Below are 288358 nucleotides of genomic sequence, written 5' to 3'. Positions count from 1 at the left end.
GTCCACGACCCTTAGAAATTAGAGTACCATGCAAGGCCTATACATTGCCAAAAATTAAAAAGAAAGAACCTTGTAAAACCTGCAATGAGCTTTTTTCTCTGCTTAATGCCTCAGCCAAACCAAATCCCCCTGGTAACTGTGCTGAGACAGAAGCAATAAGCAACCTCCTCACAGCAGAAGATATATTAAGTCAGGAGATAATAGAAAAAGCTCTTAAACAAAAAGAGATTAAAGACAAAATGAGAGCCCACTTTAATGAAATGAAAAATAAGCATAAATTACTGGAAAATTACAATATCGATCAATTCTATACTTCACCGTCGAAAAGGAGCAAAAAATAGAAGTAAACAAGAATGCTTTAATGTTAAACATCCCAAATCACTTTAAATTAAATTGTAGTAAAGTCTAAATAGATATATTTTATACTGAGATATGTTCATAGCTTTTGCATTTCCACATTTCTTCCTTTTCTTAACTGAGCAATTTGTAATGTATGTTGTACTGCATAAAAAACTTTATTCTTAGCTTTGGTTTCCAGTATTTTACAGAATTTTTAAAGCTTTCTAATCTTTCTTTATATTACTAAATGGTTTATATGTATCAATGTATCTGTCTAATATGCTAAATAATATATTCATAAGGTTATTAGGATCTATCAATTAATCATGTCTAAATAAATAAACATTTAAAAAAGCAACATTTAGTATCTACTTAATTCATCAAACTTCAGTTAAGGATAGAATTGCACCTTTGTTTAGCTTTGTTTTATATTTACAAATCCTAATAAAAAAAGTTGGGACATAAAAAAGATTGTGATTTGTTAATTTTAATTGACACACACTGATTTTATGTCAGTGCTGACCAGATAATTTGATACATCTAAAAGAATGTGGAACACTCAATCAAAAATACACAGCAAAAAGTCCAGTGTTGAATTAACTTCCACAGAGCTGATTTTAACACTTTTTCAGAGTTTATATAGCTCCACACTCTGCAGAGTTAAATCAACACTTTCAAAATAGTTCAATGTTTAACACTGTCAGAGTTCCTGTTTTAACTCATAAAACAGAGTAAAAGCAACTAAGGGAGTACAAACTTTGGCTGAACTTGGACCGTGGTAGCCTAGTGGGTAGAGCTTTGGGCTATCAACCGGAAGATTAGCGGTTCAAATCCTGACTCTATTATGCAACCACTGTTGGGTTCTATCTAAAAATAACACTGCTCTAAGTTAAATTTTACTATTTCAGTAGTGTCCATTTAACTTCCGAAATTATTCTTCTAATAATACAAAGAATTAATTCCAATACACCAAATAATTTTCAAAAATAACATTTATTTTTCCTGGTGGTGGCGGTTGAAGATGCAAAAGCAACAACAGGTCATTTGTTGGTCATAGGCTGAAGACAAAGTCACAATCAAATAATGGAAAATTCATCAAATTTAATACTTTTACAGAGAGGTGTTGAGTTTTGAAATGTCTATCTATTGGTCATATTTTCCCTTAAATTAGATAAACAAGATAAACAAAACAGAGAATAAACAAACTAAATCTTAAACTCTAAAATAATGAATGCATGATTTAATGCAAAAGACTGTAATTATTAGATTAGATTCAACTTTGTCATTGTGCAGAGTACAAGTACAGAGCCGACGAAATGCAGTAGCATCTAACCAGAAGATAGAGATTATTTACATATAATACAGTTAGTAAGTGCAGTAGTGTCCAGATAAGTAACATATATATTGAGAACAGTAAACAGACAATGATTGTCCAGTGTATAAACTAGTCTATAATTAAAAAGTTATGAAAGTTGAAAATTATAGCAAATGCATTAAAACACGCAAAACACACATGTCGCCTCAAGATCACTTCCTGGTGAACTTTCTGCTGACTGCAACACGTAATGCAGCTCTGGTGTTGAAGTGAGCCTCTTGGCCTCTTTTATGATATTTGGCTTGAAGAACACATTCCGTCTCGTCATTAAAACAAGAGAGTCTTGATAAGCCTTTAATAAAGAATTCATTTTAATCTACTAGTTGTACTACTACATTATATGCTTAATTTCAACCCAGTATAATTATCATTCCAAACTTACCAATCCTTTTGTATCCAGAAATCTTGGGAAGGTGGAAAGGATATCAGCACTTCTGCCTGGATCATTAACAAGTTTCTGGCGGTGCTGAAAAATCTCCCTCATCATCTTCTCAGATTCTCATTTAATCTAAAAAGAGATTAAATATCTAATTTAAATGTATGCAATTGTCATGCAGTTATTTGGCACAAGTAAAAAGAACATGGAACACACATACCCATGATTATCAATCATATGAGCCACCAATATGTTAACCATTTGCCCAGAATAATCATTGAAAAAAGAACACAAAACAACCACAGTACACAGTTACAGTACACAGTTACAGTACACAGTTACAGTACACAGTTACAGTACACAGTTACAGTTCCCCATCAGGCAGGGAGAAATCAAGTCATTTAGCTTGCTAACCTAGCTGACTAGACGGCAAACAAACAAAAAATAAATAAATCACACAGGACCAAAAGCAGCTGATGTAACTTAAGTGGCAGCAATCAGCTGCAGTCAATTAGTGCAGCGTTCTTACACCAGAAACTTTCTCTCAACTCAAAACTCAAAAGAAGCTTTATTGGCATGACAAATAATTAACAAAATATTAATAAAAACAGGTGGTGGTACTTGGTACACCGGGTGAGGAAGTGCAGCTCCGTCTCTACTGTACTGAGAGTGCAGTGCTGGCACAACCTCTCCTCCCGGGGCAGCCAGGACCGGGTGTGTCGCCCCGTCTCCACGGCCAGGTCGTGTGCGCTCAGTCTGTACCTCGTCAGGGTGTTTCTTAATTTAGGGTCGGATAATGTGCTCAGATAATCTGCTGCATTGTAGTGTCTGTTTAGAGCCAAATAACAAATAACTGCATTTTACTTTTAGATTTAGTTTCAGTTTCCCAATAATTCAGATATTTAGTTCTGAGTCTTTGTGTAATTAGTGTAATTTGTGTAATCTCTCTCTCTCTCACTCTCACACACATCCTTCAGTACACCTGTGTTTTACACTGACTATATCATCATCAATGTATCCTTTCATTAAGACTGAATTAAATACAGTTACCATGTAAACTTCAGAGGAGGAAAATGGTGCAGTCGTCTCCCTGTCTCCAACCGAAGAAGTAAAATGCATGGGTGGAGTTTAATTAAATCTAAATGCATGGGCGGAGTTTAAGTTAATCTAAGTCAGAGCGGTAGAGAGAACAGAGTGGCGACACTCCCATAGGGAACTGTTGTAAAGGGGGCGGGACATTTTTTCTGCGCAGCTTCCGCATCATGGGCTGCTCAAAAGTTCCAAACAACCCATAGAGCCCCATTCATTTCTACTACTTATCAAGCATTTTCAGCTTTTTGTTGTGTTGTTTTTAAAAAATAATGAATTTGATGTCATTAATATACTTAATCATGTTATTGTTTAGCATTTGCTCAGCACTAAATGTTACATGTTTATTTTAATTAATAGGTATAACCCAATTTAGCTCAGTCAGTTAAGCTTAATTAATGACAGAGTCTTTTCACCTAAAATGAGTTGATTAATCAAGAGTCTTGTTACAGAAATGATCATAAAACATTAAAGCCATAATAAATCATTCTACTTTTACTTTCATACTTAAGTACATTTGAAGGTAAATACTTTAGTACTTTACTCAAGTGGAGGTAAAGAGTATTTTTACTTTTACTACTACTTTTACTGGAGTAATAATTTACCTTGGATATCTCTACTTTAACTCAACTACATGGTTTGTGTACCTTGTCGACCACTTACATTAGACAAAATGAACTTGTGCATATTCATAATGAATTCATTAATGTATTACATGTAGGAATCAATGATTAATCACTCATGAAATATGAGATGAATTAAGCTATTTCCTGTACCTGCACTATAATGTTAAAGGTTACGGTAGTGTGTTTATGAATCTGTTCATTCAGTGCAGGTAAACCTTATGAATCCAACCACATGGCTTATTGTTTAGCCAAAATGATTATTATTATTATGAATCCTCAGGAAAGTGAAGGGAGATTATAGTTTATGCAAAAAAACAACAACAAAAAAAAGCTCTTTAATCTCTGTACTGTATATTGTCTCTACTACTTAATGATATCGCATTATGTAATGTATGCTAATATAATGTACTGTGTTAACAAGAACGACCTATTAACAAGTCATTATGAACATCAATCTTCCACTTCATGTACCAAACTGACATTAAAGCAGATGCAGTAAATGTAAAGGCAGTTGAAAATACCCAGACATTGTACAAATGTTTACTAGTTATTGTTTAATATGTCATTTACTGCTGCCGGTCCTGTAGTATGGTCCTTTTGGCGTTCCATACAGGGCATTGGGGGAGTTCCTGTATGTACATAAAAGAGTGTTGGAGTCTAAGTAAATATGCCTGTCGGCTAAATAGCTACCATGGTCTGGATACTTATTGCAGTAATACAAAACACTACATGGTGTCAGAAGTGGTTCTTCTAAAAGAAAATAAAGCAGTGAGCCGTCATGTCTGACACAGAGGAGATAAGCAATGGAGGCTCCGCAGCTGCGAGTCACGTTGGAGATACGTTTCGCATATGCCCGCCAGCAAAGTTTGACTGCAGAGATATTCAGAACTGGACCAAATGGATCAGACGATTTGAAAGGTACAGAGTTGCATCTAGTCTGGACAAAAGGGATGAGGCGTTCCAAGTGAACACATTGATATATTCTATGGGAGATGAAGCGGAGGATATATTAAATGCGTCAGAGTTACAGGAGGGCGAACGATTAATCTACAGTAAAGTTAAAGAGTGTTTTGACAAACATTTCATAGGCGAACATAATGTTATATTCGAAAGGGCCAGATTTAACATGCGGAAACAAGAGCCAGGGAAACAGCTGAAAGCTTTATCACAGCAGTCCACAAATTGGCAGAATACTGCAAGTTCGGGACTCTCAGAGATGAACTGATCCGCGATCGCATCGTAGTAGGCATAAGAGACGTCTCCCTTTCCGAAAAGCTACAGTTGGACGCAAAACTGACTTTGACTAAAGCTATAAACTTAGTAAGACAAAGTGAGACTGTGAAACAGCAGCAAATGCTGCTGCGCGGCGCTAGCGTCCACGCACACAAAGAGCCTAGTGAGGATGTGCACGCGCTTTCACCTGCACGTAAGAACGAAGGACGCGCACCACAAAGATCTAAACAGATCACGCCTGGAAATTCGTCTGTGTGCTATAAATGTGGGAGATCGCCACCACACACTTGGAAGAACTGTCCTGCCAAAGAGTCTGAATGCAGGAAATGTCACAGAAGAGGACACTTTGCGGCAGTATGCAGATCTAGGCAGCCTGTGCATGAGATGGTAGAGGAAGAGGAACTCTTTCAGGACAGCCTTTTCCTGGGTGAGGTGAAGTCAGACAATACAGGCTGGTACTCGGATATTAGAATGAATGGGGATGTGGTGTATTTTAAACTTGATACAGGGGCAGCAGTGACAGCCATTCCCACCACACTGTATAGTTACAACAGAGACGGCCCTCTACTGCACACCCCTAAAAGACTGTTTGGCCCCAATAACAACAGGCTACCCGTGGTAGGACAGATTCAGAGCAGACTTGAATGTAAGGATAAAAATTCCACTCAACCGGTATTTGTCATTGATAACTTGGCCAGGCCACTACTGGGCTTACCAGCACTCACAGCATTACACCTTGTCGAACGAATTGAGGAAATTAACACACTGGGTGAGAAAGAGGACTCAGGAATGATCTTCAAAAATACATTCCCAAAGGTGTTTACTGGATTAGGGAGACTTAAGGGTAATTATCACATCCGCCTGAAAGAGAATTCTGTCCCCTATGCTCTGACCACTCCTCGTCATGTGCCAATCCCCTTAACAAAAAAAGTAAAAGTGGAACTGAAAAGAATGGAAGAAATGGGGGTAATCTCAAAGATAGAAAAACCCACTGAGTGGTGTGCCGGTATAGTTGTTGTCCCAAAACCCAATGGTAAAATTAGAATTTGTGTTGACCTCACCAAGCTCAATGAGGGCGTATGCAGAGAAAGGCATATACTACCATCAGTGGACCAGTCATTAGCACAGCTAAATGGCTCACAAGTTTTTACAAAACTTGATGCACGTAGTGGGTTTTGGCAGATACCCTTAGCACAAGAGAGTAGAGAGCTCACAACATTTATCACCCCTTTTGGCCGTTTCTGTTTCAATGTCTTACCTTTTGGGATCAACTCAGGGCCAGAGCATTTTCAGAGACGCATGTCCCAGCTCTTAGCCGGACTACAAGGGGTTATATGTCATGCAGATGATGTCCTTGTGTGCGGAGAGAATAGGGCAGAACATGATAAGCGACTCACAGCTGTTTTGTCACGACTTCAGGAGGCAGGACTAACGCTAAACGAAAAGTGCACCTTTGCACAGCCTGAGGTTTTGTTTGTGGGACATAAAGTTAGTGCAGCAGGCATTGAGCCTGACCCCGAGAAAATCAGAGCCATCACAGACATGCCCATTCCACAGAACACGGCAGATGTTAGACGTTTCTTGGGGATGGTCACTTATGTGGCAAAATTTATTCCTCAGTTTGCCGACTCTACCAAACCACTCCGGGATCTGCTGGTAAAGGACAATGACTGGACATGGGGTCATACGCAGCACACAGCCTTCGACAGACTCAGAAAGGAGCTAGCATCACCAACAGTGTTGGCTCAATACAGACCACAAGCCAAGACAAAGGTGTCCGCTGATGCATCATCCTTTGGCCTCGGGGCTGTCCTTGTACAGAGGCAGGATAACATGGAGTGGCGTCCAGTCGCCTACATTTCCCAGAGCCTATCTGAAACGGAGCAGCGTTATGCCCAGGTTGAAAAGGAGGCACTGGCTGTCACCTGGGCCTGTGAAAGGTTGAGCTCATACCTAATTGGATTACAATTCACAATAGAGACAGACCATAAACCCCTCATTGTCCTGTTAGGGACAAAAGCATTGGACGACTTGCCTCCCAGGATTCAGCGATTCCGCCTTAGACTGCTCAGGTTTACACACAGCATAGTACACGTACCAGGAAAGGCCCTCATTACAGCAGACACACTGTCCAGGGCTCCAATAAGGCGCCTACTGACATCGGAAGAAGCACAGATGGAGGGGGAGGTGCAGGTCTTCATTAACACAGTACGTGAAAGTTTACCTGCATCCCCGTCTAAGCTTCAACAGATAGCAGAACACCAGCAGCAGGATGTCATCTGCAGCCAACTGATACTACAGTGCAAGAGAGGGTGGCCATGACAAGAGGAGCTGCCCCAGCTACTAAAACCCTATTGGGTCCACCAAAGTGAGTTACACATGAATGGTAATATCTTGATGAAAGGGCAACGCATTGTCATACCAGAGACATTGCAAAGTGAAATGCTTGCCCGACTACATGAAGGTCATATGGGCATAACAAAATGCAGATTGAGGGCTCAACAGTCTGTGTGGTGGTTGGGACTGAGTGCTCAAATCACTAAAATTGTGGCCCAGTGTGAGATTTGTGCTAAGTATCAACACCTACAACCAGAACCAATGATACCTTCAGAGCTGCCTAAGCGGCCTTGGCAGAAAGTTGGAGCAGATATGTTTTACTGGGACAATGACTCTTATGTACTGGTAGTAGACTACTATTCTCGATACATTGAAATAATAAAGACCCCAATAACCACTTCAGCGGGGGTCATCAATGGCCTGAAATCAATTTTTGCTAGGCATGGTGTGCCTGAAATACTTATAACTGATAATGGACCTCAGTTTTCTGCAAGTTCCTTCTCCTCTTTTGCCACAGATTACGATTTCAGACATGTGACCAGCAGCCCATACTTTGCACAGAGCAATGGGGAGGCAGAGAGGGCTGTGAAAACAGTCAAAGGCATCTTGAAAAAGAACGCAGACCCATACAGGGCCTTGCTGGCGTACCGGGTTACACCGCTGCATCAAGGACCTTCACCGGCAGAACTCCTAATGGGCAGGAGGCTGCGCTCACCTTTGCCCGTCTCACCTGGTCAACTCAAAACACGGTGGCCAAACAGGAAAGCTTTTGCAGAGAAGGACAAACGTTTGAAACATGCTCAGACAGTTACCTATAACTACAGACATAGAGCTTCTGCCAGACCAGAACTAAAAGCAGGTCAGAGAGTCTGGATTACAAACACACAGGAGCCTGCTACAGTACTGAGAGAAGCTGACACTCCTCGGTCCTATGTAGTGGAGACAGATTCAGAGGAAGTGAGCAGAAACAAAGCACACCTCAGACTTTTACCAGATTTACAAACCCCTCCACAGGGTGTGGAGGACACGGAACAGCAGACAGCAGAACCAGAAGAGAGGACGGGGGAGAGGAGTCAAAGGGCTCACCTAAAGAGGGAAGTTAAAGCCCCAGGGTGGCTTAAAGACTATATAACCTAGAAGAATAGGAAATGTTTATAAATGTTATCTTGTTCAGTTGATAACTGTGTTCCATGCAGATTGTCTCATTACACTATATGACTTAAGAGTTTAATAGTCCATGCCACTTTGTTATAGTTCTACTTTGGGGAAGGGGAGATGTAGTATGGTCCTTTTGGCATTCCATACAGGGGATTGGGGGAGTTCCTGTATGTACATAAAAGAGTGTTGGAGTCTAAGTAAATATGCCTGTCGGCTAAATAGCTACCGTGGTCTGGATACTTATTGCAGTAATACAAAACACTACAGGTCCCATATGAGAACATGACAGCGCCGGGTTTGTTTGGAACTATTGGAGGGTTACATGAACCACGTGACCGCGTGGCAGCGAGATCAAGGAGTGTTGCAACTCTCTCTATCTACGGCTTTGATCTAAGTTAGGTTAACACCGATCCAATCAACTCTGCCAAATAACTCCAACACTGAACACAATTTAAACCCGAATGTGTTAAAAAAACACTTTGAGACTGAAAATCAACTCTGAAATGTTTAACTCTGAAATTTCAACACTCCAGTTTTTGCTGTGTACTTGCAGTATACTCACCTTGTACCAAACTCTCTGTGTATCCTGAATTAAACATGATTTTTCACATGAATGTATTGCTTGAGCACATTAAAACATTTCCAGTTAGAGGTCATGTACTACAGAAATGTTTAAACAGGTTCTGTGAGTGTAACTAATGACATTTACATAGATGTGAGGGTTAAAGTAATAACTCATGTGGTTGGAGATTGGAAAAGTTGAATGTGAAGAATACAATGTGATCTGCCACAAACAGTTTCAGTTTGGGTTCCACTTTAAAATAAGGCTACCTTTATTAGGGGTTTATAAATGGTTGAAAAAAAAACTGTTTATTAAGGGTTATTAATTAGGTTGTAAATGCCTTACAAGTCATTAATAAGCAGTTATAAAGCATAAATAGAAAGGGCAACCGGGAACGTCAACAATGATTTAGTGATCCTACATCATTGTCAAATAGTGAACCCACCTCAATCTGTAATGTTAAACCTCAGATCCTGTCAGGTACTTATCTTGCTTTGTCTTCTACATCTGTCAGCTTCATCACGTGTTAATAAGTTTAACCATTTAACCACCATGTTTAACCATTTAACTACCAACAGGATGAATTTTTAGTCAATAACAATAATGTGGCAAATATTAACAATTGAAATGACTAAATTCCCATTCTAAGGTCGTAGCAATATTTACTTTTACCTTGACATTTTCAGCATACTGATATCTTCCTCATGGTTGTCACAGGTTCTGGTTTACAGCAGGTCACTCTCAGATATCTGTTACCTGTCTAAACCATATCAGACTTATTTTAAAGTGTAACACACTTCACCATTTGTTAATGAGTTATTAACACTTATAACTGCAAAACAGGAGCCTTATTTTAAAGTGTAACACACTTCACCATTTGTTAATGAGTTACTAACATTTATAACTGCAAAACAGGAGCCTTATTTTAAAGTGTAACACACTTCACCATTTGTTAATGAGTTATTAACACTTATAACTGCAAAACAGGAGCCTTATTTTAAAGTGTAACACACTTCACCATTTGTTAATGAGTTACTAACATTTATAACTGCAAAACAGGAGCCTTATTTTAAAGTGTAACACACTTCACCACTTGTCAATGAGTTATTAACACATATAACTGCAGAACAGGAGCCTTATTTTAAAGTGTAACACACTTCACCATTTGTTAAAGAGTTATTAACACTTATAACTGTAAAAGAGGAGCCTTATTTTAAAGTGTAACACACTTCACCACTTGTTAATGAGTTATTAACACATATAACTGCAGAACAGGAGCCTTATTTTAAAGTGTAACACACTTCACCATTTGTTAAAGAGTTATTAACACTTATAACTGTAAAAGAGGAGCCTTATTTTAAAGTGTAACACACTTCACCATTTGGTAATGAGTTATTAACACTTACAACTGCAAACAGAAGCCTTATTTTAAAGTGTAACACACGTCACCATTTGTTAATGAGTTATTAACACATAACTGCAAAACATGAGCCTTATTTTAAAGTGTAACACACTTCACCATTTGGTAATGAGTTATTAACACTTACAACTGCAAACAGAAGCCTTATTTTAAAGTGTAACACACTTCACCATTTGTTAATGAGTTATTAACACATAACTGCAAAACAGGAGCTTTTTAAAGTGTAACACACTTCACCATTTGTTAATTAGTTACTAACATTTATAACTGCAAAACAGGAGCTTTATTTTAAAGTGTAACACACTTCACCATTTGTTAATGAGTTACTAACACTTATAACTGCAGAACAGGAGCCTTTTTTAAAGTGTAACACACGTCACCATTTGTTAATGAGTTATTAACACTTATAACAGCAAAACAGGAGCCTTATTTTAAAGTGTAACACACTTCCCCATTTACTCATTAGTTACTAACACTTATAACTGTAAAACAGGAGCCTTATTTTAAAGTGTAACACACGTCACCATTTGTTAATGAGTTACTAACAGTTATAAATGTTAGTAACTCATTAACAAATGGTGAAGTGTGTTACACTTTAAAATAAGGCTCCTGTTTTGCAGTTATAAGTGTTAATAACTCATTAACAAATGGTGAAGTGTGTTACACTTTAAAATAAGGCTCCTGTTTTGCAGTTATAAATGTTAATAACTCATTAACAAATGGTGAAGTGTGTTACACTTTAAAATAAGGCTCCTGTTTTGCAGTTATAAGTGTTAATAACTCATTAACAAATGGTGAAGTGTGTTACACTTTAAAATAAGGCTCCTGTTTTGCAGTTATAAGTGTTAATAACTCATTAACAAATGGTGAAGTGTGTTACACTTTAAAATAAGGCTCCTGTTTTGCATTTATAAGTGTTAGTAACTCATTAACAAATGGTGAAGTGTGTTACACTTTAAAATAAGGCTCCTGTTTTGCAGTTATAAATGTTAGTAACTCATTAACAAATGGTGAAGTGTGTTACAATTTAAAATAAGGCTCCTGTTTTGCAGTTATAAGTGTCAGTAACTCATTAACAAATGGTGAAGTGTGTTACACTTTAAAATAAGGCTCCTGTTTTGCAGTTATAAGTGTTAATAACTCATGAATAAATGGTAAAGTGTGTTACACTTTAAAATAAGGCTCCTGTTTTGCAGTTATAAATGTTAGTAACTCATTAACAAATGGTGAAGTGTGTTACAATTTAAAATAAGGCTCCTGTTTTGCAGTTATAAGTGTTAATAACTCATTAACAAATGGTGAAGTGTGTTACACTTTAAAATAAGGCTCCTGTTCTGCAGTTATAAGTGTTAATAACTCATTAACAAATGGTGAAGTGTGTTAGACTTTAAAATAAGTCTGAGATGGTTTTGACAGGTAACAGATATCTGAGAGTGACCTTCAGTAAACCAGAACCTGTGACAACCATGAGGAAGATATCAGTATGCTGAAAATGTCAAGGTAAAAGTAAATATTGCTAAGACCTTAGAATGGGAATTTAGTCATTTCATATGTTGATGTTCGCCGCATTATTTTTAATGACTAAAAAAGGCATCCTGTTGGTAGTTAAATTGTTAAACATGGTGGTTAAATGGTTAAACTTATTAACACGTGATGAAGCTGACAGGTTAAGTGCTGACTGATAGAGAAGACAAAGCAAGATAAGTACCTGACAGGATCTGAGGTTTAACATTACAGATTGAGGTGGGTTCACTATTTGACAATGATGTAGGATCACTATTTGGCAAGTGACGTTCCGGTTGCCCTTTCTATTTATGCTTTATAAGTGCTTAATAATGACTTGTAAGGCATTTACAACTTAATTAATAACCCTTAATAAACAGATTATTAACCCTTTGTAAACCCCTTAGAAAGGCAGCCTTATTTTAAAGTGGAACCTCAGTTTGTTTGTTAGTTTGTTTGTTAGTTTGTTTATTAGGATTTTAACATCATATTTTTCCACATTGGTTACATTCATGATAGGAACGGTAGTTATTCATCACACAAGTTTATTCGATTCACAAGGTTATATCAAACATAGTCGTGGACAATTTAGTATCTTCAATTCACCTCACTTGCATGTCTTTGGACTGTGGGAGGAAACCGGAGCTCCCGGAGGAAACCCATGCAGACACAGGGAGAACATGCAAACTCCACACAGAATGGACCCAGACCGCCCCACCTGGGGTTCACACCCAGGACCTTCTTGCTGTGAGGCGACAGTGCTACTCACTAAGCCACCGTGCCGCCCAACAGTTTCAGTTTAATTATATTCATTATATTCATTTGGGTGTGTTAAATGTCAAGTGTGGCCAGAAACTACTAAGACAGACAAACTAGTATTAAACAAGATTAAGTGTTCTATTTTTTATTTGTAAAAATAATAGGGATTCATGTTTTTATCAAGTGTTAAAAGTTAAAATAAAATACTTATAGAAATACAACAACATCATTTTAGTCTGCTTCTGTAACACTCACTCACTCACTGTCTTATCCAATCAGGGTTTGAGCCTATCCCAGCTTTTCAATGGGTGCAAGGCACACATACCCCTTATCCACCAACGCTGGTCTGGTTCTGTTCTGGTTCCAACTTGATTTTGGACTGGTTCTGCGCATTTCCACCGGACAAAAGAGGTTCCAGACAGCGAACTAGCATTCTAATTGGGCACCACAGAATACTTGGTTTTTGAGCATATACCACGACGTCATCTATGGGCGTGTCACAGTGTAAAGGTTTGGATGCTTTTACATGAGTTACATGATCAGCTTTTACAGCTGATCGATGCTTTTTACATACAAACAAACATCTGGATGTTTCTCTTTTCTTGTTCTATTAGATCTTAGTGCAGCGTTTGATACGGTCGATCATAACATTTTACTGGAGAGGCTAGAAAATACAGTAGGTGTTAAAGGACTCGCACTCTCTTGGTTTCAATCATATCTGACTGACCGCTCGCAATTTGTTTATGTAAATAATAAATGCTCGGAAACTACAAAAGTAAAGTGTGGTGTTCCACAGGGGTCGGTACTTGGACCTCTATTATTTACACTCTATATGCTTCCACTAGGTGAAATTATTCATAAACATGGCATAAAATTTCACTGCTATGCAGATGACACACAGCTGTATGTATCAGCCAAACCAAATGATACTGACACAATCAGTAAGATAGAAGATTGTGTAAACGACATAAAAAACTGGATGTCGTGTAATTTTCTTTTACTTAATTCAGATAAAACTGAGGTTTTACTTGTTGGCTCTAAAGCTGCAAGAGACAAGTTGTCTAACCTGGTGCTAAACCTAAACACTTTCTCTGTTACTCCCAGCCCAGATGTAAAAAACTTGGGTGTCACAATAGATTCAGATCTTTCCTTTGATACACACATTAATAATATTACTAGAGTTGCTTTCTATCATTTGCGTAATATCTCTAAAATAAGAAATATACTATCTGTTAATGACGCTGAAAAACTGATCCATGCGTTTATAACTTCTCGGTTAGATTATTGTAATGCTCTTCTAACTGGATGCTCTGGTAGATCCATAAACAAACTCCAGTTAGTTCAAAATGCAGCAGCTCGAGTGCTAACTAGAACTAAAAAATTTGATCATATTAGTCCTGTTCTATCATCTCTACACTGGCTGCCAGTTAAATTCCGCATTGATTACAAAATACTTTTACTAACCTATAAAGCGCTACATGGTCTGGCTCCACAGTATCTGAGTGAACTTATTAATCCCTACAACCCAGCGCGTCCACTTCGTTCACAAGATGCAGGGTTACTTATAGTTCCTAAAATTAAAAAGACCACAGCTGGTGGAAGAGCATTTTCTTACAAAGCTCCACAACTTTGGAATAATCTTCCTGCCTCTGTTCGGGATTCGGACACAGTCTCAATGTTTAAGTCTAGACTGAAAACATATTTATTTTCTCAGGCTTTTGATTAAAATAGACACACAGCAAATAGCAAATTTTTGTGGAAAATAGCCTTTGTCAGAAAATGTACTTAAAGATGTATTTCAGAAACATGGTCTCGCAAATGAGAAGTCTAAATTTGACACTACTCCTAGCACATCTAAGCCTGTGCTTAAAGCCATACACTGTAAAACATTTCAGCCTCAATAAGTTATGTGAACTCATTTCTTCTTTTCAACTCAAATTGTCATGACAAGTTTTGGATTTTGAACTCAGGTTATTAAGTTTTCAGAAAATATAACGTAAAATAATCAGTTGTCTTGACTACTTGTTAGTTTTTCTGTGTTGTCAATGTTCATTTAACTCATGTCTGTAAGTTATCAGTTAAAAAGAAAAAAAGGGGAAAGAGTGGGCGATTCCTATAGGTGGGACCATTTTTGAGTTAGACAGAACAATAATATTTTTTAAAACGTTTAAACCATGGGAGCATGGTTCTAACCAATTTTTTTCACAGACGGAAAGCCATTAATATTAATACTGATAAAAACAAGAATAACACACGTTATACGATAGTGGACTACATTTAGCGGCGGAGGGACACACCTGACTCTGGACTACAGTTTGAGGCGGATTGATACACCGAGTGGAGTTTGGCAAGTTGGAGCGTTTACTACTGAAAGCATCAATGGCGGGAAGCAGGTGAGTTTATCAAAGTTTAAAACCTGTGTGATAAAAAGTGAAATTGTGTACGCGCGACCATTTAATGTGACAGAACTGACGGATTTACTCGTTTCGATATGTTTGCCGAGGCCATGAACGCTTAACATTAGGTTAACAGTTAGCTACTACACCACTTGGGTCCATGGCAGATATTTTAAATAATGCTTGTGTTGGTTTGTGCTGTAATGAGTATAACGGAACATTAACAATAAACTTTGGTTTGCTTTTAAAAGAAACGTCTGCATGCATGCTCGGGTAAGCTAATAGTGGTAAAGGTTATGTTAACTAGCTAGCTAATTCGTTAGCCATCCAGTTTCAAAGGTAAATAACGACTTATTTTTGTGCGTTTTTACACTGTGTTGATCTGCTGAGTGTTAAATAATTTGTATTTCTTTTTAAAGTTGTAATTGGGTTTAATTGACCTATGTAGGGATGAATGAAGAGTACTAAATATCTCCCTATCCAGATAATAATTTTATTCACATACATTTTTGAGAACACAATTTAGCAGTCTTGTTTTTTCTCTCTGCAGAGTTCTGAAGATCCCTTTCATGAAGTGGAAATGGACAAGGAAGAATACTACAATACTACAAAGAGCAGATTTATTCCTAAACAACATTCATGGAACCTGTTTGCAATAAATGTGTTCAGAAGTGGTATTGTTTTTATTTTGGGTACACATTGCCTTTTTAAAAGATGTACCAAGAGCCAAGGTGAAAACCTTTGAAATATTTGTTGTTTAAATAAATGTTATTTATAAACAGAAGTTGTAAGTTGATTCATTGTAAAGTTTAAAGAAACTGGGAAACATTTATTAGTCAAGTCTAGAAATGATGAACATAAGCACTGTTAACTTTAGACAATAAGTTATGTGAATATAGCTGAAGTTTTATAAACTTAAAAGTGTGTGTTAAAATAGTGAGGAATTGTATGTTTATTTGACTAGATAGCTCATTTTCTAAAATGAATAAAATAAACATAGTAAGTTATTTTGACTCAGTGCATCAAGTTGAAACAATGAATAATCATTAGTTAAACAACTTTTTAACTTAACTTCTTGAGTTGTTACAACAGTTTTCTTCAAGTTGAGTTTACTCAGCTTTTTAAGGCAGCAGGTGAACTTAAGTTTCTGAGTTTAACCAACGTGAAATGTTTTACAGTGTAGGGAAAGGAGGTCCCCTGAGTACAGCTTACCTTCGCAAGTGCTACTACAAAGAAAATTTTAACATTGTTGATTCTGTTGAATATATCCTTGATGCCAAAGAAAAGAGAAGTTACCAGTATGTGCCAGTTTTAAAGCTGTTGCAGAATCTTTTTGATAGAAGAGATATTGTGGACACGGTGGTTAATTTCCACAGATCACACAATATCAATAGAGAGACAGATGAGCAGCAAACTTACAGATCTTTTTATGATAGTGCAAACTTCATGGAAAACAGCTTTTTGGTAGGCACAGAGTTAAGAATGTTGTTAACTCTGTATGTAGATGAATTTGAGGTATGCAATCCTCTAGGAACCTCACGCACAAAACATAAACTTTCTGCAATCTACTGGGTTTTGGGTAACTTGCCTCCGGGTTCACATTCAGCACTGACCTCAATTTATTTAGCAGTCCTGTGTAAAAGTCAGGATGTGAAGACATATGGTTATGACACTGTCTTGGATCCTCTTCTTCAGGATTTGAAAACTCTTGAGCAAGATGGAGTTTTTGTTTCATTGCTTGGTCGAACTCTCAAAGGCACAATTCAGGCAGTGGTGGCAGATAACCTTGGCGCTCATGGTATGGCAGGTTTTATTGAGAGCTTTTCTGGCGAGTACTTTTGTAGATTTTGCACAGCAACAAGATCTGAAGTTCAAACGAAGGAGGTTAAGTCAGGTGCCTTCAGCATCAGGACATTGGATTTACATGATTCACATGTGAAAACAGCACTAGAAAATGGTCAGAGTTGTTTTGTGGTAAAAAAAACCTTGTGTTTTCACAAAACATCTTTCCCACTTCAGTGTTACCACAGGCTATCCCCCAGATATTGTACATGATTTGTTTGAGGGCATAGTACCTGTAGAGCTAGCTCAGTGCTTAATGTTGCTGATTTCCAAGAAATTCTTCACTCTTGACCAGCTCAACAAAGCCATCCTCTCTTTCCCATATTTTCAAGTTTGGGGACAAGACAAATAAACCACATGTGATCCCACGCACATTTTTTGTTAAGAAAACAATTGGTGGGAATGCCCATGAAAACTGGGCCATCATAAGGCTACTCCCATTCATAATTTGGCTTATGGTTCCAGAGGGAGAAATGGCATGGCAGGTGATTCTTGACTTAAAAGACATTGTTGAGCTTGTGGTTGCTCCAACACACACTGATGAGTCCATTGCCTATCTTGAAGGTAAAATTTCAGAGCACAGACAAAAGTATCAAGAACTCTTTTCTGAGGTGAAACTGCTGCCAAAACATCACTATTTGGAGCACTATCCCCAAATAAGATTGTTTGGCCCTCTTGTAGGGGTATGGACTATGCGATTTGAGGCTAAGCACAGTTTTTTTAAGCAGGTTGTGCGACACACCAATTGCTTTAAAAATGTGCCACTGTCACTGGCAAGGAAACATCAGATCATGATTTCATATCACTTAAAATCTTCTAGTCTCACAAAACCTGCCCTTGATGTGACTGATGTCTCAACTGTGCCTGTTGAAGTTTTGAAAGAAGAGATAATTCAGACTGTTGTTGAAAAATTCCCTGGTACATCTGAAGTTCACTTTGCCAAAGCTGTGTCAAGCAATGGTGTAGTTTTCAAAGAGGGTATGACAGTTGTCCACGGATCAACAAGTGGACTTCCTGACTTTGGGCAAATCTTTCAGATTTGTGTAGTACAGGAACGACCTTTGAACTAAGTGCTTGTCCAGCTAGAGAAACCATTTTAATTGAGCATGGTGATTTGGCAGATGACTACCCCTTAGCAGACTATTTAGTTGGGTCTCTGCGAATGGTAACATTGAAAAGACACATACAGTTTTAAGGTTGCTGTGATTGAATTTAGTAGTGAGTGTTATGCTCAATAATGTCATTTTGGAAGGTTTCGGTATCACTTTACATTAGCCATAACATTAAAACTGCCACTGCCCTGAAGGGGTGTACTTGGTATAAACTAATGTTTGGGTACGTGGTATGTGTACGAGTAACACCAGGAGTCCAAGCAAAACATCGACCAGAGAATCACACGTCTCTTCTGTAGTTACCCATGCAACTGACCTTCCACATGATTTAAAAGACAATATGAATCATATTATCATATGGGCATGCCACCTTCTTTCATTCCTCTGTTGTAGGCACCTTCAATGGTGGCAGTAAAGCCCCATATGCACAAAGCTGTGAAAAAACTTTTTACACTTTTCTATCATTTATTTTTTCAGCAATTGGTGCTACAGTAGCTCTTCTGGGGGATCAGACCAGATGAGCTAGCCTTCATTTCACATACACATCAGTGTGTGCCCATGACACTGTCATCAATTCACTGGTTGTCCTTTCCTCTGGCCACTTTTGGTAGGTACTAACCAGTGCATACTGGTAAAACTCCATAACACCTGCTTTTTTGGGGGAAATGCTCAGACCCAGTGACCTTGCTGGGTCACTAAGATCATTACGTTTGTCAGTTTTTACTGCTTCTAACACATCAAATTCAAGAACTGACTGTTCACATTCTGCTTGATATATTATGACCCTTTACAGGTGCCATTGAAACAAGATAATCAGTATTTTTTACTTCACCCTTGTCTGCAGTTTTAAGTGTTATGGCTGATCAGTCTATTTATTTTTTGGATGCTTAAGTAAACCTATTTTTGTAGGTTGAATGGCTTATTTTCCATGATCATACCATCTCGTTTAACCATTTGTAACAATTAAAGTAAACCTGAAGTGCTATCATGCAAAATAGAAAAAAAAAACAGACTGCTATTTAGAAAGACCATTGTCATAATTGCTTTCTTACACTAGTTCCATTTGAAAAATAAATAGAAACATTTTCACCAGTGGTCTCAGAATTCTGGTTGCTAATGTAAGCCTGGGAAAGTGAATTGGAACAGGTGCAATGGAGAGGACAGATGAAGATGATGATTAAGGATCACTGCTTTATTTGTTTCTTCAAATATTGTTTGAACATAATACATCCTTAGCTCATCCACTCAACTAATGAGGCCAGCCTAATTAGAGTTTGCACTGTTTGTGTCTTGTTATCTGTGTATATTTGTTAGTGGCATGACAACTCATGCCAAAGGGGAAGAATTTGGATGAGAGGAATACAACCCACCACTATTCAAAGCTAAATATGCCTAGTAATTTTAGTTCTAAAAATTTTTTAAATGCATTTTCTCCCCTTTTTCTCCCTCTTCAGCATGCCCAATTGCATCATGCTTCCTCTCCACCAATGCTGATCCCTGCTCTGATCGAGGAGATCGAAGCTAACCCACGCCCCCTCCGACATGTGGGCAGCAAGCCGTATGCATCTTATCACTCACACATTGACAAGTGTTGTGCCACCTAGCGTTGTGTATGGAGAGACACACCCTGACAGCACTCTTACCTCATCTCTCACCTCTAATCAGCCAGCAGAGGTCGTAATTGCACCAGTCTGACAGAGAGAGACCCCATCTGGCTTAGTCCCGCCCATCTGAACAACAGGCCAATCGTTGTTCATGTGGCTGCTCATCCTCAGCCGGCAAGGCAGAGCTGAGATTCGATACGATGTATTCGAGATCCAGCTCTGGTTGCAGCGTGTGTTTTTACTGCTGCGCCACTTGAGCGGCCATCACTCCTAAGATTTTTGAAATATCTCAAAATCTCAGCACAGCTCTTTTGGCTAATTTAGCTGGATACATTTCTATACAATTTGTAGAAAGTTTCAGACTTAACACTACTAAAGCATGTAATTTCTTCTTACTCATTTGCAGATGCACATGTACAATGGCTGCTTCAGCAAAGCTCAGGGTAGTTCTTGGAGAGAACAACTCACGTTAGTCCTCCCATGTGGTATTCCGGACTCTGTAAGTGAACTGACACAGGAAGTAAAACAGCAGTGTGGAATAGATGGAGACTTTAGACTTCAGTACTTAGATACTGATTTTGGGAATGAATTCTTGAACTTAGTTTCCATATCAGATGTACAGGACAAGGGTACCCTCAAGGTAATTTTCCCAACAACACCCACTTGCTCTGATAGTAATGTTCAGCCTGGTCAGTCAGTTCCTTATCCAGATGTCACCCATCCTTTAGACATCTCTCCAAACCTTTCTGAATGTGATACAGAAATATTGTCTTCTCCTGAATCTACCACCTCATCAAGATCCACATCCTCATCAAGGACCTCTGGCTGGCCTAGTGTTTTCCTTGTACCTTGCTTTTCGTATGATGCAGAACTGCAGCTAGAAAAGGCTAACACTGCATTTAAAGAAAATGGCACTTGGCTCAACCCTGATCCTAAACTTAAATCTGCCATTCTTGATGGCTTGGCAGAACAGATTATCCAGTACAAAATGTACCCAAATGATTCAGAGTTTAGTGATGTTGCACAAACCCTTGTTTCAGCATACCCATGCTTAAGAGAACCAGCTTCAGTCACTGGATTCAGTGGATGGAAGACAAGCCTAAAATACAAACTTGGTAACTACCGAACAAAACTTAGGCAGCTTGGATGCCCAGAGGTCACAGTGAATGCTCTAAAACACAAACCCATTGACAAATGCAGTCCTGCCTATGGTATAAAGAAGCCCAGGAAAGCAGAGGTCAATTACTGCCCAACATATCCATCAGGTGAAACACAGGCTACACTGGAGAAGACCAGAGTGTCCTTACTTTCTGAAGTAAAGAAAAAAAATAATGAGGACACAGTGAGAACACTGATGGACAAGACCTTTGCTCAACGACGGCAAGAGGTAGTACAAGACTCACCAATGATTGCAGATTTCAAAATGAGGTGGCCAGCACTATTTCAAGTGAGTGAGGTGAGTTAATTTCTTTGTGAAAAACATCATTTCCAGTTTATTTTATTTTTTTATTTTTTTTACTGACATGGAGGGGGTGCATGCCAGAGTATTTCTAACTCATTGAGATGCAGATTTATAATTCAAATTTCTAGAAATTCTAATTCAGTTGTGTTTTTACTAGGGGTGTAATGTTACACAGAATTCACATTTGGATCACATAACGGTTTGGATATCACAGTTCGGTACAATTTCAGTACAAGGGGAAAAGCAACCCCCCAATACACTTGGCTTGGTTCCTGTATAGGCACATCTGGGTGATGCTGTGGCACATCTAGGTGCTGGCTGTCTAACATGCATTAGTATGTTTTAATATGTTTCACATACTATACCTCACATGCCCCTAGTACTATACCCCCCCAGTACATACTATACCTCACATGCCCCTAGTAAATGCCCCTAGTATTTACCACTGCTTTTTTCCATGTGATGTGCATTATTCAAACATACTACAAATTTAAATGCAAAATGTCTGTTTGTATTTGCATTTCTGTGCATAATGGCTTTTAAAGTTAATATAGAAAAGCAAGATTTTTTTTACATTTTATTTCATTTGTCTTATAGGTCTGACTTTGTCATGTTAAAAAAGGAAAAACAATAGCAATTGCATTTCTTCATTGTTGCACTACAGCTCTGGTAAAGAGAAAATGCAGTTTGCAGCATTTTCACTGTCAGCAAGGCACTTCTGATAATCCAGTGCTGTGGATAGGAAGTTGGTGAGGATTTTTGAGTGTGGGGCATATGTTAAGAGAAAGTGATGAAAAAGTTAAAACCTTGGCAATACTGAAGCATTAGGAACAGCTTCTAATAACATTTTAACATTGGACAATCAGGCAAATGATACTTTTTTTAAAAAGCAATTTACTTTTTTGTACAAAAGTGAATTTTGACTGATTACGATAGCTTGTGAATGCTCAACACTAGAGAAACAGACAGATGCTCACATAACTATAGGCTGTTTCCAAACCGGGTGGCTCAGTTTTCAAATATAATTTTATTTCCACCAGGACAAGGGTTAGGAAACACTGGGCTAACTCACAGTGGTCCTGTGTGTGCACTGCATATTTTAAGCAGGAATATCTATCATTGGCTGTCCAGGTCTTATGAGCCTCTGACAAAAGCTAATCATGTCACTAACAATAGTGCTTTTGCAGCCACAAGCTGTCCTAGTCGGTCAAGAATCACTTGCAGACCAAAACAACAATTCAAACAATTGAACAGGGTTTTCTGAGTTAATGAGTATTAAATGCATCATGAGTGGTTTTAAGTTTATACTTTTTCATTACTTCCTCTTAAAACATGTCCCGCACTCAAAAGTTTCTTTTGTAATTCAATTGTATGGGGGCAGAGCCTTTTTTCACATAAAAAATAAATGCATTTTAGTCTTGATATTGTTTCCTGTGATTTTTATTGTGACATGTTGATAGACAGCACATTGAAAAAGATTATTCACGAACTTACATTTGTCCTTCATGTGTGCTTGACCTTTGTCATGATCTTTGGTTTTTTTTCTCTTTTTGTTTCTTTTCTTTAGTTTAGATAGTATAATATTTTCATTTAACAAGTAATTGGCAAAGTGTTAAAAATAAAAAAAAGAATAGAGTTTGTGTATCACTGTCTTTCTTTGATTGATGTGCTTTTATAGGTGAATGCAGAGTTTAAGCGTATCACCACGATCCATTTGCAGTCAAAGTTCTTCTCAAGGCTAGACTCTCTCTCTGAAAACCTGAAGAGGGTGTACGCTAAGAAAGGTGGAGTTCTAGGACAAAAGATCAGAAGCATCATGGCACGTATGACCCAGGTATAGCCAGATTAAGTTTAGTTGCTTTTTAGTTTTGTCATCCAAAATGATTTTATATATATTATTTTATATTATCATTTGGCTCCAAGTGTATTTGAGATAATTGTGTAAATTAAACTTTTCTGTTGTGTTTATTTACTTGAGACAGTTTTACTAATGTTTTTCATTTTCTTTATGAACTGCCCTGTGTAGAATGACAGCATTGATGTCAAGCGCGAATGCATCCTTCGAAGTCTTTGTGTTTATATGAACGAAGACCCAGCCAATCTGATTAAGGAGTACGTGGTATGTTTAACTTATTTTGTATGATGTTATTTGGTGACCTTAACCCCCAAGAGCCCACAGTAACATATGTAATAAACCCTTTAAAATACTTAAAACACATTTTTTTCACTGTCACACATGGAGTCACTATTGCATCACATGACAGTTTGTAAATTTGTGTACATGTAACTTCTAAAAAGGTGGTTTAGTTCATTCAACATTTCATAGGTTCAATAACATGTCATAAATAAAATATAATCAGTTCTGATCCTGTTACGCAAACAAAGCATCACAAAAACAAAGTGTCAAAAATGATTATTGTAATATCCTGTATACTGGATGTTATATTGGGATTTTAACCTTACAACAGTCGTGATCTAAATGTGATTTGTTAAAATAAGAGAAATGCTAATGAACTAACTTATCCTCTCATACTTTTCTTTTAAGGTTAATTGGGCTCTAATGAGTTAATATTTGCTTATTAACTTAGCCATATCTCATGGTTTTGTTGATTCCCTGTATCCTAATGACCAGACAAAAATTGTGTTTCATGGAATTCCTGTAAAGTTACTATTTAACTACCTGTAAATTTTGAAAAACTCCTTTCCCAATTTAGTGTGGGAAAGGGGTGGAACTACAGGATGGGGTAACTGATTTAAAGACATATTTAGTTCATATTTAGTACTTGGAAATGAGAATTTTAGAAAATTTAAATACGAAGCATGTAACATAATTGGCAGAGAAGCCACTGTAAAAGTAAATGTAAAAGCAACTGTAAAATTAAATGAATATTTAAAATTCTCTGCAACTATTGATGTGATAATTATGTAACATTCTGCCACAGGACATCGTTGGAAATGATTGACAGAAAGATATGTCAGAGATGGTACTTGGGATCTACGTTGTGAAACATGAAGGTGCAGAGCCTACAGATAACCCAGAGGACATTGGAATTATCCTAGAGCAGGGGTGGGCAATTAAATTTTCCAAGGGGCCACATAAGAAACTGAGACTGTTGTGGAGGGCCGGACTAATAAGGTGAACTTAATTCTGCTCAATATTAATTTTATCTTTTTATTTACATTTACATTACATTGTCAGCATTTAGCAGACACATTTATCCAAAGCGATTTACAATACAGTTACAGTATACAGTCTGAGCAATTAAGGGTTATGGGACTTGCTCAAGGGCCCAACAGCAGCAACCTGGCAGTGGTGGGGCTTGAAACAGCAGCCTTCTGATTACTAGTCCAGTACCTTAACCACTAGGCTACAACTGTCCACTCTTTATGAAAAGCAGTGAATTGTACAGTTCTAATAAGCTGTTAATGTTTTGATGTTACATTTAGAAAATTAGAAGTAGGCAGAGTAAAAACATCAACATTATTTTACTATTTAAACAAACAAATGCAAAAACAAATGTGAACAAAATGTGCAGGTTTTTAAACTTTACACTATTTTGTTTTGAGTCGAATGACCTCATTTGCTTTTCAGTTCTTTGTTATTGTTTAATATTATGTTTAAAATCACAGAGCTGGTCCTGACTGCTTCAGTTCTGGATGTGTTAAACTTAAAAACTTTATAAAACAGTCTTTGTTGCGTTTGCAGTTTAGTTAGAGAAGCTTCAGGTGTGACGCTCCACATCGTTAATGTTCTTGTATTTCTGTTTAGTACCGTAACAGCGATTTAGAGCCTAAATTATGATCCTTAACCAGCGTTACATCTGACTTTAGTAAATAAACAATTCAGAAGTTCGTCTCTGGTTAAAAACTCCACCGTCAATCACACTCAGTTCTGTTCGCATTACAGTGAAGCTGATACACTCGCGCATACGCAAATCGAAACTTGCGGATATTTAAAGACACAGCGCCCCGTGAAAATCAATCCTGTTATATTGCATGTTTGATGTACATTTATTTACGTCTAATTTTTAATTGCCACGAACCTCATGCGGGCCGGTTGGGGATGTCTCGCGGGCCGTACAATGCCCAGGTCTGTCCTAGAGGGAGTGGAAGTGTTAAATGAGCTGAACGGTGTGGCATTTGCAGTGGCAATGTTGTTGGGTCTTATATATTCCCTCAACTTCAGCTACCCAAAAGAACTCAGATACACATTCGAAGCTCTTCAAAAGATTTTCATGGAACTTGACACAAACAGACTATCGGTCAAAGTGCAAGCACTTAAAACAAAACTTTTTGGTGAGTTGCAACACTGAAAAGGACACATGCTGTGACAAGGATTTTTTTTATTTTTATTTAATTCTATTTAATTTTTGACAGCAAGCCCATAGAAGTCTTGTGGTTTTTTTTTGACAGAGATGTGAAATGCTTGTTGGCATATACGCAGCTAACAATTTTTGGTTCCCAGAACGTTCCGGGAACGTTAGTTTTTGGTTCCCAGAACGTTCTGGGAACGGATAATTTTGGTTGCCCTTTCGTTCCCCAGGAAAGTTTTCTTTACGGAAATAGAACGTTCCCGTTTGGTTGTGCATTATAGTTGTGGGAACGTTCCCCTAATGTTCCCGTAACCTTAAAATTATTGAAACCTTAAGGGAACCTTGTACTAACCTTTAAATTATTGAAAACTTTAGACAACCTTGCAATGATACACTGGCCCAAATCCGGATGCCAGATCTCCGCCGACTCTCCCATAACTGGGCCGGAATAGCCCCCGAAACACTACGATACCATTTAATTACCGTTTTCTTCTCCTTTACATCTGCATAGATAAAATAGTAGATTTATACTACAGATTAACTACAGATGCTACAGATTAACTACAGATTGTGCAGTAGAAAGTATTTTATTAAGATAATTGCAGCAAGTAGTATAATAATAATAATCAGAATATTATAAATAAGACCAATTACAAAAGTGAATCAAAATGACAGCTATATGAATACTATATATAGAAAATAACATATAATTGCATATAAGAATAATAATTATAAAAGTAAACTACTGTTTGTTTGTTTATTATGATTTTAACGACATGTTTTACACTTTGGTTACATTCATGACAGGAACAGTAGTTACTCATAACACAAGATTCATCAGTTCTCAAGGTTATATCAAACACAGTCATGAACAATTTAGTGTCTCCAATTCACCTCACTTGCATGTCTTTGGACTGTGGGAAACCGGAGCACCCGGATGAAACCTATGCGGACATGGGGAGAACATGCAAACAACACAGAAATGACCCAGACCGCCCCACCTGGTGATCGAACCCAGAACCTTCTTGCTGGATCTTGTGACCTTGGCTGATGATCTACACCGGCTGTTAGATGCTGCAGAGTAGTGTTCATAGTTTTTACTCATGTATGAGAGGTGAATAAGCAAATGTGGCTCAGTGATGGTAGTGGACACTTGAATATCTACAAAAAATACAAGGGACAATCTTTGGGTTATAAAATTATATACGATCAGCCATAACATTAAAACCACCTCTTTGTATGTATACTCTTTTTCTATCAGCTCCACTAACCATATAGTTTACTAACCATTTACTGACTTTCCCTATGGGATTAATAAAGTTATCTATCTATAGAAGCACTTTGTAGCTCTACAGTTCCACTGTCGTCCATCAGTTACTCTGCATACTTTGTTAGCCCTCTTTTACCTTATTCTTCAATGGTCAGGACTCCCAGGACCACCTCAGAGCAAGTATTATTTAGGTGGTGGATCATTCTCAGCACTGCAGTGACACTGACGTGGTGGTGGTGTGTTACTGTGTGTTGTGCTTATATGACTGGATCAGACACAGCATCGCTGCTGGAGTTTTCAAATACCGTGTCCACTCACTGTCCACTCTTAAATTATACACACCTGTTTGTTGGTCCACCTTGTGGATGTAGTCGGAGATGGTAGGGCATCTGTTGCTTATTATTGTATTACTATTATTGTTGTTGTTCTTGTTGCTTATTGTAGCTTTTAAGTTAACGTTATCCACAGTATTCAGTGAGCTTCAGTTATTTAGCAGCTGTTGTCTAATGCTAGAAACTGTTAGCCTTTTAGCTAACGTTACCTGAAGTGTTTCAGTCCAGACTACCAGTTAACCTGAAACTCACTAGATAACATTACCTAATAGTTTCCATTTCCAAATTGCTCCCTATCTTAATCCAAGGACTTTCTCCTTACATTTTACTAAGTAAAAAGTTGTTAAGATTAAACGTTTATTTACCTCACACGAACGAACGAGTCCTCTTTTTCAACGGCTCGCGTCGCACTGTTGCCATGGTGACGCTGTTCCGCCGGCGCTGAATCAGAGACTGGACGCTGGGCCACAGCCGGACAACCAGCGTAGGCGCGCACGCGTTTCTACGAGCACCAGCCAAACCCAGCTGTGGTAACAACTGGGCCGGATCTGGCTACATTGATTCTGGTCGATTCTGACACTCGGCCGACTGTGCCGATAGAAAAGTGGGAACTGGGCCAGATGATTGTGCTAGCTGGGTTAACTTAAAAACCTTCCGGGAACGTTACTGGAACGTTACTTTAAACACATAAGAAAGAAAACCTTAAGGCAACTTTTAGATAACGTTCTCTTTTAGTTTTCATAAAACCATGAGAGAACGTTAGGTTTCATAGTTCCCGGAACGTTCCGGGAACAGCGCTGATTTTTGTAACAAAAATAGAACGTTACCATAACGATATGGGATGGTTCCCTAAAAATAACCATAGGGGAACCAAAATCTAACGTTACGGGAACGTTCTGTGTTAGCTGGGTATTCACTTGGTTGTTTTGAAGTTTTTTTTTTTCTTTCTTTATTTGAAAACAGTAGACCTATGGTCATGATTTGCTTTTGTTAAGAAACAAAGAATCTAGAAAGCAGTGTTGCTTTTTTGCTTTTTATTTTAATGCATTTTCTCCCCTTTCTCAATTTCTTTAGCGCGTCCAATTGCCCAATTGCATCATGCTTCCTCTCCGCCTATGCCGATCCCTGCTCTGACCGAGGAGATCGAAGCTAACCCACGCCCCCTCCCGACACGTGGGCAGCAAGCCGTATGCATCTTATCACCCACACATTGACGAGTGTTGTGCCACCTAGCGTTGTGTATGGAGAGACACACCCTGACAGCACTCTTTCCTCATCTCTGTGTAGGCGCCTCTAATCAGCCAGCAGAGGTTGTAATTGCACCAGTCTGACCGAGAGAGACCCCATCCGGCTTAGTTCCGCCCATCTGAACAACAGGCCAATCATTGTTCAAGTGGCCGCTCATCCTCAGCCGGCAAGGCAGAGCCGAGATTCATATGATGTATTCGAGATTCAGCTCTGGTTCCAGCATGTGTTTTTACTGCTGCGCCACCTGAGCGGCGTTTGTCGTTTTAGAACATGTTCCACAGCCGCTCAGGTGGCGCAGTGGTAAAAACGCGCGCTGCAACCAGAGCTGGATTCTGAGTACCTCGTATCGAATCCAGCTCTGCCTCACCGGTTCGAGGCTGAGTGAGCAACGATTGGCCGGTTGCTCAGTTGGGGGGCGGGACAAAGAACCGGATGTGGGTCTCTCTCTGTCAGAATGTGATTACGACCTCTGCCGGCTGATTAGAGGCGCCTGCACAAGAGATGAGGAAGAGTGCCCTTAGGGTGTGTCTCTCTGCATGCAACGCTAGGTGGCGCCACACTCATCAATGTGTGGGTGGCAAAAATGCATCCGGCTGCTGCCCATGTTTCGGAGGGGATATGGGTTAGCTTCAGTCAGGGCAGGGTTCGGCATAGACAGAGAGGAATGTTCACGATGCAAATTGAACAGTTGAATGCGCTAAAGAGGGAGAAAAAGGGGGAAAATAAAAAAAAGAATATGTTCCACAAATCCTAGCAGCTTGAAGCTTAAAGTTTGTTAACAGTCTGTTGACAAAGTTTAAAGAAAAACAAGTCACATTCTTTATGTATGATGTAAAGTCTTTACCTTGGGGCATGTACTTGCCATTTCAAGTTTTTTTTCTCACTTGTTGTGTTTAAGAGCATTGTTAGCAGCAGCAATGCAACATAACATATCCCTGCACAGTCTGTTATTGGGTCATCTTTTGTGCATGCTTTCAGGTTTATGTGCCTTCATTTTATCTCATAATTTGCGAATGACTGTCAAGCTGTTTTTACAAGTTTTTAATACAAGTATTTTGCACCAACGCCTGTCTGTCATGTTTCTTCTCAGAACAACTTTACAGTAAGTTTGAAAATCATAAGTTAAATCAACAAAATTAACTAATGAATTAATTAGTAGAACCAACATAAATGAAATAAGTTAAATCAACATGGTAAATCAGGTTTGGAACAACTTAAATGAAATAAGTTAAATCAAAATTAGTAAAATAAGTTAAATCAACATGGTACATTAGGTTTAGAACAACTTAAATTTAATAAGTTGTATCAACATAAGCAAAATAAGTTACATCAACGTTAGAAAATCAAGTTCAGATTACCTTAATTAATTGAGTTGGGCTTAAGAGATCAAATTAAGTTTAGCCAACTGAAATAAATTGTGTTGGATAAACAAAATTGCTTTATGTCCAAACAAATAAATTAAATTGTGTGGAAATACTTTCCATAATTCAATTAAGTTCAGCCAAATAATTTTTTTTTTTGAGTGAAGGAGGGCAAGACACAAAAGGTCATTGCTAAAGAGGCTGGCTGTTCACAGAGCTCTGTGTCCAAGCACATTAATAGAGAGGCAAAGGGAAGGAAAAGATGTGGTAGAAAAAAGTGTACAAGCAATAGGGATAACCACACCCTGGACAGGATTGTGAAACAAAACCCATTTAAAAATGTGGGGGAGATTTACAAAGAGTGGACTGCAGCTGGAGTCAGTGCTTCAAGAACCACCACGGCCAGACGTATGCAAGACATGGGTTTCAGCTGTCGCATTCCTTGTGTCAAGCCACTCTTGAACAAGAGACAGTGTCAGAAGCATCTCGCCTGGGCTAAAGACAAAAAGGACTGCTGAGTGGTCCAATGTTATGTTCTCTGATGAAAGTAAATTTTGCATTACCTTTGGAAATCAAGGTCCCAGAGTCTGGAGGAAGAGGGGAGAGGCACAGAATCCACATTGCTTGAGGTCCAGTGTAAAGTTTCCACAGTCAGTGATGGTTTGGAGTGCCATATCATCTGCTGGTGTTGGTCCACTGTGTTTTCTGAGGTCCAAGGTCAACGCAGCTGTCTACCAGGAAGTTTTAGAGCACTTCATGCTTCCTGCTGCTGACCAACTTTATGGAGATGCAGATTTCATTTTCCAACAGGACTTGGCACCTGCACACAGTGCCAAAGCTACCAGTACCTGGTTTAAGGACCATGGTATCCCTGTTCTTAATTGGCCAGCAAACTCGCCTGACCTTAACCCCATAGAAAATCTATGGGGTATTGTGAAGAGGAAGATGCGATACGCCAGACCCAACAATTCAGAAGAGTTGAAGGCCACTATCAGAGCAACCTGGGCTCTCATAACACCTGAGCAGTGCCACAGAGTGATCGACTCCATGCCACACCACATTGTTGCAGTAATTCAGGCAAAAGGAGCCCCAACTAAGTATTGAGTGCTGTACATGCTCATACTTTTCATGTTCATACTTTTCAGTTGGCCAACATTTCTAAAAATCCTTTTTTTCTATTGGTCTTAAGTAATATTCTAATTTTCTGAGATACTGAATTTGGGGTTTTCATTAGTTATAATCATCAACATTAAAAGAAATAACCATTTGAAATATATCAGTCTGTGTGTAATGAATGAATATAATATACAAGTTTCACTTTTTGAATAGAATTACTGAATTAAATAAACTTTTTCATGATATTCTAATTTATTGACCAGCACCAGTAGATTGCAACAATCAGGGCATCTCTCAGGTCAGATGGTATGTGCTTGCACCTCCATATCTTAACAATAAGTTCATGAAGGTGGTGGACCAAATTGCCTCCTTCTTTGAACACTTCAGCTGGAATGCCATCAATGCCGGGAGCTTTTTAAGCCTCCTGATTGCTTCCTGAACCTCAGACAAGGTTGGGATCTCTCCCATTGATTTGTCTGCAGGTAGTCGAGGTAGGTGATCCAGCACGGAATCTTTGTCTACATCAGGTTGGCAGTTAAGAAGTTCTTCGATATGTTGTTTCCATCGCTGATTGACTTCTGCTTTGGTCTTCAGCAGAGCCTGTTCATCACTGCTTTGCATTGGTACTTGTCCGCTTGCTGATGGCCCTCGTTCTTCCATTTGCTCTGGATATTCAGATGGCAGTTGTTCCTTAAAATGCCGCTGGAACTCACTTCTTTTTGCATCGCTTTTAAGGTCATTTACATTGTATTTTCTAGTCAGCCACTTATTCTGAGTTCTTCTTTCTGTTCTTATTTCGATCCTGATGATGGACCAGATAAGGCGATGGTCTGTCCAACACTCGTCAGCACCAGTGGCACACTTAATGAACAGGAATTCTTTTTGATCTCTGACAATGATGTAGTCAATTAGGTGCTAATGCTTTGATTGCGGGTGCTGCTATGACCCTTGTATTTGTTCTTTTGTTGGAACAATGTGTAGTGATTACAAGGTCATGTTCAGCACACCTGCTCAGGAGCAGAGTACCATTGGGGTTCTTGTTACCAACTCCGTTCTTCCATAGCTCATGCTGCCTTCCAACTCTTGCGTTAAAATCACTGAGAAGAATGATTTTATCTTCTTTCGGAATGCAGGCAAGGATTGACTCCAGCTGTTCATAAAACAATTCCTTCTCCCTGTCATCAGTATCGAGTGTGGGAGCCTATGCACTGATAACTGTTGCCTTTTGTCTCCTTGCTAGATGGAGTTGCAATGTCATCAGGTGCTCAGTCATACCAGTGGGAAATTCGACCAGCTTCCGGAGAAGAGAGTTTTTAATGGCAAACCCAATTCCATGAATCCTGCTCTCTTCTGTACAATGCCCTTTCCAGAAGAAGGAGGAGGGTGTAGCCTCATTTTTCCTCCCTCAGCTGTCCTTCCTCAGCTCTCCTTGTTTCGCTGAGGGCAACAATGTCTAAGTTGTATTTGCCAATCTCACTTGTGCAGTGTACTGTGTCCATGCTAGGAGCTTCCAGATCCACAATCCTGCCCGTCGCATGTAGCCGGTCGCTGCATGTCTTTTGTTGTTGGATTATGGAATCCAGTGATGTTCAAGGGAAGTTTGTTTAATGTGGGAATGCTGTTGCACACCAGCAAACACACAACACTTGGCAGTGCTTCAAGCGTTCCCAGTGGCAAGGTGATCCCAGAAGACTGGGACTTGAAAAACTGTTGCAGCCTTCTTCCGCCTTCACAACCGTTGTGTCACTGCTCGATCCGCCGTTGAAGGAAGCCAGTCAGAGTCTTCTTTATCGGTGAACCCCAATCACCGTGTTACCGTTGGACACCACCGCTCTTGGTCCGCGACCGCTTTTTTGTTATATTTGTGGTTGACCTTCATACTGAAGGCTGTTCCTCCATCCGTCACCCAGGGGACGTGCACGAGCGATAGATAGATAGATAGATAGATAGATAGATAGATAGATAGATAGATAGATAGATAGATAGATAGATAGATAGATAGATAGATAGATAGATAGATAGATAGATAGATAGATAGATAGATAGATAGATAGATAGATAGATGGCTACAAAAAAGGCATATAGTTTAACACTACAAAGTAACGCTAGTTTGGAATAAAAACAGTAAGCGAATATGAATAAGCGAAGATGAAAGGAAAAGGAGAAAAAGCTAAAAATAAAAATAGTTAAGAATTAACAGATAGAATTTAGGTCGAATGTTATCTGAAAGTGATCCATTTGATCAATTTCTGAATGTGTATGAGCACAAATAGGCCTACAAAACAACCGGCGGCTTGTGTGCATGAAGCTTGTCATTACTGGCAATGCGTCAGCGGAGTAATACAGTTGTGGTGTGAAAAGGCTGTGCTGTTATCACAAATATCAGCACGGTTAGAACTCTTCTTAACCAATCAGATTGTAAGGTCGGAACTAACTGTTGTATAAAGATAGATAGATAGATAGATAGATAGATAGATAGATAGATAGATAGATAGATAGATAGATAGATAGATAGATAGATAGATAGATAGATAGATAGATAGATAGATAGATAGATAGACAGACAGACAGAAAGATAGACAGATAGATGATAGATGGACGGACGGACGGACAGACAGGCAGACAAATGATGGATGGACAGACAGACATGATGAATGGATGGATAGATAGATAGATTACAGCAGCTCACATCAGACAACAATGACTTCTTGTATACATAGAACGTTCATTAACAGTATAAAAAAAACAAGCAATAAAAAGTAAAAATGTAAAAATAAAAATGTACAGTATGGTTCTATATACATGTAAACACTTTTTATGGTGTATGCATAGCATACAAAATATAGGTATTTATTATAAATTATTATGCATTATTTGAATTAAGATTTATTATTAAGAAATAAGAAAAGATTTCCTGTAGCAAAATGTATGACTCAGGAGAATCAGACGACCACCACCACAGAGAGCTGAAGTTTCCTATTAAGCAAGAACGGAAAAAAACAATTCCACTTACAAAACGGCAACAAATAGTGTCATCAGTTCCTAAACTTTTACAAATTCTCATTAATAAGAATGATGGAACACGGGGGAACTCGTCTCTGTCCTAACTTACATTGTACAGACTACAATGAAGGTGATCATTGAGTTTTACTAAATGTCCTAACTTTTCTGGAAATGGTGATGTATAATAAACAGTTAACAAAATAATCTTTAAAATAATGCTTTGTAGAATAAACGCAGTAAAACACAGAAGATGAAAATGTTTCAAATGTTAAAAAAACAGGAAATGTTGAAAAATGAGTTGTGGTTTACAGCCAAGTTAATCCCCTGTCAGCATACAGGAAATGAGCTGTAGCATGTTTTTCCAGTCTCATTTTGAAGGGGGTTTTGTGGTATGTAGATTGAGCACCAGTCAGATCTGTTGCAAATGGGGGATCTTTTTGATATTCTGCATCTGAATCACCAAGCTCATCTGAATTTAGAGCCTGGGTATTTTTTGACCTTATATTCTACAATTTTCTAGTGTTCATCTAGTAAAAGACAAAAAAGAGAAAATGGAATAACCAAATATAAAAATAATTATTGTATACAGCTGATACTATTTTTGTCTTTTAAAAACTTAAACATGGTTAAAAGTAAAATGTTATTATTTTAGCAAATATAGAATTAGATTGATAGAGGGAGATAGATATATCCTTTACTTGTCATATATACATATACAGTACAATAAAATTCTTTCTTCGCATATCCCAGTTTGTTTGGAAGCTGGGGTCAGAGAGCAGGGTCATCATACGGCGCCCCTGGAGGGTTAAGGGTCTTGCTCAAGGACCCAACAGTGGCTGCATAGCAGAGCCTGGATTTGAACCACCAATCTTCTGGTTGATAGCCCAAAGCTCTACCCACTAGGCTACCACTGTCCCCAGCACATTGTTCAGAAATTCATACATGTAAAAAAAATATTTTAAAAAATAGCATATAGTTTTAGGAAGCTATTTATAATAATAATAATTTTTAAAAAAACTGGGTTGAGGCTGTTGGGTTACTTTGCTGGGTTATTTTACTTCTCACTCCAATAACGCCATTGTTGGGTTACCATGTCCTGTTGCCAATGGCTAAATTCTCTTAGGAATATAAATGTACATTTCTAACGGCCTGTGTTGCCAGCAGAGATGTTCACAAGTCACAAAATACGAGTCGAGTCACGAGTCTTTAGGCTAAAGTCCGAGTCAAGTCACGAGTCAATATAACAAACATATATTGGAAATGTAGCGTAGAAATAAACAAATAATCTGTAAATTCAGAAAAAACAACAGATTAGCGACTGTATTTAGCCATTTTACTTTCCTAGGTACCAGTTAAAAGCTTAAATTGACGTTTTGTTTTTTATTGCAAATTACGGCACAGTACTAGCCTAGTGGGTAGAGCTTTGAGCTATCAACCAGAAGATTGGCGGTTCAAATCCAGGCTCTGCTATGCAGCCACTGTTGGGTCCTTGAGCAAGACCCCTAACCCTGTCTGCTCCAGGGGGCCCCGTACAATGGCTGACCCTGCGCTCTGATCCCAGCTTCCAAACAAGCTGGGATATGCGAAGAAAGAATTTCATTGTACTGTACATCTGTATATGTATATATGACAAATAAAGGATATCATTTTTAAAATCCCAATCACAGCAAAAAAAAAAATCCATAACCACTGCTTACCTTACTTTATGTTGTTCCAGGTGCTATTAAATTGATAACCGTGTGTTCCATTAGGAATAGAATCCGTTATTTTGTAAATGTGGTTATAATTAAAAAAGCTCCAAATTAAGGTTGTGAAGTAAAACACGAACTCGTTAGAAAGTCAATCAAGCATTTCATCAACACATCATCTGTGTGACGCTGCAAACTAAATAAATGCAAATAACAGCATTTCTGTAGGAGCGTTCCATTCACACCAGCTGTTCCAGTGTTCAGGAAGGGTATTCCACCATTTTAAGTAGGGAGCGACACTTCATCACTTCGCTGGAAGCTGGCTGGAACATTTACCCATTGCGTGCTTGCGGTTTAAAATGGCCGGAGCGTTATTATTATTATTATTAGAGAGCAGAAAATGACACAATCAGAATGATGTCGGATCATATATAATTGTCACACGTAACTAATGTTGCTGAGTTTTGTTGTCCACAAGTCATTTTATGCGAGTCACGTGTTAAGTCTGAAGTCACTGTATGTGCAGACTTGAGTCCCCATCTCTGGTTGTCAGGTTTCACGGTTTCACGACATTGCAAATTTTTCAAATGTCACTAAATGTATAATTACTGATCTGTAAGATATCAGCAGTTTATTAGTGTAATGTTTTTCATGAGTGTATTTGGGCAGTTTTTCATGCATTTTGGCATATTTTGAAATATGTTTTGACACTGTAGTTGGCCAGTTGTAGCCTAGCGGTTAAGGTATTGGACTAGGAATTAGAAGGTCACTGGTTCACGCCCCACCATGGCTAGGTTACTGCTGTTGGGCCCTTGAGCAAGACCCTTAACCCTCAATTGCTCAAACTGTATACTGTCACAGTACTGTAAGTCGCTTTGGATAAAAGCGTCCGCTAAATGCTGAAAATGTAAATGTAGCAATCTGGTAACTGGTACCAGCCATAAACAGCAGTTTGGAGATTAGCTTTAGCAGCATATTTGAGGTAAGTGTTTCTAGTTTATTTGAATACTTACATTTGTCTCTTCAAGTAATGAGTACAAGTCCCCGGGAGATGCTAAATTTGCTAACATTAGCAATAGATAAAATATCAGTGCTAAAAAGAATGGAAATTGTAGCCTTCTGCCTGCCTACTGGTTTACTAACCTAAGATAAAAAAAAATAAAAAATAAATCTCATTAAGTTATTAATAGGATATCATCTAGGGGTGGCATGGTGGCTAAGTGGATAGCACTGTCGCCTCACAGCAAGAAGGTCCTGGGTTCGAACCTCAGGTGGGGCGGTCCGGGTCCTTTCTGTGTGGAGTTTGCATGTTCTCCCCTTGTCTGCGTGGGTTTACTCCGGGTTCTCCGGTTTCCTCCCACAGTCCAAAGACATGCAAGTGAGGTGAATTGAAGATACTAAATTGTCCAAGACTGTGTTTGATATAACCTTGTGAACCGAAGAAGCTTGTGTAATGAATAACTAACATTCCTGTTATGAATGTAACCAAAGTGTAAAACATGACGTTAAAATCCAAACAAACAAACGATTTTAGAAGCTAGTTAACATGAGTCTACTTAATTACCTACAGTGGAGATAGGAATTTACCTCAGGGGAACATTTGTGAGTGTGGGCTAGTGGTGGTAAATTCGGTTCATTTTATGGACTCGGGTTAATGAGTCACTCACTCATGTGATCTGGTTCACTTGAGTCACTTGTACTGACATCCTGTTTGCAACTGATTTACTGCATTAAAATGCATCCAAATATTACTTGTCTCCTGTGCACTCATCTTCTGTACATAAATCCTCTCTTAATTCTCTTGGCACCTCACACAGTGTTGCCAACTCCTCAGTAAGGAAAGTAGCTATTGGCTGTCCTAGAAGTCGCTAATTGACGCCATCGCCTAATTTGCATATAAGCGGTAGCACACGCCACATGTCCATAGGTTTAAATCTTTTTTAAATAGTGGTAGCACATCTAGATAGGTCTATATCTTATTATAAACTATAGGTAGCACATCTCAAAAGGTCTGTATATTTTTATAAACTATTGGTTGCACATCCATTGATCTGTATCTCAGACATAAATCTCAAATTTATTTTTTAGGATTTTAATTAAATTAAAATGTTATTTTATATTAGCCATTATACAAAACATTTAGTAGTAAATAATATACTGACCCTCTATAAGGAAAATCTTCTTACGTTTTGCCTCTGTGATTAATCAAACCCTGTTGGATAAGATCCCAGTGAGAAAACTATAGATCACACAGATCTTTTCTATAGCTACAAAAAACATGAACTGAACTGACAGGGGAAAAGCAAAAAAAATGTTTCATGTATACGAACAGCAAAGTACAAGATAACGTAATAAATGCTCAACATATTCACTCAGTAATGACCTTTATTAGACCTTTACTGAACAAGTTAAACCGCTAATTCAGCACAAAACTGAAAATTTACTCTGGGTGCTCTGGTTTCCTCCCACAGTCCAAAGACATGCAAGTGAGGTGAATTGTCCATGACTGTGTTTGATATAATCTTGTGTGAATTGATAAACCTTGTGTAATGAGTAACTACTGTTCCTGTCATGAATGTAACCAAAGTTTAAAACATGATGTTAAAATCTTAATAAACAAACAAACCTGCAGAATGATGTGTGCTTTCACGTCTGAGTCTCCAAAAGTCTCCAGTAACACCAGAAAAAGTCACTAGCTTTTTTCTAAGTGAAATCTTGATCATGGGAGATAGGGACATAGATAGGTAGAGGGGATGGATTCACCTACCAATCAGATGGGTATATTAATGGGTCAAGGGTTTAAGGGGGATGGTCAACAACAAATTGCTATAGTAACTTTACCCATTCAGGCAGACACAGTGGCACCAAAACAAAGAGTCAATAAATTACCATTGTGGAAAGACTATGATACTCCTTAAATGGTACAGTACTAGAGTAGCCTGTAAGCAGTTGCATTTTAGTAATAACATAACTATCAGCAACATATATCTATGATTAATATGAATATATAGTTATAACTATAGCTATTTACATATGTGGAATTATATCTACATACATAGTACTATATACATAATAGCAATAATAATAAAAATAATAAGCATATAAATAATATATAATCTGTGGACTGCAATCAAAGAAACGCATGTGACACTTAAATAAGTGTAAATAATATATTAATCTCCCTGATTTTATGTTAACCATGTGTATCCATATATATTTTTGTATTTAATAATTTGTAATTGGGCATTGTACGTCATCCCCAACCAGCCCGCGTGAGCTCAGTGGCAATTTAAAATCAAATGACATGCCATATACCAGGATTGTTTTTAATTTTTACAGCAGCTCTATTGCTTTAAATTTCTGCAAGTTTGGATTTATGTGTGTGAGAGACGAGTGTATCCAGCGTTACCGTAATGTGTCACGAACAGAACTGAGATGATAGAGTTTTTAACAAGATATGAAGGATCACAATTTAAATCTAGGGTTTATATTGCCATTATGGTACTAAACAAAGATGAATACAAGAACTTGAATGATGCAGAATCACATCTGACTAAACTAACCTGAAAACCAACACAGAGTTTTTTAAAGGTTTACACATCCAGGACTGGAGCAGGTAAGATCAGCTTTGTGATATACAAATAGCAACAGCACTTTTTGTTTTAGTTACTGCACATTTTGTTCACATTTGTTTTCAAGAAAGTTGATTGAATAGTGAAATAATGTTGATGTTTTTACTCTGCCTGCTTTTCATTTTCTGATTGTAACATCGACTCTTAACAGTGACAGCGTATCAGAACTGTAAAATTTAGGCAATAAAAAGAAATCTTATTAATATTGAACAGAATGAAGTTCAACCTGTTGGTCCGGCCCTCCACAACAGTTACAGTTTCTTATGTGGCCCCTTGGAAAATGTAATTGCCCACCCCTGCTCTAAATAATAAAAAAACATCTTTGTGCTGACTTTTTATTGTTATTATATTATATGTATTATAATTATAAAAAGTAGTAGTAGTAGTAGCAGTATTAGTATAAAGGTCATTCCTGGGATTTGGACCTTAAAACCTTTTGAAAATGAAACACTGTTTTAATTTGTTTTTCATGTCTTATTATAACAAGGACGTGTTATACATTTTTTTAAACTAATATTGGTCAAGCTCAAGCACACAGACTGTAGGTTTTATTAAAACATGTTTATGCAGTCTCTGACCCAGGATGTTCACCCTGTTACGGACACATGCAGAACTGTTGTGTTTCTGTCTTTCAGCTGCACTTAAGGTCGTTTGTTAAAGGATGCAAAATAATATCAATATTTCTGTTATTATTATAACCAAACTGAATAATAAAGCTATATAAATCACACATGCACCTCATATACACTGTGATGTCCAGCCTGTTACGTATTAGGTGTTAACGGGGTGGACCATAACAGGGTGGACATTCGGACATAAAATTAGCCATTAGCTAGCGAGTGAGCAAAACCATGCTAGCATAAAAGTGAATTCAGACAAAGAACTCTCTGAATTTAAGTGTGATTATTTTTAAAATGATCAAATCGTTTTGCTTTTTCTTATATATCTCATAACAGGGTGGACATGTTATGGTTGACCATATAAGACTTTAAGGATAAAATGTGGACAAAACAACATTAAAATGAGGAGTTTAATAAGTCACTCATCTTCCACAGTTGTTTTCCCTCCAAAAAGATCATGTGAGCTCCAGGAAATTATGTCAGTATGTAAAACAGCTCTTCATTTTAAGAGACAGTAGTAAGAGATAACAGGGTGGGCGGCAACCTGAGGGACGTATTAAGTAAACAAAATTATTAATGAATTTTTTTTTGCAAAATTGCAGTACAATGTTGGTAGGTAATAAATATACAGTGTATCACAAAAGTAAGTACACCCCTCACATTTCTGCAGATATTTAAGTATATCTTTTCATGGGACAACACTGACAAAATGACACTTTGACACAATGAAAAGTAGTCTGTGTGCAGCTTATATAACAGTGTAAATTTATTCTTCCCTCAAAATAACTCAATATACAGCCATTAATGTCTAAACCACCGGCAACAAAAGTGAGTACACCCCTAAGAGACTACACCCCTAAATGTCCAAATTGAGCACTGCTTGTCATTTTCCCTCCAAAATGTCATGTGACTCGTTAGTGTTACTAGGTCTCAGGTGTGCACAGGGAGCAGGCGTGTTCAATTTAGTAGTACAGCTCTCACACTCTCTCATACTGGTCACTGAAAGTTCCAACATGGCACCTCATGGCAAAGAACTCTCTGAGGATCTTAAAAGACGAATTGTTGCACTACATGAAGATGGCCAAGGCTACAAGAAGATTGCCAACACCCTGAAACTGAGCTGCAGCACAGTGGCCAAGATCATCCAGCGTTTTAAAAGAGCAGGGTCCACTCAGAACAGACCTCGCGTTGGTCGTCCAAAGAAGCTGAGTGCACGTGCTCAGCGTCACATCCAACTGCTGTCATTGAATGATAGGCGCAGGAGTGCTGTCAGCATTGCTGCAGAGATTGAAAAGTTGGGGGGTCAGCCTGTCAGTGCTCAGACCATACGCCGCACACTACATCAAATTGGTCTGCATGGCTGTCACCCTAGAAGGAAGCCTCTTCTGAAGTCTCTACACAAGAAAGCCCACAAACAGTTTGCTGAAGACATGTCAACAAAGGACATGGATTACTGGAACCATGTCCTATGGTCTGATGAGACCAAGATTAATTTGTTTGGTTCAGATGGTCTCAAGCATGTGTGGCGGCAATCAGGTGAGGAGTACAAAGATAAGTGTGTCATGCCTACAGTCAAGCATGGTGGTGGGAATGCCATGGTCTGGGGCTGCATGAGTGCAGCAGGTGTTGGGGAGTTACATTTCATTGAGGGACACATGAACTCCAATATGTACTGTGAAATACTGAAGCAGAGCATGATCCCCTCCCTGCGGAAACTGGGTCGCAGGGCAGTGTTCCAGCATGATAATGACCCCAAACACACCTCTAAGACGACCACTGCTTTATTGAAGAGGCTGAGGGTAAAGGTGATGGATTGGCCAAGCATGTCTCCAGACCTAAACCCAATAGAACATCTTTGGGGCATCCTCAAGCGGAAGGTGGAGGAGCGCAAAGTCTCGAATAGACGCCAGCTCCGTGATGTCGTCATGGAGGAGTGGAAAAGCATTCCAGTGGCAACCTGTGAAACTCTGGTAAACTCCATGCCCAGGAGAGTTAAGGCAGTTCTGGGAAATAATGGTGGCCACACAAAATATTGACACTTCAGGAACTTTCACTAAGGGGTGTACTCACTTTTGTTGCCAGTGGTTTAGACATTAATGGCTGTATATTGAGTTATTTTGAGGGAAGAATAAATTTACACTGTTATATAAGCTGCACACAGACTACTTTTCATTGTGTCAAAGTGTCATTTTGTCAGTGTTGTTTCATGAAAAGATATACTTAAATATCTGCAGAAATGTGAGGGGTGTACTCACTTTGTGATACACTGTATATGCAATATGTAATATAATAGAAAAATTACAAAGTGTCCTGGCATTAAATGTCCAGAGATGTGCAATGACATAAACAGAGTGACAGATCATGCTTCATGTGTCTGGGTATTAACTCAGTGAGTAATGATGTCCCGGCACAGTGGAGATGAGTTATATAGTGAGATCGCTGTTGGTACAAATTATTTCCTGTATTGTTCCTTCTTACAGCGGAGCTGGATGAGTCTGTTACTGAAGGTGCTCAGCTGTCTGACTAGGAGGTCATGGAGGGGGTGTGATGGATTGTCCAGTATGGAAATGAGTTTGACCTCCTTTTGACCACCACCTAGAAGCCTTCCAGTGAGCAGCCCAAGACTGAGCCAGCCTTCTTGATCAGTTTATTAAGTTTTTTTGCATCTCCCGCTCTGATGCTGCCTCCCCAACACACTGCTGCCCGCAACCACACAGCCCCCGCAACAACAGACATAGAGATAGAAAACAGTCAGCATCTTGCTGCACACATGAAAAAACCTGAGCTTTCTCGGAAAGTAAAGTCTGCTCATCCCCTTTCCTGTAAACAGCCTCCGTGTTAGCCCTCCATTTCAGTCTGTTGTCAAGCCAGACACACAAGTACTTAATCAACAATCAACAAGAAGGACTTAATCAAACCTTTTAAACAGTATTGAAAGACTGAGATATTTTCATGATTAAACCTCATCACATATTCATATTTTCATGATTAAACCTCATCACATTGTAAAACATAATAATTTAAGTAAGATGTTTAGAAATTGTATAGTTTAAAATTTACTTAATAAATACAATGATCAGTACTGGGGAGACAAAAGGCACCAAATTATTATTTACATATCAGCATATCAGAGTATTGGGTAAAAATAAAACCTTACAGTTGGGTTGTTGTAACAACTCAGCACAATGGTTAACTTACATAATCCAACAATTTGGGTTAAAATAACCTAGTGTGTGTTCTGTCCAATGTTTACCCAGCGCTGGGTTGCCAAAAAACCCAGGTTGGGTTGTTTTCAGCCCAACATTTTTTAGAGTGCAGGGTTTGTTTTCTGAAAACCTCAGCGCCACCTAGCGATATTTTTGTGTTAAACCCATGTCAACCATAGAGTAGATAAATATTACTTCTATATAAATTCTTTATTTCTACAAATTATTCATTATTTTATTCGTATAAATAAAATATTTGAATTCTCTTATATTTAAGTTGTGGGTTAAATAAACACAAATACATTTTATCATTTCATTTTTATCTATCTTTACAAATGGTTTCAATAAACTCTGGGCATAACTGTGATATAATAAATAGGTTTAACACAGTATGGACAAATTACTACGAAGATGGTATTAAAACAATAAGGTACTTGCTTTTAAAAAATAGGAATAATTTTACAAAGTTCACCATCTGAGTCGATGTGAAAAAGTTATATAAAATGTTTAGTACTGTTTTCCATTCCATCATGACTGTACCCCTGTGCACAAAGCCTGCACTATAAAGACATATAGACGAGTTTAGTGTGGTACAGCGACCCTCACCGAGCCCTGACCTCAACCCTATTAAATACATTTGTGATTAACTGGAACATCAATATGAGCCATTCCTTCTAATCCAACATCAGTGCTCAAAATCACAAACTCTCTTAGACTGAATGGGTACAAACTCCCACATACACACTACAGAATCTTGCAAAAAGCTTTTCCAGAAAATCCAACAAGCTCATACTAACTGACCTGAGTTATTACATGTAAGAATACAGAATAAAAAGGTTCAGTAAAAGAGAGCGGCCATAAACAGGTGGAAAAACAAGAAGTCTGTGCTTTCCTAACTAAAAACATGTTAACTGTTATTCTGGTTTATTCATCACTGCCCCACAGTCCATGTGTCACTTTCCGAGTAGTCACTCAGAGAGGGAAGTTACACTGACATATACACTGATAAGCCATAACATTAAAACCACCTCCATGTTTCTACACTCACTGTCCATTTTATCAGCTCCACTTACCATATAGAAGCACTTTGTAGTACTACAATTACTGACTGTAATCCATCTGTTTCTCTACATGCTTTGTTAGCTCCCTTTCATGCTGTTCTTCAATGGTCAGGACCCCCACAGGACCACTACAGAGCAGGTATTATTTAGGTGGTGGATCATTCTCAACACTGCAGTGACACTGACATGGTGGTGGTGTGTTAGTGTGTGTTGTGCTGGTATGAGTGAATCAGACAGCAGTGCTGCTGGAGTTTTTAAACACCTCACTGTCACTGCTGGACTGAGAATAGTCCACCAACCAAAAAAATATCCAGCCATTAGCGCCCCGTGGGCAGCGTCCTGTGACCACCGATGAAGGTCTAGAAGATGACCGACTCAAACAGCAGCAATAGATGAACGACAGAGGTAGCCTAGTAGGTAGAGCTTTGGGCTATCAACCAGAAGATTGGCGGTTCAAATCCAGGCTCTGCTATGCAGCCACTGTTGGGTCCTTGAGCAAGGCCCTTAACCCTGTCTGCTCCAGGGGCGCCGTTTGATGGCTGACCCTGCACTCCAACCCCAGCTTCCAAACAAGCTGGGATATGTGAAGAAAAAATTTCATTGTACTGTATAACTATATGTTTATATGACAAATAAAGTATATCTCTATCTCTGACTTTACATCTACAAGGTGGACCTACTAGGTAGGAGTGTCTAATAGAGTGGACAGTGAGTGGACATGGTATTTAAAAATCCACTCGTACCAGCACAACACACACTAACACACCACCACCATGTCAGTGTCACTGCAGTGCTCATCCATCACCTAAATAATACCTGCTCTGTGGGGGTCCTGACCATTGAAGAACAGCATGGGGGAAGGGGGGGTTTACAATGGGCTAACAAAGCATGTAGAGAAACAGATGGACTACAGTCAGTAATTGTAGAACTACAAAGTGCTTTTATATAGTAAGTGGAGCTGGTAAAGTGGACAGGGAGTGTAGAAACAAGGAGGTGGTTTTAATGTTATGACTGATCAGTGTATATAAATGTTATTTACATGTTTGATTGGAACACAGTTCATAAGGTCAACATCACCAATAAACAACTAGATACGGTCTGACTGTCACAGTGTGTTGATCATACTGGTGTAGGGATTTTTCTGATGTTACTGCAATATCACTGGTGCTGAGGACACAGTTTTGCAAGTAGAATTTTTCTCTATTCTTGCTTGATACGGGACATCAGCTGCTCAACAGTTCGTGGTGGCTGTCGTTCAGCAACATTCAACAGTGGTTTCCGACTGAATTAAATCTCTTCAGATTTCCTGAATCTTTCCACAGTGGTCTGAACAGTAGATGGTTATTTGCAAACACTGAGAAATGTTCTTTTAGAGCTGACTGAAAATTCAATAGTTTTTTTTATTTATTTTAATTTAATATTTATGTGACAATAATTAAAGAAATGTTGTGGAAACCAAATAAAATGGTTTGTTGCCTGATGGCAGCAAGGTGCCATAGAGGGTTAAACCGTGTTTGCTGATTTTTTTATATTTCATTATTTTGCTGGATATACTTTCTCTTCCTCAGATGTTTTGGATTGTTGCCTCGTTGGAGGTCAAAACTACATTTTATTTTTCCTTCTTTAATTTTTTTCCCTTTTTGTTTAACAAACATTTATTTTAAATGTCAGTTTAAAGTCCATGTGAATGCACTCGTCTGTGTGTGGAGTTTGATTTAATCAGATGCATGATACTGTACTAATCTTCTCTAATCTTTACTACCATATTTTTTTTAAAGTGTGTGTGTTGGGTGGGTGAAAAAGAAGAAAACAGATTGAAATAATTTGATCCTGTCTGGTGTGGATTATTTAAGGCTTATGTAGAAATGAGTGTGTGTGTGTAGGTGGGTGATTGTTATGAGAGGCCGTGTAGGCCATAATTCTAAGTTGAATTCTCTCACACACACCATCATACTCTCTCACACACACTATCATACTCTCTCACACACACCATCATACTCTCTCACACACACCATCATACTCTCTCACACACTATCATACTCTCTCACACACACCATCATACTCTCTCACACACACCATCATACTCTCTCACACACACCATCATACTCTCTCACACACACTATCATACTCTCTCACACACACCATCATACTCTCACACACACTATCATACTCTCTCACACACACCATCATACTCTCTCACACACACTATCATACTCTCTCACACACACCATCATACTCTCTCACACACACTATCATACTTTCTCACACACACTATCATACTCTCTCTCACACACACCATCATACTCTCTCACACACACCATCATACTCTCTCACACACCATCAAGGTGTTAAAAGGAGGCCAGGAAGGAGGACAGGAAGTCAGATTGGCTTACAGCTGTAAGAACAGAGCCTGCACATAAATTGGTCTACAAAAAACATTTAAATCTGGCAGCAGACCTTTTAACAATGACTACACTTTTGTTGAGCTTTGTTGAACTAGCCATGATATTTCTACTTTCTACCTTTTTTACAAGGTCACTTTGGTTTGTGGAAATAAATGGTAATGAGGAGGACATACATGTTTTACTATTTTTGTCCATCACAATGAGATGCATTTAGAACATTGAAAGGAAAACTGACAGCATGGGACATACCAGCATGATTCTGGAAATATTATTTTGTGAGCTTAATGGATAAACACTGACAACTTTTTACTTTCTTTTAATTAGCCCGCAGTTAGAAGGAGGTGACAGTCAATGAAGTTTGGGTACACTGGAGGCACATTATGCATGTTTTTGTTCCCTAAAAAATTTATAGGAAAACTCAATATCAGTAGAAATTAGACATAGGGATATATTTTCTCCAAGATTACCTCCAACAATCAGAACTGGTCATCCTACATAAACAAATTACCTTCGGTTTGTCTCTTGAAATTCGTTGCTAAAGAATAGCTGTATGCTTTGGAATCATCAGGAGGAAATTATACAGGCACAAATAGCAACTTCAAATTGGTTAACTGACGTGTGTGTGTGTGTGTGAGAGAGAGCATACAGCAATGTCTGCGACTTTGGCTGACATTGTTAATAAGATTCTTCAAATCACCCCAAATGCAGATGAAAGGTACGTGCTAGGAGGACAACAGTCTTGCAACATCAGAAAACAGCGCTGGCATGCGCTGCAGGTGCTGGACCCAAATGGACATGCCTTCCATCACGGGTGTGCAACTGGCCAAAGAATTTACAATGTTCAAATTCCAAATTAGAGTTATTTGTGATAGTAATTAAAACATCATAATGTATTTCTGATAAATGAAACAATGCAGTAATGTTAAAAAAAACAAAAAAAAACAAAAAAAAACGAGGACACCCCATATAATATTTAGATATTTATTATCAAGTTATGGACAGGTCAGGAAATCACTATTATACTGGTTAACAAAGATCTTGTCCCAAGCAAACAAATGTTTCTTATTTATTGTTGCATGCAGAAACCAAATATTTCAGAACAGTCTCAACAGCAAATAATCTGTCACTCAGGTGGATTAAGGTATCCTTAGTCCTTGTAGTCATACAATGACTGGTGTGGTACTTCTGTGGTCACTAGATGCTGTTGTCGTGTCAACCTCCACACCACTGTCCTCTAAATCTGTGATGACAAACTAAAAACAAACAAAACAAACACACACAATGCATTTAGAAAATGTTGGGGGTTAGCCTATTGCCAAACCATGAAATCTAAATGCTACAAATTACTTATTATTATTAATAATATGCAATATAAACATACTGCTTACATTATTTTTAAATAACTTACCGTAAATGTGTCATTGTCTAATGTACACTGCCTTTGATGTAAATGTATTGTCAATCATGAAGCCATTTAGTTTCTGGCCCTCGTGCAACTTTGGTGAAACCAGTTTGTTTCCTCATGCCATCAAAAGTTCAATACTGAAATCACAAAAATTGAATTTAGTTTCAAAACCAGTCTATAGCAATTCACCCAATACAATCAAATATTTAGAGAACAGTTACTCAAGAGAGCTTGGTCTCAATCTATAATGAATTACATTTTCTGTAATAAAAGAAATATAACAAACTTTAATAGTACAAGTGACTAAGTTAGAATGAGCACTGAGACAGATTTTGAAATGTTAGACTGTAAGTCTGTAGCTTTCCATGTGCAGCAGCTTGTTTATGATTGTGTATACAAAATGAATATATATTTTATTTTACTTATTAAGACCTACATAGGGAAGAGTCCAAAAGTTCCATGTAATTCGACTCGAATGTAGTGACACATTAATGTGGAGCAACTATAGCCATTAAAATGATAAAGTAAATTTATTTATTGTTCTTTAAGAAAGCTTCCAAAACAAAGTTTCTTATAAATGTGCTTTATGAGAACTCACTTACTTAGTTTGGCATTACTAGAACGTTTAAAACGTGTAATTTGCAGACGGTCCCTTACAAAGACGAATATTTATAAAATATCCCAATCTAAACCCGACTCTATCAGAAGCTAAATGAGTTTAATCATGTTTAGTGAACTCACCTGTCCCCTGACTCTGGAGCCTCTGCTCTCTGTGGTTGGGTCTGATATGGAGCTCGCAGCACTCGGCTGATGGTTCGGATATAAAGCTTCACCGCATCTCTTCCTCCGCGGCCGCGTTTAGACTCCTGTCGGGCTGTCGGGTTTAAATCCACATTTCTGACATGGATGTGGCAGCGGTGGAAAAGTTTAAAATGTTAACAGGCCGATGCTCCATTGATTCTCTCTCGGTCCACTATCCTCTCCTATCAGTAATAATGAGGAAGGCGGGACATGTCTGTGAAATCCCGCGTCTTCCACCAATCAGGTACTGAGAATTTAATATTACTTCCGTTTCAATCAAACTCGTTTCCGTATCAATCAAACTCTCTCACACACACTATCATACTCTCACACACACACCATCAAACTCTCTCACACATACAACTATTCTTATTCACATGCACTATCATTCTGTTCCATAAACATGATTATTTGCATTCACATACACTATTTATTACGCTTACATATAATAATATTCTCTTACACATACAGTAGATCTTTGTTTTACATAGCTATAGTTATATGTGCAAGAGAGAATAGTGCTGTGTGTATGAGAGTATAATAGTAAATAAAAGAAAGTGTGATTATAGTTGTAAGAGGGTATAGTAGTATATGTGAAAGAGTATAGTAAACCATGTATGAGAGTATGATGGTGTGTGTGTGAGAGTATGATGGTGTGTGTGTGAGAGTATGATGGTGTGTGTGTGAGAGTATGATGGTGTGTGTGTGAGAGTATGATGGTGTGTGTGTGTGAGAGTATGATGGTGTGTGTGTGAGAGTATGATGGTGTGTGTGTGAGAGTATGATGGTGTGTGTGAGAGAGTATGATGGTGTGTGTGTGAGAGTATGATGGTGTGTGTGTGAGAGTATGATGGTGTGTGTGTGAGAGTATGATGGTGTGTGTGAGAGAATTCAACTTAGAATTATGGCCTACACGGCCTCTCATAGATTGTGTTATTGTCTTAATAAAGTGATGCAGGAGCAGCTGGAAATGCAGGAATAAACATATATTGCATCAAAATGTAAGTAGATGATGAACACCACAAATACTATTGATGATTTAATATTATTAAATGCACCATGTATATATGTGTGTGTGTGTGTGTGTAGTATGTATGTATGTATATAATATGAAGCCGATCACTGTAGCTGAGATTCAGAGTGCCAAATTACACATTTCACTTCTTTTCCTGACACACAAAAAAATAGCATGTACTTTTGACAAAATAGTAATTGAATAAATGAAGTAAGTGTGGTGTGTTGGAACAAGTTGCCCACCCCATACATCATAATAATGTCACTAGGAACTTAATGAAGACTTTACACATGGAAAAGTATCAAAACACGTGCATATATGCCAAGTAATGTTTCTTTTTTTTTTTAGCTTTATTAAACATAAAGTATTTGGAGTTTGCTGTAAATGCTGGTGTCTACATCTATTTGATAATGAACAAATATCTTTTTTTTTTATCAACTTACAGTACTGTGACATTATACAGTCTAAGCAATTGAGGGTTAAGATGTAATCCAAGAACCACCAGAAGCTGAGTCTGCCAAGAATTTAAAGCTCTTGGAACTTGAAGGGTGATACTGTTTACAGTCAGACAAGTTTGACCTTGTTATTTATTTGGCCACAAAGAGAAGAGGTGTATTTCTAAGAGAAAAACTAAGGCGGTTAAATCCCAAACACTTTACTTATAGTCAAGCATGATGGGTTTTATTCCATTTTGTTGGAAGTGGATGATCACCTTGAGGAAACCAGAAGGCTGGGATGGAGGCAGGAGAAACTGGCGGGAACTCTGGAGAGGAACCAGGGATGCAGGAGAGAGGAAGGCTAGGGTCAGGAACAAAGGAAGCAGGGAAACTAAACTATAGTTCAAACACCAAGGAGAGCTGAGCAGTGATCACAGATGCATCAACAGATGATCTGGTAAAAAGTGTGTGTGGGGGGGGGGGGGGACTAGAGGCTTATGAAGGCTTGGTAACGAGGAGCTCATTGACACTAGGTGTGTCTAATTAGCAAAGGGAGAGATCTATTGGCTGGGCTGCATAGGCTGGTTAAACTGGTGCAGTTCCGCCTAGCGCCACCAGATGCCGACAAAACTCCATTATTGCAGCATGATGAATAACGTGCACAAACGTGACTCCTGACAAATTGGGCGTTCCAGTTAAACACTGACCTCAAAAACACATCAGAACTGGCTTTGAAGCAGCTAAATCAGGCTAAACCTAATGCATAAGCTTGAAAATAAAGCTAAACAGACTTTTTAGGGTTCTCAGGACCCATGTTTCAGTGTGCCACCCACTTTACCACCTGTATAAATTTGAAGATGAATAGAAGAACGATTACATGAAAGCTTTAGTATTGTGTGTGTCTGTGTGTGTTTTGTAGATGGCCTGCTTATCTCGTCTGCGTTCTCCTCAGCTATCATTCCTGCAGACGTTCTTCTCTCTCATTTTGTCCTTCATCTCTTTGCTCTCATCTCATTGGTGCTCAGGGGTTCAGAAGGTTCCAAAACCGCTGTGCTCTTTATTGCGCCGCCGCACCTGCACACCGTCCGACCTGTTTACCAACGGCTCCGACCAGTTCATCTGGGAAACTGGGGATGACCGATTCATCTTCCCAACATTCCATGCTGGGATCTGGAGCTGCTGTGAGGAAAACATCCACACTGATGTATGGGGTGAGGGAACAGCTTTTTAGCTTGTGGATGCTGGTAAAACCAATCATATTTTTAAAATGAAGAGGACCTTTATTTTTTATATATACATATCCACATATCCTGGCTTGTTTGGAAACTGGGGTCAGAGCTCAGAGTCAGCCATTGTACAGCACCTCTGCAGCTGAGAGGATTAAGCACCTCGCACAGGGCCCAATGTGTCTGCATGGCAGAGACTGGATTCAAGCCCACAACCTTTTGATTAATAGCTCAAAGCTCTAACTACAGTGCCCCGAACTTGGTCATTAGGATTATAATTCAACAATTAAAAGTAAAAAAATGTTTATTTATTATAATTCCAGTATATATATATATATATATATATATATATATATATATATATATATATATATATATATATATATATACTTCACTTTAACACATAAAGTATTTTACCTTTGTGCTTAGAAACAAAAACCAAAATTTAAAAGGGCAAAAGTATTCAGACCACACAGTGTTTTTGTGATTTTTGTGTGTTTACGTCTATAATGTGTGATGCATGGGTTAGTGCATATATATGTGTGTCTGTGTGTTCATGTTTGTAGGTGTATGTGTGTGTATGGATGTATGTGTTTGTGTTTATGTGAGTGTGTATAATTATTCGGTCGAATTGTGTATTACTATTTTTCTCTTGTAGAAGTAAAGTGTCGTGATTTTATGGCTCTGACACCCCCATCAGAAAAAGGTAAACACACACTCACCCAGAATACTCATAAAACCACTGAGTGAACTCTTGTCATTAAAGCATTCAGTAAGACCACTCCTATCAGGATAAATGATCAGTCATAGTCATCAGAATTGAATTGCAGTAACCACTTCCTATGCTAGAAAAATGCTCTTCACACCTGCCCAACCCTTTGCTCAGTTCCTTTGGCTAAGATATAAAGTTAGAAGATCTGCAGGGTATGTACAGTATGTATCACCATTTAAAACTACTGTAGTGCATGTCTAATACATACTGAAATGTTTGATGTTGTGCTTGTTTTACAATGAAATACCATGTTAGATCAGGTGAATCTATATATTGGTATTTAGGTTTGTTTAGATTTATCTAATCCACCACAAATGGTTAATCTACATGCGGGGTAAGAAATAAAAGTCAGATTTTTTCATGTGATTTTGAGAAAAGTCCGTTTGTCATTGGCTACATCCACTTAATGGTGGTAAATCCGGTTCATTTTATGGACTCAGGTTAATCTGAGTCACTCAGTAATGTGATCCGGTTAATCTGAGTCACTTGAGTCCCCCCCCACCACCACCACCCGTCCAATAAATACATTTTTAATTTTAATTTAAATTACACACACCAAAAACAAACAAACACAACTTAAACAAAAATAACAACAAATAGAAGCAAAATTGAAAAAAATTGCAATTCAGTTATAAGGTACCCAGAATTAAAATAGGTTAAATGTAGAACAACCACCAAATAGAAACAATGAAAAATGTGCAAAAGGTATAAGTTGAATATATAAGAATAAAATACAAAAATATAAATAGCAAAAAAATGCATTGTGCCAATTAGAATATAGACTAAGAATTAAATATTTTAATTAGCTATATAAACAAAAACAACCAAGCTGAAAAAAGGCAAAATGTGCAAAAAAGTATATAACAGGGCGGCACGGTGGCTAAGTAGGTACCACTGTCGCCTCACAGCAAGAAGGTCCTGGGTTCGATCACCAGGTGGGGCGGTCCGGGTCCTTTCTGTGTTCTCCCCGTGTCCGTGTGGGTTTCCTCTGGGTGCTCCGGTTTCCTCCCACAGTCCAAAGACATGCAAGTGAGATACTAAATTGTCCATGACTGTGTTAGATATAACCTCGTGAATGATGAACCTTGTGTAATGAGTAACTACCGTTCCTGTCATGAATGTAACCAAAGTGTAAAACATGACGTTACAATCCTAATAAACAAACAAACATTGCGTTCATTCACAAATGCAGGCTTTTTGAACCGTGGGTCCAAAAAGGTGGCTTCTGCCAGTACGTGGACCTTTTCAATCAGTCCACACTGTTTTTTCAATTTCCGGTGAGTCTGATCACTCGCCTTGAGTACTCAGCAGCAGCCAATCAGAGGACTTATAGGATCCGGGTTAATTGAGACCTCGGACTCGTGATTCAGTACGGAGATATGAATCATTAACCCGGGTGATTCAGGAACCGCCCAGCTCTACATCCACTGCGCCACACCTCTTAAAGTAAGTTAAAAAAGGGTGGGACAGCTGCCCCCCAATCAGTAGTTTTTTAGTCACAACAGTTGTTTTTTACAGAAGATTTTACAGAGTTGCTACATTGTTTGGAGTTGTTCAATTGAAGCAGCTGATGCTAATTCATGGGTCAGCTCAATTTTTCAGTTCACTGTCTGTGTTTCATGTTTTACACACAGTTCCTGGTCATGGCGCTGACCAATCTAACTAAACCCTACATTGGGATGCGGATTCAATCATCCACATTTGTGACTCTACCATTGGCCAATTTGCGATCTAACTTGGTTGTGCATACAGAATTCACCCCCTTCACCGGATCACATTTTGGGAGTCTTGACATCCATGCTCAGTGTTCCAACAAAGGAGACAAAGAACTAAACTTTCACCTAAAATCTCTGTGTTTGAACATATTATTGCTACATATGATTTCATCTTCCTTCTCACACTTAAACATGTTAAACTACTGACATGTTAAACTACTGACCTCTAACAGGGAGGTAGAGGTCAGTATTTAGTCTGATTTTGTATTCTTTTATTGTGAAACCACTGTACAAAAATATAATTACAATTTTATTCTGTTTTATTCTCTCACTATCCACCTCTTTGTAGGGATTTTCTGGCTGTGTGTGGTGATGGAGTTGACCTACATTAGTTTACTGAGTATCAGTTGTGTGCTGCTGATGGTTCAGTTGTGTCTGGCTGCTTGGAAGCCATCAGTTCACAGATGGGGTGAACTACTAAATGCTCATGTGTTCACCGTACTGGGAGGTAAACACACTAACACACATTACAGAATGTGTATGCTTCTGTCCCTCAGTGATTGTGGTTTATTCAATCACTCAGCCACACACTTACATTTACATTTACATTTTCAGCATTTAGCAGACGCTTTTATCCAAAGCGACTTACACAATGAGCAATTGAGGGTTAAGGGCCTTGCTCAGGGACCCAACAGTGGCAACTTGGTGGTGGCGGGGCTTGAACCGGCAACCTTCTGTTTACTAGTCCAGTACCTTAACCACTGAGCTATCACTGGCCCACACACTTATAATGTAATTACTAGCTGAGGATTGTGTGTGTTTCTCAGGTTTAGTTGGAATGGTAGGTCACATGATGTTCATGCATGTGTTCCAAGTGACTGTGTCTAGTGGTCCAAAGGACTTCAAACCCCATCGATATGGATACTCCTGGGCTTTTTAGTAAGTTTTTTTCAAGTTTTCTTTTTCCACATGTGTTTTTTTTATGGTACTTTGGTGTCCTTCCACCTTTCAAAAACATGCCAGCTAGTAGATTGGCTGTTTTAAATTGCCCCTTAGTGTGAGAAAATACAGTACATACATGTGTGTTGTAGGGCTGGGCGGTATATCACAAATATCAACATATATGGACACAACTCTTTACAAGTGAATAATTCATTGGAATTGAATCAGAGAGCTGTGCTCTTATCTGTGGTAAAGATTCATTCGTTTTGGTCACTCTACTTAATTATGGTGTCGTGCGTAAACAACTCCATGAATTAGTTTATTTGTTAAAGCGATTCAGTCATGGTCCAATCAGAGCTTCCGAATTCAGATTTTGGGCAGAATTTCAATCTCTCTCTTCATTGGTTGTAGTATAAGTGACAGTTTAGTGAACTGATTAGCAGTTTCAGTTTTTAACTGAGAGAATAAATGATCTAAAACAGGTTTCATTAGTTTGCTGGACAAACACAGTTGAATATTGATTTATATATTCTGGAAATATTCTGGAAACATACAAGATGGCCTCCAAGAAGAAAAACAAGTAGATTACATCTCTAATGCAACAACACACGGATATAGATTTGGTCTCAGTTTGAAAAAGAGAAGCTCAGGTAAGCAGCGGTTATGATTTTATGCTGCTGTGTGGTTAATCTGGTGCTGTTGTTTACCATGCACTGTCAATTTGCAATGATAACAAAGCACCTAATATTGAACTTTTTTGGGATTTTTTTATGCTCATTTATTTGAAGTAAAGTAATATTTTGTGTTTTTAAGACTTATAAACACTATAAGGTAAAATACGAGCAGTGGTCTACATTTGTTTAGTGGTCTACATAAGTTTACATTATATCATATCATATTGTATATCGCCACTTCTCAAAAGCATATCAAGTTATGAGTTTTTTAGTCATATCGCCCAGCCCTAGTGTGTTGCTTTTTGATGGGCTGTCAGTTATTCCTGCCTTGAGCAGGATTTATGAATGAAGACATTTTAAAAAGGCTTTAGAATAATTTAATTAAATATAATTATTAATACATGGGTAAATTTATGGCATTAAATGTAGTGTTGGTGTTTCTCAGCCCTTACTGTCTGTGTAAATCTCCATGTGGGTTTCCTTCTACTTTAAATTTTCTCTGTCCTAATTAGTGGAGAGTGCAAGTGTGTTTCCTCCTTCCAAGTGTGTTGTTTGTTAACTAATAAATGAAAGAAGAAGTGATTGGTAAAGATGGATGAATAATAAATATAACTGTATTGTATCTTCTTCTCTCTCTTGTGTGTTAGCATAGCATGGGTGGCCTTTACCTGCTGTATGAGTGCAGGTGTCTCTACTCTAAACAACTACACAAAGAAGGTGCTGATGTTTGGGACGAAGCCAAAGTCTGACTTCTACCCCTGCAGGAACTTCCTTTCCCATAGCCAGATTTCATTCTGTTATCCCCCTGCACCACCCCCTCCTCCATTGATGCCACCTCCATCCCCACCTCCAGCTCCTCTATCCCCTCTCTCTCCATACTTTAGCCCTCCATCTCCTCCGTTGTTTCCTCCACCGTTTCCTTCATTGTCCCCTCCGTTGGTCCCCCCTGCTCCCCCATCGCCACAATATTCTACTTATCCATCTCACATTCAGTCTCCTCTCTCTTCATCTCTTGCCTGCTCTCCCTCTCCCTCCATCAATCTTTCTATCTCTACCTCCATTCCTTCACTAACCTTCTCTCCTCCACAGCTTTTAGATGAAGAATGCAGCACCCTATAACACTGTACACACATCGACATTCTGATTTACCAAGATTCATCCAGTACAATATAGCCACTTTGTTCTCTCTCACACCTCTAACATGACAGGCAGATATTATGCGTCAATTAGTCCTTTTCCACCGATGCAGAATGGGCTCCATTCTAGTTTGCAAACTTGATTTGAACTGTGAACTTGCATTCGCCAAATTATGCTAGGGTTTTCAGCGTGAACCGTGACGTCATCTGTGGGCATGTCAAATTGTAGAGGTCAGGGTGCTTTCACATGAGAAGCTGCAAAACCGCTTTTGCTGCTGATGTATCATTGTTTTCTTATGGAGTGTGGCAGTCCCTCTTTTTTAAAAATAAAACCACCACACAATGATGACAATTCAACTAAACATAGATATGTGGATGCTTTGGGAGTGTATTTGATATTGATGATTATTTTACACTAATGGAGAAGCGCATCATGCTTCTAATGTGAATGCACTAGAGCACACGTGTCAAACTCAAGGCCCGCGGGCCAAATCCGGCCCTCCACTTAATTTTATGTGCCCCGCGAGAGCTTAAAAGACGTATGTTTGTAAAATCGTGAATAAACTGTGTCTCCCACAATGTATGCCAATTTGGTGACCCGCAAAGTGACCGCATTAGATGGCAGTGTTTCCACATCAGCGTTTAACTGAGGCGGTTTTCCTACAAGTGATGTTGAGAAATATCCAACAAGAGAATATTGAAGCAGAAGGAGGAAATTTAATAAAAGATGGGAAAGTGAAAACAAGTTTGTGTTTTATGAAGAAAAACGTCTCTTGTGTTATGAGGCCTACTAATTACCCACAGCTGCACCTCGTTTAAGGTGTAATGCATAGGACATATAAGAAGGCAGTTGTGGACCAGTCATTGGAGACTATTTTGATTTGGTTTGGTTTTTGACCTTGCTGTCTGTTAGCTAATGTTCATGTTCATGAGTCTTGTTTAAAATTAGTCTTGTTCATGTTTTGTTTTATTCAGTCTATGTTTTTTGTTAGCTTAGCTTAGTGTTTAGGTTCCTGTTTCAAGTGTTTAGCTTTAGCATCTAGCTTAGCATAGGCCACATGTGTTTGTATCTGGACTTGTCTTGTTTAAACGTGTCTTATGTAACTTTGTCTTGTCTTTTGTTATTATTAAACACTTTGTCTAACAGCATCTCTGCAGGTGTGTCCTCTACTCTTGTCTCGTCTAGCCCTTACTTGTTACACATAGCTATAAAATATCGCATTAAGCAGTTTTATGTATCTAGTAGGAAGAAAAACACAAACGCTACTGTGGATGAAACTTTATTTTACAATTACAAAATAGAAAAAAATAACAATAAAGTCATTTATAGTGTTCTGGACGATTATTTAAAATGTACACATTTTACTGCTGTTAACATACAATCTAACTTTGTTTTGAACAAAATATGACATTATAGAAATGATTTTATTGCTGGTAGAAGCTTTTACTTTTTTGTTTTTTATTTATTTTCATTTATTTATTTATTTTGGTTATAACATGTAACTGGTTGTACCAAGTGTATAGTGTACAACCAAATATTTTAAATGATATTAGAATATTATAATGTTATTGTACGTTGGTGGTAAAAGCATTTGTATGGCACATGTAATGTTATTTCTACCCTGTATTGACTGTGTAGTGTTTATACAGATTCATACAGATTAGTCACATTAGATTAGCTTTCTATTCTGGCAGATTTTAACAAGAGATCTTGCTGTCATATCAGTTGTGTTTAGCAAAATAAGCAATTCTACAGCACAGACATCTAACACAAAGCTTGAAAAATAAATGGATATGTAAATTTGCCTTTTGACCAATAGCTAAGCTGCATTACTGCATTGCCCTGAAGGAGAGACTGTTTGTACTGCAGTGCAATAGATTCAAAAGAACAAGCTGATTTAGAATAGTAAAGGCTGCTCAGGATTGTCTGGTTTGATGCTTTTAGATGCATTTTAAATGCTGGTCAGGTTGGGCTAGGGTCAGGGTTCTACCAGCTGGAAAACTTGGGCAAGCAAATCTAAAAATGAAAAACCATGACACACATTAATTTAAGAGGGTAGCTGCAGTAACTCTCTGTTGTTTTTATTTTATCATTTATAAACACAAAGTTATCTTGATGGATCAAAGTATGTTTAAAAATCTGGTGACTGATTGAATAGCTAAGAAAGTAAACACTGAATTACTAACTAAACAGATTAATTTCAATCAGAATTTAGTATTTCAATGAAGTAATTATTTATTTTCCTGAAAGAGAGACTCTGGCTTTAGGGTTAGGGTTCCACCAGCTGGAAACCATCTTAGGCAAGCAAATCTAAAAATGAAAAACCATGGCACACATTAATTTAAGAGGGTAGTATTTTAAAAATCTGGTGACTGAATGCATAGCTAAGAAAGTAAATACTGAATTGCTAACTGGACCAAATAAATTGAAGGAATTCTTTAATTAAACAGATTAATTGCAATCAAATGTGTTATTTTAATGAATTGTGTATTACATGTAATCAATTAAGCACCATAAAAAAATGTATACAGTCTTCAGGAATATTTTTTCTTTAAGAGGATATTTTTGGTTCCAGTTATTTTACATTTAAAACATTTACCACCCACAATATAAAAATATTCATAGCATTATAAAAGTGGAACATTATATCCTGGAATACGTTTTAGACTCACACATTTACAAGGAGTTGTAACAGTTAAACTCCTAATACACAATTTTCATAAATTCTTTAAAACAAATGAAGAAATAAAAACTCATAAATGTTCCGATTATGTGCACAATTCTACACACACATTCACTTTCATTTTGTACGTTTTTTGGGTTACAAATACATCCCCCATGCACTGTAATTTCCTCTGTACACATTAATAATAATGAGCATGAATCTGGTAGGCTAGTTAGTAGTGTGAGTGTATGTAGAGGTTAATAGATTGTGCATGTAAGAGTGTTCAGGTGGTTTTCTTGCGCAGGATGAAGTAGATGACGCAGGAGATGAAGGTCAGGGCGAAGGCGACCCAGGCGATGATGAAACTCGGACCGTAGTCTCCAAAATCATTTCTGTGGAATTTATCTGTGTAGATGGTGGCAGCGATCATGATACACAGACCTGTCAGAAAAGAATTTTTTTGTACATAAAACAGAACTTACAATTATACACAAACATTTAATGATCTGTGTCACATTTAATCAGATTTGAGCTTCTTTACCTGCAGGATCACATCACAGACTTACACATTGAAATTCTCCTGCTCACCACTAGAGGCCGATGTTACTGTTTCAATAGCTCAGTTTCTTTTCATTTACGACCTCAAATCAGAAGAAGTTGGGACAGTATGGAAAATGCAAATAAAATAAAAACACAGAGTTTGTTACATTTACTTTGACTTTTATTTGATGTCAGACAGGATGAACCTGAGATATTTCATGTTTTATCTGCTCAACTTCATTTCATTTATTAATAAACATCCATTCCTGTATTTCAGGCCTGCAACATATTACAAAAAAAGTTGGGACGAAGGCAATTTAGGGCTAGTAATGAGATAAAAAAAAAAAACTAAATAATGATGTGATTCTAAACAGGTGATTGTAATCATGGTTTTGTACAAAAACAGCATTCAAGAAAGGCTGAGAGTCTCTGATGAGTAAAGATGATCAGAGGATCCAGTTGTGTGAAAAAATGATTGAAATGTTTAAAAACAATGAACCTCAAAAGAAGATTGGAAGGGATTTGCATATTTCTCCCTCTACAGTGCAGAAAATCATTAAACCATTCAAGGAATCGGGACGAATTTCCATAACTACATGGGTGAGGGATTCGTTTGGCAAACATTTATCAAGCACTACAATACAAGGTTACTGCACAAATGATACTTAAACCATTATGCCTTATGTTAACCACATCCAAAAGCGTCATTGAATTCTCTGGGCTCAGAGTCATCTAGGATGGACCATCACACAGTGGAAACGTGTATTGTGGTCAGATTCCAGGTCTTTTTTTGGAAAAATGGACGCCAGGTGCTCTGGACCAAAGACGACAAGGACCGTCCAGACTGTTATCAGTAACATGTCCAAAAGCCAGGGTCTGTCATGGTATGGGGGTGTATCAGTACCAGGGTCTGTCATGGTATGGGGGTGTGTTAGTACCAGGGTCTGTCATGGTATGAGGGTGTGTCAGTACCAGGGTCTGTCATGGTATGGGGGTGTGTCAGTGCCCTTGGTAAAGGTCATTTACACTCTGTGATGCATCATTAATGCAGAAAAGTACATTGAGATCTTAGAGCAACATGTGCTGCCTTCAAGACATCGTCTTTTCCAGGGACGTCCAGCATTTTTCAACAAAATAATGCAAAACCACCTGCTGCACACATTATAAAGGTGTGACTGCGGAAAACATCTTTTAAGTGTGGTGAAATGGAACGGCAACATTACAAAGTGGTAAATGCTTTACTGTCCCAACCCTTTTTGGAATGTGTTGCAAGCCTGAAATGCAGGAATGGATGTTTAATTAATAAATGAAATGAAGTTGAGCAGATAAAACATGAAATATCTCAGGTTCATCCTGTCTGACATCAAATAAAAGTCAAAGTAAATGTAAAGAACTCTGTGTTTTTATTTTATTTGCATTTTCCATACTGTCCCAACTTTTTCTGATTTGGGGTTGTACATTTAGCAAACACATTTATCCAATTGAGGGTTAAGGATATTGCTCCGGGGCCAAGCAGTGGCAACTTGGCGATAGTGGGACTTTGACCAGCAACATTAAGATTGTTAGTCCAGTACCTTAACCGCTGAGCTATCACTGCCTTCCAAAGTTTAAATACATTCTTGCATACACAATCACATATCTAATCATAAGTATTCACACCCCCACCAATCACCATAAAAAATTTGATAAAGGCTAGATCGTTATGGGCAGGTGGCTGGAATAAAGTATCGCTAAATTAGCAATTGGTGGCACGGCAGCCATGGTAAGCACCCACCAACAGTGGTCTGAGGAGGTACAAGCAACAAACCACAGTCAGGTTGAGGACATGAAGGCTGTGGATCAAACTGCAGATCATTTACATCCTACTGATGAGGTGAATGTTTCACAGCACAAAGTGAATCAAATGCTTCTGTGTCTGCATAATACCAGGTCAGTCAAAATGACCATGCAGACTCCAGTTCATTTTAAAGCTCCTACAGTGGACATGCAGGTGGCAGAACTGGACATTGGGGCAATGAAAGCAGGTCAGGTCTAATAAAATCCCATTATCTCTGGGCTCATGTGGATGGCCAGGCACATGTGTATCGTTTACTCTGGGAACAGATGGCACCAGGATGCACCTTGAAAAGAATGACCTGCTGGTAATATCCTGGTACCAGATACCACAAGACATCTTTTAGCTCTTGTCCATGCCTCTGTTTTGACAGCAAATAATTGTGTGGTCCTAATGTTTTGACTCATCAATGTATATATAACAGAACAATGTATAAAATGATAGAGGCATAACATTAAGAACTTGTGTGTGTGTGTGTGTGTGTGTGTGTGTGTGTGTGAGTGTGTGTGAGTGTGTACGTACATGCCAGCAACTGAAAGATTCCAGAAAAAGTGAAGCGTCTTCCTTTAGGCAGAGTGAAGAGCTGAGCCAGGAACACAAACACTCCGATCCCTGAGAACACACACGCTAACACAGTGCTAGCCTGCACTGCCTGCAGGTAATCTACACATACACACACACACACACACACACATTTATTACAATTACTATATTAATACAGATTAATGACATTGCTGCAAAGTGTCAAATATTTTCAGCATTAATGATGCCCTCACACACCCGTGCCATGGGCACCAAAGCACCCTTAACCTAGCTTTTCAACCTTATACTGCTAATTATCTTGGAGGGGGGAGGGGGTCACAGGCTGATTATTACTGGGTGTTGTTGACATGTGACTTCTGCTCTGCATAATGCGGCCCTGACTTGGATGCCTCAATAAACAGTGACAAAACTATACTTTCTTGCTAAGGGTGGTCTAACCTAGGCAGTGTGACTTTAGTTTCATGATTGCTTCAGTTTATTATAAGGAATTAAGCTAATCTGTTAAGATGCTCTCATGTCCCTTTTCATATCTGTTATTCAGAAACCTTTTTATGCATACATGAAGTGTGTGTGTGTGTGTGTGTGTGTGTGTGTGTGTGTGTGTGTGTGTGGACGTGTACCTGCAGGATAGGATTCAGGAACATCTGTGAAGTTCCAATGATTGTTGCTCCACAGCCAGCGTCCCCAAATATCAGTGGACATGGTTTCAGTCTTCCACCAGGCCTATTAACAAAGAGCATCAGAGTCATTAACATTAGCGGTTAGCATTTATATTATATATGATGACCCAGCTGACATGCAGTTTTGATATGCTGGTTAACAACATGAGTTAAATAGAAACTTAGGGTGCTCAGGTGTCAGTTCGCTGTCCTCAATCGGGGCGGGGTAAGCACCAGTAGAGAGGAAGCATAACGTATTTTCTTTTTCTTCTTCAAACACCAGTAAAAAACTGTGATTTGTTAATTCAACTAATAAACTGACTTTTAATGTTTTGGCTGATCAAATGAAATATAAATGAATGAATAAGGAACACATTTATTTGTCATATATACATACATCAATCAGCCATAACATTAAAACCACCCCCTTGTTTCTACACTCACTGTCTATTTTATCAGCTCCACTTACCATATAGAAGCACTTTGTAGTTCACCAATTACTGACTGTAGTCCATCTGTTTCTCTACATGCCTTGTTATCCCCCTTTCACCCTGTTCTTCAATGATCAGGACCCCCACAGGACCACTACAGAGCAGGTATTATTTAGGTGGTGGATCATTCTCAGCACTGCAGTGACACTGACATGGTGGTGGTGTGTTAGTGTGTGTTGTGCTGGTATGAGTGGATCAGACACAGCAGCGCTGCTGGAGTTTTTAATTACCCTGTCCACTCACTGTCCACTCTATTAGACACTCCTACCTAGTTAATCCACCTTGTAGATGTAAAGTCAGAGACGATCGCTCATCTATTGCTGCTGTTTGAGTTGATCATCAGTGGCCACAGGACGCTGCCCATGGGACGCTGTTGGCTGGATATTTTTGGTTGGTGGACTATTCTCAGTCCAGCAGTGCTGCTGTGTCTGATCCACTCATACCAGCACAACACACACTAACACACCAGCACCATGTCAGTGTCACTGCAGTGCTGAGAATGATCCAACACCCAAATAATACCTGCTCTGTGGTGGTCCCGTGGGGGTCCTGACCATTGAAGAACAGCGTGAAAGGGGGGTAACAAAGTATGTAGAGAAACAGATGGACTACAGTCAGTACTTGTAGAACTACAAAGTGCTTCTATATGGTAAGTGGAGCTGATAAAATGGACTGTGAGTGTAGAAACAAGGAGGTGGTTTTAATGTTTAATGTTAGAGATGTCCCGATCCGATCTCAAAGATCGGGATCGGGCCGATCAAGGCATTTTTTAACTGATCGGAATCGGCTTTACTAAACCCGATCGTAATCCCGATCTTTTGTTTTACATCAGCATGTCTGCTGTGTGAAAATATTTTGAATTGGAAAGTGAAACAAGTCCAACAGCGGTGTAATGTCTGCACTGTGAGCGTTTCACGAGGCGGTGGGAGCAGAGCTCCGTTCATTACTGTAGAATTTTACTGTTTATATGGTGTGTGAGTCAAGGATCACTCCGGTTTACAAAACAACGTAGTCATGCACTGGTTTAATAAAGAAATAAATACACGGTATATTCACATATTGTCGGGAGCAGAACACTTTATTAACTTCTTCTGTTACGGTACCGAATACCGGACAGCTAGAGCCAAGCACGCTAGTTCATGCACTATGGAAGCCCCAAAGGGTCAAAACACACTCACTTCGCATAGAAACGTCCATCAAACCATTGTCACAATACAAGCACTTTAAAAACTGGCTTTCCTTCATAACAAAAGAGCCTGTCCATTTTATTTTGGTATTCAGGTTTTACTGTAATGCTTTTAAGTAACTTTTTTTCTTATATTCAAGTTAAGCCGCTACACAGATTTCTGTTCATTTTTAGCATTAAACAGATTTTTTTTTTTCGAATGTAAAGAAAAAACTTGAAAAGAAAAGAAAAGAAAGAAAAGAAACTGTAATTATCTCACTCATTTTGATTGATTTTGTAAAAATACAAAACATTAAGCCAATAGCTTGGATGCAGCATTTTTCCCTTCAGCACTGCAGAGCTATTCAGTTGTTAAACATAAACTCTGGATTAATTTGAATAACTGTAATGTACTTGAAGTGTGCACTGTGTAAACAGTATTATCTAGTTCTTATCTAGACAATATCTAGAAAATACAAGTATCGGTTTGAGACTCGGTATCGGATCGGGATCAAAATTAATAATCGGGATCGGTATCGAGAACAAAAAAACGTGATCGGGACATCCCTATTTAATGCGACTATGTATGTGACAAATAAACCTTGATTTGATTTGATTTGATTTGATTTGTTTTGGCTGATCAGTGTATACAGGTGTACAGTACAACAACATTCTTCCTTCGCATATTCCAGCTTGTTTGAAAGCTAGGGGTCAGAGTGCAGGGTCAGCCATTGTACGGCGCCCCTGGAGCAGAGAGGGTTAAGGGCCTTGCTCAAGGGCCCAACAGTGGCTGCACTGGGCTGAGAGCTGGGAATCGAACTCAGTTTATTTAAAATGAATGTATTATGTACAAAGCTTCATGAGTCATCAAAACTCATGCTTATATTTAATACTGTAATATTCTAACACTCATTTTGTGTAGAATTGGGACAAAGTATTTTAACTGTAGTTATACAGGGTATAAGATTTACTCCAATAACAGGGACACTATGGACTAGATGCACGGCGGTAAGAAGGCGCAACAGAATTTGTGCTTGATTGATTGATGTGGGTGAGGAAGATAAGCCTCCAGCTGTAATCAACCAGGTTACAAGAGTTATAAGCCAGCTTCATGTGGTCATTTGCTTCCAGGAAGGCAACTTCTGAATATCAAATACTGTAGAGCCACTGACCAATGCATTAAAAACATTAATACATTAAAAAGTGAGTTCAAGACTGATTTATTTTTCTCTTACCATGCAAGTTCAAGTATATTGAACCTTGACTTTTGATTCCAAACACTGGAGCACAGCTAACAAGCTTAACTCATGCTAATGATATAATAGAACTAACTTGAAACTAACTAGAACTAATAGTGCTAACTTGCACCAGGTGGAAGTGTTTCTATCTATCTATCTATCTATCTATCTATCTATCTATCTATCTATCTATCTATCTATCTATCTATCTATCTATCTGTCTGTCTGTCTGTCTGTCTGTCTGTCTGTCTGTTTATCTGTCTGTCTATCTATCTGTCTGTCTATCTATTTGTCTGTCTGTTTGTCTATCTATCTATCTATCTATCTATCTATCTATCTATCTATCTATCTATCTATCTATCTATCTGTCTGTCTGTCTGTTTATCTGTCTGTCTATCTATCTGTCTGTCTATCTATCTGTCTGTTTATCTATCTATCTATCTATCTATCTATCTATCTATCTATCTATCTATCTATCTATCTATCTATCTATCTATCTATCTGTCTGTCTATCTATTTGTCTGTCTGTCTATCTATATGTCTGTCTGTTTATCTATCTGTCTGTCTGTTTATCTAGCTGTCTGTCTGTTTATCTATCTGTCTGTCTGTTTGTCTATCTATCTATCGATCTGTCTGTCTGTCTGTCCTCAATTTCCTTCGGGTTTAATAAAGTATCTATCTATCTGTCTGTCTGTCTGTCTGTCCTCAATTTCCTTTGGGATTAATAAAGTATCTGTCTATCTGTCTGTCTGTCTGTCTGTCTGTCTGTCTATCTATCTATCTATCTATCTATCTATCTATCTATCTATCTATCTATCTATCTATCTATCTATCTATCTATCTATCTGTGCTGGTGTCTTCCATTTGTGTACACTTCTACTCTCACTTAAGGTAGGCTTCTTGATTAAATATACTGTAACTTTTAACTGATTAGTTGGCTTCAGGTGTTTATTGTTATAACTAGTTTCTGTCAGTTGGGGGCGGGGCTAAGCTCAGTTTAAATTGATTGTGTTGACATCTTAGCAATCAATGCTGTGGTCTTTCATCTGTGTACACTTCCGCTCTTGGTTAAGTTATGTATGTAATTTCTAATGCTCTTATTCATTTCTTGCAAAAATGTTGTCTACTTAAACTAGAGTGAGGTAATGTTTACTGTGGAAGCACTTCTGTAAGTCACTCTTTCTTTGCTGGGGCTGTGGATGTTTTTGTCATTCTTTTGTTACTGTTTTTGGTATTTGAATACCACTTATTTTCCCTTTACTTTTTTTTTGTTTGTGGCTTTTCACATTCTTCTACCATTGTTATGCATCCTGCAAATCGGGTCCATCTCATTTCAGTTAGTACTTTTTTGCATTATTTATTTAAAACCATTGTGATGGTTTCTATTTATTTCACTTGTGTGTGTACATGTCTGTGTGTATGAAGGGGGGTCACTTACATTTTCGATGGTGCAAGCAAGCAGGAGAATGAATGAAGTAATATGAAGGAGAAAAATACCAGCTAGTAGTACCAACATGATGACTGAAAAAGAAAAAGAGAAAGAGGTATTTCATAAATGATGTAAACCCATGACAACAGAATGCTAGTAGCATTAACAAACATCATTCATTTATCTTCATTAATAGTATCATACTGCTTGTTAAATAAGTTTAAATAATCTATTGAAAGTTTGGATCATTACACAAAACATAATACTGCACAAAGGGAAACTCTAAAAAGTTTACCTAATTTAATAGGTAAGACAATTTAAACACAGGGCTTCTTCAGGAACATTATGCCCTAATGTAAAGAACATCCAGAAAATCAAGGTGAAGTTGGTGAAATATATTTGTCTAAAAAAAGATGCAATCCTTTAGGACTCCACCAAACCACATAGCAAGCCTTTATCTCCAGTGACTGCCCTCTTTACCATCCTCTAAGGTCAGTTCATGACTCCAAATTATTAAACACTCACTCACTTTCTTAACCGCTTATCCAATCAGGGTCATGGGGAGGTGCTGGAGCCTATCCCAGTTTTTCAAAGGGTGCAAGGAATACAGTGGAAAGTGGACTGGACACACACACACACACACACATTCACCTATAGGGCAATTCAGTGTCTCCAATTAACCTGACTGCATGTCTTTGGACTGTGGGGTGAAACCGGAGCTCCCAGAGGAAACCCTCGCAGACACGGGGAGAACATGCAAACTCCACACAGAAAGGACCTGGGCCGCCCCACCTGGGGATTGAACCCAGGACCTTCTTGCTGTGAGGTGACAGCGCTACCCACCGAGCTTCTGTGCCGCCCCAATTATTAAACAGATGAGGCACAAATGGTATTTATAGAGGGTTAGCAAAGAGGGAACTACTGCAAAACCAAGGTAAACATCAGTTCTTGTCTGGCACTGATAGGTGAACCTAATTGATCCACATTTCTTTTGGAACCCTTTTTATTGGACAAACCAATCAAAACAAGAGATTCTGGACTTCTGGTTTTATTATATTTAAGTTTTATTATATAGTTTTATAATATTTTGTTATATTTAGATTAAGTGTTATTATATCAAATAAAGAGCAAATCCATTGACTGAATGATTAGAACACAAACTACTTTGTCTATGTGTATCAGTAGTAAACTTTGATGAATTTGAGTTGTTTCATAATTATTATTAATTAATATATCCCCTGGCTCTTCTCACTTCTATCATATGCTTTTAATAGCCATCAAATAGCTTTTTGTACAGTAGTATGGCTCTGGTTGGATTTTCGACCTCTGTACTTAGCAAAATTGGTTCGACTATGACCTCACCTTCCAGTGTAAGGTCAATACTTTGGGAATGTCATGCCAAACACTTATTTTTCCCTGAGTCAGTAATTCTGAAACCACTTTAACATGCTTTTTAGGTCGTGTCCTGCAGGAACACCCAACGTAGGTGTCAGATTTAAAGTAAGCAGGGGCTTTTTTTCTCTTGTAAAGCAGCCTTTGAGTCCAAGATGACATAAAGCTTATTTGATTGTTTACAGCACATAAGGTGAGAGTTAGGGGTTTTCTTTCTAACCTTGGCAAAAGACTCATGTTTCATGTACTTTCCATGTACTTGAGACCTGAAGTTGGTTAGCAATGGCTTTAAGGGACATCACTCATTTCCTGTGAATATATAATATGCTTTCTGTGAGATTCCTGAATTTACTGTTTGCAATGCTCAGTCAAACTATTAGCCTTGTTAATGATGACACAGCTCTAATCAGCCATAATCAATAATGATCAATAAGGAGGCCATGGTATAAAGTGACATCATAGAACTTTCTACACCAACAAATTAAACATCTAAGTTGCTGTCTGTGTATTTTTGACCCACAAAAGAGAACTATCTTTTTGACAAAGAAGTCTGTGTCTACTTATTCAGTCACAAAAAAGAACTGTTGCAGCACTTATTGAAAACCCAAACATCATTAACATTTGCTTTATGGTGTAGAAGCAGGTGGACACTTAACCAGGAGCTTGTTAGACATCCCATTTCAAAACCATGTGCTTTGTCCCTCCCCCACTTTGTGGCTATAACAGCCTATACTTCTCTGGAAAAGCTTTCCACAGCAACATGTTTGTCTTTGGAAATATATGACCATTCAGCCATGTTTAAATTTATCCCAGAGGTGTTGAATGAGGTCAGTTCAGGTTGAGGTCAGACCTTATTGACCTTGTTTTACTGTACATTGCCATGGCCATGTAGAGATTGTAAAGGACCTTCCACAAAAGCATATAATGTATTTTACAAACTATATCTTAAAATACTTCCCAAAAACTACCAAAACCGAGTGTAGTCGGATAAGAGTAGTTTGAATTCTAAGCAGCAAAATTTCTACTGATTTTCAGTGACCCTTTGCACCAAGAGAAGGAGTGACTCTAAACCAGCGGTCCCCACCACGGAGCGGTTTCATATAAGATATAATTTCAGAAACCTGCGGGGGAGGAAGGATTTTAAATAGATTTACTATAGAATGGAAAATCATTGTGAAGCCTGAGCTTTTTTTTGATGCAACGAGACACTGCTCCCACCTAGTGGTGATTGAAGACAATAACACCCAAAGACATTTAGAAATGTAATTGCCCCTGTAGGGATCTCTAATTATTTATTCTTTCTGTGCGGCCCTGTAATAAATAAGTGGTTGGGGACCACTGGTCTAAACCATTCAAATAAAATACACCCCACACCTCAGCAAAACAGAGCCACCAAACTCCTCACCTTGATGTTCATGCATTCAGACCTATACTGTTCTCTTAATGTACTCATTTACATTGACCATTTGAAAAGTATAAGATTGTTTGTTTAATAGGATTTTAACGTCATGTTTTACACTTTGGTTACATTCATGGCAGGAACGGTAGTTATTTATTACACAAGATTCATCAGCTTACAAGTTTATATCAAACACAGTCCTGGACAATTCAGTGTCTCCAAATTCACCTCACTTGCACATCTTTGGACTGTGGGAGGAAACCGGAGCACCCGGAGGAAACCCATGCGGACACGGGGAGAACATGCAAACTCCACACAGAAAGGACCTGAACCGCCCCACCTGGGGATCGAACCCAAGACCTTCTTGCTGTGAGTCGACAGTGCCGCCCAAGAAGTAAAAGATAACCATGTTTTTCCATGTTTATTATGAATAATATTATGAAGCATAATGTTATGGGAACTCTTTTTTTCAGTGGGCTGACTGTCTTAAACCCTTACTGAAGAGGGAAAAGGTTGGAATTTGGGGTCAAATTCCTGCAAACAAAACAGAAAATATAATAAAAGGCCAATCAAAATGTAGTTTTGACAGGTGTAATCAAAAGTGTGATTTAACATGGAGACTCATGTCTCAAAAAATCTGAAATCATTCATTATTTTAGGAGGTCCAATTTAAGTAGAGCTTAAATATGGGGAAATGGTCTGTAGGCTTAGTGGTTGAGGTACTGGACTAGTCATCAGAGGGGCCATGTTGCCACTGTTGGGTCCCTGAGTCAGGCCCTTAAAATGTCTGATATATGCCATAAGTGTTCAAATATCTCACAGTTAGACTACTGCAACTTCGTCCTGGCAGGTGCTCCTATGTCCACTTTTAAACCCTTACAACTCATTCAAAACCAACCTATACACTGCCACATCACCCCACTGCTGTGTTCTCTTCACTGGCTTACTGTAGCTGCACGCATTCAGTTTAAAACACTGAAAGCTCACCTACAAAGCCAAAAATGGACCAGCCCCAAGCTACCTGCATGGTCTAATCAAACCCCACTCTGTACCACACAACCTCCAATCCACTAGTCTCACTCGTCTTGATCCTCCACCCAGGACTCGAGGAAGACGAGCATCAAGGCTCTTCTCTGTACTTCCACCTAAGTGGTGGAACGAGCTTCCTCTGTCTGTCCGAACATCTAAATCTCTTGCTGTCTTTAAAAAACGATTAAAAAACCTTCATCACCGCCTTACTAAGCACTTAAGCTGACATGTACTTAGTTACTAATGCTCTTAATAATTTATTGCATTAAAAAATTGGTTCTAACAGGGTTTCAGCAGATTTATATGTATATATTCTGACTTTTTCAACAGAGCTCTGGAGGCGCAGTGGCTCAAACATTAATAGTTTTCAGGGTTTGGGGGTGAATACTTTTTAGAGGCACTGTTGAACAGAAATGCCTGATACGGAACGGGTGTTGTGTTTCAACCTCAAAGTTAGGAGTGTGTGTGAGTGTGTGTGTGTGTGTGTCTGTGCATGTTTGTAAGTAATCCTCTCCGGTTGGACGTGCCAGAACATCTTCAGGTGTGTGTTTCATTAAACCCATTCAGGTGAGGCAGCTGCATTTTTCAAAATTGTGTAATGGGTGGGGCGAGCAGATGTGTGTGTGTGTGTGTGAGTGTGTGTAACCCTTAAACAATGTACAGTGTCACTTCAACTGCCCTATTTTTCCTATATAATCTTTCAGTACAGAGTATAAAGGTATTTGAATTGAAGAAGAAAACATGCATTTATACTAACTGATTCATCCTGGTGAAAACAATGGGGGCATCTACTACAGGACAACACACACACACGCTCTCTGACTCATTCACGTTTATTAAAATTTGCATGTTTTGGGAGGGAAACTGGTGTAACTGAAGGAAATGTGAGAAACAGTGTAGTTAGAAAACAGAATTAAACCCAGGTCTCCAAATGCCTGTGCTGCACCAAACATAAAGAATACATAATATTTACAATATGAGTTAAATATATTGAAGTGAGCCACATGAATTATTTACCTAAATAATAACTGCTTTGTCCTAATCAGGATTGCGGTGGGTTCAGAGCCTACCTAAAACAGCTGGACAGTCAGATCACCAATCTCTCAATGGGCATCACACACTTATATTTATGCATTTACATCTAGGAGCAGTTTGTAGCAGCCAATCCACCTATTGTAGGTTTTGGGGATTGGAGGAAACCTGTTGGAAAGCCATACTTACAGCTGCAAGGTTACATTGTTTGTTTTTAATAAAAGGAAAGTGTGTTTGCGTTTTATTAATCCTTCAGCGCTGTGTATACACAAAGCATTTATAGTTTTTTAGAAGGTGTGTCTCAAATGAACAGATTACTGGGTCACCAAACATGACAGATTCCTCAGAGCCAGGACCAGCACCCTGAATCACTTTGCCTTCAGACCTAATTGATGAAGACAGTTTATTACATCTGAGAGTAGAAGAATTTAGAGTATGGGCTGGCGACCTGTCCAGGAGGGGGCCTGAATCAGATAAAGCGGTGGTAAAACAGACAATGAATAAATAAATTAATTGAGGCGGCTCAATAAACAGTAGAGCTCCAGAACAAGTACTGTATATCAGGAAGAACGCAAGAGGGTGGGGTCATTTTATACATTATTAATATCCTTAATTATTGGTGCATGTTTATTATTTGTGATAATGGTAACAAATCAGTAAATCCTACCTCATTAAATACAATTTTTATATATCATTTTATGTTTTCCATTTGATTCATGGAGTGTACAGACTTTTGCACTCAACTGTATTGTCAGTGTGTGAAAGAGAGGAGGGTTGGTGGATGAGTTGTAACCTGTCTGAAGCTTTGCACATAAATGCCACTCCCTGAAACTGACTGCACAAAATACCTACACACACACACACACTACAACGTTAATGAAGGAAGTCACAGACTGAATATCTGAAACTTTATTTAGTTATCCAAATAAAGACTTGAGTGAAAGCATCTATTAAATCATCTTACCTGATGCTCAGATTTAAATTTTAGACCAAAGAGTGATTAGATTCAAACCATTCAGACATTTAACAAGCATTGTTTTGCAAATTGGGTGTGGTTTAGTGGAGAATTTCGATAGAAAATGCCATTGTGTATTAGTTAGCAGTTGGGAATTCATTATCATTTTTCAGCATCAAATACACTGATCAGCCATAACATTAAAACCACCCCCTTGTTTCTACACTCACTGTCCATTTTATCAGCTCCACTTACCATATAGAAGCACTTTGTAGTTCTACAATTACTGACTGTAGTCCATCTGTTTCCCTGCATGCTTTGTTAGCCCACTTTCATGCTGTTCTTCCATAGTCAGGACTCTCCCAGGTACCACTACAGAGCAGGTATTATTTAGGTGGTGGATCATTCTCAGCACTGCAGTAACACTGACATGGTGGTGGTGTGTTAGTGTGTGTTGTGCTGGTATGAGTGGATAAGACACAGCAGCACTGATACAGAGTTTTTAAACACCTCACTGTCACTGCTGGACTGAGAATAGTCCACCAACCAAAAACATCCAGCCAACAGCGCCCCGTGGGCAGCGTCCTGTGACCACTGATGAAGGTCTAGAAGATGACCAAATCAAACAGCAGCAATAGATGATTTTACATCTACAAGGTGGACCAACTGGGTAGGAGTGTCTAATAGAGTGGACAGTGAGTGGACACGGTATTTCAAAACTCCAGCAGCACCGCTGTGTCTGATCCACTCATACCAGCACAACACACACTAACACACCACCACCATGTCAGTGTCACTGCAGTGCTGAGAATGATCCACCACCTAAATAATACCTGCTCTATAGTGGTCCTGACCATTAAAGAACGGGGTGAGAGCAGGTTAAAAAGGTATGCAGAGAAACAGATGGACTACAGTCAGTAATTGTAGAACTACAAAGTGCTCCTATATGATAAGTGGAGCTGATAAAACGGACAGTGTGTGGTTTTAAAAAAGAAGTGAATTAGTTCATGGGATTTTACATCCAAAACCTGGTGTAACAGAAACTGTCTTTGAATATAAACATGTTTTAGCATATAGCAGCTTATCTGGGTTATAAGATGTTCTATATGACAACAAATTATCACACAAAGAATTACAATATAACAAATGTGATGCTGTTCTTACAACACCCGCCAGATAATATAACACAGACACTTTTATAATCATTAAGTATTTAAGTACATCCCAGTTATTTCCTTTTCAGATGTAAAAAAACAAGCCAATGAAGACACAGTATGAATTGTAATAATATAATCTATTACTTCTGTACACAAAGACAGTACTGAGTACTGCTTTAAATCAGACACACTGCTCGTTTCATGTCCCACCACAACATCTCTATTGGGTTCAAGTCATGAGTTTCACTACAAAAGATTCATTCTGTTTTTGCAGTTTGATTACTGTTCTGTTGATTAGCACAAATACGCCTCAGCTTCAGCTCACAGACAGACGACTTTACATTCCTCTCAAGATTTTCCTGAAAGGGTGTGAAATGTATGGCTCTCTTAATAATGCCAAGTCATCTAGATCCTAAAGCAGCAAAGCACCACCACGCCATCACACTACATTCACCATGTATGACTGGTGTTATTATGTTCATACTGTGCTCATCAAACATAATGAGACCCTTTATGTCCAATCTAAAAAGCTGTCATTTGTATTGGCCTGTCAATGAAACCTCAAACTATTTTATTAAATACTGTTTTACCTGTATTTATGTATTTTTCTTTGGTTTCCTCTGTGTAATATCATGTGTGTAAATGATCTGAAACAGTTTAGTGTGGTAAATAGGTAATAACAGAGGCATTCAGAAATGTAGCAACTACCTTTTGGCACTCATATGTATTATACAAAACATATTTACATTTCACAATAGTAAAACTAAGCTGCACCTCATCTAATATGACTGTTACACAACAAAACTATTACAAATACTGATGTTGAGAAAATATTTTCAATATCCCGAAACCCTGTTGTAATTATATTGATAAGTCACTAATAACAAACCGCTAATGTTTGCCAATATATTTTACAGGACTGACTTAATATATATTAATTTTACAATTTAACGACAACACACAAATTAATACTTAATTTCAATCACCTGTAGTTGTCTACACAGTTTGGATCCCAGACATATTGGGTGTGTTCGAAAAACTAGTGAGCTCTCTACATAGACGTCATTTTACATCATCCTACGTGCACTGTTGATAGGGACAGTGGTAGCCTAGTGGGTAGAGCTTTGGGCTATCAACCAGAAGATTGGTGGTTAAATCCAGGCTCTGCTATGCAGCCACTATTGGGTCCTTGAGCAAGGCCCTTAACCCTGTCTGCTCCAGGGGCGCCATACGATGGCTGACCCTGCACTCCAACCCCAGTTTCCAAACAAGCTGGAATATGCGAAGAAAGAATTTCATTGTACTGTATAACTGTATATGTATATATTACAAATAAAGTATATCTATGTCTATATCTATCTTATCTCCCGAGAAGGAGGCTGTTTAAAATCCTAGATGCCTTAACATGCTCACTACTGAGGTATCTAAAAATTTAAACAATATTTTGACTCAAGAACGAGGAAGCATTCGATGCTGCCTCAGCAGTGAAGGCAATTCCAGCATTCAGTGAAGCACAACTTTTCTCACAGAAAAATAAAAAACATTGTGGACGGTGCAGAGAAACGAACATGTTATCTTCAAACGTAAATAAATTATTATTGATTTTTAATATAAGTTTATAAGTAAGAATTCTCTCTATTGAGGCAGCTGCCTATGTAGGCAGTAAGACAGCAAGGCAGGTTTTCTAACACACCCAATATTTCAAAGGCAGATTGTATATAAGTAATGTAATTAAACTTAATTATTCCAAACTATATGTTATGTTCTAGTACTACAGAATATTTCTCTTGTGGTATCAGCCAGTACTGAAAACCCATCGCAGTACTAACTCTGTCTGTCCTTACCTTTTTAATACAATAGCCTATCTAATTCTTTTGGATGCAACCTCTGGATATTTACCATGAATTACAGTCACCCGAGGTGTTACAAGGCTTTAAAGGGTAAGCTTTTGTAAGTTTTGATAGAACTGATGGCATATACGCAAATGAGTTGGTTTTTTGTGCTCATTTGGATTATTTAGCTACTCATAAGACTAATATAAGATTTTAAAAAGCATGGCCTCTGGGATCAATTCAAAGAATGTCTGGAAACTTTGATTTGTGAGAGCAATAATGACTGAACTATTTGACTATTTGCTGAAGGACCTGCAGCATGACACCATGCTAGATTTATAGGCTGGAGTTTAAACTCATTTAAGTGGTAAGAGTGATGAGTCTACTGTGCTTTTGGCATTGCATTGATCAAACGCGCCCTTGGAAACCTGAAAAATGGACATTACAGACAAGAGATTACAGAGTAAACACTTCAATATGATTATTTTGGCCACTGTTTGCTCCTGCGAGATTCATTTAAAGCCACAGAGAGAGGTTTATAAGAATCAGTAAGAGTGACTAAACAGCAGACAGACTTGTTTATATAATGATACATTACAAGAGCAGAAGTTTTTAGACACCCCTCTTTTTTGAGTTTAGCTATTTCAGTTACACCTACTGCTATTACATTAATTAACGTATATGATTCCAATGCCAGAAGCTCCCGTTTCCTGCAAAGAGCCCTGACATTAACCCAGTGAAACACATTTGGAATAAATTGCAATGTTTATTGTGAGCCAGGCCTTGTGTCTAACATCAGTGCCTTATTTAACAAATGCTGTATTGACTGAGTTGCCCCAAATTGCCACAGACGTATTACAAAAAAGACAGTGTGAAAAGCCTTCCTAAATTGGTAGCCACAAAGAGCATGGTTTTGTGACGTCCACATACTTTAGCCATTTATTGTATATACCAAAAACTATAAAAAGAATTGGTGTTGGACTAAACTAACCAGTTACATACAGGTATAAAGCCTAAAGGTTATTGCAGCAGGGATTAAAAATGAATGAAGGTTTCTACAGGCATGAACACCATTCATTAGAAATTATCTACAACCAGTAGCACAACTGGTCTGCTGTGTTCATGCTGTGAACTGCTTTATACTGAAGAATAGTTGATCCAAAAATGGCAGAAAAGCTAATAATAGTGTCAATAGTTTTATACAACATTACCCAGCTTGAATATACACTTACATTTACGGCGTTTAGAACAATGGTGACTGATACAATGCAATTAAGGGCCTTGCTCAGAGGACCAACAGTGGCAAATTGGCAGAGGTTACATTTGAACCAGTAACCTTCTGTCCACTAAACCATTACCTTAACCACTAAACTACCACTGCCCTACATATAAGTCAATAAAAATGTAGTTTATTGAGGTACTCAAGTGACAAAGCATAAAACCTGATAGAACGCCACTGTGGAAAGTCTGAGCTCTCACATTTGAATCTCAGCTGTGCTACCATGTCACGTCTAAGGGTTGGATGGTCAGTTGGGGTTTCTCCTCATTGCCACTGCACAGACCTCTGGAGGCACCTGCATGGTTTATATAGGGAAGGAATACTCAATAGATGGACTCCAGTCCAGGTTACTAGAACATTTTGTCTATTCAGTTTGTCTATTCAAGACAAACTGCAAATATTTCTGTTGCACAAAAAGACTGCAGAAGCTTAACAATATGAGGATTACATGCAGAGAAACATTTCTTGACTTAAATGTCAAACTCCACGGCAGAAACAATACTGTGTGACCCCATGTCAGCAGTGTGTACTTTTCAGACAAGAGTACATGGTAACCAGCAGAATTATGCTGCATTTCTGATTAGGTTAACTGAAGATTTCAAAACTGACTTTGTGTCCTGAAGACTTCATTCTGGGTAAACAAGTTTTACTGTGCATTGAAAACCCATGTCTCATCAAAGATGTCACTGAATTCTCAGTAAAAACACAAAGAGTCTGCCCAGGGGCAAATAAGGCTTCTTTCTAAACACAGTTGATTGAGCTCCAAGAAAATATTGCTCTACAGGAAGCTCACTGTGACCCAGTGACATTCTGGACAAAGATGGTTTACAGCAGCAAACATTCCTCTTCTGCAGAAAGTGGTCAATCACATTCTCACCATGTCTGCTCTAACGTACATGTGTGAATCAGCATTTTCAATAATAAATATGGTAAAGAATTCACACCGCAGTGCATTTATAAATGAACACTTACAATAGTGCACTTATAAATGAACACTTACAATAGTGCCTTTGTTTAAAGACTTGGTAATAGATACCAGATGTTATTTATCCCATTAAATTGCAGTGTTTGTGTAAATAGTTCTGAGTTCTGAATTTTTTGAGGACTAGCCTCATCCTCGTCTTGTGCTTTGTATATGCATGGGAGGGCATGGCATATTTTTCCTAGATGGAGCTTCAGCTTTGTGGTAATTTGGTAAGTGACACATAGTGTACCTTCTAAATTTCTATGCCCTTACTCACCAGAGACAGTTCTGGATTTGATTGTGTACCATATTGTACTGTAGGATACCATGCAATGGAAAAGGGTCATATGTCTCCCAGACCCACAGAAGTCCAAATAAAAGCCAGTTACTGCCTTTCATATTAGTCACATCAGTATGTGGTTTTTGAATGAGTCAGTGGATCTACACAGTGAATTGTTTATCAGATCGGATTTGACATATTTTCCAATCTGATTCACTGATGTATTTCAGCTGTGGGTGCATGTGCTGTTGACTTGCACAACAAAGATCATATAATTCAGTAAACCTTCCCCCACCACTATCACCCTGCCTAGATTTACTCATTCATTTAGTTATGCATCATTAGTAACTGCTTTATCCTGATCATGTTCACAGTGGCTCCAGCTTCAGGGAATACACCCTGGATAATCCATCACAGGGCACCACACACTTACACATTTACTCACACATTTAATCAGGTGCAGTTTAGAGCAACTAATCCACATTCTGTGTGTTTTTGGAAAATTAGATTAAACCAGAGTAACATGGCAAATTTGTGAATGCACTCTCTGAAGACAGGGACCAAAAAATAAGTTTTAACTCCCAAGAGTCCCAAAGCTTTGGTGAACCCACATTACCTGTGCACCACAGAAGAGTATAAAAAATATGTTCAAGATAAAGATCTCTATGTCACTTTTGTCTCCCAAACCCGGAGCATAAACAAACAATCAGCATTTCAGCAGGGTTTGTACACATGGATACATGTGGGTTTTATGGTGAGTTTGAACGAAACTACAATTACAACTACAAGAACTAAAATAATTTAAATGGTTGTCGACTGTTATCTTTCTTAATTTTAAAGACGCAGCATGTTGGAGTCTGTAGAAAATATTAGGTTAATTAACATTCAAGGTGACATTGATGATGGGTGCAAAAAAGAACCCTATCTGCACTGTTACCATATGTATAGTGGAGGACCTGGGATGTCCTAGTGCTGGTTTATCTTTAAAGGCTCTGAAATTCTGTTTGGAAGTTGCCATCAAGTGCCAGGAGATTTTGGGTGTGTTTGAAACCTAGTGAGCTGCCTTGCTGTCTTACTGCCTACATAGGCAGCTATCTAAGTAGAGAGGATTCTAATAATCGAATGCACTACTTAGATAGCAAGCTGACACAGTTAGCCTTAAGCCATTCAAACCGATGAGATGAGGTGGCACAACGCGCTAGCGTGTGAACTAACATCTACCGAAAATGGTTACATTTGCTGACAAGCCCGAATTTGCAAATAAATGACACTTGTGCACATTTATACAATTAAATTAGATTAGATTAGATTAGATTCAACTTTATTGTCATTGTGCAGAGTACAAGTACAGAGCCAACAAAATGCAGTGGTTGAAATATACATGATAATTTATTTACGTTTGAAAATAACTCAATGCTCCGCACCATACTCCATATTTTTTTATTTTTTGTGAGAAAAGTCATGCCGCACTGAATGCTGGGATTGCCTTCAGCGCTAAGGCAGCATCGGATGCTCCCTCATTATTCAGTCAAAATAGCGTTGAGATTTAAGGTGCCTTACTCGGGAGCATTTTAAGGTATCTAAGAATTCGAACAGCCTCCTTCTCGGGAGCGTGCATAGGATGACGTAAAACGCTGTCTATGTAGAGAGCTCACTAGGTTTTCGAACACACCCTTTAACTCAAATGAAATACAAATCATACAACATTCACACAACAAACATTAGAAAATAATAAAGAAAATATTGTGTTATTGTGGTATTTTTTATTTTATATATATGTTCATATGGTGTGTTTTGACGTGTGTTGTTTTTAAGAAGTATTAAAAGGGTTAAATTGCATAAGTTAAATAATCTGTACTGTCTCTTTAAGAGATGAGTGTGATTTCCCGCGTTTTTCCCTGAGGCAGCACTGAGAGTTGAGGGCAACATGGAGTTTCTCCATGTAAAATATGTAACTTACAAAGCACTAAATAATGAAAAATGGTGTTTATACACAGCATTACCTGTTTACGGTATTTTTTATGTTTTGTTTTGCTTTGTGGTTGTAAAAGTGAGTTAATGTCGAGTGAGTTAGGCAGGTAATTCATCAGCTTTGAGCAGGTTAGTCAAGTGTATTCAAATAGATATTAAGAATTTATTTTCATATTTTCTCAGCCTTTTCTACATGGTTTCACTGACATTTATTAATTTTTAGCTTTTACAACACAGGTATGTTACTCTGAATGTAGTTCTGTATCTGTGCTTTATAGTATACTTTTGAAGCAAAATGTCGCCTCAAGTTCTAATCAATAGGTTCATTTTTTATAAGCTATTTTTATTTAAAATCCACAGGTTTTAATGTATAACCCAGCTAGATAAAAATTAATTTATTTTCTGTTCTACCACCACTGTTTCCTATTCAGGGTTGCTGTGGGTACGTTTCACTGGCCAAAAATTAAGGAACACCTCAGGGCGGTTCGCCAGTCCATCACAGGGCAAACACACACACATTCACACCTGAGGGCAATTTTTAGTCTTTTGACTGTTGGAGGAAACTGGAACACCCGGAGGAAACCCAATTAGACACAGGAGAACATGCAAACTCCACACAGAAAGGACCCAGACCGTCTTGCTGTGAGGTGACAGTGCTACCCCAATTTTTAATGTATAATCCAGTTAGATATAATATTCACTTATTCATTCAGTGTCAAGTCAAGTCTCTTTAAGAGATGAGTGTGATTTCCCGCGTTTTTCCCTGAGGCAGCACTGAGAGCTGAGGCAACATGGAGTTTCTTATGGTATAGTGGTATAGTGGTATAAAGCGCTATATAAAAAATAAAATTGACTTGACAGTGTCTGTTTTACCACCACTGTTTCCTATTCAGGGTTGCTGTGGGTACGTTTCACTGGGCGAAAATTAGGGAACACCTTGGGTCAGTCCGCCAGTCCATCACAGGGCAAACACACACACATTCACACATAAGGGCAGTTTTTAGTCTTTGAAACCCAATTAGACACGGGGAGAACATGCAAACTCCACACTACAGGCAAGCCGTAGCCTAGTGGTTAAGGTACTGGACTAGTGACCAGAAGGTCGCTGGTTCAAGCCCCACCATTGCCAGGTTGCTGCTGTTGGGCCCTTGAGCAAGGCCCTCAACCCTCAATTGCTCAGACTGTATACTGTAACTGTACTGTAAGTCGCTTTGGATAAAGGGCCGAAAATGTAAATGTATTGTAAATGTAGAAAGGACCTGGACCGCTCCACCTGGTAATCAAACCCAGGACCTCCTTGCTGTGATGTGGCGGTGCTACCCACCGTGTAGCAAAATATACAGTTTGGATATTCTATGTTCCATTTTATTTGTCATTTTATTTTATTAATGTAAACACCAGTATAATTAGAGGTTTTATATTGTGTCTTCTCACTGGTATGGGACTGTTTTTATCCTTTACAGGCTTGTTCCAAAAGAACTGAGCAGTATAGAACCAGTTACATCAATATCATTTATGTTCCCTGATCTAAACCCCTGTTCAGTTATCAGTCAGAAAGGGAAAGTTCTACTTCTCTGTAACTCATTTTTTCACATGTACGTTTGAAGAGAGAAAAAAAAACCCAAAAGGGTTTATTTTTAGTGTCAACTACACTTTTGAGTCTATAGGGAAGAATTATTATGACACTATTATACTGTGCTCTGGTGTGTAAAAGGCTTATGTAACCAAACTAGCACATGTTTTACATGCTTGTCTTAATGCTCAGCAGCTTCTTCTGCAAGTTACATTTCTTTTGGAGAGGTTTCCAAATCCCAAAATTAACACACACACACACAGTTTGAACGATGGTATTATTGGTATTATTACTTAATATGGTCACAGTAAAGGGGCAGGGTGACAGAACATTCTAAACTGAAAGGCATTCCAAGGCAGGCTATTACACCCTCATTACCTCACACCTAGGTTCAAATTAAAGTACTCATTTCACAGGCATGCTTTACATTTATGTAGTTGGGCAAGCTGTAGCCTAGTGGTTAAGGTGCTGGACTAGTAATCTGAAGGTCACTGGTTCAAGCCCCACTACTGCCAGGTTGCTGCTGGTGGGCCCTTGAGCAAGGCCCTTAACCCTTGATTGCTCAGACTGTATACTGTAACTGTAAGTCGCTTTGGATAAAGACGTCTGCTAAATGCCGAAAATGTAAATGTAAATGTAGTTGGCAGATGCGAATATGCCATCCAAACAACTGAAGGTTAAACCCATTACTTAAAGGCCCAGCAGTGGCAGCTTGGTGTTGGTAGGGCTTGAACCTTCAACCTTGTAATTAGTAGAGTACTTAAACCACCGCCCTGGACGCAACGCATCAAGAGCTGCCCAGGTCAGGATTAAATTAGAGCCCTAAAGCCAGGAGCCTTCAACACTTCCTCCTGCTCTATTGTATCAGAAATGCAAAATGGGATTGGTGTATATATTATTGTTAACCAATCAGATTCAGGTATGATGGGGAAACTAAATCTGTCTGGATTAGAGCAAGCTAACCGAAGAATTACAACAGACGACACACCCCGTGTACTCTACTGTGACTCTTAAGTCAGTAACTGTAGATTTTACCACAATACAGAAAAGAAACTCAAAAACAACCAATACATGGTTGCTATGGTGCATGATTATAACTTTAATTATGTTAGTATTTCTGCCAATTCGAAATGTTAATTATTACTCACTCACTGTCTTAACCGCTTATTCAATTAGGGTCGCACGGGGGGGGGGGGGGGGGGGTTGCTGGAGCCTATCCCAGCTTTTCAATAGGCGCAAGGCATACAGTAACCCCCTGGACGGGGCGCCAGTCTATCGCAGGGCAGACACACACATACACACACCCATTCACCTATAAGGCAATTTAGTGTCTCCAATTAACCTCACTTACATGTCTTTATACTGTGGGAGGAAACCGGAGCTCCCAGAGGAAACCCCCGCAGACACGGGGAGAGCATGCAAACTCCACACAGACAGGACCCGGACCGCCCCGCCTGGGGATCGAACCCAGGAGCTTCTTGCTGTGAGGCGACAGTGCTACCCACTGAGCCACCGTGCCACCCATGTTAATTATTAATCAAGATTAATTTTAATTTAATTGTTAAAAAGTTCAGGCTCCTCTGAGTTTCTTATACGTCAAATGAGAACCGTTATTCAATCCCTAACTTTAATGCTGTATGGATTTTAAAAAGTGAACAACGGACGCAGGTGTGAGAAGGAATCAAGTGTGGATCAAATCAGATAGTTGCATCAGATGACACACCCCACTCATGAGTCTTGTACTGTACATTTGACTTTGACTCATTTGGCACATAACTCATCTTATATGGACCTTAAGTCACCAAAAAAACACAGCTTTACAGTAAAGTGTGTTCAAGTTCTACCAACACTAGCTTATTTTATGTCTGTGGGTTAACCTTTAAATGTTTTGGAAATTCTGAGTTGTGGGTGGAAACAAATGGTAGTTGTTTGAGTTTCTTGTATACTTTTATATACATAGTGTAATATTTTTGATGTAATGTGATTAGGAAGAATACAAAACCTTGGAATTAAGCTTAGTAACGTATGGCCATGTACATAGCAATACAAATATATACTATAAATATATAACTATAAAATATATAGAGTTTTAACTGCATCTTGGCAAGACAACTGTGTATTTAAAAAATCTTTATAAGTAATACATTTAAAAAAGATGTGGTTAAATTTGTCCGACCATGTGTGTGTGTGTGTGTGTGTGTTTAGTATATAACGTGAGGAGTTTGAGACATGCCTTGAAGTTATTGTTTGCAGATTTTTGGTCCCCACAAATGCAGCAATACAACAGTTTGTGTAAAGAACATCAGCTTCCAATTTCTGTTGTTTACAGACCTTCCAAAAAGTTACCCAACACACACACACAGCTGTTTTTTCTTCATACCAGTCCAAAATAAAAGCTCATGCAGTAAATGTGTGAGGTTTCTTACCTTATAGCTGAGTGTGTAGGGTGTGTTGTTGTTCCTGTGCGTTCTTCACTCTTACACACTTTGTTCAGTGTAAAAAATGTTCTTCTGAGTGTAGACTACAAAATTGTGACCAAACCCACTCACACTCCTCCCCTCACCATTCCACCCCTCTTCTACTCCTCCCCCATTATTCCACCCCTCTTTTACTCCACCCAGGACCGAGCCACTCCTCTTTCACTCTTCCCCTCAGCCTTCCTCCCCTCTATCACACCATTCCTCTATCGTTCCTGCCCTAACCATTGCACCCTCTGTTACATTAACCCCTTCCTCCCTTTACTACCCCTCACCGCATTCTTACCACATATTCACACGTCACCACACCATCTTTCCATCAACCAGTTTGTCGAATTTTGTGAGAGTGACAGGAAGTCAAAGCGAGTTTTGATGCATTGTGTAACGTGGCAGCTGAAGTCGGGCTCTTCTGCGTTGGCATTTTGGCAGACAGAGGGGGCGCAGAGGTGCAGGTTAATTCGCTTCAGGTGGGAGTTTTTCTAAATATAATGGTTTCTTCTTTTCAGACTGGCCAGATCCTTCTGTAACTGGGCCACGTTATACTTTGGACTAAGACTAGTGAGACTATTGACATTTGCATTTGTTTTCAGCGTCCTGGGCAAGTAGTTTCTGAGCCCTTGGGAAATCAACTCTTGTAACAATAACACACATTTCCCTTTTATTTGAAGATTGGGTGGCATGGACCACGTGGGCTCGGTGGGTAGCACTGTCGAGGCGACTTGCTCGGTCCTGTGAGGCACAGCAAGAAGGTCCTGGGTTCATATAAGTGAAGTGGTCCGGGTCTTTCTGTGTGGAGTTCTCTGTGTGGGTTTCCTCCTGGAGCTCCGGTTTCATCCCACAGTACAAAGACGTGCAAGTGAGGTGAATTGGAGATACAAAAATTGTCCATGACTGTGTTCGATATTAAAAAGCTTGTACTGATTAATCTTGTGTAATGAGTAACTGCCTGTCCTGTCATGAATGTAACCAAAGTGTAAACCATGACGTTAAAATGCTAATAAAATAAATAAAATACACTTCGGATTGTGGCACAATGTTCCTGTAGAAGCTTTAAGCTTGACTTTGTATGGATAAGTGAGGTTTATATTCTACAGACTAACTGATGTAACCATTAGGGCGCACTCACTTGAGTAGAGACAAAACGGTGAGCACAAACTGCCGCTTTGTTCAGTGCTCGGCTTGAGCGGTAAAACGTCATCAAAGTGTGAATATGAGATGAATCTGCATTTGTGTGGAATAAGCATCAGATCCAGTCTGAAAGCTCCACATGTATCTGTGTTTATCTGGATTTTCCTCAGTGTTTCACTTTTAAACTTGTGTTACACGCTTCTGAGAAATTGTGAGAATCAGAATCAGCTTAACGTGGTTTTATGTACTGAAAGGAGGAGACAGGAGCACTAAACTTAAGTTCATAAGTTCCTCCACTAATCAAATTCCTCACTCATAGTACAATAAGTCACGTTGTTCGTATGGCCTGAGTCTCTTTTACTATGTCATATCAAACAGTTTGTCTCATCACAGGTGCTTTGAAAAGGTCAGCGACAAACTGGGTCAAAGTTCAATCAGATGACAAGCACAAAAAGTGAGTAGGAAACAACAGCACAGCCGGTACAAAAGCAGTTTTGCCGCTTTTACAGTTCTGAACTGGTTGACTGAGTACCCTCTTAGTGATAGTTGTTGGATAACTTTGGTTTCAGAATTGGTTTTCAAATATAAATGCTTTTTTATTTACATTTAAATTTAACACTGTTACATACTACAAGCCACTACATGTAATGGTATGAGTACAGTATTAATATAGCACACAGTATGTACGTTGTTTCAAATCCCGCCTGTCTCTGTGAGCCCTAATCAGTACTGAGCTCAGAATCCAGTACTCGCCCCTCCTACACCTTTTCAAATTCAAGTCCTGAGGGGTGTTCAACCATTACAGTGTTTGTGTGTGTGTGTTCTTGGTTATTCTACGTGCCCAAACTTGTGAGGAACGTCTACTTTGTTTTTCTTTTTCTGTTTCCCACACACACACACACACACACACACACACACTTGGCCATTGTTGTGACACACCAGCCTTGTTTAGGAAGCAGCTAAATATTGTCGTGGTTCGGGTGGGTGTTGGTGTAGTAACTGCGGTTTGGTATCGCCATGGCGATTGTGTTATTAGTGTATGTGTATCAGAGGGATTTCCCTTTTGTTTTTTCTCATAACCCAATACAGGAAGTGTGTGTGTGTGTGTGTGTTTTGTGTGTTTGCTCAGGCTTAGTGAATTGCCAAGACAGACACTAGAACACCCAAACATCTTACTAAATACGAGTGTCTGACTTGCTTTGCACTACATTTTGAAACAAGACTCAAGGATTACTTCAATTCAGCCATAGGAGCATTAGTAAAACCGTAAACTAATGTGAAGCAATAAGGTTTTGGATCGCAATCAGAGTTCCAGTTCATCCCATAGGTGTTTTAAGGGCTTGATTAGGACTCTGTGTGTAGAACAGATCTTTCACATTAAACTCACCTAACCAGTTCTTTATAGAGCTGATTTTTTTGTGGCGTGGTTGCTATGAAAAGAAAACAGGAAATGAAATTCCTCAAACTGATACCAGCAAGTTGACATGGTATTCTATAGCATTACGACTTCCCTTCACTGGAACCAATGCCAAAATAATCACATCACGAGTTGGCACTATGCTTACAGACAGGAGGAGGTTAGTGCCAAACCCAGACTCACCTGGCAGACTGAATATTTATGCTGCTTCAGAGTCCAATGGTGTTGTGCCTTAACACAATTATATAAACATGATTAGTATTGTGCTGGCTCAGTGGGTAGCACTGTCGCCTCACAGCAAGAAGGTCCTGGGTGGGGTGGTCCGGGTCCTTTCTGTGTGGAGTTTGCACGTTCTCCCCGTGTCTGAGTGGGTTTCCTCCGGGAGCTCCGGTTTCCTCCCACAGTCCAAAACCATGCTGACCCCCCCTCCCCTCACGACCCTGAATGCTAAGAGGATAAGAAGGATAAGAGGATAAGAAAATGAATGAATGAATGATTAATATTGCAAGGCCAGTATGCTGAGAGTCCTGTTGTACATTTCAGTTTTTATTTTATAAGTCCAGCAGTTATGCTCTGCATGACAGACCGGAGATAAACACACTCAACTGCTGAGAGCAGAAATATCTCGAGTTGAGGATGTCTCTAGCCTTCTTAGCAGTGGAAACCTCCTCCATGAAGCTTCTCATAATGAGTTCTTCTGCTGCTGCTGTTGCTTTCAGAGACAGTGTTTTTGTTTGTTTGTTTATTACGATTCACGTCATGTTTTACACTTTGGTTACATTCATGACAGGAACATTTACATTTTCAGCATTTAGCAGACGCTTTTATCTAAAGCGACTTACACGATGAGCTGAACACGATAAGCAATTGAGGGTTAAGGGCCTTGCTCAGGGACCCAACAGTGGCAACTCGGTGGCGGCGGGGCTTGAACCGGCAACCTTCTGTTTACTAGTCCAGTACCTTCACCACTGAGCTATCACTGGAACGGTAGTTACTCATTACACAAGATTCATCAGTTCTCAAGCTTATATCAAACACAGTCATGGACAATTTAGTGTCTCCAATTAACCTGACTGCACGTCTTTGGACTGTCGGCGGAAACCGGAGCTCCCGGAGGAAACCCATGCAGACACAGGGAGAACATGCAAACTCCACACAGAAAAGACTCGGACCGCCCCACGTTGGGATCGAAACCAGGACCTTCTTGCTGTGTATAATATTGCTTGTGTATCAGAATCAGAATTAGAATCACTTTATTTGGCCAGGTATGTTACACATACGAGGAATTTGCTTTGGTGATACACACAATAATACACACAACAGTCCACATAGTAGTACAAACAATACACATAATAGTACAGATAATTACACATGTAACATAGAACATATTTAACAGACCCGACAGCACACGGACTGTTAACCAGTATTTACCAACATTTGCCCAAGAGAACAATTTTGGTTAAAAGGTGTTATAGCTCTGGGGATGTGTTTTTATTGTCTTCTGCCAGATGGAAGAGTTTGAAAAAGGTGATGTCCAGGATGAGACGGGGTCTGCTGTAATTTTGCTGGTATGCTTCAGCACTCTGTTGTTGTAGATGTCCTGAAGCGTTGGCAGAGTACATCCAATGATCCTCTCCTCTGTCTTGATTATACGCTGGAGCTTGGCTCATTCATGTGACGTTGAGGAACCAAACCAAATGGTGATGGATGATGTAAGGATGGACTCGATGATTGCTGTGTGTATGGTTATTGCTGAGCTGCAATCCTACATCCTAGATGTTTTCCTTTTACAATAACAGCATTTACAGTCAACTTGGATGGTCACATGTTATATTGTAGTGGTACAACACATGGTATGGGGGTATTAAATATTTAACAAATGCATCAATAATGCAACTAAGTTATTAAACGTTAAAAGCTACTCTTTAACAAGGTTTATCAGTAGAGCGTTTTTGACAGAATGTGGCGCTATCACAGTGTTGACAATAACCTCTATATTATTACACGCATTTGGAAATGTTTGTGCTGTTTCAGAATCAGGGAGAAACTACAACCCCAAATCAGAAAAAGTTGGGACGACATTGAAAAAGCACATAATAATAATAAACACAAAGTTACTTACATTTATTTTGACTTTTATTTGATGTCAGACAGGATGAACCTGAGCTATTTCATGTTTTATCAGCTCAACTTCATTTCATTTATTAATAAACATCCATTCCTGCATTTCAGGCCTGAAACACATTCCAAAAAAAAGTTGGGACAGTAAAGCATTTACCACTTTGTAATGTTGTCGTTCATTTTCACCGCTTAAAAGAGGTTTTGGCACCGAGGAGACCAAGTGATTTAGTGTTTCAGCTTTTATTTTGTCTCATCCACCTGCAAACACGTCATAAGATGTGTAACAGTACGGGGTCATTGTAGCATTTTTCCTTTCAAAATCCTCCACACGTTCTCTATTGAGGACAGGTCAGGACTGTAGGCAGGCCAGTCCAGTACCCGTACCCTCTTCTTCCGCAACCATGCCTTTGTAATGTGTGCAGCAGGTGGTTTTGCATCGTCTTGTTGAAAAATGCTGGACATCCCTGGAAAAGATGAAGTCAACACAGCTTCTGGACATAGTTAACGTAAGGCTTCTTTTTTGTACAGTAAAGTATTTTTGCAGTAACTCTGTATTGTAGAGCTTGATGAAGGTTTGATAAACTAATCCCTCACCCATGTGGTTATATCAGCTATTGTTGAGTGAAGGTTCTTGATGCAGGGCCGTCGTGAGGGATCGGGTGTTCAGCTTCAGCTTGCGCCCTCGTTCTTTATGCACTGAAATTCCTCCACATTTCTTAAATGGTTTAATGATATTCTGCACTGTAGAAGGAGAAATATGCAAATCCCTTCCAATCATTTTCTCACACATTTGTTGACAAATTGGAGATTCTCTGATCATCTTTGCTCATCAAAGATTCCTGGATGCTGCTTTTATACCAAACCATGATTACAATCACCTGTTTAAAATCACATCACTATTTAGTTCTTTCACCTCATTACTAGCCCTAAATTGCCCCCGTCCCAACTTTTTTTGGAATGTGTTGCAGGCCTGAAATGCAGGAATGGATGTTTAATAATAAATGAAATGAAGTTGAGCAGATAAAACATAAAAAAAGAGAATGTATGGTCGCCCTAGGTTAACAGTGGCCTGTTTAGGGTTCAATTCTGACTTGCACCAAATGTTTAAAGTCACCGTAAATCTAAATGCATAAGATGCATGACAGCAAAAAAATTCAAATATATTTTAATAAGCATTGTTACAAAGTACCATTTTAAAACCCATTTTCAAAATGTTCTGAAGCCCAGGAGGTTCATCAGGCATACACAGCTTAAATATTTAAAGAAGATTATTTACACACATAAATGCATGATATCATTAATAATTCCATTGGAGGATGATTGTAGGTGATGCTGGGAGAGCCGTATCATTCACATAAAGAGCAGTGGTGTAACTGTACACACCCTAATGAGGACTAAGGAACGGAATTTGGAATCCTGTCAGACTAGATTTTAAGTGTTCATCTGAACTTCTCAACCCCACCCCAAACTTACACACACACACACACACACACACACAATGAAGATTCACAGTGTCACAGTTCTAACCCTTTAATCACTGTGTTTTGTTTTCCAACTGTCGGCTCAGTTGTTAGCTAGTAGTACTCTGTAGTATCTGATAGCTACTAGGAAAGATCATGCTGACGTAAAGGCTTGGCTGTACCACATTATACACCGATCAGGCATAACATTAAAACCACCTCATTGTTTCGACACTCACTGTCCATTTTATCAGCTCCACTTTGTAGTTCTACAATTCAATGGTCGGGACTCTCCCAGGACCACCACAGAGCAGGTATTATTTGGGTGGTGGATCATTCTCAGTACTGCAGTGACACTGACATTCTGGTGGTGTGTTGTGCTCGTATGAGTGGATCAGACACAGCAGTGCTGCTGGAGTTTTTAAACACCGTGTCCACTCACTGTTTACTCTATTAGACACTCCTACCTAGTTGGTCCACCTTGTAGATGTAAAGTCAGAGACGATCGCTCATCTATTGCTGCTGTTTGAGTTGGTCGTCTTCTAGACCTTCATCAGTGGTCACAGGACGCTGCCCACAGCGCAGTGTTGGCTGGATATATTTTTGGTTGGTGGACTATTCTCAGTCCAGGAGTGCTGCTGTGTCTGATCCACTCATACCAGCACAACACACACTAACACACCACCACCATGTCAGTGTCACTGCAGTGCTGAGAATGATTTCAGTCCTGTTACTCGTATACAGCTCATCTTCCACTTAAAAACCTTGTAAAATGAAACAGTTACCTGGGATTGACCAAAACACATTCTGAGTAGCTGAGTGTGTGTGTGTGTGTGTGTGTGTATTACTGGGGTCAGTGGAAGGGGTACATCATAAGTACTGTGGGTACATCGTTAAGCCATTGTCTCATGTTAAACAGAACCAACAGCTTTTATTCACACGAGCTGATGTTGCTCTGATCAGAACCACAGTTTAACCTTTTACTTTTCTGTTGAATCAAAACTTGGAGCTCCAGTTTTATTGCAGTCTGTAAAACAATAGACTAAACAGCTCGAGTGTGTGTGGTTATGGAGGCAGTGAATGGCAGGAAGTGATGTCATAAGAAATGTACATTCCAGGCGTCCTCGTGATGGTGACTGCTGTATTCCCATGGTTACAACAACTGCTTTTCTCTTTTGTTGCGGAATGCAACACATTCACACACTCCTATCTTCACACACAGTCATTTAGACACACAGATGTTGCCCTTAAGTGCTCTAGTTGCCAAGCAACTTAAAATCATATGATTCATTGAGTACCGCACCCTAAACCCCCCCACCCACTCATAAACACATATGAACACAACCGTATTCACACACACACACGTTTCCTGTCTGTGCTGTCAGTGTTTATGGGTGTGATAATGTAAGCTCTGCTGATCTTTTTACTAAAACTTTGGCATGTTTGTGGATCATCAGAACAGAAGGACGTTCTTACTTATCCATCAGACACGAGGGCGGAAAATAATGTAAGCTCATCTGTCTGGCTGAGGTGTAATTAGGTCACAGAGCGAGACAATGATCCAAAATACGGAAGTAAATTAGGGTCTGAATGGCCTGACATAAAAGCGATGACAGTTTGGTAGTGATCTAGTCTAAGTCTTGACTAGAACCTAACAGAGAACCTTCTCCGCAGTGATGTGCGAGAATAATATCCCAATCAATCAATAAATAAAGGGGGCAGTTACTTACACTGATCAGCCATAACCTTAAAACCACCTCCTTGTTTCTCCACTCATTTTATCAGCCCCACTTACCATATAGAAGCACTTTGTAGTTCTACAATTACTGACTCTGCATGCTTTGTTAGTTCCCTTTCATGCTGTTCTTCAATAGTCAGGACCCCCACAGAGCAGGTATTATTTAGTAAGTAAGTAAGTACATTTTATTTATAAAGCACTCTTAAAACAACTTACGTTGACCAAAGTGCTGTACATCGAATAAGCATACATAACACAACATTATATTAAAAAAGTAAGAACCAAATAAAAATACAGAGTAAGAGACAAAATAAAACAGATAAAAATAGACTAAACAATTAAAATTAACACAGCTCCTCACTGTTCATTTAGGTGGTGGATCATTCTCAGCACTGCAGTGACACTGACATGGTGGTGGTGTGTTAGTGTGTTGTGCTGGTATGAGTGGAATACTGGGTGTGTTCGAAAAGCTAGTGATCTCTCTACATAGGCAGCATTTGACGTCATCCTGTGCGCGCTCCCGAGAAGGAGGCTGTTCGAAATCCTAGATAACTTAAAATCCTCACTTCTGAGGCATCTTCATATTTCAATGTTATTTTGGCTCAAGAACGAGTGAGCATCGGAAGCGTCCTTAGTGATCAAGGCAACAGCGTTCATTGCGGGTCGGCTCTCACAGAAAAATAAACATTGCTGACGGGTCGGAGAAACGAATGGAGTTATTTTTAAACGTAAATAAAATATTACTGATTTTTAACTTGTATAAACTTGTGCCGAGTGTTTTTATTTGCAAGTTCGAGCTTGTCAGGAAATGTAACCATTATCGGTACATGAAGGGAAATGTTATATTGACGTTAGCGTTAGCGCTGTGCTACCTCAGTTCATTGTTTTTAATGGCAAGATGCTAAATGCTAAACGCGAAACGTGATGGAAGCGCTGTCTAAGTAGTGCGTTCGAATAACCTGACTTATAAGTCATTGACTTACTAGAATCCTCTCTACTGAGGCAGCTGCCTATGTAGACAGCAAGGCAGCTCCCTAGGTTTTCGAACACACCCACTGTGTCCACTCACTGTCCACTCTATTAAACACTCCTACCTAGTTGGTCCACCTTGTAGATGTAAAGTCAGAGACGATCGCTCATCTATTGCTGCCTTTTGAGTTGGTCATCTTTTAGACCTTCATCAGTGGTCACAGGTTGCTCCCCATGGGGCGCTGTTGGCTGGATATTTTTGGTGGGTGGACTATTCTCAGTCCAGCAGTGACAGTGAAGTGTTTAAAAACTCCATCAGTGCTGCTGTGTCTGATCCACTCATACCAGCACAACACACACTAACACACCACCACCATGTCAGTGTCACTGCAGTGCTGAGAATGATCCACCACCCAAATAATACCTGCTCTGTGGGGGTCCTGACCATTAAAGAGCAGCATGAAAGGAGCTAACAAAGCATGCAGAGAAACAAATGGACTACAGTCAGTAGTGCCACCATGCACCTAGTGTAATTAAATTCAATTACTAATTGAATAAAGTGTCTGGTAAATATAAAAAATAATAATAATATTTAAACGATTTGCAGTTGTGACCGTACACAATCTAAGTGATTGAGGGTTAAGGGATCAAGGGGCCCAACAGTGGCAACCTAGGTGTAGGGTTTAAACACGCAACCTTCTGATTATTTACCAGACCAGTTCTTTTTTTCCTCTGAGCTACCACTGCCCTTTCACACAACTATCCTCTCTGCGGCAGTAACGTCCTTATAATTATTAAATCCTATCAACTGAATATAAAACGATCATTAAACCAACTGGTTTGAAATTCCAGTTGGTTACAGCTCATGGGATCATGAATTCTGTTTCAAAGCAGCTCACTCTAGTGGATACAATCAGTACTGCACCCCACTATATAAGGATATGGTAAGATGACTAACCACTGCACTAAACCAAAACATCTGTAAACATGAATTAAACAAACACCCTTCGTAAATTTATCTAGTGGAATGTGCTGGATTTACTATTAATGTTTCTATGCCATAATACATCAAAACATAATCATCTGTTTGTTACACAAAAGCTTAAACATTACAAACTTAATTACATATCGGTTCAAGTGTAATCCAAGTCTTTCAAACAATTGAAATGAATCTGACTATATATCCTCACCGACCCCTTTGTTAAAAACACCTCATTAGTAGTCGATACGACCCTCTCTGATTTTAAGGACATACACGTTTTGGTAATATACTTTATTAATAGTCATACAGCTGAAATAAATTGAGGAATTTAAATGTCATTCCACAAAAGGTCAACATACTATCAGAATAGTTAGGACAGAAGGTGAAATACAAATAAATAACAGAAAGCAGGATTATTTGTATGGTAGCTCAGCAATTCAGGTCCTGGACTAATGATCAGATGGTCGCTGGTTCATGCCCCACCACCACCAGGTTGCTTCTGCTGCTTAAACCTTATCACTTGCATAGTATTATTATAGTAAGTCGCTCTAGATAAAAGTGTCTTCTCCATACAGTAAAATGCAAATATGCATTACAACGGCTGTGGCAGCGTTATGGTCTGGGGAATGTTTTCGTGGCATCCATGTGGAAGGCACAAAAGAGTATTTGTATGGTTGGGCCCTGATGTCGGTCAAGACAGCCTAGGTTGTTCCAGTTCACTCCAAGGCTGTTCAGTGGGGCTGAGGTCAGGGCTCTATTATAACCTTGTTTTCAAATCTCATTTCCTGTTTTCTAAATGATAGTCAGAATGAAATCTAATAATGCACATAAAGACACAAAACAGTTTAAAAGCCACCTAAATGTTTATTGATGTAAGAAAAAAAGCAGGATGCTATTTTAGATCTGCTGTGTAACAGTAAACGTCATGTAACATTAAACATTTCACTCACTGCTAATATAAAACTAAAACAATATATTTCATTTTTGAGGGGGGCTTTTCTACCCCAATTTTCTCTCTCACTGCAACTTCATTGCCGCTTGCATCGTCCTCGTGTTGCCCGAAGGGAACTGCAGAGTAGCCCCTCATTATCTGTACGAATAGCCACACTGTGCTATTCTGTAAATCCACCACCACTCATGCAGGTGCCTTGACCAGACAGCAGAGGTTGCGTTTGCTCAGGGGCAATGAAAACCCGTCGACCTTCCTCCCTCAGACACAGCCAAATGTGTTACTTTGTATACACAACTAAACTATAAACTATAAAATGTAAACAAAACAAAGATAAAAGTGAAAGTAAAATCGGCATTCTGGCACTTATGATGCACCACAGACAGTGCAGGAATGTGTGGGTGTGGGTTTGTGAATCTGTACAAAAATGACCTGTGCGTAGTAACAGTAATGCATTACACACACTCCCAAAGTGAAATCGGTTCATTAAGTGATCCTGAACAGTGACATTTTTAACAGTTTAGGTGGGAGGGTCAACAGAACTCACTATGCTGTTGGCAAGCACATTTAACAATGATCATGCAGTCAGAATTTCTGGTAAACAGTACAGTCATCCATCATCCCTGTCCATGTGAGTGTGGTAATGATTACAGGATGCAATTCATGCACTTTAATGGTCACAAGAATATGTGTGTGTGAAATCTGAGCTCCTCTTCAGTGGCTCCTTGGTATCATTTCAGCTCGACTGACGGAAGATCAATGTTCTGGAGATTCAAACAATGAAGGAAAATAGAAAGAAGGAATGTACCAAGAAAAAGAAAAAAAAAATGGATATAAAGGAGGAATGGATGAGAGAAGGACATCCTTTGTAGATGGTTCCAAGTAGAACCCATGTAAAGTAAAGAGTCTTCCAGAGGTTATGAGTTCTACGTTAAAGTAAGAACCAGATAATTAAGTGGTGAGAGAAAGAAACAGATAAAGGAGAAGCGACGTACAAAGGATTTCTTGATTAGAAGAGGGGAAAGAATATAAATGAAGGATTGACAATAGTAGAAAAAGAAAAACAAACGGATGCATCGATTGAGGAGAAAATGAGAGGAATGGCTGGATCAACTGAATGGCTGGAAAGATGAAGAAGTCGTCAAGGTGCTGATCTGCGGCGCTGTGTTCTAGTAGTAGTTGAATGCTGGTGTTTGGTAGTATTCGGGGCCACTCCTCTTTAATTGGTTGTACATCACAGCACAGAAGCTCAGCACCAGGAGCTAGCCGAGAGATAGAAGGATAGATAAAGAAAGAGTGAAAGTGAAAGATCTGTGGGACATCAGACGTTTTTAAGCCGCAGTGATAAAAGTGAACATGACTAGGCTAGAGAAGAGAAACAAGGAAAGCATGTGTCTAACGGACAGTGCAGTAGAGCAGTAGGGTTACTAATCCATTTTACATAGAAGGTATTTGTCCTGGTCCTGGTCTCCTTTCATGTCAGGATACCAAGACTATCAGAACCAAATGGCTGAAGCAAAACACTCAATTATTCTATTATAATTTTTAATAGGATTGTTTTTTGTTTGTTTGTATTTAACCTGGTTTGACATTTAATGTGACCCATTATGCCCCCAAAAATAATCTGTATTTAACTGTAGCCTCCAGTTCCAAATCTCCTACTCATGTTATTTACTCCTACACAAGCTGGAACCAAATGTTTACGTTTACACTTTCAGCATTTAGCAGACGCCTTTATCCAAAACGACTTACAGTACAGTTACAATATACAATCTGAGCAATTGAGGGTTAAGGGCCTTGCTCAAGGGCCCAACAGCAGCAACCTGGTGGTGGTGAGGCTTGAACCAGCGACCTTTTGATTACTAGTCCAGTACCCTAACCACTAGGCTATGGCTTGACCGTAGAACCTTTGTGGAACACTAGAAGAACAATGAATATTTCACCAAAGGAGCATACGGGCAAGCCATAGCCTCGTGGTTCAAGCCCCACCTCTGTCAGGTTGCTGCTGTTGGGCCCTTGAGCAAGGCCCTCAACCCTCAATTGCTCAATTGTAACTAAGTCGTGTTGGATAAAGGCGTCTGCTAAATGCTGAAAATGTAAATAAACTTTAGTTGGCGTTCTGTATTTTTATTATAATCAATACATAATATATGTATATATATATATGAAACATTACTGCAGTAGGACTTTAAGGTGGACCAGCAACACTGATAAACCAAGGATTCACAAATTCATTCAAAACTCCACAATCTTCAAAGATCCTCCTACTGTCATTGGTTGAGTGTCAGGGATGGAGGCAGTACATGAAAAGGGTAGAGACAGTTCTAGATGTGGATTAGTAGCCATACTGTGAAGAAATGTTATAACAGAGTGAGCAGAGGACCCTGCTTCAGCTTGCTGATCCAGCTGGTCACAGATCTTCAATCACACTTTTGTAAGGGGGAGGAGATAAAGGAGGGATGCCGGAGGAGGAAGATGAAGGAGGAGGAATGGTGTAGGAATGGAAATCAGAGGAGGAAGCCACATTGGATGAAGAGTAAAAAGTAGGGACGACAGGGATGTAGGAGGTGGAAGATGAGGATAGAGGGATGTAGGCAGGAGAAACAGGGGGAGGGCGAGAGAGCTGCTGCCAAATAAAGGAAGAGCAAACTATAGTAACAAGCTAGAGAGAGAGACAGAGACAGAGAGAGAGAGAGAGAGAGAGAGAACATTAAAACCAGCATGCAAGAGTCTTCAAACCAGATCTAATTTTAACCCTGAATCAGACTGTACACATCACTTAAAACCTGACTCTACATCTGATTTTAATCCTACCCCTAAACCCCACTGTAATTCTAAACTTGACTCTTAGTTCTGAAACTCGTTTTCATTTTAAACCTGACTCTACATCTGACAGTGGGGTTTAGGGCTAGGATTGGGAGCACCTCCCAGTAGGAAATTGTAGTCGTCCAACCATGAGAGTACACGTGTGAATAAAACATTTTATGATTGCGTACAACCATGAGTAACGTTGTCAGAAGCTTTGTGGAGAACGTCTGTGACGATGTGACGCCATGCATCACGTGACGGTAAGATGGCGGATGTAGTATGCATACTGCACACTTGCGTACTGAAAAAGCTTTAACTGCTTTACCGGCCGAGCAGTGTGCACTGCCTCAAATCTAGTACATACTGCTTTAAGTATGCAATTTGGGACGCAGCCTAAGTCAGAGTTAGATTTGAATCCAGTTAGGTATAAAATCAAGTGTAGAGTCTAATTTATAGTGAGGGTCACGTTTAAAGTCAGACAGGTTATGAGTCTAAATAAGGTTTAGGTCAGTTTAAGCTGGGTTTGGGGGTCAGTTTAGGACTGAAACTGATGAAATGACTCTGATGAACCATGACTCACTCAATGACTAACTCAAAGTATTAAAACTGAAACTGATTCTAATGCTAAATCTGATTCTAACTTTAAAAGTGCCTTTGCTGATAAAATCTGCAGTAACAGTTCAAATGTTTCCAAAACCCGACTCAATCATTTCAACTTTAGTCATTCACTAAATTAGATCCAAAATCTAACTCAAAGGTCTAATTTAATGCAAAGAAAAACTTTTCAACTCAGTAAGACTAAATTTGTGGTATACATTAAACACTTCAATTAATATTAGGGATGCACCGATATGGGAATTTTGGGCCGATGCCGATATCCGATATTATACACGTACTTATCTACAGATGCCGATGCCGATATACACATTTATAACTTACAGAGAGATCAGACACCCCCGATTTACATTATAAACAAATGTACCATTTATTTGCATAACTTTTTAGCTTTCAACCAACTGTATGCAAACAATAAGATAAAAGGTGTCTCCTGAGACAGGAGCCATACAAACTAAACGTGTGGGCCATACACGGCAAACTCGGAACCCCGCATTCCACCATAGCTTTCGCAATGTTACGTGCATTGCCGCGCAGTACAACATGAATGTTCTCCTTAGAAATCTTCCATGTTTCAAACTTCTTTCAAATGCCTCAGATAGTGCAGAGCTTGTGTGTGAACCGGAGCATTCTTGGGCGTGCAAAACTGCCTTCTGTAATTCAAAACTGTTGTCTACCCACTGCGCGGTTAAACTCAGAATACTCACTGGACTCACATCAGATGTCCAGATGTCCGTGGTAAGGCTAATGGAGGACACATTCTCGTCGATGAGCTTGTGAATGTGAGTCGCTACCAAGTTGTGTAGCTCCGGTAGGGCTACGTCGGAAAAGTAACGACGGCTAGGTATGGTGTAACGTGGCTCAAGATGCTCGAGCAGCCGGCGAAATCCAATATCCTCCACAACAGAGAACGGCTGATCATCGAGAGCGATTAATTCCATCACCTTTGCTGTAATAGCTGTAGCTTTTGGGCTGTTTTTGTCAAATTTCTTAAATTTCTGAAGGAGTTGGTCAACCGGCTGAGTAGCTGCAGATTTTGCTGGCGTGCGCGGTGCTGTGCGAGTCTCCTCTTTCACCGTGAGGAACTCTGTATATTTGTCAGGATGGTGTGCCTTCAGATGTATAATTAAATTTGTGGTGTTGAAATTTCTTACTTTGCTCCCTCCACGCAAGACGTTAGTTGAGCAAGTGTTGCAAACTGCATGCTTTATGTCATGCTCGCTCACTTTGAAAAACGTCCATACCACAGACATTTTTGCTGCACTGCTGTAGCGCGGCCTGCGTCACCCCGTCTTCTTCCGGCAAATAATAAATGCGTCGGCAAATATCGGTTTGAAACATCGGCCAAACCTAAGCATCGGCCCGATGCCGATTGTTCTTAAAAAATATATTATCGGCAGATACAGATAGAATTCCGATATCATCGTGCATCCCTAATTAATATATTTTATACATATATATATACACTGATCAGCCATAACATTAAAACCACCTCCTTGTTTCTACACTCACTGTCCATTTTATCAGCTCCACTTACCATATAGAAGCACTTTGTAGTTCTACAATTACTGACTGTAGTCCATGGGTGTGTTCGAAAACCTAGGGAGCTGCCTTGCTGTCTTACTGTCTACATAGGCAGCTGACTTAGTAGAGAGGATTCTAATAAGTTAGTGACTTAAAAGGCAGGTTATTCGAACGCACTACTTAGATAGCGATTCCATCGGGTTTAGCATTTCGTGTTTAGCATTTAGCATCTCGCCATTAAAACCAATGAACTGAGGTAGCATAGCACGCTAATGTCAATAACATCTCCCTTCATGTACCAAAAACGGTTAAATTTCCTGACAAGCCCGAACTTGCAAATAAAAACACTCAGTACAAGTTTATACAAGTTAAAAATCAGTAATATTTTATTTACGTTTGAAAATAACTCGTTTCTCCGCCCCGTCAGCCATGAATGCTGGGATTGCCTTGATCACTAAGGCAGCGTCGGAGCTCACTCGTTCCTGAGCCAAAATAACATTGAAATATTAAGATGCCTCAGTAGTGAGGATTTTAAGGCATCTAGGATTTCGAACAGCCTCCTTCTCGGGAGCGCGCACAGGATGACGTAAAATGCTGCCTATGTAGACAGCTCACTAGCTTTTTGAACACACCCCATCTGTTTCTCTGCATGCTTTGTTAGCCCCCTTTCACCCTGTACTTCAATGGTCAGGACCCCCACAGGACCACCACAGAGCAGGTATTATTTGGGTGGTGGATCATTCTCAGCACTGCAGTGACACTGACATGGTGGTGGTGTGTTAGTGTGTGTTGTGCTGGTATGAGTGGATCAGACACAGCAGCGCTGATGGACTTTTTAAACACCTCACTGTCACTGCTGGACTAAGAATAGTCCACCAACCAAAAACATCCAGCCGGCAGCGTCCTGTGACCACTGATGAAGGTCTAGAAGATGACCGACTCAAACAGCAGCAATAGATGAGCGATCGTCTCTGACTTGAGTGGACCAACTATGTAGGAGTGTCTAATAGAGTGGACAGTGAGTGGACACGGTATTTAAAAACTCCAGCAGCGCTGCTGTGTCTGATCCACTCATACCAGCACAACACACACTAACACACCACCACCATGTCAGTGTCACTGCAGTGCTGAGAATGATCCACCACCTAAATAATACCTGCTCTGTGGTGGTCCTGTGGGGGTCCTGACCATTGAAGAACAAAGTGAAAGCAGGTTAAAACAGTATGTAGAGAAACAGATGAACTACAGTCAGTAATTGTAGAACTACAAAGTGCTTCTATATGGTAAGTGGAGCTGATAAAATGGACAGTGAGTGTAGAAACAAGGAGGTGGTTTTAATGTTATGGCTGATCGGTGTATATACAGGTGCTGGTCATAAAATTAGAATATCATGAAAAAGTTGATTTATTTCAGTAATTCCATTTAAAAAGTGAAACTTGTATATTATATTCATTCATTACACACAGACTGATATATTTCAAATGTTTATTTCTTTTAATGTTGAAGATTATAGCTGACAACTAATGAAAACCCCAAATTCAGTATCTCAGAAAATTAGAATATTACTTAAGACCAATACAAAAAAAGGATTTTTAGAAATGTTGGCCAACTGAAAAGTATGAAGATGAAAAGTATGAGCATGTACAGAACTCAATACTTGGCTGGGGCTCCTTTTGCCTGGATTACTGCAGCAATGCGGCGTGGCATGGAGTCCATCAGTCTGTGGCACTGCTCAGGTGTTATGAGAGCCCAGGTTGCTCTGATAGTGGCCTTCAGCTCTTCTGAATTGTTGGGTCTGGTATATCGCATCTTCCTCTTCACAATACTCCATAGATTTTCTATGGGGTTAAGGTCAGGCGAGTTTGCTGGTCAATTAAGAACAGGGATACCATGGTCCTTAAACCAGGTACTGGTAGCTTTGGCACTGTGTGCAAGTCCTGTTGGGAAATGAAATCTGCATCTCCATAAAGTTGGTCAGCAGCAGGAAGCATGAAGTGCTCTAAAACTTCCTGGTTGACGGCTGCATTGACCTTGGACCTCAGAAAACACAGTGGACCAACACCAGCAGATGACATGGCACTCCAAACCCATCACTGACTGTGGAAACTTTACACTGGACCTCAAGCAACGTGGATTCTGTGCCTCTCCTCTCTTCCTCCAGACTCTGGGACCTTGATTTCCAAAGGTAATGCAAAATTTACTTTCATCAGAGAACATAACTTTGGACCACTCAGCAGCAGTCCAGTCTTTTTTGTCTTTAGCCCAGGCGAGACGCTTCTGACACTGTCTCTTGTTCAAGAGTGGCTTGACACAAGGAATGCGACAGCTGAAACCCATGTCTTGCATACGTCTGTGCGTGGTGGTTCTTGAAGCACTGACTCCAGCTGCAGTCCACTCTTTGTGAATCTCCCTCACATTTTTGAATGGGTTTTGTTTCACAATCCTCTCCAGGGTGCGGTTATCCCTATTGCTTGTACACTTTTTTCTACCACATCTTTTGCTTCCCTTCGCCTCTCTATTAATGTGCTTGGACACAGAGCTCTGTGAACAGCCAGCCTCTTTAGCAATGACCTTTTGTGTCTTGCCCTCCTTGTGCAAGGTGTCAGTGGTTGTCTTTTGGACAACTGTCAAGTCAGCAGTCTTCCCCATGATTGTCTAGCCTACAGAACTAGACTGAGAGACCATTTAAAGGCCTTTGCAGGTGTTTTGAGTTAATTAACTGATTAGAGTGTGGCACCAGGTGTCTTCAATATTGTACCTTGTCACAATATTCTAATTTTCTGAGATACTGAATTTGGGGTTTTCATTAGTTGTCAGTTATAATCATCAACATTAAAAGAAATAAACATTTGAAATATATCAGTCTGTGTGTAATGAATGAATATAATATACAAGTTTCAATTCTAATTTTATGACCAGCACCTGTATATATATAATCATTCCTGGTGTAATTTATTTTGAAAGTTTTAATCATGTTAAACAACCATCAAAGTTTGAAAAGCTGTTGTTTTTGGGTTATTACTCACCAGGACTCCAGCGATTCCCAGAAAAAAGTAAAGTGTTGATGAGGCCTGTAGCCCACCGGTGATCACAGGTAGGCAACTCTAAACACACAGATCAATTTAAGAGATTACTGATGGTATGTAGGTGCTAACAGGTTGTGAAAATCTAAATGAAGATGCAGGTCCGGGTTATTTAGATCTTTTCTGCACCTGTTAGTTTTGAAACATAGTTTTATATTCGTGTTCGTTCATTGTGTGACTTTTAATCCAACACGATTTACAATTTTGACTGAATACACTAACAGCAATTGAGGGTTAAGGGCCTTGTGTAGAGGCGCAACAGTGGCAACTTGGTTGTGGTGGGGCCTAAGCCAGCAACAATCTGATTGATAGTCTAGGTACATTACAAACATCTACACTGATCAAGCATAATATTATGACCACCTTCCTAACTGACTGGTCTGCAGCTATGCAGCCCCATACACAACAAACTGTGCTGCACTGTGTATTCTGACACCTTTCTATCAGAACCAGCATTAACTTCTTCAGCAGTTTGAGCTACAGCAGCTCGTCTGTTGGATCGGACCACACGGGCCAGCCTTCGCTCCCCACGTGCATCAATGAGCCTTGGCCGCCCATGACCCCGTCTCCGGTTTACCACTGTTCCTTCCTTGGACCACTTTTGATAGATACTGACCACTGCAGACCGAGACACACCCCACAAGAGCTGCGGTTTTGGAGATGATCTGACAGTCGTCTAGCCATCACAATTTGACCCTTGTCAAACTCACACAGATCCTCACACTCGCCCATTTTTTCTGCTTCTAACATCAACTTTGAGGATAAAATGTTCACTTGCTGCCTAATATATCCCCAGGTGCTGTGATGAAGAGATTATCAGTGTCATTCTCTTCACCTGTCAGTGGTCGGTGTATAAGCATTCTCATAATCTTATTCTAAAACATTCTGCATGAAATTGCATTTAAGGGCTTTATAGAGCTACATTTTCTTAGATTTAAAATATTTTCCATCTGAAATGGTGTCCTGCCTGCCTCCCTTATTCCTTTACAGCAGTTGTTGTTTGGGGTAAAAGGGCAGACAAGACAATAAACCCCAGTCTATTAAATAAATAGTGTTAGGAGTACTGGTGCATTGAGCTTACACTGGAATTTCCGGAAGGTGGGAGGAATGAGTACCAGTAGAAGCCTATTCACACATGGCAGGATCAGAAGCACCAACAATTCCTCCTGCGAGTCACCCAGGCATCAGCATTAATGTGGGTATTAATTAACATGGCGTTTTTAATGGTACAGTGTCCTGAATGCTCGTACTGTACCACTGTGCACCTTCTAAGGTTGGAAGATTAGCACCACAGATCATCTGTGTAAGTACTTGTGTAGAAGCAACAGGCTTCGGGTCACAACGAGCCAGTGTTGTAAAACAAACATGACCACCTTGGAGTATCTTGGAAGTCAGTGCATGGAACTTACAGAAGAGGTGGAGACAGGGATTCCCAGAATGCTGGTTTCCTGTGGACAGAGGTTGGTACTGCCCATTAATGTCTGCACGGCTCCTCCCAAACCACAGCAGTCAAACTGAGAATAAACATACACAAAGACAAAGAGTCAGACTGTTGTTCTACATGCTGATTTTAAAGCACCTTACATCAATTTGACACTTATCAAACCAGCTGGGGTGTTTTGTGCCATAGATAGATAAATAGATAGATACTTTTTTGATCCCGAAGGAAATTGAGGCCTCAGTAGCAAGTTACATAAATCAAAGTCAAAAAGTAATAGTAAGTAATAGTACACACTACAGAGATTCACATTATACAAAAAAGTATCTGTATAACCACAACAACACTCGGACAACACACACTAACAACAGGACCTGAGGGTAAATATGGTACATATGGAGGTGTAGTTTCAGTTAACATTGCGAGGCTAGTATGAAATATAAGTCACAGTAGTAAGATATACTGTAAGTGATGAAGTAAATTATAAAATGAATTAAAGTGAATTTAAAGTGAATTATAAAGTGAATCACAGTGCAAATATAAGAAATGTAAGAAAATGTGCAGATTTATGTACATAAGGTGCGGATGTGCCTGTCTGTGCATGTGCACATGAGTGCCCACAAATGTAAACACACACGTGCTCACCCACATACATAGATTATTGTACATGTACATGTACCACAATTCTGTTACATTCATTCCTCAGTTCCTCCCCATCCCCCCTGCATAGAGTTAAAGAGCCTAATGGCCCTGGGAACAAAGGATTTCCTTAGTCTGTCTGTAGAGCAGCTCTGTGACCGTAGTCTGCCACTAAACACACTTCTCTGTCGCAGAAAGGTTGTGTGCAGTGGATGGTTTTGATTGTCCATGATGGAAAGCACTTTGTTCAAAGTCCTTTTCTCTGTTACAGTGGATGTGGATAAAGACATTGCCATATTGGAAGAAACCACTCCTACCACAATCAGAAAAACTCAGTACTGAGTTGCATTGCCCATTTTCTTCCTATGTTAGCAAAACTCCCAGCACAGCATAAGAACCAATGTAACCTTTACCTGAAGGGGTCAAGCATTCAGGTCTGAACTGTTCTGAACTGTGGTGTATGCCACAAATGTACCAGTTTAGATGCTTTTTGCAAGATATTTTCTTCCATTTACTTAATACAAACTGATGTTTTCCTGAATCAGTATTTTAGGAGCATGTTAGGACAATAAATGCTTAATTATACAGTATAATGCATCATTCTTTACTTATATACAGTACATAAGCATAAATATTTCTCTTTAATCTGTTTGTGTAAACAGTCTGTAGGTGTGTGAGTGTGTGGGGACACGTACAACATTGTGGAACACTTTGAGGATGAAGGCTCTGACCCCATCCCCTATAACAAGGTACTGAGCATAGATGGTGGCGTAAAATTCTGAAACGTGGCTCGAGAACTGAAAAAAACCACACAAACAGAGGCATCAGTATTAATATCACATAGCACATTTCACACACACACACACACACACACACATTTACAAAAAATGGACTTCTGCAGGATAACAGTAATAATGCTGCATTTAAGGTGGCACTTCTTCTCCAATATGGTACCCAAGCACAGCTGATTCTACCTGATTGACCCCCAAAACTTCTCATGTCTTGAAGATGTTATGGAAAAACATCAAGAGACCTTGAAGGTAATCCATAAAGCTAAATTTCAAAAAAATTGGAACAGGATATAAAATACAAGCAGCAGCGATTTGTGAATCTACTTTGTCCTGTACAGCAGTACCTTGAAACTCAACACCAATTGGTTCTGGTTTCGAGGTATTTTCCCCCATAAGGATGTTTGGGAAACCTGTTAATGTGTTTCATGGTTCTGTGGAACTACATATATTTTAGGCTAATGCAAAACAATGTGGTTGTTTTTGACTCTTTTACACTGAAAATAACACGAATATAAGATAAAAATACTGAAATACATTACGTTCAGTACCAGCGCATTCACAAGAGAAGTGACAAAACCACTTTTGCACTGCTGTGCCATTATTTCCTCTGGAGTGTGACGGCAAAAACCGGCATGCTTCTATCACCACATGGGCTCAAAAAGTACAAGCTACTACTGTCCTGAATTATCACTGCTAAATCATCTGAACTTCAGATAATAGAATGACCCACAGAGTAAATACAATACACAGTATACAAATACAAAGTCTTACTAGTCGACTTTTTTAATATTTTAAAATATTAAATCAAGGACGTTGTGTTCTCCTGACAAAAGAACCAACCATCCAAATTTGGTTAAAAAAATAAATAAACCCGCTCCTGTCCCAACTTAAATTGACACATGTAAACTGCTTAATAAAACGATAAACGTGCATCCCCACGTGCATCAGCGAGCCTTGGCTGCCCATGACCCTGTCTCTAGTTTACCACTGTTCCTTCCTTGGGCCACTTTTAATAGATACTGACCACTGCAGACCAGGATACGCCCCACAAAAACTGCAGATTTGGAGATGCTCTGACCCAGTCGTCTAGCCATCACAATTTGGTCCTGTCAAACTCACTCAGATCCTCACGCTCGCCCATTTTTCCTGCTTCTAACATCAACTTTCGGATAAAATGTTCACTTGCTGCCTAATATAATAATAATAATATCCCACCTACTAACAGGTGCCGTGATGAAGAGATAATCAGTGCTATCACTTCACCCATCAGTGCTCATGAATTAGGCATTTCCTTGCACATATTTGGGAGGTGGTCATAATGTTTAGGCTGATCAGTGTAAATAACAGTTATGTTATTATAATATCATCCATCCCTAGTTGGAGGGAAGCTGCAGCTACACTGGACCAGTGTGAATAGGACTGAGTACCACTGCTGTATTATAAATGGGTAAACGTACCTCCCGGTTATTAACATAGGATGCAATTCCTCCGATGATGGCTGCTAGAAAGAGCAAAGTCAGCAAGGCACCATACTGCAAGAAAACAAAAATGTTTTTTTTTAAACTTTATGTTTAAATAAAGTTGCAAATAAAATGCAAATAAAATAAAAACACAGTGCTCCTAACACTGACTTTTATTTGATGTCAGACAGTATGAACCTGAGATATTTCATGTTTTATCTGCTCAACTTCATTTCATTTATTAATTAAACATCCATTCCTGCATTTCAATACAGAGTTACATGCACAAATGCCCCTCAAAACTTTACTGTGCAAAAAAGAAGCCTTATGTTAACCATATCCAGAGGCGGCGTCGATTTCTCTGGGCTCAGAGGCATCCAGGATGGACCATCACACAGTGGAAACGTGTATTGTGGTCAGATGGATCAGCATTTCAGGTCTTTTTTGGAATACTCCGGTCAAAAAAAAACATGGTTTCACTGAAGGTTTCAGCATGTTGATGTTGCACTAGATTTTGCTCTTTTCTAAAAGCAGTTTCTTTATGTTAAGCCACTTTGTGTTACATACATATGTGCATATGTAAGACAGTAGGTTCTTATAGTGTGTGTGTGTGTGTGTGTGTGTGTGTGTATCTTACAGATGAGAGTGCAGACTTGTTCTCATAGCAGGAGCCGTAATCTCCTGCAGCAGCAGCAAGAATTATTATTATTCCGACACCGATACACAGAGCCATCACTGAAACACAAAGACCAGAGAACAAAGCAGATGAGGGGATTAATGGATGAATGAAGCCAGGATATAAAGGCATGACTGGTTGGGAATAAATGAATAAACAAACAGAATAAACACAGGATTTAAAGCAGGTAAATATGTATATATGGGCAGGTGGATTAACTTATTTGTTTGATTTGACCCATTACAAAAGATCACTGGTCTCTTGCCATACAGTCACATCATGCCTGGTGAGTTTGTCTGGCTAGACAGATGTAATCCAATAACTAGCAAGAAACAGAAGCTGTCCACAGTCAAATTAGCTTTACATTACTATGGACTTAAAGGCTGTGCTGTAAAGTCTACTGTCTACTTGTTTAATAGATCAGCGACAAACCCCACTCATGCTTTAAGGTGCATGGCAGGTGTAGCCTAGCAGGTAAGATACTGGACCAGTAATCAAAAGGTCAATGGTTCAAGCCCTACCACTGCCAGGTTGCCACTGTTGGGCCCTTGAGCAAGGCCCTTAACCATCAATTGCTTAGACAGTATACTGTCACAGTGCGGTAAGTCACTTTGGATAAAAAGCGTCTGCTAAATGCCAAAAATGTTAATGTAAAAATGCCGGTAAAGCATTTAGCCTAAGTTCCTGGCAATAGAAGGCTTGCTTGACAGTAGACAGTAACAAGAATAAAACTGAAGTGATAATTTTTGGACCAAATGGGGTTTTTGATACTGGTCAGGTGGATCTGAGTCCTCTGGAAACTTTTTATACTTCAACTGTTAGGAACTTGGGGGTTTTAAGATAAGATAAGATAAGATAAGACTTTATTGATCCCCTTAGGGAAATTAACTTGTTACAGCAGTATGAAGACAAGAATACAAGAAATACAACTAAGTAAAAAATATTGCACACATAGTGTGTAGTTATTTACTCTATAAAATATCTAAAAAATAGATATTTATAGATAAGACTTCAAATATGACAAACAGATAAACTCGGTAGTTAAGGCCAGCTTTTTTCACTTAAGGCTCTTAGCTAAGGTGAAGCCATTTTTATCTAACACGGACTTTGAGAGGGTTATACATGCATTCATCTAATCCAGACTCGATTACTGTAATACTCTGTATGTTGGTGTTAGTCAGGCTGGTCTCACTCGTCTTCAGGCAGTCCAGAATGCTGCTGCTTGTCTTTTGACCAAGTCTCATAAGCGTGAACACATCACTCCAATCCTTGCCTCTCTCCACTGGCTCCCTGTTCGTTTTAGAATTGATTTTTAAATTCTCTTGTTTACCTTTAAAGCACTGAATGGTTCTGCCCCATCATATATTTCAGATCTCCTGCGACCATATATTCCATCTAGGTCACTTAGATCAGCTGACCAGTTTCTGCTGATCGTACCAAAATCAAGATTGAAATGTAGGGGCGATCGTGCTTTTTATACTATTGCCCCCAAACTCTGGAATGAACTTCCTTTACATGTTAAGACGCTGACTGTTTTTAAGTCTCGGTTAAAAACCTATTTTTATTCTTTGGCTTTTAACACAGTATGAGAGTGTGTGTTTGTCTGCATCAACGTGGTCTCATGGTATATTATTTATTGTCTTACTGTTCTTTGTTGCCTGTAATGGTTATTTTACTGTAGATTGTACAGCACTTTGTACAACAGTTGTTGTTTTAAATGTGCTTTATAAATAAATTGACATTGACATAGACAGCCTCACTTATTTACTTGCAGCTTCTCATTCATAACAGACCTGTTGGACAACATTTGGACAAATTGTTCTTAGCTTAAGGTGGCAGTTTGGATTTTCTGATTGTAGCAAAGACTTTTTAATGGATGCAGTAAAACTAGCCTTATTAATATGGACAGAAAAGTCAGTAACCATAATCAATAATGAAGAAATAAGAGGACATCCAGAAACTTTCTACAACATCAAATAAAGCTATGCCCTATTGATCAAGATTTTAATATATTGTATTTAACATAAGAATACAAAAATAGAAGATTTACCAAAGATGAAATACTTCGTCTTAAGGTCCACAGGTCCAGTGATGCACAAATATGTACCACCTCCAACTAATGCCAGACCAACCAACTGAGACAGAGAGAAAGACAATAAGAGAGAATCTATTTATTATTCAGCTTTATGGGTGTGATGAAACTCATAGTTATATATTAATAAGCAAAGTGCCAGTGCTATTTCAGCTTGGGGGAAACAGGGGTGTGGCATTAAATATGCCACGTCTGGCTTTTCTCAAGTGAGTCCTGTCCAGTTTTCATTGACTTTTGTTTGGTTAAGAAGTAAAACTCTCAGAAAACAACACACATGTGGCAAGGCAATTGTTAAGTCAGGAATCCTGATGTATTTTGTCTCCAGCTTGTGTTTGATGTCATCAGACTTTATCTTCAGGGCTGCTTTTATCGGTAATTTCTACCTACATTTTAAACAATACAATTTCTAAACATCTTACTGAAATAATGAACACTTTCAAAAACTAAACACAACGTTTTCTACCCCCTTCCCCCAAATTACTGTATACATTTTACACTGTTTTTATCTCTTACCAGAGGTTTTCCCATGTCCCCAGTGCTGTACTTTCTGATTTAGTAATGGATACATGATGTTTAATCATCAGCTTTTGATTAAGTCCCTCTAAACCCTGGATTATTTTCTTTACGAGTTTGATTTTATTGCTGATTATAAGAGTTTTTCACTCATCCCTCAAGCTGCCATTCACCCTGTTATTATGATCTTTTTGGAGGGAAAACAACTGTGGAAGATGAGTGGCTTATTAAACTCCTCATTTTAATGTTGATTTCTCCACATTTTATCCTAAAAGTCTTATATTGTGAACCATAACATGATAACATGTCCACCCTGTTATGGGATATATGAGAAAAAGCTAAACGATTTGATCATTTTAAAATAATCACACTAAAAAGCAGAGAATTCTTTGTCTGAATTCACTTTTATGCTAGCATGGTTTTGCTCACTCGCTAGCTAATGGCTAATTTTATGTCAGAATGTCCACCCTGTTATGGTCCACCCAGAGCGGTAGAGAGAACAGAGTGGCGACACTCCCGTAGGGAACCGTTGTAAAGAGGGCGGGACATTTTTCTGCGCAGCTTCCGGGTTGTGGAGCTCTGAAAAGTTCCAAACAACCCATAGAGCCACATTCATTTCCACTACTTATCAAGGATTTTCAGCTCTATTTTGCTTTGTTTTTAAAAAATAATGAATTTGATGTCATTAATATACTTAATCCTGTTATTGTTTAGCATTTGCTCAGCACTAAATGTTAAATGTTTATCTTAATTAAAAAGTATAACCCAATTTAGCTTAACCAGTTAAGCTAACTTATTGACACGAGTCTTTTCACCTAAAATGAGTTGATTAATCAAGAGTCTTGTTACAGAAATGATCATAAAACATTAGAGCCATAATAAATCATGCTACTTTTACTTTCACACTTAAGTACATTTGAAGGTAAATACTTTAGTACTTTTACTCAAGTGGAGGTAAAGAGTATTTTACTTTTACTACTACTTTTACTGGAGTAATAATTTACCTTGGATAGCTCTACTTTAACTCAACTACATGGTTTGTGTACCTTGTCCACCACTTACATTATACATAATGAACTTGTGCATATTCATAATGAATTCATTAATGTATTACATGTAGGAATGAATTATTAATCACTCATGAAATAAGAGATGAATGAAGCTATTTCATGTACCTGCACTATAATGTTAAAGGTACGGTAGTGTGTTTATGAATCTGCAACACACATTAATAAACAACACGCAATAAACATTATGAATCCAGCCACATGGTTTAGTGTTTAGCCAAAATGATTATTATTATTATTATTATTATTATTATTATTATTATGAATCCTCAGGAAAGTGAAGGGAGATTAGTTTATGCAAAAAAACAAAAACCTTTCTAATCTCTGTACTGTATATTGTCTCTACTACTTAATGATATGGCATTATGTAATGTATGCTAATATAATGTACTGTGTGTTAACAAGAACGACCTATTAACAAGTCATTATAAACATCAATCTTCCACTTTATATACCACACTGACATTAAAGCAGATGCAGTAAATGTAAAGGCAGTTGAAAATACCAAGAAATTGTACAAATGTTTATTATTTAGTGTTTAATATGTCATTCACTGCTGCCTGTCCCATATGAGAACACGACAGCGCCGGGTTTGTTTGGAACTATTGGAGGGGCACATGAACCACGTGGCGGCGAGATCAAGAAGTGTCGCAACTCTCTCTATCTACGGCTCTGGGTCCACCCTGTTACGACCTAATACGTAACAGGGTGGACGTCACAGTGTATATGAGGTGCATGTGTAATTTATATAGCTTTATTATTCAGTTTGGTTATAATAATAACAGAAATAAGAACGGCCTTAAGTGCAGCTGAAAGACAGAAACACAACAGTTCTGCATTTGTCTGTAACAGGGTGAACATTCTGGGTCAGAGACTGTATAAACATGTTTTTAAAAAAACCTAGTCTGTGTGCTTGAGCTCAACCAATATTAGTTTGGAAAAGTATAACATGTCCTTTTATAATAAAACATGAAAAACAAATTAAAAGTGTTTCATTTTCAAAAGGTTTTAAGGTCCAAAAGGCACCAAATATCAGGAATGACCCTTATAAGACTAGTAGGTAGTGCCTCAAATTATATAAATATGAATAAATCATGTAAATGTAAAGCTACAGTATTTACATAAGGGTGTGACATTTAACATTCTGCTCCTCTGGCTTTTCAAAGATTCTTGCCCAGTCCGCTCTATATTCATTTCTGTTTAGTTAAGGAGTAAAACATCTAAAACCCAACACCAGTGTGGCAGAGGAAGAGATTAGTCCATCATTACACTGCATTTTCTGTCTCCACTTGGCGTGTCGTTATCAGTTCACAACTTTCTTCCGACTCATTTGGTAATAATAGCCATCGTTTCAACACATAAACTTCTCTATTTAAATGTTTATAACCCTTATTAGTATTGAAATATAAAAAGGTGCTTACGATAAAGAGAATGTTGAAAAGGATGATGATCCATTTGCAGATCTGTCCACATCCACTCAACCCCATGATGATGACTGCAGGTTCAACACACCTGAAAAACTAATGAAACAGTCAGTAAGAAAAACAGCAATTTTACTAATAATTATTCATAAATGTATCACATTTGTTCTTAATCAGGTTCAGGCAACCTGTATTGTAAATTAATGACAGAGCCCGTGTCAAAGTGTAAAACATGACGCTAAAATCCTAATAAACAAACAAAACAAATAAACAATTAATCTTCCTCTAGTCATATCACCATCACTGGAACATTTCTTATTATATTGTGCTTTTAGCTTTATATTTTTAGGCTAAAGCCTTTTAAGATCTATAACTTGAGCTCCACATGACTGTGTTTTGTATTTTGGATCATCCTGCTGTATAACCCAGGTACATCTCAGCTTCAGCTCACAAACAGATGATCTTAGATGTTTCTCATGATTTTTTTTTCTATAGTGATGGCAAGTCCTCCGGATCTGGACACAACAAAGCACACCATCACATCACCACCACGGGATTAATCAAAAGTTCGTTTTTCTTGCTAATAAATAACCACAGTGCACAGTGGTTCAGCAAGTAGCACTGTCACCTCACAGCAGGAAGGTCCTGGAATTGATGCCCAGGTGAGGCAATCCAGGTCCTTTATTTGTGGAGTTTGCATGTTCTCCCTGTGTCCGCGTGGGTTTCCTCCGGGAGCTCCGGTTTCCACCCACAGTCCAAAGACGTGCAAGTGAGGTGAACTGGAGATTGTCCATGATATTTTCTTGGTAAGCTACTATGAATTCTACTGTTATATGATGTGTTAGTAATGTGTTAAAAAATGGCCAAAAAGAAAGAAACATGTTCAAAACGAAACAAATGGTGACCTGTGACTTAGTAAAAACTTAAAGGTTAACAAAAACGAATTATTAGCAGGATCATAATTAGACTTAAATATGTAATGTTTGAATTGACTGCTGGTTTAGTTGCCTGGAACGCACATCAACAAACAGAAACCAAACATGTCCCAGCATAACCCGGCTTTCTCGGAAGCCATTTTACACAGCGGTTAAGAATTTGGGGTTTCACCCAAATCACATGGGGAACCGCTTCTTACTAGGTAGGTTGCAACTCTCAACTATTTTCAAGTGCACACTACCTAGTGCACTAGTCCGCGATTTGAGACACGACGCAACTCCGTTGTTTTTATCACTAAATCAAGTCTCTTACAATACTTTAGCGTGGATCACACATTGGGTTTAGATCCACAATTGCGTAAAAACTCAGGTGTGCCGATTTTAGGATAATAAATACATAAATAAAAGTGTTTTATTCCATTGTGATGAATGCGTGATAGAAATGACGGTTTCCGTTTTCTTGAGCTCATCAATGAGTCGATTCTTCCAAATGACTCCTCACTTTAGAACATGGATTTTTACCATGTTGTTGCTCTTTAATCTGATATAATATGTTATATAATCTGTATACAGTCCCATGTTTTTGATACAGCTGGTAAAGATGAGTAAAACGGTTATAAGAAATTCACATTTTGGTGAATTTAGTTAGTCACACTACAAAATTCAACCTTTAATTACAGTAAATTTAGTCTGAAATCTCAATCTCAATCATTAGCACCCCCACTAAGTCTTCTTCTACAGTGGTGTTCAAAAAAATAGCAGTCCAACACCATTAACCTGATAAATCACTGTTTTTAGTAAAAATGCTATTTCTACATAGCAAAAAATTCACTTGATAGTGTAGTAGAGTAATGAAAACAAAACAAACCCAACAATTAGGACATGCATGCCGTTCATTCTGAGTAATCGAAGCATTGATTGAAAGGGGGTTGTTCAAAATAATAGCAGTGAGGAGTTCAATTGGTGAAGTCATTCATTCTGCAGAAGAATGGGTGTCAGTTTTGGCCCTTATTTAAGGTAGGAGGGGGGCAAATGTTGCACATGTTGGTCATAGCGCATTTCCTTCTGAAATACTGGGTAAAATGGGTTGTTCCAGACATTGTTCTGATGAACAGTGTACTTTGATTAAAAAGTTGATAGTAGAGGGAAAAACATACAGAGAAGTGCAGCAGAATATCGTCTGCTCAGCTAAAATGATCTCAAATGCCTTGAAGTGACAACCAAAACCTGAAAGACGCGGAAATAAGCGTGGAACTACTGTTCAAATGGATCGAAGAATAGCCAAAATGGCAAATACTCAGCCAGTGATCACCTCCAGAAAGATCAAGGAACATCTGAAGTTCCCAGTGAGTACAGAAGATGATTAAGTGAAGCCAATTTACCAGCAAGAACTCCTTGCAAAGTCCCGTTGTTAAGATAAAGACGTGTCCTGAATGGGTTCAAATTTGCCAAGGAACACATTGACTGGGCCAAAGAGAAATGGCTCAACATTTTGTGGACTGGTGAAAGTAAAATTGTTCTTTTTGGGTCTAGTGGCCGTAGACAGTATGTCAGATGACCCTCGAGCACTGAATTCAAGCCACAGTACACTGTGAAGACAGTAAAGCATGGTGGTACAAAATGATGATATGAGGATGTTTTTCATACCATGGTGTTATGCCTATTTATCACATACGAGGGATCATGGATCAGTTTAAATATATCAGAATACTTGAGATCATGTTGCCCTATGTCGAAGAAGAAATGTCCTTAAAATGGGTGTTTCAACATGACAATGACCCAAAACATCTTGGTTACAGACACAAGATTGAGGTAATAGTGACCAGCCCAATCCCCTGACTTCAATCCCATAGAGAACTTGTGGGCTGATATCTGAAACGTGTTTTTGAGGCAAAACCCAAAATTGCAGAAGAACTGTGGAATGTAGTGTAATCATCCTGGACTGGAATACCTGTTCAGAGGTGCCAGAAGTTGATCGACTCCATGCAACACAGATCTCAGAAACAATTGTTATGCCACTAAATATTAGTTCAGTAATTTAAAGTAAAGTGAAACCTTAAACATTTTCATGTTATAGATAATTTTTTTGAGTTTTTAAAGAAAAATGCTGCACTGCTATTATTTTTAACAGCCTAATATTTATTTTTCTTAACTTTCTGTAAAGGATGAACACAAACTGGCTAAATGTAGTTAATGTTTTGATTTAGAATTGAAAGTGTAGTATTTTCAGTGCATTTGCATTTATGGACATAAAAGTTATTATAATGAATTTGTGCTTTATTCGCTTTTTTTAAATCACTGCTATTTTTTTTAACACTACTGTATAATGTTTTTTCTACCCGTTTTTTCTCACTCCAGTATTGTCTATTGTATTTTTATAATTATAATTGAGTCTTTATTCTTTATATGTAAGATTTTCTTTTAGGTATACACACAGTCTGTATTCTTTATATGTAAGATATTTTTAGGCACACATATGTGTGTGTTGTGTATATGTCCTGTGTTTACTTATTGCATGTGTAAGCAGTGTTGAATTGCTGCTTAATTTCGTTGTATACTGTGCAATGACAATAAAAGCATCTTATCTTATTTTATCTTAAGGATGGAGAATTAAGAGCAGGGAATATAAAAAGGTTCCTCTTTAAAGGATCCTCTTTTTAAAGAAAAAAGGCTTTATAGAATCTCTCCAGATGGTCCAGAGTTACAGGTCCTCTCTTGTGCTCATTCTGTCGTCTTTGCTCACTCCACAGGTTTTTATATGGTTTAGATCAGATGACTTTATATCAGAAGCTTGATTTTGTATTCAGTATAAACCATTTTTTGTTGATCTGGATCAAGTGTATACAATCAATGAAATAAAAAAAAAATTATGCTTAGTAGTTCAAGAACCTTTACTGTTTAAGCATGACTAAGCAAGATTCATCAAGACAGGGTTAAACAGAGACAGAATTAGGCCTCCTCATCTAAAAAGTCTTTACATGTTAGTGGAGGCTGTCATAGCTATAAAGTGGAGTTAACTCCATATTAACGGAGTTTGCATTGTTCTCCCCAAGTCTGTGTGGGAGCTCGAGTTTCCTCCCACAACCCAAAAGTAAGGTGAATTGGAGATTGTCCATGACTGTTTGAAAGTAAACTTGTGAACTGATGAATCTCGTGTAACGAGTAACTACCGTTCCTGTGATGGATGTAACCAAAGTGTAAAACATGACATTAAAAATTCTAATAAACAAATAACTGCACATTAATGCCCATACGCATTCAGGTATCCACAAACATTTGGCTTTATAGTGTCTTCCAAAATATATATATATATATATATATATAACATAATTATTTGACCAAACTAGGCGTATATGGTACGTTCTCCCCGAGCACTTTTATTCTCTACTAGCTTTAAAACATGCAGATGAATTGGCTGCTTTAAATTAAACCAGGTGATAATGAGTAAGTAAATGTGTTTGTGAATGAATGCAAAAGCTCCTGGTGACCTATTTGACTTAAGGACAGTGGTAGCCTAGTGGGTAGAGCTTTGGGTGGGTAAAGCTTGGACCATCAACTGAAAGGCTGAGAGTTTGAATCCCAGCTTTGCCATGCAGCCACTGTTGGGCCCTTGAGCAAGGCCCTTAACCCTGTCTGCTCCAGGGGCGTTGTACAATGGCTGACCCTGAGCTCTGACCCCAGCTTCCAAACTAGGGTGATATGTGAACAATTTGATTGTACTGTAAACCTGTATATGTAGGCAGTTGTAGTCTAGCGGTTAAGGCACTGGACTAGTAAGCAGAAGGTTGCTGGTTCAAACCCCACCACTGCCAGGATGCCACTGTTGGGCCCTTGACCAAGACCCCAACACTCAGTTACTTAGAATGTATACTATAAGTGGCTGAATGCCAAAATTGTAAATGTAAAGATGCACTGGGTGGAATAAAAATATACTCATTAACAAGACCCTAAGTACATAACACATATTAATAAAATAGGTTAAAAAAATATTAAATATTAGTTGCGGGCATATTTTTGTCTCACATGCTATATTTACACTGTATACACAATAATATCTCATTATGTTCTCCAGATATTTCCTCAAAATAACAATAAAATGCTCAAAGCTTCTTTACTACAATCGACTCAACGATAGCGTAAAAGAATCGATTCAATGAACCGACTCAAAGAGCCGACTCATTAGCAAATCAGATATCCTCTATTATCGTTAAGGCAGCGTGAGGACTTAATAACATTCAGTATTTTAACACATTTTGTACGAATGTAAGTTTTTAGAAACACACATAGATGTGAAGTCGTGAAGTCACACACACACTCATTGAATCATTCTGACCAGTAAAAAGTTGAAACCGGATTAAATGTGGTGTATTCAGTACTTACCGATGTGATGGGTTTAAACTCGTGTTCTGTGTAAATGCGGGTGCAGAGTGTGTATTCACGTGTGTGTGTGTGTGTGTGTGTTCTTTATCTCAGCTCCAGCCTGCGTGTGTGGTTTGATTGATGAAACACACACACCTTATAACACAACAGTATTGCAAAACCGGAGCCCATTGCGCATGTGCGCGGTTTTACAGTGGAAATCGAAAGTTTCCGGAGAAACGAAAGGATTTAAGTTTCATTTTAAGCAGCACATACAGCTGAAGTCAGCCATTACATTAAACCACCTCCTTGTTTCTACACTCACTGTCCATGTTATCAGCTCCACTTACCATATAGAAGCACTTTGTACTTCTGACTGTATTCAATTACTGACTGTAGTCCATCTGTTTATCTACATGCTTTGTTACCTCCTTTCACCCTGTTCTTCAATGGTCAGGACCCCCACAGGACCACCACAGAGTAGGTATTATTCAGGTGGTGGATCATTCTCAGCACTGCAGTGACTATTGCTGCTGTTTGAGTTGGTCATCTTCTAGACCTTCATCAGTGGTCACAGGACGCTGCCCACGGGGCACTGTTGGCTGGATATTTTTGGTTGGAGGACTATTCTCAGTCCAGCAGTGACAGTGAGGTGTTTAAAAATTCCATCAGCGCTTCTGTGTCTGATCCACTCATACCAGCACAACACACACTAACACACCACCACCATGTCAGTGTCACTGCAGTGCTGAGAATGATCCACCACCTAAATAATACCTGCTCTGTGGGGGTCCTGATCATTGAAGGACAGGGTGAAAGCAGGCTAAAAAAATATGTAGAGAAATAGACTGCAGTCAGTAATTGTAGAACTACAAAGTGCTTCTATATGGTAAGTGGAGCTGATAAAATGGACAGTGAGTGTAGAAACAAGACGGTGGTTTTAATGTTATTGCTGATCAGTGTATAATACTCAGATATGTCCTATCAATACACTGAGGTGAAAATAAATAATACATAAATAAACATACTCCACTCACTGGCTTTACAATATGTTAAGATTGTTCAGTGTTCCCATTATTTACTGACATTAACATTAACAGCATTTAGCAGTCGCTTTTATCCAAAGCGACTTACAGCTGTGACAGTATACAACCTAAGCAATTTAGAGTTAAGGGCCTTGCTCAAGGGCCCAACAGTGGCAACCTGACAGCAGTGAGGCTTGAACTAGCCACCTTCTTATTACTGGACCAGTACCTTAACCACAAAGCTACAGCTGCCCATTTTAGAATGACAGGAAGCCCCAATCCCCTTACCCCCAGGTAGATTTGGTCCGCCAGTGTTATCAGCCATCAGCCATAACATTAAAATCACCTCCTTGTTTCTACACTTGTCCATTTTATCAGCTCCACTTACCATATAGAAGCACTTTGTAGTTCTACAATTACTGACTGTAGTCCATTTGTTTCTCTACATACTTTTTTTAACCTGCTTTTACCCTGTCCTTCAATGATCAGGACCCCCACAGGACCACCACAGAGCAAGTATTATTTAGGTGGAGGATCAGCACTGCAGTGACACTGACATGGTGGTGGTGTGTTAGTGTGTGTTGTGCTGGTAAGAGTGGATCAGACACAGCAGCGCATAAAACATAAAAAGAGATAAGCTAAACAAAAATGGTCAATCTTTACTATTTATTAGAAAAAGGACCAATCAGCAGTGTCCCAACCTAAGGAATAAATAACATAATATTAGGTGTGCTGTATGTATATTTTGATCCCACATATTCAGGAATATTTGCAAAAATAATTTATAACTCTATTTAAAAACCAAAGTTTTGTGTTCCAGATACAGAAAAATAACAGCTGCAGATGTCATTTAAATCCCAAACTGAAATACACTTATAGCCAGATATATGTTATGAGTTCAGGTATTTTATTACAACGATTGCAAGCAGGTGTATGAAAATCAGTTATAACCTATCTTAGCATGACTGTGCTGCCGTGTCAAAAACGAGATCCATAAAAACATGCTTTGGTGAGTTTGGTGTGGAGACCTCCAGTGGCTTCACAGTGCCTTGATCCTAACCCAAGCATTGGAGGAAAGCCTACTCAGAAGAGTGAAGCCTGTTATAGCTGCGAAGAAGTTGGAGGCAGGAACTCACTATTAAAACCCCACCCATTTAGTCCGGCCTTTTCCCCACACAGCAGACTCGGTGGCCTGCTGCAGGCACTGCCAATTGTGTTGAATTTGAATCTCAGCACTGGTGTGCTGGCGGAAGAGCCACCTGGGCGCCCACCTATGATTTTGTACTAGAATGTCCAAGCTCATGGTCAGTTGTCCACATACTTTTATCAATATGGTGTGCACGTCCTTAGGTCTATAAACAGTAAACTATTGATAGTAAAAATACTCGTCCTAAACTAAAAAAATGAAACATTGTAACATTGGCAGATTTGTTCGTATAAGTTGGCAAATTTTAATAAAATATTGGCATTGAAACTATAAAGGTGGTTGTGGCTTGGATTAAGGGGACTATGAAACTGAGCCCTCGTAACCGAGCCTGAAATCACCCCAGGCTGCAGCTTGATAACCTGCAAGATTCCTAATAATCAGTGGAGCGACCCTAACTGGGCCTTCGTGTCTTTTACATATTTTGCTTCATGAGTTTGCCTATGCCTGCACGTCAGCTGACAATGGGCCCCATTTTGTAAAATCTGGATGAGCCCAGTGTGGTCTATCTTATATCGGCATCATGTGGGATTTGTATGTGATTTATCAGGCCCATAGTATGTCTATAGCAGGCCAAAATGACATATTTGTCAAAGCAGCTAATCTTAATCAGCGTCTAGCAAAAATAGCAAACAGGCATTTAGCATTTAGTTGAATTATTTATTAATGTGGTTAATTCCATAGACAACCGTTTTAAACCACTGCTTACTATTTCAGCTTTATAGCAGAGCTCTCAAATCTACTAGTACAAGGTCAATTCATTTTCTTCTTTAATTGCCTTTAAGAAAGACCAAACTCCACCAGCTTGTAACTGTAACAGTCCGCCTCCACATTGCTGCCTGTATGTTTCCTGTGCTTTTGTTACTAATGTCATGACCTTATACATCTGGTATTTTCCTAATCCAACTCTCTTTCACACTCATTCATAATGTGAATTCATAGAAGAAGTTGAAACCTGTACCTAATTTTGTAGCTGGCATGTATATCATGTCTTCTGCTGGGTCAAAAATATACATACAGCTTAGTTTTACTTATTGGTTTGGTATTCTTATGTTTTTTGTAATTGACTGGTGAGTTCTATCTGCTTACATCAGTGGAGTCAGAGAACTTTTTTAACTTTTTTAATTCACCAGTGTTGTGTTGCAGAATACATTTTAAATGGATATAACTGCTGTTAACACACATTGATCTATACTTAATCTTCCAACATAGCTAATATTTTAAATATATTTTTAGTTTTTTATCTATTAATGAATTAAAAATCAAAAACTCAGGCGCCCAGGTGATATTCCGCTAGTACACCAGCACCGAGTTTCTGAACCTCCGGGTTCGAGGCTCGGTGTTGCTACCGGTCGGCTGGGCGCCATCTGGCAGGCATAATTGGCAGTGCCTGCAGCAGATACCAATTGGCCAACGTATCTGCAGGGCACCGGACTATATGTGGGTGGGTGGGTCTTCATACACTGTGTAAGGACCCTGATTTGCAGAAGAGATGCCCGTGCAGGAAGCACAGATGAGAAGAGGAGGGCTGTACACGTGTAAAGAAGGCGTGGGCAGCGACGTGCTCTCCTTGGATGCAAGTCCGGGTCAGGCAGCAGCGGAAGACAAATTGGATGCACTAAATTGGGAGGGAAAATGGGGAGAAAATGCATAAAAAAAAACCTTAAATCCCTTATTCACAAAGGTATTTACACCTTTTACTGTGGCATTTATCATTGATGTGTCTAGAACTCAATTGCAGTCCACCTGTTGCATACAATTTGATATGATTGTAAATTGTTTCAAAAGGCACACACATGACTCTATAATGACCCACAATTTATACTGCACTGTCAAATTCATTGTTCTTTAAATAATGGCAAGATTCTGACACTGTTTGATGGTCAGTCAGTGACGTAACTATGAGCTCATGAAGTTCATGCGACCTGCCTTGCGCTCAGTAAAATCATCTACAATAGACTTCAAGTCCAAATTCCAGGCTCGGGTATTTTAAATGCACAGTTTTAGTTACTTTAATTTTACTTAACAAACAGATTGTAATATAATAATAACGACCTGGCGAGTGCAGCCAATGTCCCCCCCCCCCCCCCCCCCCCCGTAGTTACACCCCTGTTGTCAGTATATTATCCTTTTATATTAAATATTGCAGCATTTGGTTTTTTGCCAGATATAGTAAGTCCTATGTAATTCATGTCTATATTTTTTCTATCTGTACACTAAATATTATCTCAGAGGTCCCAGATTCAGCCAAACACTGCTGTTTCTTATGGTTAGCAGTGATTTCCCTCGTTACCCTTAATAAATTCTTTTTTCACTAGTGTTTACTCATATTGAGACATAAAAATGGCTGTGTAACACTTTCCATGTTGGTTTATTTTACCCTTGGTCTTTCTAGAAGTTACTCAGGTTGTTACTACAATGCTCTGACCCCAGCTTCCAAACAAGCTGGGACATGCGGAAAAAAACACTTAATTGAACTGTCCATGTGTTTATGCATATAAGACATTATAATACATTATTACCTTTTTAAAATTAAAGAAAACAAGACACAATTTAATTAAAAAGTTTAATGAAATTTGCTCCAGACCAATTCCATGAACATTCATGGTTAATAAAATAACAGGATGGGTTCTGTCATGGATGGAAGAAAGGAAGGGATGAAACGATGACTTAAAACATAATTTGTCAGTTTTCTATCGCAAACATCAATATTACATTAATTTATTAGTATTTACTACAATCTTTATACCACATCATCAACACACAGTGAAGGAACGCTAGTGTTTTCTGTCTGTGGGGGGTGGGGGTTAATGTAGGGGAGGATTAATCACCATATCACAATCAGAAGACAGTATAAAATATAATATAATAGTATTAATAACAATACTACTACTGCTACCTCTAATAACAATAATAATATATTAATACATAAGTATATTTTGCCAGGAGGTACACATATGCAGCATGGCAGCAATTAAGGGGTGAAGTTTGTGGGGTCCGAGAAGGGAAGCAAACAGGAGGCCAGGCTTAAATGATGCCGTACTTGGCGAGATCACTGAGCTCCATGTCCCCGAAGGCTTCCCAAGGGCACACCACCGTGAAATCTAAGAAAGGAGCAGAGCACAGTGATGTAAAGCACAGTAAAAAGAATAAATAATCTGGTAATCATAATCCACTAATAATATTACTGTTTTATTATTCAAAGTCACAAAAATCGTCTCCAAGTATCAACAACACTCCCTACCAGAATAAAAAATTACTGTAGGGGGGTTCAGCCTTCCTAAGCCTCCCATTAACTTCTGTTATAAAAGCTTTTTACCCCAGAGGCTCGTGAAAATCTGAATAATGGCAGTAAGGGAGGTTCATTCTCCCTTTGAGTATAACCAGAAGCCCTGGATTTGTCCTGTGACACTGCAACCATGACCGGGATTAAGCATTAACTGAAGATAAATGAATTAATGTGTTTGCAGTGGATCTCATTCAAGAAACTGGACACAGGGCAGAAATCCACCCTGGACAAGGCAACAGTCTTAAAAGTTCTAGGCCATCACATAATCAGTTAGCCAATTCACCTTCTGGCATGTTTTTGGGTGGTGGCAGGAAACCTGGAGTGCCCGAATATTAAGAAGAACAAACAAAAGGTAATAAAACATAAATAAAACCACACACCTGTGCCAAGGCCCTCCATTCCTGGAATATCATCACCAAACCTGAAACAGAGAGCAGTAAATCAATCACACACACCACTAATTCTACACACTGTGTGTGTGTGTACGTGTGTGTGTGTGTATGAGACCTACCCTTTCTGGCCAGGTTTAGGTGCCTTGCTCTTGAATGTTCGTGTCTGTCTTTGTTTGAATTTGGGCGGGCCCTTTTTGGGCGTGGTTGGGCCCAATCCACCCGCTGGAGTGGATAAAGCACTGCCTGCAGGGGGCGCTGAGTTCATCCTGATTAAAAACAGACACAGAAAGAAAGAGTCTATTGTTAATAAGTGCTTAATTCTGATCAGGGTCGTGGTGGGTCTAAAGCTTTACAGAAAAACTATGTGCATGTACCAGTCCACCTTCTGCATGATTTGGTAGCACAGAGCCTGGAGCTGTGTGACACCCACACCGCCTGCTGCATCACTCATTAACTCATTGTATTGAGTAATTTCTACACTATATGGCCTATATTATGTGGACACCTGACCATCAGCTTGAAACCATGGGCACTTATATGTAATCACCCTGTCCAGCATCACTCTCTGGGAAGGCATGATTTTGCAGTGTGTCTGTGGGAATTTGTCCCCATAATTGCCACAAAATTGAAAGAATCTACAGCAATATATTGAATTTATACACCTGATAGCAGTGGGTGTGGCTGAAACACCTGGAATCAGTGTGCAGATATTATTGGCCATGTAGTGTTTCATTTATTTTATTCTTGAATATTTTGAGTGTGAGCTTAGGCAATAGACATGTAGCATATTGTTCAACTTTTCTGTGATGAGTGTTACTCAGCACTAACCCTGGGTCCTGAGAACCAGTCTTTAAGGAGTGTGGCATGTACTCTCTTGGTACTTCACTTCTGCTTAAACTGCTTAAACATCTACAACTTAACCCCAGCAAGACAGAGCTGTTACTTATTCCTGGAGATCAATCTCCAACCCAGGACCTACTCATTTCTCTTGATGACTCCCAGATCAGACTTGGTGTTGTCCTGGATAACCAGCTGACCTTCTCTCCTCATGTGGCCAACATGGCAAGATTCGGCCACTAATGGAAGCCACTCAGATTCCTGTCCAGTTACTTGTAATCTCACGGGTGGACGACTGCAACTCCCTCCTGGCAGGTGCTCCTATGTCCACTATTAAACCCCTGGAACTCATTCAAAATGCAGCTGCCTGCCTGGTTTTTAACCATCCTAAACACTGCCATATCACCCCACTGCTGGGTTCTCTTCACTGGCTTCCTGTAGCTGCACACATTTAGTTTAAAACACTGATGCTTGCCTACAAAGCCAAAAATGGACCAGTCCCAAGGTACCTTCGAGGTCTAATTAAACCCCACTCTGTACCACGCAACTAGTCGGCGAAGGTTCAAGGAAGACAGGCATCAAGGCTCTTCTCTGTACTGACACCCAAGAGGTGGAACGAACTTCCTCTGTCTGTCCAAACATCTGAGTATCTCGCTGTCTTTAAAAGAAGATGGACTGTTGTCTACTTAAACTAGAGTAAGATGTTTACTATGGAAGTTCTTCTGTAAATTGCTCTGGATACGAGTGTCTGTTAAATGCCAAAATTGTAAATGTAAAAGTAACTGCTTTGAACTGCATCCAAGTGTGAGTGAGTCTCCCATTGTGCTGCCCCCTGGTGTTCAATATGAATTTAACGTCAGAAGGAATGACGTAGATTATTTACTAATCTGACGGATTAAAAGTGTGTGTGTGTGTGTGTGTGTGTATTAAAAGAGGCAGCAGATGCCGTTTATTGGATTGAGGAAGATTTATGCAGCTACCAAAGCTCCCACCACACACACACACAGAGCTAGCACGTTTTGGGGAAGTGGAAGAAAATTCATGGACACACAGGCAATCACACAGGCATAAAATAGACATGCCAAACTTTACACCATCAGGGAAGGGAGAATCAAACCCAAGACCCTGACACCAAGGCTACACAGCCACTACAATATCTGTTGCACATGCAGATCATATGTGTGAACAGGTCACAGATGAGAGGTCAGACAAAGATTGATCCTTTACACCCCATGAAATGTACAGCCTGGATCGTGATTACAGAGACTCATTCATAAATCAGCTAAGCACCTAGTGAGCTGACCACCCATGTATACCAACCTGAAACGGTGTTGTGGAACCATCCTGTAGGCTCCAGTACCAATCAGGTGGCTTGCAAAGTTTTAGATGGACCAGTTATGGGTAAGGTTACAGATACAAGCTGGCAAACTGGAGTCACTCCTAGGCAGAGCCACTAGTCCACAAAGTTGAGTCAGTTCATCTGGACACAAGCTTGTTGTAGAGAATATTAATAGATCAAATACCTACTCATTCTTCATATTCCCAAACTGGTTAACTAGTTATTCTGAGAGCTACATGACTAGGACCTAAATGCTCCTAAGCACCAGGTGAGCTGGCCATGCACATAAACTAGCCTGAAACTGTGTTGTGGCACCATCCTGTAGGCTCCAAACCAATATCAAGGTGGCTTGCAAAGTTTTAGATAGACCAGATATGGGTAGTGACAAAACAAATAAGGTTCCAGATACAAGCTGCCAAACTGGGGTCACTCTTTGCAATTGGTTAAGGAGCTGAATCCTACGTAGAGCCGCTAGTCCACAAAGTTGAATCAGTTCATCTGGACACAGGTTTGTTGTAGAGAATATTAATAGATAAAATACCTACTCATTTTCCATATTCCAAAACTGGTTAACTAGTTATTCTCAGAGCTACATTACCAAAACCTAAACGTTCCTAAGCACCAGGTGAGCTGGCCACCCACATAAACCAGCTGCCACATATACAAGCTGCCAAACTGGGGTCACTCTTTGTGATTGGTTAGGGAGCTCAATTATAGGTAGAGTCACTAGGTCTTGTACTAAGAGGAGCCAACCATCATTTGCCTGTTGACGCTGTTTTGGGCGTGTCCAAAGAGACAAGAGGACACAGAACCTTCTGAAAAGCCACTATATGGTAAAAAAGTATGTGAGCGCCTCTTCTCATTCCTGAATATTTCAAGTAACTATATGAAACTGCTTCCGACTTTGTGGAAGCAGAAGAGGAACTCCATTTTATTTCCTATGGTTTCAACAAGCTCATTGTGTGGTGTCTACATACTTTTGGTCTCATAGTATTTTTGAGCTGTTTCAGTCATTTTGTAGGTGTCATGAATCCAGCCTCTCTGTGCTCCCAAAGTTCATGTTTGTGTATGTGCCACACCCTGGTCTCTGGGAGCACATGGTTGAGGAGGCGTTTGTTTAGGTCTACGCCACCTCAATTTGATTTGTCAATGAAGCGAATGATCCACAGCTGCTCCTCGTTGGGGGTAATGCTCAGGGCGTTTAAGGGAGCAGCTGTGGCTCCTTCAGTGGAGACTATTTTGGTTTTTTCAGGATCTTCACTTTGGCTTGTTTGTTTGCGCTTGTTCGTTTGCTTAGAAGTCTTGTTCATGTTTGGTGTTAGTATTGTTCATGTTTAGCTTTAGCATGGTTAGCTTAGCTTAGGGTCTAAAATATTATAGTCAGAATTAATGTGTGTTTCATTTAGCTTTAGCGTTGTTCAAGTGTGTTTAGTCGTTAGCTTAGCATTAATGGTTAGCTTAGCATTTAGCATAGGTCATGTATAAGTAGGTCCTGTCTTGTGTTATTATTAAAACGTTGTGAAACATCTCTGCGTGTGTGTCTGCCCTCTGGTCACGTCTCAGCCCATTCGTTACAGTAGGAAAGGATTTTATAACATTGTCTGCTATTAAAGCAGCTGTGTTGTAATAGACAGTTTGACATAAATAATAAAGTATTTGTATTATATAAAGCTTGTTAATATTTTGTTAAGATGTTTGTTTCTGCACATTTCGATGTGCAATTAAGTGTAATTATTTGCTAAATTTGCTAAATACATATTGGAAACTCTGCTGGCATGTGCAGAAGTTAAGGCACATTTAAAACGTTGTTTCGTTAATAAGCAGATAAACAGAAACTGTGCTGAAATGTGCATATTTACATCAACTTCTAGTAAAGAATGTTTTAACTTACTATTAGGGATGTAACGATGCACCACAAGGCAGTTAAAAATCGGTGCACATGTGCCATGATTCGAATCCGTAATTCATGTAAAATGAATCAATATTCATTTAAACAGCAGAGGGCGCTGGTGCTATTCACCTCGCCTGGTTGACGTCACTACAGGGTTGCCAGGTTCGGAATTCTCCAGCCAAATGTATTTCTGTGAGGATACTTTCTTTATTAGTATTATTCATTGATTTATTTATTTAATGTGGGATTTAATTCATTTCAGTTTTTTTTACACAAAAAGGGGAACGTGCAGCATTGTTTTACATAGTTTGTACCTACCTCAGAAATAAAAGGACATTCATTATTAAGATAAATAATCAGGGACAAAATTGTATCATGAACCCAGTATCGTGAATGGTATCGCATCGAGGGTAGAGTGTATCGTTACATCCCTACTTATTATTATTTTTACTTTGCAAACCATATTTTGCAAACCATTGCATAAGACATTTCTGTTCATCTTAAACATTTCTTTTCCTTATTTAGATCTTTAGAGCTTTGCTAATCTGGGTAATCTATCCAATCCGATTATATGATTTATCTGATTGGTGTAATTCTGTTCTGTTGTGTAAGGCTAATCTTCACCTTCAGCATCACATACAAAGCAAAGCCAGACCTGGTATACTTCATCATCCGGGCGGCACAGTGGCTAAGTGGGTAGCACTGTCGCCTCACAGCAAGAAGGTCCTGGGTTCGATCCCCAGGTGGGGTGGTCCGGGTCCTTTCTGTGTGGAGTTTGCATCTTCTTCCCGTGTCTGAGTGGGTTTACTCCGGGTGCTCCGGTTTCCTCCCACAGTCCAAAGACATGCAAGTGAGGTGAACTGGAGCCACTAAATTATCAATGACTGTGTTCGATATAACCTTGTGTGAACTGATGAACCTTGTGTAACAAGTAACTATCGTTCATGTCATAATTGTAACCAAATTGTAAAACATGACGTTAAAATCCAAACAAACAAACTTCATCATCCAACACTAACACCACAATCATACAGTTTAATTAACCAGCACCAAATAACAGAACATACCATTTAAAAAGCAACAAAATAAAAGACAAATAAAAATATGTTTAAAATTAAATATAAAACAGTTTGTGTTTTAAAATTCAGCCTGATTCAGCTACACCTTGTAACTTTGTGTGTAAATGATCAATGATAGAGAAAATGTGTTTTATTGTTGCATTTGTGTCAGCAAAGCATTTAATTTAAAAAACATTTTAGGAACAAACAATTAAAATAAATTAAAATAAGTTGATTGTCATTAAACTGTCCAGTAATATCGGTCCTCATACAACCTTCACGTGTCTCATGCAGTCCCAGTAGCCCCCCTACCTTACTACATCTTCAACCCTACCTTCCACCAGTGGTTCCACTCACTACCAGCACAAAGCGAGCCGGGTGTCAGTCAATGTGACTTGTGGACTGGTGACTCGTGCAGATGGCAGATTATCCTTGACATAGCATTTTAACTACGATTCAATTAGCAAACATAAGGGTAATAAACCATGTCCTATATGTTCACCTCCTGATGAACAACACAAAACGCCTGGTTTTCACTGCCAAATCATCATCGGTTTCTTGCTTAAAGGGGTCAATGCAGGTTTTGTGTTTAAAAAACAAAATGTGCTGGTTAGTGGACAGCAAAAAATATACATTTATATACAGTGTATCACAAAAGTGAGTACACCCCTCACATTTCTGCAAATATTTCATTATATCTTTTCATGGGACAACACTATACACATGAAACCTGGATATAACTTAGAGTAGTCAGTGTACAGCTTGTATAGCAGTGTAGATTTACTGTCTTCTGAAAATAACTCAACACACAGCCATTAATGTCTAAATGGCTGGCAACATAAGTGAGTACACCCCACAGTGAACATGTCCAAATTGTGCCCAAAGTGTCAATATTTTGTGTGACCACCATTATTATCCAGCACTGCCTTAACCCTCCTGGGCATGGAATTCACCAGAGCTGCACAGGTTGCTACTGGAATCCTCTTCCACTCCTCCATGATGACATCACGGAGCTGGTGGATGTTAGACACCTTGAACTCCTCCACCTTCCACTTGAGGATGCGCCACAGGTGCTCAATTGGGTTTAGTCCATCACCTTTACCTTCAGCTTCCTCAGCAAGGCAGTTGTCATCTTGGAGGTTGTGTTTGCGGTCGTTATCCTGTTGGAAAACTGCCGTGAGGCCCAGTTTTCGAAGGGAGGGGATCATGCTCTGTTTCAGAATGTCACAGTACATGTTGGAATTCATGTTTCCCTCAATGAACTGCAGCTCCCCAGTGCCAGCAACACTCATGCAGCCCAAGACCATGATGCTACCACCACCATGCTTGACTGTAGGCAAGATACAGTTGTCTTGGTACTTCTCACCAGGGCGCCGCCACACATGCTGGACACCATCTGAGCCAAACAAGTTTATCTTGGTCTCGTCAGACCACAGGGCATTCCAGTAATCCATGTTCTTGGACTGCTTGTCTTCAGCAAACTGTTTGCGGGCTTTCTTGTGCGTCAGCTTCCTTCTATGATGACGACCATGCAGACGGAGTTGATGCAGTGTGCGGCGTATGGTCTGAGCACTGACAGGCTGACCTCCCATGTCTTCAACCTCTGCAGCAATGCTGGCAGCACTCATGTGTCTATTTTTTAAAGCCAACCTCTGGATATGACACCGAACACGTGGACTCAACTTCTTTGGTCGACCCTGGCGAAGCCTGTTCCGAGTGGAACCTGTCCTGGAAAACCACTGTATGACCTTGGCCACCATGCTGTAGCTCAGTTTCAGGGTGTTAGCAATCTTCTTATAGCCCAGGCCATCTTTGTGGAGAGCAACAATTCTATTTCTCACATCCTCAGAGAGTTCTTTGCCATGAGGTGCCATGTTGAATATCCAGTGGCCAGTATGAGAGAATTGTACCCAAAACACCAAATTTAACAGCCCTGCTCCCCATTTACACCTGGGACCTTGACACGGACACCAGGGAGGGACAACGACACATTTGGGCACAATTTGGACATGTTCACTGTGGGGTGTACTCACTTATGTTGCCAGCTATTTAGACATTAATGGCTGTGTGTTGAGTTATTTTCAGAAGAAAGTAAATCTACACTGCTATACAAGCTGTACACTGACTACTCTAAGTTATATCCAAGTTTCATGTCTACAGTGTTGTCCCATGAAAAGATATAATGAAATATTTGCAGAAATGTGAGGGGTGTACTCACTTTTGTGATACACTGTATGTTAAGGTTTATAGCTTAAATGTATGGGCAAAACTACATGGACACCCTTTTAGGTGTTTTACCCAAATGCATTGTTAGCAGATGTATACAATAAATTAGAGTTACTAGGCGCTTGGGTAAAGTACACCAGCTCAGGTCTAAGGTGCAAAACTCATCAGTGCTATCAGCCGGTCAGGAGTCTACACAGGTAAAGCCATTTAGGGAGGGAGGTGGACATGCTTCTAAATTTGTGGCAATAGTTTGGTCACGTGGGAATGGGATTTTCAATTCCTATCAACTCCACCATGCTCCTGTCAACATATTTTAAGGTACATAAGTTAAGGTACTGTAGTAGTAATCGAAATGTCACTGGTTTAAGCCCCACTACTGCCAGGTTGTCAATGTTGGGCCCTAACGCAAGGCCCTCAACTTTTAATTGCTTAGACAGTGTAATGTCAGTACTGTAAGGTGCTTTAAATAAAAGCGTCTGCTAAATGCTGAAAATGTAAATGTATACAGTGGATTTGACTTTGAAGGAATATAATTGCCGTTTTTACCATCAATCTATAACACCCATGATCACTATAATAGATTAAAACTTTTAGATCCTCTATTCAATTATAGCTGAAAGTCTTCTTGGATTCATCTCTGCAAGCTCTGCATTAGGGCAGTTTAACTTATTGTTCATGCTCGATAATTTCAAACTCCATCAGATTGGATGGCAAGCACATGTAAACTGCCATCTTCAGGACTCCCCACAGATGTTTTATAGGGTTTAAGCCTGGACTTTGGCTGGGCATTTAAAGATTTACTCCAAAGCCACTCCAAGCCAAGTGTTGTTATGCTTGTATGCATTGAAAGGTGAACTGCTGCCCCAGTCTACGTTTTATATAGTTCTTTAAGACTGTTCCTGTATTTGGTTGCATTCATCTAGACCTCAGTTCTAACCAGTCTCCCTGACCCTGCTGCTAACAAACACCGTAGCATGATACTGCCCCCACCATGTTTCATGACTTGAATAGTCCAGAGTACAACTTTCTTCTCATCACACAAGAGCATCTTTTTGTTCATGTTGTCAATGTTTTTATATACCATTTAGCAAACTTCAAATGAGCTGCCGTGTGGATTTTGTCACTCTGGGATAAAGACCTGATTTTTTAAGTACTACAGAGATGGTTGTCTGTTCAAGTGGTTCTCTAATCTCTGTAGAGGAATGTTGGTGCTCCCTAACTAAAGCCCCTTTTTGCCCTGATGCCCAATTTTGCCAAACAGCCAGATCCAAGACTGTGCCGATCTTCTTCCAGCTGAATATTATTGAAGCCACTGGGGTACGTTGGAAAACTAAAAGCCTTAGATCTTGTTATACATGCTTAGCAGTCTATAGACAGTTCCCTGACCTTAAGGATTCAGTTTGTCTCCTGACAACGCAGTGTAAACTGTGGACACTTATAGACCCAGGTGTGCGCTTTCGCAAACTTTGTCCACTCAATTTAAATTGTTTTGATATGCCATCTTTATTTTATTTACCTTTAGTAACGTTTGGGTTATGAAGGTAAAGGTGCCACCCAGAATACCAGGTGCAAAGACTAGGACTAGACTTGTGTGCTACCTGGAAATGTCAAGGCAGTTAGTTCACTTACTTTTAGAAGGTACAAACTCGACTGTTAAAGGTTTGAACTCTGGCTTCTGGAACCCTTAATTTGTATGGCATCCATGCTTACAGTTCAGTGCAGCCATCCTTACCTACAGTGTTGTAAAACAAGTAAATGCCCACTTTCTAATTCCCTCTGTTGTTGCATATTTTTCACCTCGAATTATAAGAAACAAGGTTATCCAACACCAACTGTATATTACCCACTTGGTTACTCAATTATCACTTCACCAAATTTAATTGGTAAGTTAGTTTAAGTAAATAAACAAGTCAACCTAGTAGATCAAAGCATTCACCATGTTATGATCCAAGAAAATTCCAGAACACTTTTGCAAAGTTACAAAGCCATTCATGAGGCTCACAGACTCTACTGAACCACAATGAGAGCCATTATCTTCAAATGGATAAAACAGTGGTGAATCCATCGAGACATTGACGATAAATTTAATGCTCAGCAACAACTTATCCAAGAAGTTACAAAATATCCAGCAAAGGTCTCTACGCTGTGGTAGTTCTATTATTATTATTTTTTTACAGATGTACATTCAACCAAATAAAAAGAGAAACAGACAGACTCCGAGCACACCGGTGGCCACGTTATTCTAAATAAACAGTTTATTGCTAAACCATTTCAGCGTCCCTATGGTAATAAAAAACTGGTGCTGATGTGCAGGTAAGTGAGGATTTCTTTATTTGTGAAACCGATACTTAACCAAATCATGAACATCCCTCATTTTAACACCAGGAGGTTGCTACGGTCATAATATTTGTACTTTAATCTCAAAATCATTTTTATTTGTTCTCGAAATTGAAACTTTAAAAAATATATATTTCTTTAAAGTGGCCCTAATACGCTGTCGTACTTCCCTACCTTGGTCCATGTATTTTTTAATGGGCACAAACTTACAAGACATTAGGAGGTCATACAATAAAGGTTTCTTTGTTTGTTTGTTATCGGTAGCAGTGGCGGTTTGGGGGGTGACTTAATAAATCACATTTAAGCAGAGCAAATGCCTTAAATGGTGATTCTTTGTTGATCTGTTCACATCAAACTCACGAAAATGTAGACTCAAAACTGCATAAATAAAATGTTGAATTCTAAGTAATAAAGTAATTGGCCCCTCTAACATCTTTGGCCCCTGCCTGCCCCCCCACCTCACATTGTCTAGCACCGCCCCTGAACTGTAGGTCTCACATGTAAAAGTGTACATGCTGTGTTTTTATAAGATAAATTATAGTTTTTGGTTCAATCAAAACTTACATACATGGTTTAAAACCTTTAAAAAATAATTATATTTCAGTTACTGACTTTTGTTTCTTAAGCCTAAATAATTTATTCTAAATTAAAACCTGATTTACTTTAATTCCATATGTATATGTACTAGAATCCACTGTGTGTTGTGTATATCTGATCAAGATAAATGTGAATCTCTTACCTTGTGATGTTTCCACTCTGCTGTTTAATATATTAATATGATCTCATCTCTTTGTCCCTTTTATAAGGGACTGTTAATCCGCCCATCCTTCTTTTCTTATCAAGTGTTTAAAAGGTCAGCCAGCCAGACACTGATCATCTCCTTGGTTGCTCCATCCCAGGCAGCTTACCGCTGAATCTGTTCATCAGGGATTGGGGGATGGTGGGGGGCATTAGGCATGAAGTGTGTTTGAACCAGAAACTTGTTTCTGGGAGGAGAGTGAACGGAACGTGGTATTTCATTTATGTGTGGAGAATTTAAAAGCATGTGTGGAAAGTCTGCGATGTACAAGAATGTATTTATGATGCTGTTTTAGCCTAGAGGTTAGTTATTATTATTATTATTATTATTATTATTATTATTACTATTATTATTATTATTATTATTAGCATAATTATTAGCATTATTAACAGCTGTTATTAATCTTGCCTGTGTTTACAATGCCTGCTACGTTCACTTTGTTAACAATGCAAATCTGCACTGCAATGTTCACTGTTTACAATGCAAATCTGCACTTTAACTGCAATTTTTTACATATATTTTTCGATATTTTTCTTTTCTTGTTCATATTTTTTATATATATAGTGTATCACAAAAGTTAGTACACCCCTCACATTTCTGCAAATATTTTATTATATCTTTTCATGGGACAACACTATAGACATGAAACTTGGATATAACTTAGAGTAGTCAGTGTACAACTTGTATAGCAGTGTAGATTTACTGTCTTCTGAAAATAACTCAACACACAGCCATTAATGTCTAAATGGCTGGCAACATAAGTGAGTACACCCCACAGTGAACATGTCCAAATTGTGCCCAAAGTGTCAATATTTTGTGTGACCACCATTATTATCCAGCACTGCCTTAACCCTCCTGGGCATGGAATTTACCAGAGCTGCACAGGTTGCTACTGGAATCCTCTTCCACTCCTCCATGATGACATCACGGAGCTGGTGGATGTTAGACACCTTGAACTCCTCCACCTTCCACTTGAGGATGCGCCACAGGTTTTCGAAGGGAGGGGATCATGCTCTGTTTCAGAATGTCACAGTACATGTTGGAATTCATGTTTCCCTCAATGAACTGCAGCTCCCCAGTGCCAGCAACACTCATGCAGCCCAAGACCATGATGCTACCACCACCATGCTTGACTGTAGGCAAGAGACAGTTGTCTTGGTACTTCTCACCAGGGCGCCGCCACACATGCTGGACACCATCTGAGCCAAACAAGTTTATCTTGGTCTCGTCAGACCACAGGGCATTCCAGTAATCCATGTTCTTGGACTGCTTGTCTTCAGCAAACTGTTTGCGGGCTTTCTTGTGCGTCAGCTTCCTTCTGGGATGACGACCATGCAGACCGAGTTGATGCAGTGTGCGGCGTATGGTCTGAGCACTGACAGGCTTACCTCCCACGTCTTCAACCTCTGCAGCAATGCTGGCAGCACTCATGTGTCTATTTTTTAAAGCCAACCTCTGGATATGACGCCGAACACGTGGACTCAACTTCTTTGGTCGACCCTGGCGAAGCCTGTTCCGAGTGGAACCTGTCCTGGAAAACCGCTGTATGACCTTGGTCCACCATGCTGTAGCTCAGTTTCAGGGTGTTAGCAATCTTCTTATAGCCTAGGCCATCTTCGTGGAGAGCAACAATTCTATTTCTCACATCCTCAGAGAGTTCTTTGCCATGAGGTGCCATGTTGAATATCCAGTGGCCAGTATGAGAGAATTGTACCCAAAACACCAAATTTAACAGCCCTGCTCCCCATTTACATCTGGGACCTTGACACATGACACCAGGGAGGGACAACGACACATTTGGACACAATTTGGACATGTTCACTGTGGGGTGTACTCACTTATGTTGCCAGCTATTTAGACATTAATGGCTGTGTGTTGAGTTATTTTCAGAAGACAGTAAATCTACACTGCTATACAAGCTGTACACTGACTACTCTAAGTTATATCCAAGTTTCATGTCTATAGTGTTGTCCCATGAAAAGATATAATGAAATATTTGCAGAAATGTGAGGGGTGTACTCACTTTTGTGATACACTGTATATAAGCCTGTTTATTATTTAGGGACAGTGGTAGCCTAGTGGGTAGAGCTTTGGGCTATCAACCAGAAGATTGGCGGTTGATAGCCCAATCGCTCTGCTCTTGAGCGAGGCCCTTAACCCTATCTGCTCCAGGGGCGCCGTACTATGGCTGACCCAGCGCTCTGACCTCAGCTTCCAAACAAGCTGGGATATGCAGAAAGAATTGCATTGTACTGTACAGCTGTATATGTATATATGACAAATAAAGTATATCTTCTTATATTGTTATTTTATTTGTACTTTTTCATTACAGCATACTCGTAGAGTTCCCGAGCCTCCCAAAACACATTTCAATGTACAATTGCTGCAAACATTTGTACAAATGACAAATAAACTTGAAACTTGAACTTGAATACTGGTAAAGGTAGTGTAACCAAGAGGGAAGCAAAATGAACTGTAATTTTTACTTGAGTTTTATGAGACTTTGTTTAGCACGTTTATCTGCTTTTCTAACAAAAATATTTTTGCAGTTTAATAGTAGGAATTTGTTTTTGTCCTCTTAGTTCATTTATGACTTGATCTCTTTTTCTGTTTGTCACTCAGGTCAGAATAATCGAGAAGCAGCTGCAGTGAACAGTTAAAGTCTATAATCTTATTTACAGCATTAGCATCTGCATCACACACATACACACACACACACACAAAGGAAAGGTGCAAGTGTCATTAAAGACTAGCACAACATGCTGCTGGTTGGGCACCAGTAGATGATGGGTTATTGGAAGTATCCGGAATGGTTTTATGATGGTCACATATAAACACTTGGGACAATACGTTACTAGAGTTACTACACATAGCTAACATGTCAAAACTGTGATTATAAGAGTGAACACCAGGGGCTGCATTTATCCTAGGACTAGGACTGAGTGGATTCTACTTGTGGCACCATTTGGGTGGTTTGGTTTTAATTGGATGGTAGAGTTCAGCTTGTTGGTTTCTTGGATGTGCATTTATGAATTTGTCAAATGTTTTTATGCAATTCAACTTACAATTAAAATTGGTCAAAGCAACTAAGGGTTAAGGGGGACTCTAGGGATTATTGGTCAAATAGTTTATTGTCTATAGCATTAGGTACTCATTTTCTTTCATCAGATACCCTCATGTTCCAAACTAAACTACAAATCTTTTTTTTAAAGCCAAATGAACAGATGGTTTGAGATGCAGTAGAGCAGGGATGGGAAACCTTTTACCCACTGAGGGCCAGATTAATAATTACATATCTATTCACGGGCCACAGGCTACAATAATGCAACATACAGCCAGTTCCTTTCACTTCAACAAAAAAGTAATCCGTTGTCCATTTTTTTGAAAGACACGACATTCATCATCAACTTTCCTGCGCCAGAAAAATGCAGCTAATTGGACAAACCTACAGTCACGGTTGTCGCAGCTAATTAGTTTATTTGATATACACGTCATCATTAATTGCGGGGACAGAGACGCCTGGGCTGCTTTGCCTGCCTTGTTGCTACCGCGACCCTAAAATGGCTTATGCGGAACAGATGATTATGATGATTAATTGCATAAAGCCCAGACAATAAAATCTAGGAAATATATGGCGGGCCACATTTGATTGATTGAGGGGCCGTATACGCCCGCGGGCCGGAGGTTCCCCACCCCTGCAGTAGAGGATAAAGCCCAAGAAAATTTTGCTGGGTGCTGATGTTTAACTGAGGTGTTAAATACACCACCTGGATTTCATGTTGTGTGGTCTCCAGGGTTCCTAAAGGGTTTCTTCTCATCTTCCTCATCTCATCATCAAGTAATAACCAGTTGGTGGCTTCCTTCTGGGATGACGACCATGCAGACCAAGTTGATGCAGTGTGCGGCGTATGGTCTGAGCACTGACAGGCTCTTTAGGGTTCCTAAAGGGTTTCTTCTCATCTTCCTCATCTCATCATCAAGTAATAACTGGTATAATTGATGCTTTTTAATGCCCGTACCCAGAAAACAGACAAACAAAAAAACATATCCAAAGCATTTTAAGGTAGTAAAGATATTAGTGGAAAGAAATATTGCGCACATCCTTGAAAACACATCTAGATAAATCAGTAAAATAAAAACTAAATTTAAGTATGACAAAACTGTAACTACAACAGCAACTCAGACATCACATTTCTATTTTACTTCATTTTAATCGCTGTCAGAGAGCACGAGAGAATGACGAGGTGCGGGTACAAAACCAAATGTCGAAGCAAAAGTAAACTTCATCCTTCATTACAGTTTCTGAGCACATAAGGGAACCACTATTAAACCACTATTAAACCACTATTAAGAGAAGGTGAACAAATCACTTGTCTGCATACACTACAGAGCTAATGGTGACATTACTGGCACTAAAGTGGTTACAGGAGACAGAATGAAATAACAGTGTCATCATTTCAGATAGCTACTCAGCACTTAGTAGCATTCAGCCAGGTAGATCACTGAGAACAAATATTTTAAATCAAATATACATCATGTTACATCAGATAGATTTCAAATGTGTGTCTGTAAGTTTTCTTTGGGTTCCTGCTCATGTTTGGTTAGAGGGGAATGAGCAGGTGGACAAAGTAGCTAAACAAGCCTTAAAGCACAAGCACATCGATTCGCAAATTCCACTGAAGAAAACAAAGGACAAAATTTTACATTAAAAAGTATGACAAAGCCGCCCGGCAGGAGTGTTGGGATCGAAGTGAAACAGGAAGACATTAATACACAATACAAAGAAAAGTAGATTCTGGTAAAGGGGAAGGAAGGAGCCGGAGGGAAGAAACCATAATAACACGCCTAAGAATAGGGCACTCAGGTCTTAATCACACACTGTATAATGAATAAACATAGTACAGGAAATTGCATACACTGTACCCAAGAAGAAATTACAGTTCATGTACTGCATTGTAAAAAAACATCAACAACATATGAACAAGAAAGAAATAACCTTTTTCAATCCTTGGAAATGGCTCAGCATTACAGTTTTACACTAGCTGGATTATTAGGATTATCTAGTTATGTACATGTATATCATTTAATTATGATTAATTATAATCATAATAGCCCCCCCACAATAGCTCGACCCAGACCAGTTGGTGGCGGTACTGCACCTTTACAACCCGCCATACAATCAAAAGAAGAAGAAGAAGCAGCAGCAGTTTTTGAACCGCACACAGAAACAGTGAGATTAAAGTCTATCAGTGTGAAGTTCTGATTAAAGGTGAGAGATGTTTTACATTTAAATATATTTATGTAAGAAGAATGTGGATGTGTTTTATAGTCGGTGTGTAAATCTACAGCAGAATGATTCTGTACTACATGCATTCTTACTGAAGTCAAACGTCCGATTAAACATTTACTAGATATTTACACTTTATAACTTCTTATCAACTGAACGTTTAAAGTTATTTGGTATTTTATTACATTTAGAGACATTTAGGCACAGACGCGCTGCTGCAGGTTTTAGTTATTTACCGAGTTATTATAAAGTCAACAGCACGAAAAGCTGGATGCGCTTCTATTATAGACATTACGGTGTGTGAATTATGGCGTTGTCAACAGCACTAAAAACTGTGTGCGCCTTTATTATAGACATTACGGTGGGTGTATTAACAGTCATAAGCTGCGTCCGGAATCGCATACTTACAGAGTACGCACTAGATTGGAGGAAGTATGCACTACTCGGCCGGTAAAAAAGTACATACTTTCAGTACAGAAGTATGCAGTATGCACACAACACTGCTACGTACTACATCCGCCATCTTACCAACGTCAAGTGATGACGTGGGGACGTGATGACGTAATATCACCATGATTACAGACTCATTACAAACCCCACTCGCCAAACTTTTGGATATTTATCGTGTTTTTGTTATTAATTCGTCTTTAAAATGTTTTAATATATTTATCTCACTTACACTTGTAAACAGAGGACCGCTATCTTTCTTGTTTCTTATTCCGCTTCGAACGCCTACGCAGCTCCAGTTGCATTATGGGATACATTAAAGGACCGCAAGTGTGCATCGCTTGCATACTCAAACATGGCTGCCCAATAAGTAGGTCATCCGGGTACTTCTCGCGTACCTCTTACCGCCTAAGGCTGTGTCCGGAATCGCATACTTCCATACTCAATAGTACGCGAAATGAGTACGCGAGAGCGGTTGGTATGTCCGAATACACAGTATACACAAAGAGGTACGCGAGAAGTACCCGGATGACCTACTTCTTGGGCAGCCATGTTTGAGTATGCAAGCGATGCACACTTGCGGTCCGTTAATGTATCCCATAATGCAACTGGAGCTGCGTAGGCGTTCGAAGCGTAATAAGAAACAAGAAAGATAGCGGTCCTCTGTTCACAAGTGTAAGTGAGATAAATAAAATAAAACATTTTAAAGACGAATTAATGACAAAAACACGATAAATATCCAAAAGTTTGGCGAGTGGGGTTTGTAATGAGTCTGTAACCATGGTGATATTACGTCATCACGTCCCACGTCATCGCTTGACGTTGGTAAGATGGCGGATGTAGTACGTAGCGGTGTTGTGTGCATACTGCACACTTCTGTACTGGAAGTATGTACTTTTTTTTACCGGCAGAGTAGTGCACACTTCCTCCAATCTAGTACGTACTCTGTAAGTATGCGATTCTGGACGTTTCCTGAACTTTGACCTTTCCCGTGATTCGTAGCTGAAGCCAGTTTTTGACTTCCGGTTAGTGTTTACGTTCTGAACGAAAGAAGTAGTGGTCATTCGTAACTGGTTTTTTTTTAAACAAACATGGCCAAAAACGCTATGTGGTTGAATAGTAAGTGTAGAGCGACTGTCTATGTATGCATTTTGTTGCACGAGTGCACTTTTGAAGTGTGTACCCTTATTCCCTCCTCTCGGTGTGTTGTTGGAACGCACCCTGCTCACTCACATGTTCTCCGTTTCTGCAATCTGATACTCCGAACAATAAAGCAGTTTTGTTTAAGTTAAAACTGAGTCCTTTATTAATTCCTAGCACTCGACAGTAAGGACATTTTAAGAAGCTGTGGTGACCTGACCGTGTTCTGACAGTGCTCCACCCTTCCACGCTTACAGAGTGGGTAGATGAGATGAGATGAGGTTAGCTACAGTATATTGATATAGTGAACCATTTCGTCTTTTCAGAAGCTGTAGACGGTGAGGAGCTACGGAACTATAAAAGCACATAGAGGCACACAACTACCTATATAGTAACAAAATAGTGGAGACGGTGGGTTACTCATGCATTGCAGGGTTAGGGAAGTTGTGGAAGGTAGGGATGAGCCTAGGAACATTCTAACTGCTGTCAAACATTTGAAATAATAAACAATGTGTTGATTGTTGATTGTTTTTACTTCTACAACATTGATTGATTGTTTTTACTTCTACAACAGTGTATACTTATATTGGTTCATGAATGGATGTAAAGTAGGAAAGTGGAGCTGAAGGGACAGAATAAAACGCGTTGCGTTGTTTAATTTACTAAATCGATTAACTGGGAACAGCAAACAGGGTAACGCTCTCTAAAATTTTGGACCATACAAAGTGAAACGGCATTATACGATGTGATATATAATATTATTAATAAATAATAATTATTATATAGTTGTTGTGGCACCCGAGAGCGGCACACGTCGAGCCCGAGCTCATATTTAAACCATGCAGTTCTTACCAAAATAGTTTAATAATGTTGTAGTTACAGCAAATTTTACAGCAAATTTTACAGCAAATCTAACGCGACCGGAAACGAAAAACCGGCAAAACGGAAATAGGGAGGTGTCATGGCAGCCCCCATTGGGTTGCCTGGAAAATCGTGGATAGCACTGAAAAGCTGGATGCGCTTCTATTATAGACATTAGAGCAGAGTGATGTGTGTGTTTACTGGCGTTCACTCTATTATAGAGGTGGAAAGAGTACTAAAATATTGTACTTAAGTAATAGTACTACTACTTAAGTACGAGTAAAACTCCTAGTCTAAAAATCTACTCAAGTAAAAAAAACGTATTTAGTAAACTTTACTTTTTTAACAGGACAGGGGGGTCTCTCCTGTGTAATGCAAACAGGACAACTGCATAAATCTCACAATAGTTGTTTTTAATTAAAATAAAATAGAAACAACATGTTGATACAACATTTAAAACATTTAGGGATGTATAATGTGTCATTTTAGTACAGATCATCCCATAAAACCTTTTCAAACTGTATAACCACTGAAGTTGACATTAATTGTGGATTCTATAGACCAGCCTTCTTTTTATCACTACAAGCACCAGGAATAAAAAATAAAACATACCGTGAAACCATCAGAATCTTAAAAAAATATCAGGATACAAATTAATGGTCATACAACCTGTCTGTAAATCTTATTGGCACCTTTAGATGTGTCCAGTTGGTCATAGAGGTCTTGGTAGTGGTCTGCCCTGGCTGCTGTGACCTGTCTCTTGGCTGCAGATATCTGGCTGTAGGTTTGGAAGTCCCCAGCATCTTGTGTCTGGAAACACTGTTTGAAACTAGTCTTCTTTAAACCGCCTAAGATAGAAGCTTGTTTCACTATATCACTGCAACATCGAATCTGTCTTAATATTGACATCCAGGCTTTAAAAAGGTGGCTGTTACTTGAAATCCATGGAGAAGATTAGCCAGGATGCGCTATGGAACAAATTTGGACCTGTGATCTTAGCAAGACGATGCCAATTTATTCTGCACACACTACAAAAGTGTGGCATCACAGACACAGAATGTGTGTGTGTTTAATCTGTTTCCTACTGAAAATGTGTAGTGCATCATGAAAAGGAGAATCAGACAATGACAACCACTGGCTGCTGAACAGCTAGTCTCTTATCAAGCAAGAACAGACAAAGAATTCCACTTGCAAAACTGCAACAATTGATGTCCTCAGTTCCCAAACCATTAAAAAGTGTAATTAAAAGGTGATGGAACACAGTGGTAAACATGCCTCTTTTGTACATTGCAGTCATTAAATTAACTTAAATAATAAAGTTGGTCAGTGAAAACATTGGAATTCTTTTTTTTTTTCTGGTTTAGTTAAGTTTAAATAAGTTAAATAAATATTCAAGATAGTTCACAAATCTCTTATTCATCTATTTATTGCTTTTTGCTAAATATTCCAACTTTAAAAAAAATGTGGTTTGTATATGGCCCATGTAAAAATAATTGGGTATCTAAACTAAATTATAGGTAATGTGTTTAAAGTAATCATTCATATAATCATTAATTTAAAAAATGTATATTTGTCTTGTATATGCTCTTTTCTTTCATATTCTGCACATTGGAGCTTGAGAAACGCAATCTTGTTCAGCTGTGCACTCCTAGCTGTATAGTCTAAATGACAATAAAGTTCACTTTGACTTTGATATAAAAGACATATTTCTAACATTTGGTAGCTGAAAAAGAGTTCATTGTTATTTACTATTTTTATTTGTACATAAAACAATCTATAACATCAGTTTGGAGGTTAGTTCACTGACGGCCACTATTGATGTGACGATAGTAAAAAACTTTACTTACTTTACTTTTTTATTCCAGTAAAAGAGATCAAACTCAACAATACCCAGCTGTGTGTCCATGACTAGTGTGTACTGATGTTTAATGATGGAGTCTCCTCTTCAGGACTTACAAGACGAGCTTCTACTATTAAATAAGTGGTAAGTTACAGAGCATCATCATCAGTACTAAGTTTTTACATTCATTTCATGTGAAATGTACAGTAGAATTGATTAGTTAACAATCATGTGCCTGAATGCACAATACTTCAAGGGTACTGAATTATACGAAGGGCTACTTGTTTGATAAACTTCCTGAATAACACAGTTGCACGGTTTACCTTTAATTATATTATTATTATTATTATTATTATTATAAATATTCATATATATGAAGAGACTGTCTGATCATATGTTAATGATTCCTCAGAAAAATTATTAACAATGATTTACCATGGTAGGAAACACTGATATATTTCAACATGTAACATTATTTATCTCTATTAATCATCTAAATCTGTTTCAATATTTGAAAGTCAGAACAGTCACATATCTGATATTTTTGTAAATATCTTTCTTGACAGTTTTGCACTAATGAGCACATTTGTAGCATTTTTATCAAAATTACACCATTTTAAAAAAATTTTTAAATATATATTTATTTACTTTTTTTTTTTTATTAATTATCACTTCAGTATCTTTTTTTTTTTTTTTTTTTTAATGAAATCATTAACAGTCACATTTTCAAATCATGTCCAGTTTGTACTCATCACTTCTTTTATAACATTTTAGAACAAATCATGAACTCGGTCCCATGTTTGTACAAATGATTAATTATGTACGATTAAAAAAACTGTGATGTACATGGAAGTTTTTGTGACACATACTTAAGTGTCTCTCCACATTCCTCTCAATCATTGTGAAAATATTGAAAATATTACGTTTTCTTTTGCTTTATTTGTGTGTGTGTGTGTGTGTGGGGGGGGGGGGGGGTAGTTGGTAAAACCCGCATCTCGCTCCACATCGTATATATTGTATCGATATAAAACTCTGCACACAGACAAGACCAGAGCTCAAATAAACATAAAACATTTTTATTCTTGAACTTTTATATTTACTGTTGTAATTTTCACATCTACATTGATGCAAGTGTTATTGATTCAAATAGAACAGCAACACAAATAAAATTTTTTAGACGGAGCTCTCTTTTTTACTGTGATTTTACTTTCAAGTCAAGCCACTTTCCTTGTGATGTTTCCTGTATTTTTCCACCACATTTTATTCGTGGCAAACTGGCAGTGGTAGGGCTTGAAGTGGTACATGCAACTTTTTTTAATGATAAATGAATTATATGTAATAGTAATTTGTAGTGCTGGCCAATTCGGTATACCGGCTCTAATTCCCCATACAGTGTGGATTTTTAGTGTACCGCCATACAACAGCATAGTTTATACTACAATACGCTTCAATAGAAAAACACCAGATATGCCTCATAATTGCCTTAGGAATTAGCTGTGTCTGAAATACTATAAACTGTATAGTTTGTTAGGCCACTGCTGTTGCAAAAAAATCTGCCTATGCAAGGACATGAGGCCTCTATAGACAGTCCAGATAGAGGGTTTCAGAGCAATAATTAAAACACTGGGTTCCAGACATTACAGTGGAAAAAAATACAACAGTCCAACAACACAAATCCGCTGTGCTCTATGTGCTCTTGACAATAGAATAAGTCCCAGTCATGCAAAAATAAAATAAAACGTACCGTGAAACTGTCAGAATCGTAAAAAATACCATGCCCATACTGCCCAGCCCTGCTAATTTGATATGATTTTGGTTTGTTCACAGTGTTTTGCAGAATTCCGGAGATAAAATAAAAATGAAAGTCATCACAGATACAGAGTAAGAACTAAACCATCACTATGAACATGACATGTTGCAGACCAGTTGTCAGTGGCATATGTTTATAAAAAACTGTGCATGTATTTTAATGCAAAAACCATTAATTTATGCAAAAGAACTGGTCCTGGTCAGTAAAATATTATATTGTTAAATACAGTGGAACCTCGGTATACGTCCTTAATCCGTTCCAGAACCTTGGACTTATACCAAACAGGACGTATACCAAACAAATTTTTCCCATAAGAAATAAGGGGAAAATTATTAATCCGTTCCCATGAAAAAATCCTATTGTTATTGGCATATTATACGTTGATGGGGTTGTATAAAATAATTTATAAAACGGGTAGTTCCGGTCCTAAAATCTGATTGGCTGAGCTGCGTTTAAAGCCGTTGTAAAATCCCCGATATACGCGCACCTGTCACCACCTCACATCATTCCATATTAATACACCACTGAATAGAAAAAGTACAAACTTGGTTGAACACTATTTTAAGTCGTGTACTATACATGGAAAGGTCCAGATTAATATAAACAGTAATCCTGATCATTATGTGGGTGTTTCGTCCAAGAAATAGTGTAATAGTTTGCGAATGTTATGTTCGCCCTCATGTTGCCTAGCTACACGGCACACCGTTAACGGGACTACAGTACCTGTAGTACTCATTTTGACCCATAGAAGTTCTAGCACCCGAGTCGTATTCCAAACAAAGGTCGTATACCAAGCAAAATTTTTCTTATCCAAACAGGACGTATACCAGATTGGACTTACACCAAAGCAGACGTATACCGAGGTTCCACTGTTAGTACCTTCAGGACCTTCAGCTTATTTTATAATTGTTCCATTTGAATCCTTAACTTAAACATGATGAGCACTCAAAGAATCTCGGGCCCACTTGAACCCCCAGTTTTTTTATTGATGCTCAAGTAAGCGAGGAATATGCTGTCAATGCAAATGTAGAAGCTGTCAATGCAAATGTAAGAAGCTGCATTTTTGGGGTTGTAGTTATTAGAGATATGTTTAATCACTGTCCAGCCTCTTTTTAGCTTTAATTAATTTAATGCTTTGTCAAATGTTAAATGCATTTTTCCAGCTACATGTACTATATTTTTGTGCCACTAGCTGCCACACAACCTCAAATCATAATAGGTTCATTTTATTGCTTTAAGATTTCAAATTTGTTATTTTTCATTAAATGCTGCTACTTTCTTACATTTAACATGAATCCTAAGCATTTGTTCACAAGATGTCTCTGGCTTATCCAGATGTTGGTTTGCAAACTTTAGGTCTCCATTGAATAATTTTGTCATTCAATTGTTAGTACAGTAGAACAGTGCACCACCACTCTTATCTTAGCTGACCATTCTGCTTTTTTTGTCATATGACAAGATTTCTTGATCTTATGGTGTATTTCGAGTACTTTTTGTATTTTGTATTTATTGTGCAGTTTTTTTTCAATATGAAAAACAACTTTACAGGAAAGCTTACTAACATGTCAAAATCAGAAGCATATTTAATTTGGTCAGAGATGGCCCACCTTTTGCATAGAACTCTTATAGACAGAAAATGACCTGGAGTCTAAGAAACAGTTGTTGTTATTTCACAGACTATTGAGCTAATTTTTCACCACATGTTCTTATTTAAAACAGGTCTGACTCTGCATCTGAACTCCATAACAACTTCAAACTGCATTTTTTAAAGAAGTTTCAGTGTTTGAATGACGTGACATCAAACCACAAAAACCCAACATTACTAAATGAGATCTACACAGAACTCTACATCACAGAGGGAGACACTGGAGACGTCAATAATGAACATGAGGTGAGACAGATCGAGGCAGCATCCAGGAGATCAATAACAAAGGAAACACCAATCAACTGTAACGACAACTTTAAACCTTTATCTGAAGAAGACAAACCCATCAGAACTGTACTGACAAAAGGAGTCGCTGGTATTGGAAAAACTGTCTCTGTGCAGAAGTTCATTCTGGACTGGGCTGAAGGAAAAGCAAACCAGGATCTTCACTTTATATTTCCACTTCCTTTCAAAGAGCTGAATTTAATAAAGGACCAAAAACTGAGTCTGATGGATCTTCTCAGCTTCAGTTTTAAGGAGATGAAAGAAACTGAAATGTCCAGCTTGCAGAAAGTTCTGTTTATTTTTGATGGTTTGGATGAGTGTCGTTTCTCTCTAGATTTTCTGAACACAGACAGATTGTGTGATGTAACTGAATCAGCATCAGTGAATGTGCTGCTGATGAACCTGATTAAAGGGAATCTGCTCCCATCTGCTCTCATCTGGATAACCTCCCGACCAGGAGCTGCTGATCAGATCCCCTCTGAGTGTGTAGATCGAGTGACGGAGGTACGAGGGTTTAATAACCCACAGAAGGAGGAGTACTTCATGAAGAGAATCGGTGATCAGAGCCTGGCTAACAAAGTCATCATCCACCTGAAGTCATTACGAAGCCTCTACATCATGTGTCACATTCCATGCTTCTGTTGGATTTCAGCCACTGTTCTTGAGAGGTTGTTGAATGAAGCTAAAGGTTCTAAAATCCCAAAAACTCTGACTCAAATGTACACCCACTTCCTTATCATTCAGACCAACATCATTAAAGAAAAATACCCAAAGAACCAGAACACAGATGATGAAATGATTAATAAATTGGGAAAACTGGCTTTCAATCAGCTGATGAAAGGAAACTTGATCTTCTATGAAGAAGACCTGATAGAGTGTGGAATTAATGTGAGAGAAGCAGCAGTGTACTCAGGTGTGTGTACACAGATCTTTAGAGAGGAGTCTGGACTGAATCAGAATAAAGTGTACTGCTTTGTTCATCTGAGCATCCAGGAGCATCTCGCAGCTCTATATGTGCACCTGATGTTCATGAAAGAGCAGATAAATGTTCTTAAAAATTGGCAGCGTTTTAATAGTGGAGTCCAGTTAGAAAGAAAACTGTCAGACGTGCACAAGACTGCAGTAGATGAAGCACTAAATAGTACAAATGGACATCTGGATCTTTTCCTTCGTTTTCTTCTGGGTCTCTCACTGGAGTACAATCAAACTTTGTTACATTTATTAGTGACACAGACAGGAAGTAGCTCCCACAGCAAAGAGGAAACAGTTCAGTACATAAAGAAGAAGATCAGTAAGAACACATCTACAGAGAAATCCATCAATCTGTTCCACTGTCTGAATGAACTGGAAGATCATTCACTAGTGGAGGAGGTTCAGGACTACCTGCAATCTGGAAATTTAGGAGGAAGTGACCTTTCTACATCACAGTGGTCAGCTATAGTGTTCGTGTTACTGACATCACAGCAGGAACAGCAAGGAACATTTGTCCTAAGGAAATATTGCATAAACAGAAACTCAAATCAGGTTCTTCTGAAGATCCTTCCTGTAGTTGCAGAATCCAGAAAAGCTGAGTAAGTAAACGCTTATAATCAACATTGCACTGTTACAATATTAAAAATACAGAAACTAAAAGTACAAACACTGATGTATCATACATAATAACTGATAAATGAATACAAGACATTTATATTTGTGCTGTATTTACACTTTCTAAACGTATACCCTTGTGGGTATGTACTGTACAATTGGTTGTAGCTCATCTGTTGCTCTGTTTACTTTGGAACCCTCCTGTATTCAATATTCCCTCTTTCCAGTTATATATGTTTTGTTGCATATTTGTGTCTTATGTTTAAACTCGCTACATTAGAAAACAAACAAAAAAAACATTTTAACAATTTCATTTATTATTCTTGGTTGTAGCATGAGGTGTATGTCGGTGTCAACAGAAATGCATTTAGACATCGATTTATGGATCTGATGCCAAGAGATGAACGTAGAGCTTGTTTGATTGTCAAACAAATGCGAACAAATCTCCCGGCTAACCCATTTGTTGCTGGGTGATCTTATGTGCTTGATTTCATTTGTTTTTCTGAAATGTTGGAATTCTTCTGATACTAGTTGTGGTCCATTATTGCTCACAAGTTGTTCTGGCAACCCAGAACGACTAAAAATTTATCTGAACAGCTCTTCAATAGTTCTTGCGATGTTTTACACTTCATGACTGCAACCTCTGGTTATTTGCTGTGAGCATCTACAACAACAAGAAACATTCTTAGTTTCTGACAAGATAAACAAGCCTTAGCTTTCTCCTTGATAGCTGCATCTAAACCTGGCAACCATTCTTACTGCATTACAGTGCCCTGAGTGTAACTCTTCTAAAATCTGGCACCTCAGGCATGGCGGTATTACAACCCTGTGGCCCCATAGCAAACAACCAGATTGGACAGCTCGTTCCATCTGATCATGTAAGGCTTTAGTTCACTTTGTTTTATTTCTTCTCTTTTCCCACAAAAGATAATATCAAAACAAGACTGGATCAGTTCTTGTGAACTTTCTTACTTGTGTGCAGGTCAGTGGAGAGTTTGTTACCTCTCTAAAGTAGAAAACTTTAGCCTGTTGCTGTTCTGAATGCTTAATGGGAAGGGAAAGCCTTCTGCGTTACAGTGAAGTTTAGACTGTTTATATTTGATATTGTACTGATAAGCAGACAACAGTAAAGCCCATCATTGCATACGGCTGGCTGCAAGTGAAGGAAAACCACCAGAAATAGCAACTAGTGGTTGTTGGTCTGTGGATCTTTCGTCTGAAAAGAAATTGATGAAATTTCTTCACACCAAATGCAACCAATGGCGCTTCATGCTCGATTTGTGCGTAATTATTTCCAGCTTTACTCAAGGTCCTTGATGCAAAAGCAATTGGTTGTTCTTTACCAGAAGGTAGGCTGTGGAATATTGCTGCAGTAAGCCCTCTGACTGTGTTAGTGTGGCTTTTGCTTCCTTGAAATCCTTCTCGCACTGGTCAGTCCATTTCCACGGCTTGACTTGCCTATCAATTCATGCAATGGTCACAATGTGTTCGCGAGTTAGATATAAACTTCGAGTAATACATCAAAAGTCCTAAAAAAATCTCAGCTTAAATTCTGTGGCTATGGTGCATCCAGTACTGCTTTCACTTTTGATGATGTCCAAGATGAAGCATTTACTATGAATTAATGAATTAATTATTAAATGAATGAATGAACTGTGTGAGCCGAACTGAGAGAGTGAAGAGTTTATCATTGTTCTCTCTGCAGGCTGAATAATTGTGATGTATCAGATGAAGGTTGTGCTGCTCTGGCTTCAGCTCTGCGATCCAACCCTTCACACCTGAGAGATCTGAATCTGTCCTATAATAAACCAGGAGATTCAGGAGTAAGGCTAATCTGTACTGGACTGGAGAATCCTCACTGTAAACTGGAGATACTGGGGTAAGATCATCTCTCTAAGAATCACACATGATCTGCTCCTCAGTAAGAAATATTCTCTAATAGAGATACTTACCCCAGTCACACACACACACACACACACACACACAGGTCCCCACATTGTTTTTGAGTATGCAAATGGATTGTTGTTCCAGTAATAAAATGTAATGAAAAACAAACATGCACACCTTAATAAACACTAACAGTGTGGCGATAATGTTAGCATCACAGCTCTGAACTTGGTCCTACCTGTTATTATAGGAGCTGAAAAATCAAAGCCTAACTGCACATCAGCAGTGTTATTAATAATCTCATGTCTTACCTGGAATTATTGTTCTGCTGTGTCTCTAATGAAGCTCCTAATGAGGGATGATGAATCTAATCTGTCCTGTGAGCATCTAAATGCAAATAAACTCTTGTACAACACCACGTTTATATACAATATAAAGTACATATTTGCAGAAAATTAATGAATTATTTGTGTGTTCTAAATTGATCTTTGTGTTGTAGTGGATCAGGAGCAGGATGAATGTTTGTTTGTTTGTTTATTAGGATTAAGATAATCCTTTATTAGTCCCACAGTGGGGAAATTCACTTCATGCAACTTTGGTTACATTCATGACAGGAACGGTAGTTATTCATTACACAAGGTTCATCAGTTCACAAGGTTATATCACACACAGTCATGGACAATTTTCTGTCTCCAATTCACCTCACTTGCATGTTTTTGGACTGTGGGAGAAAACCGGAGCTCCTGGAGGAAACTCACGCGGACATGGGGAGAATATGCAAACTCCACACAGAAAGGACCCGAACCTCCCCACCTGGTGATCGAACCCAGGACCTTTTTGCTGTGAGGCGACAGTGCTACCCACTAAGCCACCGTGCCACCCGGAGCAGGATGATGCACTTAATATGAATTAATGAGTAAATCAATGAATCATAATCGGTGAATAATGAATAAATGAATGAACTGTGTGAGCTGAGTGAAGGCAAGGCAAGTTTATTTGTATAGCACCTTTCATACACAGTGGCAATTCAAAGTGCTCTACATAAGGAAAAATTAAAAGCATTAAAACATTCCTGAGATCTAGAACCTCAGAAAGACTTCTTGCAAACATTTAGTTACAATTAAGAGAACATGAAATTCAAACAAGAGAGATAAAAAATTAAGAACATAAAAAAACTAAAAGAAAATATAGTAAAATGGAGGCCACACAGACTCCCCTTAAATAATAATACAAAGTGAAGAGTTGTCTCATTGTTCTCTCTGCAGGTTGGAACATTGTGGGGTATCAGATGAAGGATGTTCTGCTGTGGCTTCAGCTCTGAGATCAAACCCCTCACACCTCAGAGATCTGAATCTGTCTAATAATAAACTAGGAGATTCAGGAGTGAAGCGTCTCTCTGCTGTACTGGAGAATCCTCACTGTAAACTGGAGAAACTGAGGTAAGATCATTTCTCTGAGATTCACACATGATCTGCTCCTCGGTAAGAAATATTTTTTGTTAGTGTGACTAAAACAGAGGATTTAGGTCCAGCATCAAGATCCTGAAGATGAAGATCATTTCATTTCACTCTTCACTCAGTTATTTATCACTGTGAATTAAATGTACTGAGCTGCTTGTGCTTATTTTCAGGTGCAATTCAGACTTACATTAGATTTATCTGCTTATTTATTTAACTATAAAAATATGACCATGTGATTTGTTTCCTATTAAATATCTGTTGAGCAGCATTTTGTGGAGTTAATATTACTCATATAAACATCCCAGGTCATATTAGCTTAAAAACAACCACATAAATGAACAAAATATTTAATTCCACACTTGTTTTTATAAGAGAATTGATTCTGTATACAGTAATAATGTTTTTATCACATTAAAAGCAGATACCCAAAATCTAATCCCATATCATGTAAATTTATTGTATCAACTAAATTAATACCAACTGTAGGGGTAAAAACCTGCTGTTTAGGTGCGGCGATGGTTTACTCGTGCCATGTCATTATTTTCACAATCATCCACTTGTAACACACGTTTAGAGTTTTAAAAAAGAAACCAAACTTTAATTCCACATTTTCCACAGTTACAATTATCAAATAAACGCTGGACAGTAAGAAAACCATGTGCTTCTACACCTTAAGGCTTCCCATCTTTTCTTTCTTATTGACCGCACTGCCTACCTACATCCCCTCAGAGAGAAGCGTATCTCTTAAAGAAACTCATTTATAGTGAAAGAGCAATTTACAGCTATGGACGAGCACATAGACATAACACATTTATCTATACACTGTCTTTGCTACACAAACTGTAAGCTATATTAATCCAAATCTGAACATGTTAAACCAATAGCCAAAAACCTAAACTACTGTACTACTAAATCAACATAAATTACTGTCCTGTGAGCATCTAAATACACATAAATTGTTGCATCACATCAGCAACAACACATCTACATACAATATAAAGTACAATTTACACATCTAAAGAAAAAAATCTATTGGTGACAGTGTGGTGGTGTTCATTACTCATCCAAAAAAGAAAACCGTTTCACGTGATTTACACAGTATCCAGTATAATAATAATTATGTGAATATGAGGTTCTAAACAGTTATTAGGAAACGGTTTGAGTTGTGTGAATGGACAAATGAAACGAATGAACAAATGTGTAGATAATGAAGGATCGATTAAGTAATGAGAAATGAATAAATGAATGCATGAACAGTGTGAGCTGAGTTTATCATTGTTCTCTCTGCAGGTTGAGGAATTGTGGTGTATCAGATGAAGGTTGTGCTGCTCTGGCTTCAGCTCTGAGATCAAACCCCTCACACCTGAGAGATCTGAGTCTGTCTCAGAATAAACTAGGAGATTCAGGAGTGAAGCTTCTCTCGGCTGGACTGGAGAATCATCACTGTAAACTGAAGATACTGAGGTAAGATTCACACATGATCTGCTCCTCAGTAAGAAATATTCTCTAATAGTGAGACTGAAACAGGATTTAGATTTAGCATCAAGATCCTGAAGATGAGGATATTTTTATTTCACTCCTCACACTCAGTTATTCATCACTGTGGATTGAATGTACTGAGCTGCTTGTGTTCATTTTCACGTGCAATTCAGACTTACATTAGATTTATTTATTTAATAAAATATGAAAAATTGACGATGTGATTTGTCTCCTATTGAACATTTTTAAGAAAACTATTTTGTTTTAACATTTAAGCTGCATTTTTGTGGAGTCAATATTATTAATATAAACAACCCAGGTTATATTAGCTCAAAAAATGAAGGAAATGTCGACCACATAAAAATTAAAAATTTAATTCCACACTTGTTTGTATGAGAGAATTTATTCTGTATACCGTAATAATGTTTTCATCAGAATAAAAGCAGATACCCAAAATCGAATCCTATATCAGCGTATCAATAATCTCCACACTGTTTACTGGTTCTGACACCAGTGTCTTCAATTCAAATACATTTATTCATCCCGACATGCAGGAAGATGTTTTATGTTGGAAAATGTGTGACAGTGTGATTCACTAAAATCTTCATAATGCAGCAAAATGACATTTACAACTTTATTATATCATGTAGTTTTATTGTATCAACTTAATTAATACCAATGACACACATACAGACCATAATAAACACTAACCGTGTTTTCTTCTGCGGCACAGCATCACGAACCGCCACTCAACAATAGCTAATATAACCACATGGGTGAGGGATTCGTTTATCAAACCTTTATCAAGCTCTACAATACAGAGTTACTGCACAAATGATACTTCAAACTTTACTGTGCAACAAAGAAGCCTTATGTTAACCGTGTCCAGAAGCAGCGTCGACTTCTCTGGGCTCTGAGGCATCTAGGATGGACCATCACACAGTGGAAATGTGTATTGTGGTCAGATGAATCAGCATTCCAGGTCTTTTTGGAAACAATGGATGCTGTGTGATCCGGACCAAAGACGAAAAGGACCATCCAGACTGTTATCAGCAACAAGTTAAAAAAACAGAGTCTGTCATTATATGAGGGTGTGTCAGTGCCAGGTCTGTTATGGTATGGGGCTGTGTCAGTACCAGGGTCTGTCATGGTATGTGGGTGTGTCAGTGCCCTTGGTAAAGGTCATTTACTCTTCTGTGATGCAGCATTAATGCAGAAAAGTACATTGAGATCTTAGAGCAACATGCTGCCTTCAAGACGTCGTCTTTTCCAGGTCTTTTCCATTTTTTAACAAGACGATGCAAAACCACCTGCTGCACACATTACAAAGGCGTGGCTGCAGAAGAAGAGGGTACGGGTACTGGACTGGCCTGCCTGCAGTCCTGACCTGTCCCCAATGTTCCTCTTCTGGGAAGGCTTTCCACAAAATTTAGGAGTGTGTTTATGGGAATTTTTGACCATTTGTCCAGAAGTGCATTTGTGAGGTCAGACACTGATGTTGGATGAGAAGCCAGTGGCGTCATGCTTTACATCATTGCATCCAACGCTTTGCATTGCGCTCTGTGATGTAAGGCTTGGATACAGCTGCTTGGCCATGGAAACCCATTCCATGAAGCTCTCTACACACTGTTCTTGAGCTAATCTGAAGGCCACATGAAGTTTGGAGGTCTGTAGCGATTGACTCTGCAGAAAGTTGGTGACTTCTGTGCACTATGTGCCTCAGCATCCGGAGGATCACGCACAGGATAAAGTACCTACAATGAATAAGCTAATGAATGAATGAATGAACTGTGTGAGCTGAACTGTTCTTTTTGCAGGTTGAATAATTGTGGTGTATCAGATGAAGGTTTTGCTGCTCTGGCTTCAGCTTTGAGATCAAACCCCTCACACCTGAGAGATCTGGACCTGTCATGTAATAAACCTGGAGATTCAGGAGTGAAGCTTCTCTCTGCCGTACTGAAGAATCCTCTCTGTAAACTGGAGATACTGGGGTAAGATCATCTCTCTGAGATTCACACATGATCTGCTCCTCAGTAAGAAATATTCTCTAATAGTGAGACTGAAACAGAGGATTTAGATTCAGCATCAAGATCCTGAAGATGATGATCATTTCATTCTTCACTCAGTTATTCATCACTGTGGATTAAATGTGCTGAGCTGCTTGTGCTCATTTGCAGGTGCAGTTCAGACTTAAATTAGCTGCATTTGTGACAGTGTGATAATTATAATCATTTATAACACAGCAAAATTCTATTGTATCAACTTAACTAACACCAGTAATAACACACAAACACACACAAACACCCCTTAATAAACACTAACTGCATGGCAGAAATGTTAGCAACAACACTCTGCTATCTGCTATTACAGGAGCTGAATAATCAAACCCTAACTGCACATCAGCAGTGTTATTAATAATCTCATGTCTTACCTGGAATTATTGTTCTGCTGTGTCTCTAATGAAGCTCCTAATGAGGGATGATGAATCTAATCTGTCCTGTGAGCTTCTAAATACAAATAAACTCTTGTACAACACGTTTACATACAAAATAAAGTACAACTTTACAACATAGAGTATAGAATCTATAAGTGACAGTGCGGGTGGTGATTGCACGTACAAAAAGAAAAACATCACTCATGATTTACACAGATCCAGTATAATAATAATTGTGTACATTAAATGTTCTGAACTAATATACAGCAGTTATTGAGAAACAATTTGCTATTAGGGCAGATTAATATGATTCTTTTATTATTTTTTACCTATGAGATATCAGAGATTTTAAAGTAATAGAGTGTAATAAATCTGTAAGGATGAGATGGTGAGTCGATGCTGAACAGTGTATAAAGCAGCTATTAGTGAATATAAAATAATAAAGTGTGTTATGGTGGTGAGACGAGTCCTGAGGTATGAAACGTGTTGATAGAGCTACAGTACAGAAATTAAACTGTTAGTTAAGTATTGTGAGAGTAATATGTTCATTTACTCTAAAAGTATTACTACATAATAATTCACTACTTAGAAAATGTAGATTTAGTAGTCCTATTCCAATATTAGAAGAATACTGCTACAGTAGAACATTATTGAATGTGTACGTGGTGCGTTTAGACCAGTTCCTATGTTCCAGCTAAGAAATCTCTTTTAACGGTGGAATCTTTCACTGTCCTACAAAGTCACAACTATCAGTATAAATAGACGTGTATTTTATCAGTTATTATCGCATACACGGAGCCTCTGTATGTGAGACTCTGTTTGTGATCTCTTCTCTGCACCATGATGTTTATGCAGCATTTGCAGGAACTGAATGAATGAATTATTGTGTGTTTTGAATTGATGAACTGAGAGAGTGAAGAGTTTATCATTGTTCTCTCTGCAGGTTGTATAATTGTGGTGTATCAGATGAAGGTTATGTTGCTCTGGCTTCAGCTCTGACATCAAACCCCTCACACCTGAGAGATCTGAATCTGTCTCATAATAATCTAGGAGCTTCAGGAGTGAAGCGTCTCTGTGCTGGACTGGAGAATCATCACTGTAAACTGAAAATACTGGGGTAAGATCATCTCTCTGAGATTCACACATGATCTGTTTCTGTTGTGTTCTAGCATGAATGTGTCCCTAAGCATAAAGCTGGACTGTGGAACATGTGAAAGAGCTCCAGTGACCTTTTCCCCCTTTTGTCCAAATTTGTGGTCAGTATTTTGACATTTTGAGGCTTAGACTACTGCAGTTCCCTGCTGGTCGGTCTTTCAATGTTTATCATCAGACCTTCACATGTAATTTAAACTGCAGCCACACTCCTGATTATTCATCTACCCAAGCAATTTCACATCTTTCCTACTGCAGCACTGTTTCTTGTAGCTGATTGCATTAAATTAAACAGCATGATGATTGCCTACAAAACCAACTTTGACCTGCCTTAAACAATTATCACCCACATCCTGTTGTCTAGTGTTAGTCTGGCTTGTCTTTCACCTTTCAGGACTAAAAAAAGCCAGACATGAAGAAGCTTAGTTACTGTTTTAACAAAACACTGTGGTTAAACTTAAACTCTAATTTTGGTTGGTGGGTGCATAATAGTACTCAGCTTTCCTGTGGCCATGATGACGTGGTGCCAGCAGCTGTCTAGGGGGAGCAATAATTGACTTCTACACTATTTTCTGTTAGCATGATCATGAAATTGAGACCAGTTGATGCTAATTCATTTGTTTATTATACTTCCAGATTGCCACCACGTTATGAAAGATGAAGACTGAGATAAAACCTTTACTCACTGGTTATAGTGGAGACTGTACAGGATTCATGGGAAAGCTGGAGACAGTTGGAATGGAGAACAAGTGTTTATCAAAGTTTACAGTGTGTTATTGGATATCAAACAGACAATTAATGCACTTTCACCACTTTATTTGCTCAGAACTTTGGTTGAATATTAATCATTTTATAACATCTAATATGAAGAGAGCAAGAACAAAGAAGAAAGATAAGTAAAATAAGTATTCAGGCAAATTTTTACCAAATCATTATAATTCTGATCTGGGGGTATTAAAGCTTAAAGAGTAAAGAGAGTCCATATGGTCTCCAAAAGTCTCCAAACCTTTCCAACAGAAACAAAATACTATATTGCAAAAACATGCAACATTATTTAGTATTTTATGGTGACGTTTTATAATACATGTACCTTTCTGCCTCTAAAAGCCTTCCAGACCAACTACAATAGACATGAACTCCACTACTTACCATATTTTCAAAGCTTGATGTCAAAGGGTGTCAGAGTGCAAACAAGTCACTAAACGACTCGGACTTGAAACGTTGATCAGTGTCACTGATTGTCTGATTCAGGATGGAATTATGTGTTACTGGATCACAGGATTCAAATGGACATTATTGCACACAATAAACAGGGTACTGACAGATATACATTATTGAAAGATTTTGTTATGAACCAATCAGCTCTTTTGAATTCAGTTTAGGTGTAATGTATGTGTTTATACTGTAAAGTTTCTCTTTTATTTCTAGATTATACACTGCCTGGCCAAAAAAAGATCACATACTCTAATATTTGGTTGGACTGCCTTTAGCTTTGATTACGGCACGCATTTGCTGTGGCATTGTTTCCACAAGCTTCTGCAATGTCACAACATTTATTTCTGTCCAGAGTTGCATTCATTTTTCCCCAAGATCTTGTATTGATGATGGGAGATATGGACCACTGCACAAAGTCTTCTCCAGCACATCCCAAAGATTCTCAATGGGGTTCAGGTCTGGACTCTGTGGTGGCCAATCCATGTATGAAAATGATGTCTCATGCTCCCTGAACCACTCTTTCACAATTTGAGCCTGATGAATCCTGGCATTGTCATCTTGGAATATGCCCGTGCCATCAGGGAAGAAAAAATCCATTGATGGAATAACCTGGTGGTTCAGTATATTCAGGTAGTCAGCTGACCTCATTCTTTGGGCACATAACGTTGCTGAACCTAGACCTGACCAACTGCAGCAACCCCAGATCATAGCACTGCCCCCACAGGCTTGTACGGTAGGCACTAGGCATGATGGGTGCATCACTTCAGCCGCCTCTCTTCTTACCTTGATGTGCCAATCACTCTGGAACAGGGTAAATCTGGACTCATCAGACCACATGATTTTCTTCCATTGCTCTAGAGTCCAATCTTTATGCTTCCTAGCAAATTGAAGCCGTTTTTGCCGGATAGCCTCACTGACGAGTGGTTTTCTTAAGGCTACACAGCTGTTTAGTCCCAATACCTTGAGTTCCTTTCACATTGTGCATGTGGAAATGCTTTTACTTTTACTATTAAACATCTCCCTGAGTTCTACTGGAGTTTTTCTACCATCTGATTTCACCAAACGTTTAAGTGATCGCCGATCACGATCATTCAAGATGTTTCTCCGACCACATTTCTTCCTCGAAGATGATGTTTCCCCTCCCCCACTGTCCTTCCACTTTTTAATAATGCGTTGGACAGTTCTTAATCCGATATTAGTAGTTTCAGCTTCTCCTTAGATGTTTTCTCTGCTTGATGCATGCCAATAATTTGACCCTTCTGAAACAGATTAACATCTTCCCCACGACCACATTTTTGACATGGTTGTTTAACAAATGAGAAGCTATTTAGCTAATTATCCAATGGGAGGCTCTTACCTATTTGCTTAGTTAAATCCAGGTGGTGACCTTTTTTTTTGGCCAGGCAGTGTATTTACAATCGTGAAAAAGTTAGGACACCCCATGAAAACCTTTGTCTTTTTGAATATATTTAAACAAATGAACATTTGAGCTTCATTTGAACAGTACTGAGAGATGAAGCTTTTATCATTAAACAAATAAAACTGAAAAAAAAAATTTTTAAACACAAGTTGTAAAATGCAAGTAACTTTTAACAGTTTTATTTGTTTAATGATTTGCTTTACACTGAACATCAGGTATTACAAGTAATGATAAAATTGTTATAATATTGTTTGTTCCTTTATGGTGTGGTTCCTACATGCACAGTAACTCCCCATAGCGCCATTTTGTGCTGCGTCTTTATAAAACACGAAGCTTTTGGACCACACACAGAAAGAGTAAAATTAATCTGTCTATCAGCATTATGTTCTGAATAAAGGTGAGCGATGTTTCATATCTAAATATATTTATGTAAGAAGAATGTGGATGTGTTTTATAGACGGTGTGTAAATCTACAGCAGAAGTTTGACTTTAGTAACGGCATGTAGCAAAGTGTCCTGTTGTAAAGTTGATTTTATATTGAACATTTACTAGATTTACATTATAACTTTTAATAAACTGAACGTTTTAAGTTGTTTGGTATTTTATTACATTTTGAGACATTTAAGCACAGATTCGGCGCTGCAGGTTTTAGTTATTTACCGAGTTATTATAAAGTTAACGGTACTGAAAAACTGGATGCGCTTCTATTATAGACGGCATTGTACATTCTACTGAATTCACTCTTTATAAAATCGTTCCTTTATGCCCAGTACTGAGAACAGCAACCCCAAACACATCACATTTCCTTTTCCACTTTATTATTATCATTGTCAGACAGAATGAGGACGAAGCCGTTTGGCACAAGGCCGAAACGGAAAGTGAAACTAAACTACAGCCTGTATTACAGTTTCTGACCTCATGAGGGAGGATCAACATAAAATACTTTCCTCCTCAGCGCCATTTTGTGTTGCGTCTTTTATAAACATGAAGCTTTTGAACCGCACACAGAAACAGTGAGATTAAAATCTATCAGTGTGAAGTTCTGATTAAAGGTGAGAGATGTTTTATATTTAAACATAGTTATGTAAGAAGAATGTGGATGTGTTTTATAGTCGGTGTGTAAATCTACAGCAGAAGGATTCTGTACTACATGCATTCTTACTGAAGTCAAACGTCCGATTAAACATTTACTAGATATTTACACTTTATAACTTCTTATCAACTGAACGTTTAAAGTTGTTTGGTATTTTATTACGTTTTGAGACATTTTAGCACAGACGCAGCGCTGCAAGTTTCAGTTATTTACCGAGTTATTATAAAGTTAACAGCACTGAAAAACTGAGTGCGCTTCTATTATATACATTACGGTGTGTGAATTATGGCATTGTCAATAGCACTGGAATCATAAATAAATACTATAATAAAAAATAATAAAGTAAAACAATATGTTGCAGGTGTACGATCTTTATTTTCATGTTGTTTTAGTTTGCTTATTTTTTTAATAATGTATTACTGCACATTATTATAACTATAAAAGCGGCTCGGTGGGTAGCACTGTTGCCTCACAGTAAGAAGGTCCTGGGTTCAATCCCAAGATGGGGTGGTTCGGGTCCTTGCTGTGTGGAGTTTGCATGTTCTTCCTGTGTCTGCGTGGGTTTCCTCCAGGAGCTCCGGTTTCCTCCCACAGTCCAAAGACGTGCAAGTGAGGTGAATTGGAGACACTAAATTGTCCATGACTGATCAATATAATCTTGTGAACTGATGAATCTTGTGTAATGAGTAACTACCGTTCCTGTCATGAATGTAACCAAAGTGTAAAACAAACATTATAACTATATATTACATTTGATTAAGGAATAATACAGGCTGCCACCAAGTGAAAGGTTACTGGTTTTTTTTTATTATTTTAAAGGGAAACTTAAGTACAAATGTGTTTATAATATTGTTGATAATTTTGGGCTATTAGGCAGATGTACATTTTTTTTTAATTCACATATTATTTTAAATAAAGAAATCTTACTGCAATTCTATTATTATTTGCCTAAAGTTAAACATTTCCCTTAATTCTTCAAGTATCAATAAACATTTCAGAGAGAAGCCTCTCCAAATATCACATCAGTATTAAAAAAACCTACTATATAATATCCTACAACCCAAGATCAGAAAAAGTTGGGACAGGATGGAAAATGCAAATAATAAAACAGAGTTTCTTACATTTACTTTGACTTTTATTTGATGTCAGGATGGGATAAACCTGAGATATTTCATGTTTTATCTGCTCAACTTCATTTCATTTATTAATAAATTAAATCATCCCTGTCCCAACTTTTTTGGAATGTGTTGCAGGCCTGAAATGCAGGAATGGATGTTTATTATTAAATGAAATTATTTTCCCGTTTTTCTATTTTTGCATATTTGTTACACTTGCAAGCTTCAGCTCATCAAACTACTTTTAAGACCCAAGTAAACACCAAATGTTTTCTTAAAAGCTGATTTCATTTAATCAAAGAAAAATGCTGTTCAGATCCACTTGGCCATATGTGAAAATGTATTTGTCCCTTTAGCTCCTACATCAACCAGTTAAACACATTCAATTGAAAATTGGGTTCAGCTTCACTAGCCGCACCCAGGTATGATCCCTGCCAGACCTGTTGAATATGAACATTACTTGAATAAAACTGGTCTCACGATGTAAAGCATGATGCATGAAGCAAGATGATCTAAAAAAATCCAGCAGTTACAGTTTACACACAGTTTGCTTTACACTGAACATCAGCAGAGGTGGAAAGGGTAGGGCAGCACAGTGGCTAAGTGGGTAGCACTGTCGCCTCACAGCAAGAAGGTCCTGGGTTCGTTCCAAAGGTGGGGCGGTCTGGGTCCTTTCTGTGTGGAGTTTGCATGTTCTCCCCGTGTCTGCGTGGGTTTACTCCGGGAGCTACGGTTTCCTCCCATGGTCCAAAGGCATGCGGGTGGGATAGATTGGAGGTGCTGGATTGTCCATGACTGTGTTCGATGTGGCCTTGTGAACTGAGGAAACTTGTGTGAAGATAAACTGCCATTTCCTGTCATGAATGTAACCAAAAGTGTAAAACATGACGTTAAAATCCTAATAAACAAACAAACAAAAGGTGGAAAGAGTACTAAAATATTGTACTCAAATAAAAGTACTATTACTTTAATGAATTTTTACTTAAGTACGAGTAAAATTACTAGTCTAAAAATCTACTCAAGTAAAAAGTAACTAATTTTAAAATGTACTCAGAGTAAAGGTTACTGAGTTACTTTTTTAACTCTTTTGTATAATGCAAACAGGACAAATCTTATAACTCAACACAAGTCAAGGTTACAAATGTTGTGACTTTCACTAAATGACCCAAAGAAAACCTTCAGGATGTAAGACAAAACTTTACCATTCTTTGACATCAGACTATGTTATTAAATAAGAGATAAGATAAGAGAGATAAGATAAGACTTTATTGATCCCCTTAGGGAAATTAACTTGTTACAGCAGAATGACAAGAATACAAGAAATACAACTAAGTAGAAAATATTGCACACATAGTGTGTAGTTATTTACTCTATAAAATATCTAAAACATAATATATACATTAAAAATATGCAAAATATATTAAGTTATTGCACTTATTGTGAATAGGTTACATATTGCACTTGTTATTACACCCAACATGAAAGATAAGGAATGAGTGATATTATTATATATTATTACTGTTGTAAGCTCTGATGGCTGCGGGAATAAAGGACCTGCGGTAGCGCTCCTTCTTACACAGGGGGTGGAGGAGTCTGGTACTGAAGGAGCTTGTTAGGTCTCCTACAGACTCATGTAGTGGATGTGTGGTGATGTCCAGGATGGATGACAGCTTGGCTATCATCCTCCTTTCTCCCACCTCCTCTACAGATTCGAGAGGACAGTTTAAGACAGAGCTCGCTTTCTTGATCAGCTTGTTCAGTCTTTTTCTGTCTCTCTCTGATATTGCACCACCCCAGCACACCACTCCATAAAAGATGGCTGATGCTACCACAGTGTCATAAAAGGATCTAAGCAGTGGTCGGCACACTCCAAAAGACCTCAGTCTCCTCAGAAGGTGGAGGCGACTTTGGCCCTTTCTATATAGGGCATCCGAGTTGCTAGACCAGTCCAGTTTATTATTGAGGTGAACACCCAGGTATTTGTACTCCTTCACCATCTCAATGTCCAAACCCTGAATGCTCACAGGTGTGGTGTGATGCGACTTTTTCCTGAAGTCGATCACCAGTTCTTTAGTTTTGCTGGTGTTAATATGAAGCACATTCAGTTCACACCAGGAAACAAAGTCCTTGACGATACTCCTGTAATCCTGTTCATTCCCATTCGATAAACATCCAACAATGGCTGTGTCGTCCGAGAACTTTTGCAGGAAACAGTCTTGTGTGTTATGTTGAAAGTCTGAGGTGTATACGGAAAAAAGAAAGGGAGAGAGGACAGTCCCTTGCGGTGCCCCTGTACTGCTAACCAGTACGTTGGACACACAGTCCTGAAGCCTCACGTACTGTGGTCTGTTGGAGAGGTAATCAATCGTCCACGCAGTGAGGTGACGGTCAACTCCAGCTACCTCCAGCTTCTTTCCAAGTAGTGATGGTTGTAGCGTGTTGAAAGCACTGGAGAAGTCGAAAAACATGACCCTCACAGTGTTCCCAGGGGTGTCGAGGTGTGAGAGGGATCTGTGTAACAGGTGGATGACTGCGTCCTCTACACCAATGCCAGTTTTGTAGGCAAACTGCAGGGGGTCCAGCGTTGTGTCCACTATCGGTCGAAGGTGGCTGAGTATAATCCGCTCTAGAGTCTTCATTAGATGTGAAGTAAGGGCCACTGGTCTGAAGTCATTCAGCTCCCTAGGGTGCGCAGTCTTTGGCACTGGAACCAAGCAGGAAGTTTTCCATAGGACTGGCACCCTCTTCAAACTCAGGCTTAGATTGAAGATGTGAAGAACCACCCCAAAGAGTTGTTCTGCACAGTCCTTGAGAAGTCTGGAACTGATGCCGTCTGGGCCTGTGGCTTTTCTCACTTTGTTCCTCTTGAGTTCTCTCCTCACCTGCTCAGCCGTTATAGAGATGAATGGGGAGGAATCTAGAGGTGGTAGACACAAGGAGGTTTCACCAATGAGTTGTGGGGGGTGGATTGGACCCAAGCTGTGCATGGGTGACGCCGTATTTGACTCGGGGATTGAGGGGGTGGTTAAGTGAGATAGCATGGATTGTTGTGGATTGGACACTGTTTGGTTCATATGCATGTGAATGGGGGGCATGGAGGAGCCTGAGTCGAATTTGTTGAAAAACAAATTCAGCTCGTTAGCCCATGTCCTGTCTCCTCCACACACTGCTCCGTTTCCGCTGCTACTCCGTCCTGAGATTTTATTTAGTCCTCTCCAAACTTCTCTTGCATTGTTTTGTTGAAGGTGTCCCTCCATTTCTTTCCTGTAAATGTCCTTGCATTCTTTTATTTTCCTTTTTAGTTCTTTTTGGACCCTCTTTAGCTCCTCCTAAGTTCCTCCTACAGTTCGTGCTGGTACGGTGCTCTCAACACAAAAGTTTATGTAGTCCGTTATGCAGTGAGTCAAGCTGTCAAGGTCCTCCCCGTGTGGACTGCATAACACCTCCCAGTCTGTGATCTCGAAACAGTCCTTTAATGCCTCACTGGCCTCTGCAGACCAGTTCCTCACAGATCTTGTGGTAGGGGGTTGTTTCTTAACCATTGGGGTGTAGACAGGCAGGAGGTACACCAAGTTGTGATCAGATCGACCAAGCGGGGGGAGGGGTGAAGAGCTGTATGCATCCTTTGTGTTAACATACAGTAGATCCAACGTTTTACTGTCCCTTGTATGGCATTTAACATACTGAGTGAAAGTGGGGAGAGTGGAAGACAGGGATGCATGATTGAAGTCCCCGGAGATGAGGAGGAGGGACTGAGGGTGCGAGGTCTGCAGCTGATACCACGGTGTGTAGGAGATCACATGCTGCAGCAGCGTCGGCAGAGGGCGGGATGTAAACAGTGATCGCAATAACATGCGAGAATTCCCTCGGAAAGATAGTATGGCCGAATGCCGACAGCTAGAAGCTCAATGTCCTTTGTACAGCACTGTTTTTTAACAATGATGTGTCCAGGGTTACACCATCTATCATTTACGAACATCGCTATCCCTCCTCCCTTCCTCTTACCGGTGTCCGCTGCGTTCCTATCCGCTCTCACGAGCTTAAAGCCGTCCACAGACACCAGCGAGTCCGGAGTGAGTCCATTCAGCCAAGTTTCAGTGAAGCACATAATGCTACATTCCCGGTACTCCTTCTGTAGTCTGACCAGCACCGTTAGTTCGTCCATCTTATTTGGAAGCGATCTTACATTCCCCATAATAAGAGACGGAAGACAAGGTTTATACCGTCTTTTTCTCACACGCCGTCTCACTCCGGCTCTGCATCCCCTCCTCTTTCTCCTTATTTCTGCCGGTATCGCTGATGTGTCCGCGAAGAGAAACTTTGTGTGGCTGAGCTCCAGCAGTTGTTCCCGAGTGTAAACAATAGATCCATGGCTGAATGGTAGCGATGATTCCAAAAATAAACAGAAAAAACACTGCTAATTTTGCCAGTTTTATGTCCATGGCTGTACAGGATTGTGTAGAGATACGATACGTAAAAAGAAAAAACATTAAACTCCAAACATGTTAAACTTTTAAAATCACCCTTCCCTCCCTACTCTATACCTACAGATTACAGCTCCTTTATTTTAGCACCAGTTTATTTTCCATCCCAGAATTCACTGCAGCAGTTTCCCATACGTGATTTTTTTTTTGCGTGTTTTTTTTTTACTCAGTAACGGATGTTATTTAAAATGTAGTGCATTACAATTCTTAATACAAAACATACTTAAGTAAAAGTAAAATTACTGGTTGTAAAATCTACTTTAAAAAGTAGAAGTACACAAAAAAACTACTCAATTACAGTAACGACTAAATGTAATTAGTTACTTTCCGCTTCTGAACATCAGGTATTACAAATAAAAAGAAAATTATATTATAATAATGTTTGTTTCTTTATGCCCAGTACTGAGGGCATTCTGAAATGGTTAATGTAGTTTAAATGTGACTTTATCTACATCAGTTTTCACTCTTCCCTGTGTAGAATAAAGTTAATTACAAAAGGTGTAACGTTACAAAAGTTACAACAGCCACCCCAAACACATCACATTTATCTTTCACTTCATTATAATCACTATCAGAGAGAATGAGGACGAGCTGCGGGCACAGAGCCAGAACTGTGAAACTAAACTTCATCCTTCATTACAGTTTCTGACCACATGAGGGAGGATCAACATAAAATACTTTTCTCCTCAGCGCCATTTTGTGCTGCGTCTTTAAAAAACTTGCAGCTTTTAGACCGCACCCAGAAACAGTGAGAATAAAGTCTATAGCTGTGTCCGGAATCCTATACGTTCATACTCAATAGTACGCGAAATGAGTATGCGAGAGCGGTTAGTATGTCCGAATATATAGTATACACAAAGAGGTATGCGAGAAGTACCCGGATGACCTACTTATTGGGCAGCCATGTTTAAGTATGCAAGCGATGCACACTTGTGGTCTGATAATGTATCCCATAATGCAACTAGAGATGCGTAGGCGTTTGAAGTGGAATAAGAAACAAGAAAGATGCGGGGAAAAAAAGAGTCCTCTGTTTACGAGGGTAAGTAAGATAAATAAAATAATTTTTTTTTAAAGAAATAAATAACAAAAAGACAATAAATATCCCAAATTTTGGCGAGTGGGGTTTGTAATGAGTATGTAACTATGGTGATATTACGTCATCACGTCCCCACGTCATCACTTGACATTGGTAAGATGGCAGATGTAGTACGTAGCGGTGTTGTGTGCATACTGCACACTTCTGTACTGGAAGTATGTACTTTTTTACCGGCTGAGTAGTGCATACTTCCTCCAATCTAGTACGTTCTTTGTAAGTGTGCGATTCCGGACACAGCTTATCAGTGTGAAGTTCTGATTAAAGGTGAGAGATGTTTCACATTTAAATATATTTATATAAGAAGAATGTGGATGTGTTTTATAGTCTGTGTGTAAATCTACAGCAGAAGAAAACTGTTAATACATTAATTCTTACTGAATTCAAACCTTTGCTTTTACATTAAACATTTACTAGATATTTACACTTTACAACTTCTCATCAACTGAACGTTTAAAGTTATTTGGTATTTTATTACATTTGAAGACATTTTAGCACAGATGCGGCGCTGCAGGTTTTATTTGTTTACAAAGTTATTATACAGTCAACAGCACTGAAAAACTGGATGCGCTTCTATTATAGACATTAGAGCAGAGTGAGGGAGCGGTGTGTGTTTACTGGCATTTACACTTTATAAAATCATAAATACTAACATAAATAATTAAATTAAGAATATGGTGCAGGTGTACAATTGCTTTTGCTTTTTAAATTATGAAATTTTAAACATTATATGGGGTGCCACCAGTAATTATTCTTTCTATAAAGGGAAACTCAAATGCACCTGTGATTATATTATTACTGGTATTTTGGGCAAAAGGGGCCCCAATTATTATGCAGATCAATTTTTGAAAATAAAAATAACCTTTTAAATGATGAAATCGTACAACAATAAAAAAAAATTATAATTATTATTGTTATTATTATTATTATTATTTGCCTGCAGTTTAACATTTTCCCTTAATGCTATAAATCTCAAGGCCTCTCCTCTTTGGAACAAATTTGGACTCGTTTCATATACAGATCAGGGAGGGGTGTGGTCGATGTAACGGGCAGCCTGTTTAATGTGATTTTGACTCACAAAAAATAATATAGAGAATATCATTATTTGTGATACATCATCCAGCCCTAGTCTTAGAGAGACACATGCTACCATCGAGTCGAGGTCTTTTCATGGTTAGGCCTTGGTGATTTCAGCAAGATGATGCCACTTCATTCTGCACACGCTACAAAAGTGTGGCATCATAGACACAGAATGTTTGATTGGCCTGCCTGCACTTCAGATCTGTTTCCTACTGAAAATGTGTAGTGCATCATGAAGAGAAGTATCAGACAATGACAACCACTGACTGCTGAACAGCTGAAGTCTCTTATCAAGCAAAAATAGAGAAACAATTCCACTTGCAACAGTTTGTGTCCTCAGTTCCCAAACCATTAAAAAGTATAATTAATTGGAAATGTGATGGAACACAGTGGTAAACATGGCCTTGTTTGTATGTTGCAGGCATTAAATTAACTTAAAATAGAATGGCCTGCCAAGTTGGTCAGTCAAAACATTGGAAATCTTATTTTCTGGTTTTATAAGTTAAATATTCAACATAGTTAACAGATATATTCCTCACAAAACATTCCAACTTTTAAAGAAATGAGGTTTGTATATGGCCCATGTAAAATAATTGAGTATCTAAACTAAATTATAGGTAGTGCATTTGAAGTAATCATTTACATAAAAGACCTAGTTAGTTTACTGATGGCCATTTGATGTATGTTGCAAGGTACATCACTCTTAATGTGATCTTATGTGATCATTTACAAACTTTATTTACTTTTCTTTTTTATTCCAGTAAAAGAGATCAAACTCAACAAAACCCAGCTGTGTGTCCATGACTAGTGTGTACTAACGTTTAATGATGGAGTCTCCTCTTCAGGACTCACAAGACGAGCTTCTACTATTAAATAAGCGGTAAGATACAGAGCATCATCATCAGTACTAATTCTATAGTGTTTGAAGTTTTTACATAAATTTTATATGAAATGTAGAATTTATTCGTTAACAATGTCACATTTAGTATACAGTAATTAGTTAGTATGATAGGATGATGCTAGATTAAACACTATAGAGATTTAATAGTACACAAAGATAAAGTGAAAGTACCTGCTCCGTATTTGTATGTAGGATACTATAAAAACCTATAAACATGAAGTGTTAATTCATTATGCAGATAATACACAGTACAATTGGGAATAACATCAGATAGTGAATCATCAACTCACAGGATTTAAAATTTAAATTACAGGTTGATCTATTTTACATTTTTGGCATTCAGCTGACTTATCCAGAATTACCCAGAGTGACTTACAGAAGTGGTTTCATAGTAAACATTTACTTACTTTGGTAAAAAGTTGACAATATTTAAATGATTCAATTCTGGAGAAACATAGATAACCATTCTTACTGACCAGCCATTTTCCAGTGTGGTATTCAGGTTGCACCACCACAGAGCAAAAAGATCTGCATCGGGTGGTGAAAACAGGTCAGCGCATTATTGGCACAGAACTTGTGTTGTATGCTAGCTGACTGAGGAAGAAGGCTAGCAGCATTATCAGACACCACACAGCCCACACACACACTGTTCCAGCTACTGCCCTTAGGCAAACGATTCAGGACCATAAAAGCACACACAAATAGAGTAAGGAAAAGCTTTTTCCCAGAGCTGTGGCCTCCATTACACACCACAGAACTGAAAAAGACTGAAAAAAACACACAGACACAGGACTATGAGTTACACACAGACTATGCAGCATTTGCACACACAGTCAGTGTATAGTGACGATAAGGATTCTATTGTATCCTCTTTATATATATATATATATATATATATATATATATATATATATATATATACACAGTGTATCACAAAAGTGAGTACACCCCTCACATTTCTGCAGATATTTAAGTATATCTTTTCATGGGACAACACTGACAAAATGACACTTTGACACAATGAAAAGTAGTCTGTGTGCAGCTTATATAACAGTGTAAATTTATTCTTCCCTCAAAATAACTCAATATACAGCCATTAATGTCTAAACCACCGGCAACAACAGTGAGTACACCCCTTAGTGAAAGTTCCTGAAGTGTCAATATTTTGTGTGGCCACCATTATTTCCCAGAACTGCCTTAACTCTCCTGGGCATGGAGTTTACCAGAGCTTCACAGGTTGCCACTGGAATGCTTTTCCACTCCTCCTTGACGACATCACGGAGCTGGCGGATATTCGAGACTTTGCGCTCCTCCACCTTCCGCTTGAGGATGCCCCAAAGATGTTCTATTGGGTTTAGGTCTGGAGACGTGCTTGGCCAGTCCATCACCTTTACCCTCAGCCTCTTCAATAAAGCAGTGGTCGTCTTAGAGGTGTGTTTGGGGTCATTATCATGCTGGAACACTGCCCTGCGACCCAGTTTCCGGAGGGAGGGGATCATGCTCTGCTTCAGTATTTCACAGTACATATTGGAGTTCATGTGTCCCTCAATGAAATGTAACTCCCCAACACCTGCTGCACTCATGCAGCCCCAGACCATGGCATTCCCACCACCATGCTTGACTGTAGGCATGACACACTTATCTTTGTACTCCTCACCTGATTGCCGCCACACATGCTTGAGACCATCTGAACCAAACAAATTCATCTTGGTCTCATCAGACCATAGGACATGGTTCCAGTAATCCATGTCCTTTGTTGACATGTCTTCAGCAAACTGTTTGCGGGCTTTCTTGTGTAGAGACTTCAGAAGAGGCTTCCTTCTGGGGTGACAGCCATGCAGACCAATTTGATGTAGTGTGCGGCGTATGGTCTGAGCACTGACAGGCTGACCCCCCACCTTTTCAATCTCTGCAGCAATGCTGACAGCACTCCTGCGCCTATCTTTCAAAGACAGCAGTTGGATGTGACGCTGAGCTCAGCTCAGCTTCTTTGGACGACCAACGCGAGGTCTGTTCTGAGTGGACCCTGCTCTTTTAAAACGCTGGATGATCTTGGCCACTGTGCTGCAGCTCAGTTTCAGGGTGTTGGCAATCTTCTTGTAGCCTTGGCCATCTTCATGTAGCACAACAATTCGTCTTTTAAGATCCTCAGAGAGTTCTTTGCCATGAGGTGCCATGTTGGAACTTTCAGTGACCAGTATGAGAGAGTGTGAGAGCTGTACTACTAAATTGAACACACCTGCTCCCTATGCACACCTGAGACCTAGTAACACTAACGAGTCACATGACATTTTGGAGGGAACATGACAAGCAGTGCTCAATTTGGACATTTAGGGGTGTAGTCTCTTAGGGGTGTACTCACTTTTGTTGCCGGTGGTTTAGACATTAATGGCTGTATATTGAGTTATTTTGAGGGAAGAATAAATTTACACTGTTATATAAGCTGCACACAGACTACTTTTCATTGTGTCAAAGTGTCATTTTGTCAGTGTTGTCCCATGAAAAGATATACTTAAATAGCTGCAGAAATGTGAGGGGTGTACTCACTTTTGTGATACACTGTATATATATATATATATATATATATATATTAGGGCTGTCGAAGTTAACGCGATAATAACGCATTAACGCAATCTCAATTTAACGCGATTATAAAAATTAGTGCCGTTAACGCAAATTCTAGTTCATGTTGAGACTTGACTGGTAGAACAAACGTTTTAATGTCGGACTTGCCACCGTTTTTCATTTGCAGTTTGTTAACATAATGTTACCGAGCGTCGTAGTGTCGTAGTAATGCACTTGCATAATAAAGAAGCTGCCAGTCCTCCATTCACGTAACGCTAGGACGGACACTTCAAAATCCTCCTTTGGAGTGAACTGGTTTCATTTTTGATCAATATTATTTACCATTGGCTCAGGTACATGTCAAAACAAATGCTCTGTATTTCATTGATTTAACAGCCTCATTTCACTGCTTACAGCGCTACCACTGGCCAATCGGAGAAGGTCCGCCCTCTAAATGCTAGTCTGTGATTGGGTGGTTGAATTTCGCCCGCCCTCTCTGTTTTGTAAACACCGCGCTACCTGAGTCAATCACTCAGCTCTCATGATCAGGAACGCGGTGAAAATGCCAAAAAGTAAACTTTTGAGGCAGCGATGAACGGACCTAAATATGAAAAGACACAACATTTAGTGAGTAAAACAGTCATTTGTTATATAATTCTTGCTTAAATTGGTCAAAAACTCTGTTATATGGGTTCTGGATTCATTCTGTGTGTTGCAGTAGCATGTCCCCCTGTTCCTAATATGATGTCCGGCTTTTTGGGGTGTAATGTCCTCCTTTTTGTTACTATGAATCTGGCCACCCTAGTCTAAACACACTCAGTTCGTGTAGAAACGTCCATTAAACCACTGGATAGTATTACTGCCTAGTATGTGAGTGAATAAAACTCCCTTACAGTTTTCTCTTGTCCCAGCAGTTTTTAACATCAGTACATTTAGCATAAAATGTGTTCACCATTTTAACTGTAACATTTCACATAAAAATCCTTGTTTTCTATAACATTTACACAGATTTTTTTTAATGCGATTAATCGCGATTAACTATATGAAATTCTGAGATTAATCGCGATTAAAATTTTTAATCGTTTGACAGCCCTAATATATATATATATATATATATGTATCCTAGCAGGGCTCTAGAGTGCGACCAATTTGGTCCAATTTGGACCTAATTTCTCAATGGTGCGACTAAAAAAAATCTCAGGTCTCAGGCCGGTGCGACCAGGCTTCCGAAGGAAAAAAAAAAAACAACAGACACACATTAGGCCAATAACATGGTCTAAACCAATCAGAGATAGTGAAGGGCGGGACAATATTCTAGCGGCGATATGTAAGCGACATTCAGCTCAGCCAATCAGAATGCAGCACCAGGTTTATACATGTGCGTTCGGATGTTCTGCAGTTAATTTAGTTTTGTATGAGACTCGCCGGATGTCCCCAGAATGGAAGTTCGGGTTCTGGAGCTAGGCAGTCTAAAGTGTTGTAATGCTCAATGAAGTCCTGACTAAACAGTTAAAGTGACTCTACCCTGTCGTGTGCCTTTATTCCCACACCTCCACCACCGCACAGCAAAAGACCCGCAGCATCCCCACCGGACAGCAGCTAGGTGAGCCGACCCTCTACAGTAGCAAGTGGCTAATGCTAGCGATTAAAAACACGACAATATTTTCGTTAATAAAATATAAAAATAACTAAAAGACCATAATATATTACAATACATGTAGTCAAAATACACAGTATGTGCACCACAAGCGATTTTGGGAATCTGTGTAAAAGATTCAGTAAAGCAGATAATATAATGCACTGCATTTAAGATTACACTAACACTCTAGAGCATCATACACACACACACACACACACACAAACCCACACATATATATACATATAATTTTAAATATACACACACATATAAATAGATATACACACATACATACACATTTACTCTATTATTATAATTTTTATAAAAAATAATTGCTATAATTAGACTATAATACTATAATTAACTGGGAAGAAGACAGTGGCCGGCAATAGTGTATTTGTGACTGGTTCTAATACATTTTAAATTGAAAGGCTGAAAAAACCCAATGCATCTATAAAACACATTACATGCGGCGATAAATGCACTGCCCGAGTGTCCCCCTCTCCCCACTGCCTTTCAGCGGCAGGCAGTAGCAAACAGATCATCAGATGAGGCCATGTTGACCAGATTGTTAGTTAATTACAAGTTAATATTGCCTGTATGGACAGTGATAAAAAAAGAAAAAGAAAAAGAAAAAAAAGTGAACCTGTAAAACTGCGGTGTTAAATGCGATGCAGTCGAAAATTTGGGTGCACCTAACTTTTGTGCTGGTGCACCTAAGAAAAAAAGTTAGGCGCACCAGTGCAACCAGTGCAAAAAGTTAGTCTAGAGCCCTGCCTAGCCTTTTTTAGTTGTGTCTTTATGTAAGGGTAGTGCATTTTTATTGGCACCCCATTAAAAGATACACTATCTTGCCAAAAGTATTATCTCGCCTGCCTTTACACGCATATAAACTTGAGTTCATTCTGGAAAACTTACCATATATAAGTACTTTGTAGTTCTACAAATACTAACTGTAGTCCATCTTATTCTCTGCATACTTTTTAACCTGCTTTCACCCTGTTCTTCAATGGTCAGGACCCCCCACAGGACCACCACAGAGCAGGTATTATTTAGGTGGTGGATCATTCTCAGCACTGCAGTGACACTGACATGGTGGTGGTGTGTTAGTGTGTGTTGTGCTGGTATGAGTGGATCAGACACAGCAGCACTGCTGGAGTTTGTAAATACCGTGTCCACTCACTGTCCACTCTATTAGACACTCCTACCTAGTTGGTCCACCTTGTAGATGTAAAGTCAGAGACGATCGCTCATCTATTGCTGCTGTTTGAGTTGGTCATCTTCTAGACATTCATCAGTGGTCACAGGACGCTGCCCACGGCGCGCTGTTGGCTGGATATTTTTGGTTGGTGGACTGTTCTCAGTCTAGCAGTGACAGTGAGGTGTCTGATCCACTCATACCAGCACAACACACACTAACACACCACCACCATGTCAGTGTCACTGCAGTGCTGAGAATGGTCCACCACCTAAATAATACCTGCTCTGTAGTGGTCCTGTGGGGGTCCTGACCATTGAAGAACAGGGTGAAAGCAGGTTATAAAGTATGTAGAGAAACAGATGGACTACAGTCAGTAATTGTAGAACTACAAAGTGCTTCTATAAGGTAAGTTTTTCAGGATGAACTTAAGTTCATATGTGTGTGAAGGCAGGCGAGCTAATACTTTTGACAATATAGTGTATCACACATGCAATGAAGTGAGGCAAGCCGTAGCCTAGTGGTTAAGATACTGGACTAGTAATCAGAAGGCTGCTGGTTCAAGCCCCACCACTGCTAGGTTGCTGCTGTTGGGTCTTTGAGCAAGGCCCTTAACCCTCAATTGCTCAGACTGTATACTGTAACTGTACTGTAAATTGCTGTGAATAAAGGCGTCTGCTAAATACTGAAAGTGTAAATGTATTAAAAGACATGGGCTCCCCTGAAGCTTTAAGGGCAGTTGTAGCCTAGTGGTTAAGATACCTGTCTAGTAATCGAACGGTCACTAGCCGTTCAAGCCTCACCACTGCCAGGTTGCCACTGTTGGGCCCTTAACCCTCAATTGCTTAAACAATATACTGTCACAGTATTGTAAGTTGCTTTGGATAAAAGCGTCTGCTAAATGCTGAAAATATAAATGTAAGTAAAAGAATTTTGCTTATGATAAAGATCAGGCTTAGTAATGTAATAAAGAAAATAGACATCTAGACAGAGATCACTATTTTAATATAGCAAAGAGAGTTAAATACTCAGTTGTTTACATTTCGTTCAGATACAGTTGAAGTCATCATTTTACAAAAAGGTTTGAAGTTATTAAAACTCATAATTATCCTTCACAGACATTCATATACATAAACATAATATACTTTACTTTTGTAATTGTAACTAGTTCTACTGTTACTACAACTATTGTGACTATTACTATTGCTTCTGTTACTTCAGTTATTTGTACTGTTACTACTGTTGCTGTTACTATTGTTACTCTTACTCTTAGAGCATGTAACTGAGGAGATTTGTGTCTGTTGTTGTGTAGTCAAAGTCAGGAGAACCGATCACACTCACCAGTACTGAGCTGTGTCTCCATGAAGAGTGATGATTCTATGCGTCCTCCTATAACATTTAAAGATGGAGATCCTTCATCTGCACACAGGTAACAACTCCCCAGTTATGCTATGGTAGTTGTTTACATGTTTTTTTTTCATATAGCTGGTGCCCATTTAATGGAGGTATTATTATTGTTTTATTATTATTATTATTATTATTATTACAGGTAACAACTCCCCAGTTATTATTAGTATTAGTATTTTAATTGTTATTTTATTATTATTATTAATGAGGATAATGGCTTTATTTATGTATTGTTGTGTAATCAAAGTCAGGAGAACCGATCACACTCACCAGTACCGAGCTGTGTCTCCATAAAGAGTGATGATTCTATGCGTCCTCCTATAACATTTAAAGATGGAGATCCTTCATCTGCACACAGGTAACAACTCCCCAGTTATTATTAGTAGTGATATTTTAATTATTATTTTATTATTATTGTTATTATTAATGAGGATGATGGCTATATTTATGTATTGTTGTGTAATTGAAGTCTGGAGAACCGATCACACTCACCAGTACCGAGCTGTGTCTCCATGAAGAGTGATGATTCTATGCGTCCTCCTATAACATTTAAAGATGGAGATCCTTCACCTGTACACAGGTAACAACTCCTCAGTTACACTATGGTAGTTGTTTACATGTTCTTTTCATATAGCTGGTTATTATTGTTATTATTATTATGATTGTTATTAATATTATTGTTACTAATGAGGATGATGGCTGTGATAATAATTAATATTATTTAATAAATAGTAATGTTTTTCCTAGCCTTTATTAGTCGTGCCTTTATGTGAGGATAGTGCATTTATTTTGGCACCCAAGTGAAAGATATCAAACATGGAATGAAGTTCAGAATTTTGATGATAATAAAGATTAGGTTTCCTAAAGAGGATTTGTGTCTGTATTTTTGTGTAGTCGAACCATGAGCAAATGGTCACACTCACCGGTACCGAGCTGTGTCTCCATGAAGAGTGATGATTCTATGCGTCAACCTCTAACATTTAAAGATGGAGATCCTTCATCTGAACATGGGTAATGACTCCTCAGTTATTATTAGTATTAGTATTATAATTATTATTTTATTATTATTATTAATGAGCATGATGGCTATATTTATGTATTGTTGTGTAATTAAAGTCAGAAGAAACGATCACACTCACCAGTACTGAGCTGTGTCTCCATAAAGAGTGATGATTCTATGCGTCCCCCTATAACATTTAAAGATGGAGATCCTTCATCTGAACACGGGTAATGACTCCTCAGTTATTATTAGTATTAGTATTTTAATTATTATTTTATTATTATTATTATTATTATTATTAATGAGCATGATGGCTATATTTATGTATTGTTGTGTAATCAAAGTCAGAAGAAACGATCACACTCACCAGTACCGAGCTGTGTCTCCGTGAGGAGTGATGATTCTATGCGCCCCCCTATAACATTTAAAGATGGAAATCCTTCATCTGCACACAGGTAACAACTCCTCAGTTACACTATGGTAGTTGTTTACATGTTTTTTTCATATAACTGGTGCCCATTTAATGGAGGTATTATTATTATTATAATTATTATTATTACAGATAACAACTCCCCAGTTATTATAAGTATTAGTATTAGTATTTTAATTATTATTGTATTATTATTATTAATGAGGATGATGGCTATTTTTATGTATTGTTGTGTAATTAAAGTCAGAAGAAACGATCAGACTCACCAGTACCGAGCTGTGTCTCCATGAGGAGTGATGATTCTATGCGTCCCCCTATAACATTTAAAGATGGAGATCCTTCATCTGCACACAGGTAATGACTCCCCATAGTTACATTACTGTAGTTATTAAGATACTCTAGCAGAAGCAGATGCTGCACAGGTTAAAACCCACAGTTTATGACATGGAGCATTTAAACACAAAACTAGGACACTGTGCTACTTCTTAATGGTTTATTATCAATAAACCAGTATAAACAGTTTAAATTGTTAAAGTAGTATCAACCCTAAATATGCTGATCAGTTCACCTACTCCTACTATTATTGCTACTGTTACTATTGCTACAGTTACTTTACTATTGCTTCTGTTATTGGTGTTGTGTGTACTGTTACTTCTGTTGCTGTTACTATTGTTACTCGTACTATTAGAGTTTCTACTTTTATTATTCCTTGTTACTATTGCTACTGTTACTTTTACTATTTCCATTGTTACTATTGTTAATGTTACTAATAATATTGCTGAGGTTACTATTATTATTACTTCTGTTGCTTCTCTTACTTTTACTAGTTCTAGGTTAATCTCAAATTTGATAACCAGAAAGTTCAGATTTAGTTATGTAGTTTTATCACAAATACCAGTCATTAAAATTTTAGTAAAGACTGAATAAATAATTAAACGTCAGTAATAATGAGCATGTAACTGTATTGTTATATAGTCAAACTAAGAAGAAACGATCAGACTCACCAGTACCGAGCTGTGTCTCCATGAAGAGTGATGATTCTATGCGTCCTCCTATAACATTTAAAGATGCTTCATCTGTACACAGGTAACGACTCCCCAGTTGTTAAGCTATTGTAGATGTTTACATGTTTTTTCTACATAACACAGAACCAAGAGACTGTGCTACTTCTTTATGGTTTATTATCAGTAAACCAGTATAAACAGTCTTTAAGGGTTGAAATATCTTTGCATTTTGCCACCAACTCCAAGAGATGAGAAATATACCTTAAATATATAAATGTTCTATAAGAAAGTCTTCAATCAGTATTAACCTTAAATATGCTAATCAGTCTACCTACTACTATTACAGTTACTGTTGCTACAGGGAACTATTGCTACTATTGCTATTTTTTTTATTGTTTTTGTTTTTGTTTTAAATGTTTTTACTGTTACTATTGTTACTCTTACTATTGGAGCTACAACTTTTACTATTGCTGTTGTTATTATTGTGAATGTTACTAATATTTTTGCTAATGTTACTGTTGTAATTATTACTGTTGTTACAGGTTAATCTCAAATTTTGATAACCATCAAGTTCAGATTTAATTATGTAGTTTTATCACAAATAACCATTAATTGTCGAAGTAAATAATTAAATGTCAACAATAATGAGCATGTAACTAAGTGGATTTGTGTCTGTATTGTTATGTAGTCAAACTAAAGAGAAACGATCACACTCACCAGTACCTAGCCATGAAGAGTGATGATTCTATGCGTCCTCCTATAACATTTAAAGATGGAGATCCTTCATCTGTACACAGGTAACAACTCCTCAGTTATTATTAATAGTAGTATTTTAATTATTATTTTTATTATTATTATTAATGAGGATGATGGCTATATTTATCCATACACGACGAGTTGAGTTTTTACCAAAAAGTTCCATTTTGGTTTCATCTGACCACATGATATTCTCCCAATCTTCTTCTGGATCATCCATATGCTCTCTGGCAAACTTCAGACGGGCCTGGACATGTACTGGCTTAAGCAGGGGGACACGCCTGGCACTGCAGAATTTGAGTCCCTCTCGGCGTAGTGTGTTACTGATGGTAGCCTTTGTTACTTTGGTCCCAGCTCTCTGCAGGTCATTCATCAGGTCCCTCCGTGTAGTTCTGGGATTTTTGCTCACCGTTCTCATGATCATTTTGACCCCACGGGATCGAGGGAGATTATCAATGGATTTTTTTTTCTCATTTTGTCTCTCATAGTTGAAGTGTACCTATGATGAAAATTACAGACCTCTCTTGTCTTTCTAAGTAGGAGAACTTGCACAATCAGTGGCTGACTAAATACTTTTTGGCCCCACTGTATGTTAGAAATGGTGTTTTCTTAAAATAACATCTGTGTGATCTACCAATTTTTTAGAGTAGATCTGGCCCAGGCAAGATTGTTTAAATGCAGCTTATTTTTACCCAAGTATTTTGACCTAAGTATAACGGTTGAGCAGATCATTAAAGGGCTTAGAGTGGGGTCTTATATGAACCCAGTATATTTCATGTTTTGTCTGGTCAACTTCATTTCAACTCTTAGCATACACATACATGCATTTTAGGCTACAACACATTCTAAAAAAGTTGGAACATGGCAATTTAGTGTTATGATGAATGGACAAGGACCCAAGGTGCAGATATTAAATAATATTTTTATTTAAACAAATATCAAAACAAACGGAAAAAACCCGAAAAAACAGGAACAAAAAACAAATCGGGAGAACCCCGATTGAGCCGCTGGATCCGCAGGCGAGGGAAACTGAAAAAGGGAAAAAAATAAGAATGCCAAGTGGGGATGCGAACCCCGGTCGCTCAGGTCAGAGCATATACGCAACCTGTTGCACCAAACACTGGTGAACGGTGAACAAAACCAAATGCGCTATTGAAGCGCTGGAAGAGAAAAAGGAACAAAAATAATAAAACGCTGCCAAAACTGGGAGATCCCGAAACGACAAGCGCATTTCGGGAGGACAGGATCGGTGGACGCTCCTGAAGCCCGTATCTAGGGATAGGCGCCAGCCGACCTGTAAAACACAAAAGACGTGTGTTAGGTAAAGCTATTTAGGCGGATTTGAACCGGGGATGCTGGCGCCAGAGGCAAGCGTCAACCAAGCTGTGCCACCCAGAATACAACGAACTGCTTTAACACAAGCTCTATGAAGCGCCAAATAACCGGCAATATGGCGGATACCAACCTCCTGCTAACGTTGCAGGAGTGTTAGCGCTACACGCTAAAAACAAATTTCAGCGCGAGGGCTGAACGTAGTCGCACCAAGCTTTCCCTCACAAAGGAAAAAACAAAGGGCTAACTACCTCAGCCTTTCAGCTTACATATCCGAACGACCTAGTACCGTTCGGACTACCTTCTAACCCTAAAAAGGGTGAGTTGATGCTCTCACACACAGACCAACAGAAATAAAGGTGCGACGCCAGCTGCTGCACGCAGGTGGCCTAAATAGGCCAGGTGCAGCTGCAGGCAATCGCCCTAATCAGCAGGCCTCCTACAAGAGGCCGTGCTGTGCTTTGTTCTGTAACGCCTGCTTCGCCGGGAACCGGGGTAAGTTCACCAGATACCGCAGGCACCCTAACATTTAGGGCTAGTAATGAGGTAAAAAAAATAAATAAATAAACTAAATAATGATGTGATTTCAAACAGGTAATGTCAACAGCTGATTATAACCATGATGTGGCACAAATCATATGAAGATAAAGGAATAAAATGAATTTTGTTTTTAAATTATTTCTGTAGATGTAGAGTCGGCTCCATTGTTATGGTGGTTTACAGGCTTAAAAGAACAATCCTCATATTTGTCGACAGCATTTACTTTAACTTTTAATACTTTAATACATTTAATATCAGAAAATTACTACACTACTACTACATTAAACAACAGATACTTTAACTTTTACTCAAGTAATATTCTAAACAGTGACTTTTACTTCTATCAAAGTAAATTTCTCAATATACCTTTTTTTTACTCAAGTGTGGCTTTCAGGTACTTTATATACCACTGTTTGTAACCTTTGATATATATATATACAGTATATACAGGGGTTGGACAAAATAACTGAAACACCTGTCATTTTAGTGTGGGAGGTTTCATGGCTAAATTGGACCAGTCTGGTGGCCAATCTTCATTAATTGCACATTGCACCAGTAAGAGCAGAGTGTGAAGGTTCAATTAGCAGGGTAAGAGCACAGTTTTGCTCAAAATATTGCAATGCACACAACATTATGGGTGACATACCAGAGTTCAAAAGAGGACAAATTGTTGGTGCACGTCTTGCTGGCGCATCTGTGACCAAGACAGCAAGTCTTTGTGATGTATCAAGAGCCACGGTATCCAGGGTAATGTCAGCATACCACCAAGAAGGACAAACCACATCCAACAGGATTAACTGTGGACGCAAGAGGAAGCTGTCTGAAAGGGATGTTCGGGTGCTAACCCGGATTGTATCCAAAAAACATAAAACCACGGCTGCCCAAATCACGGCAGAATTAAATGTGCACCTCGACTCTCCTGTTTCCACCAGAACTGTCCGTCGGGAGCTCCACAGGGTCAATATACACGGCCGGGCTGCTATAGTCAAACCTTTGGTCACTCGTGCCAATGCCAAACGTCGGTTTCAATGGTGCAAGGAGTGCAAATCTTGGGCTGTGGACAATGTGAAACATGTATTGTTCTCTGATGAGTCCACCTTTACTGTTTTCCCCACATCCGGGAGAGTTACGGTGTGGAGAAGCCCCAAAGAAGCGTACCACCCAGACTGTTGCATGCCCAGAGTGAAGCATGGGGGTGGATCAGTGATGGTTTGGGCTGCCATATCATGGCATTCCCTTGGCCCAATACTTGTGCTAGATGGGCGCGTCACTGCCAAGGACTACCGAACCATTCTGGAGGACCATGTGCATCCAATGGCGGTGCCGTGTATCAGGATGACAATGCACCAATACACACAGCAAGACTGGTGAAAGATTGGTTTGATGAACATGAAAGTGAAGTTGAACATCTCCCATGGCCTGCACAGTCACCAGATCTAAATATTATTGAGCCACTTTGGGGTGTTTTGGAAAAGCGAGTCAGGAAACGTTTTCCTCCACCAGCATCACGTAGTGACCTGGCCACTATCCTGCAAGAAGAATGGCTTAAAATCCCTCTGACCACTGTGCAGGACTTGTATATGTCATTTCCAAGACGAATTGACGCTGTATTGGCCGCAAAAGGAGGCCCTACACCATACTAATAAATTATTGTGGTCTAAAACCAGGTGTTTCAGTTATTTTGTCCAACCCCTGTATATATTAGGGTTGGGCGATATTGCCGATTTTCATACCGTCATACCGTCTTCAGGAAATACTGCGGTATACAGTATTACCGCGGGGGGGGTGTCGCGGACAAACTTTACAGTGTGTACACACTTGAGTGTAATTACAATATTTCAATATTTTATTATAAAAAGATTTAACAATCTGAACGTCTACACACTTCAATATATTTCAAAAGTTAACTGCTTAGTTTATAGTTACAGATATTTCTTAAAAGTGTACGAACGTGTACGATTAGTTCTGCCTGTAATCCAGAATTAAGTTCTATACCGTAACAAAAAATATTAATGTAAATGTTCATGTTGCGATGACGGTGATGTAAAATAATGTTAAAATAATTCAAAGTCCAAACATTTGAGTGGTTAACGAGAACGCTACTTTACATGTCACACAAGCTCAGTGCAAAACACGAGCACGGAAACGGTACAAATCCGATCTATTCCCTACACACTCGCTCCCTACGCCCTATAGTGAGCTTAACTTTCTTAAAGGGCCAGACAATATATTTTATAATTCACATTACACGACAGGTGAGACGTTCTTTTTTCTTAATAAAGCGCTTTTATTTAGGAAAAAATAGTTCTTACATAGGCAGGAAAATCTATGGCAGACGAGAGTCAGAACAGCGGATTGGGCGTAACGTTATTATTACTGTTTGCTCCTTTTTCTCAACACTTGTGCTCGATTTACACTGAAGATATATTTAGTAAATAAGTACATGTCCGCGCTTGTGTTCATTTCCGGTTGAACTGATAAAAAATGTTGATTTTGAAAAATTAAAAGACGAGCCGTTATTCAGTTTCTGCTTGTTAGCTCACAGCTAACGCTAACCAGTGTGGCTCTTCTCGACTCTCTGTGTTATCACCAGTAAGCACCCCACAGCCAATCAGCGAGCTCCAACCGCCTACCCCTCCCACCCCTCCCTCACTGTGGATGCGTGCATGTCCTAAAGTCTCAGTTTTCAAGGTAAACCTGAAGCAGAAATTCGGCGCTTCACATTTAAAATATACCGTCACCATCTTTGAATACCGTCACCATTTTTGAATACCGCGGTATACGGTAATATCGTCATACCGCCCAACCCTAATATATATATATATAATTTTTCTTTTCTTTTGAGAAAGAGCTTTCATAAAAGGAAAATGAACTGGAGTCTAAAAAACAACTGTTGTTATTTCATATACAATTGAGCTAATGTCTCACCACATGTTATTATTTAAAACAGGTCTGACTCTGCATCTGAACTCCAGAACAACTTCAAATTGCATTTGTTACAGAAGTTTCAGTGTTTAAATAATGTGATATCAAACCAGGAAAACCCAACATTACTGAATGAGATCTACACAGAACTCTACATCACAGAGGGAGACACTGGAGACGTCAATAATGAACATGAGGTGAGACAGATCGAGGCAGCATCCAGGAGATCAACAACAGAGGAAACACCAATCTACTGTAACGACATCTTTAAACCTTTATCTGAAGAAGACAAACCCATCAGAACTGTACTGACAAAGGGAGTCGCTGGTATTGGAAAAACTGTCTCTGTACAGAAGTTCATTCTGGACTGGGCTGAAGGAAAAACAAACCAGGATCTTCACTTTATATTTCCACTTCCTTTCAGAGAGCTGAATTTAATGAAGGACCAAAAACTGAGTCTGATGGATCTTCTCAGCTTCAGTTTTAAAGAGATGAAAGAAACTGAAATGTCCAGCTTGCAGAAAGTTTTGTTTATTTTTAATGGTTTGGATGAGTGTCGTTTCTCTCTAGATTTTCTGAACACAGACAGATTGTGTGATGAAACTGAATCAGCATCAGTGAATGTGCTGCTGGTGAACCTGATTAAAAGGCATCTGCTCCCATCTGCTCTCATCTGGATAACCTCCAGACCAGGAGCTGCTGATCAGATCCCCTCTGAGTGTTTAGATCGAGTGACGGAGGTACGAGGGTTCAGTAACCCACAGAAGGAGGAGTACTTCATGAAGAGAATCAGTGATCAGAGCCTGGCTAACAGAGTAATCACCCACCTGAAGTCATTACGACATCATGTGTCACATTCCAGTCTTCTGCTGGATTTCAGCCACTGTTCTTGAGAGATTGTTGGATGAAGCTGAAGGTGGTGAGATCCCCAAAACTCTGACTCAGATGTACACCCACTTCCTCATCATTCAGACCAACAACATAAGAAAAAAATACCCAAGGAACCAGGATTCAGATGAAGAAATGATTCTCAAACTGGGAAAACTGGCTTTCAATCAGCTGATGAAAGGAAACTTGATCTTCTATGAAGAAGACCTGATAGAGTGTGGAATTGATGTAAGAGAAGCAGCAGTGTACTCAGGTGTGTGTACACAGATCTTCAGAGAGGAGTCTGGACTGAATCAGAATAAAGTGTACTGCTTTGTTCATCTGAGCATTCAGGAGCATCTCGCAGCTCTATATGTGCATCTGATGATCATGAAAGAGCAGACAAATGTTCTTAAAAAGTTGCAGCATTTTAATAGTGGAGTCCAGTTAAGAACAAAACTCTCAGTTGTTCACAAGACTGCAGTAGATGAAGCATTAAACAGTAAAAATGGACATCTGGATCTTTTTCTTCGTTTTCTTCTCGGTCTCTCACTGGAGTCCAATCAAACTTTGTTACATTTATTAGTGACACAGACAGGAAGTAGCTCCCACAGCAAAGAGGAAATAGTTCAGTACATCAAGGAGAAGATCAGTAAGAACACAACTGCAGAGAAATCCATCAATCTGATCCACTGTCTGAATGAACTGGGAGATCATTCACTAGTGGAGGAGGTTCAGCACTACCTGCAATCTGAAAACCTGCAAGGATGTAAACTTTCTACATCACAGTGGTCAGCTCTAGTGTTTGTGTTACTGACATCAGAGCAGGAACAAGATGAATTTGTTCTGAGCAAATATTGCACAAACAGAAACTCAAATCAGGTTCTTCTGAATCTCCTTCCTGTAGTTGCAGAGTCCAGAAAAGCTGAGTAAGTGAACACTTACAATCAATTTTACACTCTTACAACATTAGAATTGTAGAAACTTAAAGTAAAAACACTGATGTATCATACATAGCTCTTAAATAAATACAGAATCCAAATCAGGAATGCATCTTTAAAATGATCATTCTTTTTTTGAAGGTATAATAACATTTATTCATGAACTATATCACATGTGGAAAAAGTAATTGCCCCCCTAAACCTGGTTGTGGTGCCCTTGGCAGTAACAACTGCAATCGAACATAAGTAATAACTTGTGATAAGTCTTTTATTTCACTGTTCGCACTCCTTTCTGCAAACATGTGAAGACTAACTGCTAACAAGAGTGGCTAATAAATGGTGTAGTGGTGCTAACAACCCATATATAAGTCTGTTCTCCAGTTCAGTTATTGCTTTTCACCTTATTATCAATTCATTATTTAATCAAAGACAAATTATAGCCTGGTTTTTAACTTGCCCAAGAACGATACAGCCTTTTCTTTTATCCAGCTACCACTCTGTGTTGCCAATTAGTTACAGAATATAGTTTAAAGTGCTGCTACTAGTCTATAAATCAGTGATGGGCTGTTTGATCAAGCATGTTGAGAATTTACAAAATTGTCCTTTAGAGTAGGGCTTGCGAACTGTTTCAACGAGTCAGAAACGACTCTTTTCAAATGAATTATTCATAGGAATCGAATCAGGGAGCTGTGCTCTTATCTATGGTAAAGATTCATTCGTTTGGCTCACTCTTTTTCATTACGGTGTCGTGCTCAAACAATTTAATGAATCAGTTCATTTGTTCAAGAGATTTAGTCGTAGTCCAGGCCTTGATAAACAGATGTATAAACCAGTCTGAGCTTCCGAATCTCTTTATTGGTTGTTGTATAAGTGACAGTTTAGCGAACGAATTACTCGTTTCAGCTTTTTACTGTGAAAGCCGAGAGAATAACTGATCTAAAATGGTTTTCATTAGTTAGGTGGATAAAAACAATTGGGTTTGCATTTTATATAAGCAGCGGTTATGATTTTATGCTGCTGTGTGATTAATCTGGGTTGTGGTGCTGCTGTTCACCGTGCGCTCTCTTTTTGCAATGATAGCAAAGCGTTATCAAATATTGTGATTTATTTATTTATTAAGTAAAACTCACAGCATGAATGATTGTGAGATTCTGCTGGTTTGTTTGATATTGTCAAAATGTACATATACAGTGGTGCTTGAAAGTTTGTGAACCCTTTAGAATTTTCTATATTTCTGCATAAATATGACCTAAAACATCATCAGATTTTCACACAAGTCCTAAAAGTAGATAAAGAGAACCCAGTTAAACAAAAGAGACAAAAATATTATACTTGGTCATTTATTTATTGAGGAAAATGATCCAATATTACATATTTGTGAGTTGCAAAAGTATGTGAACCTCTAGGATTAGCAGTTAATTTGAAGGTGAAATTAGAGTCAGGTGTTTTTAATCAATGGGATGACAATCAGGTGTGAGTGGGCACCCTGTTTTATTTAAAGAACATGGATCTATCAAAGTCTGCTCTTCACAACACATGTTTGTGGTAGTGTATCATGGCATGAACAAAGAAGATTTCTGAGGACCTCAGAAAAAGAGTTGTTGATGCTCATCAGGCTGGAAAAGGTTACAAAACCATCTCTAAAGAGTTTGGACTCCACCAATCCACAGTCAGACAGATTGTGTACAAGTGGAGGAAATTCAAGACCATTGTTACCCTCCCCAGGAGTGGTCGACCAACAAAGATCCCTCCAAGGGCAAGGCGTGTAATAGTCGGCGAGGTCACAAAGGACCCCAGGGTAACTTCTAAGCAACTGAAGGCCTCTCTCACATTGGCTAATGTTAATGTTCATGAGTCCACCATCAGGAGAACACTGAACAACAATGTTGTGCATGGCAGGGTTGCAAGGAGAAAGCCACTGCTCTCCAAAAAGAACAGTGCTGCTTGTCTGCAGTTTACTACAGATCATGTGGACAAGCCAGAAGGCTATTGGAAGAATGTTTTGTGGATGGATGAGACCAAAATAGAACTTTCTGGTTTAAATGAAAAGAGTTATGTTTGGAGAAAGGAAAACACTGCATTCCAGCATAAGAACCTTATCCCATCTGTGAAACATGGTGGTGGTAGTATCATGGTTTGGGCCTGTTTTGCTGCATCTGGGCCAGGACGGCTTGCCATCATTGATGGAACAATGAATTCTGAATGATATCAGAGAATTCTAAAGGAAAATGTCAGGACATCTGTCCATGAACTGAATCTCAAGAGAAGGTGGGTCATGCAGCAAGACAACGACCCTAAGCACACAAGTCGTTCTACAAAGAATGGTTAAAGAAGAATAAATTTAATGTTCTGGAATGGCCAAGTCAAAGTCCTGACCTTAATCCAATCGAAATGTTGTGGAAGGACCTGAAGCGAGCAGTTAATGTGAGGAAACCCACCAACATCCCAGAGTTGAAGCTGTTCTGTACGAAGGAATGGGCTAAAATTCCTCCAAGCCAGTGTGCAGGACTGATCAACAGTTACCAGAAACGTTTAGTTGCAGTTATTGCTGCAAAGGGGGGTATATGTAATATTGGATCATTTTCCTCAATAAATAAATGACCAAGTACAATGTTTTTGTCTCATTTGTTTAACTGGGTTCTCTTTATCTACTTGTGTGAAAATCTGATGATGTTTTCTAAAGGCTTCACAAACTTACAAGCACCACTGTATATATGTGTACATATATACAGTGTATCACAAAAGTGAGTACACCCCTCACATTTCTGCAAATATTTCATTATATCTTTTCATGGGACGACACTATAGACATGAAACTTGGATATAACTTAGAGTAGTCAGTGTACAACTTGTATAGCAGTGTAGATTTACTGTCTTCTGAAAATAACTCAACACACAGCCATTAATGTCTAAATAGCTGGCAACATAAGTGAGTACACCCCACAGTGAACATGTCCAAATTGTGCCCAAATGTGTCGTTGTCCCTCCCTGGTGTCATGTGTCAAGGTCCCAGGTGTAAATGGGCAGCAGGGCTGTTAAATTTGGTGTTTTGGGTACAATTCTCTCATACTGGCCACTGGATATTCAACATGGCACCTCATGGCAAAGAACTCTCTGAGGATGTGAGAAATAGAATTGTTGCTCTCCACAAAGATGGCCTGGGCTATAAGAAGATTGCTAACACCCTGAAACTGAGCTACAGCATGGTGGCCAAGGTCATACAGCGGTTTTCCAGGACAGGTTCCACTCGGAACAGGCTTCGCCAGGGTCGACCAAAGAAGTTGAGTCCACGTGTTCGGCGTCATATCCAGAGGTTGGCTTTAAAAAATAGACACATGAGTGCTGCCAGCATTGCTGCAGAGGTTGAAGACGTGGGAGGTCAGCCTGTCAGTGCTCAGACCATACGCCGCACACTGCATCAACTCGGTCTGCATGGTCGTCATCCCAGAAGGAAGCTGACGCACAAGAAAGCCAGCAAACAGTTTGCTGAAAACAAGCAGTCCAAGAACATGGATTACTGGAATGCCCTGTGGTCTGACGAGACCAAGATACACTTGTTTGGCTCAGATGGTGTCCAGCATGTGTGGCAGCGCCCTGGTGAGAAGTACCAAGACAACTGTATCTTGCCTACAGTCAAGCATGGTGGTGGTAGCATCATGGTCTTGGGCTGCATGAGTGTTGCTGGCACTGGGGAGCTGCGGTTCATTGAGGGAAACATGAATTCCAACATGTACTGTGACATTCTGAAACAGAGCATGATCCCCTCCCTTCGAAAACTGTTTTCCAACAGGATAACGACCCCAAACACAACCTCCAAGATGACAACTGCCTTGCTGAGGAAGCTGAAGGTAAAGGTGATGGACTAAACCCAATTGAGCACCTGTGGCGCATCCTCAAGTGGAAGGTGGAGGAGTTCAAGGTGTCTAACATCCACCAGCTCCGTGATGTCATCATGGAGAAGTGGAAGAGGATTCCAGTAGCAACCTGTGCAGCTCTGGTGAATTCCATGCCCAGGAGGGTTAAGGCAGTGCTGGATAATAATGGTGGTCACACAAAATATTGACACTTTGGGCACAATTTGGACATGTTCACTGTGGGGTGTACTCACTTATGTTGCCAGCCATTTAGACATTAATGGCTGTGTGTTGAGTTATTTTCAGAAGACAGTAAATCTACACTGCTATACAAGTTGTACACTGACTACTCTAAGTTATATCCAAGTTTTATTTCTATAGTGTTGTCCCATGAAAAGATATAATAAAATATTTGCAGAAATGTGAGGGGTGTACTCACTTTTGTGATACACTGTATATATATATATATATATATATGTGTGTGTGTGTGTGTGTGTGTATATTATACATTATTATAATAGTACTATACAGCCTTATAATAGTACAAAATATTAACACATATGAGTTTTTAGTTATATCTCACAGCCCTATTTTAGAACCTGCATTCATTTCACCTTTTTTCTTCAGTACCCTGCATTTTAGTTGATTTCACTCGTTTGCGCACTCCAAACACTACCGACCTTTGATAAAGTTGAGTCTATCATATATACACACAGACATTTCATTCTTTGATTGATAATTTATATTAGTTCACCACAATCTGCTACTGGCCAGGCCCATCTGTCAAATTTTAAAACTCAGTCTGGCCCTTGACCCAAAAAGTTTGCCCACCTCTGCTATAAATCACGGAATGGTTTAGGTTCAGAATAGATCTCAGATATGTTTTGAGAATATAAACCCAGTAGATCTCCTAGATCCATGGACTCAGCCCAGAGTCAAGACTAAACATGGTGAAGCAGCATTTAGCTCTTACGCTGCATATAAATGGAACAGACTGCCAGGAGATATTAGATGTTCCTCAAATGTAGAAATGTTTAAATCCAGGTTAAACACTTTTCTCTTTTCTTCTGTCTTTGATTGAGCTCTACATTTTGCACTCTATTATTACTGCACTGTAGCTTCGACAAGCTGTTTTATATTCATTTTAAAATTCTTTTATTCTTTATTTTTATTCCACGTTCACTTAATTGTAACTATTTTTGCAAAAAGCCTTTTTGATGTTCTGGATATCAGGAATGTTTTAATGCTTTTAATTTTTCCTTATGTAAATATTTCCTTATTGCCACTGTGTATGAAAGGTGCTATACAAGTAAACCTGCCTAGCCCTGAATGATGAATGAATTAATAAACTGTGTGAGCTAAACTGAGACAGTGATGAGTGTATCATTGTTCTCTCTGCAGGTTGAATAATTGTGGTGTATCAGATGAAGGTTGTGCTGCTCTGGCTTCAGCTCTGAGATCAAACCCCTCACACATGAGAGATCTGATTTATTATCTCATAATAAATTAGGAGATTCAGGAGTGAAGCTTCTCTCTGCTGTACTGGAGAATCCTCACTGTAAACTGGAGAAACTGGGGTAAGATCATCTCTCTGAGATTCACACATGATCTGCTCCTCAGTATAAACAAATAATGAACAAAAGATTTAACACACACACATACACACACACACTGTGTGTCTAATGAAGCTCCTAATGAGGGATGATAAATCAAATTTGTCCTGTGAGCATCTACAACCCCATATCATAAAAAGTTGGGACAGTATGGAAAATGCAAATAAAATGAAAACACAGTTTCTTACATTTACTTTGACTTTTATTTGATGTCAGACAGGATGAACCTGAGATATTTCATGTTTTATCTGCGCAACTTGATTTCATTTATTAATAAACATTCATTCCTGCATTTCAGGTCTGCAACACATTCCAAAAAAGCTAGGACAGTAAAGCATTTACCACTTTGTAATGTTATCATTTTTTTCACCGGTTTAAAAGACCAAGGAGACCAAGTGATTTAGTGTTTCAGCTTTTATTTTGTCTTGTTCTTCCTGCAAACACGTCTTAAGATGTGCAACAGTACGGGGTTGTCGTTGTCTCATTTTTCATTTAACAATTCTCCACACATTCTCTATTGGGGACAGATCAGGACTGCAGGCAGGCCAGTCCAGTACCCGTACCCCTTTCTTCCACAGCCATGCCTTTGTAATGTGTGCAGCATGTAGTTTTCTTTGTCTTGTTGAAAAATGCATCAACATCCCAGAAAAAGGTGATGTCTTGGAGGCAGCATATGTTGCTCTAAGATCTCAATGTACTTTTCTGCATTAATGCTGCCAGCACAGAAGGGTTAATGACCTTTGCCAAGTCCCATACCATGACAGACCCTGGTACTAAAAAAAACCCTTACTATGACACACTCTGGCTTTTGGACTTGTTGCTGATAACAGTCTGGATGGTCCTTTTCGTCTTTGGTCCGGAGCACACGGCATCCATTTTTTCCAAAAAAAAGACCTGGAATGCTTATTCATCTGACCACAATACACGTTTCTACTGTGTGATGGTCCATCCTAGATGCCTCAGAGCCCAGAGAATTCGATGCCGCTTTTGGACATGGTTAACATAAGGCTTCTTTTTTGCACAGTAAAGTTTTAAGTATCATTTATGCAGTAACTCTGTTTTGTAGTGCTTGATAAAGGTTTGATAAACTAATCCCTCACCCATGTGGTTATATCAGCTATTGTTGAGTGGAGGTTCGTGATGCCGTCTGAGGGATGGAAGATCATGAGTGTTCAGCTTAAGCTTGCGCCCTTGTCCTTTACGCACTAAAATTCCTCCTGATTCCTTGAATGGTTTAATGATATTTTGCACTGTAGAGGGAGAAATATGCAAATTCCTTGCAATCTTTCTTTAAGGTTTATTGTTTATAATTATTTCAATCATTTTCTCACACATTTATTGACAAACTGGATCCTCTGATCATCTTTACTCATCAGAGACTCTCAGCCTTTCCTGGATGCTGCTTTTGTTCCAAACCATGATTACAATCACCTGTTCACATCACCTGTTTAAAATCATTATTTAGTTTTTTCACCTCATTACTAGCCATAAATTGCCCCTGTCCAAACTTTTTTTGGAATGTGTTGCAGGCCTGTAATGCAGGAATGAATGTTTATTAATAAATGAAATGAAGTTGAGCAGATAAAACATGAAATATCTCAGGTTCATCCTGTCTGACATCAAATAAAAGTTACAGTAAATGTAAGAAACTCTGTGTTTTTATTTTATTTGCCTTTTCCATACTGTCCCAACTTTTTCTGATTTGGGGTTGTAATAAAGTGTGTTATGGTGGTTAGATGAGTCCTGAGATATGAAAACTGTTTAAAAAGCTACAATTTAGAAATTAAATTAATTAAATTAATTTAGAAGTTAGTTGAGTATGAAAGAGTGGTGAGGTGGTTGGTGTGTGCCATGATGCTATGAAGCATTTGCAGAAAATGCATGAATGAATTAGTTGTGTGTTCTAAAATGAGCTCTGCATCGTGGTGGATCAGGAGCAATATGAAGCATTTATTGTGAATGAATAAATGAATTAATTAATTGCCAAATGTAGGAATGAATGAATGAACTGTGTGAGCTGAACTGAGAGAGTGAAGAGTTTATCGTTGTTCTCTCTGCAGGTTGAGAAATTGTGGTGTATCAGATGAAGGTTGTGCTGCTCTGACTTCAGCTCTGAGATCAAACCCCTCACACCTGAGAGATCTGGGTCTGTCTAATAATAAATTAGGAGATTCAGGAGTGAAGCTTCTCTGTGCTGTACTGGAAAATCCTCACTGTAAACTGGAGAAACTGGGGTAAGATCATTTCTCTGAGATTCACACATGATCTGCTCCTCAGTATAAACAAATAATGAACAAAAGATTTAATTCCACACACCTATTTTGTATGAGAGAATTTATTGTATGCAGTAATAATGCTTTCATCAGAATGTGTGTGTGTTCTATTAGTCTCTGTGGTTAAGAATCCTGACAGCCTGTGGGAAGAAGCTGTTCTTAAGGTGGTTGGTTTGCACCATGATGCTCATGTAGAACGGAATGGAAATGAATGAATAAATTATTTGTGAGTTCTAAATTTAGCTCTGCGTTGTGGTGGATCAGGACCAGGATGAAAGACTTACAGTGAATGAATGAGTGAATGAATGAATGAATGAATGAGTAATAAAGGAATGAATGGATGAGTGAATGAATGAATGAACTGTGTAAGCTGAACTAAGAGAGTAATGAGTGTATCATTGTTCTCTCTGCAGGTTGTATAAGTGTGATGTATCAGATGAAGGTTGTGCTGCTCTGGCTTCAGCTCTGAGATCAAACCCCTCACACCTGAGAGATCTGGATCTGTCTAATAATAAACTAGGAGATTCAGGAATGAAGCTTCTCTGTGCTGGACTGGAGAATCCTCACTGTAAACTGGAGACACTGTGGTAAGATCATCTCTCTGAGATTCACACATGATCTACTCCTCAGTAAGAAATATTTTCTAATAGTGAGACTGAAACAGGATTTAAATTTAGCATCAAGATCCTGACGATGAAGATCATTTCACTCTTATCTCATTTATTCATCACTGTGGATTAAATGTACTGAGCTGTTTGTGCTCATTTTTACGTGTAATTCATACATATATTATATTTATTTATTTATTTACTTATTACACTTGATACAATATATTCCGTATAAAGTAATAATGTTTGTTTTAGAATAAAAGCAGATACCCAAAATCTAATCCCATATCAGTATATCAATGTTCTCAACACTGTTTACTTACATTTACACTTTATTAAATCATGTTTTTCTATTGTATAGATTGAATGTAACACTAATAACACACACACACACACACACACACCATAATAAACACTAACTGTGTGGCAGTAATTGTAGCATCAAAGCTCTGAACTTGATCCTACCAGCTATTACAGGAGCTAAATAATAATCAAACCCTACCTGCACATCAGCAGTGTTATTAATAATCTCATGTCTTACCTGGAATTATTGTTCTGCTGTGTCTCTAATGAAGCTCCTAATGAGGGATGATAAATCCAATCTGTCCTGTGAGCATCTAAATATAATTAAATTCTTGTGCAACACATTTACATACAATATAAAGTACAAATTTAAATAAAGTATAATAAACAATTAACAATGTAAATAAAGTATATACATCTACATGTACACCCTCACAGCATCCAGAAACCTTCTTCGGCCTTTCTCTTCTCCTTTTACCTGGCGGCTCCATCTTCAGCACATTTCTCCTGATATTATTACTCTCATTCTTTTAGTCAGTGCCACCACCTCCAAACCATCCAACATACCAGCAGGTGTCACTACTGTCATGTAAACTTTGCCTTTCACTCTCCTATCACATACCCTCCTATCACAAATCACTCCTGACACACTCCTGTACTTATAATTTAATGGGACACCTGCACATTTAGGCAGCAACCGTTGACATCACAGTCATGAGAACTAACTTTGACCTTTGCTAAGAAGCCGTGTCACTTTCACGTTTTAGTGGCAAAAGAACGCGGGGTAAAGTCAGTAGCGTAAAAAATAATAAATAGAAGTTTAATTCTCTTGCAATCCAATACAGAAGCATCGTCTGTAAGTAGAAGTCAAGTCAAGTCAACTTTATTTATATAGCGCTTTTTACAATAGACATTGTCTCAATGCAACTTTACAAAATCCATGACCAACAGATACAAAAACCCCTGTTGAGCAAGCCAAGGGCGACTGTGGCAAGGAAAAACTCCCTGAAAATTACAGGAAGAAACCTTGAGAGGAACCAGACTCAGCAGGGCCCATCCTTCTTGGGTGGTCTGGAGGAAACTTTAAATAAATACACGATTTACACAAAGCATATAAACACATAATTAAATGATCTAAAAGTTATAACTGGTAATAAATAGATAAATAAATAAATAAATAATAGTTGTTATTCGCTCTAGTCTTCAATGAAGTCTGTAGTGATTTCTTGTCATTCTTGGTGGAAATTACTCCAGACCCGTCACATCCGGCAGGAGCAGTGTCGTCGCCACGGCAGTCTCGACTTTAATCCTTAACCTTGGCGGGTAAACAGGTTCCCATCAGAATGCTCTTGGACAGGTCTAGCCCAGGTCTCAGTCTCGACTTTAATCCTTAACCTCGGTGGGTGAACAGGTTTCCATTAGAATGCCCTTGGAGTAAAACAACAAAGAATGTAGTTAATAATGTACAATGCTAGTTGAGTAAAACAGTTTTACAGAGAGTTTTAGACTCCGGCAGCCCTAATTATTACAGCATAACTAAAAGGGAGAGCGAGCAGGTAACAAGATCATGAAGGCTTTCATAGGACATCAGCGCCCACCTCTCCTACCCAACCCAGAGCGATCGGACAAGAGAGGCAGAACGACAGCAACCCAACATCCCTGATCACCACAAGTTTCTATGACCAAGAACCCCCAAGCTCTGCGCCTTTGTCTATACTAATCAAAAGCCTGAGAAAATAAATATGTTTTCAGTCTAGACTTCAACATTGAGACTGTGTCTGAATCCCGAACAGAGGCAGGAAGATTATTCCAAAGTTGTGGAGCTTTGTAAGAAAATGCTCTTCTACCAGCTGTGGTCTTTTTAATTCTAGGAACTATAAGTAACCCTGCATCTTGTGAACGAAGTGGACGCGCTGGATTGTAGTGATTAATAAGTTCACTCAGATACTGTGGAGCCAAACCATTTAGCGCTTTGTAGGTTAGTAAAAGTATTTTGTAATCAATGCGGAATTTAACTGGCAGCCAGTGTAGAGAAGATAGAACAGGAGTAATATGATCAAATTTTCTAGTTCTAGTTAGCACTCGAGCTGCTGCATTTTGAACTAACTGGAGTTTGTTTATGGATCTACCAGAGCATCCAGTTAGAAGAGCATTACAATAATCTAACCCAGAAGTTATAAACGCATGGATCAGTTTTTCGGTGTCATTAGCAGATAGTATATTTCTTATTTTAGAAATATTACGCAAATGATAGAAAGCAACTCTAGTAATGTTATTAACGTGTGTATCAAAGGAAAGATCTGAATCTATTGTGACACCAAAGTTTTTTACATGTGGGCTGGGAGTAACAGAGAAAGTGTTTAGGTTTAGCACCAGGTTAGACAACTTGTCTCTTGCAGCTTTAGAGCCAACAAGTAGAACCTCAGTTTTATCTGAATTAAGTAAAAGAAAGTTACACGACATCCAGTTTTTTATGTCATTTACACAATCTCATTTACTCAAAGTCATTTACTTCTATCTTACTGATTGTGTCAGTATCATTTGGTTTGGCTGATATATACAGCTGTGTGTTATCTGCATAGCAGTGAAATTTTATGCCATGTTTATGAATAATTTCACCTAGTGGAAGCATATAGAGTGTAAATAATAGGGGTCCCAGTACCGACCCCTGGAACATTACACTTTACTTTTGTAGTTTCTGAGCATTTATTATTTACATAAACAAATTGCGAGCGGTCAGTCAAATATGAATGAAACCAAGAGAGTGCGAGTCCTTTAACACCTACTGTATTTTCTAGCCTATCCAGTAAAATGTTATGATCGACCGTATCAAACGCTGCTGCAAAATTGTTTGTATTTCTTAGTTTTAATCCATTCTGATGCACACAGTGTATCACACAGTTGGGAAGCAAATAAAACTGACATCAATGGGGCCAAAAAGTATTTAGTCAGCCACTGATTGTGCAGGTTCTCCTACTTAGAAAGATGAGAGAGGTCTGTAATTTTCATCATAGGTACACTTGAGCTATGAGAGACAAAATGAGAAAAAAAAATCCAGGAAATCACATCGTAGGATTTTTAAAGAATTTTGTTGTAAATTATGGTGGAAAATAAGTATTTGGTCACCCACAAACAAGCAAGATTTCTGGCTCTCACAGACTGGTAACTTCTTCTTTAAGAAGCTCTTCTGTCCTCCACTTATTACCTGTATTAATGGCACCTGTTTGACCTCGTTATCTGTATAAAAGACACCTGTCCACAGCCTCAAACAGTCAGACTCCAAACTCAACCATGGCCAAGACCAAAGAGCTGTCGAAGGACACCAGGAAGAAAATTATAGACCTGCACCAGGCTGGGAAGAGTGAATCGACAATAGGCAAGCAGGTTGGTGTGAATAAATCAACTGTGGGAGCAATTGTAAGAAAATGGAAGACATACAAGACCATTGATAATCTCCCTCGATCTGGGGCCCCACGCAAGATCTCATCCCGTGGGGTCAAAATGATCATGAGAACGGTGAGCAAAAATCCCAGAACTACACGGAGGGGCCTGATGAATGACCTGCAGAGAGCTGGGACCAAAGTAACAAAGGCTACCATCAGTAACACACTACGCCGAGAGGGACTCAAATCCTGCAGTGCCAGGCGTGTCCCCCTGCTTAAGCCAGTACATGTCCAGGCCCGTCTGAAGTTTGCCAGAGAGCATATGGATGATCCAGAAGAGGATTGGGAGAATATCATGTGGTCAGATGAAACTTTTTGGTAAAAACTCAACTCGTCGTGTTTGGAGGAAGAAGAATGCTGAGTTGCATCCCAAGAACACCATACCTACTGTGAAGCATGGGGGTGGAAACATCATGCTTTGGGGCTGTTTTTCTGCAAAGGGGACAGGACGACTGATCCGTGTTAAGGGAAGAATGAACAGGGCCATGTATCGTGAGATTTTAAGCCAAAACCTCCTTCCATCAGTGAGAGCATTGAAGATGGAACGTGGCTGGGTCTTCCAGCATGACAATGATCCCAAACACACCGCTCGGGCAATGACGGAGTGGCTCCGTAAAAAGCATTTCAAGGTCCTGGAGTGGCCTAGCCAGTCTCCAGACCTCAACCCCATAGAAAATTTGTGGAGGGAGTTGAAAGTCCGTGTTGCCCAGCGACAGCCCCAAAACATCACTGCTCTAGAGGAGATCTGCATGGAGGAATGGGCCAAAATACCAGCTACAGTGTGTGCAAACCTGGTGAAGACTTACAGGAAACGTTTGACCTCTGTCATTGCAAACAAAGGTTATGTTACAAAGTATTGAGTTGAACTTTTGTTATTGACCAAATACTCATTTTCCACCATAATTTACAAATAAATTCTTTAAAAATCCTACAATGTGATTTCCTGGATTTTTTTTCTCATTTTGTCTCTCATAGTTGAAGTGTACCTAAGATGAAAATTACAGACCTCTCTCATCTTTCTAAGTAGGAGAACTTGCACAATCAGTGGCTGACTAAATACTTTTTGGCCCCACTGTAACTGTATTTTGGAGGGAGTTTCTGTCTGTCTGTTTAGCTGAGAAAAGGGAAGAAACTCTTAGCGAGGCAACTGTCTTAAAATACACTGTAAAATCCTACATAAACTGCATCTCCCACAATGCATGCTGATTTTGTGACCTGCAAAGTGACACATCCCGCCACTAGATGATCTCAAATAATCCCAAAATGTTCAAGAAGAGAAAATTGAAGCATAAGGAGGAAATTTAATGAAAGATGGGAAAGTGAAAACAAGTTTGTGCTTCATGAAGAAAAAACGGTACGTCTCTTGTGTTATGAGGCGTGTCTGTGGTAAAGGAGTACAATATAAATGTAGATATGCATTATAAATATACAGAATAAATTTGGCATTTTGACACCAAACACAAAAATTTTCCTCAAAGAACAACAAATTGTCCAAGACTTAAAAGACAGACTGCAATCACAGCAGGATACGTTACAATCAGCCCTTTGAGGGTCATCATAATGCAGATGTGGCCCTCGGTAAAAAATGAATTTGACACCACTGCACTACGCCATTCACATTATTCTCTCTACAAATCACATGTCCTCTGTGAACATCATCTTCCATGGATCAGGACCAGGATGAACGAATGAATGAAACAGTGATGAATTAATGAATCAGGAATGAATTAATTAACGAATAAGTAATTAACTTTTAATAAGGGCAAGCCGTAGCCTAGTGGTTAAGGCACAGGACTAGTAATCCAAAGGTTGCTGGTTCAAGCCCCACCACTGCTAGGTTGCTGCTGTTGGGCCCTTGAGTAAGGCCCTTAACCCTCAGTTGCTCAGACTGTATACTGTAACTGTACTGTAAGTCGCTTTGGATAAAGGCGTCTGCTAAATGCCAAAAATGTAAATGTAATTAATGTGTGTGTGCGCTGAACTGAGAGAGTGAAGAGTTTATCATTGATCTCTCTGCAGGTTGAGTAGTTGTGGTGTATCAGATGAAGGTTGTGCTGCTCTGGCTTCAGCTCTGAGATCAAACCCCTCACACCTGAGAAAGCTGAATCTGTTTCAGAATAAACTAGGAGATTCAGGAGTGAAGCTTCTCTCTGCTGTACTGGAGAATCCTCACTGTAAACTGGAGATACTGGGGTAAGATCATCTCTCTGAGATTCACACATGATCTGCTCTCAGTAAAAAATGAGACGAGTCCTGAGGTATGCAAAGTGTGTATCAGAAATTAAATGTGAAAGCATATGTGTGCTTTTCTCTGTGTGTTCTTATAATCTCTGTTGTTAAAAATCCTGATGGCCTGTGGGAAGAAGTTGTTCTTAAGGTGGTTGGTGTGCACCATGATGCTCATGTAGCATTTGCAGGAAAAAAATGAATGGATTATTTTGTTGTGTGTTCTAAATTTAGCTCTGCGTTGTGGTGGATCAGGACCAGGATGAAGCACTTACTGTTAATGAGTGAATGACTAAATGAATTACTAAATAAACAAATACATAAATAAATGAATGAATGAATGAATGAACTGTGTGTGAGCTGAACTGAGAAAGTGAAGAGTTTATCGTTGTTCTCTCTGCAGGTTGGGTGATTGTGGTGTATCAGATGAAGGTTGTGCTGCTCTGGCTTCAGCTCTGAGATCAAACCCCTCACACCTGAGAGATCTGGATCTGTCTTATAATAAACTGGGAGATTCAAGAGTGAAGCTTCTCTCTGCTGTACTGGAGAATCCTCACTGTAAACTGAAGATACAGGGGTAAGATCATCTCTCTGAGATTCACACACACGTCTTTTCTTGTTCCAGCATGACTGTGTTCCTGTATACAAACAAGCTCCATAAACAGCTAAACACTTTTAAAGGATGAATGGAAAGATTGGTTTGTGAACCAGGGCTTGCTGTCCAAAAACAAATCAGTGTCTGACCATACAGATGCTGAAATTAAATGCGCACAAATTCTCACAGAAACACTCCAAAATGTATATAAGACTGGGGGCAGTTGTAGCTACAAGGGAGAGTTGAGGGTTCATTTCCATGTTTGCAGTGCAGGCCACATCTTAATAATAGTGAATGAAGACTGAGACTGTAGAGGGAGGGAAGGGAACACTGACAATTTTAGGTTGGAGTTCAGGATGGCTTCTGCCTTGTGCTGGGCAGCCACCCTGTCTCCTTATTTATTTATTTATGTTTTATTTCTTTATTTTCAATAACAAAACATGAAGGTTTAGGAGCTTTGGAGGAAACAGGGAGGTCTTGAAAGCTCAGATTTTTCACAATGGAAAGAGTTGAATAATGAGTATATACACTGATCAGCCTTAGCATTAAACACACATAATATTCTGTCTAAACATTTACGCTAACACATGGACTCCACAAGACCTCTGAAGGTAGTGGTACCAGGCCATTACCAGCTGGTCTTTCAACTTCTGTGGGATGTCCTACAGTGCATCCTGAGCAGTGATGGCATAGTTACCTTGAAAAAGTAATCTGATTACTGATTACTCCTTTAAAAAGTAACTTAGTTACTTTATGGATTACTTGATTTTAAAAGTAACTAAGTTGGATTACAAGTTACTTTATTAGTTATATTGCTTATATTAGTCATTTGGCTGCCAACTTGTGTGTACTGATGAGACTCAATTGAATCCCAGAACATGCTAGTGTGAATGCATGGAAAACAAATTTTAATTTTCTTTCAAGAATATGATACAGACTGACCAACACTATTACGCTAAATCAGCATTGAAAATTGACTTTACTTTTAATAGCCTTCTACAATGCTGGAGCTTCTTAAAACGGAAGATTTTCTTTTAAATAGAAGTGTTATTTACCTGCTATTAAATTGTTTTCCAACAAAATCCGCCCAATTTGGCAGATAATCGCCCAATCTGGCAACACTGGAATGCGCAGAGAAGCTGGCGCTTTTACTCGTAGTGCGCCACGAATACTACTAAATAGTAATAGTAGTAATAGTACTACTACTTCTGTAATGGTGTGGGTGGTTGACATTTATGTTGAGTGTATTACTGCACTGTTTTGGTGAAGAACTACTCATCTGAGGTGCGCTGCTCCTGCGTGCAGAAATGCTTCCGCAAAAAAATTGCCGGCAAAACGGTGGTGGGGGGCCAGGGGGTGGCCGAAGATTACTTTATGGTGGCCATGGCAACCACTGGCCACCCCCTGGCTCCGCCCCTGCCAAGAAGAAAGCAAAAATATCTTTTCACTAAGGAAAATGACAAAAATAGTAACGCACAGTAACTTGGATAAGTAACTTTAATCTGATTACTGGATTGGAAATAGTAACGCGTTAGATTACTCGTTACTGAAAAATGTGATCAGATTAGAGTAACGCATTACTAAGTAACGCGTTACAGACCATCAGTGATCCTGAGGCATTTCTTCTGCAGGTAAACAGTGCATACATGCCCAACCATCCACATAATGGAGAAAACAGGATTTATCGGACGTGTCGACCTTCTTACATTGCACTGTACAGTTCTGATGCCTACATGCTCATTGTAGATGTTTTTAATGGTGGACAGAAGTTAGTGTGGCCACATTGACTAACCTGCAACAGCCTCATACACAGCACATGTCCTCTGGCATCAATTAGTCGTGGCCACCCCACAACATGCCTGTGGTTCATGGCCTGTCTCTCCTTGGACCACTGTTGGTGGGTACTCAGTACAGCTGCCTGTGTTATGGCTCATCAGTGTATAGGCAGTTAGGATGTGAGACGAGTTCAGTCATGACTTTCCTCTCAAACTTCAGTTCATTTAGTTTATCCTAATGCACATTAGTCCAAATGTTTTGGTACATCAGATTGAGCACATATCTGATGCATACATTTACTGATTAATTTATAATATACATCCACAATACAGACAAAATTTGTGGGTATACAATCACTGATTGTGCCCATTTGTTGCTCTGAACATTTTAATAATAAAAAGGGACCCCACAGGACCTCCACTAACCAGATGTAATTTAGGTTTTGGATCATTCTCAGCACTGCAGTGACACTGACACCCATTTGCATTCACAGCATTTAGCAGACACTTATCCAAAGCAACTTACAGTTATGAATAAATACAAGGCAAGCAATTAAGGGTTAAGGGCCTTGTTAGGGGCCCAACAGTGGCAACTTGGCAGTAGTGGTGATTGAACCGGCAACCTTCACTAGTCCAGTAATTTGAGTGCCTCACTGTCAGTTGTGTGAGAAGAATTCGGCTCCAATTATAATATAAAGCCAACAGTGTTCTGTTACCCCAGTGTTCACTGATAAATGAGTGAAGATTAACAGACTGTGCATGAAAATAAGTTCTAGTCAGTTCTGTTTAATTTAATGAGCTTTATTTGCAATACAGCTGTTACAATATTGCCAAAGCACTGAAAAGACATTTTACTCACAGCTAATTTAGTCTCGAATTGTACACAAACAACCAGTGCTAATAGGGTATGTGGCAAGTAAGTTTAAACAGGTTTTTTAAATCCCAACAACACTTCTGTACCTGCTACACTTCTACCAGAACAACAAACAGTACCATGTCTTCAACCATGTTAGTATCATCACAGTGCTGAGAATGAATTACCCCTCCCCCCAACATTATTTGGTCCTATGGGGGTCCCTTTTTTATTGATAAATTGGGGAACAGTCAGTAATTGTATACCCACAACTGTACGGTAATTCAGTTCATTATTATTAGTCATTTAATTTCTTTCAGACTGCCATCAGTGTATAGAGATAAAGACTCAGATGAAGACAAGTATAGAGATGAGGATGAAGATGAGGATGAAGACGAGGATGGTTAAATCAGACTGTACAGGATCTAAACCTCATGAATGAACTGATGACAGCTGGAATGGAGACCAAATGTTCATCAAAGTTCACCAAAGTGTCTCATCAAACACTGGAGATACAGAGTGACATTCCTGCACCTTCCTCACCTCATTTACTCAGAACAGCCTAAATACTAAACATTATATAATATCTGATATCCAAAGAGCTAGAACTTAGGAGAGAGCTGGACTCATAAATACTAGCCAATGTGCCTAAAGTTCCCTTGTGAGTCAATGTGAGTGCAACAGGGGATGCTGATTAAAACAACATTGTACTCTGAAAAAAGGCAAATCGTCTATATAGAGAATATAGAGTATAAAGAAAATATTTGCTACCACATCAGGGGCACAGTCAAAGGGGGACTATAGCCACCCCTGCACAAGTACTGCCCCTCCAGTTGCCACATCTAGGAGAACTGACTCGCATATGCATAATATGCTGCATGATTTGCTTCTATCTGTTATATTCCATCAGCTACTGTTCATTTGAATCAAGTATGTAAACATTCACAACAGTTTATGTAAATGTAACATATTTACTCTGTACTCTGTATAAAGCTGTAGATTTATATTTTTAAAGAATGGTGTACCTAGCTTATTAAAAAAACAATAAATTAACTAACATGTACATACAGATACATAACACAATAAAACAGGATTGTTGTTGTAATAGCCATTAGGTTTTGTACAGTTAAATGTTAATTGTACCGTATTAGTCTATACACATCAGATAATTAGTAACATTATCTGTAAAATAAGAACAGGAGTATGCCGTAACTATATCACTAACTCTTGTAATGATAAAGGTATTAACTAGTCTATATACTACAACAATTCATTTGGGCGGCACGGTGGCTAAGTGGGTAGCACTGTTGCCTCACAGCAAGAAGGTCCTGGGTTCGATCCCCAGGTGGGGCGGTCTGGGTCCTTTCTGTGTGGAGTTTGCATGTTCTCCCCGTGTCTGCGTGGGTTTACTCCGGGTGCTCCGGTTTCCTCCCACAGTCCAAAAACATGCAAGTGAGGTAAATTGGACACACTAAATTGTCAATGACTGTGTTTGATATAACCTTGTGAACTGAAGAACCTTGTGTGAAGATAAACTACCGTTTCCTGTCATGAATGTAACCAAAAGTGTAAAACATGACGTTAAAATCCTAATAAACAAACAAACAACAAGTCATTTATAGCTTTTGGTTTTGGTGTGCCAGCCCAAGGTTTTTAGTGCTCCCATCTGGCCTGCTCTATGAATTTCTGGGCGCGGTACTGTCACATGAGCTTTTCATGATGAGTAAGGGTTTTGACTGTTTTCATCATTATAAGTGTCTGTTTTAGACTTAATTATGTTTAGTAGTTGTTAGTGTATGTGATTAACACATAACTAGCACTTCTAGAATGTTCTAGAAGGGCTAGATTAGACAAGTGCATCAATAGAGAGTATAAATTATGTGTCTTATGTTGAACCCATTTCTCTCTTTGGTTTCTACCAGGCATATCATCTTTACACTCTTTTTAACTTTATTGCACTTTAAATCTTGTATGAAGTGTCATTTATTTCTGTTTTTTAAACAAATATAAATAATGTGACCAATTCTATCTCCTCCAGTAGCTTATTCAAGTTTTACCACATACAGTATTCTAGAAAGTAAATACTACTGAAGAATTAAACTTTGTCATTAACTGTGTAACACTAGTTTGATAAAATATATCATACAAATTGTTACAGGTGAAGTCAAAAGTATATTTACACTTTTAGGGTAGATCTACACTACGTATATGGCTGAAGGTATACAAACACCTATTCTTGAGTTTATTATCTATTATTGAGGGGTTTTTTCACACTGATTGACACACTCAAGTATTTAAAATAAAGCAAACGCTTTCAACTTATTGGAAACAGTTGGGGAATGACTCTTTCATGTTCCACAGTGCCCAACTGATTAAATCTCAAACATTTAAATGTTTGACATTTAAACATACAAGTGGTAATGAGGCATGAGGCACTGCGATTGTTTTTACCAGACAGAGAACTGTGTCCAGATATATTTAATATAGTGAAAGTTATTCAAATCAAGATAAATCATTAAGGTTGGGTGATGTGTGTAATGTAGTAATTTACATTTACGGCATTTAGCAGATGCTCTTATTCAGAGCAACGTATAGAACTGCTGCTTTAGTGATTATTAATACACAAATCTACTAAACCACTATTAAAAACGTATGGGTACAACACTTTTTAAATCTTGATATCAAAAATGATAAAAAAGATTAGTAAGTGCAGGTTAGTTACATTTGAAAGTATGTGCTTAGTGGTGGATCATTAATCATCTTTTGAACACGGTGTGAGACTCAGCTGTTCAAGCATACAGGGGAAGCAAATTAACGTTCACGAGCTATGAGCTACAGGTGCAATTAAGAGAAACTGACAAATCATCTGTGCCTCTATGAAGGAGTTACTTTCTTATGGGTCAGGGATGGTCTTGTACACAAGCAGATTTTTGGGTTTCTGAGGAATGTTGGTAAATATGACATAATTTGGCAGAGTTGTCTGCTGGAGTAGCAGCATTGCTATAGTAGACAGGAAGAAGCTGGACAAATTGATCAGAAAGGCGAGTTCTGTCCTGGGCTGCACCCTGGACTCAGCACGCTCTTGTCATGTTGGCTACATTAGGAGAGAAGGTCAGTTGGTTATTCAGGATGACATCAAGGCTTCTTACCTTATCAGATGGTCTGATTTGGGAGTCATCAAGAGAGATGACTAGATCCTGGGAGTAGATGGATGGATGGATAGATAGATTTATTAATCCCATAGGGAAAGTCAGTTATTACAGCAGCTCAAGATACATTAAAGCAAAAGTACTAAAGTACACAAGTATTAAAGTAAGTAAAGTGCACACTATGTAATTAAATAAATAGAATAAAAATGTAGTATGTAATATAAAAACGTTAGAAGTATCCTTGCAGTAAATATTGTTAGATGAGATAATGTAATATGTAATATACTGAACTGTTGTGAAGTGTTCATTCCAGTAAATATGAACAGATGTGTAGTATAGTCTTCATAAACAGTCTATGAGTCCATGCTGATAGAAGGATATTATTAGGAGTAATTTCTTCTGAAGGTGGCAGAGGTCTGACCTGTACTGGAAGTCGGTGGTGTACAGGGTGAAGAGGAAGGGGGAGAGCACAGTTCCCTGTGGTGCTCCGATGTTACTGACCAGGCGATCAGACTGGTAGGTCCCAAGTTGCACATACTGGGGGTCTTCCAGACAGGTAGTCCAAGACCCAGTCGATCATGTCCTTCTCCCCCAGCATGTAAGGTTGGATTGTATTGAATGCACTGGAGAAGTCAAAGAAGGTGATTCTTACTGTGGTGTTGTTCTGGTCCAGATGGGAATGAGCCCTCTGCAGTAAGTAATCATCCATGCCTACCTGCTGTTGGTAAGCAAACTGCAGAGGGTCTAGGAAGGTGCTGACCTGAGGTCTTAGGTGTGCCAGCACTAGTCTTTCCAGGACCTTCATGACATGGGATGTGAGGGCCACTGGTCTGAAGTCATTTAGTGAGGAAGTATGTGACTTCTTAGGAACCAGGCCAGATGTTTTCCACATCACTGGACCTGTTTTTGTTTAAGGCTTAGGTTGAAGAGATGCTGGAGAATTCCACATAGCTGAGTGGTGCAGACCCTCAGTACTCTCGTGCTGATTCCATCCGGTCCAGCAGCTTTGCCCAGTTTGAGTCTCTCCAGCTGTCTCCTCACCTGGCTCGTTGTCACCTCCAGGGGGGAATGTGGGTCCTCCTGTAATGGGTCGTCAGAAGAAGGTTGTAGAGTAAGGTGGGGTGAATGGCTGTCGTCAGACTGTGGGTTCTCCAGCGATGGGTCGTCAGAAGAAGGCTGTGAAGTAAGGTGGGGTGAACGGCTGTCGTCAAACTGTGGGTCCTCCAGCAATGGGTCGTCAGAAGAAGTATGTGTAGTGAGGTGGGGTGAATGGCTGTCGTCAGTCTGTGGGTTCTCCAGCGATGGGTCGTCAGAAGAAGTCTGTGTAGTGAGGTGGGGTGAATGCCTGTCGTCAGTCTGCAATGGATCGTCGTCAGAAGAACAAGGCTGTGGGGTGACGAGGTGTGAGTCATTGTGCATAAGAAGTGGAGGCTGTGAGGGAGTGGTGGTGGTGGGTGTTCCTGCCATTGATGGAGGAGGATGGTGTTGTGCTGAACCTGTTAAAGAATACATTCAGCTCATTTGCTGTGTCCAAACTACCCCCTGCAGTTTGTTGCTTCGTCTTCAGGCCAGTAATCTGTTTCATTCCAGTCCAGACTTCTTTTGTATTATTTTGTTGTAGTTTCCCCTCCAGTTTCCTTTTGTAGGCCTCCTTATTCTCCCTCAGTTTCACCTTTAGTTCCTTCTGCACACCCTTTAGCAGCTCTTTGTCCTTTAGTCTGAAGGCCTGCTTTTTTTATTCAACTATTCCTTCAGGTCCTTGGTGATCCATGGTTTGTTGTTGGGAAAACAACGCACCCGTCTGACAGGAACTGTGGTATATTGAGCTTATGGGCTTTCCGTAGTTTTATATGTTCTATGTGATATGCGCATGTCCAGAGAAGACGCGCCAGAAGACGAGCCCCGGTTGGCATGTTGTAATATTGTTTATGCAAGTGCTTCAGTAAATGTGGTTAAATGCGTGCAGCCGTCTCATCATTAATACACCACATAATTGGCGACGAGGTAAAAGGTGACTGTAGTGAGCAGTGAAGATGGCCAACTTCGCAAACCGGACGAGTTTAATCCAGAAAACGAACAATGGACAGCTTACATCGAGCGAATGGAACTTTTTTTTGAAGCACACGATGTCGAGGATGAAAAACAGGTAGCTACTCTGCTAAGCTCTGTTGGTGCTTCTACGTACGGACTGCTACGAAATTTAGTTCAACCTCTCAAACCTAGGGATAAGACTTTTGATGAAATCGTGGAAATTCTGTCAAATTACTATGAACCTAAACCACTGGTCATAGCCGAGCGTTTCAGATTCCGACGATGTGTGCAGAGGAACGATGCAATGGTAGCTCAGTTTGCTGCTGATCTGAAACAGCTAGCTGCAAGATGTGACTTCGGGGATAGGCTGGACGAGGCTCTGCGAGACGGGTTTGTCAGTGGAATTCGTGATGAAGCGTGCCAACGCAAGTTGCTTTCCACGGATGTGCTAACGTTTACCAGAGCCCTGGAGATCGCGCTTAACATGGAAGCAGCCCACCGTGACACGCGGCAGCTAAGACAAAGCGAGGCACCGTCTACCTCTTCTGTGCACAAGGTAGATGAAAGACAAAAGCCTTCTCCATCAGCGCAGACAGCGTGCTATAGATGCAAAGGAAAAAATCATAGCCCAAGTGAATGCTACTTTAAAACTGCCAAATGCCACAAATGTGATAAAGTCGGTCATATACAGAAAGCATGCAGAGGTAGCCAGCCTGCCGCAAGAGAGAAGAAAGGAAGGCAAAATAAGACTTGGCAAAAAGTGGCAAGTTATGTGATAGCAGAAGAGGAGGAGGAAGTGTTCTGTGTAAATGAAACAGACAAACAGGCATTCAAAGCGAACTTCGCCGTAAACCGGAGGAATGTTCCAATGGACATAGATACGGGGGCTGCAGTCAGCATAATATCGGAGGCGATGTATAGAGAGTCGTTCGCGGATGTGCCACTAGGGGGCAGCAACGTCACGCTGAAGACCTACACTGGCCAGGTAATTCCAATAAAAGGGCAATTCGTGGCAAAAGTTACCTATGGAGATCAAACTGCTGACTTACCATTAATTGTAGTGAAAGGCAATGGACCTGCACTTTGTGGTAGGAACTGGCTTGAAAGCATCAAGTTGGACTGGAAAACAATTAAAATGATCAGTGAAAATGCAAAACAGCCCTCAGCACCCAAATCAATACCTGAGGTGTTAGAAAAATACAGTGAAGTTTTCAAAGAGGAGTTGGGAACATTAAAGGAAATTAAAGCCACAATTTCTGTCAAGCCAGACGCCACGCCCAAGTTTCTACAAAAGCCGCCCTTTGCCATTTGCAATGAAGGAACGAGTGGAAGATGAATTACAGCGACTGGAAAAAGAAAACATCATCAGTCCTGTGAAGCACAGTGAATGGGCCGCTCCTGTCGTTCCTGTGGTCAAGAGGGATGGCAAGATTCGCTTGTGCGGCGATTACAAGGTAACAGTGAACCAGGCAACCAACACGGACATATACCCACTGCCACGCATTGAAGAAGTGTTGGCAACGCTGAGTGGTGGCAAGTTGTTTTCGAAAATCGACCTAGCCTCAGCTTACCAACAAGTGCTCCTTGACGAGGATTAAAAAAAATACACAACAATTAACACTCACAAGGGCTTGTTTGTGTATAATCGTCTTTGCTTTGGCATTAACTCTGCTGTTAGCATCTTCCAGAGAGTGATGGAGAGTCTGATGAAGGACCTGAGCGTGGTTGTTTACCTTGATGATCTGCTCATAATGAATAGAGATGAGGCAGAGCATCTGAAGAACCTCGACAGAGTCCTGCAACACTTGCAAGAGAACGGCCTGCGAGTGAAAAGGTCAAAGTGCGAGTTCGGAAAGACCCAAATTGAGTACCTGGGCCATGTCCTGGACGAAAAGGGGGTGCACCCATCCAAAAACAAGGTGAGAGCAATACATGATGCACCCACACCTACAAATGTGAAAGAGCTACGGGCTTTCCTAGGTCTAGTTAACTACTATGGCCGTTTCGTGCCACAGCAAAGTACTGTGCTAGCGCCGCTTTACGGTCTGCTGAAAGAGCAAGTCACATGGAAATGGAAGAAAGCTGAACAAGATGCATTTAACAAATGTAAAGAACTCCTGACAAGTGACAAAGTGTTAGTGCACTATGATCAGAGCCTGCTGTTGACCCTTGCATGTGACGCTTCAGCCTATGGCATTGGAGCCGTAATCCAACACACAACATCAGATGGAAAAGAGCATCCAATTGCTTATGCTTCGCGTACTCTCTCTCCAGCAGAGAAGAAGTATTCGCAAATTGAGAAAGAGGCCCTAAGCCTCATATATGGTGTTAAGAAGTTTCACCAATACCTCTGGGGACGTCAATTCAACCTGGTCACAGACCATAGGCCATTACTGACTTTGTTCGGAGAACATAAAGGACTTCCTACAATGGCAGCAGCCCGGATCCAGAGGTGGGCCATCGTACTGTCGGCATACAACTACCACATTGTTTACCGTCATGGCAATGCTGACGGGTTGTCTCGTGTGCCGCTATCAGAGACCAAAGATGCTGGAACAGAGACAATCTTCGCCTACGTCGACGCACTGATATGTGAACACCTAGAAGGCGTGCCGCTGACCGCAAAGCAGATTGCCAAGGTAACGAGAACTGACACCGAGCTCTCAAGGCTGCACAGATTCATCATGGAAGGGTGGCCAAAAGAAATTCATGAAGAACTGAAAGGATACCACAAAAGGCATGATGAACTCTCTGTGGAGCAGGGGTGTGTGCTGTGGGGCACTAGAGTGGTTACACCCGCGAAGCTCAGAGCTGCCGTGCTTAAAGAAATCCACAGCGGGCACCCTGGCATTGTGAAGATGAAAGCAATTGCACTGCAATACGTCTGGTGGCCACATATTGATATGGACATTGAGAAAGTGTGCAAAGGATGTGAAATGTGTCAGCTAGAGCAGAGAATGCCGCGCCACGTGCCACTGCACCCGTGGGAATTTCCAGGAGATGTGTGGAAGAGACTTCACATTGACTTTGCATGGCCATTCATGGGCCACATGTTCATGATTGTAGTTGACGCATTCTCAAAATGGCTGGAGGTTTACAAAATGACACAAATAACCTCCTCTGCAACCATCACCAGACTAAAGAGACTTTTTGCATCATATGAAGTCCCTGAACAGATTGTCACAGACAATGCAACAACCTTTATGTCTGATGAGTTCCAACAGTTCGCGAGGAGAAATGGAATCCTCCACACGACCGGTGCCCCGAGGCACCCAGCCACGAACGGCCTAGCCGAGAGATATGTCTCAACGTTCAAGGCTGGCATGAAAAAGCTGGCGAGAGAAGATTTGAGCATTTAAGACAAAGTCTCTCACTTCCTGCTACGGTATCGCACAACTCCCAACGGCACAACAGGCGAGTCGCCTGCTGATGTGTTCTTGAAAAGACATGTCAGAACCAGACATTCTGAAACGGTGAGGAGGAAGCAGTATCTGCAGAAAGACGGACATGACAGAAAAGCGTTGGACAGGCAGTTCGACGTTGACGAGCAAGTCTACCTGCGAAACACTGCTGGCGAAACACCAAGATGGATCCCAGGAATCATCACCCAGCAGTCAGGGCCTGTGTCCTACAAGGTCCGCGGAGAAGCGACGGATCAAGAATACCGGCGCCACGGAGACCAGCTGAGACCTCGCCATGCTACGGGGCTTCCAGATCTGCAATCTGAGGAAGTTGCTGAGGAGACCGGGCCGATGGAGAGCAGTTTCAGAGCATCCCCAGCACCTGAACTGTCAGACCTAGCTGAGCCGCCTGATCCTGTTGCGGTGACCCTAAGGCGCTCCCAGCGTACCCCAAAAGTGCCTCAACGTTACCAAGACTGAGTGATGATGTTTAGTTTGAGTTACAGTTAAAGCATTCAGTTAACTTTATTATGCAATATGGGTAATGTTGATAATTCTAATCTTAATGCATAGTAATGATATATTTTATGTAAGGTAATTGGCTAAAGTAATGCACTAAGCTAACCTTAAAGTAAATGGGGAGATATATTTAATATGATTTGGGATGTCTAAGTCTTAGAAAAGTTACCTTTAAGGTAAAGGGGGAGGTGATGTGGTATATTGAGCTTATGGGCTTTCTGTAGTTTTATATGTTCTATGTGATATGCGCATGTCCAGAGGAGACGCGCCAGAAGACGAGCCCCGGTTGGCATGTTGTAATATTGTTTATGCAAGTGCTTCAGTAAATGTGGTTAAATGCGTGCAGCCGTCTCGTCATTAATACACCACAGGAACAATGGTGTCTGTGCAGAAGTTTATGTAATCAGTGATGCATTCTGTCATTTTGTTAATGTCCTCGCCAGCTGATTCACTTAAGACTCCCCAGTCCGTGGTCTCAAAGCAGACCTGCAGAGCCTCCTCTGCCTCTGGTGACGACTTCCTAATTGTTTTATTTGTTTTCTTTTCATATCGGTTTAGTAATATATTATTATTAATATTATTATTATTATTTTTTTTTTTTTCATTACAACACTTGGGGGTAGTGTTGGTTAAAAGTGTCACTTCCCATTTCACTCTCCAGCTCAGTAGGTGGTGATAATGCACCTTCAGCTGGCCCCGCCATCCACCATAAACCTTAACGCAGCACCGACACCATTTTGTGAAGCGTCTGTATAAAAGCTGCAGCTTCTGGCGCACATACAGAAACAGTGACATTAAAGTTCCTCTAGGACAGACCTGGGCATTGTACGGCCCGCGAGACATCCCCAACCGGCCCGCACGAGGTTCGTGGCAATTAAAAATTAGACGTAAATAAATGTACATCACACATGCAATATAACAGGATTAATTTTGGCGAGAGCGCTGTGTCTTTAAATATCCGTAAGTTTCGATTTGCGTGTGCGCGAGTGTATCAGCTTCACTGTAATGCGAACAGAACTGAGTGTGACTGACGGTGGAGTTTTTAACAAGACATGAACTTCTGAATTGTTTATTTACTGAAGTCAGATGTAACGCTGGTTAAGGATCAGAATTTAGGCTCTAAATCGCTGTTACGGTACTAAACAGAAATACAAGAACATGAACGATGCGGAGCGTCACACCTGAAGCTTCTCTAACTAAACTGCTTTATAAATACTAAACTAAGACTGTTTTATAAAGTTTAACACATCCAGAGCTGAAGCAGTCAGGACCAGCTCTGTGATTTTAAACATAATATTAAACAATAACAAAAAACTGAAAAACAAATGAGGTAATTCGACTCAAAACAAAATAATGTAAAGTTTAAAAACCTGCACATTTTGTTCACATTTGTTTTTGCATTTGTTTGTTTAAATAGTGAAATAATGTTGATGTTTTTACTCTGCCTACTTCAAATTTTCTAAATGTAACATCAAACATTAACAGCTTATTAGAACTGTACAATTTACTGCTTTTCATAAAGAGTGGGCAGTCGTAGCCTAGTGGTTAAGGTACTGGACTAGTAATCCGAAGGTTGCTGGTTCAAGCCCCACCACTGCCAGGTTGCTGCTGTTGGGTTCTTGAGCAAGGCCCTTAACCCTCAATTGCTCAGACTGTATACTGTAACTGTACTGTAAATCGCTTTGGATAAAGGCGTCTGCTAAATGCTGTAAATGTAAATAAAAAGATAAAATTAATTAATGTTGAGCAGAATTAAGTTCACCTTATTGGTCCGGCCCTCCACAACAGTCCGAGTTTCTTATGTGGCCCTTTGGAAAATTTAATTGCCCACCCCTGCTCTACATGAAGTTGTGAATAAAGGTGAGAGCTACACATGAGAACATTTATCTGAGTAGAATGTGGATGTGTTTTATAGATGGTGTGTAAATCTACAGCAGAAGGACTTTGTACTACATGGATTGTGAAACTTTAGCTGTAGATTAGATTTTTTATAACATTTATCTAGATATTTATACTCTACAACTTCTCATCAACTGCTGTTTAAATATAATAGACCCAAATGATCTAAGATTCTGTCTGTTTCAGTCTGGTACTTTATTACATTTTACTAGGACTGGCTCGATACTACTTTATTATGTCCGATACCGTCATTTCTCCTCTCAAACAACTAAGCAGTAATAATACACGCCTCAATGCACCATGGTTAAACTAGCTATCTAAATAACAATATGCTAAAGGAATAAATACAGAACCTACAACATTACACTGATGCTAAACTGCTGTTTTTATTTTCACTTTTACACACAGAACATTTAGCAGCATTTTTGGCTTGTTTAACAGCACTGTACAAACATTTAAAATACAATGTAAAGTGCAACTTTATCTGTATTTAACAAATAAATAATCATTTCAATATAAAATTCTACATCTGTCAACTCTTAGGTCTACACCTTAAAGAGACAGCGAAAAAATTATAAAATAATTTGAATAAAAATGAAACAATTAAATAATAAAAAATTAACAAATGTATCTATCTTGTCCCAGCTTGGAGATCTCTCACACCCTCAATGATTAATCCATTAGTGTTATGAAATAAAAACAAACTACACCGGGTTAAATCATCTAAAAGGGCGGCACAGTGGCTAAGTGGGTAGCGATGTTGCCTCACAGCAAGGTGGTACTGGGTTTGATCCCCAGGTGGGGTGGTCCGGGTCCTTTCTGTGTGCAGTTTGCATGCTCTCCTTTTATCTGCGTGAGTTTCCCCCGGGTGCTCTGTTTTTCTCCCACAGTCCGAAGCTGTGCAAGTGAGGTGAATTGAAGATACTAAATTGTGTTTGATATAACCTTGTGTACTGATGAATCTTGTGTAATGAGTAACTACCGTTCCTGTCATGAATGTAACCAAAGTGTAAAACATGACGTTAAAATCCTGATAAACAATTAATAATCTAAAAACGGGACAGAACTTTAACAGAAAATCTCAACTCTGCTTCAATTCTAATTGGTCGACCGCGTTCCAATTGTAGACACTTTGGACGATGCTGTTAAACAGTGTGTTTAGATGTGGCAGTAGTAGATGATTTAAAAAAAAATGCTAGATCAGTGTGTTTTAATTTCTGAATGGCCTTATTTACATTAAGTGTTATTTACATTAAGTGTTATTTACATTAAGTGTTATTTACATTTAGTGTTATTTATGTTTTTTACGTTATTTACGTTTAGTGTTATTTACACTGTGTTATTTACGTTTAGTGTCATTTACACTAAGTGTTATTTATGTTTAGTGTTATTTACATTGTGTTATTTACGTTTAGTGTAATTTACGTTTAGTGTTATTTACAATGTTATTTACACTGTGTTATTTTAAGTGTTATTTACACTAAGTGTTATTTACGTTTAGTGTCATTTACACTGTTATTTACACTAAGTGTTATTTACGTTTAGTGTTATTTACACTGTTATTTACACTGTTATTTACACTGTGTTATTTTAAGTGTTATTTACACTGTTATTTACGTTTAGTGTTATTTACACTGTTATTTACACTGTTATTTACGTTTAGTGTTATTTACACTGTTATTTACACTAAGTGTTATTTTAAGTGTTATTTTAAGTGTTATTTTAAGTGTTATTTTAAGTGTTATTTTAAGTGTTATTTTAAGTGTTATTTACACTAAGTGTTATTTACACTAAGTGTTATTTACACTAAGTGTTATTTACACTAAGTGTTATTTACGTTTAGTGTTATTTACACTGTTATTTACACTGTTATTTTAAGTGTTATTTACACTGTTATTTACGTTTAGTGTTATTTACACTGTTATTTACACTGTGTTATTTACGTTTAGTGTTATTTACACTGTTATTTACACTAAGTGTTATTTTAAGTGTTATTTTAAGTGTTATTTTAAGTGTTATTTTAAGTGTTATTTTAAGTGTTATTTTAAGTGTTATTTTAAGTGTTATTTTAAGTGTTATTTTAAGTGTTATTTACACTAAGTGTTATTTACACTAAGTGTTATTTACGTTTAGTGTTATTTACACTGTTATTTACACTGTGTTATTTTAAGTGTTATTTACACTGTTATTTACGTTTAGTGTCATTTACACTGTGTTATTTACACTAAGTGTTATTTATAGGGGTGGGTTTATAAAATCGATTTTTCGATTCGAATCGATCTTTATTTGAACGATCCGATATCGATTCATATAAACGCGAGATCGATCTTTTAAATACACCCCTTTTTACAGTGTACACGGAAATCTGTTACTATGGTTACCCCCTTTAATTTCGCGTGACCAACCACTGTTTTTTCATGCAACGAGATTTGACCTGCACATCAGTTCAGCATGGCAGAAGCTCAAGTTATGACTGGTTCACACTACACGATTTTTGCACTGATTTTCGCTCGGCGGCGGGTTGATGCTGGATTCGGGAGGAACTCGGTGTCGCTCTGCGATCAAAACTCTGCTCTCAATCAATGTGTGAAACGGCGAGGGGAAACACAGGGGAGAGGTTGTAAACAGGTGTGGTTCAGGAGCATAATATAGTTTATTTTAGAATACATCAGCACACGAGTTTTACAGTATTTCTGACCTGATCGTTCTCTGCAAAACAAAATATTTATTAACCTCCAACTCACTATAGAACAAGCCATGCTGCTCGTGTTGCCAAATCCACTCAGATTCATTTATTTCATCAGCGAACAAACTTTGATCGCTCGCTGCTTGTTGATGTGCATGTTTGGACGGGGTATCATTAAACCTTTCATCACTTCTCACGTGTGTTTTCGTGACAAAACGTAGTTTTGGAGACCAGAGAAGCTCGCCTGTGATTCCCCCTGGTGATAGATGGTGTAGTGTAAAACCCCCCATCGCCGATCAGTCGTGTAGTGTGAACATTACAGCGACCAGGTGTTAATCAGAAAGTCGTGTAGTGTAAACTTGGCATAAGCTGTTCAACAGCCAGGTGTTTGTTTACATTACATTTACAATGTTGTAGCGTGTCAGACATAAAATAATAATAAAAAATGAATGTTGCTGTTTTCTGTTTTGGATTAATTATTTATGTAAACAAAATACACAAATATTTTTAATAATGAGTGTTCTTTGTACAATTATCACATTCGTTCTCTGAACATCTTTACATATTTAAACAAAACCTGTTAATGTAACTCAAATATGCCTAACTGTGTTGAATCGAAATCGATCGGAAATCGAATCGTATCGGGACCTTGTGAATCGAATCGATCCAGGAAATTAGTGGCTATACCCAGCCCTAGTTATTTATGTTTAGTGTTATTTACACCAAGTGTTATTTACATTAAGTGTTATTTACGTTTAGTGTGATTTACATTAAGTGTTATTTACGTTTAGTGTTATTTACACTGTGTTCTTTATGTTTAGTGTTATTTACACTGTGTTATTTACGTTTAGTGTGATTTACACTTATTTACGTTTAGTGTTATTTACACATTGTTATTAACGTTTAATGTTATTAACATTTAGTGTTATTAACGTTTAGTGTTATTTACATTTAGTGTTATTTACGTTTAGTGTTACTTACGTTTAGTGTTACTTACGTTTAGTGTTTTTTACGTTGTGTTATTTACATTTAGTGTTATTTACGTTTAGTGTTATTTACGTTTAGTGTTATTTACACTAAGTGTTATTCATGTTTAGTGTTATTTACACCAAGTGTTATTTACATTAAGTGTTATTTACGTTTAGTGTGATTTACACTGTTATTTATGTTTAGTGTTATTTACACTAATTGTTATTTACACTGTGTTATTTACATTTAGTGTTATTTACGTTTAGTGTTATTTACGTTTAGTGTTTTTTACATTGTGTTATTTACGTTTAGTGTTAATTACGTTTAGTGTTTTTTACGTTTAGTGTTATTTACGTTTAGTGTTATTTACGTTAAGTGTTATTTATGTTTAGTGTTATTTACACTGTGTTATTTATTTTACATTTACATTTTCAGCATTTAGCAGACGCTTTTATCCCAAGCGACTTACACAGTGAGTTGAACACGATGAGCAATTGAGGGTTAAGGGCCTTGCTCAGGGACCCAACAGTGGCAACCTTGTGTTTACTAGTCCAGTACCTTAACCACTGAACTATCACTGGCCCTTTATGTTTAGTGTTATTTACATTAAGTGTTATTTACCTTTAGTGTTATTTACACTGTGTTATTTACGTTTAGTGTTATTTACACAGTGTTATTTATGTTTAGTGTTATTTACCCAAAGTGTTATTTACATTGTGTTATTTATGTTTAGTGTTATTTTCACAGTGTTATTTATTTACACTGTTATTTACATTGTGTTATTTACGTTTAGTGTTATTTACACAGTGTTATTTACAGTGTTATTTATGTTTAGTGTTATTTACATTAAGTGTTATTTACGTTTAGAGTTATATGTTGTGTTATTTACACTGTGTTATTTATGTTTAGTGTTATTTACACCAAGTGTTATTTACATTGTTATTTACGTTTAGTGTTATTTACAGTGTTATTTATGTTTAGTGTTATTTACCCAAAGTGTTATTTACATTGTGTTATTTACGTTTAGTGTTATTTACACTGTGTTAATTACGTTTACGTTATTTACACTAATTGTTTTTTATTTTACATTTACATTTTTAGCATTTAGCAGACGCTTTTATCCAAAGCGACTTACACAGTGAGTTGAACACGATGAGCAATTGAGGGTTAAGGGCCTTGCTCAGGGACCCAACAGTGGCAACCTTGTGTTTACTAGTCCAGTACCTTAACCACTGAACTATCACTGGCCCTTTATGTTTAGTGTTATTTACATTAAGTGTTATTTACCCAAAGTGTTATTTACATTGTGTTATTTACGTTTAGTGTTATTTACACTGTTATTTACGTTTAGTGTTATTTACAGTGTTATTTATGTTTAGTGTTATTTACAATTATTTATGTTTAGTGTTATTTACACTGTGTAATGTACATTTAGTGTTATTTACAATAAGTGTTATGTACGTTTAGTATTATTTATGTTTAGTGTTATTTACATTAAGTGATATTTACACCGTGTTATTTACGTTTAGTGTTATTTACACTGTTATTTATGTTAAGTGTTATTTACACTAAATGTTATTTACATTGAGTGTTATTTACATTAAGCAACAGTATTGGATTGGATTACACGTTTTTTTCCTTCCGAGATCCAATCTAGTGATTTTGGCCAATATCGGACCGATACAGAGTTAATTGTACCGATACGGTAGAATAAATTTTGCATAGTTCTTTTTCGGATCTGGTAGGTCATGTCTCAGATCCTAGAATCAGGTCACTGGAATTTAAGGTGCGTGTGTGTGTGTGTGCGTGTGTGTGGTTTGAGGAGAGTAAATTATCGCTTGTTGTCTGTGAAAGTTTTGGGGTTCCGGAGTGAAGGATGCTATATTTGCATGCACAATGGAGGAAGCAGATTGGGGGTCTGTTACTCTTGTACCAGTTGGTGAACTTACCCTGGTCTCCCCAGAGTGGTTGTGTTCCTTATGATGTTTATTAATCATTCACCAGTGTAAATGTAGAATATTTTTCTTACAGGGTTCATCACTCTTAAAATACACCTAAAATTAGATCGAGAAGTGAAGATTAATGTGATCATGTACAAACTTCACTATCACATTTTAATGCATCTTTCCTTCCTTCTAAAAAGAACCGACTCTACAGGACTCTGCTGTGTGTCCAGGATTACTGACCTCTCTATTCATACTCTACTAACATTTAAAGATGGAGATCCCACATTTAAAAAAGCGGTGAGTTACAGAGCATCATCATCAATATCAATTTTAAAGTGTTTTAGATTCTCTTGGTGTGAAAGGTAGAATTTAATTCATGACAGTCTATTAAATGATACATGAAAACTACCAGGCAGCATTTAGCATATTATGATGATGCTAGATTCTGGTAGTAAATAATAATATTCCAATTGTAATTAAATGTACATTTATTGAATTTTAGACAGTAAATGTAAATCATTTAAGTCTTGCCAGGTGTGCCCAAACTTTTGCAAGCAGCTGTATCATAGAGCAAAAATGAAGCCTTAAAAAATATAAAGTGTTCTTTTATGTCACCATATAACAGGTCTGATTCTGCATCTGCTGGAACTGAACTCCAGAAAAACTTGAAACTGCATTTATTACAGAAGTTTCAGTGTTTGAATGATGTGATATCAAACCACAAAAACCCAACATTACTGAATGAGATCTACACAGAACTCTACATCACAGAGGGAGACACTGGAGACGTCAATAATGAACATGAGGTGAGACAGATCGAGGCAGCATCCAGGAGATCAATAACAAAGGAAACACCAATCAACTGTAACGACATCTTTAAACCTTTATCTGAAGAAGACAAACCCATCAGAACTGTACTGACAAAGGGAGTCGCTGGTATTGGAAAAACTGTCTCTGTACAGAAGTTCATTCTGGACTGGGCTGAAGGAAAAACAAACCAGGATCTTCACTTTATATTTCCACTTCCTTTCAGAGAGCTGAATTTAATGAAGGACCAAAAACTGAGTCTGATGGATCTTCTCAGCTTCAGTTTTAAGGAGATGAAAGAAACTGAAATGTCCAGCTTGCAGAAAGTTCTGTTTATTTTTGATGGTTTGGATGAGTGTCGTTTCTCTCTAGATTTTCTGAACACAGACAGATTGTGTGATGTAACTGAATCAGCATCAGTGAATGTGCTGCTGATGAACCTGATTAATGGGAATCTGCTTCCATCTGCTCTCATCTGGATAACCTCCCGACCCGGAGCTGCTGATCAGATCCCCTCTGAGTGTGTAGATCGAGTGACGGAGGTACGAGGGTTCAATAACCCACAGAAGCAGGAGTACGATGAATTTGTTCTGAAGAAATATTGCACAGAAAGAAACTAGAATCAGGTTATTCTGAATCTCCTTCCTGTAGTTGCAGCCTCCAGAAAAGCTGAGTAAGTAAACACTTATTATCTGTTTTACACTGTTACAATATAAAAATTGTAGAAACTAAAAGTTCAAACACAGATGTATCATACATCTATTTACACTTGCTGAGCATATTATTAGGTACACCTATCGTTGTGGGTATGTACAATTGGTTGCAGCTCGTCTGCTCTTCGGGCGGCACGGTGGCTAAGTGGGTAGCACTGTTACCTCAAAGCAAGAAGGTCCTGGGTTCGATCCCCAGGTGGGGCGGTCCGGGTCCTTTCTGTGGGTCCTTTCTGTGTGAAGTTTGCATGTTCTCCCCATGAGTGGGTTTTCTCCCACAGTCCAAAGACATACAAGTGAGGTGAATTGGAGACACTAAATTGTCCATGACTGTGTTTTGATATAACCTTGTGTACTGATGAATCTTGTGTAATGAGTAACTACCGTTTACCAAATGTAACCAAAGTGTAAAACATGACGGTAAAATTCTAATAAACAAACAAACATCTGTTGTTCTGTTCACTCTCTTGTACCCAATTTTCCCTCTTTCTAGTCATATTTGTATTTTTGCGTATTTGAATGAAAAAGTATTTGCTCATTTTGCCATTAAATCAACGAGGTAAACAAATTCAGTTGCTAATTGGGTTGATTTGCACTAGCCACACCCAAGCACGATCACTGCCAGACCTGTTGGATCTGAAAATCACATAAATAGAACCTGTCTGGTAATGTGAAGCAGATTAGAGGGTCTTAACAAGCTATTAAGGTTGCTGTGTTTTGTAGCTTCATTTATTCTATCATTTAATTTATTAATGTCATTTAATAATACTTTTCTTTAAAAATCCCTGAAATCTGTGATGAAAAAAAGAGGTCCATGAAATTAAGCACATTTCCCCGTGAAATTTAGTGGGGCTCTACATTTAGGCCTCACACTGACCTCAGTTCAGTGCATTAAGGTGGTGAGACGAGTCCTTATGTATAAAAAAGTGTTAATAATGCTCATTAAATTGTTAGTTAAATATGAAAGTTTGTGTATTTAGTCCTTATTTTTAAGAATCCTGATGGCCTGTGGGAAGAAGTTGTTCTTAAGGTGGTTGGTGTGCACCATGATGCTCATGTAGCATTTGCGGAATATAAATGAATGAATTGTGTATTTTAAATAAAAACATTTTTTAATTTAAATTTTTGATGACGTGGACTAAGTCTAAGATGAAGCACTTACTATGAAATAATGAATGAATGATTAAGTAAATAAATGAATGAATAAACAGAGAGTGATGAGTGTATCATTGTTCTCTCTGTAGGTTGAGGGATTGTGGTGTATCAGATGAAGGTTGTTCTGCTCTGGCTTCAGCTCTGAGGTCAAACCCCTCACACCTGAGAGATCTGGATCTGTCTAATAATAAACTAGAAGATTTAGGAGTGCAGTGTCTCTCTGCTGGACTGGAGAATCCTCACTGTAAACTGGAGACACTGGGGTAAGATCATCTCTCTGAGATTCACACATGATCTGCTCCTCAGTAGGAAATATTCTCTAATAGTGAGACACACCACAGTAACACATGCACACATACACACCTTAATAAACAATAACTGTGTGGCAGCAATATTAGCATCAAAGCTCTGAATTTGATCCTACCAGCCATTACAGAAGCTGAATAATCAAACCCTAACTGCACATCAGCAGTGTTATTAATAATATCATGTCTTACCTGGAATTATTGTTCTGCTGTGTCTCTAATGAAGCTTCCAATGAGCGATGATAAATCCAGTCTGTCCTGTGAGCATCTAAATACAATAAAATGTTGTACAACACGTTTACATACAATATAAAGTACAAATTACCAGGGAATGAATGAATGAATAAATTGGTCAAGTGTTCTAAATTGAGCTCTGTGTTGTGGTGGATCAGGAGTGAATGAATGAATAATAACCAGTGAATCATAAATAAATGAATGAATTGTGTGAGCTGAACTGAGAGAGTGAAGAGTTTATCATTGTTCTCTCTGCAGGTTGGTTGATTGTGGTGTATCAGATGAAGGTTGTGCTGCTCTGGCTTCAGCTCTGAGATCAAACCCCTCACACCTGAGAGATCTAAATCTTTCTAATAATAAACTAGGAGATTTAGGAGTGCAGTGTCTCTCTGCTGGACTGGAGAATCCTTACTGTAAACTGGAGATACTGGAGTAAGATCATCTCTCCGGGATTCACACATGATCTACTCATCATTAAGAAATATTCTGTAATAGTGAGACACACCACAGTAACACATGCACACAGGTCCCCACAGTGTTTTGGTCCCCACGCTCGAGTATGCAAATGGACCGTGGTCACAGTATAAAATGTATTAAACACACACACACACACACACACACACATACACACCTTAATAAACACTAACTGTGTGGCAGCAATATTAGCATCAAAGCTCTGAACTTGATTCTACCTGCCATTACAGGAGCTGAATAATCAAACCCTAACTGCACATCAGCAGTGTTATTAATAATCTCATGTCTTACCTGGAATTATTGTTCTGCTGTGTCTCTAATGAAGCTCGTAATGAGGGATGATCAATCCAATCTGTCCTGTGAGCATCTAAATACAATTAAATTCTTGTACAACACCACGTTTTTATACAATGTAAAGTACATATGACCAGGAAATGAATGAATGAATTGGTCAAGTGTTCTAAATTGAGCTCTGTGTTGTGGTGGATCAGGAGTGAATGAATGAATAATAACCAGTGAATCATAAATAAATAAATTAATAAACAGAGGGTGAAGAGTTTATCATTGTTCTCTCTGCAGGTTGGTTGATTGTGGTGTATCAGATGACGGTTGTGCTGCTCTGGCTTCAGCTCTGAGATCAAACCCCTCACACCTGAGAGCTCTAAATCTGTCTAATAATAAACTAGGAGATTTAGGAGTGCAGTGTCTCTCTGCTGGACTGGAGAATCCTCACTGTAAACTGGAGACACTGGGGTAAGATCATCTCTGAGATTCACACATGATCTGCTCCTCAGTAAGAAATATTCTGTAATAGTGAGACACACCACAGTAACACATGCACACAGGTCCCCACAGTGTTTTGGTCCCCATGCTTGAGTATTCAAATGGACTGTGGTCACAGTATAAAATGTATTAAAAACAAACAAACACACACACACACACACACACCTTAATAAACACTAACAGTGTGGCAGCAATATTAGCATCAAAGCTCTGAACTTGATTCTACCTGCTATTACAGGAGCTGAATAATCAAACCCTAACTGCACATCAGCAGTGTTATTAATAATATCATGTCTTACCTGGAATTATTGTTCTGCTGTGTCTCTAATGAAGCTCCTAATGAGTGGTGATGAATCTACTCTGTCCTGTGAGCATCTAAATACAATTAAATTCTTGTGCAACACATTTACATACAATATAAAGTACAAATTACCAGGAAATGAATGAATGAATGAATTGGTCAAGTGTTCTAAATTGAGCTCTGTGTTGTGGTGGATCAGGAGTGAATGAATGAATAATAACCAGTGAATAATAAATGAATAAATGAACTGTGTGAGCTGAACTGAGAGAGTGAAGAGTTTATCATTGTTCTTTCTGCAGGTTGTGTGATTGTGATGTATCATATGACGGTTGTGCTGCTCTGGCTTCTGCTCTGAGATCAAACCCCTCACACCTGAGAGAGCTAAATCTGTCTAATAATAAACTAGAAGATTTAGGAGTGCAGTGTCTCTCTGCTGGACTGGAGAATCCTCACTGTAAACTGGAGATACTGGGGTAAGATCATTTTTCTGAGATTCACACATGATCTGCTCCTCGGTAATAAATATTCTGTAATAGTGAGACTTACCACAGTAACACATGCACACAGGTCCCCACAGTGTTTTGGTCCCTACGCTCAAGTATGCAAATGGACTGTGGTCACAGTATAAAATGTATTAAACACACACACACACCCCTACACACCTTAATTAACACTAACAGTGTGGCAGTAATGTTGGCTACAAAGCTCTGAACTTGATTCTACCTGCTATTACAGGAGCTGAATAATCAAACCCTAACTGCAACCTTCATCAATTAAATTCTTGCACAACACGTTTACATACAACAACATACAATATAAAGTTCAAATTACTAGGGAATGAATGAATGAACTGGTCAAGTGTTCTAAATTGAGCTCTGTATTGTGGTGGATCAGGAGTGAATGATAAATAATAACCAGTGAATAATAAATAAATGAATGAACTGTGTGAGCTGAACTGAGAGAGTGAAGAGTTTATCATTGTTCTCTCTGCAGGTTGGGTGATTGTGGTGTATCATATGAAGGTTGTGCTGCTCTGGCTTCAGCTCTGAGATCAAACCCCTCACACCTGAGAGCTCTAAATCTGTCTAATAATAAACTAGAAGATTTAGGAGTGCAGTGTCTCTCTGCTGGACTGGAGAATCCTCACTGTAAACTGGAGACACTGGGGTAAGATCATCTCTCTGAGATTCACACATGATCTGCTCCTCAGTAGGAAATATTCTGTAATAGTGAGACACACCACAGTAACACATGCACACATACACACCTTAATAAACACTATCTGTGTGGCAGCAATATTGGCATCAAAGCTCTGAATTTGATCCTACCAGCCATTACAGGAGCTGAATAATCAAACATTAACTGCACATCAGCAGTGTTATTAATAATCTCATGTCTTACCTGGAATTATTCTTCTGCTGTGTCTCTAATGAAGCTCCTAATGAGGGATGATCAATCCAATCTGTCCTGTGAGCATCTAAATACAATTAAATTCTTGTACAACATGTTTTTACATACAATATAAAGTACAAATTACCAGGAAATGAATGAATGAATGAATTGGTCAAGTGTTCTAAATTGAGCTCTGTGTTGTGGTGGATCAGGAGTGAATGAATGAATAACAACCAGTGAATCATAAATGAATAAATGAACTGTGTGAGCTGAATTGAGAGAGTGAAGAGTTTATCATTGTTCTCTCTGTAGGTTGTATGGTTGTGGTGTATCATATGAAGGTTGTGCTGCTCTGGCTTCAGCTCTGAGATCAAACCCCTCACACCTGAGAGAACTGGATCTGTCTCATAATAAACTAGGAGATTTAGGAGTGCAGTGTCTCTCTGCTGGACTGGAGAATCCTCACTGTAAACTGGAGACACTGGGGTAAGATCATCTCTCTGAGATTCACACATGATCTGCTCCTCAGTAAGAAATATTCTCTAATAGTGAGACACACCACAGTAACACATGCACACATACACACCTTAATAAACAATAACTGTGTGGCAGCAATATTGGCATCAAAGCTCTGAATTTGATCCTACCAGCCATTACAGGAGCTGAATAATCAAACCCTACCTGCACATCAGCAGTGTTATTAATAATATCATGTCTTACCTGGAATTATTGTTCTGCTGTGTCTCTAATGAAGCTCCTAATGAGGGATGATAAATCCAATCTGTCCTGTGAGCATCTAAATACAATTAAATTCTTGTACAACATGTTTTTACATACAATATAAAGTACAAATTACCAGGAAATGAATAAATGAATGAATTGGTCAAGTGTTCTAAATTGAGCTCTGTGTTGTGGATCAGGAAAGAATGAATTAATATTAACCAGTGAATAATAAATAACTGAATGAACTGTGTGAGCTGAACTGAGAGAGTGAAGAGTTTATCATTGTTCTTTCTGCAGGTTGTGTGATTGTGATGTATCATATGACGGTTGTGCTGCTCTGGCTTCAGCTCTGAGATCAAACCCCTCACACCTAAGAGGTCTAAATCTTTCTAATAATAAACTAGGAGATTTAGGAGTGCAGTGTCTCTCTGCTGGGCTGGAGAATCCTCACTGTAAACTGGAGACACTGGGGTAAGATCATCTCTCTGAGATTCACACATGATCTGCTCCTCAGTAAGAAATATTCTCTAATAGTGAGACTTACCACAGTAACACATGCACACAGGTCCCCACAGTGTTTTGGTCCCTACGCTTGAGTATTCAAATGGACTGTGGTCACAGTATAAAATGTATTAAACACACACACACACACACCCCTACACACTAACAGTGTGGCAGTAATGTTAGCTACAAAGCTCTGAACTTGATTCTACCTGCTATTACAGGAGCTGAATAATCAAACCCTAACTGCAACCTTCATCAATTAAATTCTTGCACAACAACACGTTTACATACAACAACATACAATATAAAGTACAAATTACTAGGAGATGAATGAATTGGTAAAGTGTTCTAAATTGAGCTCTGTATTGTGGTGGATCAGGAGTGAATGATAAATAATAACCAGTGAATCATAAATAAATGAATGAACTGTGTGAGCTGAACTGAGAGAGTGAAGAGTTTATCATTGTTCTCTCTGCAGGTTGGGTGATTGTGGTGTATCATATGAAGGTTGTGCTGCTCTGGCTTCAGCTCTGAGATCAAACCCCTCACACCTGAGAGATCTGGATCTGTCTCATAATAAACTAGGAGATTTAGGAGTGCAGTGTCTCTCTGCTGTACTGGAGAATCATCACTGTAAACTGGAGAAACTGAGGTAAGATCATCTAAACATTTTATAGAAAACTATTTAAAATTTTTTGTCTTGAGCTGCATTTTGTGGAGCTAATTTTGCTCACATAAATAACGACCGCATAAATGAACAAAAGATTTAATTCCACACTTGTTTGTATAGAAGAATTTATTTTGTATATAATAATAATAATAATAATAATAATAATAATAATAATAATTAATAATAATAATAATGTTTTCATCAGAATAAAAGCAGATACTCAAAATCTAATCCCATATCAGCATATCATTAATCTCCACACTGTTTACTGGTTTTGACACCAGTGTCTTCAATAAAAATGACTTTATTTATGAACTTATTGATCCAGACATGCAGGAAGAAGTGGATGTGACAGTGATTCATTAAAAACACACAATTCAGCAAAAGTACATTCACAAATCATGTAAATTTATTGTATCAACTAAATTAATACCAACTGTAGGGGTAAAAACCTGCTTTTCAGGTGCGGCGATGGTTTACTCGTGCCATGTCGTTATTTTCACAATCATCCACTTGTAACACACGTTTAGAGTTTTAAAAAATAAACCAAACTTTAATTCCACATTTTCCACAGTTACAATTATTAAATAAATGCTGGAAAGAAGAAAACCACGTACTTCTACACCTTAAGGCTTCCCATTTTTCTTTTTCTTTTTCACCGCACTTCCTACCCACACCCTCAGAGAGAAGCGTATCTCTTAAAGAAACATTTGTCACCCTACTACCACTCTGGAGTCGCCTATCGCACCAGCGTGATCTAACCACTTGGCTGGTTTAAATCATCAGACATAAACCATTAACTCATGTTGAAAATGCTGCTTTGAAGGCTGAATTGGTTTTGTTTAGACGTCGATACACCAAGTAGAAACAAAGTTAAAAATAATAAAGAATACATTAAAAAAAATCACATTCACACATGTGTAAATGTGCACATCATGGGATGAGTCTGCTGTTTCATTTATATAAAAAAAAAAATCATCTTTTAATCACAAAAATAAAAGTTTGAATGTGAATTTATTTGTATAGTTTGAATGAATATATTTATTTAGTTTCACAACCATGACTTAATTTTTGAAGAACACATGTCTGTTTCTTGTACCTTGAAATGATTGATTCTGTTTTGTCAGGATCATCCTTAAATTAGCTTTGGTGCTTTGTCTCAAATTGGCAGCGCACACCTGAGGTGCGACAGACAACACTTTCACAACACATGGCGCACACACAGCCCGGCCTTTTTGTTAAATAAATCCATACAAATCTGTCCAGTCTTGTTGAATTGAACAAACATCCACTTTTGCGCATTTAGCAGCCATGCACCCACCCAGCCCATCTGTCAATTTTTAAAACCCAGTGTGGTCCTTGAGCCGAAAAGTGTGCCCACCCCTGCCCTGTGCCATATGCTCACTTTTGATTAACCTTAACAACCATAAATTACTCCACCTTAATCACCTCTGTCACCTCCACCTATGGCTAGTTAAGGTTAAGTAATTTAAGCTATTTAAGGTTAATCATGGTGTTGAGTCAGCTTTCAATTTTGTGTGAACTTAGTACAGCATGGCTGCTAAATGCGCAAAAGTGGATGTTTGTTCAATTCAACAAGACTGGACAGATTTGTATGGATTTATTTAACAAAAAGGCCGGGCTGTGTGTGCGCCATGTGTTGTGAAAGTGTTGTCTGTCTGCTCTCTGCCAATTTGAGACAAAGCACCAAAGCTAATTTAAGGATGATCCTGACAAAACGGAATCAATCATTTCAAAGTACAAGAAACAGACATGTGTTCTTCAAAAATTAAGTCATGGTAAAAGTTCACCTCATATACACCACAAATGGATCATCTTTGCAGAGAAAGTCAGGGACAGTGAGCGCACAGTCTCATACATAGCAACAGTTTGTGTTGTATGACTGATGTATTCCATGGCACACTTAGTACTTCATCTTCAATTTATGTTTTTGTAATCAGCACAGAGTACAAAAAAGGTTGCCGACCCCTGATCTACAATAAACTTAATTACTACACAAACTGCAAGTTATATTAATCACAATCTGAATGTATTAAACCAATAGCCAAAAACCTAAACTACTAGTAAATCAACATAAATTACAAGTTTCATCAGTTTTACCAGTTTCACCAGTAATAACACATACGCACACACACACACGCACCTTAACAAACACTAACAGTGTGGCAGCAATGTGAGCTACAAATTATTGTGCAACATTAGAAACAACACGTCTACATACAATCTAAAGTACACATTTATGTAGAGTAAAGGAGAGATTTGCATTTAATTATTTTATTATATAATTAATAGCTTTACGAGGCACCACCAACATTTGGTTGTTTGGTTAGACTAAATTGTTGGAAAAACCTCATTCATAACATATCAGTCCCTTTCTGTCAGGGTAAGTTAATGCTGGACAATAATTCGATATCGATATATATCGCAATAGAAAATGTTTCAATAACGGTGATATGATTTTTAAACAAATTCGATCGATATGCTTACGTAAGTGCATGATGACATGCGCCACAGTTACTGCTCTGATTACACTACCAACAGCACGGTGGACATTAGCGGCTAAATGAGTTCAACAGCTGTGAGTGAACGAGCATCCACAGTCAATCTGCGACCAGCCGTTCCAGGGGAAAAAAGTCTCTGTGACTCTGAAAGTCTCCGGTGCACCAACAGACACACATTAAACCCATATCTAATCATATCTATATATCTAAACCAATCAGAGATAGTGAAGGGCGGGACCAGCGTCATTACCGGCGGGCATTACACAGAGAAATATCCTGGTGGAGTGTGTAGAATATGTGTGAGCACCTGTGCTGCTGTTATAGATGTTCGTTTTAATGTAAAAACATCAATCAAATATCGGTGATAAGAAGACGTGACGTGTTTGTCTCAGTTGTTGTTTTCTTTAGTTTATTGACGTGAGAAGAGTTTTGCGCTTCGCTTTCACCGCGACTCTCGACGTAAATAACCGATTTGCTCAGCGCTCGACTGGAGAGATAAAACATCATTAAAGTTCCATTATACACACAAACATCTGTGTGAAATAGCCATAAAATCCAGTCTAACAGCTCCACATGTATCTGTGTTTAACTGGATTTACTTCAGGTGTGGTGTTTATATTTCACGTTAAATGTTGTTTGTTCTGTCCAGGTTACTTTTACCACGTCATATCACACAATTCATCTTTTTTTAAGGCACTTTAAAAATATCAGCGGCAAACTGACTCAAAATGTAATAATGTCATGTCATGTAGCCTATGTCAATAATATGCGTCTCGTTACTGCATTAACCACATGTAATATTATTATCATTAAATGAGATGTGCAGTTTGAAGCCCTTAAAACACTTGCACTTTTAATGTAGATTTTCTTTTTATTTTATTTATCTTGAGTTTAAATTTCAGCTCAGTGAAGCACTTTAAACACCAACACTTTTTCAGTAAGTTACCTTTGTGTAGAATTGTGCTTCAAATAAAGAACTTTATGTTGACCAGATTGTTAGTTAATCAATATCAATCAAAGTCAGTATTAAAAAAAAGTGAACCTGTAAAACGCAATGCGGTTGAAAATTTGGGTGCACCTAAATATGTGCTGGTGCACCTAAGAAAAAAAGTTAGGCACACCAGTGCAAAAAGTTAGTCTAGAGCCCTGAGTGTTGCCAGATTGGGCGGTTTTCCTCTAAATTAGGCGGTTTTTTTTGTTTGTTTTTTTCACTTCCATTTAAAAGAAAATATTCAGTTTTAAGAAGCTTCAGCACTGTGGAAGGCTGTTAAAAGTAAAGTCCATTTTCAATGCTGATTTGGCTTAATAGTGTTGGTCAGTTTATTATATTGTTGAAAGAAAATTAAAATTAGTTTTCCATGCATTCACGCTAGCATGTTCTGGGGTTCAAATGAGTCTCATCAGTACACACGTTTGCAGTCAAATGATAAAGTATTGCAAAGGAATATCTTTGAAATTCTTCCTCATAAGGTTAAGGTTATAGGCTATATTTTAGTTTTTTACTTGTCAGGGAAAATGAGAAAAAATAAAAAGCTTATTATGCTAGGCTTGATGTAATTCTACATGGCACTCACTTCCTGTATAGGTAAATGAGTGAGTGACCAAAACACTACTAGATCCACAGCAACTTGCCACAAAAAAATAGACAGACAGTTTCTGTGCCACCCCTGTGTGAGCAGTGGTCTCAGTCTGGCCACCCCTATGAAAATTGTCTGGCTCCGCCACTGTCCACAGTTGAAAAAAGAAGCAGATGAAATAGCTGATAAGAGATGAAGGATGAAGTAGTAATGATAGAAGTATAAATCTGTAGGCGAACTATTAAGTGAAATTAGCGTATGATTGAATGGTAGGTGGAAACCAGAGATTTAGAGGCTGGTTGAAGCGTATGCTATCAATTATTAGTAGAAACTAATTAAACAGGGTAGCGAAGCTAACAATTCACCCTGAGCACCTGAAAAACATGTACCTGTCTGCTGAAGGAAAACTGCAGGGAAGGGTCCGGAGCCGAATCACCTCAACGTCGGTCAGTTTCTCTGTTTAGGCCCTGATCCATGGAGAAATAGCTGTCTGCCAACAGAACTTCTCCCAGGCGCCGTGACACAGCAACTGTTGGTTCAAAGGTGTTTAAATTGGACTGAAGTGCTTCCCTTTTCTTGTCTCCAGAGATATCCAGACACGGATCACTGGTCAGCAAGTTTATTGCAATTCAATGAAGAGTTGAATTCTCTCTGAGCAGCCAAATGGGCAGTGGTAGCTTAGTGGTTAAGATGCTGGACTAGTAATCATATGGTTGCCGGTTCAAGCCTCACCACCACCACTGTTGGGCTCTTGAGCAAGGTCCTTAACCCTCAATTGCTCAAACTGTATTTAGTCATAATTGTAAGTTGCTTTAGATAAAAGTAATGTAAATTACTGTGTAAGAAAATGTAAGAAATGTAATGTAAGAATGTAAGAAAATGTAAATTAATAGGAACTTTACTAAAGTTTACTAAAGTTCAGACACAGACAATTTACATCAAATCTAAACTTGCGAAACACGAACACTGAACTACTGAATCAAATGAGTCGGCACGTTCGACTTAACTCTTTAACTCTTCTGAGTTAGCTGCATTGTAGAACCATGTGCTGAACTCCATTTTCCTCCGTTGTTCTCACATGGTCTGCTTTTCTGCTCTGTCTTTGTCTTTCTGGTAACTCCACTGCTCTCCAAAGGCCTCGCTGCCTTTTTTTTTAACTTAACTCCAGGGGCCTGGACAGCCAATGGGATTTAAACTCCAATTAAGATCATGTGACACGAAGGTTTCTGCCCACCATGCAATTTAACCACTTGTGTTCAGTAGGTGATGCTAAAACCTTAGTTTTGACGAAACATTCTAATTTGCTTTAATTTAGAATTTTGGTATAAGTTTGTAAAACCTTGGTAAAACTTAACTCTTAATATCACTTAAACAATAAACCAAAATCTAAATAACCATACATGGATTACACAAGTCTAACATACAGAAATCGTCACATATGTGATTAAAGCATGCAGTACAAATGACCTTTTATCCTTGTATACAGCAGTGTTATGATTCAGCAAACATGATTCTTAACACTATATTTTTGGTTTCAAACATTATTTAAAAAAAATAAGAACGATACATAGAAAGTATAATTATGTGGGTAAATATGTCTGAAGCAAATTCATAGACAGTACAACCATAGTGATCTTTGATTGAATTAACTTGGCTTAGTTCTTTTTCCAGTGCTTCCTCAGGTCATGGGAATTCCAGATGTGTGTGTTTTAGTTAAGACAAACAAATTGTCTTGGCATCTTTAGAGCTTTTTTGAGTTTTGAAAGCCCACACCAGGGATTCCATAGTGAAGGACACATAATTTACGTACAAAATGTCTGATTCATGCCTGGCATCTCCAAAAGTTGTAAACGGAAATCCCAGGAGGGAAAAGCAAAATGGGTCAGAGTTGTGACACTCGTGTGGCCTCTAGAGTCGTAAAATAAGGTGTTCCGAGGGGAAAGCATTTAGACTCTTCCTTTGGGGTCGTAAAAATAAGTAAAGATAAACAGAAGGCCATAGGAAGAAACAGAAAACTGAAGAGAACAATAAAATATTGCCTGGATCCATTTTTTAGCAGTGTTCCGCTACATTTACAACATAAATAAAGTATATAATCTACAACCCCTGGCAAAAATTATGGAATCACCACTCTTGGAAGATGTTCTTTCAATTGTTTAATTTTGTAGAAAAAAAATAAATCACAGACATGCCACAAAACTATCATTTCTCAAACTGTCAACCCTCTGGCATTAAGAAACAATAAAAAAAGAAACAAATATAATAGTTGTGGTCAGTCACAATTGCTTTTTTTTAGATCAAGTAGAGGAAAAAAATATGGAATCACTCAAATCTGAGGAAAAAATTATGGAATCATTAGAAAACACTGCACCATTATTACTTTGTTGCACCACCTCTGGCTTTTATAATGGTTTAAACTCTCTGAGGCATGGAGTTAACTAATGACAAACAGTATTCTTCATCAATCTGCCTTCAACTGTCTCTTATTGCTGTTGCCAGATCAGCTTTGCAGGTTGGAACCTTGTCATTGACCATTTTCTTCAATTTCCACCAGAGATTTTCAAATGGATTGAGATCCAGACTATTTGCAGGCCATGCCATTGACATTATATGTTTTCTTGAAGGAAAGTTTTCACGTCCTTTGCCCTATGGCAAGATGCATTATCATCTTGAAAAATGAAGTCATCACCAAACATCCTTTCAACTGATGGAATAAGAAAAGCGTCCAAAATTTCAATGTGGACTTTGGCATTTATTGAAGACCATCTCCCCTGTGCCTTTACCCGACATGCAGGCCCATATCATCAACAACTGTGGAAATTAACATGTTTTCTTTAGGCAGTTATCTTCATAAATTTCATTGGACAGACACCAAACAAAAGTTCCAGCATCATCACCTTGCCCAATGCAGATTCGCGATTCATCACTGAAGATCACTTTTATCCAGTCACCCACAGTCCACGATTGCTTTTCTTTAGCCTACTTTAACCTTGTTCTTTTCTTTTTAGGTGTTAATGATGGCTTTTGTTTGGCTTTTCTGTATGTAAATCCCATTTCTTTTAGGTGATTTCTTACAGTTCAGTCACAGACATTGACTCCACTTTCCGGCCACTTGTTTCTCATTTGTTTTGTTGTGCATTTTCTGTTTTCAAGACATATTGCTTTAAGTTTTCTATCTTGATGCTTTGATGTCTTCTTTGGTCTACCAGTATGCTTCCCTTTTACAACCTTCCCATTTTGTTTGTACTTGGTCCAGATTTTAAACACAGCTTACTGGGAACAACCAACATCTTTTGCGACATTCCACAATGATTTATCTTCTTGAAGGAGTTTTATAATCTTCTCATTTGTTTCAACTGACATATCTTGTGTTGGAACCATGATTCATGACAATCTGCTTTGTGCAACAGCTCTCCGAGGTGTAAGCACTCTTTTTAAACTGAAGAATAATTAACAAATCTAATCTGCTGCAGATGTTTTGTTTTTAAACTGCTAATTACAGAGTGATTCCATAATTTTTTCCTCAGATTTGAGTGATTCCATATTTTTTTCCTCTACTTGATCTAAAAAAAGCAATTGTGACTGACCACAACTATTATATTTGTTTCTTTTTTTTATTGTTTCTTAATGCCAGAAGGTTGACATTTTGAAAAATGATAGTTTTGTGGCATGTCTGATTTTTTTTTTTTTTTTTTTTTTTTTTACAAAATTAAACAATTGACAGAACCACTTCCAAGAGTGGTGATTCCATAATTTTTGCCAGGGGTTGTATAAGTGACAGGTGATGATTGCACATACAAAAAGAAAAACATCACACATGATTTACATCATAATAATTGTTACTGAATGTGTACATGGTGAACGTGTGTGCATCAGTTGCATTGTATGAAGTCCAAAACCCAGTTCTAGCTGGTCTTGACCAGTTTCTATGTTCTAGCTAAGAAATTTATTTTAATGGTGGAATCTTCCACTGTCCTACAAGGTCACCACCATTAGTATAAACAGATGTATTTTATCAGTTGTCACATACACTGAGCCTCTGTGTGAGACTGTTTGTGCTATCTCTTCTCTGCAGAGAAGATTAAAACTCTTTTCTTACTCACAATCCAGTCTGAGGTTTTTTATTAAGGTTTTTTTTTTTTTTTTTCCCCATCACAGAGTGTGTGTGTGTGTGTGTGTGTGTGTGTGTGTGTGTGTGTGTGTGTGTGTGTGTGTGTGTGTGTGTGTGTGTGTGTGTGTGTGTGTGTGTGTGTGTTGATGTTTATGTAGCATTTGCATGAAATGAATGAATGAATTATTGTGTGTTCTGAGTTGATGAACTGAGAGTGAAAAGTTTATCATTGTTCTCTCTGCAGGTTGAAACATTGTGGTGTATCAGATGAAGGTTGTGCTGCTTTGGCTTCAGCTCTGAGATCAAACCCCTCACACTTGAGAGATCTGGATCTGTCTAATAATAGTAATCTATGAGATTCAGGAGAAAATCATCACTGTAAACTGAAGATACTGGGGTAAGATCATCTCTCTGAGATTCACACATGATCTGCTACTTTTGTGTTCTAGCATGAATGTGTCTCTAAGCATAAAGCTGGACTATGGAACATGTGGAGGAGCTCCAGTGACCTTTTCCCCTTTTTGTCCAAATTTGTGGTCAGTCTTTTGACATTTTGAGGTTAGACTACTGCAGTTTCCTGCTGGTCGGTCTTTTAATGTTGATCATCAGACCTCCACATCTAATTCAAACTGCAGCCACACTCCTGATTATTCATCTACCCAAGCAGTGCCACATCTTTCCTACTGCTGCACTGTTTCTTATAGCTGCCTGCATTAAATTATACAGCATGATGCTTTCCTACAAAGCCAAAAATAAACCAACTTTGCCTTAAGCATTTATCACCCACATCCTGTACCTCATAACTTTTAAATCACAAGTCTGGCTTGTCTTTCACTTTTCAGGACTAAAAAAAGCCAGACATCAAGGAGTTTATTTATTGTTTTAATAAAACACTGTGTTAAAACTCTAACTTTCCTAAAACTCTAACTAAAAAATCTAATTTTGGCTGTTGGGTGCATAATAGTACTCAGCTTTCCTGTGGCCATCATGACGTGGTGCCAGCAGCTGTCTAGGTGGAGCAATAATTGATTTATACACTATTTTCTGTTAGCATGATCATGAAATTCAAACGAGTTAATGCTAATTCAGTTGTTTATTATACTTCCAGATTGCCACCACTTTATGAAAGATGAAGACTGAGATAAAACAAAACCTTTCCTCAGTGGTTATAGTGGAGACTACTTACCATCTTTTTGAAAGCTTGATGTCAAAGGGTGTCGGAGTGCAAACAAGTCACAAAACGACTCAGACTTGAAACATTGATCAGTTTCATTGATTGATTCAGGATGGAATTATTTGTTAATAAACCCACAGGATTCAAATGATTAGATTGTTGAAGGATGACTATAAAACCAGTCAGAGCTTTTAAATTCAGTTTAGGTGGAATGTATGTGTATACAACCCAAAATCAGAAAATGTTGAGACAGTATGGGAAATGCAAATAATGGTACAAAAGCAGCATCCAGGAAAGGCTGAGAGTCTTTGATGAGCAAAGAATTTCAGTGCATAAAGGCCAAGGAATCAAGCTTAAGCTGAACGCTTGTGATCTTCCATCCCTCAGACAGCATCAAGAACCTCCACTCAACAATAGTTGAGAGAACCACATGGGTGAGGGATTATTTTGGCAAACCTTTATCAAGCTCTACAATAAAGAGTTACTGCACAAATGGTAATTAAAACTTTACAGTGCAAAAAAGGAGCCTTATGTTAACCATGTCCAGAAGCGGCGTCGACCTCTCTGGGCTCTGAGCCATCTAGGACGGACCATCACACAGTGGAAATGTGTATTGTGGTCAGGTGAATCAGCATTAAGCATTTTGGAAAAAACACATTACAAAGGCGTGGCTGTGGCAGAAGAGGGTACAGGTACTGGACTGGCCTGCCTGCAGTCCTGATCTGTCCCCAATAGAGAATGTGTGGAGAATTTTGAAAGGAAAAATGCGACAATGACGACCCCATACAGTTGCACGTCTTAAGACGTGTTTGCAGTAAGAATGAGACAAAATAAAAGCTGAAACACCAAATCACTTGCTCTCCTCGGTGCCAAAACCTTTTTTAAGTGGTGAAAAGGAACGGCAACATTACAAAGTGGTAAATTCTTTACTGTCCCAACTTTTTTGGAATGTGTTGCAGGCCTGAAATGCAGGAATGGATGTTTATTAATAATTATTAATTAATTAGTTAGTTCCGACCTTACAAATATGATTGGTTGAGAAGCGTTCTAACCGTGCTGATATTTGTGATAACAGCACAGCCTTTCCACACCACAACTGTATTACTCCGCTGACCCGTTGCCAGTATGTTATCACAGCCGTGATGTTATTTGTGATAACACAGTCCCTCTCGTGTTCTATTGCTTAAATGAAATGGAGTTGAGCAGATAAAACATGAATTATCTCAGGTTCATCCTGTCTGCCATCAAATTGTAGTGTGATATACTGTTGGGCCCCTGAGCAAGGCCCGAAACCCTCAATTACTTTACTGAGATTTGTATTCAGTCATAATTGTAATAAAAGTTTCTTTGTATAAATATTTGCTAAATAACATTAATGTGCTTGTAGCTTACATTTAGTTAACGTGACCTGTCCCTTAAAGAAGACACTCATTAAGGCTCTTGACTGAACTCTACCCAGGTGATAAAATGAAGTTAAATAAATAGTCTCATTATTTGTACTTTGTTTATAAGAACCAATCCTAACCCATCTACTATAATTCTATCTTTATTTACTCACATCATAGCATATTAGTGATGTGATGACCTTTTAAATCTCAGAAACCTAAGTACAGATTTTAACAAATTAAAAATGTCATTTGGCGCTACTTTTAGACAATGTCAGGTCCCAAGATCTGTAAAAGCAATACCCTATATATGCAAAGTACTGTAGGAAATAAAAAGATGCAAGTGCAAAAGCTTAGTGAACATTTTATTTGGGACGTTGCAGTTAATAGTGCCATAGTCCTTGAGGGGTATAAGGCATTTATACCTGACAACACTGTAGCTCCTGTTAAGCAATTGGTTGGTCCAAATGGTTTTAAAGGGGAAAATCCAGCTTTGAAATGGCCTAATAAAGGTGCTGATTTTAACCCTGTTGATAGTATGTGGATGAAGTGGAATATGTAACTAAAAAGTGAAGTCTTCTACAATAATTTGGCAGCAATTACATTTTCTTTGATGCATTTCTACAAGCTTGCATTTGATTCAGGCAATTTATCCAACTATCCAATTTTCTCAAGCTTCATCAGATTGGATAGTGAGTCTGTAAACTGCTAACTTCAGGTCTCTCAACAGATTGTTTGATGGGGTTTAGGTCTGAGCTTTGGCTTGAAAGAACATTCTTGAATATTTTACAAAATACATCATCATCATCATCATTATTAATAATAATCTGTAAAATACTGGATATCTTTTTGTAATTTTTGTACTTTAAATAAAGATTTAACAAACCATTTAACAAAACTACTCACCTGAAAAATACACATATAATTATTAATAGATCCAATCAACTGGAACTGTTACAAACCTGCCTGGGTGAGGACCCAGTTTTGTTTCGGCCCCACACGTGTTGCAGAGGGTTGTAGGAGAGGCAAAAAAACCAACAATCTGGGAGCTCTTTAAAACTACCATCAGATGTCACCCCCATGACAACAGATTATTTGAAAGGCTTGTCAGGATTAACCACAAATCTAAGTGCCTAAAGTTTGCTAAATGCTGCTGTTTTATGGCCAGATCTAACAAAAATTGAGCTTTTGGCAACTTTTTGGCACTTAATGTGTGTCACACATACAGTGTATCACAAAAGTGAGTACACCCCTCACATTTCTGCAGATATTTAAGTATATCTTTTCATGGGACAACACTGACAAAATGACACTTTGACACAATGAAAAGTAGTCTGTGTGCAGCTTATATAACAGTGTAAATTTATTCTTCCCTCAAAATAACTCAATATACAGCCATTAATGTCTAAACCACCGGCAACAAAAGTGAGTACACCCCTAAGAGACTACACCCCTAAATGTCCAAATTGAGCACTGCTTGTCATTTTCCCTCCAAAATGTCATGTGATTTGTTAGTGTTACTAGGTCTCAGGTGTGCATAGGGAGCAGGTGTGTTCAATTTAGTAGTACAGCTCTCACACTTGCTCATACTGGTCACTGAAAGTTCCAACATGGCACCTCATGGCAAATAACTCTCTGAGGATCTTAAAAGACGAATTGTTGCGCTACATGAAGATGGCCAAGGCTACAAGAAGATTGCCAACACCCTGAAACTGAGCTGCAGCACAGTGGCCAAGATCATCCAGCGTTTTAAAAGAGCAGGGTCCACTCAGAACAGACCTCGCATTGGTCGTCCAAAGAAGCTGAGTGCACGTGCTCAGCGTCACATCCAACTGCTGTCTTTGAAAGATAGGCGCAGGAGTGCTGTCAGCATTGCTGCAGAGATTGAAAAGGTGGGGGGTCAGCCTGTCAGTGCTCAGACCATACGCCGCACACTACATCAAATTGGTCTGCATGGCTGTCACCCCAGAAGGAAGCCTCTTCTGAAGTCTCTACACAAGAAAGCCCGCAAACAGTTTGCTGAAGACATGTCAACAAAGGACATGGATTACTGGAACCATGTCCTATGGTCTGATGAGACCAAGATTAATTTGTTTGGTTCAGATGGTCTCAAGCATGTGTGGCGGCAATCAGGTGAGGAGTACAAAGATAAGTGTGTCATGCCTACAGTCAAGCATGGTGGTGGGAATGCCATGGTCTGGGGCTGCATGAGTGCAGCAGGTGTTGGTGAGTTACATTTCATTGAGGGACACATAAACTCCAATATGTACTGTGAAATACTGAAGCAGAGCATGATCCCCTCCCTCCGGAAACTGGGTCGCAGGGCAGTGTTCCAGCATGATAATGACCCCAAACACCTCTAAGATGACCACTGCTTTATTGAAGAGGCTGAGGGTAAAGGTGATGGACTGGCCAAGCATGTCTCCAGACCTAAACCCAATAGAACATCTTTGGGGCATCCTCAAGCAGAAGGTGGAGAAGCGCAAAGTCTCGAATATCCGCCAGCTCCGTGATGTCGTCATGGAGGAGTGGAAAAGCATTCCAGTGGCAACCTGTGAAGCTCTGGTAAACTCCATGCCCAGGAGAGTTAAGGCAGTTCTGGGAAATAATGGTGGCCACACAAAATATTGACACTTCAGGAACTTTCACTAAGGGGTGTACTGACTTTTGTTGCCGGTGGTTTAGACATTAATGGCTGTATATTGAGTTATTTTGAGGGAAGAATAAATTTACACTGTTATATAAGCTGCACACAGACTACTTTTCATTGTGTCAAAGTGTCATTTTGTCAGTGTTGTCCCATGAAAAGATATACTTAAATATCTGCAGAAATGTGAGGGGTGTACTCACTTTTGTGATACACTGTATGTGTTTCTAAAAACCCTTTTTACTCATCTTCACCAAGGGTGCCAATAAGTGTGGAGGAGACTGTAGCAAACTTACTTATTTACACAATTTCCTAGTCCCTTTACGCAGCCATCCACGATATAATAATAAAGAAGCTTCTTGATCATTATAATTATAATAATAATATATCTGTTTCTTTAACAGTACTGAGAGGATTCTAAAATGGTTAATGTAGCTTAAATGTGACGTGCTTTATCTACACCAGGTTACTGTCCACTGTCTAGATTCTAGAATAAATTTACTTACAAAAAGCTTAACATGAGGCAATGAGTTACAACAGCGACCCCAAACACATCACAGTTATTTTGCACTTCATTATAATCACGTTATAACTCACGAGGTTCGGGCACAAAGCCAAAACTGAAAGAGAAACTAAACTTCTTCCTTCATTACAGTTTCTGACCACATGAGGGAGGAGATTTACAGGAAAAACGTTTCTTCTCAGCGCCATTTTGTTCTGCGTCTTTATAAACATGAAGCTGTTGGGCCGCACACAGAAACAGTGAGATTAAAGTCTATCAGTGTGAAGTTCTGATTAAAGGTGAGAGATGTTTTATATTTAAATATATTTTTGTAAGAAGAATGTGGATGTGTTTTATAGTCGGTGTGTAAATCTACAGCAGAAGGATTCTGTACTACATGAATTCTTACTGGTCAAACTTCCGATTTTACATTAAACATTTACTAGATATTTACACTTTATAACTTCTCATCAACTGAACGTTTAAAGTTTTTTGGTATTTTATTACGTTTTGAGACATTTTAGCACAGACGCGGTGCAGCAGGTTTTAGTTATTTACCGAGTTATAATAAAGTTAACAGCACTGAAAAACTGAGTGCGCTTCTATTAAAGACATTAGAGCAGAGTGAGGGAGCGGTGCGTGTTTGCTGCCATTCACTCAACGGCACTGAAAACTGAGTGCGCTTCTATTATAGACATTACGGTGCGTGAGCGCTCAGAGAAAACAACTTTGTGAGCACTTTACTGACATTCACTCTTTATAAAATATAAATACTGTTTAAACATAAATCAAAATTTAAATGTAGCATATGCTGCAGGTGTACGATTTTATTATATTTATGTTTTAAGAATGATTTGTTCTTTTAAAATTATAAATTATGTTTAATATATAATCAATGCTGCAACCAAGTGAAATGTTACCATTGTTTTTATTTTCACTGTACATAGAAACTCAAATCCAAATGTGTTTATAATATTATTAATATTTTATAATGTTATCATTATCATTGTTTGCCTAAAGTTAAGTGTTTTCCCTTAATGCTTAAAATCTCCATGAACATGCCAGAGAGGAAACCTCTCCAAATATCACATCGATATACACTGCCTGGCCAAAAAAAAGGTCACACACTTTAATATTTCGTTGGACCGCATTTAGCTTTGATTACAGCACACATTCGCTGTGGCATCGTCCAGAGTTGCATTAATTTTTCCCCAAGATCTTGTGTTGATGATGGAAGATTTGGAGCACTGCACAAAGCCTTCTCCAGCACATCCCAAAGATTTTCAATGGGGTTCAGGTCTGGACTCTGTGGTGGCCAATCCATGTGTGAAAATGATGTGTCATGCTCCCTGAACCACTCTTTCACAATTTGAGCCTGATGAATCCTGGCATTGTCATCTTGGAATATGCTCGTGCCATCAAGAAAGAAAAAAATCAATTGATGGAATAACCTGGTGGTTCAGTATAGATAGATGGATGGATGGATGGATGGATGGATGGATGGATGGATAGATAGATACTTTATTAATCCCGAAGGAAATTGAGACCTCAGTAGCAAGTTACATAAGTCAAAACGTAAGTAATAGTACACACTACAGAGATTCACATTATACAAAAAAAGTATCTGTATAACCACAACAACACTCGGACAACACACAACAACAACAGGACCTGAGGGTACATATGGAACATGTGGTACATATGGAGGTGTTATTTTTAGTTAACATTGCTAGGCTAGTATAGATTATAAGTCACAGTTGTAAGATATAAATTATGAAGTAAATTATAAAATGAATTTAAAGTGAATTATAAAGTATAAAGTGAAACCACAGTGCAAATTTAGGAAATGTAAGAAAAAGTAGAAAAAGTGCAGATTTATGTACATAAGGTGCGGATGTGCTTGTCTGTGCATGTGCACATGAGTGCCCACAAATGTAAACACACACGTGCTCACCCACATACATGGATTATTGTACATGTGACACAATTCTGTTACATTCATTCCTCAGTTCCTCCCCGCCCCCACTGCATAGAGTTAAAGAGCCTAATGGCCCTGGGAACAAAGGATTTCCTGAGTCTGTCTGTATATTAGTATTAATATACAGACAGGTACTGTCTGACTGACTACCTGTATATTCAGGTCAGCTGACTACCTGTATATTCAGGTCAGCTGACTACCTGTATGTTTAGGTAGTCATGCTAAAGTGTATGTTAAAGTACAATACATGACATACAACCTACAACCTCTCTTGTGTTAACATTAGTCTTAACAGTTTTGTGTTAACATTGTATTTATCTTATATTAACATTAGTTGGAGGATCTGAACATTTAAATGTGACAGTATAGCAAAAATTAAAGAAGAGTGAGGTCATGCAGAGAGACCTGCCTGCAGTCCACATCTGTCCTCTGTTGAAAATGTGCGGCATAATACAGTGCGGCATAAAAAGGGGAATTGGACGATGTTGACCAATGACTGTTTAGCAGCTAAAGTCTCATATCAAGCAAGAATGGAGAAAAATTCTTCGTACAAAACTGCAACAATGTGTCCTCAGATCCCAACCATTAAAAAGTCTCATTTATATTGATACTAAAGCTGATGGAACAGGGATAAACATGCCTTTTCTTTTTCTGCATATCCCAGATTGTTTGAAAGCTGGGTTCAGAGTGCAGAGTCAGGCATTGTACGAAGCCCGTGGTGCAGAGAGGGTAAAGGTTCTTGCTCAAGGGCTTGATAGCCCAAAGCTCTACCCACTAAGCTACAACTGTTCGGTCTGAGTTCAAACAGAGGAAAATCCTAACTCTGCTCTTTTATACATGGGTACATACAGGGGTTGGACAAAATAACTGAAACACCTGTCATTTTAGTGTGGGAGGTTTCATGGCTAAATTGGACCAGTCTGGTGGCCAATCTTCATTAATTGCACATTGCACCAGTAAGAGCAGAGTGTGAAGGTTCAATTAGCAGGGTAAGAGCACAGTTTTGCTCAAAGTATTGCAATGCACACAACATTATGGGTGACATACCAGAGTTCAAAAGAGGACAAATTGTTGGTGCACGTCTTGCTGGCGCATCTGTGACCAAGACAGCAAGTCTTTGTGATGTATCAAGAGCCACGGTATCCAGGGTAATGTCAGCATACCACCAAGAAGGACAAACCACATCCAACAGGATTAACTGTGGACGCAAGAGGAAGCTGTCTGAAAGGGATGTTCGGGTGCTAACCCGGATTGTATCCAAAAAATATAAAACCACGGCTGCCCAAATCACGGCAGAATTAAATGTGCACCTCAACTCTCCTGTTTCCACCAGAACTGTCCGTCGGGAGCTCCACAGGGTCAATATACATGGCCGGGCTGCTATAGCCAAACCTTTGGTCACTCGTGCCAATGCCAAACGTCGGTTTCAATGGTGCAAGGAGCGCAAATCTTGGGCTGTGGACAATGTGAAACATGTATTGTTCTCTGATGAGTCCACCTTTACTGTTTTCCCCACATCCGGGAGAGTTACGGTGTGGAGAAGCCCCAAAGAAGCGTACCACCCAGACTGTTGCATGCCCAGAGTGAAGCATGGGGGTGGATCAGTGATGGTTTGGGCTGCCATATCATGGCATTCCCTTGGCCCAATACTTGTGCTAGATGGGCGCGTCACTGCCAAGGACTACCGAACCATTCTGGAGGACCATGTGCATCCAATGGCGGTGCCGTGTATCAGGATGACAATGCACCAATACACACAGCAAGACTGGTGAAAGATTGGTTTGATGAACATGAAAGTGAAGTTGAACATCTCCCATGGCCTGCACAGTCACCAGATCTAAATATTATTGAGCCACTTTGGGGTGTTTTGGAGAAGCGAGTCAGGAAACGTTTTTCTCCACCAGCATCACGTAGTGACCTGGCCACTATCCTGCAAGAAGAATGGCTTAAAATCCCTCTGACCACTGTGCAGGACTTGTATATGTCATTTCCAAGACGAATTGACGCTGTATTGGCCGCAAAAGGAGGCCCTACACCATACTAATAAATTATTGTGGTCTAAAACCAGGTGTTTCAGTTATTTTGTCCAACCCCTGTATGTGATAAGGTTAAAACACCTGTAATAATAGGTATATCAGATCAGTCTTCTTAAAGTATCACCACGATGCAAATACTGTATTCCTTACCATTTTCATATATCACCAGTATTATTGGCCAACGTTGGAATGTCTTAGTAAATCTTTTGGTTTCATTAGTCAGTAGGGGGCAACAGAAGGCATATGATTATAATGTACACAACATCTGGTAAGAAACTGAATGTGTGTTTAATGAACTACTGGTCTTGTTTAGGCATCAGTCTCATTGTCTCATTAGTCTCACTGTGTACACTACACATTCACCAGTGTAAATTCTGAATGTTTTTACCCACAGGGTTCATCACCCTCAAACTACACCTCAAGATCAGAGAGAGTAAAGTGAAGATTGTGATCATTTACAGAAGATGGAGACCCCTAATCAGGACTCACAAAATAAGTCCCCACTTTTAAAAAAGCGGTGAGTTGCAGAGCTTCATAATCAGTACAAATTCTAAACTGTTTTATATTTTTAGATTCACTCCATCTAAAATAAATAATTTATTTATTTATAACAAATATTTTAATATAACAAATGAAAGCTGCTAGGCATCAGTTAGAATGTTAATGTAACAGCTCAGGAGGATAATCAATGTGAGGTGGAGTAAACACTGTGGGGTGTTTGATAAAAAAACACAGGACACAGAAGAATTTGCAAAGTTTTCTTCTTTTACTAAGGATTACAGTCTCTATTTGAAATGGTTCAGTGTCTACAAAGCTTGATTACATAGACAGTTTCACACACCATAGTCACAAATCTCATAATGTGGATGTTTACATACACTAGGAAACAAAAAAAAGCAAAACCAAACAAATACTAATAATGTTTCACAATAATTTTAACTAAACATGAAATAACCCAAAAAATACATTTACATCACACATACACAAAGATATCATGCTGCCATGCTGCTAAACAGAACAAAAAGCTCTTGCATGGGGTTACATAAGGACAAAATTAAGGGAATGTGTGGGACCAGGTGATAACAGTTGGCGTGAACAGAACAGAGAGTTAAACAGAAAAAAATCAGTTCAGTGAAAAGGTAAACCATTAAATAACTTGAGTTTTTTACAGTTTGGATGACAGATTTTTCTATCTACTGTTCCAGTCAAATTTTTTTGACAAATCTGACTGTGTTAATACATTTGCACACAGCAGATCAGCCACAACATTAAATGATTAACTGGTGAACTGAATAACATAGATTATCGTGTTACAATGGCACCTGTCAAGGGTTGGAATATGTACAGCAATAGAGCTGTCAGTTCTTAAAACTAATGTGTTAACGTGTGAATCAGGAAAAAAGTTACAAAGTTTAGTGTTTTAAACAACTACGACAGGGGCTAAATTGTAAATGCTAGACAAGTAAGTCAGATCATCTGTGAAATGGCATGTCTTGATGGGTGTTCCTAGCATGCCAACCTATACTTCAGGTCTTTGATTCATCTGAAGAGCAAAAGCAAGCTGCAGTAGCTCAGATTGCTAAAGAGGAACCAGGAAAGTTGTTTGCATCTTTGGCATGTATATCTCAATACCAATTTGTCCTGTAAACAAACTGAAACATGGTTTTCTCTGACAACAGCACATGTTTCCGCTGTTTCAGGTTGCATTTCTTTATGTATTAGTGGTCTGTATTAAGTTACAGTGTTTTTTGATAAAGTCTTGCCCTACACAGAGTGGCATTCCACTTCATTCCCTAAATCTTGTCACAGTATTATGTATAAAAGAGAATAAAAAAGTTTGCAATGAGGAATCAATTCTCTCAGGAAGTTTAGCACAAAGTGGTGAGCCTTGACCTGTCTTTGCTACCAAAATTTGAGCCTTTGGTGGATCCTTCTTACATAGCCAATCATGAAACACTTAGCTGTTACCAGTTCACCTGCTAATTGTGGAATGTTTGAAAAGGTACAACTTAAATATTCCATAAACTTTAAACACTCAAATTTTGTCTCTGTTCCAGCTTCTGTTAAGTGTGCTGCAAAAATAAAATGTATATTCACAAAATTCAGTGAAGTTGATTAGTTAAAACACTGAAACTTTTTCTGTTTTGATCAGTTAAATATTTAGATAAGATTTAAGAAAACTAACAAATTAGACATTTTTCTTCATCACATTTTACAAAATGTCGTTGACATCCATGTCACAAAAAGAATCTTTTTTAAACGACTAATCAAATCATTCTGAGCATGAATTTGTGTTTGTGTTGTTTAGTCAAATCCAGGAGAAAAGATCAGACTCACCAGTACTGAGCTGTGTCTCCATGAAGAGTGATGATTCTATTGTAGTTGTTTATTAATTTTAGTGCAGGTAGCAGCTTCTGTTTTATACATCCAAGTGTTTTATAGGTAATGTACAAATGAACGCGTTATCAAATTTAAATAATCACAATAAAAAATAATAATGAATTTTATTAATCATAATGATAGTTTATTATGATCTTTTCTTTCATTGTTTATCAGTTAAAGATTTAAGAGAACTTACAAATTAGATCTTTGTCACATTTTACAACCTGTCCCAACATTTCTGTAAATTAATTTAACGTGCAGTCAGACTCAGTACTGATAGTAAACAGTTTCACCGTTTGTAATGTTCATGTGTAATTGTTCAGTTTTTTATGATTAAAATAATATTTTTAAGAAGACATCCTTCATTTGTCATATATACATATACAGGTGTACAGTACAATGAAATTATTTCTTCACATATCCCAGCTTGTTTGGAAGTCGGGGTCAGAGAGCGCAGTGTCAGTCATCGTTCGGTGCCCCTGGAGCAGACAGGGTTAAGGGTCTTGCTAAAGAACCCAACAGTGGCTGCATAGCAGAGCCTGGATTTGAACCACCAATCTTCCAGTTGATAGCCCAAAGCTCTACCCAGTAGGCTACCACTGTAATATAAATGAATAGAAACTCATTTATGTTTGGGTTTGACTGTAGCTCTCTCATAATGTGTCTGTAAACAGAACTGGGTGGGTGAATTACTGTTCATCAGTCTTATTCTGTACCACTCAGAGCTCTGTTGCTCCTCTCTTAATTTAAATCAAACCCGTAGCTGTTCAGGATTCATTTAAATGACATTTTAACCAGCAGCAATAACCGAACAATGTTTTCTTTCATGTTTATCAGTTAGTTGTTGACATCCATGTCACAAAAAGAATCTTTTTGAATCGACTAATCAAATAATTCTGAGCATGTAATGAATTTGTGTTTGTGTTGTTTAGTGAAATCCAGGAGAAAAGATCAGACTCACCACCATCGAGCTGTTACTCCATGAAGAGTGATGATTCTGCGGTTCGTCCAATAAATTTTGGAAATGGAGGTCATTCATTTATACACAGGTAACAGCTCCCCACAGTTACATTATTGTAGTTGTTTATTAATTTTAGTGCAGGTAGCAGCTTCTGTTTTATACATCCAAGTGTTTTATAGGTAATGTACAAATGAACACTTTATAAAATGTAAATAATCACAATAAAATAGAATAATGAATCTTGTTAATCATAATGATATTGTTTATTATGATCTTTTCTTTCATTGTTTATCAGTTAAAGATTTAAGAGAACTAACAAATTAGATCTTTGTCACATTTTACAACCTGTCCCAACGTTTCTGTAAATGAATTTAACATGCAGTCAAACTCAGAACTGATAGTAAACAGTTTCACCGTTTGTAATGTTCATGTGTAATTGTTCAGTTTTTTATGATTAAAATAATATTTTTAAGAAGACATCCTTCATTTGTCATATACTGTATACATATACAGTGGGGAAAATAATTATTTGATCTCCTGTTGATTTTGTAAGTTTACCCCCTTACAGACTTGAACAGTCTATAATTTTTTTGGAAGGTTTATTTTAAAAGAGAGAGACAGAATATCAACAAAAAATCCAGAAAAAAAACATTAAATAAAGGTTATAAATTAATTTGTATTTGATTAAGTAAAATAAGTATTTGAGCCCCTACCAACCAGCAAGAATTCTGACCCCCACAGACCCGTTATGTGCCCATGAGGCACACAAATTAGTCCTGTCCCTGTATAAAAGACACCTGTCACAGAATCAGTTTCTTCCATTCAAATCTCTCGACCACCATGGGCAAGACCAAAAAGCTATCAAAGGACGTCAGGGACAAGATTGTAGACCTGCACAAGGCTGGAATGGGCTACAAGACCATCAGCAAGAAGCTTGGTGAGAAAGAGACCACTGTTGGTGTGATAATTCGAAAATGGAAGAAATACAAGATCACAGTCAATCGCCCTCGCTCTGGAGCTCCTTGCAAGATCTCACCTGGTGGGGTAAGAATGATTCTGAGAAAGGTGAGGTCAGCCCAGAATTACACGGGAGGAGCTTGTCAATGATCTCAAGGGAGCTGGGAACACAGTCACCAAGAAAACCATTAGTAACACACTTCGCAGTAATGGATTGAGATCCTGCAGTGCCCGCAAAGTCCCTTTGCTCAAGAAGGCTCATGTACAGGCCAGTCTGAAGTTTGCCAATGAAAACCTGAATGATTCATAGAAAACTTGGGAGAATGTGATATGGTCAGATGAGACCAAAATTTAGCTCTTTGGCATCAGCTCCACTCGCCCTGTTTGGAGGCAGAGAAATGCTGGATATGACCCCAAGAACACCATCCCCACTGTCAAACATGGAGGTGGAAGCATTCTGCTTTGGGGCTGTTTCTCTGCTAAGGGTACAGGAAGACTTCATCGCATTGAGGGGCTGATGAACGGGGCCATGTACCATAGAATCATGAATGAGAACCTCCTGGCCTCAACCAAAACACTGAAGATGGGTCGTGGATGGGTCTTCCAGCATGACAATGACCCAAAACATATGGCCAAGGCAACAAAGGACTGGCTTAAGAAGAAGCACATTAAGATCCTAGAGTGGCCTAGCCAGTCTCCAGACCTTAATCCCCTAGAAAATCTGTGGAGGGAGCTCAGACTTTCGACAGCCTCGAAACCTTCAGGATTCGGATAGATTCTGTAAAGAGTAGTGGGCCAAAATCCCCCCTGAGATGTGCACAAACCTGGTGACAAACTACAAGAAACATCTGACCTCTGTGCTTGCCAGCAAGGGTTTCTCCACCAAGTACTAAGTCACATTTTGCTAGGGGATCAAATACTTATTTCACCTAATCAAATACAAATTAATTTATAACTTTTATTTAATGTTTTTTTTCTGGATTTTTTGTTGATATTCTGTCTCTCTCTCTGTTAAAATAAACCTTCCATAAAAATTATAGACTGTTCAAGTCTTTGTAAGGGGGTAGACTTACAAAATCAGCAGGGGATCAAATAATTATTTTCCCCACTGTACATGTGTACAGTACAATGAAATGCTTTCTTCACATATCCCAGCTTGTTTGGAAGTCGGGGTCAGAGAGCGCAGTGTCAGCCATCGTTCGGTGCCCCTGGAGCAGACAGGGTTAAGGGTCTTGCTCAAGGACCCAACAGTGGCTGCATAGCAGAGCCTGGATTTGAACCAAATATCTTCCAGTTGATAGCCCAAAGCTCTACCCACTAGGCTACCACTGTAATATAAATGAATAGAAACTTGTTTTATGTTTGGGTTAGACTGTAGCTCTCTCATAATGTGTCTGACATTTGACATTTTCATTTTGACATTTTCGGCATTTAGCAGACGCCTTTATCCAAAGCGACTTACATTACAGTTACAGTATACAGTCTGAGCAACTGAGGGTTAAGGGCCTTGCTCAAGGGCCCAACAGCAGCAACCTAGCAGTGGTGGGGCTTGAACCAGCAACCTTTGAATTACTAGTCCTGTGCCTTAATCACTAGGCTACGGCTTGCCCTAGCGTCTGTAAACAGAACTGGGTGGGTGAGGATGCGTTACTGTTCATCAGTCTGATTCTGTACCACTTAGAGCTCTATTGCTCCTCTCTTAATTTAAATCAAACCCGTAGCTGTTCAGGATTCATTTAAATGACATTTTAACCAGCAGCAATAACCGAACAATGTTTTCTTTCATGTTTATCAGTTAGTCGTTGACATCCATGTCACAAAAATAATCTTTTTAAACAACTAATCAAATAATTATGAGCATGTAATTATAGTACTTTAGGTCTCCTTGTGGTGGATGACTGCCCAAATTTTTCATTAGCTTACAAATTAAACCATCCTTGGTCCCATTTGAAACAATTTATTTTACTCATTTATATAGAATGAATTATTTTTAAAACACTAAGATCACCAACCTAAACAACCAGCTCATTCTAAACTGGTCCAGCATAAAGATCTCATCATTCCATCTAAAGCTCAACAATAAACAACATGAATAACTTCTACCATTATTATAATTGTTTAGTAATGTAGATCATAAATAAATAGTAAAAACTATTAAACGTTGTTTTGTTAAAACGAAATAATAAATAATTCTGAGCATGTAATGAATTTGTGTTTGTGTTGTTTAGTCAAATCCAGGAGAAAAGATCAGACTCACCACCATCGAGCTGTTACTCCATGAAGAGTGATGATTCTGCGGTTCGTCCAATAAATTTTGGAAATGGAGATCATTTATTTGTACACAGGTAACAGCTCCCCACAGTTACATTATTGTAGTTGTTTATTTATTTTAGTGCAGTTATTTTAGTGCAGTTATTTATTTTTAAATCTGATAGATGCTGTTACACTTTAAAGTCAATCTGCCTTTTCATGATGTTTTCAGTGTTTTCTATTCACCACCTGTACTTTTTTAAATGATACTAAAATTTCATATATTTTTTTTCACAGTTTTCTGTTTAATTCAGTAGAAAGAGAAAAGAAAGTCCTTACAGATACAGAGTAAGTACAAAACCAACATGTTCATGTTTATGCTGAAGTTCAAGCACCCATGACCACAGATTAACCTTTTTTATTACTTTTATATTATATTATTTAAAGTAGAAAGACGTAAACACAGCGATCATGAACTCTGTAAAAAAAATTCTGCAAATTAAATGATAAATTTTTACTTAATTTAAACATTTTTTGTTTGATTTTTGATAGTGTTTAGGACAGAGACAGGGAGTGTCATTCCTAAAGCTGGAATTTAGTGAATTCAGAAAGTATTCAGACCTGTGCTCTTTTGCATGTTATTGTATTGTGGATTTCATTTTTAACGAAAATAATTGCTAAAAAAAAATTTTTATTAATCAAGACTGGAAATATTTTATTCACAAATGCAGTCATACCCTTTCCAGTGGCTCTTAAAGAAGGTGGTCGGATACATCCTGATTGTTTTAATTAAGCTTGAAGCTAATCTAGAATGCAAACAAAGTACAGTTGTTGGGATTTAAATTGATTAGACATAGTTTGAAAAGGAAAACACCTGTACAGGTTCTCAATTTACACTGCATTGAAAAGAATAAAAAACAAGCCACGAAGTTCAGTGAACTTCCTATGTATAATTATAACTAAATTGTGGCTAGACATAGATCATGGCAAGAATATGAAACAGTATTTAAAGTTATGAGTGTTCCCATGATAATTTTCAGAAGCTTGGCACATTCTTTAAGACTCTGGTCAGGGAGGTAATAAATACCCCAAGAGTCACGCTAAAAGAGATAAAAAAAAATCACAAGCACTACACATCACCTGGTGAATACCTTACAGTGAAGTGTAGATTCTTTTGGTAAAACTGGCAGTTACATTTATTTTAAATCAAATAATCAAATCCAAGGTGTCTGAATACTTTTTGAATCCACTGTGAATAGTTAACAGTTGTATATTCAGCTTGAATTTCTTAAATAAATGTATCACATTCTTTCATATGACTGATATTTTGTCTAATCCATCCCTGCATCTACCTGTACCATATTTTCTTGCCACTAGCTGCCACATAAGCCAAAATTATAATTTAAACATTGCCAGTCAAATTGTGCTCAGTTTTTTTAACATACACTTACTGATTGTGGAAGCAGAATTATTTATCAACAACACCAAAATGCACCTGGCTTATCCAGATGTTCTTTTACATGTTTTAGATATTTACTTGATGAGTTTCAATTAAAGTTTTGATCATTCTCCTATGCAAATCATGCTTGCACAAGCACACATTGTTCATCTGCACAGTAGAACAATGCATTACCAAGTCTATGCCAGCTGAACCTTCCTTTAGTTACTTTTTGGTCATATGGGGTGTTTGCTCTGGCCACCAGATAAAATGAGAGATTTCTCAAACCTAGTTTGACTCCAGATCCTATCTTGACTTTCATAGTTTTCTTAACTTTCATTTCTTTGTATTAATCAATCAGCTTTATTTTTGAATCTTTAATCACCTGATTAGAGAATGGTTGCTTGTGGTTGTTAAGTTGTTAGTACAAGGTTTTGGAGGATGAATTTAATGTTTTATATTTGTTACCAGATAACAATTCTTAACTTGCTAAACAAAGCCTAACAAATCAAATAAAGCGATTACTAAAAGTTCTGGGGGATTTGCATGTCATTAATCACAACTGCTCGTTTTTTGTTTTAAAGTTAAACAGAATAAAAAATGACTGTATATAAACATGAACAAAATGTTATTTAAAATAATTTGTTGCAAAGACAGTTAGTTTATAGTTTCACATAAAAAATCATTAACATTTCATTTACCGGGGGTGCTTAAACTTCTGCAAACAACTATAAATCCATTGTCATTTACAAACCAAATTTTTTTCTACATCATTAAAAAAAAGGTCGGATTCTGCATCTGCTGGAACTGAACTCCAGAAAAACTTCAAACTGCATTTATTAAAGAAGTTTCAGTGTTTAAATGACGTGATATCAAACCAGAAAAACCCAACATTACTGAATGAGATCTACACAGAACTCTACATCACAGAGGGAGACACTGGAGACGTCAATAATGAACATGAGGTGAGACAGATCGAGGCAGCATCCAGGAGATCAACAACAGAGGAAACACCAATCGACTGTAACGACATCTTTAAACCTTTATCTGAAAAAGACAAACCCATCAGAACTGTACTGACAAAGGGAGTCGCTGGTATTGGAAAAACTGTCTCTGTACATAAGTTCATTCTGGACTGGGCTGAAGGAAAAGCAAACCAGGATCTTCACTTTATATTTCCACTTCCTTTCAGAGAGCTGAATTTAATGAAGGAGCAAAAACTGAGTATGATGGATCTTCTCAGCTTCAGTTTTAAGGAGATGAAAGAAACTGAAATGTCCAGCATGCAGAAAGTTCTGTTTATTTTTGATGGTTTGGATGAGTGTCGTTTCTCTCTAGATTTTCTGAACACAGACAGATTGTGTGATGTAACTGAATCAGCATCATTGAATGTGCTGCTGGTGAACCTGATTAAAGGGAATCTGCTTCCATCTGCTCTCATCTGGATAACCTCCCGACCAGGAGCTGCTGATCAGATCCCCTCTGAGTGTGTAGATCGAGTGACGGAGGTACGAGGGTTTAGTAACCCACAGAAGGAGGAGTACTTCATGAAGAGAATCAGTGATCAGAGCCTGGCTAACAGAGTCATCACCCACCTGAAGTCATTACGAAGCCTCTACATCATGTGTCACATTCCAGTGTTCTGCTGGATTTCAGCTACTGTTCTTGAGAGATTGTTGGATGAAGCTGAAGGTGGTGAGATCCCCAAAACTCTGACTCAGATGTACACACACTTTCTCATCATTCAGACCAACATCATTAGAGACAAATACCCAAAGAACAAGGATACAGATGAAGAAATGATTCTCAAACTGGGAAAACTGGCTTTCAATCAGCTGATGAAAGGAAACCTGATCTTCTATGAAGAAGACCTGATAGAGTGTGGAATTGATGTGAGAGGAGAAGCAGTGTACACAGGTGTGTGTACACAGATCTTCAGAGAGGAGTTTGGACTGAACCAGAGTAAAGTGTACTGCTTTGTTCATCTGAGTATTCAGGAGCATCTTGCAGCTCTATATGTGCACCTGATGTTCATGAAAGAGCAACAAAACATTAATACACAAGAGCAGCTTTCTTATCTCGATGTCCTATTTAGAAAAAAACTATCAGACGTGCACAGGACTGCAGTGGATGAAGCATTAAAGAATAAAAATGGACATCTGGATCTTTTCCTTCGTTTTCTTCTGGGTCTCTCACTGGAGTCCAATCAAACTTTGTTACATTTATTAGTGACACAGACAGGAAGTAGCTCCCACAGCAAAGAGGAAACAGTTCAGTACATCAAGGAGAGGATCAATAAGAACACAACTGCAGAGAAATCCATCAATCTGTTCCACTGTCTGAATGAATTGGGAGATCATTCACTAGTGGAGGAGGTTCAGCACTACCTGAAATCTGGAAATTTAGGAGAAAGTAAACTCTCTACATCACAGTGGTCAGCTCTAGTGTTCGTGTTACTGACATCAGAGCAGGAACAAGATGAATTTGTCCTGAGCAAATACTGCATAAACATAAACTCAAATCAGGTTCTTCTGGAGCTCCGTCCTGTAGTTGCAGCATCCAGAAAAGCTGAGTAAGTAAAAGCTTATTATCTATTTTACACTGTTACAACATTAGAAATGTAGAAACTAAAAGTACAAACACTGATGTATCGCACATAGCTCTTAAATAAACATATGATCTTTAAATGTGTGCTCTAGTTACAGTTGCTGAGCATATTATTAGGTACACCTACTGTTTTGGGTATGCAACTGGTTGTAGCTGATCTGTTGTTTTATTCACTTTGTCACTCTCCTGTGTCCAATTTTCCCTATTTCCAAAGTCATATGTGTATTTTTGCATATTTGTCACAAATTTGAAAACAAAAACAAACAAATTAAAGGAAAAATGCTGCCAGCCATTTCTATACTTGTATAAACAAGTATTTACTCATTTAGCTATTAAATCAAAAAGTTAAAATAGAGCCAGTCTGGTAACATAAAGCAGATTAGATTACTCAGATCTGATCCCATTCATCTAAAGAAATGTTTACCTAGTTGCACAATGCATCTGTCATGAGCTGATTTTTATCAAAGGTCATATGTAGAAGGATGTCCTTTAAACCTTTACTCAAGTCATGACCTACCACTGTTGAAAAAGCACAGCTGTGTTGTACTTACCTTTTACCAGCTCCAGGACATCAATCGACTTTACTTGGCAGTTCTTCATGTTTCCATGATGGTTTCTTTGCATATAGGCCTTTATTATAAAAAGTGTCCATAGAGCTACAACTCAAAAATGAAACTGTTAGTTAAGTGTGTTTGTGTGTGTTCTATTAGTCTGCTGTTAAAAACAGCTTCTTCCCACAGGCTGTCATGGTTCTTAAGGTGGTTGTTGTGCACCATGATGCTCATGTAACATTTGCAGAAAATTAATGAATGAATTAGTTCTGTGTTTTACATAAACTAAGTGTTGAGGTTTAAGTGTTGAGGTGGATCAAGTCCAAGATGAAGCATTCATGAATTAAGGATTAAATAAATGAATTAATTAATTAATTAATGAGTAAAAGAAAGAATGAATGAACTGTGTGAGCTGAATTAAGAGAGTGAAGATTTTATTATTGTTCTATCTGCAGGTTGAATAATTGTGGTGTATCCGATGAAGGTTGTGCTGCTCTGGCTTCAGCACTGAGATCAAACCCCTCACACCTGAGAGATCTGGATCTATCGCATAATAAACTAGGAGATTCAGGAGTGAAGCTTCTCTCTGCTGGACTGGAGAATCCTCACTGTAAACTGGAGAAACTGGGGTAAGATCATCTCTCTGAGATTCACACATGATCTGAGTTTTATTTATTATTTAGCTTTATTGTTATATGTACTGAGTTAGTATAAGTTGTTAACATAATCTTCTCCTGACGCTGTTGTAATGTTTTAACATTGCTTATCTATTGAGGTGCATTTTGTGGAGCTAATATTACCCAGATAAGCAGCACTGGTAACACCAGCTAAGAGGATAAAACAGAATTTTTTTTTAATATTGTAAATTTTTCAGAATCAGATTCCACAGTCGACACATAAATAAACAAAAGATTAAAATAAATTCCACACTTGTTTGTATGAAATAGTTTATTCTGTATACAATAGTTATGTTTTCATCAGAATGAAAGTGTGTGTTCTATTAGTCTCTGTGGTTAAGAATCATGACGGCCTGTGGGAAGAAGCTGTTCTTCAGGTGGTTGGTTTGCACCATGATGCTCATGTAAAATGGAATGGAAATGGATGAATGAATGATTTTGTTGTGTGTTCTAAAATTAGTATTTTACAAATTGTATTGTGGTGAATCAGGACCAGGATAAAGCACTACAGTGAATGAAAGAATGAATGAACTGTGTTTACTGAACTGAGAGAGTGAAGAGTTTATCATTGTTCTCTCTGTAGGTTGGATGATTGTGGTGTATCAGATGAAGGTTGTGCTGCTCTGGCTTCAGCTCTGAGATCAAACCCCTCACACCTGAGAGATCTCAATCTGTCTCATAATAAACTAGGAGATTCAGGAGTGAAGCGTCTCTCTGCTGTACTGGAGAATCCTCACTGTAAACTGGAGAAACTGAGGTAAGATCATCTCTCTGAGATTCACTCATGATCTGCTCCTCAGTAAGAAATATTCTCTAATAGTGAGACTGAAACAGAGGATTTAGATTAAGCATCAAGATCCTGTATTAGTGGAGCTAATATTACTCATAATAACATTCCTGCTCACACTAGCTTGGAAGAAAAAAAACACATAAATAAACAAAAGATTTAATTCCACACTTGTTTGTGTGAAAGTTTCTTCTTTGTACAGTAATAATGTTTTTGTCAGAATGAAAGTGTGTTTTCTGTTAGTCTCTGTTGTGAAGGATCCTGTTAAAGAAGCTGTTCTTAATGTAGTTGTGTGCATCTTGATGCTAATGTAGCTTTTTCAATAAATGAATGAATTAGTTGTGAGTTCTAAATTAAACTCTGTTTGAAGGATGAATCAGAACCAGGATAAAGCACTTACTTTGAATGAATGAATGAATGAATGAATGAACGAACTGTGTGAGCTGAACTGAGAGAGTGAAGAGTTTATCATTGTTCTCTCTGCAGGTTGGTTGATTGTGGTGTATCAGATGAAGGTTGTGCTGCTCTGGCTTCAGCTCTGAGATCAAACCCCTCACACCTGAGATATCTGGATCTGTCGCATAATAAACTAGGAGATTCAGGAGTGAAGCTTCTATCTGCTGTACTGGAGAATCCTCACTGTAAACTGGAGATACTGAGGTAAGATCATCTCTTTGAGATTCACACATGATCTGATCTGCTCCTCAGTAAGAAATAATCTCTAATAGTGAGACTGAAACAGAAGATTTAGATTAAGCATCAAGATTCTGTATTAGTGGAGCTAATATTACTCATAATAACATTCCTGCTCACACTAGCTTGGAAGAAAAAAAACACATAAATAAACAAAAGATTTAATTCCACACTTGTTTGTGTGAAAGTTTCTTCTTTGTACAGTAATAATGTTTTTGTCAGAATGAAAGTGTGAGTTTTCTGTTAGTCTCTGTTGTGAAGGATCCTGTTAAAGAAGCTGTTCTTAATGTAGTTGTGTGCATCTTGATGCTAATGTAGCTTTTTCAATAAATTAATGGATTAGTTGTGAGTTCTAAATTAAACTCTGTTTGAAGGATGAATCAGGATAAAGCACTTACTTTGAATGAATGAATAAACTGTGTGAGCTGAACTGAGAGAGTGAATAGTTTATCATTGTTCTCTCTGTAGGTTGGTTGATTGTGGTGTATCAGATGAAGGTTGTGCTGCTCTGGCTTCAGCTCTGAGATTAAACCCCTCACACCTGAGAGATCTGAATCTGTCTCAGAATAAACTAGGAGGTTCAGGAGTGAAGCGTCTCTTTGCTGTACTGGAGAATCCTCACTGTAAACTGGAGATACTGAGGTAAGATCATTTTTCTGAGATTCAAACATGATCTGCTCCTCAGTAAGAAATACAGTGCTGTGAAAAAGTATTTGCCTCCTTACAGATTTCTTTTGTTTTTTTGTCATACTTACGTTTTCCAGATGATCAAACAAATTTTAACATCAGACAAAGATAACCTGAGTGAATACAAATTGCAGTTTTTCAATGATGATTTCATTTATTAAGGGAAAAAAAGTTATCAAAACTAACCTGACCCTATGTGAAAAAGTAATTGCCCCCTAAACCTAATAACTGATAGTGCTACCCTCGGCAGCAACAACTGCAGCCAAGCGTTTGTGATAATAATAATAATAATAATAATAAGTTAAACTTATATAGCGCCTTTCTCAATGCTCAAGGACGCTTTACAACATTTTACAATACAATACAATACAATACTTTACAATACAATACAAAAACTATGAAAAATGCTCAGTAAAGAGAAGTGTTTTAAGCAAAGATTTGAAAATAGTGAGGGAAGACGCAGAGCGGAGAGCCGGAGGAAGGGAATTCCAGAGGCGAGGGGCAGCACAGGTGAATGAACGGCCACCCATAGAAGCCCGCTTGAACCTGGGTACAGCCAATAAGTCAGAGTCAGAGGACCTAAGACTGCGACAGGAAGAGTGATACGTTAGTAAGTCAGCTAAATATACCGGGGCCAGGCCATGTAGCGCTTTAAATGTAAGTATAAGTAATTTATATTTAATTCTCAAAGAGATAGGTAACCAGTGCAGCTTAGCCAGTACAGGTGTAATATGGTCATATTTTTGGGAAAATGTAAGGATCCGAGCAGCAGTATTTTGGATACGTTGGAGAGGGCGGAGGGTTTTGGCAGGAAGCCCATATAAAATTGAATTGCAGTAGTCAAGCCGGGAGGTGACTAGAGCATGGACCAGAGTCTCAGCAGAGTCTTGTGAAAGCAAAGGACGAAGGCGAGAGATATTGCGCAAGTGAAAATAGGCAGATTTGGAGACCGATGCTAAGTGGGAGTCAAAGGAAAGGTGAGAATCGAAAAGGACACCAAGATTACGAGCACAATTTGAGGGACAGATGGCAGTGGAACCAATATTAAAAGTCACATCAGAGAGAGTAGAGACAGCAGATTTCGGACCAATAAAAAGAAACTCAGTTTTCAGAGCATTAAGCATTAAGTAATTATTATGAAGCCAGGAATGTAACTTTTGTATGCAACTGGTAAGCGAGGGGGGAGGCACAGGGTCAGAGGGTTTGAAGCTAATATATAGTTGAGTATCGTCAGCATAGCAATGAAAGCTCAGACCAAACTGGCGTACAAGGGGGCCAAGAGGGAGCATGTAGATGGTGAAGAGGAGGGGTCCAAGGACCGATCCTTGAGGAACACCTTGCGGAACCGGAACGGTAGCAGATGAGTGGTGACCAATACGAACAAATTGACACCTGCCGGTGAGATATGATTTAAACCAGGAGAGAGCCGTGTCCATGAGACCAATCTCAGACAGGCGTGCCAAGAGAATGTTATGATTAATTGTGTCGAATGCTGATGAGAGATCAAGTAGGAGGAGGATAGAGACAAGACCGTTGTCAGAGGCAAGAAGAAGATAATTTATAACACAAATTAGGGCAGTTTCAGTACTATGTTTAGAACGGAAACCTGACTGAAAGATTTCAGATAAATTATTAGCATCAAGGTAGTCGAGCAGCTGGGAGGCTACAACTCTTTCTAGAATTTTAGCGAGGAATGGAAGGTTGGAAATGGGTCTAAAATTGCTGAGAATGGACTGGTCTAAACCGGGTTTCTTAATGACAGGGGTGACAGCAGCAAGTTTCAAGCCATCAGGAACCAATCCAGAGCTAAGTGAAAGATTGACAATGTGGGAGATGGGAACAGATAAAGTAGCACAGCAGAGTTTGAGAAGGGCAGTAGGAGCAGGGTCAAGGAAAGAGGTGGCAGATTTCGATGTAGATATAATTCTCTCAATGGTACCAGCATCAACAGTGGAGAAGCACGGAAATGAGCAATAGGATAGAGAAATGTAAGAACCAGATATAGTGGAGATAGATTCCGAAGTGGAAAGTTCACTATATATGCCCGACACTTTATCTTGAAAGAAAGTGAGAAAAGAGTTACAGAGATCCGACGACGCAGTGACAGAGTTAGATGGGGGACACAGAATCTTATTAACAATAGAAAAAAGTCTAGACGAGTTATTGCCAGCTTTTTTGAACTCAGAAGTAAGGTAGCTAGATCGAGCAGCATTTAAAGCTGCTTTATAATTGGCCAAGTGGTCCGCGAGCGCCAAGGCATGAACCTGCAGCGACGTTTTTTTAAACAGACGTTCAAGCCGTCGGCCCTGGGTTTTTAAGGTTCGAAGCTCAGGAGTATACCAGGGAGAGGAGTGAGAGGAGGGGACAACCCTAGTTTTAACAGGAGCAAGGACCTTAAAAGTATTTGTGAGAGCCTGATTATATATATTCACAGCCTGATTAACAGAGTGCTGAGACGTGACAGAGACAAAGTTCGAGGATAGTAGGGTAGCAGAGAAGGACAATGGGTTAACAGCGGAGAGGTCCCGATAGGTGATTACAGTCTTCGATGAATGAGCGAGGGCAGGCAGTGAGAGACTCGAAGTTATAAACAAATGATCCGAAACACCAATGTTGTGTCCTTGAAGATTACTGATATTATTAGTAGTGGAACAGATAAGGTCCAGGATGTGACCATGTTTATGAGTAGGAAAAGTTACATATTGTTGAAAATCAAAGCAGTTAATTAATGACAGAAATTCAGTAGAGTTTGAGGTTTTGGAGTCTAGGTGAATATTGAAGTCACCCAGCAAAACTACAGACGAAGTTTGACCACACACAGACGTCAAAACTTCAGACAAATCAGACAGAAAATCAGCAATGGGATTTTTAGGTGGCCGGTAGAGGAGTAAAAAGAGAGTAGGACTAGGGCACAAGATCTTAACCACCATGTATTCAAAAGAAGAAACCTTAGGGGAGTTACAGATACAGAGATTGATAGCCTGGGAGAAGAGCACAGCCAAGCCGCCACCTCTCCCAGAGGACCTAGGGGACGAAAGATGCTTAAATCCCGCCGGAGCAGCAGTGTTCAGATGGATATAATCATTAGGCTGTTGCCAGGTTTCAGTCAGAAAAAGAAGGTCAATGTTATTATGAATAATGTGATCACTGAGTAGAGCAGCCTTGTCAGTGAGTGAGCGACAGTTAAATAGTGCCATGGTGAGCAAGCGATTATGAGAAGACCGAGTCAGAGCAGGTGGGCTGTTGGTACGAGAAATCGCACGTAGTACGCCAGGATCAGCGCCGCGAGGATGCCAGGTAGAACGCTTCCAGGGACGACGATCAGTAGACCAGATGACCGGGATTGCTAAGGCTGATGCTTGATAGATGAGAATAGGATGAGAAGGATGATGGGCATAACGCTGACTCCTGCGACCACGATGAACATACCGTGGACGACGAGAGATGCCAGCATTACGACAGAGGTTGTAAGTCACCGAGTCAAGATGATAAAAAGTTCTTAGGTCACGCAGATCAGCAGAAGTATAGTGTAGACAAGGGGATTTGGCATTATCCACGCCACGCGAGGGGCCACAAATAGCATTCATAGTCCCAATTAGACCAAAAATTACAGTACACAGGAGAAGAAAGCTGGAAAAGTTCATAATTGAAAGCTAGCTAAAGGAACACAACCACACACACCATCAAGGAGCAGTTAGCAGCAAGCTAAGAGCTATGCTATGCTACGATAACTGGCGATGAGTCTTTCACATCTCTGTGGAGAAATTTTGTTCCACTCTTCTTTGCAGAATTGTTTTAATTCAGCCACATTGGAGGGTTTTCAAGCATCAACGATCTGTTTAAGGTCATGCCACAGCATCTCATTCGGATTCGTCCGGACTTTGACTAGGCCACTCCAAAACCTTCATTTTTTATTTTTTTTCCAGCCATTTGGAGGTTGACTTGCCAGTGTGCTTCTGATTATTTTCCTGCTGCAGAACCCAAGTACGCTTGAGCTTAAGGTCACAAACTGATGGTCAGACATTCTCCTTCAGGATTTTCTGCTAGAGAGCAGAATTCATGGTTCCATCAATTACAGCAAGTCGTCCAGGTCCTGAAGCAGCAAAGCAGCCCAGACAATCACACTACCACCACCATGTTTGACTGTTGGTATGATGTTCTTTTTCTGAAATGCTGTGTTAGTTTTACACCAGATGTAACGGGACGCACACCTTCCAAAAAGTTCCACTTTTGTCTCTTTAGTCCACAGAATATTTTCCCAAAAGTCTTGGGCATTATCAAGATGTTTTTTTTGGCAAATGTGAAACGGGCCTTCGTGTTCTTTTTGGTCAGCAGTGGTTTTCGCCTTGGAACTCTCCCATGGATACCATTTTTGTCCGGTCTCTTATTGTTGAATCATAAACACTGACCTTAACTGAGGCAAGTGAAGCCTGCAGTGCTTTAGATGTTGTTCTGGGTTCTTTTTTCTGACTTCCTGGATGAGTTGTCGATGCATTTGTGGATAATAGCTCTCACTGTGGTTCGCTGGAGTCCTGAAGCCTTAGAAATGGCTTTGTAACCTTTCCAGACTGATAGATGTCAATGACTTTGTTTCTCATCTATCCCTAAATTTCTTCAGATCGGGGCATAATGTGTTGCTTTTTGAGATCTTTTCCCCTTCTTCATGTTGTCAGACAAGTTCTATTTAAGTGATTTCTTGATTTTACAGGTCTGGCAGTAATTAGGCCTGGGTGTTTTTCACATAGGGCCAGGTTGGTTGGGATAGCTTTTTTTTCCTTGAAAATGTCCTTCTTCATTTAAAAACGGCTTTTTGTATTTACTCAGGTTATCTTTGTCTGATATTCAAATTTGTTTGATAATCTGAAACATTTAAGTGTGACAAATGTGCAAAAACTGAAAGAAATACTTTTTCACAGCACTGTATTATCTAATAGTGAGACTGAAACAGAAGATTTAGATTCAGCATCAAGATCCTGTATTAGTGGAACTAATATTACTCTTATAAACATTCTTGGTCACACCAACTTGGAAGATATAAGAAAAGAAACTTTTCCAGAATCAGACTCCACAGTCGACCACATAAATAAACAAAAGATTTAATTCCACACTTGTTTGTGTGAAAGTTTCTTCTTTGTACAGTAATAATGTTTTTGTCAGAATGAAAGTGTGTTTTCTGTTAGACTCTGTTTTGAAGAATTCTGTTAAAAGAAACTGTTCTTAATGTAGTTGTGTGCCCCTTGATGCTAATGTAGCTTTTTCAATAAATGAATGGATTAATTGTATTCTAAATTAAACTCTGTTTTGTGGTTGATCAGAAGCAGGATAAAGCGTTTTCAGTGAATGAATGAATGAATAAACTGTTCTCTCTGCAGGTTGGTTGATTGTGGTGTATCAGATGAAGGTTGTGCTGCTCTGGCTTCAGCTCTGAGATCAAACCCCTCACACCTGAGAGATCTCAATCTGTCTCAGAATAAACTAGGAGATTCAGGAGTGAAGCTTCTCTCTGCTGTACTGGAGAATCCTGACTGTAAACTGGAGATACTGTGGTAAGATCAGCTCTCTGAGATTCAAACATGATCTGCTCCTCAGTAAGAAATATTCTCTAATAGTGAGACTGAAACAGAGGATTTAAATCCAGCATCAAGATCCTGAAGATCTTCACTCTTCATTATTTATTCATCACTTTGGATTAAATGTACTGAGCTGTTTGTGCCCATTTTCGTGTAATTTATACATACATTAGATTAATTTATTTAGTTATTACACTTGTTTGATATAATATATTCTGTATACAGTAATAATGTTTTTGTTAGAATAAAAGCAGATACCCAAAATCTAATCCCATATCAGCATAACAATAATCTCCACACTGTTTACTGGTTCTGACACCAGAGTCTTTATCTACAATGATTTTATTTATGAACTTATTGATTCAGACCTGCAGGAAGATGTTTTAAGTAGGAGAGTAAATGTGACAATGTAATTATTTGTAATCATCATAATATAGCAAAATTACATTTACACTTTATTAAATTATGTTTTTTTATTGTATAGATTGAATGTAACATAAATAACACACACACACACCATAATAAACACTAACTGTGTGGCAGTAATATTAGCATCAAAGCTCTGAATTTGATTCTACCTGCTGTTACAGAAGCTGAATAATCGAACCCTAACTGCACATCAGCAGTGTTATTAATAATCTCATGTCTTACCTGGAATTGTTGTTCTGCTGTGTCTCTAATGAAGCTCCTAATAAGGGATGATAAATCCAATCTGTCTTGTGAGCATCTAAATACAATTAAATTCTTTTGCAACATTAGAAATAACACATTTACATACAAAATAAAGTACAAATTTACAATATAAAGTATATAATCTATAAGTAAAAGTGCAGGTGGTGATCACACATACAACAAGAAAAACATCTCACATTATTTACACAGATCCAGTATAATAATAAAAAATGTTCTGAAATATTATAAAACAGTTAATAAGAAACAGTTTGCTATTAGAGCAGATTAATATGATTATATTGTTATTTAACAATAAAGTATAAAATGTAAAGTATCAGATTAAAGTGACACAGTAAAATAAATATGTAAGTACAACATGGTTTATAACTGGACGACAGAATCTGTATTACTAATGTAAAAAAATAACATTCCTACAAAACTATAAATCTGATAACTGGTTTTGCCACTTTTGGCAGTAACAATTTCAATCAAAGTTTGTGATGATGTGATAAGACTTAAATCACCGTGAAGGACCTTTCTCTTTGCAGACTTATTTTAATTCTGGTACATTGGAGGGTTTTTGAGCATGAACTGGTTATTAAAGGTCTTTTCACAGAATCCCATATTCAGCTATCTACACCCTCACAGCATCCAGAAACCTTATTTGGCCTTTTTCTTCTCCTTTTACCTAACGGCTCCATCTTCAACACCTTTCTAGTGATATAACTCTCATCCATTTAGTCAGTGCCGCCACCGCCAAGCCATCCAACATACCAGCAGGTGTCACTACTGGCAGATACCCTCCTATCACAAATCACTTTTGACACACTACGCCACGTGTGAAACTCAAAGCCTGCCAGCAAAATCCGGCCTTCCACGTTATCTTATGTAGTCTGTGACAGCTTAAAAGGCGTATGATTGTTGTTATGGTTCAAGTAGTTACAGAGCCGTACTCATAATTTAATGGGACACCTGAGCATTTAAGCAGCAACCGTTGACATTGTAGTCATGGCCACTTACTTTGACCTTCGCTAAGAAGCCATGTCACTTTTACGTTTTAGCTTTACGTTTTAGTCAGCAGCGTCTGTTTAGCTGAGAAAGGGAAAAAACACTTGGCGAGGGCAGAACAATCGTCTTAAAATACACTGTAAAATCGTACATAAACTGCATCTCCCACAATGCATGCCGATTTTGTGACCTGGCAAGTGACCCCATCCCACCACTAGATGATTATAAATGATATACATTATCAATATACAGTATAAATGTGACATTTTGACACCAGACACAAAAAATAGCCTCCAAGAAAAAAACAACACATTGTACAATACTTAAAAGCCAGACTGCAATCACTGCAGAGGGCCACCATGATGCAGATGTGGCCCTCTGTGAAAATGAGTTTGACACCCCTGCACTACGCTATTCACACCACCCTCCACACTGTCTTCTGCTCCTTACTCTCACTACAAATCACATGTCCTCTGTGAACATCATATTCCATGGATCAGGACCAGGATGAAGCACTTACCATGAATAAATGAATGAATAAATAAACTGTGTGAGCTGAACTGAGAGAGTGAAGAGTGTTATCATTGTTCTCTCTGCAGGTTGGTTGATTGTGATGTATCAGATGAAGGTTGTGCTGCTCTGGCTTCAGCTCTGAGATCAAACCCCTCACACCTGAGAGAGCTGAATCTGTCTCAGAATAAACTAGGAGATTCAGGAGTGAAGCGTCTCTCTGCTGTACTGGAGAACCCTCTCTGTAAACTGGAGATACTGAGGTAAGATCATCTCTCTGAGGTTCACACATGATCTGCTCCTCAGTAAGAAATGAGACGAGTCCTGAGGTATGCAATTGTGCATTGAAAATTAAACTGTTAGTTAAATGTAAAAGCATTGTTCTCTCTGCAGGTTGTATATTTGTGGTGTATCAGATGAAGGTTGTGCTGCTCTGGCTTCAGCTCTGAGATCAAACCCCTCACACCTGAGAGAGCTGGATCTGTCTCATAATAATCTAGGAGCTGCAGGAGTGAAGCTTCTCTCTGCTGTACTGGAGAATCCTGACTGTAAACTGAAGATACAGGGGTAAGATCATCTCTCTGAGATTTACACATGTCCTTTCTTGTTCCAGCATGACTGTGCTCCTGTACACAAACAAGCTCCATAAAGAACTAAACACTTCTGAAGGATGAATGGAAAGATTAGTTGTGAACCAGGGCTTGCTGTCCAAAAACAAATCAGTGTCTGACCATACAGATGCTCTTTTTATTAAATGCACACAAATTCTCACAGACACACTCCAAAATGTATATAAGACTGGTGGCGGTTGTAGCCACAAAGGGAGAGTTGAGGGTTCATTTCCATATTTGCAGTGCAGGCCACATCTTAATAATAGTGAATGGAGACTGAGACTGTAGAGGGAGGGAGGGGAACACTGAAAATTTATGGCTGGAGTTCAGGGTGCCTTCTGCCTTGTGCTGGGCAGCCACCCTGTCTCTTTATTTATTTGTTTATGTTTTATTTCTTTATTTTAAATAAACAAAACATGAAAGTGTAGGAGCTTTGGAGGAAACAGGGAGGTCTTGAAAGCTCAGATTTTTTTTACGATGGAATAATAAATATATACACTGTTCAGCCTTAGCATTAAACACACATAATATTCTGTCTATTTAGCAAGATGGAATATCCTACAGTGCACCCTGATGCAGGTAAACAGTGCACACATGCCCAACCATCCATATGATACTGGACAGAACAGGATTTATCGGACTAGTCGACCTTCTTACATTGCACTGTAGAGTTCTGATGCCTACATGCTCATTGTAGATGTTTTTAATGGTGGACAGAAGTTAGTGTGGCCACATTGACTAACCTGCAACAGCCTCATACACAGCAGATGTCCTCTGGCATCAATTAGTCGTGGCCACCCCACAACATGCCTGTGGTTCATGGCCTGTCTCTCCTTGGACCAATGTTGGTGGGTACTCAATACAGTTACATGTGACGCCCCTTGTTGTTTTGGAGCTACTTCAACCAAGTCATCTAGCTGTAACAATTTGATCCTTATAAAAGTCATTCAGGTGTTTATGCTGATCAGATCTGCTGCATTTAAGAAATGACCTATGAGGTCACCAACAACCAACATTTAATAGAACCATGGCCATGGAATTCACAATTATTGTGAAATAAGCATTGTAATGCACATTTTAAGGGAGTGATCCTAATGTTATGGCTCATCAGTGTTAGGATGTGGGACAAGTTCAGTCATGGCTTTTCTCTCAAACTTCAGTTATTCATTTAGTATAACCTAATGGACATTAGTCTGGATATTTTCGCTAATCAGAGAACTTGAGCACATATCTGATGCATACATTTACTAATTAATTTATAATACAATTACTGATTGCATATTTGTTGCACTTTATCAATCAAAAAGGACTCCACAGGACCTCCACTAACCAGATTTGAATACCAGGCAAGCAATTAAGGGTTAAGAGCCCTACTTGGGGCCCAACAGTGGCAACTTAACTATAGTGGTGATTTAACTGCAACCTTCTAATCACTAGTCCAGTAATTTGAGTGCCTCAGTGTCAGTTGTGTGAGGAGAATTCGGCTCCAATTATAATATAAAGCCAACAGTGTTCTGTAACCAGTGTTCACTGATAAATGAGTGAGGATTAACACACTGTGCAAGATAAGATCTAGTCAGTTCAGTTTAATGAGCTTGATTGGCAGTACAGCTGTCACAATATTACCTGTTAGCTGGGAGGCTACAACTCTTTCTAGAATTTTAGCGAGGAATGGAAGGTTGGAAATGGGTCTAAAATTGCTGAGAATGGACTGGTCTAAACCGGGTTTCTTAATGACAGGGGTGACAGCAGCAAGTTTCAAGCCATCAGGAACCAATCCAGAGCTAAGTGAAAGATTGACAATGTGGGAGATGGGAACAGATAAAGTAGCACAGCAGAGTTTGAGAAGGGCAGTAGGAGCAGGGTCAAGGAAAGAGGTGGCAGATTTCGATGTAGATATAATTCTCTCAATGGTACCAGCATCAACAGTGGAGAAGCACGGAAATGAGCAATAGGATAGAGAAATGTAAGAACCAGATATAGTGGAGATAGATTCCGAAGTGGAAAGTTCACTATATATGCCCGACACTTTATCTTGAAAGAAAGTGAGAAAAGAGTTACAGAGATCCGACGACGCAGTGACAGAGTTAGATGGGGGACACAGAATCTTATTAACAATAGAAAAAAGTCTAGACGAGTTATTGCCAGCTTTTTTGAACTCAGAAGTAAGGTAGCTAGATCGAGCAGCATTTAAAGCTGCTTTATAATTGGCCAAGTGGTCCGCGAGCGCCAAGGCATGAACCTGCAGCGACGTTTTTTTAAACAGACGTTCAAGCCGTCGGCCCTGGGTTTTTAAGGTTCGAAGCTCAGGAGTATACCAGGGAGAGGAGTGAGAGGAGGGGACAACCCTAGTTTTAACAGGAGCAAGGACCTTAAAAGTATTTGTGAGAGCCTGATTATATATATTCACAGCCTGATTAACAGAGTGCTGAGACGTGACAGAGACAAAGTTCGAGGATAGTAGGGTAGCAGAGAAGGACAATGGGTTAACAGCGGAGAGGTCCCGATAGGTGATTACAGTCTTAGATGAATGAGCGAGGGCAGGCAGTGAGAGACTCGAAGTTATAAACAAATGATCCGAAACACCAATGTTGTGTCCTTGAAGATTACTGATATTATTAGTAGTGGAACAGATAAGGTCCAGGATGTGACCATGTTTATGAGTAGGAAAAGTTACATATTGTTGAAAATCAAAGCAGTTAATTAATGACAGAAATTCAGTAGAGTTTGAGGTTTTGGAGTCTAGGTGAATATTGAAGTCACCCAGCAAAACTACAGACGAAGTTTGACCACACACAGACGTCAAAACTTCAGACAAATCAGACAGAAAATCAGCAATGGGATTTTTAGGTGGCCGGTAGAGGAGTAAAAAGAGAGTAGGACTAGGGCACAAGATCTTAACCACCATGTATTCAAAAGAAGAAACCTTAGGGGAGTTACAGATACAGAGATTGATAGCCTGGGAGAAGAGCACAGCCAAGCCGCCACCTCTCCCAGAGGACCTAGGGGACGAAAGATGCTTAAATCCCGCCGGAGCAGCAGTGTTCAGATGGATATAATCATTAGGCTGTTGCCAGGTTTCAGTCAGAAAAAGAAGGTCAATGTTATTATGAATAATGTGATCACTGAGTAGAGCAGCCTTGTCAGTGAGTGAGCGACAGTTAAATAGTGCCATGGTGAGCAAGCGATTATGAGAAGACCGAGTCAGAGCAGGTGGGCTGTTGGTACGAGAAATCGCACGTAGTACGCCAGGATCAGCGCCGCGAGGATGCCAGGTAGAACGCTTCCAGGGACGACGATCAGTAGACCAGATGACCGGGATTGCTAAGGCTGATGCTTGATAGATGAGAATAGGATGAGAAGGATGATGGGCATAACGCTGACTCCTGCGACCACGATGAACATACCGTGGACGACGAGAGATGCCAGCATTACGACAGAGGTTGTAAGTCACCGAGTCAAGATGATAAAAAGTTCTTAGGTCACGCAGATCAGCAGAAGTATAGTGTAGACAAGGGGATTTGGCATTATCCACGCCACGCGAGGGGCCACAAATAGCATTCATAGTCCCAATTAGACCAAAAATTGCAGTACACAGGAGAAGAAAGCTGGAAAAGTTCATAATTGAAAGCTAGCTAAAGGAACACAACCACACACACCATCAAGGAGCAGTTAGCAGCAAGCTAAGAGCTATGCTATGCTACGATAACTGGCGATGAGTCTTTCACATCTCTGTGGAGAAATTTTGTTCCACTCTTCTTTGCAGAATTGTTTTAATTCAGCCACATTGGAGGGTTTTCAAGCATCAACGATCTGTTTAAGGTCATGCCACAGCATCTCATTCGGATTCGTCCGGACTTTGACTAGGCCACTCCAAAACCTTCATTTTTTATTTTTTTTCCAGCCATTTGGAGGTTGACTTGCCAGTGTGCTTCTGATTATTTTCCTGCTGCAGAACCCAAGTACGCTTGAGCTTAAGGTCACAAACTGATGGTCAGACATTCTCCTTCAGGATTTTCTGCTAGAGAGCAGAATTCATGGTTCCATCAATTACAGCAAGTCGTCCAGGTCCTGAAGCAGCAAAGCAGCCCAGACAATCACACTACCACCACCATGTTTGACTGTTGGTATGATGTTCTTTTTCTGAAATGCTGTGTTAGTTTTACACCAGATGTAACGGGACGCACACCTTCCAAAAAGTTCCACTTTTGTCTCTTTAGTCCACAGAATATTTTCCCAAAAGTCTTGGGCATTATCAAGATGTTTTTTTTGGCAAATGTGAAACGGGCCTTCGTGTTCTTTTTGGTCAGCAGTGGTTTTCGCCTTGGAACTCTCCCATGGATACCATTTTTGTCCGGTCTCTTATTGTTGAATCATAAACACTGACCTTAACTGAGGCAAGTGAAGCCTGCAGTGCTTTAGATGTTGTTCTGGGTTCTTTTTTCTGACTTCCTGGATGAGTTGTCGATGCATTTGTGGATAATAGCTCTCACTGTGGTTCGCTGGAGTCCTGAAGCCTTAGAAATGGCTTTGTAACCTTTCCAGACTGATAGATGTCAATGACTTTGTTTCTCATCTATCCCTAAATTTCTTCAGATCGGGGCATAATGTGTTGCTTTTTGAGATCTTTTCCCCTTCTTCATGTTGTCAGACAAGTTCTATTTAAGTGATTTCTTGATTTTACAGGTCTGGCAGTAATTAGGCCTGGGTGTTTTTCACATAGGGCCAGGTTGGTTGGGATAGCTTTTTTTTCCTTGAAAATGTCCTTCTTCATTTAAAAACGGCTTTTTGTATTTACTCAGGTTATCTTTGTCTGATATTCAAATTTGTTTGATAATCTGAAACATTTAAGTGTGACAAATGTGCAAAAACTGAAAGAAATACTTTTTCACAGCACTGTATTATCTAATAGTGAGACTGAAACAGAAGATTTAGATTCAGCATCAAGATCCTGTATTAGTGGAACTAATATTACTCTTATAAACATTCTTGGTCACACCAACTTGGAAGATATAAGAAAAGAAACTTTTCCAGAATCAGACTCCACAGTCGACCACATAAATAAACAAAAGATTTAATTCCACACTTGTTTGTGTGAAAGTTTCTTCTTTGTACAGTAATAATGTTTTTGTCAGAATGAAAGTGTGTTTTCTGTTAGACTCTGTTTTGAAGAATTCTGTTAAAAGAAACTGTTCTTAATGTAGTTGTGTGCCCCTTGATGCTAATGTAGCTTTTTCAATAAATGAATGGATTAATTGTATTCTAAATTAAACTCTGTTTTGTGGTTGATCAGAAGCAGGATAAAGCGTTTTCAGTGAATGAATGAATGAATAAACTGTTCTCTCTGCAGGTTGGTTGATTGTGGTGTATCAGATGAAGGTTGTGCTGCTCTGGCTTCAGCTCTGAGATCAAACCCCTCACACCTGAGAGATCTCAATCTGTCTCAGAATAAACTAGGAGATTCAGGAGTGAAGCTTCTCTCTGCTGTACTGGAGAATCCTGACTGTAAACTGGAGATACTGTGGTAAGATCAGCTCTCTGAGATTCAAACATGATCTGCTCCTCAGTAAGAAATATTCTCTAATAGTGAGACTGAAACAGAGGATTTAAATCCAGCATCAAGATCCTGAAGATCTTCACTCTTCATTATTTATTCATCACTTTGGATTAAATGTACTGAGCTGTTTGTGCCCATTTTCGTGTAATTTATACATACATTAGATTAATTTATTTAGTTATTACACTTGTTTGATATAATATATTCTGTATACAGTAATAATGTTTTTGTTAGAATAAAAGCAGATACCCAAAATCTAATCCCATATCAGCATAACAATAATCTCCACACTGTTTACTGGTTCTGACACCAGAGTCTTTATCTACAATGATTTTATTTATGAACTTATTGATTCAGACCTGCAGGAAGATGTTTTAAGTAGGAGAGTAAATGTGACAATGTAATTATTTGTAATCATCATAATATAGCAAAATTACATTTACACTTTATTAAATTATGTTTTTTTATTGTATAGATTGAATGTAACATAAATAACACACACACACACCATAATAAACACTAACTGTGTGGCAGTAATATTAGCATCAAAGCTCTGAATTTGATTCTACCTGCTGTTACAGAAGCTGAATAATCGAACCCTAACTGCACATCAGCAGTGTTATTAATAATCTCATGTCTTACCTGGAATTGTTGTTCTGCTGTGTCTCTAATGAAGCTCCTAATAAGGGATGATAAATCCAATCTGTCTTGTGAGCATCTAAATACAATTAAATTATTTTGCAACATTAGAAATAACACATTTACATACAAAATAAAGTACAAATTTACAATATAAAGTATATAATCTATAAGTAAAAGTGCAGGTGGTGATCACACATACAACAAGAAAAACATCTCACATTATTTACACAGATCCAGTATAATAATAAAAAATGTTCTGAAATATTATAAAACAGTTAATAAGAAACAGTTTGCTATTAGAGCAGATTAATATGATTATATTGTTATTTAACAATAAAGTATAAAATGTAAAGTATCAGATTAAAGTGACACAGTAAAATAAATATGTAAGTACAACATGGTTTATAACTGGACGACAGAATCTGTATTACTAATGTAAAAAAATAACATTCCTACAAATCTACAAATCTGATAACTGGTTTTGCCACTTTTGGCAGTAACAATTTCAATCAAAGTTTGTGATGATGTGATAAGACTTAAATCACCGTGAAGGACCTTTCTCTTTGCAGACTTATTTTAATTCTGGTACATTGGAGGGTTTTTGAGCATGAACTGGTTATTAAAGGTCTTTTCACAGAATCCCATATTCAGCTATCTACACCCTCACAGCATCCAGAAACCTTATTTGGCCTTTTTCTTCTCCTTTTACCTAACGGCTCCATCTTCAACACCTTTCTAGTGATATAACTCTCATCCATTTAGTCAGTGCCGCCACCGCCAAGCCATCCAACATACCAGCAGGTGTCACTACTGGCAGATACCCTCCTATCACAAATCACTTTTGACACACTACGCCACGTGTGAAACTCAAAGCCTGCCAGCAAAATCCGGCCTTCCACGTTATCTTATGTAGTCTGTGACAGCTTAAAAGGCGTATGATTGTTGTTATGGTTCAAGTAGTTACAGAGCCGTACTCATAATTTAATGGGACACCTGAGCATTTAAGCAGCAACCGTTGACATTGTAGTCATGGCCACTTACTTTGACCTTCGCTAAGAAGCCATGTCACTTTTACGTTTTAGCTTTACGTTTTAGTCAGCAGCGTCTGTTTAGCTGAGAAAGGGAAAAAACACTTGGCGAGGGCAGAACAATCGTCTTAAAATACACTGTAAAATCGTACATAAACTGCATCTCCCACAATGCATGCCGATTTTGTGACCTGGCAAGTGACCCCATCCCACCACTAGATGATTATAAATGATATACATTATCAATATACAGTATAAATGTGACATTTTGACACCAGACACAAAAAATAGCCTCCAAGAAAAAAACAACACATTGTACAATACTTAAAAGCCAGACTGCAATCACTGCAGAGGGCCACCATGATGCAGATGTGGCCCTCTGTGAAAATGAGTTTGACACCCCTGCACTACGCTATTCACACCACCCTCCACACTGTCTTCTGCTCCTTACTCTCACTACAAATCACATGTCCTCTGTGAACATCATATTCCATGGATCAGGACCAGGATGAAGCACTTACCATGAATAAATGAATGAATAAATAAACTGTGTGAGCTGAACTGAGAGAGTGAAGAGTGTTATCATTGTTCTCTCTGCAGGTTGGTTGATTGTGATGTATCAGATGAAGGTTGTGCTGCTCTGGCTTCAGCTCTGAGATCAAACCCCTCACACCTGAGAGAGCTGAATCTGTCTCAGAATAAACTAGGAGATTCAGGAGTGAAGCGTCTCTCTGCTGTACTGGAGAACCCTCTCTGTAAACTGGAGATACTGAGGTAAGATCATCTCTCTGAGGTTCACACATGATCTGCTCCTCAGTAAGAAATGAGACGAGTCCTGAGGTATGCAATTGTGCATTGAAAATTAAACTGTTAGTTAAATGTAAAAGCATTGTTCTCTCTGCAGGTTGTATATTTGTGGTGTATCAGATGAAGGTTGTGCTGCTCTGGCTTCAGCTCTGAGATCAAACCCCTCACACCTGAGAGAGCTGGATCTGTCTCATAATAATCTAGGAGCTGCAGGAGTGAAGCTTCTCTCTGCTGTACTGGAGAATCCTGACTGTAAACTGAAGATACAGGGGTAAGATCATCTCTCTGAGATTTACACATGTCCTTTCTTGTTCCAGCATGACTGTGCTCCTGTACACAAACAAGCTCCATAAAGAACTAAACACTTCTGAAGGATGAATGGAAAGATTAGTTGTGAACCAGGGCTTGCTGTCCAAAAACAAATCAGTGTCTGACCATACAGATGCTCTTTTTATTAAATGCACACAAATTCTCACAGACACACTCCAAAATGTATATAAGACTGGTGGCGGTTGTAGCCACAAAGGGAGAGTTGAGGGTTCATTTCCATATTTGCAGTGCAGGCCACATCTTAATAATAGTGAATGGAGACTGAGACTGTAGAGGGAGGGAGGGGAACACTGAAAATTTATGGCTGGAGTTCAGGGTGCCTTCTGCCTTGTGCTGGGCAGCCACCCTGTCTCTTTATTTATTTGTTTATGTTTTATTTCTTTATTTTAAATAAACAAAACATGAAAGTGTAGGAGCTTTGGAGGAAACAGGGAGGTCTTGAAAGCTCAGATTTTTTTACGATGGAATAATAAATATATACACTGTTCAGCCTTAGCATTAAACACACATAATATTCTGTCTATTTAGCAAGATGGAATATCCTACAGTGCACCCTGATGCAGGTAAACAGTGCACACATGCCCAACCATCCATATGATACTGGACAGAACAGGATTTATCGGACTAGTCGACCTTCTTACATTGCACTGTAGAGTTCTGATGCCTACATGCTCATTGTAGATGTTTTTAATGGTGGACAGAAGTTAGTGTGGCCACATTGACTAACCTGCAACAGCCTCATACACAGCAGATGTCCTCTGGCATCAATTAGTCGTGGCCACCCCACAACATGCCTGTGGTTCATGGCCTGTCTCTCCTTGGACCAATGTTGGTGGGTACTCAATACAGTTACATGTGACGCCCCTTGTTGTTTTGGAGCTACTTCAACCAAGTCATCTAGCTGTAACAATTTGATCCTTATAAAAGTCATTCAGGTGTTTATGCTGATCAGATCTGCTGCATTTAAGAAATGACCTATGAGGTCACCAACAACCAACATTTAATAGAACCATGGCCATGGAATTCACAATTATTGTGAAATAAGCATTGTAATGCACATTTTAAGGGAGTGATCCTAATGTTATGGCTCATCAGTGTTAGGATGTGGGACAAGTTCAGTCATGGCTTTTCTCTCAAACTTCAGTTATTCATTTAGTATAACCTAATGGACATTAGTCTGGATATTTTCGCTAATCAGAGAACTTGAGCACATATCTGATGCATACATTTACTAATTAATTTATAATACAATTACTGATTGCATATTTGTTGCACTTTATCAATCAAAAAGGACTCCACAGGACCTCCACTAACCAGATTTGAATACCAGGCAAGCAATTAAGGGTTAAGAGCCCTACTTGGGGCCCAACAGTGGCAACTTAACTATAGTGGTGATTTAACTGCAACCTTCTAATCACTAGTCCAGTAATTTGAGTGCCTCAGTGTCAGTTGTGTGAGGAGAATTCGGCTCCAATTATAATATAAAGCCAACAGTGTTCTGTAACCAGTGTTCACTGATAAATGAGTGAGGATTAACACACTGTGCAAGATAAGATCTAGTCAGTTCAGTTTAATGAGCTTGATTGGCAGTACAGCTGTCACAATATTACCAAAGCACTGAAAAGATATTTTACACACAGCAATTTTAGTCTCGAATTGTACACAACCAACCAGTGCTAACAGGGCATGTGGCAAGTACGTTTAAACTGATTTTTTTAAAAATCCCAACAACACTGCTGTATCTGCTACACTCATACCAGAACAACAAACATTTTTATGTGTTTAACCAGGTTAGTATCATTGCAGTGCTGAGAATGATTCACCACCCAAACATCCTATGGTGGCTTGATAAATTATGGAACAGTCAGTAATTGTATACCCACAACTGTATGGTAATCCAGTTCAGTACACTGTTATTAGTTGTTTTATTTCTTCCAGACTCTCATCAGTGTATTGGGATGAAGACGAGGATGAATACGAGTATAAAAATGATGATGAAGACGAGTATAAAGATCAGGATGAAGATGAGGATGAAGACGAGGATGGTTAAATCAGACTGTACAGGATCTAAACCTCATGAAGGAACTGATGACAGCTGGAATGGAGACCAAAAACTGAATTAATTACACTTACCACGTAAACTTGAGAGGGGGAAAATGGTGGTGCCGTCGTCTCCTTGACTCCAACCAGAGTTAGGTTAACACCGATCTAATCAACTCTGCCAAATAACTCCAACACTGAACACAATTTAAATCCAAATGTGTTAAAATGACACCTTGAGAGTGAAAATCTAATGTTTAACTCTGAAATTGTAACACTCCAGTTATTGCTGTGTATAGAGCTGTATATTTATATTTTTAAGGAATGGGTAACTTAGCTTATTAAAAAACAATGAATCAGCTAACATGTAAATACAGATAACACAATAAAACAGTATTGTTGTTGTAAAAGCCATTAAGTTTTGTACAGTAAAATGTTAATTGTACCATATTAGTCTATACACATCAGAAAATTGGTAACATTATCTGTAAAATAAGAACAGGAGTATGCAGTAACTACAGTGTATCACAAAAGTGAGTACACCCCTCACATTTCTGCAAATATTTTATTATATCTTTTCATGGGACAACACTATAGACATGAAACTTGGATATAACTTAGAGTAGTCAGTGTACAGCTTGTATAGCAGTGTAGATTTACTGTCTTCTGAAAATAACTCAACACACAGCCATTAATGTCTAAATAGCTGGCAACATAAGTGAGTACACCCCACAGTGAACATGTCCAAATTGTGCCAAAATTGTCAATATTTTGTGTGACCACCATTATTATCCAGCACTGCCTTAACCCTCCTGGGCATGGAATTCACCAGAGCTGCACAGGTTGCTACTGGAATCCTCTTCCACTCCTCCATGATGACATGACGGAGCTGGTGGATGTTAGACACCTTGAACTCCTCCACCTTCCACTTGAGGATGCGCCACAGGTGCTCAATTGGGTTTAGTCCATCACCTTTACCTTCAGCTTCCTCAGCAAGGCAGTTGTCATCTTGGAGGTTGTGTTTGGGGTCGTTATCCTGTTGGAAAACTGCCATGAGGCCCAGTTTTCGAAGGGAGGGGATCATGCTCTGTTTCAGAATGTCACAGTACATGTTGGAATTCATGTTTCCCTCAATGAACTGCAGCTCCCCAGTGCCAGCAACACTCATGCAGCCCAAGACCATGATGCTACCACCACCATGCTTGACTGTAGGCAAGATACAGTTGTCTTGGTACTTCTCACCAGGGCGCCGCCACACATGCAGGACACCATCTGAGCCAAACAAGTTTATCTTGGTCTCGTCAGACCACAGGACATTCCAGTAATCCATGTTCTTGGACTGCTTGTCTTCAGCAAACTGTTTGCGGGCTTTTTCGTGCGTCAGCTTCCTTCTGGGATGACGACCATGCAGACCGAGTTGATGCAGTGTGCGGCATATGGTCTGAGCACTGACAGGCTGACCTCCCACGTCTTCAACCTCTGCAGCAATGCTGGCAGCACTCATGTGTCTATTTTTTAAAGCCAACCTCTGGATATGATGCCGAACACGTGGACTCAACTTCTTTGGTCGACCCTAGCGAAGCCTGTTCCGAGTGGAACCTGTCCTGGAAAACCGCTGTATGACCTTGGCCACCATGCTGTAGCTCAGTTTCAGGGTGTTAGCAATCTTCTTATAGCCCAGGCCATCTTTGTGGAGAGCAACAATTGTATTTCTCACATCCTCAGAGAGTTCTTTGCCATGAGGTGCCATGTTGAATATCCAGTGGCCAGTATGAGAGAATTGTACCCAAAACACCAAATTTAACAGCCCTGCTCCCCATTTACACCTGGGACCTTGACACATGACACCAGGGAGGGACAACGACACATTTGGGCACAATTTGGACATGTTCACTGTGGGGTGTACTCACTTATGTTGCCAGCTATTTAGACATTAATGGCTGTGTGTTGAGTTATTTTCAGAAGACAGTAAATCTACACTACTATACAAGCTGTACACTGACTACTCTAAGTTATATCCAAGTTTCATGTCTATAGTGTTGTCCCATGAAAAGATATAATGAAATATTTGCAGAAATGTGAGGGGTGTACTCACTTTTGTGATACACTGTATATCACTAACTCTTGTAATGATAAAGCTATCAACTAGTCTATATAGTACAACAATTCATTTATAGCTTTTGGTTTTGGTGTGCCACCCCAAGGTTTTTAGTGGTACCATCTGGCCTCCTCTATGAATTTCTGGGGACGGTACTGTGTCACATGAGCTGTTCATGATGATTAAGCGTTTTTGACTATTTTCATAATTATAAGTGTCTGTTTTAGACTTAATTATGTTTAATAGTAGTTAGTGTATGTGATTAACACATAACTAGCACTTCTAGAATGTTCTAGAAGGGCTAGATTAGACAAGTGCATCAATAGAAAGTATAAATTATGTGTCTAAGTGAGGATACGTTAAAGCCATTTTTGATTTCTCTCTTTTGGTTTGTACTAGGCATATCATCTACACTTTTTTTTTTTACTTTATTGAACTTTAAATATTGTATGAAGTGTCATTTATTTCTGTATAATAAAATAAATAACAATTTTATCTCCTCCATTAGCTTATTCAGGTTTTACCACATACAGTATTCTAGAAAGTAAATACTACAGAAGAATAAACGTTGTCATTAACTGTATAACACTAGTTTGATAAAACACATCATACAAATTGGTACAGGTTAAGTCAAAAGTATATTTACACTTTAAGGTAGATCTACACTACGCATATGGCTGAAGGTATATAAACACCTATTCAGTTTATTATCTATCTATTATTGAGGTTTTTTCAAACTAATTGACACACTTAAGTATTTAAATTAAAGCATACGCGTTCAACTTTTTTTGAAACAGCTGGGGAATGACTCTTTCATGTTCCACAGTGCCCAATTGATAAAATCTCAAACATTTAAATGTTTAAACATGCAAATGGTAATGAGGCATGAGGCGCTGTGATTGTTTTTACCAGACAGAGAACTATGTGTCCAGATATATTTAATATAGTGAAAGTGATTAAAATCAAGATTAATCATTAAGGTTGGGTGATGTGTGTAATGTAGTAATTTACATTTACGGCACAGGTGGGGCGGTCTGGGTCCTTTCTGTGTGGAGTTTGCATGTTCTCCCCGTGTCTGTGTGGGTTTATTCTGGGACCTCCGGTTTCCTTCCACAGTCCTAAAACATGCAAGTGAGGTGAATTGGAGACACTGACCGCCAATCCCAATTCGCTCCCTACCCATTCTGCCTCTCCACTACGCCTCTGTTTGCGCGTTCATGTGGAGTGCTCGCCACATTAAGGGCTGTCCCAAAGTAATTAGGATGGAGCGGGAGTTCACTATACACCCCTCCAACAGCGAGTGTACACAAGAGCACACTCCACCACCACACTCCACGGAAGTGCAGCTAGGAAAGGAGAATGGAGGAAACACCTTACAAATGTAGGTTCCAACATCATCATCAGTAAAATATGATATTAGGTTTCCTCATAAGGTGTTAGAGCAAATTTAGGCACGTTCTTCTTCAGTCTTTTTAAAGAAAGTAATGTAATGTGTGATCGGTGAACTTAAACTTCATAAATGGCAAAATTATTGTACCCCAACAATACTATCACTAACATTATTATCATATTTAACACTATTTTTTAAAGAATTAAAACAGAACTATACATTTATACTAGTTATAAAATAGCAGGTGCTTGCGTCTCCTGAGCTAGTATTCCCGCTTGGAGACATGACAGCAAGGTAAGAAAAGCGTCCATCTGTAGCCATGGTGACGGCAGCTTCCTTCTTCCGCTCAAAAGCAAAGAGGGCATCCGAGAGTCGACTCCTGAATTTAGACCCTCCCCTTAATTGGAAGCTTCCTTCACAGCACAGAGTGTGACTTCATATGGAGTGTCGCTCTGTAGTGGAGTGTTCGTGAGGAGGGAACAGATTGGGAAAGGCCGTAAATCATCCATGACTGTGTTCGATATAACCTTGTGAATTGATGAACCTTGTGTGAAGATAAACGTTTCCTGTGTTACGGCCTAGTCTAGGTTAGACTGCAACACAAATTGAAATAAGGGAAAAATGGACCACAAAGAAACAAGAATAAGTTTTAACCAAGTATATTTACAATTCAGTGACGCAAAACAAACCGGTATACCTTCAGGAGTGACCCAGTCCAAAATAACAAACAAAAACACCCTCTATCTAATATAACCACAAACTAGCTTCCCTAACCTAAAAGAAAATAAAAGACAAAGTGCTTCCCTAACTCCCAGACTAACATAAACAGAGACAAAACACAGATGACAAAACAAAATGGCAGCCACTCCCTACCACCGGTGTACAAACAACATAGATATCTACAGGTGAATTATTTACACAGCAATATAAATCCAAATCAGTAAGCTTTATCAGTAGTCACAAACACAGTTACATGGTCATACACAGGCAAAAAGGCAATGGGCAAAAGGCAAACACACACAACAAGCACCAAAAAGAGAGAGAGAGAGCTCCCTCTAGAGCAGCTCCTTTTATAGGCGAATGGCAGAGTTGAAGACCTGGGGTGGATCTGGATCTAGGAGGGTGGGAGGTAGACTCTGGACTGGATCCTGGAACACAAACATATACATACCCAACACAACATTTTATGGACATGACACCAGTCATGAATGTTACCAAAAGTGTAAAACATGAAGTAAAAATCCTAATAAACAAACAAACATTTATGGCATTTAGCAGATGCTCTTATTCAGAGCAACGTACAAAACTGTTTTTTTTAGTAAATATTACAGTTTTTCTCAGTCGATTTGGTACATTTCTCACATCATGATTTACACTGGCATCACAACAAGTGCATTTCTCAAAACAGTTAGTGCAAACAGCAAAACTTAATGAAATACCTGCAAAAGCACGTACCTCGCTCAGAATTCTTTGTTTTTGCCTTAAAAGCAAATATTTATGTCAATCAACTGGTCAGTGCCATCAGAATGTCTAGTCTGTGTGTCATTGACTATGAATTAGGCAGTCAAAATACTTAGTCATGTTGTTAGTGCAACAGTGTACACTAAGTATATTCTGATGGAAACTAGCTAAGCTTGTGATTACAAGAACGCTGCACATTCTGTGGCATATCAATTGAAACGGTATGTGTTACTGTATGTGGGAGACTGACAGCAAGAAATTGGACTGGAATCAAATGTATACAGTAATATTATTTTACTGTATTGTTCACACTGCAATTTGTTGACAAAAAAATCAGATAAAAATTCAGGAAAGACAGACAACTGTGTGGCAGCACTCTATAACACAAAGGAAAAACTACAAAATTAGAAACTTTAAACATTCAAAACAACCTGAGACAACAACTTAAGGAATTATAGTGCTTTCTTTTCTATACATCCTGATGCCCATACCTTCTCTCTGTTGGGCCACATGTTTTCATCCACGTCACACTGGATATCTTCCCTTGCAATGCAGCGTGGAAAGAATCTCCTGGAGCGCCTAATCCAGCCTCTGCAGGCATCTGCTGTGATATCCTCACAAGCTGCATCCATGGCAGTCAGGAGATTCATCTGGGTGTGCGGCTGGTGATCGTACACCTTCCATCTCCAGGCTGAGAAGAACTCCTCAGTTGGGTTCAGGAATGGGGAGTAGGGTGGGAGGAATTCCATCAGCATTCTATGATGAATGGCAAACCATTGCCTAATGGTGTTAGAGTGGTGAAAACTCATTATCTCAAATGACCACATATTTGGGCAAATCTTCTTGCATCACACCTCTCTGATTATCAGGGATGAGATCCCTGTAGAGGGTGTCCAAGAATGTGACGAGATGCTGTGTGTTATAGGGCCCTATAATGAAAATATGTGTAAGCATGCCATTCTCTGACATAGCAGCACACATTGTGATGTTTCCTCCCCGTTGGCCTGGCACATCAATGGTAGCCCTTTGGCCAATGATGTTTCGTCCACGCCTTCTGCATTTTGCAAGGTTGAAGCCAGCCTCATCCAGCTCTTTCACCCTGTTACCATTTCTTTGAAATGGAACTTTGTACAGCTGTTTCATGCTCATCTGGTGTCGTTTCAGAACCCGGTCAATGGTGGAGATGCTTACAGATTGAATATTTTGAAAAACATGGGCATGGATTCTCCTACCTCTTCCTCTGTTTTGTCGCCTTCGCCTTCCACCACGCAGCCTTACCCCTCTTCCTGGCTGTTCACCCTGTACATGGCCTTGTCTTTCCATTGTGAGACTTTGTGACAATGTTTTGTGTCTATAAATGTTTGTCAATTGAAGGTTCATGAGATGCACCTCTGACCTATGGTTGAAAGCTGTTTGACCATTGGTTGATCTAAACCTTCACAAATTCCACTTCTTAACTAAAAGCCAAGATTCACCTGAGAACAATTTAATCAATTTAGGATAAATCACCAAAATTTACCAAAATTTTCATAGAAATGTACAAATTATGCCTGAGAGATTATGACAACATGTTCAGCACTTTTGCATGTAATGACCTAGGCAATGACCCAAAGCCTAAATGTTTTGGAGGGTAAGACAATTCAACAGACAATCAGTAGAACACATTTTAATAAACATGACAAAAGCAATTGATAATGCAAAAAAACAGCAGACAATTGTACATGACCATTTGCATGAATGTACAAAAGTATTTGCAAAATGTGAAACATTATGAGAAATGCTATTATGATGTGGACAAGTGACAAGGAGATGTGGAGATTGGATGAACAGTTTTGAGAATTTCAATTCTGATCTGAGAAATGAACCAAATCGACTGAGAAAAACTGTAATACACAAATCTACAGAACCACTGTTAAAAAGTATGGGTACAACACTTTTTAAATCTTTATATCAAAAATTATATAAAAAAAAAGATTTGTAAGTGCAGGTTAGTTACAATTTACAGTATGTGCTTAGTGGTGGATAATCATCTTTTAAACACGGCGTGAGACTCACCTGTCCAAACATACAGGTTCATTCCACTACACTGGGCAGACTGTACATAACATGGATTTACAGGTGGGGTCCACCCTGGAAAAGGGAAAACATGTTGCCTCTGGGGCAATCTGCACTCTGAGGGCGGTTCTGTCATGAGGCCAAAAAATTCCACAAACTAGGTAAGTACCCAGAAAGAGGTAAGTGTGCTGGTATCACAGCAGAAAACTGAACCAGAATAAGCCTGGTATCAGTGAAAGGCAGGTTTGCCAACAAAGTTTGCTGGCAAGTGTTGGAGGGAGAAACAGTGATATAAAGAATAACTTCTGGACCAGAATCTGAGTGGCTTACATGGAGAGAAATGGGCAAATCTTCATGATGTTGTAGAGGAGGAACAGGCACGCTCTCGCCATGTTGGCTACATTAGGAGAGAAGGTTAAAGTTCCTCTACATCAAGTTCTGAATAAAGGTGAGAGCTGCTTTACACAGAAACAGTGAGATTAAAGTTCAGTGAGACATCAAGTTCTGAATAAAGGTGAGAGCTGCTTCACACACAGAAACAGTGAGATTAAAGTTTCCAACATCAAGTTCTGAATAAAGGCGAGAGCTGCTTCACACACAGAAACAGTGAGATTAAAGTTTCCAACATCAAGTTGTGAATAAAGGTGAGAGCTGCTTCACACAGAAACAGTGAGATTAAAGTTTCTCTACATCAAGTTGTGAATAAACGTGAGAGCTGCTTCACACAAACAGTGAGATTAAAGTTTCTCTACATCAAGTTGTGAATAAAGGTAAGAGCTGCTTCACACAGAAACAGTGAGATTAAAGTTCCTCTTCATCAAGTTCTGAATAAAGGTGAGAGCTGCTTCACAGAGAAACAGTGAGATTAAAGTTTCTCTACATCAAGTTGTGAATAAAGGTGAGAGCTGCTTCACACAGAAACAGTGAGATTAAAGTTTCCAACATCAAGTTGTGAATAAAGGTGAGAGCTGCTTCACACAGAAACAATGAGATTAAAGTTCCTCTACATCAAGTTCTGAATAAAGGTGAAAGCTGCTTCACATGAGAACATTTATCTGAGCAGAATGTGGATGTTTTATAGA

General features: G+C 38.8%; 6 protein-coding genes, 1 long non-coding RNA gene and 2 pseudogenes across 10 annotated transcripts; 5 read left to right on the top strand and 4 right to left on the bottom strand.

Annotated features, from left to right (window-relative positions):
- Window positions 1–47415: 47415 nt before the first annotated feature.
- LOC134334792 (uncharacterized) lies at window positions 47416–48924 on the bottom strand. 2 transcript variants are annotated; one of them, XR_010015528.1, is made up of 3 exons: window positions 48595–48924; window positions 47857–47990; window positions 47416–47701 (listed from the first exon to the last, which is right to left on the bottom strand). It is a non-coding gene; the product is annotated as an uncharacterized LOC134334792 (long non-coding RNA). The 2 variants fall into 2 exon arrangements; XR_010015529.1 differs by having other exon boundaries at window positions 47416–47688; window positions 48595–48921.
- Window positions 48925–57896: 8972 nt separating this feature from the next.
- On the bottom strand, window positions 57897–84504 carry LOC134334761 (epithelial membrane protein 2-like). The gene is made up of 5 exons (XM_063017214.1): window positions 84426–84504; window positions 67146–67228; window positions 62775–62877; window positions 62134–62274; window positions 57897–59678 (listed from the first exon to the last, which is right to left on the bottom strand). The coding sequence occupies exons 2-5, from the start codon at window positions 67221–67223 to the stop codon at window positions 59521–59523; spliced, it is 480 nt and encodes a 159-aa protein (XP_062873284.1). The 5' UTR covers window positions 67224–67228; window positions 84426–84504; the 3' UTR covers window positions 57897–59520.
- Window positions 84505–95135: 10631 nt separating this feature from the next.
- On the bottom strand, window positions 95136–118795 carry LOC134334692 (CD81 protein-like). Of its 3 annotated transcripts, none has more exons than XM_063017134.1 (9): window positions 114387–114441; window positions 113368–113466; window positions 110325–110409; window positions 108236–108333; window positions 107596–107670; window positions 106043–106144; window positions 104680–104784; window positions 103214–103291; window positions 95136–96502 (listed from the first exon to the last, which is right to left on the bottom strand). In XM_063017134.1, the coding sequence occupies exons 1-9, from the start codon at window positions 114417–114419 to the stop codon at window positions 96410–96412; spliced, it is 768 nt and encodes a 255-aa protein (XP_062873204.1). In that variant the 5' UTR covers window positions 114420–114441; the 3' UTR covers window positions 95136–96409. The 3 variants fall into 3 exon arrangements, with proteins under 3 accessions (XP_062873204.1, XP_062873195.1, XP_062873188.1); XM_063017125.1 differs by lacking the exons at window positions 95136–96502; window positions 114387–114441 and adding exons at window positions 97289–97902; window positions 118683–118795; XM_063017118.1 differs by lacking the exon at window positions 95136–96502 and adding an exon at window positions 97289–97902.
- Window positions 118796–123917: 5122 nt separating this feature from the next.
- On the bottom strand, window positions 123918–124836 carry LOC134334771 (retinal cone rhodopsin-sensitive cGMP 3',5'-cyclic phosphodiesterase subunit gamma-like). The gene is made up of 3 exons (XM_063017224.1): window positions 124691–124836; window positions 124560–124600; window positions 123918–123994 (listed from the first exon to the last, which is right to left on the bottom strand). Exons 1-3 carry the CDS (start codon window positions 124834–124836, stop codon window positions 123918–123920), a joined length of 264 nt encoding a protein of 87 aa, XP_062873294.1.
- A 22541-nt stretch (window positions 124837–147377) lies between these two features.
- Window positions 147378–159089, top strand: LOC134301994 (NACHT, LRR and PYD domains-containing protein 12-like). Its single transcript, XM_062986953.1, has 8 exons — window positions 147378–147439; window positions 148163–149944; window positions 151666–151839; window positions 153113–153286; window positions 154598–154771; window positions 156604–156777; window positions 158164–158337; window positions 159009–159089. Exons 1-8 carry the CDS (start codon window positions 147378–147380, stop codon window positions 159031–159033), a joined length of 2739 nt encoding a protein of 912 aa, XP_062843023.1. The 3' UTR covers window positions 159034–159089.
- On the top strand, window positions 159047–206528 carry LOC134334787 (NACHT, LRR and PYD domains-containing protein 12-like; annotated as a pseudogene).
- An 8269-nt stretch (window positions 206529–214797) lies between these two features.
- On the top strand, window positions 214798–224363 carry LOC134334711 (NLR family CARD domain-containing protein 3-like). The gene is made up of 4 exons (XM_063017146.1): window positions 214798–214880; window positions 221715–221814; window positions 222143–222997; window positions 224279–224363. The coding sequence occupies exons 2-3, from the start codon at window positions 221789–221791 to the stop codon at window positions 222942–222944; spliced, it is 828 nt and encodes a 275-aa protein (XP_062873216.1). The 5' UTR covers window positions 214798–214880; window positions 221715–221788; the 3' UTR covers window positions 222945–222997; window positions 224279–224363.
- LOC134301986 (ribonuclease inhibitor-like) lies at window positions 224081–240315 on the top strand. Its single transcript, XM_062986940.1, has 11 exons — window positions 224081–224091; window positions 224279–224452; window positions 224987–225160; window positions 225782–225955; window positions 226586–226759; window positions 227280–227453; window positions 227991–228164; window positions 228699–228872; window positions 229384–229557; window positions 238030–238182; window positions 238894–240315. The coding sequence occupies exons 1-10, from the start codon at window positions 224081–224083 to the stop codon at window positions 238139–238141; spliced, it is 1515 nt and encodes a 504-aa protein (XP_062843010.1). The 3' UTR covers window positions 238142–238182; window positions 238894–240315.
- Window positions 240316–243654: 3339 nt separating this feature from the next.
- On the top strand, window positions 243655–280686 carry LOC134334779 (NACHT, LRR and PYD domains-containing protein 12-like; annotated as a pseudogene).
- The last annotated feature ends 7672 nt before the right edge of the window (window positions 280687–288358 follow it).

The sequence above is a fragment of the Trichomycterus rosablanca genome, chromosome 2 (assembly GCF_030014385.1).
Source record: "Trichomycterus rosablanca isolate fTriRos1 chromosome 2, fTriRos1.hap1, whole genome shotgun sequence".
In the NCBI taxonomy this organism is placed as follows: domain Eukaryota; kingdom Metazoa; phylum Chordata; class Actinopteri; order Siluriformes; family Trichomycteridae; genus Trichomycterus; species Trichomycterus rosablanca.
Note: the sequence above shows the minus strand (reverse complement) of the source record. Positions and strands in the feature narration are given on the sequence as shown.

What these genes read in the sequence shown, in the direction of transcription:
- LOC134334761 (XM_063017214.1), bottom strand. Translation starts at nt 67,223, where the DNA reads ATGTTGGTACTACTAGCTGGTATTTTTCTCCTTCATATTACTTCATTC. An exon ending in TCCTGAATCCTATCCTGCAG is followed by an intron (nt 62,275 to 62,774) that starts GTACACGTCCAC and finishes GTGTATGTGTAG; the next exon opens with ATTACCTGCAGGCAGTGCAG. An exon ending in AATCTTTCAGTTGCTGGCAT is followed by an intron (nt 59,679 to 62,133) that starts GTACGTACACAC and finishes CTTTTCTGACAG; the next exon opens with GTCTGTGTATCATGATCGCT.
- LOC134334692 (XM_063017118.1), bottom strand. Translation starts at nt 114,419, where the DNA reads ATGCTGGGACATGTTTGGTTTCTGTTTGTTGAT. An exon ending in TTTGGTTTCTGTTTGTTGAT is followed by an intron (nt 113,467 to 114,386) that starts GTGCGTTCCAGG and finishes CTGTTTCATTAG; the next exon opens with TTTTTCAGGTGTGTTGAACC. An exon ending in GACGAAGTATTTCATCTTTG is followed by an intron (nt 108,334 to 110,324) that starts GTAAATCTTCTA and finishes TTTGTGTTTCAG; the next exon opens with TGATGGCTCTGTGTATCGGT.
- LOC134334771 (XM_063017224.1), bottom strand. Translation starts at nt 124,836, where the DNA reads ATGAACTCAGCGCCCCCTGCAGGCAGTGCTTTATCCACTCCAGCGGGT. An exon ending in CCTAAACCTGGCCAGAAAGG is followed by an intron (nt 124,601 to 124,690) that starts GTAGGTCTCATA and finishes TCTCTGTTTCAG; the next exon opens with GTTTGGTGATGATATTCCAG. An exon ending in AATGGAGGGCCTTGGCACAG is followed by an intron (nt 123,995 to 124,559) that starts GTGTGTGGTTTT and finishes CTCCTTTCTTAG; the next exon opens with ATTTCACGGTGGTGTGCCCT.
- LOC134301994 (XM_062986953.1), top strand. Translation starts at nt 147,378, where the DNA reads ATGATGAGCACTCAAAGAATCTCGGGCCCACTTGAACCCCCAGTTTTT. An exon ending in GTTTTTTTATTGATGCTCAA is followed by an intron (nt 147,440 to 148,162) that starts GTAAGCGAGGAA and finishes TATTTAAAACAG; the next exon opens with GTCTGACTCTGCATCTGAAC. An exon ending in TGTAAACTGAAGATACTGAG is followed by an intron (nt 154,772 to 156,603) that starts GTAAGATTCACA and finishes TTCTTTTTGCAG; the next exon opens with GTTGAATAATTGTGGTGTAT.
- LOC134334711 (XM_063017146.1), top strand. Translation starts at nt 221,789, where the DNA reads ATGGAGATCCCACATTTAAAAAAGCG. An exon ending in ATCCCACATTTAAAAAAGCG is followed by an intron (nt 221,815 to 222,142) that starts GTGAGTTACAGA and finishes ACCATATAACAG; the next exon opens with GTCTGATTCTGCATCTGCTG.
- LOC134301986 (XM_062986940.1), top strand. An exon ending in TGTAAACTGGAGATACTGGG is followed by an intron (nt 226,760 to 227,279) that starts GTAAGATCATTT and finishes TTCTCTCTGCAG; the next exon opens with GTTGGGTGATTGTGGTGTAT. An exon ending in TGTAAACTGGAGACACTGGG is followed by an intron (nt 228,165 to 228,698) that starts GTAAGATCATCT and finishes TTCTTTCTGCAG; the next exon opens with GTTGTGTGATTGTGATGTAT.